At 39.2% G+C, this 287503-nt stretch overlaps 13 protein-coding genes and 2 long non-coding RNA genes across 38 annotated transcripts in view; 9 read left to right on the forward strand and 6 right to left on the reverse strand.

Annotated features, from left to right (window-relative positions):
• The window catches only part of ccdc146 (coiled-coil domain containing 146), a 36363-nt gene extending 24952 nt beyond the window's left edge, over positions 1–11411 (reverse strand). For 2 of the 3 annotated variants that reach the window (XM_051687882.1, XM_051687881.1), the window contains exon 1: positions 9173–9555. In XM_051687882.1, the coding sequence (XP_051543842.1) occupies positions 9173–9334 (162 nt within the window). In that variant the 5' untranslated portion in view covers positions 9335–9555. Of the gene's footprint in view, positions 1–9172; positions 9556–11293 lie in introns of those variants that run through there. The other variant, XM_051687880.1, reaches the window with a different exon arrangement.
• Positions 4196–9131, forward strand: LOC127434861 (fibroleukin-like). Its single transcript, XM_051687890.1, has 2 exons — positions 4196–4911; positions 7245–9131. Exons 1-2 carry the CDS (start codon positions 4272–4274, stop codon positions 7955–7957), a joined length of 1353 nt encoding a protein of 450 aa, XP_051543850.1. The 5' UTR covers positions 4196–4271; the 3' UTR covers positions 7958–9131.
• A 2552-nt stretch (positions 11412–13963) lies between the features above and the next one.
• On the forward strand, positions 13964–39981 carry sinup (siaz-interacting nuclear protein). Its single transcript, XM_051687979.1, has 4 exons — positions 13964–14230; positions 14903–14997; positions 17897–18010; positions 39850–39981. The coding sequence occupies exons 1-4, from the start codon at positions 14215–14217 to the stop codon at positions 39979–39981; spliced, it is 357 nt and encodes a 118-aa protein (XP_051543939.1). The 5' UTR covers positions 13964–14214.
• An 8450-nt stretch (positions 39982–48431) lies between these two features.
• On the forward strand, positions 48432–62647 carry lrrc17 (leucine rich repeat containing 17). Of its 2 annotated transcripts, none has more exons than XM_051687892.1 (4): positions 48432–48586; positions 53379–54269; positions 57047–57202; positions 61975–62647. In XM_051687892.1, the coding sequence occupies exons 2-4, from the start codon at positions 53522–53524 to the stop codon at positions 62403–62405; spliced, it is 1335 nt and encodes a 444-aa protein (XP_051543852.1). In that variant the 5' UTR covers positions 48432–48586; positions 53379–53521; the 3' UTR covers positions 62406–62647. The 2 variants fall into 2 exon arrangements, with proteins under 2 accessions (XP_051543852.1, XP_051543851.1); XM_051687891.1 differs by having other exon boundaries at positions 53430–54269.
• On the reverse strand, positions 57249–72824 carry LOC127434864 (uncharacterized). The gene is made up of 3 exons (XR_007896103.1): positions 70063–72824; positions 58783–58992; positions 57249–58510 (listed from the first exon to the last, which is right to left on the reverse strand). It is a non-coding gene; the product is annotated as an uncharacterized LOC127434864 (long non-coding RNA).
• Positions 72825–72916: 92 nt separating this feature from the next.
• Positions 72917–87855, forward strand: cep83 (centrosomal protein 83). 4 transcript variants are annotated; one of them, XM_051687885.1, is made up of 16 exons: positions 72942–73118; positions 77972–78192; positions 79017–79167; positions 79533–79625; positions 80263–80394; positions 80495–80746; positions 81775–81906; positions 82032–82146; positions 82220–82364; positions 82461–82610; positions 83320–83395; positions 84197–84354; positions 84796–84925; positions 86701–86804; positions 86904–87069; positions 87185–87855. In XM_051687885.1, the coding sequence occupies exons 1-16, from the start codon at positions 73035–73037 to the stop codon at positions 87344–87346; spliced, it is 2271 nt and encodes a 756-aa protein (XP_051543845.1). In that variant the 5' UTR covers positions 72942–73034; the 3' UTR covers positions 87347–87855. The 4 variants fall into 4 exon arrangements, 3 of the variants coding, with proteins under 3 accessions (XP_051543845.1, XP_051543846.1, XP_051543847.1); XM_051687886.1 differs by having other exon boundaries at positions 73106–73129; XM_051687887.1 differs by lacking the exon at positions 72942–73118 and adding an exon at positions 77224–77563.
• A 1224-nt stretch (positions 87856–89079) lies between these two features.
• Positions 89080–104410, forward strand: si:dkey-159a18.1 (sortilin). Of its 2 annotated transcripts, none has more exons than XM_051688185.1 (20): positions 89080–89373; positions 92317–92379; positions 92568–92644; positions 92859–92961; positions 93394–93561; positions 93675–93748; positions 94470–94516; positions 95151–95287; positions 95434–95517; positions 96204–96264; positions 98214–98369; positions 99220–99317; positions 100024–100123; positions 100209–100380; positions 100474–100667; positions 101370–101562; positions 101702–101818; positions 101921–102041; positions 102871–102977; positions 103071–104410. In XM_051688185.1, the coding sequence occupies exons 1-20, from the start codon at positions 89149–89151 to the stop codon at positions 103231–103233; spliced, it is 2460 nt and encodes an 819-aa protein (XP_051544145.1). In that variant the 5' UTR covers positions 89080–89148; the 3' UTR covers positions 103234–104410. The 2 variants fall into 2 exon arrangements, with proteins under 2 accessions (XP_051544145.1, XP_051544146.1); XM_051688186.1 differs by having other exon boundaries at positions 98217–98369.
• Positions 104411–107512: 3102 nt separating this feature from the next.
• fam3c (FAM3 metabolism regulating signaling molecule C) lies at positions 107513–118641 on the forward strand. Of its 2 annotated transcripts, XM_051687958.1 has the most exons (11): positions 107516–107582; positions 108131–108247; positions 108874–108935; positions 109152–109256; positions 109477–109503; positions 111983–112106; positions 112349–112407; positions 112582–112632; positions 113176–113260; positions 113368–113494; positions 115525–118641. In XM_051687958.1, exons 3-11 carry the CDS (start codon positions 108920–108922, stop codon positions 115612–115614), a joined length of 684 nt encoding a protein of 227 aa, XP_051543918.1. In that variant the 5' UTR covers positions 107516–107582; positions 108131–108247; positions 108874–108919; the 3' UTR covers positions 115615–118641. The 2 variants fall into 2 exon arrangements, with proteins under 2 accessions (XP_051543917.1, XP_051543918.1); XM_051687957.1 differs by lacking the exon at positions 108131–108247 and having other exon boundaries at positions 107513–107582.
• Positions 118642–119041: 400 nt separating this feature from the next.
• Positions 119042–153349, reverse strand: ppp6r2a (protein phosphatase 6, regulatory subunit 2a). 3 transcript variants are annotated; one of them, XM_051687955.1, is made up of 27 exons: positions 153040–153349; positions 148741–148900; positions 148243–148277; positions 147842–148099; positions 138840–139026; positions 138199–138336; positions 135812–135877; positions 135557–135669; positions 135278–135391; positions 135039–135165; positions 134479–134631; positions 134135–134365; positions 133545–133609; positions 130996–131296; positions 130684–130799; positions 129595–129710; positions 129424–129509; positions 129136–129216; positions 128895–128992; positions 128577–128634; positions 128054–128181; positions 127762–127919; positions 127532–127667; positions 127299–127351; positions 126814–126988; positions 122670–122777; positions 119042–122513 (listed from the first exon to the last, which is right to left on the reverse strand). In XM_051687955.1, the coding sequence occupies exons 4-27, from the start codon at positions 148066–148068 to the stop codon at positions 122465–122467; spliced, it is 3084 nt and encodes a 1027-aa protein (XP_051543915.1). In that variant the 5' UTR covers positions 148069–148099; positions 148243–148277; positions 148741–148900; positions 153040–153349; the 3' UTR covers positions 119042–122464. The 3 variants fall into 3 exon arrangements, with proteins under 3 accessions (XP_051543915.1, XP_051543914.1, XP_051543916.1); XM_051687954.1 differs by lacking the exon at positions 148243–148277; XM_051687956.1 differs by lacking the exons at positions 130684–130799; positions 130996–131296; positions 148243–148277.
• Positions 153350–153714: 365 nt separating this feature from the next.
• Positions 153715–179450, forward strand: dennd6b (DENN/MADD domain containing 6B). 9 transcript variants are annotated; one of them, XM_051688128.1, is made up of 24 exons: positions 153790–153934; positions 154946–155034; positions 157021–159855; positions 162871–162971; positions 163073–163220; positions 169104–169142; positions 169272–169314; positions 169392–169504; positions 169782–169862; positions 170050–170155; positions 172160–172239; positions 172403–172465; positions 172562–172617; positions 172743–172865; positions 173338–173433; positions 176231–176325; positions 176465–176530; positions 176613–176677; positions 176987–177076; positions 177174–177227; positions 177394–177503; positions 177601–177703; positions 178597–178671; positions 178825–179450. In XM_051688128.1, the coding sequence occupies exons 8-24, from the start codon at positions 169499–169501 to the stop codon at positions 178945–178947; spliced, it is 1392 nt and encodes a 463-aa protein (XP_051544088.1). In that variant the 5' UTR covers positions 153790–153934; positions 154946–155034; positions 157021–159855; positions 162871–162971; positions 163073–163220; positions 169104–169142; positions 169272–169314; positions 169392–169498; the 3' UTR covers positions 178948–179450. The 9 variants fall into 9 exon arrangements, 7 of the variants coding, with proteins under 7 accessions (XP_051544083.1, XP_051544084.1, XP_051544088.1 ...); XM_051688130.1 differs by having other exon boundaries at positions 163095–163220; XM_051688125.1 differs by lacking the exon at positions 157021–159855.
• Positions 176894–177293, reverse strand: LOC127435021 (uncharacterized). The gene is made up of 2 exons (XR_007896116.1): positions 177149–177293; positions 176894–177040 (listed from the first exon to the last, which is right to left on the reverse strand). It is a non-coding gene; the product is annotated as an uncharacterized LOC127435021 (long non-coding RNA).
• A 2997-nt stretch (positions 179451–182447) lies between the features above and the next one.
• gcc1 (GRIP and coiled-coil domain containing 1) lies at positions 182448–188650 on the reverse strand. 2 transcript variants are annotated; one of them, XM_051688122.1, is made up of 3 exons: positions 188542–188650; positions 186670–187827; positions 182448–184746 (listed from the first exon to the last, which is right to left on the reverse strand). In XM_051688122.1, exons 2-3 carry the CDS (start codon positions 187783–187785, stop codon positions 183439–183441), a joined length of 2424 nt encoding a protein of 807 aa, XP_051544082.1. In that variant the 5' UTR covers positions 187786–187827; positions 188542–188650; the 3' UTR covers positions 182448–183438. The 2 variants fall into 2 exon arrangements, with proteins under 2 accessions (XP_051544082.1, XP_051544081.1); XM_051688121.1 differs by lacking the exon at positions 188542–188650 and adding an exon at positions 188260–188506.
• A 6074-nt stretch (positions 188651–194724) lies between these two features.
• lamtor4 (late endosomal/lysosomal adaptor, MAPK and MTOR activator 4) lies at positions 194725–197485 on the reverse strand. Of its 2 annotated transcripts, XM_051688332.1 has the most exons (4): positions 197273–197484; positions 196991–197071; positions 195940–196057; positions 194725–195830 (listed from the first exon to the last, which is right to left on the reverse strand). In XM_051688332.1, the coding sequence occupies exons 1-4, from the start codon at positions 197273–197275 to the stop codon at positions 195733–195735; spliced, it is 300 nt and encodes a 99-aa protein (XP_051544292.1). In that variant the 5' UTR covers positions 197276–197484; the 3' UTR covers positions 194725–195732. The 2 variants fall into 2 exon arrangements, with proteins under 2 accessions (XP_051544292.1, XP_051544291.1); XM_051688331.1 differs by having other exon boundaries at positions 196991–197485.
• A 141-nt stretch (positions 197486–197626) lies between these two features.
• Positions 197627–199608, forward strand: atp6v1f (ATPase H+ transporting V1 subunit F). Its single transcript, XM_051688330.1, has 2 exons — positions 197627–197889; positions 198215–199608. The coding sequence occupies exons 1-2, from the start codon at positions 197732–197734 to the stop codon at positions 198414–198416; spliced, it is 360 nt and encodes a 119-aa protein (XP_051544290.1). The 5' UTR covers positions 197627–197731; the 3' UTR covers positions 198417–199608.
• Positions 199609–200407: 799 nt separating this feature from the next.
• Positions 200408–208297, forward strand: zgc:193726 (uncharacterized protein LOC561161 homolog). Of its 4 annotated transcripts, none has more exons than XM_051688803.1 (5): positions 200408–200639; positions 200743–200793; positions 202431–202466; positions 202906–202935; positions 203043–204090. In XM_051688803.1, exons 1-5 carry the CDS (start codon positions 200479–200481, stop codon positions 203155–203157), a joined length of 393 nt encoding a protein of 130 aa, XP_051544763.1. In that variant the 5' UTR covers positions 200408–200478; the 3' UTR covers positions 203158–204090. The 4 variants fall into 4 exon arrangements, with proteins under 4 accessions (XP_051544763.1, XP_051544762.1, XP_051544765.1 ...); XM_051688802.1 differs by having other exon boundaries at positions 200417–200639; positions 202428–202466; positions 203043–204085; XM_051688805.1 differs by lacking the exons at positions 200743–200793; positions 202431–202466; positions 202906–202935; positions 203043–204090 and adding exons at positions 205416–205466; positions 207719–207748; positions 207960–208297 and having other exon boundaries at positions 200461–200639.
• Positions 208298–287503: the final 79206 nt, after the last annotated feature.

Below are 287503 nucleotides of genomic sequence, written 5' to 3' on the forward strand. Positions count from 1 at the left end.
TCTTGTATTAGCTTAACTTGTACTGAACCCAGAACATTCCTTTAAAGGGTTAGTTCAACCAAAAATGAAAATTCTCTCATCATTTACTCACCCTCATGCCATCCCAGATGTGTATGACTTTCTTTCTTCTGCTGAACACAAAGATTTTTAGAAGAATATCTCAGCGCTGTAGGTCCATACAATGCAAATGAATGGTGGCCAGAACTCTGAAGGTCCATAAAGCACATAAAGGCAGCATAAAAGTAATACACACAACTCTAGAGGTTAAAGTACTTTTTTACTCTAAATTCTCCTCCCTGCCCAGTTGGTGGCGATATGCACAAAGAATGTGAATCGCCAAAATCAAAAGAAGAATGTGAAAGTGACAGTGGAGAAAAAAGGACACATATTGATCTGCTTCTCACCCACACCAATCATATCGCTTCTGAAGATATATATTTAACCACTGGAGTTGTGTGGATTACTTTTATGCTGCCTTTATGTGCTTTTTGGACCTTCAAAGTTGTGGCCACCATTCATTTGCATTGTATGGACCTACAGCGCTGAGATATTCTTCTAAAAATCTTCGTTTGTGTTCAGCAGAAGAATGTCATACACATCTGGGATGGCACAAGGGTGAGTAAGTGATAAGAGAATTATCATTTTTGGGATGAACTACCCCTATAATTAGCTTCAAATGAAAAATGTAGCTCTTACTCTAAAGTATATCTTATTATGGTAGACTATGATTAATGAGTATGTGGTGAATTCAAAATAATATAGAACATCAAGACAGTATGATTTATTGAAATAGCAGAAACTTTTTCACAATAAATTATTTAAAAATAATAATAATACATTTCCAGAAACAAATGGGACTGTTTCCTGGGAATGACTTCTTGCACTGAGCCAAAGGCAGAAATCTACAGTTGGATACTGTGGAGTTTATAGAAAATCATGAGGCACACATGTGGAAGATCAGCTTTGAAGTGAGACAATGGACCACAACAGACCACATTGTAGACATCTGGATGAAGAGTCAAGTAGGGAAATAAAAGAATCATGGAGTATATTCAAAATTGACATTATTACCTCACAGCACCAACTTAATGTAGATAAAGCTCTATATTTGGAAAACAAAAGAAGAAACTGTGAAGCTACAATGCATTCAGAAAGTATTCAGACCCCTTCATTTTTTTCACATTTTGTTATGTTGCAGCCTCATGCTAAAATGCTTTAAATTTTTTTTCTTCACATCAATCTACAATCCATACCCCATAATGACAAAGCAAAAACCAGATTTTTGACCAAATGTTCTTAAATATTGTCGTAAATAACATCTTAAAGTTAGGATAACCTCACATTTGTCTTAAATCCTAAAAGGTAAAATGTTTAATGAATTTACTAGGTTTTTCAAGTTGAGTCTGAAGTTGCAGTGGGCTGTTTACGTAGAAATGTTATTTTAGACCAAAAAAAATGTTTGGACTGTTTTGTGTTTAATTATATTTTTATTTTCAGCTTGTAAACCATGTAAATGTTATCACCAAATTCAAACAATAAATGTTGTTTTGAAGCTTCTTAATCATGCTAATTCAAACAGATGTGCTACATATAGCGCTCTCTCTCTCCGCGATCTTTAGAGTTCATAGATACAATAATAATTATAACATTAGAAAGCTGAGACTCTTTTTTCACACCCCATCCACATCCCTATCGGAGTTGGGTACAGAGGAGACAGCCTCCGCCACCCTTTCCCATTTACCCGCCTCGTACTTTCTGACAAGATATCATTATCAAGCTTCCTAAGGAGAACTTTTTCCTTGCAGTAATTTCCTCAACAAGAACCTCTTGTCTACTGACATTTATGTTTCTTTTCTTTTCCTCCATGTCAAATTTAAAGTTATCAAATGGTTAGCAGCAAATAAATTCTCCTTTGACGGTTAATGTCGTTAAACTAACACATCTCACGCACTTTACATTCAAAAAAATAATCGTGAGGTGAAAAAGGTTAATAGATCAATTTATCCTTACAATTCACCAGTGTTGAAGGACTGAATTTGTTATAGGCTATTAGACAAGGCAAGCCCATGAGCAGGCTGATCAGACAATGTCAAAGCCTGTCTATTTATTCTTAAGAAAAAAAATGTATATGTTCTTAAGAAAATATTTGAGAACTTCTTAAGAATTTTTCAAGAACTGCACATAGGAATGTTCTTGCGAACTTCTTATCACTTATCCTAAGAACTTTCTTTTTTTTTTCTTAAGAACATTTTCGTGAATCTGGCCCCAGACTCTTAACTCAGTACTTAGTTGAAGCACCTTTGGCAGCGATTACAGCCTCAAGTCTTTTTGGGTATGACGTGACAAGCTTTGCACACCTGGATTTGGGGATTTTCTGCCATTCTTCTCTGCAGATCCTCTCAAGCTCTGTCAGGTTGGATGGGACCGTCGGTGGACAGCCATTTTCAGGTCTCTCCAGAGATGTTCAGTTGGGTTCAATCCCGGCTCTGGCTGGGCCACTCAAGGACATTCACAGAGTTGTCCCTAAGCCACTGTTGCATTGTCTTGGCTGTGTGCTTAGGGTCATTGTCCTGTTGGAAGGTGAACCTTCGGCCGAGTATGAGGTCCTGAGCACTCTGGACCAGCTTTTCATTAAGGATATCTCTGTATTTTGTTGCGTTCAGCTTTCCTTCAAACCTGACCAGTCCCCCAGTCCCTGCTGCTGAAAAACACCCCCACAGCATGATGCTACCACCACCATGCTTGACCGTTGGGATGGTATTGCGCAGGTGATGAACGGTGCCTGGTTTCCTCCAGACATGATGCTTGGAATTGAGGCAAACAGTTCAATCTTCATTTCATCAGACCAGAGAATCTTGTTTCTCACAGTCTGAGAGTCCTTTAGGTACTTTTATGCAAATACCAAGCGGGCTTTCATGTGTCTTACACTGACATAATGCCCAGATCGGTGGAGTGTTGCAGTAATGGTTGTCCTTCTGCAAGTTTCTCCCATCTCCACACATGATCTCTGGAGCTCAACCAGAGTGACCATTGGGTTCTTGGTCACCTCTCTTATCAAGGCCCTTCTCCCACGATGGCTTAGTTTGGCCAGGCGGTCAGCTCTAGGAAGAGTCCTGGTTGTTCCAAACTTCTTCCATTTAAGAATTATGGAGGCTGCTGTACTCTTGTGAACCTTCAATGCAGCCAAACTTTTTTGTAGCCTTCCCCAGATCTATGCCTCGATACAATCCTGTCTCTGAGCTCTGCAGGCAGTGCCTTTGACCTCGTGGCTTGGTTTTTGCTCTGATAAGCATTTTCAGCTGTGAGACCTTATATAAACAGATAAGTGCCTTTCCAAATCATGTCCAATCAATTGAATTTGCCACCGGTGGAGTACAATCAAAGTGTAGAAACATCTCAAAGATGATCCAGAGAAATGAGATGCACCTGAGCTAAATTTCAAGTGTCATAGCGAAGGGTCTGAATACTTATGTCAATGTGATATTTCATTTTTTTCTTTTTAATAAATTTGATAAGTTATCAAAAATCTGGTTTTTGCTTTGTCATTATGGGGTATAGAGAGTAGATTGATGTGAACAAAAAAAACAATTTAAAGCATTTTAGCATAAGGCTGCAACATAAAATTTGAAAAAAATGAAGGGGTCTGAATACTTTCTGAATGCACTGTATTTCTGGCAGACTTATGGTGACATCGGCATAAGATTACAAAAAAGCTGTTTCTGTACTAAGAAAAAGCATGTCTTTGTCAGTAAAATATAACTTTGTGACAACACATGACCCAGTACAAATACAAACACATTACCAATACACAGTGCAAAAACAGCAATAAACAGATGATGACAGACAATGTTTTGCAGAATGCCACAGCGATCCACAGGAATGCATGGAAGAAAATATGGGCATTCTGTCTCAAATCTGATTCTGGTTTAATTGAAAACCGCAACAAGTGACTTCACAAGACAGAGTTATTCATATGGTGAGGCTTTTGTTATTTTATTTTAACTTATTTTTCATGTAGATTTTACTCAAGGTTAAAGAAGAAAAGCATCATTCCTAAATATGAGTCACGTACAGAGTTTAGAGAGAAAGAGTGACTGGTCCTGTTCCACTCCATTTCTCCCTGCGTAGATGTCGAGTGTGCAATTATGCAATACACTGCTGCCCCACCCTCACACTCTCTCTCTTTCTCTCTGCTCTGATATTACTACCCACTTAAATGCAGTTCTCCTATTTTCTCTCTCTCAGTTTGGATCCTATCTGCATTTGACACTATGAAACTGGTGTATGTGTGCTGTTTCCTGCTGACAGCAGCCAGACAAGCTGTAGAGGCTGTTGGCAGTGGCCCATCTGGTGTTCTGGAGAAGGTGGCTGGAGTTTCCAGCTGTTCCCAGGTGAGACTGAAGCCAGCAGGGCAATGTGAAGATGAGGAGGAATGCCCGTACCAGATCACTCTGCCACCGCTCACCATCCAGCTTCCCAAACAATTCCGACTACTGGAGAAGACCATGAAGGAGCTGCAGAGCTTGAAGGAGACTGTAAACAGATTGAAGAGCTCATGTTTGGAGTGCAGCTCACAAAAAATGGACCTCAACTTGCAGAAGGACAGTGGAGATCCCCCGGCTGGGAGTGCAGAGCAGGGTAGAGGGGACACAAGCACAAGAGTCTACTGGAACGGAAATGACAGCAATAACAACATTGTACAGGACATGAAGCTGAAGATGAACCGCATGTCTAACAGCCTGAAGAACGCACGGGTGCAGATTAACTCCCTTCAGGGTCGTCTGGAGGAGCTTAACCTCCTCAATTTGGAAAATGTGGAGGCTATAGTAGACCGAAAAGTTGAGAACATCACTGGGATTGTCAATAAAATCGGCAGCACCTGCACTTCGCAATGCACGGATGAACTTCAACGTAAGTCCTATTTATGTTATACACTTACATAATTTCAGCCAGAAGGAGACCAAAGTTACTTTTTTTTAAACTGAGAATTATGCAACATGAGTGCATTTTGATGAATAGCATATGGAGATGCAAGCTTTTGCATGAAGTGAGAACCTAATTGCCTATTTTTTCATCCCTCCAACCTGCAATCATAATCTATAACCAAATATTACTTCAGCTTTTAAATTCCTTAACTGAACTAATTCAGGACATGCAGAACTGGGGTAAATTTAAGAATCATTCAGATCATTTACAAACAAGAATCTCATGGAATGCTTTTCAAGTCAATACTGTAGTTACTTCCAGTGTTGGGTGTAATCTAATAACAAAGCAATTAGTTACTGTAATCTAATTTTAATTAAAAAAAAGTAGTGTAATGCATTCAATTTTAAATTCTTGTAATTAGATTACAGTTACTGACTTTCAATTAATTTAATTACCTTTAAGTACATTATAGGGTTATGCTTATTTCTAATATATTATGTAGAATACATAAATGATGGTCGCATAATGAGTCTTTGTGAAAGAGAAATGTGAGGTGCTGAGTGTATGACTTGTGTGTAACAATGAACAAAGAATTTAAAGACATTATTTTAAATTTGTTGAGCGGAAAAGTGTTTTAGAAAGTAACTAGTTATATGATTACTTTTTAATTAAGTAACTAGTAACCTGATTACAATTTTAGTGAAATAATTAGTAATTTGTAGTGGATTACTATTTTTAAGTAACTTACCCAAAACTGGTTTCTTCTAATAATAAGTTGCCTGCCAGAAAAAAGGCTGCTGGACTCTTGGGATAATGGAATAGTTTTGTAAATGCCCATAGAAACCCTATGACTTTGATTTCACAAAATCAGATGGGGAATGCAAACTAATTATAACAAGGTTTGCATTGTAATAGTGAAAAAAAGCTTAGGGGATAAGACATGTTCACAGAAAATCACATGATGATGAAATCATTTTAATAAGCCTCGCTGAACCGAATTACCTTTTTTCTATGCCAATAACACTTTTGATCTTTCTAAAAGAAGCAATATATAAAGCAGTTGCTTAGTTTCAGTGCAGAACTATAGCACGGGCCATAACATTTTCAACATCTCAACTTCTTGAAAGTATTTAGCTCTTGAAATAGTAATACTACAAATTATCTGAAAGTCATTTATATATTGATTTTATATGTTGTTTATATATTTTCATAATGTTCCAAGTTAGGTTAACTCTATATTTATCAGCATTAGCTGAGAGAGAAATGATTTTATATGTAAACAAAATTGACATTATAATTGAAAAAATACATCCAAATAAATCACAATTGAATTAATTCGTATCGAAATAGTAATAGAATCGAGAAAGAAATAGAAATCTTATCAAATCAAATCAGGAAATCTGTATCAATACCTAACCCTATTTACTATACTTAAAAAAAAAATTACAAAATTCAAATAGACCAAGACTAGTCTGACGAGTGCTCAATAAAATTCCAAGAATGCTACTTTATTTTTCATGGCTTCTCTTTTCTCTGTACGTGTGATCTCCAGTCACCTAAACTGTGTGGGGCAAACATTTATAGAACTACACTCACTGAGCACTTTAATAGGAACACTATGGTCTTGATAAAGTACCCAACATGGTCATCTGCTGTTGTAGCCCATCCGCCTCAAGGTTTGACATGTGCATTCTGAGATGCTATTCTGCTCACTACAATTGTACAGAGTGGTTACCTGAGTTACTGTAGCCTTTCTGACAGCTCGAATCAGTCTGGCCATTCTCCGTTGACCTCTCTCATCAACAAGGTGTTTCCGTACGCAGAATTGCCACTCACTGGATGTTTTTTGTTTCTGGCACCATTCTGAGTAAACTCTAGAGACTGTTGTGTGTGAAAATCCCAGGAGATCAGCAGTTACAGAAATACTCAAACCAGCCTGTCTGGCACCAACAATCATGCCACTGTCGAAATTACTGAGATCACACTTTTTTCCCCATTATGATGGTTGATGTGAACATAACTGAAGCTTCTTACTTGTATCTGCATGATTTTATGCACTGCACTGCTGCCACACGATTGGCTGATTAGATAATCGCATGAATAAGTAGGTGTACAGGTGTACCTAATAAAGTGATCGGGGGGTGTACAGTATATTCATACCGTCTGGATACCTTATTTTCAAAACACCTACTTAAATGTCTGATTAAAGGATTTTATGGTGCATCTGAAGTTCTATAGAGTAGTTTGCTATGTTGGGCGACAGTAGTAACAGCATATGAAATTCTGATCATCAACCTACTGTATCTCCCTCTCTACAGACATCAAAAACTTCACTCCCAGAGACTGCTCTGACATCAGTGTGCTGAAGCAGAGGACAAACGGAGTGCACCGGGTGACCCCCGACCCCAAGAACAGCAGCTTTCTAGTGTACTGTGACATGGAGTCATTTGGTGGTGGGTGGACGGTTGTGCAGCGGCGAATCAACGGTAGTGTGAGCTTCAACCGCACCTGGGCTGAATACAAGAAGGGATTTGGTGACCCACATGGGGAATTCTGGCTGGGCAATGACAAAATCCACCTGCTCACCAAGACCAAGGACATGGTGCTGCGCATTGAGCTTGAAGACTTTGAGGGCACACGTGGGTATGCCAAGTACGAACAGTTCTATGTTTCAAATGAATTTCTCCGTTATCGACTGTCGGTGAGCGGGTACACTGGGACTGCTGGGAATGCTCTGCAGTTTAGCAAACACTTCAACCATGATCAGAAGTTCTTCACCACACCGGACAAAGACAACGACATGTACCCCTCAGGGAATTGTGGGGTGTACTACGGATCGGGCTGGTGGTTTGATGCCTGCATGTCAGCAAATCTCAATGGCAAATACTACAAAACAAAGTACAAGGGGAAGAGGGATGGGATCTATTGGGGCACATGGCACAACCTGACTAATGAGTACTATCCCACGAACTACAGACAAGCATTTAAACATGTCAAAATGATGATAAGGCCAAAGAATTATGCCCCCTAAGCCAACTGATGTATAAATGGAAATAACAATTATTTTTGGTGCCGTTACACACCTTCCGTCAAGGAAAATGTCTAACAGTATAGCTTGTTACAGATATGACAAATCCTCAGAAATTAAAGGAATATTCCAGGTTCAATACAGGTTAAACTCAATCGACAGCATTTGTGGCATAATGTTGATTACCACAAAAAATAATTTTGACTCATCTCTCCTTTTCTTTAAAAAAAAAAAAAAAGCAAAAATCTGGGTTCCTGTGAGGCCAATCTGTAAACGTTAAAATACTCACCGTTTCAAAAGTATAGCCACAAGACATAAACAATATGCATGTTAACATGATTTTAGTGTGATAAAATTGCTTACTAACCTTTTGTGTACAGTTAGAGCCAATTTTACAACTTTGTTGCTATGACAACATAATGCCATAAACACTTAAACAATCGTAAAAATGACAATTTAAACAACAGCTCAAATAATACACAAGTTTTAACAGAAGAATTAATTGAAGTGCTTTTATCAATTTAGAAACTTCACATTTCTGCCTTCAAACTCTCCAAAAATTGGCTCCATTCACTTCCATTGTAAGTGCCTCACTGTAACCTCCATTTTTGCTATATATGTGAAATAAAATGAAACTCTACAAAACTCTTTATTACAACCATATTTGGTCTGTTTAACAAACAAAGTGGAAAAATATACAATCCAGCCTCTACTCTGAATATATGAGGACATTGTTTAATGGTTTCACTTCTTTCTTAGTGTGTGCTACTGTCATCTTGTGTTCAATTGTATACTACAAAATAAAACTACAAAGATGGAAGGTTGAACTAGGAAATGTACAGTATTTATTTTCGAAAGAATTGGACGAATTTTGAAAGACCTTTTTTTTAAGTATTGTTGTGTGACTATAGGCTGGGACCTTACTGGACGTTAGTTTAAATGTAGCAGAAACAGCGCTGCCATTCTTCCTTTTCTGAAATGTATTAAATTAGAGAACACAAAAGCTGTTTGTATATTGAAGCATTTCTATAAAGTTACATTCATTTTTTTTTTTTTTTAAAGTTGCAATAATCTTTTCTATGAATCTAATAAAAAAATGTGTCAAAGCTTTTAGAGTTCATGCACACTGTGTTTACTGCACATTTTTGAGCCGACTATTAAACTGAAGATGTCTGAAGTGTCTTTTTGCATGTCTCCTTAACATGAAAGAGCTTCTACCTGGTCCAAGCACTGCAGGGCTGGGTTTGTTGATATGACAGCGGGTTGTTCATGATTGGAATCAGCCTCTGGAGCTACTGCTGAAATGGGTGTGGTCCTCTCACTGGAACCCTCCTTATCAGCCCCAGATAGAGAAGTGCTCCATCCCTCTGGTTGACTCATGAGCTACACACACACACACACACACACACACACACAAACACAAACATACACACAACAACACACACACACACAAACAAACATACACACAAACATACACACACAAACAAACATACATACACACAAACATACACACACACACAAACAAACACACAAACACATACACACACGCACACAAACATACACACACACAAACACACACACACACACACAAACACACACGCACACAAACACAAAAACACACACAGAAACATACACACATACACACAAACACACACACACACAAACATGCACACAAACATATACACACACAAACACACACGAACACAAACACACACAAACACGAACACAAACATACACACACACACACACACAAATATACACGCACGCAAACACACATACACACACAAACATGCACACACACACAAATATACACGCACGCACACACATACAAACACGCACACACACACAAACATGCACACACACACAAATATACACGCACGCAAACACACACACAAACACACACACACACACACAAACACACAAATATACACGCACACAAACACACAAACACACACACGAATATACACGCACGCAAACACACATACACACAAACACGAACACAAATATACACACACACAAACACAAACAAACACACATACACACACACACACACAAATATACACGCACGCAAACACACATACACACAAACACACACACACACACAAATATACACGCACGCAAACACACACACACACACACACACACAAACATGCACACACACACAAATATACACGCACGCAAACACACAAACACACACACACACACACACAAATATACACGCAGGCAAACACACACACACACATACACACACACACACACACACACACACAAACATGCACACACACACAAATATAAACGCACGCAAACACACATACACACAAACACACACACAAATATACACGCACACAAACACACACACAAACATGCACACAAACATATACACACACACACACACGAATATACACGCACGCGAACACAAACATACACACACACACATACACACACACACAAACACACACAAACACGAACACAAATATACACACACACAAACAAACACACATATACACACACACAAATATACACGCACGCAAACACGAACACAAACATACACACACACAAACAAACACACATACACACACACACAAACACACACAAACACGAACACAAATATACACACACACAAACAAACACACATATACACACGCACAAATATACACGCACGCAAACACACATACACACACACACACACAAATATACACGCACGCAAACACACATACACACAAACATACACACACAAACACAAACACACACACAAACAAAAACAAACACACATACACACACACAAATATACACGCACGCAAACACACATACACACAAACATACACACACAAACACAAACACACACACAAACAAAAACAAACACACATACACACACACAAATATACACGCACGCAAACACACATTCACACACAAACACACAAACACATATAAACAAGTACAGACTTTAGATCATTTAAAAGTATGAAATTATGAGTTATTATTGCCCACAAGGAGCTGAATAAAAGTTCATAAGAACTCATGAGAAGACACTGTATTTATTTTGTGATACAAACACTGAATAAATAAATAAACAAATAAATACTCTTTATCATCCGTTTTTGTCTCTAAAGACGACACTGATTCTGGTGGGTTATTAATTATTAAAATAATCTCAACTTGCTTGCTGAGGGAATTTTAGAATACATGCATCATGGCTAGATGTGAATGTTTCAAGCTTTTAAAAACCTTTCAAACCATCTTGAGAACTTAACTCCATCAGAATCATACAACGCCCGTCAATAAAGGTTTATTACAATAAAGATTTCCTCAAAAGCAAAAATAATGTTGAGTCATCCTTACCGCGTTCTTGTATCTCACAGTTTCTGCCACACACAACGCCGTCTTTACATTTGATCTTGTGTTTTGATTTTTAAATCTGAAGTTTCACTCGCTCTGTTGTGTTGCGCGAGTGACGCGGACTCCATAGCAACGTGTCGCGCAGGAGGAGCCGGACCAGATGTAGATCACCAGATTGTATCGAAGTGTTCTTTTTCATGGACATCCAGGGGAGTAGTTTCCAAGCTCTAAACTAGACCATTCATTTTCATAGAAAACAAGCACATCGTCACTTCAATAAAAAATACAAATACAAATAAAAAATCATTTCAGTAAATTGAAAGTGTCTAAACATCACTTTGTCATGCATTTGGGGTCTCTGGTGATATCTGCTGGAATAAAATGAAATAACAACTGTGGCCATTAGATGACGTCAGTGCTCCATGCATCGGGTGATCTCTATAAACTCATGTTCTAACAAACTTAATTTCTAGATATGATCACAAGTTATGCATTTGAGACATATTTAGACATTATAAAAAACTATTATTTGTCAAATTGTATCATTTTGTTCTAAACCGCTTCTGTTGAAGTGTTAGATTTTGCAATGATGTTCCAATATGCTGTCAAACATGACAGTGCTCCACAGTCAAATCTGATTGTGTAACAAAGAAAAGACAGAGTTATTATTTTGTTAACTGTCATTTATTTCAAACATCCAAATTCTAGCATAAACTGTGTCACACAGGGATAGAGTTTGGAAATAGAAAATATTGTTAGCCTGATATGAAAACAATTGAAGTCAATGAGATATCACTAATATAGTCAAACAAACCTGTATGCGTGTGTGTGTTTTCTGTATTGTGGATGTTTTACAGTCTCACCTCTTCATTTATGTGTGGTTGTATTCTACATTGTGTCTGATTTATACATACATACATATATATAATTTATTTTAATATTTCCTATTCATTTCCTATGGCGGGTCAAAAATGACCCGGAACATCTCAAGTGCTGCCTTTTTTTCCCAACCCCTTAGACTTATCGAATCAAGTCCAGATTTTTGTGTGTGTTCAGATAGCTAGTGGAGGAAAAGACACTAAAACTGGTACCTCTCAGATAAAGGATACTCTTCTTATTAAAGAAACAAAATGAAAATAGGTCAAAAAACTTGTCTTGTCCCTTTTCAAAAAAAAAAAAAAAAAAAAAAATTGAGGTTACAGTGAGGCACTTACAATGGAATTGAATAAACATGAACATTAAAAATTAACACTTTAGATCATTCAAAAGATATGAAATTAAGAAATTAAAGGCGCTGTAAGCGATTTTAGCCATTCTAGAATTTAGATGAGTTAAACCGTTGGATTAGCCACACCCCCTCTTTCCAAAACCCCAAACTGTAAAGATACCAAACCAGCTTTATTCACAACAACATGAGCAGAAACGGTTGTCAAAAACAACAGCAGCAAAATAGCGCCCTCAGCTGTCAACTGTTATGAACAACATGGCATATAAATGGCATTATGCCTCAATATTTCACTGCAGCTACAATACTATGAGCACACGCAAAATGATTGACAGGCAGACAGCGTCAATGTCCGCAGACACTTTTTTGTTTGTTGTTTGCTGTTTACAGAGTCTAGAACTGTCACAGAGACCGGTGAGGTATCTCAGGACACTTATTACATTCATATCTTTCAGGGAGAAGAGACATTTTTTGCATATCTTTCCATGAAAGAAATTGCTTACAACACCTTTAAGTGTTTTTGTTTGTTTGTGTTTGCCCAAAATCAGCTAGAAAGCTCAAAAAGAACTCAAAAGGAGACAATGAAACACTTTCATTTTGTGATAAAAGCACTAAATTAATAAATAAAGTAATATTTTGGTTAGTTAAATCAATTCCTGTTTTCACTTGCTGGATTTCTCTGTACAAAAAATCCTAACCCCTAAATCTTGAATCACACCTCTGCATTAGCCAATTTGGTGCAGATTTCATTGCAGCTGTAAACAATTAGCTTCCCCATAATAATTTAGCCTGTTTATAGACCTATTTGAGGAATCTTTATCCATTCGTTTCTATCTCTAATAACACAACTCTAATCATGTTGCAACGAGAACAAACACCTACAAAATCTCAGAGTCATTCAGGTAGTCAATGTTATTATATTTTATGATTTTTTTAGGGTAAAATGTATAGCTCAATGTAATTTTTTCAAGCTCTTAAAACTGTCTAAAGCTCTGCTGATAACTTACCTATAGAATAAAAACTGGTATAGCCACAGATTTTAAGGATTGTCAATTCTTATATTCAAACATATTTTAGATGTTGTTTTTCATGGATAATTTTTTTTTTTTCATCCCACTAGTTTAATACTTGCACACTCTGCATGAAAACTTAACTTTAGTTTTTTAAACTCCTCCGTAAACTTTCTTGACACTTTCAATTACCTATTTTCTCACAGGTCAGACAACAGATATGAGACCCTTTAATGCATTTAGACGCAGAGCGCCGTTAAGCTTCTCCCCTAAGCGCCAGTATGTTTTGGCAGTCATCTCCCCTTTGCAAAAACACAACAGTCTTGAAACTGGTAAGGATAATAGAAGGTTTTGTTTGTAGCCTGTAAGTTAAGTGTTTTTTTATTTTTGTATTTGTCCTGTAACAGTCTGTGCAGATGCGACATCTCCTGGACCATCTTCACCTGCACGTGCAACCAACAGATTTGGTTTCATCTTTGAAATGTAGGCCTACACAGGGAAATTACCACAAGTTTTCCCTGGTTCTCTTTATAAAAACAAAATCTGTGTATTACCTCTCCTGTAGGTGTGGGTGTGGGGCAGTGATCGTTTGGCGTGAGACTCGTCTTGACACAGGAGATGTGGGTAGTCGTCTAGGGCAGCAGCATTCTCGGGGGTGCCCCAATGAGCCGAGCCACATCCGTGCATTAATGTTGACGGGAACTGGTAGCTACTAACCTAATTACATTATACAGTAGGTTGATGTTAGTTCAAACATCTTCACAAAGGATAGCCTTTTCTGTAACCAGCTACTTTTTCCAATGAGGTATGGTTTAAAGGTGCAATCATATTTAAAAAAAAAAAAAAAAATTTTTTTTTTTTATGAAGTTTAACCCTTAAAGACACGAATTGTAATTTTGCAATATGTAGGAAATCATGACCACTCACAATCATTAATGAAGACTCCAGTCATATCAGAAAACTATTGATTTTAAATGATGCTGCACCCATCTCCTTTCCGAAATATATTTTAAGTACTTGCAAGTACATGTTATGTTCAGTTTGGTATTTTATCTGGCACCATATGAATTTATTCGGTTTAATTTTGCCACCTTATTTATGTTTCAATAGAATTGAGATTGTCATTTGGTTTTTGTGCCAGATAAGTTGAAGAATGTATAGGCTATACAGTAGATGTATTGGAGAATTAAATATCATTTGATTGTCAATATTCTTTATTTTTTTGCTTTTTGATAGCGTCAGTGTAGTTTTTAAGTCTGCTAGAAGCCAGAACTGTTCAAGTTGGTTAAGTTCCAAAATGAAATGACTGTTAAAATATTTAAAACATTGAATTTACTAATATTTGGTTGGGGGTGGCTCATGTCTGATCTCTCCTAGGGCACCATATGAGCCAGAACTGCCACTCTTTTAATGCCCGTGATGCTGCAGAGAGAGTTGAGCGTGAGAGGAGTCCATTGGAAAACTGGGTGAAAGTATATATTTTGTTGTCTTTCCTGAAATATAGGCTATTTTTTGGAAGACTCAAAATTGCTCATTGCAATTTTGTAGGCTGTTTTGGTGGGTGGAACTCCTTAGTGGAGGGGAATGTAAAATCACTGATTTCCAATCTGTAAATCAATCGGCATCATTTTATAAACCTAGTTATTGCTAAACTAACTTGATCAGTTAAAACCATACATTTTGAGATCAAGCACCCTGGTCAAACCGATCAATATTTGAAATCATATGACTTAAGCTTTCGTAGCTGAAATCGTGTGACTTGGCCAGTTCAAAACAAGCTCAGAAGCAGTGCTTTGAAAGTGCCCATCATTTTAATGCCAAAGCCCTTTAGGTGCTGTAAGCTGTTTTTTGCTGTAAGTCATACTGCCCTGTTGAACCCTTCAACATGCAGCAGTGAGTCTTCTCGGGGTTGTTGGAGACAAGAAGCAAAATGGTACCCTCAAATGACCAGGGGTGGACTTGGCACTAGGCAAAGGTAGTCATCCGCCTAGGGCCCCAAAAAGCCAAGGGCCCCCTAAAAATACAAATAATGCTTTATCATTAATGCTAAATGTGTGCAGCGAGTAAATCACTGTAACAACACTGATATGATTGATATTGCAGTTATTTTCAGCACCATCAATGCAAGCAACCCCATTTCCCCCTCAGATCAGACTATAATGGAATATTCCAAGGTTTTTTTTCCCGCATCTACACAAGTTCATAAACGGGTGAAAGTGAGCCAAACCACTCGGAAAGTTTTATTTCACTGTATACTGTTACAAGTTAAGCTACATTTTTGCTAGTTCAGTTTGGTTTGAATTTGTGGAGAGAACAAAAATTAATCCAAATCAAGACATGCTAAGGTAACACTGTCTTTCCAAATGGATCAGACAGCCTGTGACGCCACCCGCCGCTGCTCCCACGAGCACGGGCTGCACAGCCCTCACTATAGACCTTATTTATGCTAGTGCCATCTTTGATTTCTAATGGGAATGACAACGAGGCTGAGGGATAACTTTAGTCTCTTCAATGGGCTGTACTGCAGTTTAAAGTATTTTTGGATCTTTCTGTGGACAAAACATTGAAAAATCTTTCCAAGAACATTCAGTATACAAAGAACTCCAGACAACATAAGTTGTGGAAAATCAGACATGATCAAGGAGCTTTTTACAGCTTTATAATGTGTGTGCCATTGATGAGATGGTAAGTATATCCCTCACAGCCTCGTTGTCATTCCCATTAAAAATCAAAGATTGTGCTAGCGTGAAGATCTATAGTCACCAATACACTGTTTATGATGATTATGATCTGGGCATTGACTTTTTTTTTTTTTTTTTTTAATTTCTCGGAATGGGTTTCCTTCCAACTATTTTTATGCACATTTTGAAATTGTCCATTAGAAATCCTGAAAGCTATAATTACTTCATGTGAATAAACACATAATTTGCATAAAATTTAATGCGCTAGGAGGAGGTGGATTTCCTAGAGATTTGCATTAGTTCAAATGCACATTAAGGTGACGGAAACGGTTTATTCGCCAAACGATGACATGTTTTAACCATTCGTGCACGTTATGAGTGTACGATAGCTTGATGTGACTGGCCCAAAGAAAGGAGAGAGCTTGGAAGTTGGCACACAATCCTATGAACAAAGCCCTTGACATTTGGAAGAGTCTACCCCCTGGTGAATGGGCATCGCATCCATTTCAGCCCTCAATATATCTGATATTACACTTTTCTGCCCTATCCTGACAGGATTTAATTACTGTACAATTGCTTAAAGCAAGGAGGTCATTCAGCTGCTCCAGCATGACAAGACTCCCAGAAGATAATGCACATGAAATAGTAGTGGATGGAAACTTGCAGCAATTTGTATTTGCTTTATTAGAATTTTTAGAAATGTGCATAAATGCTATCCATTTTGATGGAAACCCAGATGTGTTTTCAAATGTGAACTTTGCATGTTTCCAGAAGGTTTTGCTCAGTCAAGTTTTAGTCTAATAAATTGGATGGTTAATTCAAGGTCAAGTTGATGGACGAAAAGCGCAATAAGAAAGCGGGAGAGTGAGAAAGGGGGAAAAAAAGGTGTAGTAGTAGTTCATAGTAGCCAGATCGTGTTTGTTGTCAGACATTATTCAATCCTTTTATAGAAAGTTGGCACAACCGGGGGGGGGGTGAAAGACACAACCACAGACACATTTGTTTGCTGTTTGAACAGTCTAGTGCTGTCACAGAGACCGATGAGGTATCTCAGGACACTTACTGTGTTTCAGTGATATCTTTTTCAGGACATAGGAATATTTTCTCCATTTTTAAAAAAAAAAAAAAAAAAAAAAAAGGCTTGCCTAGGGCCCCCAAATCACTAAATGCACCCCTGCAAATGACAACTGTTATGAAACTGAATCTGGTAGTAAACCTAAATGATATGCTTTAACTACTACACTGAAAGAATGCATGAAGTGCATCAAAGTCTTCCTGGCTTGTCACTTGTTATAGTGCTTGAATGTTTTCTGTTGAAGCTTCTTGGTTGTCATGCTTGATTTGAATCAAACATTAAGATATTGTTTACAGTTGGCAACGTGTTTACGCATTAGGTTCATAACAAATTTCTATCAAATTGATGAGTAATCTTTAAACAATCATAACACGTTTTAGATTATGCTTCAATTAGATGGAGGTTTATTATAAAATTGAAGTGTCTTAAATATGGGCTATAATGTTGAGTGCAATAGGTTTTCCAGAATCATGTTTTGTGTAATGTTTTACCATGGGTTCTGTTTGCTGCACTTCTTGAAGTGTGTGCACGCTGGCAAATTGTCCTAATGCTTTTACCCTAGTCGCAGAAACAAGTCGTTTCATCACCGTAATGTTTGCCAATATTCTCTTACAGTACTGGAAAGTAACCCGTGTTCAGCCGTTCTCTTTTGATGTGCGTGATGCTGCGCGGAGAGTTGAACGCGAGAGGAGACTGCGACAGATGCGTGAGATGCAAGAGCAACAATGGGTGAGTATTATTTTTAAACTGAATGCTCTCTCTTAACTAAAAAAATAGTATTTATTTGGTAGACTCTGCCACTTAAAGGTGCACTCAGCGATTTCCTGAGAAACACTGATATTCAAGCCCAAACAAGAACAAACACTCCCTTCAGTATCTCCGCCCTTGATTTATCCTAATCCTTTTTTTTTATTAAAGCATATATTCATCTGACCTTTTTCTCCTGGTCTGTTTCTCAGCCATTTGTCCTGAGTTTAGAAAGTTTGCATCAGCCAGATTTGCCGTTGCTCTAATGAATTTCTCTCGCTCTGCCCCCACCCCCCATACTGTGCACATGCAAGAACCACCCCCTGTTGTTGACTGGCTGGAGTAGTGTTGTGTGGATAGGTCTGATCCACTTTTTGTCCCATTTACAGAGCCAGGGCTGTATACAAACACTAGGATTTTTTTTTTTTTTAAGCCCACCCACAGAATGGACGGCTAGCAGACTGTGAGAAGATATTTGCAGATTTTAACAGTATATTGGATTAGAATTACTGAGTGCACCTTTAATTGTCCAACTTAAGCTTTTTTTTTTTTTTTTTTTTTTTTTTTTCACCAGCAATTCACATTTAAAGCCCATCCTGTGAGAAAATACAAACCTCTTCAGCACCACACATAGTCCACATCCTGTGCATGAGATCATCTTGGGGTTTTTTTTTTTTTTTAAAACATTTGTAAAATTACTTTTTAAATGTATATTTAAAATTAAAATATTTGTTTGTACCTACAAAGACTTTTTAATTGTGGTCATCAAACAAATTAATGGGTTTTAATTCTACCAAATGTTTGAACGATGCTAGAACTCTTAAGGACCCAGCACGCTTCATATGAAATCTAAGAACGAACGGGTGTGACGTCCTTTAGTAAATCTGGCCAAAATGAACGTGTGAGTTTTAGGTGGTTCGTAAAAGCTCACCAGAGCTAACTTTCAGGAAAACCTCAAGTGTGCCGTCAAGTTAAGTCATTCACTAAATAAAGAGCAAGGGAGCATCCTATAGCTCTCTATGCAGCTAAGAGCATCCACTCCTAAAATCTGACCAAAAGTTCAGTTTCAGGCTGCAGATGATGTTTGGATCACTCAACATGTTTGACAGACATGGGACAATGATCATTGGTACTTGGATTCAGAATTTATAATGTATCATTTTATTTTAACATGGTTGGCAATGATTGGATGATGCTGGCCATTACTTTACATCAGAAATTAGCATAATTCTGATTCAATGTCTCAAACATGAAGAATAAACACTCCTGGACACAATTTGATAAAAATCTGACTTTCTATAGCTTTGTATTTAAAATTTCACAACTTAGTCCTGCTGTCCACATATGTTGCTGTCAATCTTTAGGAAAACTATTTGCTCTAGAAAACTTTTTTTTTTTTTTTGCATGTTTATTAGGTGCTACTAGTTACAAAAAAAAGGGAAATAGAAAATGCACACAGCAGTCATGCTCTAGTCACAATCAGCATTAACCTCCTGAGACTAAGTGCTACAAGCTCATGGTGATCTCAACAGGGCGCGATTACACAACTTTAGTGCTACAGAACAATCTCCCCTATTTAAAAAAAAAAAAAAAAAAAAAAAAAAGTCTATTGGGGTAGACTGGGGTGGTCACACTTTCCACTAGCGAATATTTCTCAGATTTTGTTTTTAAAAGTAATTCTTGCATCATTTGACTTCTAGAAATTCTTGGCTTAAAATATTAAACTGCGTGACCTGGAAAGATTTATTTAACGTGTTGATATTTGGGACAACATACCCCAGTAATGACAACATCCCCTTGTGACGAGTGGTTCCAGTCGTCTCTATAATATTAAATTAACAATTTTAACAGATTGATATCAGTTTCACTTACAATTAAGAGAACATGGAAGAATTACAAATTCCTCTTTTTGGGTTTTGGATGTTTCTTTTTCTCTCTGAAGTTTACTAAATATTTCTGGTGTTGACACCATCCCATAAGCTCACTCTCTTAATCTCACTGAGCAACAATTTATTTTTTAACTTTGCAAGAATGGCACAATTGGCAATGTTGACGTGTCTGAGCTTGACCAGAATATATTTCTGGAAATCCGGTATATCCTTTTAAATTGCAACACAAGCATCAAACATACTTTTCAGTTTGAAAAGTTACGGCACAAGAATGCTCCACATCATTTATGCACCTTAAATAACAATTGGTTTTATCCCTGCTACATTATGCTGCAACCAATCTGGAAGATTACAACCGGTTTGATTTGTCATCTTCTGGCTCTTGCTGAACTTTGTTCCAGGAGAGGGCGTTAGATCTCCAGTCTTGTAACCAAAAGCCTTTTGTTCATTTCTACACTTCAGCTGAAAGACAGATCTGTCTTTAATACCAGGACATAAATGTAATCACTGCCTAATCAAAAGTTGAGTTTTAGAGATGTAGGGCAATCAAGATGAAATTCAAGTGTTAATGGTATGCATTTCTTAATACTTATGTTACAGTGATAAAGTATCACAGGTATGGAATGCTTTAGGGTGATTGTGGACAAGAATGAGTGATGACAGTATCTCTGCGTGCAAGAAGCTGACTAGAGCAGAGATTAAATGCAAAAACATGTGGAAGATAGATGCTCAGTGTCGGACATTGCTTCTGTGGAGGAAGAAATAATTACCAGTGTCCGTCTGTCACAGACCATGGGTGGAATCCAGGGGAGGGGAGGGGAGGGGGAAGCAGCGGTCTGAAATTGAAAGATATACAGGGAGAAAGGCCTCAAACCACAGTGCTGATATTCCACAGAGGCACAGCTCTCTGCTCTAAACCCAGCCACAGTCATCTAAAATGGTCATTTCCTGTTGGATTTTTCCCTCGAGTGTAAGAATATGAGAATACAGCATCAAACACAACATCTGTAAAATCTATACTGAATCCACACTGACAAACATATTGCTCTGGAAGTCATCGCACACTGACAGTATAGATGATCTGGACATTTAGTGGCAGTCCTGCTTAGGTCACATAAGCACTACCGTGCAAGCATTTACCCAAATGGTACCCAGTAGTCATTGTTTTATTGGCATGAATAGTCTAAGATGTTTTTAAAATGCTGTCCTCCATTTATGCATGTGCATCTTTCTATTTGTACATTGTGGATTTAAATTTGAATACCACAACTAAGTGAAAGTCTTGAAACATACTTCAGTTTTGAAGTTTGTGTTGCTGTGGTGAGGAACTGAATGGAAACATGTTTTATGAAAGTTTTGCGCAACTCGAAGAATACTCTATGATTATCCTAAAACCAAAATTATAACTCTGGAGACTTGAAGCCCGGAGGGATATTCTGAAGACTTACTAAATGCTGCCGCTCGGTAAAAATACAGAGACATGTAGAGAAAAAGGCACAGAATGTATGGCGGACTCCAAAAACAAAAAGCCTACAATGTCTTCTGTCATGTTTTACTGAATAGTCCTTTGTTTAGGGTTTCTTGCATCATGTTGGCAAGAAAGCTACCGTGTTTGGGCATATGATAAGGCAAAAGCATGACCAATGAACAGAGTAATGTGCTACATTTACTTGAGTAACTTTTTGGAAAAAATGTACTTTTATGAGTATGTTTTATGGTGGGTACTTTTCACTCAAGTAAATTTCTGATGAAAAATGTTTACTTTGTTACAATGGGTAGCGTTCCTTGTGTTACATTACTGGTGATAATAAATGCGTAATTTATTGAGATATTTGAATGGTACTCTTACGACAGTAGAACTTCACAGCTGCATGCTGTCACTCGAGTCGCGCTCAACACTACAGCAGCAAGTGTGCAAAACAAACATTTCTTCACTCCACACAATGCTTTCATCTTACACCAAGCCAAGATTAAACTTAAGAATACACAGTGAGGTAAGTTTTAGAGACTGTGACAATGTTGGCTTGCTGTGTCATGGTGATGTTTATTCATTTTCAGTGTGAATCTGTAACTGTGGGCTCTTATGACCTCAGTTTGTAAGTTTGCATTTTTATATCAGTGTTGCAACATATCAGTGCCAACTGTATAAATCCTTGTAAACATCTGTGTTGTGCAAATGTTTTGCCCTGCCTATCACAATTGTGAGCATTTCTACATGTGCAAGATTGGCGTGTACACAGTGTTTGACCGATGCAGGCGGTTTTGTCTTATGGACAACATGCTTCCAAACACAGAGATAAGGTGCAATTTACGCTTAGTTTACAGAACTAATTATCTAAATTCTTTCGACACTGACAATGCCGGACCGTCACTGAACTAAATTCACACAGGACATAAAAAGCTGTGAAATGACAGCAGAAGGCATGAATAAAGCATGATCTTGCTTCAGTGTATAATTAAACTTATATATAACTTGGGACTGTGTGACATTGTTCATGTTTTTTCACTGTAATAATTACTAGAGAAAGCTTTCCAAACATCTCTTCTAATTTAAAGATTCATCCAAACCTGAGAAGCCTCCTTAAAGTGATAGTTCACCTTTAATATTATATCATCATTTCCCAAAAAAGAAGTCATTTGGGTTTGGAACAATATGGTGGTGAATGATGACAATTTCCATTATTAACAATATTATTATTAATCATTCTGTAATGCATGTTAAATGTGTATCATGTACTGGAATATAGGAGAGCAAACATCCATTACGTTATATGTGAAAGTAACTAGTTACTACTTGAGTATTCTTTTTATTGGAAACTTTCTCTTATTCAAGTAATTTTTAACATTATTACTTGAGTAATTTTATATTTTAAGTAACTGTATTTTTACTTGAGTAAAGTTTTTGGCTACACTACCCACCTGTGCCAATGAAAGAGGCTGGATGGAATTAACCAACACACTAAAGATGCAGTTTTAAAATCCCAATTAAACTAGAAAATAAAACCCATTCCTAGCAAAAAGTTACTAATGTCACTGTGTCTTAGTTTTAAGCATGCTGGTTCTGGAGCACTCTGGTGTAAAACTTCCCCACAGTGAAGGCTGATAGCTTTTCCAGGTCGGTCAGCCAGCTGGTGGAAGCCATGTTGGGTCATTGTGCTGGGATTTGGCAACTGGACAGCGAAAGAGTCAGCATTCTGTCAGGTGAAAGCATTTGTTCAGATGTTGTAGAAGGCTCTCCATCCACTCACAATCTCCAACTTGAACCCAAAGGTCAGACATCTGTGGGAGAGGAGCTGTGGGAAGAGGTTCAGAGAGTGTGAGCCTCCCCCCAGAAACAGTCATTCAAGGAGAACAGAAGAAACAGAGGGGGCGTCATCTGGTTTGCTGGTTGAAGTCCCGGAGGTGCAGAAGGAGCTCAAGAGGACGCAGAATTACGATATGAACAGCTGTAATGCTGTATAATAAATTATATTCTGTCCTGAATGTATTCTGCAAGTCTGTTGAGATCATTCAGGAATTGTGTTCTTCATACTTAAATCAGTTCTGACAGGCAGACAAGAACCTCAGGAGACATCTGTGAGAGACATTTTGTCTGTCATACTAATTAACAAGAAAAGCTGAAACAGGAATGTGTCTGTGATTTTTGTGTCTGTGACTTCTATTGACCTGTCTCTCTCTTAATAACATATCCCCTCTTACATCCTCCTCCCCCTCTCCGGTTGTGATACCTACAGCAGACACAGAACACAAGGACACATAGGGAACAAGCCAGTCCTTACTGCCGTGTTTCACATTATTTCCACATTCTGTGCAGTCCAATCCCCTCTCTCTCTCGATTCAATTTAAAGTACTTTATTGGCATGATTGTGTTTACATACAATATTGCCAAAGCATCAATACACAAAACAGATAATGACAAGACAAATAATTATAATAAAATAAATAACAATAAAAATATAATTAAAATAAGGTGCCAGGTAATGAATAAAATAAAATAAAAACTATAATAACAATATACACTATACAATATCAATCAGTAACACCTGCATTTGATCTGTTTCTGCTGAACTGGAAAAATGTGGCATGAGGTTTGAGAGTTTGTCGATGTATTTCTCACTCACCTCTGTAAATGTTTCACAGTGAAGGAGAAAGTGTGTCTCTGTCTCGACCGCACCAGTGTCACAGTGAGCACAGACTCGTTCTTCCTTTGGAAGCCATGTTTGTCTGTGTCTGCCTTTTTCTATGGCCAGACTGTGATCGCTGAGCCTGTATTTGGTGAGGATCCGTCTCTGTTTTGGATCTCTTACAGTGTAGAGATATTCTGCTAGATTATACTTTGTTTAGGGCCCGATAACATTCCAATTTGCTTTGGTTTTTACTTTCATTTTCCCAGTGGTCCAAATATGAATTTTTGCTTTCTTTTATGATTTGGTTTATTCTGATTTGGTTTTGTTCAGCAGTGCTGGTCTGAAACTGGTGTTTGTTAGTTGTTAGTGGGTTTGTGAGTTTCAGAGCCAGCTGACAAATGGGACTAGTTTTAGGCTTCAACGGGAACTTGAATTTAGGTGTGTCCAAAATTTGAGGGATCCTTTTTCAATATGTATAATTAGGGGGTATCTGTCTAGTTCGTATCTGTCTGTCTCGGCATGCATTAGTTGGTGTTCTTCTCTGAACTCTTAGAATGTTTCAACAGAATTCTGCATGCAGGGATTCTATGGGGTGTTTGTCCCATCTAGAGTAATCTGCCAGACAGAGTGGACCCCAAACCTCACATCCGTACAGAGCAGTAGGCATAATAATACTATCAGAGATTTTACACCAAATTGTTACAGGAATATCTATTTGGGTAAATTTGCCCTTAATAGCATAGAATGCTCTTCTAACTTTCTCTTTTAGTGCATTCACTGCCAGACCAAAACCCCCTGAAGCACTGATTTGTAGACGAGGTAGTCATTTTGTAGGGTGTGTTCTATTGCAGTGTTTCCCAGAGTGAATCTGTATCTGGTTTCCTGTAATCTGGCTTTTTCTGGAAGATCATAATTTTAGTTTTTTTCAAATTGACTGTCAGGGCCCAGTTCTGACAGCAGTTCTCCAGCAGGTCCAGGTGCTGTAGCTCTTGTGCAGTAACTGACAGCAGCACCAGATCATCTGCATAGAGAAGAAATTTAACTTCAGAATTATTTAGAGTAAGACCGGGTGTTGCAGACTGCACTGCTAACTCATTAATGTAAAAATTGAACAGAGTTGGACTCAAACTGCAGCCCTGTCTCACTCCACACCCTTGAGTGAAGAATTCTGTTCTTTTATTGCCAATTTTAACTCTGCACCTGTTGTCCAAATACATAGATTTGATAGTATCATATATTTTACCCCCAATGCCAGATTGTAGAATTTTATAATATAGACCATCATGCCAAATGGAATCAAATGCTTTTTTTAAATCAACAAAACATGCATACATTTTGCCTTTGCTTTTTTGATGAACGTGCTGATTGACTATTGTGTGTAGCGTGTGAATGTGGTCGGTGGTGCGGTGGTTTGGTAGGAATCCAGTTTGACTCTTACTCAAGACATTGTGCTTGGGAAGGAAGGCCTGTATCCGGGAATTCAAGATACAACAGAAAGTCTTCCCCTGATTACTGTTCACACAAATGCCTCGGTAGTTATTTGGGTCGAACTTGTCTCTACTCTTATAATAATGGGTGTATTATCTCTCACTCTCTCTCTCTCTCTCTCTCTCTCTCTCTTTAACATTTTTAGATACGGTCAATGCCAGATGGTCAAAATGCCTAATCGATTTTGGTGCTATGCTTGTATATCATTGTTTGTCTGAGATTTCATAGCTTTACTGATCTCAAAATCTTCTAAATGTTTACTGTGTGTATAACAAGCGCTAAATGAGGATTACAGCAACTATTTTTCATTTTCACTGCTGAGGCTAAAGAAGTAATAGTATCAAGAGTCTATGCTCAAACTGTCCTGATCCGCAACACAGAAAGCACAAACCATCACCACATCCTGTCCAGTGACTAATGACTTGCCTTCACTAATTTTATCTTGGGGAAAGCAAAACCTCATACATTTGAAATAAAGAGTGATGCTTTACTATGACTAATGTGAAAACACCAGGGTTTAAAGGCTCTTAGAACTTTTAGAACACTGTTTGAAAGTCTAAAACTAAACTAATACCTCCAACACAAACTACAGTATACCTAGTGATATATAAACCTATTTTCTGCCATGAATGGTTTTCATCACTACATATTTGTATACCCCCAGATTTTTAAGAAGGATGCAACAGACTGTGTTGCAACACAAAGACATCAACAAAGATTTGGGAGTTTTTTCAACTTCTGGCACTTTTAGCACTGTGGATTCTAGAAAGTAAAATCTCGTTAAAACATTTTTCTCACTCTCACTATTTTTTATTTTTTTTATCTACTAACAATGTTCAGTGTATGTATGCATCCCAAGAGATTTGTCATTTTTGTAATTTCTTTCTGAAAGTCATGAAAATCCACAACACAGTGTCTTTTCCAGCATATCTTAAATTCTTTATTGTGTTTAATAGAATTCAGTGGTAAAAATGATGGTGATGGAAATGACATTTTGAACTTTTCTGAAATAGAATGGCCAACTCCTTTGTCTTGCTAAGGCTAATTTCATAGCTAATATTTTATGTATCTTAAATACACAGAATTAAATACACTGTAAAAAAATGTCCATAATATTAATGATAAAAGACTGTAAAAATGCTACAGTAAAAAACCCATAATTGGTAAACGTGTAGTTACCTTAACATATATGGTACAAAACTGTAATATATATTTAAAAAGACAATACATGTAGTTTTACGGAAACATTTTGTAAAAATGTAATTTTTTAGATGTAAAAATCTGATTTTCCCGTATAATTAATGGTAAAAATGTATATCATGTTTAACAAGAGAGTATATGCACTTTTTACAGTAAATTATTGTTAAAATTACAGCAAAAAACAATAATTGGGCGTTTCCAGAATTACCTGCGTGACCTTTCCCTCATATTTCATTATATTTTATGGGAATAGTTATGTTTCTTCTTATTTGTAATATCAGTTACGTACATTGGGGTGATCTGTGTTATATTTAATGTAGTTTAGTTCATGTTTACGGCATTGTTTTAATTTCACATGTGTTACACTGATGGTGTTTATTGTTTGTGTGAGTGACACTGAGCACTCTCTCTACATGTTTATTGATTATTGCTCCTGGAAGGGCCACTATTGGTGAACTTCATGTCATCATGTGCCCTTCTGTAATTACTACGGTCATTAACAATACATTATAAAGTAAAAAGCAGATTTTGACAGTTTCAGAAGGTTAATATCAAGTTTATCATTTAATAATATAAATGACAATAATGCACCGTAAAATATACAGGCATCAAAATTACATCCCATAAAGCCTGAAAGGTGGTTACCGTATTTTTTGCAGTGAATTTCTGGCAACCACAGCTGCCAGTTTGTTACCATAAATTTAACAGGATTATTTTTTACAGTGTGTTTTCACACTTTTTGCATATTTTGGCAAAATAACTGCTTGATTGGAAATAAAAATGTCCATCCTTACCTTTAATATACTTACATATTTACCTTAAATTTTCATTGTATTCTTTAAACATCACTTTTCTCATTTTTCATCTCAAGCATGATTTTTACTGAAACTTTTGTTGATGTGGTTAATAACTTTTGAAGAAACATTATTAGGGGCAAAATTGTTTGATGTGGTGGAAATTATGCCACAACTGTGATAATTTAACTTTTGTTTAGATTATCATAGTTTTACACATGTACAAATATATATTTTTATAAAGGATTTTCATAGTTTCAAAATTGTCTGGGCCTGAGACAAGTCTAAAATAGTCATATCAAATCTATGTATAAAAAGGCATTTGAAAAGTACCAAAAATAAATGAGAAAGGCAGAAAAGGTTGCCATTGGTTTTAATGTGACCTTCTTAAAATCTTTATTTTAATGAAAATCAACCCCTGGGACATGAAAGTGCCAGAAGTTGAAGAAACACCCAAGCTAAGTGAAGTCTATGGAGTCCAGTGCATATCTTTGCCTATGTGGGTCTGAACCCCAGGAAATAAATGCTTATTCTTTTTTCCAGTGGGCAAATTTGGGACCTTCCAGGACAAGTTTTAATAAGCCTTGACTGTTTCTTTTTAGAAAAGAATTGAGAAATTTGCATTCCCAAGACTGTAATCAGTCTTTTTGCCTTCGAAGATATCTGCAAATAAGCAGCTGGGAAAACTGTCACTAACATGATGGTGCAATGTAAGAAAACTTGGTTGGAAAGTGGTTGGAACAGGAGCCAGAGATGAGACGAGAGGAGGACGAGAAAAGATCCAGCAGGAACTGGCTCTGAGGCAAGAGAAGGGGGAGCAAAAGAGGAAGTCACAACGGGAGGAGATGGGAGTGGGATATTAGGACAAGAGGCAGTTTATCTTTGGTTTGACTGTGATTACAAAATACTTTACAGTCCAAGCAAGGACACTGCCCCCGAGAGAGTGTGCTCTTTTGGTGTGTGTCTTGACTGAGTTTTGCAAGTGTACTGTTTTTAAGGTAAATTGAGTTATGTTTTGACTGCTATTTTCAAATTGCGGTTTTCGTAGCCATTGTTTGGAAAATGCTGTGACATATGTTATTTTCCATATTAGTGTCAATGAGAATGTTTTAGTGTTGTGAGAGAGTGATTCATATCACATATGCTAAAAGTTCATTATTTAAGTACATATTATACAAAAGAGAATAGGTGGGTACATCTTCTTTGTGAAGTATTTCCATCCAAACGTGATCCATCAACCTTAATCCAGCTCTGAAACTGGTTGTACAAGATGCAGAGGGTGCCCAGACATTCCTCTCTAGCTAAAATAGGTCTTGTTTGTTCTCACAGAGATTATGAAACGCATATCAAGCCTGGACCGCATCTGGTTTCCAAGGTTTCCAAGGGATATGGGGAACAGGCTGAACTTGGTCTCACAAATGTATCACATCGTATCACTTGTTGCTTTTCTCCAAAGATGTAGCCATTTACATAACCTAACATCATGGATTCCTCCTGTAAAGCCAATGCTCATGTTTCTTAACCATTCTTTTGTGAATCGTTAATCATCTTAGCATACTCAACTGATTTGTTGTGAAGATAAACTTCAAAACTGTGAAGGAAGCTGTGTTTACTAACCAGGCGAATTCATGCAAACAGGTGTAGATAGATGTAACACAAATAAGGTGACCACAGCAGACAACAATGAGCTATCTACTTTACAAAGCAGGCCTACAGTATGCTAAAAAGCAACCATGATTACATAAGCAAAGAGGGCAAAGCTGACATCTGGTTTGCTCGCTATCATAAACACACTGTTCAATAAGGTGACAGTTCTGCAACACAGCTTATGTGGGAATGTGAACACTCTCTTGCATCTGTCAGGAAATATATTTTCTATATGAACAAACTTTCAAAGTGAAACCTTGGGTTTTCCTTTATTTGGGGAAGGTCATAAATGGTTTAAGCAAAAACTGATCTTGCGCAAGTGTTTTTAAAAAAAAAAAAGTTATCCCCTTTTCTCCCAATTTGGAATGCCCAATTCCCACTGCTTAGTAGGTCCTCATGGTGGCATGTTTACTCACCTCAATCCGGGTGGCGGAGGACAAGTCTCAGTTGCCTCCACTTCTGAGACAGTCAATCCACGCATCTTATCACGTGGCTCGTTGTGCATGACACCGCGGAGACTCTCCACGGTCCACGCACAACTTACCACATGCCCCCATTGAGAGCGAGAACCACTAATCGTGACCACGAGGAGGTTACCCCATGTGACTCTACCCTCCCTAGCAACCGGGCCAATTTGGTTGCTTAGGAGACCTGGCTGGAGTCACTCAGCACATCCTGGATTCCAACTCGCGACTCCAGCGGTGGTAATCAGCGTCAATACTCGCTGAGCTACCCAGGCCTCGTGCGCATGACTGTTTACGTTTTTACAACAAAAGCAGAGAATAGCATGATAATTTCAAATCTCATGTAAATTAAATTTAGATTTTTTTGGTCGTTTTCAGCATATTGGTGTGCATGGAAACACAATCACTATTGCACTATTGATTAGAGACTTTGTCCTTTGTCACAATGTTACTGGAGTTATTCCAGAGTCTTCGTTAAACTGAAACATGTGAATTATTTTTGCAGAGCAGCTGACGGCATAAAAGATCAAAGGTTTGGCAGGGTGCAGAGCAGAGCCAGTCTGTTTATTACTCAGAAGAGAGCAAGGTATGACAGAGGTCTAGCGAGACAGTCTAGAACATGTAGCTGAATATTTCTTCCAAAATAAAAAGGTTATTAGGTTACAAGGTAATTAAAAGATCATGTTCTGGCTGACTATACCTGCAGACAGATAGACAGACTGATGGCAGAATATTTATCTAAACAGCTATGATAGTTCTTGAGGGTAAAAATATAACGGGGATTAAAGACATTGTAATGGTGGGGAAAAATTTGAAGATTTTGTGCATATGGTCGCTTTAGTTTTCTGCCAAAATTCTACAGAGATTTTCACAGTTCTCTCCATAGCAAATCTATAAAGTTGGTTTTATAGTTTCTCTTGCCCTAAATGTGAAATATTGGCACAACTATGTCAACCACATTTGAGCATAAGAAGTTTAACATGGCTGTGAACACCTCTTAAAAACCAACCCTAGCCGTATGAAAAAAGCTGATGACGTTTTAACCAACTCATTGCAAAATACTGTATATTCAATTTTAAAAAAGAAGAAAAAGCCAGGTGTTTACGACCTTACACATCATTGGCTTATTAAGACTGTGTAAGATGGTGCATGTAATAAGGAATAATAAGGATAATAAGGAATCTATGTTATTAAAACACATCCTGACTGTCACAGGCCATTGTCTGGAATACAAACGTTTTCCAATAAAAGTGTGCATGTTTAGATCTATAAAGTTTAGAGTGGTACTTTACTATCTGTTCTATGGGTGAGTCACTCAACTGTATTTTAATGCAGACAGAGAAAGCACAACACTAGCGCCACATCAGAGCTACAACATCTAACAGGCAAAAACCTACACTTCACCATCACACAGTAAAGCTGCTCCACAGATGTGTGAGTAACCCCTAGCCTCTTCCCCTGCATACATACATCACACCACAAGTATGCAACATATCAGGGGGCAGAGTAAAGAAAAGGGAGTGTAAACGAAATACCTAGGTTCAGTTCCCAAACACTGAGAAGGATTCACTCTTAACCAAGGGGTGGCGCTAGGTATGAAGGATTTTTATCTTAAAGTAAGACTCTAGCAAATGTGCATGCATCTGTGTTATTATTGTTGCCGACAAATAAAACAGTAACTAAATGAAAACATTTCGTAAACTGAAATACAAATAAAAATGGCAAATTTTTGATTTACAATATATTTGAAACCTTTACAACGGAGGATGATCAAAATTCTGCAGCACTATGGAGCGAATCTATGTTGACATCATCTGAGACTCTTATTTTGATATCTTGCCTAGTTTGAGTTTATTATTTCCTTATTACCTTCCACCATTGTTTCACATGTGTTAGCTATTTAGCTCATTTACTTCTGTGTGTGTATATATATATATGCCCTCACTTCCATTCTCCTTTGTCAGTTCTTGATCGTTGTTCTTATGTACTTATGTTAAGATGTAACGTTAAGTGTGTATATTTAGTTCTTTGTACTCCTCTATGTTTTTTTTGTATCACCTTCTTCATCGTCTTCATTAAACAAACCTGCGATTAGATCCATTGCTCTCTCTCCCTCATTTCTGCATTATGTTACAATTTTCAGTTACAAGTAGTGGTCGACCGATATATCACTGGGGCCGATATTCTGACTTTTTTAATTATCGGCATTGGTAGATAAATATTCCCGTTTGGCCGATTTGTTTCTTGAGGCGCAGAGAATCGCCTGCTTGCATGTGACGTGACTAAGACATGTAAACGACCAGTCACGGTTGGTTTTATTGTTACGTGCCATCGTGTTACTACAAGAATAGACCGGTGTGCAACACAGTGTCATTTAAACGGTCCGCATATCAGAGCTGCAGCAGACGCGCTTGAGCTCATAATGTTAAAGTGCTCGCCTGTTTCATTCTCCCTCTCTCTCCTCAACAATTCCCTGTAACTTTTAACTGTCTTGTCTAATGATAAAAATGCAAATATCAATAAAACTAATATCATGTAGTTTGCAAATATGCAGATATCTTGTTTAAACAGATGTAATTCACAAACCCCATGAAAATCCAGCATTTTCTTCCTGTCGAGCGCTCATCTAATATCTTCCTCTATATTGCACGTATTCCATCAGCCATAATCGAAAACTTCAGGATCATGATCAAAAGTTCCTCTGATTCACAAATCATGATGGTCAACCCGTAACAGTCCAAACAGGCGATTCAGGCCGTTTAAACTGTCAGGAGATTGAGGCTTGCACGCTGGACCCACACAAGCGTGAGAGCAACTTCAAGGCTTTGTCCAAAACTAGGAAAATGTTGCCTCCAGAGGCTGTATATGGAGGTAGGATGAAAATAAGGTGTTTTTCAAACTGTTCAGAGACCAGTTTCCTTAAGAGTTCCATTCATTCAAAACAGCTGTCAGTTAAGCCATTAACTGATTAGGCAGAAATGTAGCAAGTCAGCTGCCTATGTTTTCGGATGCAGCCCAAGGTAAAACGCTTCACCTGTGCTATAAGAAAATGTCTTATTCACTATGCACTGTATATACACAATTGGTTCGATTCGGTATTTGTTGAGAAAATTAGATTGCTAACATGGACATGCCATCCATGGTTGCTGGACTACTGTGTGTGCTGTTATTTCCTTCTTCCTAATATATTAACAATTTCTTCATGTGCAAATAAATTACAAAAATTTTATGACTAAACACAATCTGAAGAAACTGCTATCTACCATTTAAAATACAATATTATTTTTTAGTTTTGTGAAATTGAGTAAAGATTTTTTTATTGTATTTTATTTTTTAGCAATTTTATTTATTTAATATTTATTTACAAGTTTGTTATTTACTATATTAAATTATATCGGCATTGTATCGGTCACCCTGCTCTCTGGATATCGGCATTGGTATAGGCCACTAAAAAACCCATATCAGTTGATCACTAGTTACAAGTATGTCTTTTTGTGGTTAGACAGCTTGAATGAAAGACCTATTCAAGGCTACATACAGAGAAACTGCATAATAAACATTGCCATTTCTAATTGTTCAGTTTGAGCATTACACCAGTTTCATACACTAATCTACAAACTCATCAACATCACTCTTCTGCCAACATTTTCTCACAGCCCTTCAGTACCCCTGTAGTTCCAGAAACTAACAACTCTTATTTGAACCTAACAAAGTGTGCCAGGGCTCTCAAGCTCTTCTTAGTGAAGTGTGACTTAATCTCTACCCTCTTGCCTGTACCCTTCAAACCAGACCTATTGCGGGAACAGGGAGGCCCTACCAGGTGTGAACCATTTGGAGCCAAAGTGGGCCCCACACGCTTTCCCAGAGCGGGACACTGAAATTATTTAAATTATTTTAGAAGAGATAAAAATGGGCTCAAAATGACAAGAAATTACATTAGGATAACAGGTGCCCTGATCTGTGCCTCATTGTTAGGTGAGTAAAGAGGAACGCTATCTGTATCGATTTTGTCTGTCATTTTTGGTAGATAACAATCCCACTCTGCCATTTCATTAAGAGGGAATTCATTCAAAAGGTGAGAGTTTTTTTAAATATATATATTGTATATACTACTGTTGGGTTCGAGTCCACCTTAGTCGAGTCCGAGTCAAGTCCGAGTCTTTAAACAATCGAGTCCGAGTCAAGTCCGAGTCCATAACAGGCCGAGTCCGAGTGAATCTGTTCATGAATCTGAATTAAAATTATAACTGTAAACTCAACATCAATATTTTAAGCTTATTTTAACCTTCACAACTAAGAAAAACTATTTGTCAATATAAATGCAACAAAAACACCTCGGTTGAATTTCATATATACATTTTATGATTAGTATCCTGCTGAAAAAAAACTTCAAAGTGGTTTCAGAATGAAAGCATATGATTTAGGTGTATGAAGACAGAACTGTCCTTCAACGCAATTCTTATTGATTTGTTTACTTTTTCAATTATTTGTTGATTTTTTCCCCTACACTCAAACATACACTAAAGAAAGTGAAAGCTGCATTAGTCATTAAAACCAGAGTTATTATTATTTCAAATTTTAATTTAGTTTTTTTTCTACTTCATTTTCAATTTGTCCATTCAAATTAGTTTCTTTTTATCTAAAATTATGGGTGAAATACATGTAATGTTATTAATTAAATACATTTAATGTGTAGAAAAGTTCAGATACCCTTAGAAATTTATTTTTATTCTACTACACTTCACACTTTTCAGTCCTCCTGCTGTGTCCAGTTGTAGTCTACTTCCCTAAAGTCAAGATCAAATTAATGACAAACTCCCTTGAGTTGACGTGTTGTTCTTTTCACATATTTAGTATGGATAATAGGTGAATAGAGACTTCTCCCCTCACTTGTGCTCTTCATTGTACAATTTTCATGGTCTATTTCATCCGACATATTAGTTTAAATATCCCTAATACGTAGCATATTTGATTTTGTCTCGATATAGTCAACATTTTCAGTTAGAAATGGCTTTGTGTAATAACGCGAGTCTGATAAAACATTTGTTCTGTTTAATAATTTGCAGAGTTGGAGAATGTCCTTTCAAAAGTGTACTTATGTTATAGATGTTTCTGGATGAGAATGGCAGAGCGCGGGTGGCGATCTCTTTTGCGCACAAACATACAGCACGTGCAGGCGAGAGAGTTAAAAAAGTACTTTGAAAGAGTGCGCACTGCTGCTCTCAGCCATAATAAAAATCACACGTAAGGACATATAAGTGTGAAAACTGATGTGCAGTATCAAATACACAATGTATGATAGTGCTAACTGTAGAGAGCACATCATTGTGAAGACAAAGCCAAATCCCAGACATTTAGAGGCAATTTTGAAATCCCGGCTGGATGGTTTTTTTCAGGTCTGAAAAAGAGGACATGTCCGGGAAAAAGAGGACGTATTGTCACCCTAATTATGTTATTTGTTTGCTTGTTTGTTTGACATTGCATCAAAAATGCCATGGACTCGGCTGGACTCCAGAGTCATAAAAATCCAGAGTCCAAAAGGCTCGAGTCCGAGTCAAGTCCAAGTGAATATGCATCTGAGTCCGTGACAAGTCCAAGTCCATTAAAATTGGACTCGTGACTCGGATTCGAGTCAGAGTCCGAACTCGAGTACCCCAACACTAGTATATACTGTCTCTGTAATGTGCAGAGACAAATTTAATGTGCAAAGTACTCATGACAGGACTTATCTCACTGTTTATTTGGCAAAAGTAGGTTGAAAGTTCTTCATCTGAAATGCTGAAGCAGGAAGTTGTTGAACGTATGGGGACTTGTGAGCTCCAGTGTCCGGGTTAATGTCCACAGAGTGGCACCAAAAGCGAGTTGTAAAGCGAGTTGTTTTTAGTTGTAAATGATGTAATACAGTTAACAGGAAAGCATATTTTATTAACCCAAACCCTAACCCTAAATATAGTACAGTGGAATAAAAATGTAACTTAAGAGCAAAAATGCAACCTCCGAATCGCGCTGATCATTGATAATGTGATTGCGATTACTTCCTGGTTAGGACCAGAACCCGTTCCTCTAACACCATGTACTAACCTAAGGTATCTTTTGCATATTAATCAGAGTTTTTGTCCTAACCAGCCGTGACACATGATGAGTGACAGGGCTTTCTATTTTTGGAATGGTTTATATTTCTGCGATGTTGCGCCAGGCAGCGCAGTCAACAAATAGGTCTAAAATTATTCTTATTGCAGTATATTAAAGCTGGTATCTCATTAGCCGGTTCAGAACAACTTGATTTTGGCCGAGGGTGTCACACACCTACCGAATGTTGTGCTTGAGGTCTCTTTCTCTTTAGCCGGAGCTCTGTCACACATACACACACCGTTTCAGAATGGTAGTGGGGAGACATCCCAGCTCATTCCAACTTTCTCTCCGCCTCCCTGTTACGTGGAGATCGGCGAAATAACAACAGGAGTACCGCATGAACATAAACATTCACTGAAGACTGAAGGATGCGATTCATAAAGTAACTTTGCCCTGTGTATGTGTGTGATTGTATATTTATCCCCTCGGGGCTTGCCATGGAAAGTGTTTGAGATTCAGTGAGAAATGAGTTGCATTAAATAAACACTGTTCCGTCTGTGATTGCTTTGATTTCTACATTTTATTGTCAATAATCCTCATTTTAGTGTATGAATATCGCGGTGTCATGTCACATCCGGTGCAGACAGGCAGATTGCTTGTCGCTGGAATCTTATTGCGTCGCGTCTGGTTAGGACGAGGTGTAAAGATGCTTGCACAACATGCTATCAGTTGCGCCATAGGAATATGTCAACAGAAGGCACTTGTCAGTAATTCGGCAGAATGGGGTCGATGTCAGGGTACCGGAACATTCGGTAGCAACATGTCAAGTTCTAGTGGGATCATGTTGTTTTAGAGGCAGGTGCTGCAGGTGCTGCAGTATGCATGAAGCAGTATGCAGTGAATGAGTACATTGGATTACACATCCATCTTAATGTAAAAACAATTGTATTTTACTCCACTTCATGAGTAACTAAGAATAAAAAAGCGATATTTACCATTTGCATAGTGTAGATTGCAGATCCACTACGAGAAGAATGAACTGTCTGACTTAACAGCTCTTTTTTTATTCCTCCCTGACTGCAACCACTTACCCTTGTCTATCTTTAAAGTGAGGTGCCTGACATCTCAAACAAGCTTAACGTCAGACGAGGTAAAGTGTGTAAGATGTGGTTGGGAAGCCTGTTAGAAAACAAATATCAATGTCTGGAAAAAATTTTCATAACGTTAATGGCAGAGAAATAACACACTTAACCTTTAAATCCATAATGCCCTCTGCTTTGCAGTCTTATAAAAATACAAATGATGAGATCATTTGCAGGACATCAAAGGCTTTCGAGATTTTCCTAGATGTAAGGTACAGAAAGAAAAGCAGCTTGCTAATAAACCTTTGTCATGCAGAAGTTTAAGGGTAGTGGCAGCACTGATGACCACACATCTGTGAAAACAAAGTGTGTGTACTCTAGGATTTGCAGTTATATAAATCACCCTCTAAAAATAAATCAAGCGATGGTTCCTGAAACAGTATGTTGTTTATCTCTAGGGATGACCTAACGCATACAGAGAGAACCAGGCTGTTTTTCTTTTAGAGTATCAGAAGAAACCATCCAGTTTCTCTGGCAAGACTGCATGATGTTTCTTTAGAATGAACCGAGTGTGACATGTTGCCAAAGTGAAACTGTCTGGATTGGACACAAGATGGGAAGAGAGTGTGTTCAGTTTTTAAAATCCTTCCACCACACCTACATCTTGTATATACATTCACATGCTTCCCTTTTGCATTTGACTGTCCTCCCTATCTGAAAAATAAAGCACATACTAGGTTTATCTTATTAACATTGGCAATATGAATGGAAGATGATTTCATAAAAATGTCATTTGGGGACTTACTGAGGCCTGACTGTGCAGAAGTCTTTCTGCTGATGCTCAAAGAATGCAGCTGCTTTCATTCCCAGCAGAATGGGATTTGTATTGAATTTCCAAGCTGGTCTAGATGTTGAACCAACACAGTCGATCAACAGTGAAACGGATCAACCAGCATGGTCTTTCTGGGAATGCTGACTGACCAAGGAAGTCTTGCTGGTTAAGCTAGTTATGAACCCTGATGGGGACACAGTGCACTAGCATTCCACGCTGGTGACCATTATTTAAAACAAAACATATCCTGGTCTATCCAGCAGGGTTCAACCATAGATAAAACTCCATGACATTTGTTTGTCCCTGATCTGAGACCCATAATGTGGCTTCTCTTGAACTAATTTGGGTTCAGAAGGCAGCTGAACCTGGAGATGGAGATGGTCTAATTGAGACCCTTCAACACAGCTCCGTTTGGACTCCTTGAAAAATAAAGCCTCCATGCTGAGTGTTACAGCTGTCTGGTCTGCTGGCCCATGTTTTAAAAGGCAGTAACGAGAAACAAATTTGTTCAACAATTAGCACGTTACCATAACATAGGTCCCAATTACTTTGGCTTCCAACAGCCACAAACCTGTATGCATGTTGGCACTGGTAAGTGAGGTCATCTTAAAGATCTGGGTAACAGGGCACGAACCTGTCTTGATATGGCGCAAAGATAATCAGTATCCAAGACTACCCTGAATGCACTAAACCAAGTGTTTGGCAGATGTGAAACATACACTTAGCATGCTCAAATTCAAATTCAAATTCAAAAGGGATGTGCCAAACTTCATTGATGCTGTTGTCCATGGATATTTTCCATCTCCAAGAAACAGCATTCACCCATAAAGACTTGTAAACACATGCTCTGAACTGAGAGAAGAAAGGCAAGACAATTAAATGTGGTCCTTTTCCCCTGTACCAAAGCAATATTCAAAGATTCCACCCTGAAGCCGACACCTAAAGGGACAGATCTGACAACTTTTATTTCCATCAAACTACATCTTTGTTTTAAATTTCAGCAAGGCAAGATCTTCACATGAAGTATGACATTTACTTCAGGAAAGAAAAACATATGGATCCCATTCACTCCTGACACACACACAGTGTGCAGCTTGGTGATCCATTCACATACACTCACACTTGAAGTGAGAGCCACTTTATATATTGCTGAGATCTGAGCTGTGCACCTCTCCAGCTGTGCAAACACAGTAATGTTACAGTAAAGAAGAATCATTGAAAAACACAAATTAAGCATTGATCTAATGAAACGCATCTTCCCAACATGCTTGACAGGTTTGAGTGAGATCTGGTTCCACTTGAAGCTGCATTTATTGAAGAATCATTTGGTCTTGCTGCCATAGTCTTATAGCTCAACATCTTAAGAGAAATGGTTTTGTACAGAAAAGTTGGAATTGAATGCTGAAAGCAAGTTGGCATGGATATTGCTGAGGAATGGCAGAAGTTGCCAACCAAATTTGCAGAAAGGTTGTCTGCAAGGCGTAAAAATTATTCACTCTTTTTCTCTCCAACTCATGTACACACATGCAGAGCTTTGTCATCACTTTTGGATATGGACTCTTTGTTAACGTTGGAGAGTGTAATGTGTATAAGAGGCATGTTCAAATCTATCCCACAGTCCTCTGGGCCTACGTCATGCACTCCGCAGCAGCTGCATCATTTCCATCATTGGTGGAATCAGTACTTGGCCTTTTTTCACATAAACTTCACTTCTGTTTTTAGTTAATGTGAAACTGTATTGCCTGAGCAAAAAGATAAAACAATTAAGGATTTCCAGGGAAAATAGATTAAGATGGCTTGTTATGCTGGCTTGATGAGTTTGGTTATGGTTTTTAGAAAACATTAACCTTCTAGAGCTTTTAAGCTTCATCCATCAAACATGGCACATACAGTGGATATAAACATTCTACACACCCCGTTAAAACAGCAGGTTTCTGTGATATAAAAAATGAAAAAAAGTTAAATCACATCAGACTTTTTGCACCTTTAAATGTAAAAATTACAACCTATGCAATGCCACTGAAAACCAAAGTGACATTTCAGAGAAAAAAAAAAAAGAAAAGAAAAAAAACAGAATAACTTAACTGCATAAGTGTGCGCACTCTTTTATAATTGGGTATGTGGCTGTGTTCAGAATCAACCAATCATCAAGCTCATGTGAAATAGTACACACCTGTCTTCACCTGAAGAGACTGATTAACTCATAAATATCTGTTGTTCTTGTAGGATTTCTCTCATCTTGGTTGCATGCTACTACATGAGCCATGGGCCACAATGAGCTTACAAAGCATCAACGGGATCTCATTGTTGAAAGGTATCGCTCAGGTGAGGGCTACAAAAATGTTTACCAAGGCATAAGATATACCGTGGAGCACGGTGAAGACGGTCATCAACAAGTGGAGAAATTATGGAACCACAGTGACATTATCAAGAACAGGACGTCCCTCCAAAATTGATGAGAAGACAAAGAGAAAACTGGTCAGGGAGGCTGTCAAGAGGCCTACAGCAACATTAAAGTAGCCGCAGCTCTTTCTGGCAAGGACTGGTTGCCCCCTACATGTGACAACTATCTCCCATATTCTTCATCTGTCTGGGCTATGGGGCAGGGTGGCAAGACCAAGTCTTTTCTGACGGGAAAAAACATCCAAGCCTGGCAAAAACCTATATCCAGTCTCCCAAAATCATGTGGAAAAATGTGTTATGGTCTTATGAGACCAAGATTTAACTTTTTGCCCAAAATTGTAAAAGGTATGTTTGGCACAAAAACACAGCACATCAGCAAAAGAACACCATACCCACGGTGAGGCATGGTGGTGGCGGCAGCATCATGCTTTGGGGCTGCTTTTCTTCAGCTGAAACTGTGGCTTTAGTGAAGGTGGAGGGGAATCATGAATTGCTCCAAGTATCAGTCAATTTGGGTACAGAAATTTCTGGCATCTGCTAGAAAGCTGACAAATGAAGAGATCTTTCACCCTTCAGCATAACACACATCCAAATCAACAAAAGAATGGCTTCAGCAAAAAAAGATTAGTGTTTTGGAATAGCCCTGCCAGAGCCCAGACCTGAATCCTATATAAAATCTGTGGGGGGACCTGAACAGGGCCGTACACAGGAGATGCCTTCGCAATATGACCAATCTGGAACGTTTTTTCAAAGAGGAGTGGGAAAATATTCCCAAGTCAAGATTTGCCAAGCTAATATACTCGTATCCAAATAGACTGAGTGCTGTAATAAAATCAAAGGGTGCTTCAACTAAGTATTAGTTCAGGGATGTGCACACTTATGCAGTTAGGGTATTCTAAGTTTTTTTTTCTTTTTTTTCTGTCACTTTGGTTTTCAGTGGCATTGCATAGGTTGCAATTTTTACATTAAAGGTGCAACAATTCTGATATGATTTATCTTTGTTTAATTTTTACATCACAAAAACCTGCTGTTTTAACAGGGGTGTGTAGACTTTTTATATCAACTGTACCTTCAAAGTGTTCTGACTCTGGATGCTATGCATTTTGTAACTGATCATACTGAGGTTGAGGAAATGATAACAGATTTTTAGTTTTTGGGTGAACTATCCATTTATGTCTTGGAAATTGTAGGTACAAACATTTTTAAATGTACCAAGTGCTTTAATACATCAAGTTGAATTTTTTTTTTTTTTTCTGGCCAAATGTCCATCAAAATATGAACTGAAGTCAAACAAGAATCCTTTCATATAAGAAAGGACAAGCTTGAAAGAGAAGCAATCCTGAATGTTTAATCTGCCAGTTTAAAAAAAGAAAATGCTGACCAGGTTTTCTTTCAATTTCACAAATCTATTCTAATTCAAAGCAAACCTTACTGGCTGCATTTGAGGTTCCTGCCATTCCAGAATGCTAAAAAGTGGATTGGTAGATATTAATGACCTTGGACTAACAACGGGCAAAGAAAACTATCCGTCATCACTCTTCAAGACCAGACACTCTGCCTAACAGCAGCAGAGCACAATGTTTCAGCTTGTGAAATGCAAAACAGTTGTATTCCAAATGCATTCAGAAACAACATACCTTTTAGTTAAACAAATCAAGTGGTTCTTGCATAATTACTTTAAGTGGTGAACATGGTCTTAGTTAGAAGCCTGGCTCAACCTAACATCCATTTATTTATTTATTTTTTGCTGTTTACTGGCAATGTCCAGTTCTGTTCAGGCGTTGGGTTTAAGGATAATGTATGAATTTATCTTAATGCCAAACTGTTCCTTTTTCTGGGAGTGCATACTTTATTACATAATGTCTTGTGCAACTAAATCCATTTTCATTCCAACTGGGAAGCAGCCAAAGTGCAAACCCTTAGGGTAATTTTTTTACACGTTAGTAATTATAATACAGTAAATTATCCATTACCTTAAATATGGTTTTGTGCTGTCTACCATGCACTTTTCCAGAATTCTGTATATTTTAATAACCTCGAATGACCATTAATACAGACTATATAGATTAATCATTTCCCTGTGCGAGAACTGTATCCATGTCAACAGCAGCAACACAATGCATTTAAAATCTGCCGGTGGATAAACGCCAACAAGGATGTACGGTTTTTCCAAGTCCTGAGAAACCAGATACTGGTTTACAAGACAAATATAACTTACAATTGTATTTATTCTCCAGTCATTGAATTAGATGCTTCAAATGATAAACAGCTGCTCACTTGATGCACTGTTTAAATACATTTCATTATATTGAAAGCATGACTTTAAAATGTGAATGACCAAAACAAGTTAAATTTATATGTAATGGTAATTGACAGATCAATATTGAGAGCACAGAACACAACCCTTTCCAGGAAGTTGGCTATCCATAAATCTGAGCACTATTGTGAAAATAAAGAATCATAATCTGCTTCAGCATTTTATCAAGAATTTCAACTAATTTCTACAACACAAGTGACTCTACACTCTTGAAAATAAATGTTCTTTATCACCATGTACGGTTCTATGAAGACCCTTTAACATCAATGGAACCTTTTCATTGTGCAAAAGCTTCATTGCACAAAAAGGTTCTTTTAGACTATGAAAGGGTTCTTTAAAAATGGTTCTTTTAATTACCGTTCACTGAGAGGTTCTTTTGGAAACAAAAAATTTTGTTCAATGGCATTGCTGCAAAAACCCTTTTTGGAATCTTTATTGTTAAGAGTGAGCAAGACTTCAAAAATATAAAAGTCAGTTCCACTCCAAACTCATGGCATTGGTTGAACCAAACGTGTCGTGCCTGGCCGAATGAGATCTTTTGAAAGCACTACAGAACCAACGTGCTTACACTTTTCTGCAAAATCAACCTACTAATGGCTCTCTCATAGTTGTCCATCCACTTTTTTGGGACACTAGAAAGTATGTTAACATAAAAAAAAAAAAAAAACATCACCTTGAAATAAAAAAATACCAATTAAAAGCACTGGCAGGCAGGAGAATGAGAGATTTGGCTGGCATTTTTTGCTCTTTTACTGGAGAAAATTCCTCTGGTCACACATAGCCCTTTTCCACCGGTTCACGGCCGGGGCAATCTGGAGCCTATTGTAAATTGGCCACGCTTTTCCACTGACCTGAGAGTAATGGGTTTATGTGACTACGTGGTAGTTTTACATGACTACCTCAAACATAAACAAACATGGCGCGTCAGTGTTTGTGTAGTCTACAGTTTTAACTACTGTTTTTATTTTATTTTTTGAGGGTAATTTAAACATGCAAAGAAATGCGAATGTGATAAGGTTGAGTTTGTGGGCGATGGAGGAGTCAGGAGACAGAGAACAGTTGGGGCGAGTATTTATTCACTCTTTAGTGTCACAAGAAAACTTTAACATAAAAGGGGCTCTCAGTAGCCAACTGGAACACACAGGGTAAACACGCAGACACCACTCTTCTCTGCCTCTCTCCTCCACACTGATGCTCTGACGTGCCTTTTCAGGTCTCCCTCCGCCATCACTATCATTAGAGACAGGTGTTAGGGTACTCACAACCCAGGTGACGAGCCTTACCGCTCTCCCTCTTCCGCAGACCGACACATGACCACACCCCCTCATGCCACATAACCCCACCACCGACTCAGGCCGGGGCAACAGGCCTGCCTACTCCACCCCCCCCCCCCCCCATTTCTGGAGAGAAAGTCAGCCACAACCATCTGTGCCCCCGGTCTGTGGACCACCTTGAATTTAAAGGGCTGAAGAGCCAGATACCACCGGGTGATCCACACATTAGTATCCTTCATGCGGTGGAGCCATTGCAGAGGAGCAAGACACTCCTTCTCAATGGTACTATTCTTTGTCTCCCTGAAGGAGAGCTTGCGACTAATAAACAGCACTGGCCATTCCTCCCCTCCCACCTCTTGCGAGAGCACCGCCCCCAGCCCCCTGTCAGATGCATCAGTCTGCAAAATAAATGGGAGAAAGAAGTTAGGAGCATGTAAAAATGGTCCCCCACAAAGTCAGGACTTTACCTTCTGGAAAGCCTGTTGGCTGGACCGGATCGGGGGACCCCTTTTTAGTAAGGTCAGTCAGCGGGCGGGTGACATCAGAGTAACTAGGCACAAACCTCCAGTAGTAGCCAGCCAACCCCAAAAACTGCCTTAACTCCTTTTTGGTCTTGGGAGTCGGGCAGGCTGCGATCGCTGCGGATTTGTTAACCTGTGGACGCACCTGCCCATGACCCAAGTGGAACCCCAGATACCTAACTTCCACCCGCCCAATTGCACACTTCTTCGTGTTGGCCGTGAGTCCCGCCTGTTGCAGCGATCTCAGGACAGCCCTCAGATGTAGCATATGCCGCCGCCAGTCATTACTATAAACGATGATATCATCTAGATATGCAGCGGCATATGCCGTATGAAGTCTGAGGATCTTGTCCATGAGGTGCTAAAAGGTGGCTGGGGCTCCAAACAAATTGAACGGAAGCATCACAAATTGGTGTAATATGAACGGTGTGGAAAAAGCCGTTTTTTTCTAGGGATATTGGAGTTAAAGGGATCTGCCAATAACCCTTTAATTCCAGCATCGAGTAAAATTGAGCCGCGCCCAACCGATCGAGTAACTCGTCAATTCGCGGCATTGGATAAGCATCAAATTTGGACACTGCTTTCACTTTCTGGTAGTCAACACAGAACCAGACCAAAACGTCGCTCCTCAGTACCAAAACTACCGGGCTGGCCCAATCACTGTGTGACTCTTGTATTAGGCCCATGTCAAGCACTGCCTCCAATTCTTCCTGAACAACCTTTTTCTTGTTTTCAGGAAGACAATAGGGGCGGCTACAAACCACAACCCCCAGGGTGGTCTCGATATGGTGCTCTATAAGGTTCATGCGACCAGAAAGGGGTGAAAACACGTCCGCGAATTCTGCTTGCAACCGGGCAATGTCCGTAAGCTGCGTCAGTGAGAGGTGGTCTCCGCAAAGGGACTGGGGTGAATGAATTTGGATTGGGAGTTACCTCTGGCCCGAGCTCCGCCCTCTCCTGAACTACTGTCGCTAAGGCTACAGGCACTGCCTCCCTCCATGTTTTGAGGAGGTTGAGGTGGTAGATTTGATGTGCCCCTCCCCTATCCGGTCGCCTAACCTCATAATCGAGATCTCCAACTCGTCGTGTGACCTCAAAGGGTCCTTGCCACTTGGTGAGTAATTTGGAGCTTGAAGTGGGCAGCAATACAAGCACTTTATCTCCATGTGCGAATTCCCGTAGCCGAGTGCCCCTGTAGTATAGTCGGCATTGACGATCTTGTGCTTGGAGCAAATTCTCCTGTGTTACCTGCCTCAAGGTGTGGAGGTTTGCTCTAAGGTCCAGAACGTATTGAATTTGATTTCTGCTATTCGAAGGTCCTTTGTTGCAGGGAATAACCCTTAAGTGTTACTTATGGGTTTTTATGGGAAAACCATCACAATATCTTACAATTTCCCTGAAGTATTTATTTTTTTACTTAAGTGTGCCCTTAAAAAATATTAAGTGTTGCATAAAGCCCCTTAAGTGCCATTTTTCTAAGTAAACCTTAATGTTGGGGAAACTTCACCTTAAGTGTACATTAAGAGTTAAAGGGTTTCTAAAAAACAAGATGGCTTAGTTTATAGAACCAATTGAAGAGTACAGTAGGTCAAGGCGTTTTTTTTTTGGGCGACAGAAAAACGATTGCAGGAGTACATATTTGATTCACATAATATGAGAAATTGCCAACAAGCTGGAGGGTGATCTATTATAGGAACACACACACAGAGAAGTGTGCCTAGTATTATCTGCATCTTTATAAACTGTATAAATGTTTGCATTAAAGTCATGCCGCAAGTTAATTTGCGATATATTGCAAATATGTATATAGGCTATATATATATCTTACAGTCTTACTGACCACCACTAATATTCTTAATTTAGGATGGCAATCAGTTCTCTGCACAGTTATACAAGCATCTAAACATCTTGCACCACCATGCACCCCTTACGTGGCACAGTGATTCAAATTCAAAGGTGTCTTCCTTTAATTGGTCCGCATGCAAAACTTAGGACATTTTTTTTTTACTTACACGGGAAAGATTTGAACTCAAGTGTTTGAATCTATTAATTTTGAGGATTGTACATCATACAAATGGAAATCCGCCTGTAATTCCTCCAGAAATTAGTTTGAAAAAATCGTTATGCAGTAATCACAAATGACTGTGATTGGTGCAGCCTGAAAAGTGCTGAGAAAATGAACAGTTAACACATGGCAATGCATGTATTAGCCGCTTCAGAAGAGGTCGGACAATAATTTACACATTAATAATGATACTGAGAAAGTTGAATAGTCATTTTATTATAAAAACATAGTAGAAAGTTAAAGTATTTTCTATGTGGTAAAATTGCCCAAATGTTGGTCGGGACATTTCCGCTCTTCTAAAGTAGGTAGGGACATGTTGTATCCATGGTAACAGCCATCATGTCATCAGGTAAGGGTAAGGGGAAAAATCACACTTTAATAATTAATAATAATTTAATAATTTTCTTTATTTATCACACATTATACATTTGCACACATACAGTGAAATTCTTCTTTTTCACATATCCCAGCTAGGCTGGGGTCAGAGTGCAGGGTCAGCTATGATACAGTGCCCCTGGAGCAGATAGGGTCAAGGGCCTTGCTCAAGGGCCCAACAGTGGCATCTTGGCAGTGCTGGGGCTTGAACCCCTGACCTTCTGATCAGTAACCCAGCGCCTTAACTGCTGAGCCACCACTGCCCCAAAGTGTTATACTTGAGGGAAAAACTTAAGGTGTTTTATGCTACTGGGCACTGCCTGCCATTCCAAATTAAGAATATTAGTGGTGGTTAGTTGGGGTGTAGGATATATAAAAATTAGTGATATATCGCAAATGAACTTGTGGTATATTTTAATTTATCCATTTGTACAGTTTATAATGATATGGAGAGCAGATAATACTGGGTACACTTCTGGTTTGTGTGTGTTCCTATTAGGTCACCCTCCAGCTTGTTTTCTCATATTGCGTGATCATCAAATCTGTACTCCTGCAATAACAGCAACAGTTTATCACTTAAATGGTCTAAACTGGGTTCTCCCTATTGTGAAAAATTCGCCTTGGCACACTATACTCTTCAGTTGGTTGTATAAACGTAGCTATTTATTCATTTTTTTATAGTTACTAAGGTGAAGTTTTCCTAACCTTAGGAAAATGGCAGTTAAGGGGCTTTATGCAACACTTAACATTTTTTAAGGGCACACTTAAGTAAAAAAATAAATACTTCAGGGGAACCGAAAGGGATTATGACATTTTACTTATAAAACCCTTTAAATAAAACTTAACGGTTACTTTCTGCAACTCCCTTAAATTTAAGGGAAACTTTAGGTTGTTCTTAAGGGAAAATTACACTTAGGGTGCTTTATGCAACCGGGCACAGTTCTCTGCACATTTATACAAGCATCTTAATGTCTTGCACCTCTAATCCAACTCTTACCGGGCAGTCTTTCAAAGGTGTCTTTCTCAAAAGGATGTATAAGTAGAATTCTACATTAATTGGTCTGCATGCGAAACTCTGGACATTTACACAGGAAAATGTGTACACAAAAAAGTGTTTGAATTGATTAAATTCGAGGATTGTACCTCAGATACAAATGGAATTCTGCCTGTGTATCCTCCAGAAAATGAGTTTGAAAAAATATTTATGCAGTAATCGTAAACTACTGCAACTGGTGCATACTGAAAAGTGCTGAGAAAACTAACAGGTGACACATGACAACGCCATTTACACGCTGCTTCAGAAGAGGTCGGACAATAATTTACACAAGAATAATGATACAGAGAAACTTTAATAGTTATTAATATTAAAATAAAACCATAATGTAAAGTTAAAGCATTTTCTATGTGGTAAAATTGCCCAAGTGTTGGTCCGGACGATCTTCTGAAAGTTCGGAGAGACATGCCGTGTCCATGGTAACAGTAGAGTTTTATTACGGTAAAACCTCGCTCACTGTAGTAAATCCCTTACCGGTTTCCATTTCCTAAGAGAAGTGTATAAGGGATTATATGCAACACTCTCAAGCCATTCCCTCAGGTAAGGGGAAATCACGAAGTCTTATACTTAAGGGAAAATCTTAAGGTGTTTTATGCAGCCAGGCACAGAAACATATTTTCCAAATGGTTTGAATGAGGTTGCCTCATCCAAAGTCTCTTTGACATCACGCTGATAAAGAGACTCACAAAGTGCTGGAAGCCTGGAGGCGGTACAGTTGTAATGGGGAAATGTGGGTCTGCTTGCCTGCACAGAGACGCAGCGTGTAATTTAAAACCAGACACAAACTTGGGGGCTGCACTGAACCTCACAGACATGCACACACACATATGCTCATGCACATACAACGGCACACTGCATTCAGACATCCAGCGGAGCACAAAGCTCATGAAAGGACATAAAGATCAGCAAATACTTAGATTGGATGAGATTTTGGATGCCTTTCCCTGTGTACAGGTACTTGAGGTCTTTCATTATGTGTGTGCATTTTTGCATGTGTGTATGCATGTCTAAGGCTTATGTATGGGAAAATCTATCATGCAAAGCCAGTACAGTTGGACATACAGTAAACTGTGCGCTCTTGAATGCAGATGGACTAAGGTTTCGTAACAGAGGTATTACACTCTTCCTGCAATCTCAATTTGGGTATTAACTGGAGTTAGTTTGAGTGAAAAGTTTGTTTAGCAATTGTGCCTGCACTTAAGGTGTGCACACACACCTGGAAACTGTGCAACTCCACATGCTAGCTCAAAAGACTGCCTGGTCATTTTTCTGAAATGTGTATGTTTGCAATCTGGTTTTTACCAATATATATATATATATATATATATATATATATATATATATATATATATATATATATATATATATATACACACACACACACACACACACACACACACACACACATATGCTGGACAGGACACAGTTTTGATTTTTAATGGTTAATCTGACTTTAAAGTTTCCTCTGCTAGTTGATTAAATGTAAAAATGGAGACTATAAATGATTAAGGTTTTTCTGTAAGTAAAGGAACAGTTTCATAATGCCATGACTTAATTTAAGAGGTCAGTTACAATATATTTAGAAAAACACTCAAAAGAAAAAAGTCTTTTTCGAGTCTTTTTCTCCTCATACAGGAAGTTCAAATGGTTTTAATTAAGAACTGCTGGTCATGCTTGTTCTCTCTCTCATCTCTCTCCCTCACAAACACACACACACACACTATGGACTGTGCTAATGGCTGCTGGGGTATGTACCGGGGGTGGAGGGGGGTTCTTGTACATTCTTGTCAAGATCTCTATCTTAGCGAAGGAGGGTTTTCCAAACATTGACCCTAAAATAATCAGAAGTGTTTTTGGGGCACACTGGATCACCTGGAGTTTGGGTGGCATGGAAATAAAAGAAGAAAATAAACGCTTCCCTTCTCATGTTGTACAGTGAATATTGCCTGTGTTCTGCTACATTTCCCATTGAAGTTTTCCTACCCTTGGTTCTCCATTTTTGTATTTATAGTAAAAGAAGGCCATAGTGGCAGCCAGGGTCTCACACAAGGGCTGTGTTGTTCTGGTTCATTCACCTGAAACCCTGACTGGCTCCTGTTAATGTCTGCTCCATTAACAGAGCTTATATGACCCACTATTAAACACATTTTTTTTTTAAAGAATGAAGTTGAAATAACGCAGACTAATGGCTTAAAAAGATACATATACCATCGATAAACAACCCCAGAGCTCATGGTAGGTCTGTTTTTATCGTTATCGTTAAAAATCAATTAGTCTATGGAGAAAATGAATGGGATTCTTACTTCCGGAACCAGAATGTTACACTCTATTGTGCCAAGAAGAACAGTAAACTGAAATGAGGCATAAAAACCGCAAGAAGCCACATTCTAAAACTATAACAGGATTCAAACATTTTCACATGAAGTGTTCACATGATGTCATAATCATGGCATTTTATCACTGGAAATTTATGGAACATATCATGTAAATCCAATTTCTACAATTTAACTGCATTCTGGATCTGTGAAAATAGTTGTAAACCAACGTAATATGGACTGGAAGAGTGTTATCTGTCAAAGGTGCAAACAATGCCAAGACCTGTTAGTAGTTTTATAGTGCCATGGAAGCAGGGAGCCCCCAAATCCATATCTTTTAATTACTAATTCTCACTGCTGAACTGATATCTAGTGGTGAGGAGGACCACGGAAAGCAGCAAGTTCGTTACATACATTTTTCAGAGCGTTGAGCAGATGTTCTGCAGACTCACTACAAATGGAGCGACTTTTTAGGAAGTGACCCTATGTATGTCTTACATATAGTGATCTCTGCACACTAAACTGGGATGGAAGAAAGTATTTAAACAATGATTGTAAAAAGTTACATGCTTCACCTTTAAATTTGAAAACTCATTTCTGGTCCATCTATTGATAAACGAACACAGTCTGAGGTAGAACTGACTCAAGTGCGCTGGGGGCCAAGGCTATGGGAGGTAAATAAAACACTAACGCATGAGCAAACTGAGAGTTTGCCATGTTTAAAATGAAGATAAATTTTTTGTCATTGTTATTCGATATTAAAAAAATGAAATATTTCTTCCCACAAGGAATATATTGACATAGCAGGGTGTGAGCTAATGTCAAGGGATTATGCCTAAAAATAGGTTGTAATTTCATTTTGTTTTTATGCATCACTAGGGAAAGTCATCCAAATGTGTTACATCATTTTTAATTAGAGTTAGATACATTTTCTGCACTGTTCCTGGATATGTGGTAATGAGGGTTCAAGAACCTTTTTACAGTAAGGAAAATGATGATGGATCAATGAATCATCAAAAAGTAATGCATACCTCAATTATTCTGTTTATATCAGGGTTACAAAATGTACATATTTATATAAAGCACTTATCAAGATATTTTACAGGTTTTCGTCCCTTAAAGCTAGGGTGTGCAATCTTTTCCAGAATTTTTTTTGTTATACTGGTTGAAAGTCTCTTCACATCCTGATAGCAATCAATAATTTAAGTGGTCTAAATGTAAAATATATATATATCTTCTTTGGAAGGGACAGGACTAAAAAAACGATCGACCAATCATTGCATTCGGTCTGAATGTAATGATAGGATGTCCTTCCTGTCTGTCAATCTATATTTGCATACTGCCGCGCAACTTGTTCGAGCAGACAATCACACATCATCAGCGCGGGTTCCTTAACGCTGTGCAGAGCGAACCACAGCTACATTATGTTCCTCCTGAACACCAGTAAAAGGAAACAAGAAAAGACTGTGTTAGAAACTTCTATAACGAAAAAAAAAACGTCTGGATCAAGAGCGTGCTAAAAGCAGAATTAACTCTGCTCCGTGTGTGTGTGTGTCTTCATGTGTGATAGAGGAGGTGTGGCTTTGGAGACACCTCTGAAGCAAGGGCAGGCTCTATGCTTTCAAAGCTAGCTTGCTAACTGCTAGCCTCTCTGGATTACACACCCTAGCTTTAAAGGCTCTTGTATGTAGAAATACTTTATTACACCACTGAGTATCAACGTGGCGAAGTGAGATGAAATTGTAATGCTGTCAACACAACTGGAACTATACAGTTACAGAAAACTAATCAAAACCTCGGAATGTCCACCAACACCAATTAAAATCAAGAATTCAGAAACTTCCTGTATATTTTGTTGTTGACATCAATGACAAAATTAATGTCACTTGATACATGTCCTTATACTTGAAACCATAAACAAAATGCAAGATATAAGATAATGCGACCCAGGTTACATTAAGTTACATTACATTAAATAAAGGTTTTATTTTTTACTCTGTTGGGTCACCACTAAAATCTGGGTCCTGAAGAAAAAAACAGTTGAGAACCACTGCTTTATATGTCTCTTATCCCAGTCCTTTGCACCGCAAGTGCAATGCTCTATCATCTGAGCTACCGCTCAATTTGATCACGCTCAAACAAGCTTAAAAATGTTATGTAAAGGGGCGGTCACACAAAGCTTTGAGCACACAATTTTTTTTCATATAACGCAACGGACTAGGATATGTCATGCAGGAAGACTTCTGGTGTAAGTAAATAATACATCACAAATAATACTGAACGCCCCTTAATTTCAGACATTAAAATGTATCTCCTTATAAGTTATGCACTATGGTAAAAGTGTTTTGATGTCACAAGATAGCATTGTGGGAGGAACAAGGTGAAAAGTATGTGTTTATGACCTGATAATCTGCCTTTTTACTTGTGATTTGTGTGAAACAGAATAAAATTCATTGTTGTTGTAGCACCTCTAGTGTTCATTTCAGAAAGTGTCGTAATACGTATAGTATAATGAATCACGTTAAGATCATTTAGTAGGTATAGTTAAGTTCATGGGTGACACTTTTTTTTATTTTTATCCCCTTTTCTCCCAATTTGGAATGTACAATTCCAACTACTTAGTAGGCCCTCGTGGTGGCGCGAATCCTGGGGGGCAACACATTGCTTTAAAAATTAGTGGGGACATCAAGAAGTGGTGAAACTCATGAATATTAATTAGGCTATGTGCAGATAATGTCATATAATCTTTCACTGTTTTGCTAAACAGTCGGTTTGATGAACCATTTAACAGCTCCGGTACAAATTTCACATATTAATTTTGTAACTTGGGATATGTTAGTCAGTGGACAAATACATGGATCAGTAAATTTTAGCCAGAATGACTGATTGGTCTCATGCTAAAGTTTTCACCTCCAGTATAATAAGTTTCGGGTCTTAATCCGCCCCAATAAAACTTTTTGACTTAATAAATGGAGAGTGCATCAGTACGTCAGTGGATGTATATTATGAGCCCGAGTCTGGATGCACGAGAGAACATAGCTGCACACGGTCACTCAACGATACTGATAACAGCCGCAATGAGCACTCATTACATTAAAAAATAAAAAACTTCAGCGCTGGATTGCCACTTATTATAACACACACGAATGAAATGGAATAACTGGAGTTGTTTCTTATGCATTAGACACTAACCTCACAAAAGCTATTTCAAAAAGTGGTGGGGACAAAATTGTCAAAAGCAAAAAGTGGTAGGGACACGTCCCACCTGTAAATTACATCGCTGGTACATGATTCTATGAGACCAGGTTTTAAAGTCCGTATGTTTTAACTACAAAGACAGCACTGTGTTACTGTGTTTTTCTTAACACAAATTAACAGGCAGACAAAAGGGTATTTTTACAGTTGTGTATGTCCTCTCTCTCTTTGTTTAGACTGCAGCTCTTTGTCGTGCAGATATTTACAGTTCGTTTGACTTTTCTCAGGGATTGCAGCTGTACCTCTCACTCTGACTGAAGCTTATCAAGGTTACACCGAGACTCCGCTCTGTTGACTGACCCAGCTGCTGCTTTTAGCCATGAGGCTGCTCTGCGGTCTGCTGCTGCTGCTGTTCTTGGGAATCTGGGCAGCCGAGGCACGAAAGGGTGAAAAGGGGAACGGACGTCGAAAGCGGGGTCGAGAGCGGAAAAGTACCGTCAAGCGGTACGCTGTACATTGCAAAGCATTTTCAGCTAACCAAGAGAAATTCTTGGACTGTCAAGAACGTCAACTGACAGCTGTATTGTTGGGTTGGCCAGAGGATATTGATCATCTTCTGTTGGCAAAGAACAGGATCAAGGTGCTGCGGGACAATACCTTCAGTCAATTCCGCAACCTGAGGAGCCTGGATCTGCAGCAGAATGAAATATTGCGCATTGAGGAAGGAGCATTCAACGGCTTGGGCAAACTCACCACTTTACTGTTGCAGCACAACCGTCTGCAGGTGGTGAGCGAAAGCATGCTAATTCCTATGCCTCAACTCAAGTACCTCCGCCTCTATGACAACCCCTGGAGGTGTGACTGCCAGCTAGACAGTCTAGTAAGGTTCATACAGGTACCCAGTAACCGCAACATTGGCAATTTTGCCAGGTGCGCAGAGCCTGTATCGTTCTCTGGGAGGCAGCTTAAGAAGCTGGATGCAGAACTGCTATGCACCCCTCAGAAGCAGAACATATCACAGCAACCAGACCATCAGCCACTTCCAGCTCCACAAAGGCAATCTGACGCAACCACTCTGTGCCACACCTATATGCACCCTGTACCCCGCCTGGACTGCAGGAACAAAGGTGAGAATGATTTTGCTCATCATTGTAAGGTTTCTCATGTATAGAGGAGCCTTTGAGGAGCAGTGCTAAGCCCAGTCAAATAATTGAGAGTATCACCGCTCACATCCACTTTTAGTTGTACTTTACATTCAAGTAACCTCTGAGAAAAAAGACAAAGTTTTGGAAGTGAAATCACAGAACTTATTGCCTTGTTTAGGAAAATCTTGTGGTTCACCAGTTTCACAATTTCTTTTGAACATTAAATGGCAAACGTAATGCTGCAGTGTGTAATATCTGGCCACTAGGAGCACCAACAGAATTGCAATCTGTCTGTTTGAGCTGCTCGAAATGACAAATTTGGCTTAAGCAATGGCATAACTTTGGGGCGGGACTACCTCTTTTTGCGCACAATGAAAAACAGAGGAGTGTTTCAGATGTCTTTATTTTGCAATACTGTCTTTATTTGTAATTACACACTGCAACTTTAAATGTAGGTATAAAAAAAGCAACAACCCAATGCAAGATCGCAGTAGTAGAAAGGCATAAACAAGGTCTGGTGTTAAATGTTTAGCTACTAGAAGGGTTGTTTTGCAGGAAAATTCCATTTGCAAGGTAATTTATCGGTCAACAAAGATCTCTGTCCTGCTTATCCTTTCAGCTAATCAGAGGATTAATGATTAAAAGCCAGTGTAAGCTCTGTTGCATCTTTATCACATCTGTATGTCACTAAGATTTTGCAGCTAGTGCATTATGTTTCTATTAATATTTGTTGTATGAAATATGTATTTGGAAAGAGTTGTGAGGGAGGCTGAACAAGTGACATGACAAATAGTTGAATAAAACTGTCAACCAGAAAAATGAACAGAGTATGCTTAAAAAGTTGTGTGGTTTATTTTAAGATAATTTACGATGTTGAAAAATGTCTTAAGTGTCATCATGAGCTCTATAGTGGTTTTTCGGCAATAGCAGTTAGAGCAAAGTATAATTTATTCCACAAGAAACACTCAAACAATGAGTAATACTTTCCTCAAATCCCTTGAAACTACCTTTTAATTCTGTTAGAGCAGATCTGCAATCTTCATTATTTAAGAAACAATACCCCCTGCAGAATTGTATGACAGTATCAAATTAAGGGAACCTACAAAACATTTGACAATTTCCTAATGGACGGACAGACTGTGTGTGTGATCTGCATTTAACTATGAAGGAGGTCTATGCCATCTTAAGACTGTTCTAAAGGAATTGTGGAGTAGAATCCTGGTCTTTGACACCAGAAAGTTCAGGCATCTCAAGATATAGCACACTGCATGATGAATGTTTTCCATTATAGTTGACAATGACAATGTGAGGCTTTTTTTTCTTCACAAATCCTCTCTGGAATAACACAACTCCATTTAAGGGGTTTCATTGTACATTAGAGTTGTACATTTTGTAAAGTGGGGTTCACTAGCAAAATTTGTTCTGATATCCTAAATAAGAAGCAAGAAATTGCCAGGCCAAAGACAAAATCGTTTGGGTTAGACAATACAAGGAGGACATGTGTAATACAATACAGTCCATGTGAAATAAATGAAGTCAGATGGGCTTTATGGTCAGTGGGATTTGGGCTTTTTCTCCCCTACTCAGAAATAGTAAGTCAGCAGTCTAGAACTGAGTGAGGTATACTGAATCACTCCCTCCCAAAAAGACCCGACTCACACTCTTGTACCGTTATGTCATCTGTCCTGGAACCTAAGGGATAGCTGGTGATTTCCATTGTCAGCAGTAAACCTGGAAAGTCTTGTATTGGAATCTTGTGGCAAGTGCAGCTGACTACAAGCCAAGTGTTAGTGATCTCAGTTTCTGGGAAGGCTTTTCCTTGAGTAGGTGACAAGAATAACTGTGCATTCATTTGTGTGGCTATAATCCAAAAGTATCAACATGCTGTTCCAGGGATGCTGTAAAAGATTGTAAACCCTACTTGAGTAGCAACTGTGGTTAAGATTTGTGTTTATATACAGTAGGTGGCATAACAACTCAGAGCAAATCAGAGCAAGAACTCTTTCTCACATCTGTATGTCTTAGTGTGATGAGTTTTAAACAGGTCTGGCTCTGGCAGGTCAAAGGAGGAATTGCAACTGTATCTGTTTTGCATATTGCACAACTCTCGCACATGTTGAGTCCCACGATAGCATTTCCTGATATCACAGAGACAGTGATGTCTCACAGAGTCTCGAATGTTGCTACCAAACACGTGCTATGTGTAAGGTTTTTATAGCCCTCTCAGTGGTGATATAAATAAATATGGTCAGGCATGCTTTGCTGAAGCCCTCGAAAGGGTTTGAGACTTTGAGTGCTCAAGGCCAAAATCCTCCAAAACAAATAGCAAGCTTCTTTGTACTGTCGTACAAGCTTTGCATTTACAATAGTTTAAGCTCCATATTCAGATACTAGTTTGTTTTTTCAAATGTAAGTGCCATTATCAGTAAGCGTTTGTGAAAACAAGTTTAACAGACCACCAACGCTGAACCAACTGTAAAGAACTTTCAACAATTTCAGTGGCAGATGTTTCCATGTATGGTTACCCTGCTGGAAATAATTTAGAAATGCAGACAGTCTTTCAAAATGCCTGCAAGCATATGGATGATTCTGAACTACACAATATTCCCTTGGGAATCACTAAACCTCAAAAGGAAACATTACAATATGTAACACAACAGTTTCTTGTAGCTGTATCTATTGTCAGTCATCCTGGAATCTGTGCTGATTATTTCCAATCTGCCTATATAATTACAGTAATTGGACTCTCTCTTTTGCAGAACTTAAAACTGTGCCAGCAGATATCACAGTGGATATTGTGAGATTGGATCTATCCAGAAACAACATCAAGCAGCTGAGACCTAAGGAGTTTGTAACCGTTATAGACTTAAAAATCCTGAACCTGAGCAGCAACAGTCTGGAACGCATTGACACGGGTGAGCCAGCAGTCCCACAGCAAAGTCATCAAGACATCAACTTATTTCACTGTTACATGATGAAAGAGCAATGATGATGTATTAGGTGCGGTATTTAAGTATTTGGTTTCACAAGGCATGAAAAGAAAGGTGTTTCAATAGAGCATAAGCCAAAAATGAGAAATGAGAGCTTTGCAACATCTTGCAGAACACACAGCTATGAAGGCAGCCATGACAGGTCACCTAGAAATCATTATCTTGGAGGTTTGTAAGGTGTGAAGAGGACCTCTTAACTGCTTATAACTAAAAATGAGTTCCTTCACTGTTGGCATCAGGAAATTAGCCATGTTAAATGAATAAATCACTTATGAAAGAATCAGTTCAGCGATTATTGACAGGCTGAAAGGAGCCTTACACAAACCCATGGTCATTTGTCAAAGGAATGGGTGGATGAAAGAACACAAGAGGTTTATAGAATTTTTGGGAAGTAGAGAAAACAATATGTAAGAGAATTAAAAAAGTGTGCCATAACCATACATATACGCTGAATCTTTTAAACACTTTTTGTATAAAGATAAACTTGAGCAACTTCGTTTTCATGCGTTTACCAATTAGACCAAACAAAGTACATTGCTTGTAAATATTTGCAGGCCATTTCTTGATGGTATGACACATTTAAGCAGCTTTGGTAATCCTGTAAGTTTGTTGTTATTCCATGGAACACAATATGAGCTATTGATGAATAAGTAAGTAGATGGAGACCAGATGCTGCCAAGCTCCAAAAAGGACAAAACAGTAACATGAAAGTTGTCTGATGACTTGTGCACTATATGGCTTCCAGTCCATACGATGGCTGTGTGTGTGAGGAACACAGCAGATAAGGTCTCTGAAAATATTATGGGTCTTACTAGCTTTTTTCAAGGAATGTTTCGGGTTTAATACAACTGAAGCCCAAAGTATACTTTGGTTGTCCGCATTGCTGATCACTTTGCTCACAGCATGCGTGATGCAAATTTCGTCCTCAGCACAGTCTGCATGGACTGTCCGCACACGGCCCAGATTTTCTCGACACGTGCACAGTCCACACGCCTCCAGTCTTCTTAGCATGCGCCAGCAGTTGACAGTACTAAAAGCGTGCGTTCCATTCCGAAGGGCTAATCGCTATGCCCTTATTCCTTCATAGGGTTTACCCTCCAGAGTGAGAGCTTCGGAGGGTTGAAGGGTGTAGGGCTCAAAAATATCGGTCATTCGGAATCCATTTCAACGTCATCTATCCAAGCCAAAGGAGCCGCTTCACACAAGGCTGGCACTAATGAAGATCAGTTGCACCTAATCAGAAATATTAACACATGATTTTGCCTCACTATTAACTACTTTCAGAATGCAAACTGAAAATAAATGTTTCAAATCTTTAAGAATTTATGAAGAAATTTAAGTGTCATGTTTAAATATTTGTGTTTTATATATTTAAAAAATGAAACAGTAAACAAATGTACTGTATGTTTAATTATTAAATTAATAAAATGCCATTGTGTATACCACATGTTTATGTTGCAAGAACCAGAGTGTGTTTGCAGTTACAGTTGTTTGTTTTACATTACCCTTGGGAAACCTGCCGATTTATGAAGTATGGTCCGGATCTGGTCTGCTTGGCAGCAGTATCCATTAGTTGAACCCATACGGAAACGTTCGTTTTGAGGGTCTCTTCGAAGTAGCTATTTATGTGCACTTCGGTTTGGTTTGGATTAGCCCTTCAACATGGCGGCAATGATTGTTCTACTTTTGAAGTGCCCTTTAGAGGCTGATTTATCCTGTTTGGAATGCAGGAAAAGAGTATCACAAAGCAGTCATAGTGTGCATGTGTTGAACGCGTTCGTATTTGCTCACGGTCAAAAGAGTATATTTTGAAACGCAATGCGGTCAACCGGGTATGGTCCGATCCAGAACACAGAAAAACAAAGTATACCCGGGCCTTTACGCTCCATCATCTGTGGAATGTTGTTGATTACCAAGAATATAATTTTGTCACACTGTTTGTAAAACAGTCAAAATAAATTGCGCTTACAGAAATCTACACAAAATGGAAGTCCATGCGGCAATATGGGGTAAGGTGCCCCATTGTAAGAGCATTAACTGTTACCACGTTTTTTGTTTGTTTTTGCAAACTGTAGGACAAGTCGGAATTGTTTTCTATGTGAATAAACAGCATGCCACAAATGCTGTTGATAGAGCTTAAAGGAATATTACGGGTTCAGTACAAGTTAAGCACAATCGACAGCATTTGTGGCATAATGTTGATTACCACAAACATTTATTTGACTCATCCCTCATTTTCTTTAAAACAAAAAACAAAAATCTGGTTTACAGTTAGGCACTTACAATGGAAGTGAATCCATAAACTTACTGTTTCAAAAGTATAGCAACATGACAAACAATATGTGTGTAAACATGATTTTAGTGTGATAAAACCTCTTACTAACCTTTTCTGTATAAAGTTATATCCAATATTACAACTTTGTTGCCATGACGACAATGCCATAAACAGTAAAACGACCATAAATACAACAATTTAAACTTTACAGCTTAAATAATACACAAGTTTTAACAGAAGAATTAATGTAAGTGCTTTTATAAAATTATAAACTTCACATTTTTGCCTTTAAACCCTCCAAAAACTGGCCCCATTCACTTCTATTGTAAGTGCCTCACTGTAACCTTGATTTTTGCTTCTTTTTTTTTAATAAGAGGGATGAGTCAAAATTATTTTCTGTGGAAATCAACATAATGACACAAATGCTGTCGATTAAACATAACTTTTACTGAACACGGAATGTACCTTTCAGTTCCATTTAACCAGGAACATTCCATACTGTTATTCTACAGACTTGGTTTAGAGTTTTTACAAAATCCCTAAACAAAAAACAAAATTATCAAGAGTAACTCCTCCCGCAGCTTTTAAACTACATTCACCAAACTTGGCACAGACCTTCAGATTGTTCTGACTTAGTGTGCTGTCTTTTCTAACTGATCGTACTTGTAGTTTTCCCAGATCAGGCGATCAAAAATTCCCTAAAATCCCATAAGGGTATTTACACTTGGTCACTTCATGCAGTTTTACTGATTGGATTGCTATACGATCATGAAAAGACCAAGTGTAATCTGCTGTTCTAGCCACATATGTAAACTTTACTCCGCACAAACAGCGCTACTTCAGTATAGGGCAAATGCTAAACATAACAGCTGTAATCAAGTATTTTTATAGGGCTCGCATCACACAGTAAATAATGATAGAGTAAGAAACAGATGCACGTTGTAGGAGAGACTGCACTTTTTTCTTCATTTATTTGATGCAGATTGCTAAAGAAACTGAAACTAAACACTGACAATAAGTGCAGCTGACGTGCATGGACATATCTTAACTATGACAAGCACAAGATACCTGCGCGTTGGGCAAAGTTACTTGGAATCAAATAAAAATTACATATTTTAAATTCGCTGCCCACATTAGCATAATCACGAAGTAAACACAGGGACTGAAGATTGGATTTATATCTGTTTGGCAGAGACACATTGATGTGGCCAAGTGTAAATGGAATGTACTTATTAAATTGAATAGCAATCCGATCAGTATGAAGTGACCAAGTGTAAATACCCCCCCATAGACTTGTTGAAGGAATTTTTAAATGGGCCAACGGAATTCAAAATTCAACATCTCCTTATAAATACTTATAGATGGCACATATGTAAACAACTAACCAATGTATTCCCTGAATGCATTTTTTAAATTAGGTCTACCCCAAAAATGGCTCCTCAAAAAGCCATTTCCTTTCAGAGAAAAAAAAAGAGGAGACCACTTAAGCCTTCCTAAACTGCCTCAAAAATACACTTAATTGGAATCAGTCACATTCTAATCAACCGACAAGCAGGGTGTGTCATCTAATTGTTTCCATTGAGAGGGATGATAACACCGATTCAGCCACAATACAAGCTCAGGAACAGGATGTTTCCTTCTGTTTACTTCATTTGTCACAGTTCAGAGATTAGAGAGAGAACACAGCTAGGACAACAGGTGGCATGTTTCTCTCAAAATCTAAGAGGCTATTATCCCAAATATGCAATCCACTGAGGCAAGTCAATTTCTTAAGGCCCAGGTTTATTTCAATTTGCGCATTCTGTTCCGTCTCACGCACAGTTGTGTGCATACAGCTTTGAAAGTATACCTCACGCGGATGAGGGCGAATGGATGCGTTCGACCGTGCGCAGAACAATTGCTTTGTTATATGCTACCAGACGTTATAGGGCAGCACCGAGTCGTGTCATTTACAGGACACCTGGTCTGAAGGATAAAGAAGAAAAACTGAGGATACGCCATTAGAGGAAGCAAGAACAACAACAATAATACGATAGAGAAGGATATGTTCTTCGACTACTGCTTGACAGTACAACAAAACTGTGCATATTGCCACCTAATGGACTCTATCTCAACAGTCAACCTTGCACATGCGCGTTTGTCCGTGCACAGTCCGCACGGACAGAAAAATCTGGCTGCACGCAGACACTGTGCGCAGACGTCCGCAGACATTCCTGATGACAAAAATTCCGTCACTCAGTTTGTGCGCTGACCGTCGCGGAAAGCGGACAGGCGAAGTATACTTTGGACTTTAAGGTGTAGTCTCTATGTTTTTTTTGTTGTTGTTGATGTTGAGTGGTATATTTATGAAAAAAGATTATTAATGTTGAAAAGAATTAAGAAGTGAAGGCCCATCTATTTACTTCTGTCTTATTCTGTCCAGCTGCCTTTGCAGGCCTGCTGCATTTGGGAGAGCTGGACCTTTCCAACAACAGTCTGCGATATTTCCAATATGGTGTTTTGGAGGATCTGTACTTTCTGAAGAAACTGTCTCTGGGGGACAACCCCTGGATCTGTGATTACAACATTCACTACTTGATCTACTGGCTAAAGCACCACCGTGGAGTGTCCTACACAGGTCTGGTGTGCAGTGAACCAGAGGAGTTTCGGGGATGGCTGGTGGAGAACTATGTGAAGACCTACAACGCAGACTGTCCTACAGACATGTCGCATAATCAGTTACCTGGCACTGACCCTGCGGGCACCACAGCTCAGGAACTCACTGCTGAGATAGATGAAGCTGAGCTGGTTTCAGATTTGGGGCCAAGACCTTACAGAGTACCAAAGAAATTTGAGATCATCCGTCTATCTTAAGGCAGAAAATGTGATACTGTAATGCTGTTGGGAATGCTGTCCTATTTTATCATGAACAAATCATTTTCCCAGCATAATTCTGACTGTATCAGAAATGAAACGTTAATATACTGTTTTTGCAGATTCTTTGAATCCAATCAGAATTCTAGCAGATGATGTTTACGTTTTTCGTTCTGAATTTTTTTTATGAGTAATTTTGTAAATTGAATTATGATAAATAAAAGTACAGTTGATTTTTTTTATTCATTGATTGTTCATGAAGCCGTTTTCAGTGGCTACCCAGGTAAGTGTGAGTTTAGTTTGAGCGGGAATGTTTTTACTGGTGTCCTTCGCAATAGTAACTTACACGAGTTTTACATGAACACGAACTTAAGCTACAGGGCTACAGAGCAGGTTTTTTACATATTGTACCAGTATGCATGATGCTGAGAAAATCTGAAAAAACATTGTTTGCAGAAGTGTTCATAAGGTGTTTCTCACACTTTAACGATAAATTTATTGTGTGATGACTCTTTCCGCCTGAACAAATCCTACTAGTTACAATTATATTTCACACATAGTGGCATGGGTTGCACTTCATTAAATTACAGTGGTGTGAAAAAGTGTTTGCCCCCTTCCTGATTTCTTATTTTTTTGCATGTTTGTCACAATTAAATGTTTCAGATCATCAAACAAGTTTAAATATTAGTCAAAGATAACACAAGTAAACACAAAATGCAGTTTTTAAATGAAGGTTGTTATTATTAAGGGAAAACAAAATCCAAACCTACATGGCCCTGTGTGAAAAAGTGTTTGCCCCACCTGTTAAAACATAACTTAACTGTGGTTTATCACACCTGAGTTCAATTTCTCTAGCACCCAGGCCTGATTACTGCCACACCTGTTCTCAATCAAGAAATCACTTAAATAGGACCTGCCTGACAAAGTGAAGTAGACCAAAAGATCTTCCAAAGCTAGACATCATGCCGAGATCCAAAGAAATTCAGGAACAAATGAGAAAGAAAGTAATTGAGATCTATCAGTCTGGAAAAGGTTATAAAGCCATTTCTAAAGCTTTGGGACTCCAGAGAACCACAGTGAGAGCCATTATCCACAAATGGCGAAAACATGGAACAGTGGTGAACCTTCCCAGGAGTGGCCGGCCGACCAAAATTACCCCAAGAGCGCAGCGACGACTCATCCAAGAGGTCACAAAAGACCCCACAACAACATCCAAAGAACTGCAGGCCTCATTTGCCTCAGTTAAGGTCAGTGTTCATGACTCCACCATAAGAAAGAGACTGGGCAAAAATGGCCTGCATGGCAGAGTTCCAAGACGAAAACCACTGCTGAGCAAAAAGAACATTAAGGCTAGTCTCATTTTTGCCAGAAAACATCTTGATGATCCCCGAGACTTTTGGGAAAATACTCTGTGGACTGACGAGACAAAAAAGTTGAACTTTTTGGAAGGTGTGTGTCCCATTACATCTGGCATAAAAGTAACACCGCATTTCAGAAAAAGAACATCATACCAACAGTAAAATATGGTGGTGGTAGTGTGATGGTCTGGGGCTGTTTTGCTGCTTCAGGACATGGAAGACTTGCTGTGATAAATGGAACCATGAATTCTGCTGTCTACCAATAAATCCTGAAGGAGAATGTCCGACCATCTGTTCGTGACCTCAAGCTGAAGCGAACTTGGATTCTGCAGCAGGACAATGATCCAAAACACACCAGCAAGTCCACCTCTGAATGGCTGAAGAAAAACAAAATGAAGACTTTGGAGTGGCCTAGTCAAAGTCCTGACCTGAATCCTATTGAGATGCTGTGGCATGACCTTAAAAAGGCAGTTCATGCTTGAAAACCCTCCAATGTGGCTAAATTACAACAATTCTGCAAAGATGAGAGGGCCAAAATTCCTCCACAGCGCTGTAAATGAGTCATTGCAAGTTATCGCAAATGCTTGATTGCAGTTGTTGCTGCTAAGGGTGGCCCAACCAGTTATTAGGTTTAGGGGGCAAGCACTTTTTCACACAGGGCCATGTAGGTTTGGATTTTGTTTTCCCTTAATAATAACAACCTTCATTTAAAAACTGTATTTTGTGTTTACTTGTGTTATCTTTGACTAATATTTAAACTTGTTTGATGATCTGAAACATTTAAGTGTGACAAACGTGCAAAAAAATAAGAAATCAGGAAGGGGGCAAACACTTTTTCACACCACTGTATATTAGGCTTTTTATTTAAATGCATGTAATGTCTTTTACATTTTATATTAATATATAGATTTTAAAGCTTTTAAAATTAATAAGCCTGTATGTTCATATTGTGAACTTATATAGTTTCATTACACATTTTATTCATATATTTTTTCCAGAAGACTTCTCAAACTTCCATGGCAGCAGCTGTTTCTTCTTGCTGTGTAAACATGTAAAGTCATCATATTTTCATTAGGATCTCTTGATCTTCACATCAAACTCCGAGTTGACATAGAGGGTTTATAGTGAGCGTCTTGAGATTACATAATCCAATGTAAACCGGTTTGGCTCAGTCTGGTTTTGTCAACCTGAAATTTACTCTGAAAGTCTACATTTGAACAACTAGCTTCATGAAATAGGCCTCTGATATTTCAACCGTTAACTAAACCCAAAAAATGCAAGTGCGCAACAAGGGTGAAACCACATGAGGGCCAGAGTGACACTGGTCCATCCAGATACACAGCTGGTCCACTAAGTCAAAACTGCCGGAACTAACCCTAATCCTAACAGTGTGCAATTAAAAAGAAACTTAATTTTGTCACATGCAAAATAGCTCACATGCAAGATAATCATCATTTTCCTGTTAAAAATATGGTTAGAAAAATGCGTTTTTATTTCAAATAAGAAAGTCGCTCATGAATTGAGTGTCTCATGTTTGTGGTCTGAGCAGCGCTAAACTGTCATGCCTGTAATTGGATCCACTCAGTACCAAGATCATTTATTGACGTTTTGTCTAGCGTAATTTATTTTTTAACGTGGGAGGGTGGTATATGTTTCTGTTGATGACATGATATTTCTGTGGTTTGGCACGTGAGGGTTAACATCAAAAATACAAAAAGCAGCCACATAACAGGGTAACCGCATCCTGTTTTTCCTGAACCTGTCCTCTTTTTCGGACTTCTGGCCGAGCATCTGGCCGGAATTTCTAAATTGCCTTAAATGTCTTGGATTTGGTTTACTTTTCATTTTGACGTGCTCTTTAGTGTCTATATTCAATCTCTGTGTGTGTATTTGCCATTAAAAGCTGTTTAAACCTATAGCACACACCATTAAAATCCATTTAAACCTAGTGCTTCTGTTTCATATAACATCATTTCGCTGCCTCTCTCTTTGCGCGTGTGCTGTGTGTGAGGGAGCGAGAGAGCTTTCTATTTCTCAACATTTCTTAATTTATGTATGTTACTGAGCACTGTTTTTGCACAATTTTCTTTGCATGTAATTCCTTTCTAAGATGCCACTGCTTGATAAGAACCTAAAACTGAAATGGAGCATGCTCCCGGCAAAGTACAGTGATCATGATTACACAAAACAGGCTGCTTTCCATACAAAGTATTAATATAACAATTATTTCATTATCAAGAGCAAAATAATGTAACATTACTTTTAAAAGTAACATTCTCCAAGTCTACAGGACAGCTGTTAAACAGAACATATGGTTCTTATTTTACATAGGCTACTATTCAAAATAAATATTTTGTGACATTGCAGCAGCTCCAAGAAGCCCAGAATGTCAGCCAAAGGAGAGAGTTTGTCAGTTTAATTAAAGATTTGATCTTCAGGGAAATAGCCAACACCTGTGCACAGCAGGACTAAAAAAAGTGTCTAATAATTATGTTTATTGCATCTTATCTGTTATATTAATTTATTGTATTTTTTTCTATGGCCATTTAATTTTATCACATCATGACCTGTTAAGGTAAATTACTATTAATAAACTTAACTGTTCAAAAACAAATAATTATTGTTATTACACCAGTAATTATGCAAATATGGTATTAAATAAATGAACGAATGTAAATGAATGGAATGTTGACCCATAACGGCTGAGTAAAGGGGTACACTTCATTATATTCACAATGAAATTAGGCACAGAATAGAGGTCCACCCTGTTTCACCAAGGTCAACCTACTTTAAGATTTCCAGCCTTGCCACTATAGCTGCAGGCCAGAGATCTCAAATGGGGATGGAATATCCAAAAGAGGGTGGGTTACTCCAGAACAGGGAATGTTTCTATTTTACATTTATATTGATTAATTTAGCAGATGCTTTTATCCAAAGTGACTTTTTTTTTTTTTTGTAGAGAAAGAAGACAGATGAAACAAGAAGATGTTTCTTGAAGGTGGCTAGAGTATCAGCTGTTCGGGTGGGGATTGTAAGGTCATTCCCCAGTGAGGAACGGATGAAGTGAAGGTCCGGGAAAGTGATTTTGTGCCTCTGTGAGATGGTACCTTGAGGCACTGCTCAACTGCTGATCTTAAACTTCTGGAGGACACAGGAAATGTTCAGACTGCAGACAAATCTGATTTTTTCTCAAATCAGATCTTTTCAGGCAGACTGTCCACACTATTAATTGCAAGTGATCAAATCAGATTTGCGCGTTGAGACATAACCAACCTATTTGCATGGGTTGCTTTGGTAATGACATAGACGTACCCACGTGACGATGCTTTCAAAACAGATGCGGGAAAAATGGAGGTGCATCATCTCGCTCTCCAAAGCGCTCTGTCCAGTCGCGGTGCAGAACTCCTCCATCGCACAAGAAAAACTCAGCGATGGAGGAGACTGGTAAGTATTGTGATGTTCCATGCTGCAGTCACCGATTTTTGACGTCATCGTTGTGTGTCATGTTAAGAATGACACAAAAGACCATTTGAAATCTGATTGAGCAGCCTGAGCGTCCGGACTGAGACGCATCTGAAAAAATCAGATTTCAATCGCATTTGAAACCACCTCCCGATGTGGTTTGAATCAGATTCGGACAAATCAGATTTCATGTGGTTTTTTGCTGTCCAGACTATCAAAAACTCATCTGGATACAATCTGGATATGCAAAAAAATCTGATTTTTAGTGGCAGTCTGAACAAGGCCTTAGTCTTGAAGTAGTGGGGGCAGATAGGGGGGTGCAACAGTGGTTTCTCTGTAGGCAAGCCTCAATGCCTTGAATTTGATGCGAGCAACCATTGGCAACTAGTGCAGTTTGATGAAGAGGCGTGACGTGCGCTCTGTTGGGCTCGTTAAAGACCAATCGTGCTGCTGCGTTCTGGATCAGTTGCAGAGGTTTGACTGTACGTACAGGAAGTCCTGCCAAAAGAGAATTACAGTAGTCCGGTCTAGATATAACAAGAGCCTGGACAAGGAGTTGTGTAGCATGGCTCAGATAGGAAGGGTCTGATCTTCCTAATGTTATACAGCACAGGGTTACTCCACAAGGGGGTTGCACCAACTCCAAAAGGGAGTGTCACTTCCACACATGGTTAGGGTTAGGGAAAGGGTTGGGTTTGGGGCTCTTTGTATCTTTGCTGGCGGTTTGGAGCCCCTGCCCATTTTTGGAGCTCTGCCTAGATATTTGCCTAGAGTATGTTTCGAGACTAAGTATGCATTTATATGATTTCCTTTTGACCCCAATTGTTGTTGCACACTAGTTGAAGTGCACATGCTGATTCATGGTCTATGCTTATGCTTCAACAAGACAGCATACAATGTAAGTGCACACTGCACAGTATATAAAATGGAGACATGTGTGCTTGCATGCCATGCTTAAAGGCTCATTCAGGAAGTCCATCTTGTGATGTCTATGTCTTGAGAACATTGGCTATAAAGTGACTGAAACATTAGAAAGGCATTTTTTCTGAAGGGGGAAGGGCAAGTGTAGTACCACAGTATTTCTCCAGACATGCACTTTTTTATCTCCATTCTCTCTGAAAAGAAACAGATGCTAGAACATTATGGATCCTCCAGTCACTGTTTGTAAAAATTTTGTAAAGCTGTTTTGCAATTCAGGGAGAGCCATATTAGGACTCAAAGTAGGCAAGGAATCAAAGTGCTAATCCATTGTATAACTGTTCTCAGCAACAAAGATGTTTTCAGCATTATATATGCACTGCAAAATGCAGATGCGTCTTTCCTGCATGCCCAGTTTTCTCCATGTAAATGTGACCCAGCATATCTTCCTGTCCTCTTGAGTTGTCTCAAACATGGAGAATTTTTAAAGTTACCATTGTTCTTTCACTGCTCTTTCCATGTTTGCCAGTGTAATCATTTTTACATCTTTAGAGTGTCATGAACAAGACAAGGTACTCAAATACCTTGGTTGATGAAAGATTTAGCACTGACAGAGGGAAACCCTCAACCAGATAACTGCAACATCAGTGGAGCTCAAGAAAAGATTTTTGGAGTGTGAAGAGGTGTCTGAGTGATAAATGTCCTGAGTAAGTGAAAACTCCTGGGACGTTGGTTAAGCTTCACTGGGAGTGAATACTTACCATTGCACTCTATCCCACAGTGCAGAGCAAAAACTGAGAGCAGGGAGTGTTGTTACATTTTCCACAGAGGCTTAAGGGAATGGAAAGCTGATTCACACAATGATGGAAAACAGGCTTACAAAATAATTAGTTCAAACTTATCATAACACACTAAAGTTAGCTACTTAGCATCACTTTGCACAGGCTTATAGAGATTGATATACAGATTATTCCTCGTGTTACCACTTCTGTTGCTAATTTACATAACTTACACATTTCTATGTCATTCTGGGTACTGTACCTTTAGTCAGTACACGGGCAGCATCAAGAACAGCACACAGTCTCTCTCTGAAGCATCTTACAAAATATATAAAAACAGATTTGCATTTTCTGAAGGAAATACCAGCTTGAAATATAAGTTTTAGGTCAAATGATAGTTAGAAAAGTTATAAACCCAAATGCAGATTGATTTGGAAGTAACATGCAATGTTGAAGGATAATTAGATGCAAGGATGAAGGCCAATCGAAATTCGGCATGCAAATATTATGATAATAAGCCTGTTCCAAAACTATGTGAGCTGCCTCTGTAGGCAGTATTTTAAGACATTATATGTGCGCTTTCAACGTGAAGGCTGTTCCAAAAAGTATGTATCTTAATTATGCAGCCTCCTAGGATATCTCGTTTTGGCCAAATTCTAAGGTATCATAGTATTTATCCTTCCCCGTGTAGGCGATCCCAGAATGCACTGTGATGAGCTCATGGAAAAATAATGCTGCCTCACTGCTATAGGAATTATCGTAAATACGAGTTTCCCACTCGGAACTTGCACATAACCGACCCCTCAAGTCATAATTACGACTGGGAAACTCAGAGATAATTTTGCTACCCGAGTTTCCGAGATGGGAGGAGTCGTAAACTTTCAACATGGCGGAGGAGAGTACGGTTTCTGGAGTGAATGACAGGTTTTATTCATTTTTCTAAATACAGCTAATTGTTAACACTTGCAGTTTCTGTCAAATTCATTTATGTATATCAGCTACCATTTGATGCATTTTGTACATTTTCACAATGTGAAATTAGCTTGTATTTGACCAAAATTACATTATTGTCAGCAAGCTAACTGAGTGATATGTATTATGGTGTCAAAATAAAAGTTCAAGAAATATGTATGAATTAACCTGGCATTGTTTCCCATTGTTACAATATATTCAGTTCCTGAGATATTTGGTTCCAGTTGGCGGAGCACATATGAATATTCATGAATTATCCTGATATGTGTGTTGAAGTGGAACTGAAAATGTTAGCGCACCACCATCATGACTCAAGTTCAACATGTCTGAACGATTATTTCGAAAAGGTAATTAAACGTTGCCAAAGATAGTCTAAACTACAACAGTTTACATTTCTGTAACATTTGATAATTTGTCAAAAGTGCTTTTGATTAGTCGGTGCGCTTTTTATTCTTGCACGAATGATTACAGTCAGCCACTTTAGGATACAGGAGAGCAAGCTTAAGCCACTTAACCACCCCGTAGCTTTTTAAATTCTTAATGTTGTATATTAATAAGTAATATTTTGCAACAATTCATAGGTTGTGTAACATTTTTCCACAAAGAGGTGTTTTATTAACAATTAAGGTTTCAATGCTACTGTAATTGGCTGTCAGAAAACAAGAAATAAAAACAAGAAATAAACAAAAACAAGTTATAATTTCAGTGAGTCTTAACACTTTATGGCAAATATGCTTTACAAGGATGTTTAAATATTTCTACTGGAAACAAGATACAAGTTTCTGCCTTTATCACAGTTAACCTGATAGCAATTCATGTGGGTCACTTATCAATATATGCCATAATATAATGTTGCAACATGAAATGTTGATTTATGCTTTGTTCTTGTGGCATGTTTATTATCATTATTATTCAGAATTGTGTTTAGTAGGGTACAAATATCATTTCACAGAAGACACTGTGAGTGGACATTTTAGTGTGTTAATATGAAAACTTATTTGGTATTTCAGTTTGCTTTACAAAATTCAAATATGTATTAACCTTACATGATCTTTTAAGAATAAATTCATACTCATGTGATGTCAATGTCATTATCTCTTTCAGATTGAATGTGAGAGCTGCAGTGGCTGGCACCACTGGCAGTATGTTATCCAAGCAAATATGGAGGCTGTTTCATTTGTCCAGTGTGCCAAGCATGTTTTAATAAACTATTTTCTGGGGCACTCACTAATCTTGAGTTTAATTTCAAATTATGTTTTGAAGCTTTCATTATCTTACCAAGAAGAGCCACGTTCATGGTGACTGCTTCCTCAAATTATTAGGCTTTGGTAACATTGCTTCATGTGACTAATATTTGCATAACGTATAATACAGAAGGCCGGAATTGGTGCAACATGCCTTTGGTGTGTGCAGCAGATGATTTTGTCATTGTACATAGAGTAGGCTAAACTTGAAAATAAGAAATGAGAAGAACACCTGTGAATGAGACTTGAGTATTGTTCTGGATCATGTATTTAATCATTTATTTAATGCTTTATTGCTTGCTAGTCACTATCAGTTCTTTACCTAGTCATGCAGTCTTTTAAACGGTTGCCAGCAAACATTCTGATACATTTTTATTCAGAAAAGTGCAGTGCTTAAATTACTATCACAGCTAGACTACTGAAGCCATCCTTTCTGTGATCACTTGTAGAAAGTATTGTCTGTAAGTGATAATTCCTGTATTTATTGTTTATATAGCTATATGTAATTAAATATTTAAACCACAAAAAAAAAAAACTCATATTGGAGCGGTGTTGTTAGAGATTCAAGTAGACGTATTATATTTTCATCCTTTTACTGCAGTTTCACTCTTTTTCAACATATTCATTGTGATGTTGAATAAAAGGAAAGCTCACCCACAAGCCTATGTGTGAAGGAGTTTACCTATTTGTCTAAGTGAGGACAGAATCAGTATGTTTAACACAAGGCACGATAACTGTAGACTACTGTATTTGTATTTGCTAAAGTTTGCTCTGTTGTACTCTAAATTTGCCTAATACCTACTTCAGTAAATGCTGTACTCAGGAACACAAAACTAATGAAAACACATATTGCACTTATAAACTACAAACTATTACGAAAATCTGAATATTGTAGTTATTACATACTTTGTTCGATGCTGAAACTTAAATACCTTTTCAAAATAATCCTTTAGACAAGTTGAACTTGAGTCATGACGGTGGTGCGCTAACATTTTCAGTTTCACTTCAACACGCATGTCAGGATAATTCATTAATATTCATATGGGCTCCACCCACTGGAACCAAATGTCTCAGGAACTGAATATATTGTAACACCGTTCTTTCCAACAACAAAGCACGTGCACACGATGTACTCATAATTACCACTTCAGAACTGGGAAGTAGGATAATTCCGATAGCACATGAAGGCAGCATTAATCCAAGTGGCGGACGAAGCGAGAGAAATTTTGATTATAAACAAACCATTCAATACTGAAAAGTGTCGTAATGTAATTGTTTAATATTATAGAAAATATAATAGAAAACTGACTATTTTACTCAAACTATTCATGCTCATTAGAGTATCACGTTGTTCTTCTCGCATCACCAGTATTGAAATCAGTTGCGGGTCGAGTCTCGCGTGCGCTGTGCGTGAGGATCGCTGTTTGAACTATGCGTGGAGCTGCCACCTATGTAGGGCGTTCCAAATTGGTGTATATGAGGCATCATTTCAGATGCTGCCATAGAAGACAGCTGTCTATGTAGGCAGGAGACAGCTCACTAAGGGTGTGTTCACACTTGTAGTTCGGTTCTCTTGGTACGGACCAAAAAAGAAAATGATACATTTAGTCCTGGTTCGCTTAGCGTTCACACTGGCATTTTTAACACCGAACCTAAAGCTACAAAACAAAAGGCATCAGGAAAAAGTCACAACCTGATTTTATGACGTATATTTTGTGACGGAACTTGCCGAACATCCAAAACAATGCTGACTGCTGGGTGAAATGCACTTGTTGGATTTATATATGTATATATGGTGGTATTTTTACCAGCTGAGAACAAACGAAGAGCTAATAAAATGTGTAAAGGAGTCAAAACAGCGCCAGGAATTCCTCCGATGCACACACAAACGAAGATATGCTGCAAGGACGGCTGACGGTGGTTCCGATGCCTGTACCGAACTGTAATGGGCAACATAGCTCCTATGATGAGAAGAACCAGGTATGCTTGAGGTCAGTATTAGGCAAATGACTTCCTGTTTTTGGTCCATTTAGACGTCTTTGGTCCATGTTGCGTTCATATATCAATCGAACCGCACCAAAGTTCGTTTGAAAGCGGACCGAGACCCACTATTCAGGCGGTCCGCTTGTTTGGTGTGCACCAAGGTATGGATGGCAGTGTTCACACTTGTTCAAATGAACCGCACTAACAGAGCAATTGCACCAGAGTTCGTTTTAATCGAACCAAACCTGCCAAGTGTGAACACACCCTAAGTTTTGGAACAAACTGATAATGTCGTTGTCGGTTAAATTTTGAATGGTGACCATTCAATCAATATAAGTCAATGGGAGATTTTCCAACATTAATCTTACACTTATTTAACCCTTAAATGCATGGCTGTTTTGACAAACATTATTACTTACCCAGAATGTATATATATAACAAATAGATCTACAAAATGCCCAGATAGTGTCAAATTTTCAAACTTTTTTAAAGACAATTAGAAAATAATAGAATATATTCTGGTATATTTTGATGTTTTTTTTTTCATATATCAAAGAGATGCTGCAACAAATCTAGAAGAGCACTCATTACTTCCACACTTTAATTTTATTAGACGCAACTGGCTGTCAAACACATATTGAGCTACACATAACACAAGCTACACATATGTATTTTCTCAGGCACTTATTGAGTCTAAACAGATCCACAACTTACATTATTTCAGTAGTACTTAACACCCAAATGACAATAGTCATGTCATACGGTTCATGTGTTGTACTTGCTATAGTTTACTTCCAGGTTTCTTCGTCAAATAGCAATGTCTAATGTAAATCAAGTCAATCACTGACACATCAGCACCACCCTGAGTAAGAAATAGCATGTATAATATGTATGTGTACATGCATATGGGATACTGATAATTCAAAATAATTTTTACATAAAGTAGTCTTTTGATCTGCCACTCCAGGTATTCCTCAATTAAAGTGTCTATCACGTGAACTGACTTTTTTAATATTTAGTTGAATACTTTTTAAATTATAAGAGAATTTCCATTACTACCCCTAGAATGCATATGTGGGTCCTAAATAACCCACTATTTGTTTTTCCCACCCCTCGTCACCCTCCCCAGCCCTAGAGAGGCAGGAAAAAGCCTGCCGGCAGGCAGGACCAACAGGTCAGCGGCGTCAGGGGTGTACGTCATGCCGAGGGTTCCCTGGCCTGAGGCAAAGGAGGGAGGGGTGTGACGAGGAGGAGGGCGGCTCCCAATCAGGCTAATCAGCCGAGGAGAGGGATAAGTGCGGCGAGATGTGGCAGCTCGAGAGAGAGAGAGCCACGTGCAGCTGCAGTGTGTGCATTTATGTTTGTGTCTTTTTGTTTCATTAAACTTTATTTTGATGGTTCGTCCAGTTCCCGCCTCCTTTCCATTGAACCTTGTTACAAACAGGTTCTGTATTTGGCATGGGATTGTATTGCACAGCGTAAAACGTTCCTGAATGTTTGGCCTTCATAATGCGGGAATTCCCGCAGAGACCGCACAAACTATAACGTGCTGTTGAAAAGTAGTCAAATTAATCCCAGCAGATGAACAAATAAAATCAATAATTGTATCTTTAATCAGTGTGTGTTGTGTATATCAGCACTATCGGTCCACCATCCCCTCTCCCTCCCTCTCGCACTAATAATATCACACACTCTTAACTGTCCCACGTTGTCGCTGTAAAACTAAGGGTGGTCAGGCCTTCTCTGCTGCAGCACCTAAACTTTGGAACAGTCTGCCCGTAAATGTGAGGTTTGCTCCTTCACTAGCCAGTTTTAAATCGGCTCTTAAATCTTATTTGTTCTCTCTGGCGTTTGATTAAGATTAGTTTAAGGGTTTTATGTTGAAGTTTTCTGATTGTATTTTATTTAATGTCTTTATATTTTATACGCTGCATGTTTTCCTTTAATGCTTTCTTTTTATATGCTCAACGTTTTATTGTACAGCACTTTGCCGCAACTCTGTTGCTTTTAAATGTGCTATAGCAATACATTTTGACTTGACTGACTAAAGGAAGCACTTTCTCACATATTTACTCATTTGTTGTTTAAACATATACCCTAAATAAATTTAAAATAAGAATATAACATTAATAACATGTAAAAATACAAATGTATAATAAAATGTCTGCAATAAGGGGGCCTGGGTAGCTCAGCGAGTATTGATGCTGACTATCACTTCTGGAGTCGCAAGTTCAAATCCAGGGTGTGCTGAGAGACTCCAGCCAGGTCTCCTAAGCAACCAAATTGGCCCAGTTGCTAGGGAGGGTAGAGTCACATGGAGTAACCTCCTTGTGGTCGCTATAATGTGGTTCGCTCTCGGTGGGGCGCGTGGTGAGTTGTGCGTAGAGGCTGCGGAGAATAGCGTGAAGCCTCCACACGCGCTAGGTCTCCGCGGTAACGCGCTCATCAACCCGCACATCTTATCACGTGGCTTGTTGGTCTCTGAGGTGGAGGCAACCGAGATTTGTCCTCCACCACCAGATTGAGGTGAGTCACTACGCCACCAGGAGGACTTAGAGCACATTGGGAATTGGGCATTCCAAATTGGGGAGAAAAAAAAAAAAAAAGTTTAACCAAAATAATTTCTTACAGAGCATAGTTACCACATTCACTAAGGTCAAAATACATCAAATCCGATTTGTCCCCTTTTTTAATAAGTAACATGAAATATCAATGACCTATTGACCACTGAACTTGAAATGGACATTCCTGAACGTACATTCTAACGTTCTCTCTTGGTTCGCCAAGAAAGTTTTCTTTACGGAAATGGAACGTTCTCTGCTGGTTTGGAGAACGTTCCCCTAACGTCTTACTAACGTGGTCCCAACGTTCCCCTGACGTTCTCCTAACCTACGGTTCACCAGAATGTTCCATACTGCATAAAAACAGTGTTGCCTTGAAAGCACACAAACATACAATCCTGCAAAAATAGTTCTGTGGGAAAAGGTCGTGCTTTACACTATTGCCCTTTTAAAGATAAAGAACTTACCAAAACAATAAATGACGTTTATAACAGCAGGGAAGGAAGAGAACTGGTCCAGGCCCAATGTTATCAGCTGTAATGCCCAAGTAAAACTACTCAAGCCAATTTCAACAAAACTTTTTATAAACTGTATTTTAAGATGGCATGGCTAAATAAATTACCATCTAAAATTAAACAGGAAACCACAACAAAGTTGGACACATACAAAAGCTACACTTTTACAGCGGGTACTGTGTCCGGCACTTAATATTATGTTGTACAAAGTGCTTACCTATAAACCAACACAGTAACTTATTTCAGGATGAAAGCATCCCTCTGGACAATGTGTAACCTCACCGTAGGTAAACGCCTCAACTCAAACACACTCCATTTCCGCCCTCTGTCGGCATGAAAAGGTTAGTGCAATAGACCTTTTTCACAGACCGTGATGACGCGTTTCCGCCTTATCTAGCAGCGTAAATTTCGCGAATTTTTTTAGATTATACATTTTTAAAATATTGAGTGTAAATTTATAACATTATGCTTTGTGTTATATTACCCTGTAATTAGTTTTAAAAATCGAATTAGTACATCTGCGAGGAGGTTTCTATTACAGCGACTGACAGTAAATTTGGCATCTTCTCCCATTTTCTCCATTCTCCATCGCTCTCTATTTTTATTTTTTTATTTGTTTATTTTCCAATTCTGGAAAGTCATTAAAACGTAAGAGTGTATTTTTTTTCTTTTGGTCTTGGAGCAATTGGGTCCTTTGCTTCATCCTTTGGCCGTTGGCCGTTCCAATTTCTCCCATTCATTTTAATTCGAGTGGTTCATCTTTGCGTAACTGTCTCTGATGAAGGTGGTGGAATCAGCGAAATTTATAAAAATTAAAAAAAAAAATTCATGCTGCGTAATATTTAATCACATTTATTATAAACGCTTAAATTAACCCATTTTAAAAGAGTAACTCAAAATATGCACTTATTCTCATAATAATAATAATAATAATTATATATAATATATATATTTTTTTATTTTATTTTTATTATTATTATTATTTCAACAGAAGGCTTTTATTTTGAAAGATGACTTTGGCGGCCATCATGCATACGTAACAGTGTAAACTTAAACAGTGTTTCTGTTAGTGTTGGTGCAGTTAATTTTAATATAGCTACTCGAAATTATTCAGGTTTTTATTTAATACATACATTTAGTTTTATGTTTTGTTCGGTGCTGGTCTCACGCAGTCGACTAAATCCCGCAGATGTGTTAGTTATAAAAATAAATAAAAAAAATAACGTAACCAGTGCTGATTAAGGACTGTTTAGAGGACATTTAAACACATCCGCAGTTTAAACTTAAAATAAAACTGTTTATGCACTGACTTGCACTCAAAAACCACACGAAAGGATTTAACTTCTATGGGGACAGTACTGTGCATGTGTGTTTCCCAAGCGGCTCAGTTGCTTTGACAACATGGGAAGAAGCCGTTGTGCTTTTATGCTGGAGTAGATCTGTTTCTACAACACAAACTGAGGAGGAATCACTGGAGACCAGCATCTTCTAATCACTTGAGAAATAAGGACTCTTGTATTGCACATGTAGTGATTAGGTGCTTTGTTCACACATAATCAGTCTCTTATAAGTGATTTAAAACTTCTGCAGTCATTCTTGATGAGACGTGCTTGTGGAAATGTTGGTGCATCTCTTGACTTTGCTGGCTGAACTGGAAGTCATTTGTCTTGATTGAGATCTTTGTCTTTGCCAGAGGTCTCTTGAGGTTCTAGTGTAGCCTGTAGGGAGGTATAAAACTCTCCTTCTTTGCTCCCTCACTCTCTTTTTCTCTCAGTGCATTATGGACAAGATGAACCCTCCAGCATTAGGGCAGTCATTTGCCCTGTTCCCAAACCTGGAGCCTGCCGGAGGAGGTGGGAAAGCTTCAGTCCTACTGGGCGGCTCTGCAGGGCTCACCAGCTCCGATATGGAGCTTCAGAAAATGCTCATAGATGAGAGAATGCGCTGTGAGAACCACAAAACCAACTACCAGACCCTGAAAGCTGAGCACACCAGGTAAGTGATTTTGCTCTATTGAAGAGCTATATTACTGCTTATGTCTAACAAGATTTTTTGTTAAACCTCAGTGTGGATCAATTCTATAGTTGTGTGATGCATTGTTTGGGTTAAGTTCTGTAAATTAAGTGCAAAAGCAGATTACTACTTTGAATTAATTATAACATTTATAATCTTATAACAGAAGATGATCGTTCACCCAAAAATGAAAAACCTCGCATCATTTACTCACCCTCATGCCATCCCAGACGTGTATGACTTACTTTCTTCTGCAGAACACAAATTAAGATTTTTAGAAGAATATCTCAGCTTTGTAGGTCCATACAATGCAAGTGAATGGTGACCAAAACTTTGAAGCTCCAAAACGTACATAAAGGCAGCATAAATGTAACCCATAAGACTCCAGTTGTTTAATCCATGTCTTCTGAAGCAATCTAATCGATTTTGGGTGAGAAGTATAACTCCTTTGATTGCAGTCTCTAGTGACTGCTCAAGATTCTTGTCAAGATTTATAGGGAAAAAGGAGTTATATTTTGGTCTGTTCGCACCTAAAACTGATTGGATCGCTTCAGAAGACATTGATTAAACCACTGCAGTCATATGGATTACTTTTATACTGCCTTTGTGCTTTTTTGATGCTTCAAAGTTCTGGTCACCATTCACTTGCATTGTGAGGACCTACAGTGCTGAGATATTCTTCTAAAAATATTTGTTTGTGTTCTGCTGAAGAAAGAACGTCATACACATCTGGGACGGCATTAGGGTGAGTAAATGATGAGAACTTTCACATTTGGGCGAACTATTTCTTTAATGTGTTTGTGCAGACTGCAGGACGAATACACTCGGGCGCAGAATGAACTGAAACGATTGCTCGGTGACCGTCAGGTCGCTCAGGAGAAACAACAGCTGCTGTTGGCCGAGCTGAGAGGAGAGCTGCTGGATAAAACACGCGAGCTGGAGGAGCTCAAACTTCAGGTACACAACCATATCTTAAGTGCGGGTAACACTTTATGATCATTTTCATTAATGAGTCATGCAAAAACAATATATAATACTTAACATATCAATAGTTAATACATTTAGATATGCATATACTGTATATATGAGAATATTGAATCAAAGCTTGATGACATTTATATTTGATTGCACATTAACTATACATCATCTTTGTAATCATCTTTGTTAATGTTAAAGTATTAACCATTTACATAACATGTTCAATAGTTGTTTTTCATTGATTGTAGTTGCTTCTAAACATGCTTGTATAATGCATATGTAGTACTTTTTTTTTCTAAGAGATGCTATAATGTGTTGATCATGTTTGTGTGTGTGTGTTTTAGGTGCCAACCCCTCAGCGGCTGGAGCTCTTGAGAGCACAGGTGCAGCAGGAGTTGGAGGCTCCTATCAGAGAACGCTTCAACAAACTCCAGGAGGTAACAGATGCCCATCTGTACCACCTGACTCCCTCTCCACAAATAATAACTCTCATCGTCATGACAACCACAATTGTACATGCTGGAGTCAGGATCCTGTCTGTTACAGATGGAAAACTAACTGCTTTGTCTTTACTGCCTGTTATAAAAGACAAATAGTAACCTTTTGAATGCAGGTTTTGTCTTAAATTGTTTAGCAAGATGTGCACGGCTAAATATGTTCTTAAAATCAGTTCTCCCAGTTACAATTTTTCACATAATGGTCATGTATTAAACATGAACAAATGTCTGTGTAAATCCTTCATAAAAACAAACTTTTTGCATGAATCATTGCATTCATTTAAATGCGACAAATGACATAAGAATGGTTTTATGATTGATTTACATGTAATATTATGAACAATATTACTCCTTGATATTTGGAGGACTATTTTACACCCTCAGATGTAGCCTAACAGTTAGCACACACATGCTCCAACACATTGAGCTGTGATGCTCTTGTAGACTACACAAGTTCAAATCCGGCTCATGACATTCCCAATCCCGTTTCCTGTCTCTCTCTCTCCCCCTTATTACCTCCCCTCTAAATGAAAGTGGCCAAAAGTAAAATATATTTTTTTTCTTCTTTCTGTGACAGGAAGCAGAGAATTACAGATCCGAGTACAATAAACTCCGTTATGACCTCACATTCCTGAAATCTGAGTTTGATCATCAGAAAGAGGAACATGCTCGAGTCCTGGAGGAGAGACGGATACGACATGAAGCTGATGTATGTTTTATCTTATGAAAAGAGCTTTTGACCCAACTGTATTGTAGATGGTTCCTTTTCTTGAAGTTGTGTTATATACAGTATGTGTGTGATCCCACAGGTGGCCCGTCTTGAGCATGATAAGGAGGATCTGGCTGCTCAGCTTCAGAGTGGAGACCCTGCACGGGATGGGAAGCGTGTGGAGGCTCTGCTGAGGGAAAAAGCTCAGCTCCATCAGCGGCTCCGAGTTCTGGAGGCAGAGGTGGCTGAACTTAGAGCAGAGCGAAACAACTCAGGTGCTCAGGCTGAAAACGTCCAGAGGATTCAGATCCGACAGCTAGCCGAGTCGCAGGCTGCAGTAAAAGCCCTGGAGGTGAGCGGATCCCATGCCATCCCAGATGTGTATTACTTTCTGTTTTCTGCTGAACACAAGCGAAGAGTTTTAGAAGAATATCTCAGCTCTGTAGGTCCATACAATGCAAGTCAGCAGGGTACAGAACTTTGAAGCTCAAAAAACATATAAAGGTAGCATAAAAGTAATCCATATGATTCCAGTGCTTAAATCCATGTCTTCAGAAGTGATATGATAGGTGTGGGTAAGAAACAGATCAATATTTAAGTTATTTTTTACTATAAATGTCCACTTTCAAAAAGCCCTCCTAAGCGCTCTTCTTTCCTAAGAGTTTTGTTTTTGTTTTTGGAGATTCGCATTCTTCATGCATATCGCCACCTACTGGGCAGGGTGGAGAAGTTATAGCAAAAGCACTTAAATTTTGATCTGTTTCTCACCCACATCTATCATATTTCTGACGATATGGATTTAACCACTGGAGTCTTATGGGTTACTTTTATGCTGCCTTTATATGCTTTTTTGAGCTTTTGGCCACCATTCACGTGCATTGTACAGACCCACAGAGCTGAGATATTCTTCTAAAAATCTTCATTTGTGTTCAGCAGAAGAAAGAAAGTCATACACATCTGGGATGGCATGAGGGTGAGTAAATGAAGAGAGAATTTTTATTTTTGGGTGAACTATCCCTTTAAGTAAGGAGTTTTTTTTCTTGTTACTGGCAAATGGATTCATGCCTGACTGTTCTGTAATTTTCTAGGTTCAATTTAAGAAGCCAGATACATTGTTGGATTTAAATATAATATAAATCTAATTTGCCAGAGTCATGGCACAATGGGTGCTGTACATATTCACAATATCCCAATCCATTGCCTTTCTCTCTCCTCAACAGTTTCCTGTCTCTTTCCACCTGTTCTGTAATAAAGGCTTTGTAAGCCGATTAATATCAAATAAAATAAGACATTTTTATATATTTACTAGGACCAGAATTGATTTTATGTAGAACTTTCTGGGCATCAAAAAACTGTGTCTGTGTTTTTTTTGCCATCCAGGCAGAGAAGCAGTCTATTCGTATGCAGTTGGACCGAACAGAAAGTGAACTTCGTCTATCTCAGGAACAAAACACACTCCTCACAGGCAAACTGCACAAAGCTGAGAGAGAAATCAACTCACTCAACAGTCAGGTACAAGAATACTGTCTGTGCTCCAGAGTGACTTAACCAGACCGATTCTATGAATTAATGTCTCCTTGCTACAATAACATACCCTGTTGAGGTGTTTATGTGTTTGTGTGTATTTTATTGGCCAGGTGGAAGAGATGAAGCACGCTCATAAGCTGGAGCTGGCGAATGTAAAACTAGAGTGTGTCAGAGCCAAAGGAGAGATGGAAAGGGACAGAGACACACTGCAATGCCAAGTGGAAGGTAAACATCTTCTCTCCTCTCCTTTACTCTCTCTTAACCTGTTTTACTGTAATAACAGTACTCTGTCTCCCAGGTCTACAGTCCGATATTGAGGTTCTGAAAGTAACACTGGAGAGAAATAAAGACTTGATATCTGAAAAAGAGAGAGAGATGGTTCGCAGGGTTCAGGCAGCAAGAGAGGAGGAGATAAATAAGATGGCAACCCTTCAGGAAGAGAAGTAAGCACACGACTATTATTGGAGGAATTGGTCTTTAATGCATTTCTTTCAAACTGTAGCTGATTGTTTATGCATTTACATTTATTTGTGTTTCAGGCTGGAGCTGGAGAATCGGTTGTCTGAGCTTGAACAGCAGAGAGCTCTTCAGGAGGCAACGGGTAACACCCAGAAAGAAGAGTGGGAGGAGCGTCTCCGTGCCGCCCAATTGGGGGAGGAGTCTGTCCGTAAGGAACTGCACATCCTGAGGCAAGCATCCTCTATTTTACTTCAGGGTCATTTCTTTCTGTTTAAAGTCAACATGAAATCTGAATTGACCCTATTTACGCTCTTAATACTGTTCAAAACATTACTCCAAAGAAAGAAATGTTTGCCTTGAAATTTTTTATCAGAATGACTTTGCATTTTGATTAATTTCACCTAGGGCTATCAGCAGGGCTGAGAAACTAAATTCGAATTTTTCACAGAAATAATGGCAAATTTCGAATTAAATTCAAATTTGTAAAGACATTGTTTCAGGTTGGGGGAAAAATCTACAAGACATCTGATTTTTTTTAATCGACGTTGTGTCCTACGCCTGCGCCTGTTTTAGCCCAAGAATGTAAGTCATAATCAGTGCATCCAAAGTTCAAATGCTAATTTTAGCATTTGAATGTGCATTTTTGTGTTAAATTTGACAAATTTCACATTTTAATTTGATAGCCTTAATGTCACCAGTCCTTCTTATTTCTTAATTCATCCCCTCGAACCACCTGTCGTAAAGAAACCACTTTTCACAATCAAATCAGTTAAAAATAGGTGGGACTTGATAGTAAAATGGGCAGCAAATTCTGTTTCATATCGACTTTAAGGGTCATTGTTATATAATTGACTGAGAAGCAATTACTTTACATTAGACTGGATGCAGATGTCATTGTCAATCATTGTGTGATCGCCTGTTTGTTTGTGGGTGACACAGAACTAAAGTTCAGCAGCAGGGCCAACAGCTGGAAGAGCTGGAGACCTTGAGAGCAGAAAACGCAGACTTGAGACGAGTAAGTGAAATTACTGTGAATGCACTTAAAGAGATAGTTCACCCAAAAATGAAAATTCTCTCATTTACTCACTTTCATGCCATCCCAGATGTGTCTGACGTTCTTTCTTTTTAGAAGAATATTTCAGCTCTGTAGGCTTTTTCAATGCAAGTGAATGGTGGCCAGAGCTTTGAAGCTCCAAAAAACGCGTAAAGGCGGCATAAAAGTAATCCATATGACTCCAGTGGCTTAATATATGTCTTCTGAAGCATTGCCATCACTTTGGGAGATAAACAGATCAATATTGCAATCCTTTTTTACTATAAATCTCCACTTTCACTTTCAGAATGTGAAAGTGAAAGTGGAGATTTATAGTAAAAAGGATTGAAATATTGATCTGTTTCTCACCTACACCTATCATATTGCTTCTTAAGATATGGATTTAGCCACTGGAGTTGTATGGATTACTTTTATGCATTTTGGAGCTTCAAAGATCTTGTCACCATTCACTTGCATTGTTTCAGCTCTGTAGGTCCATACGTTCTTCTAAAAATCTTTGTTTGTGTTTTGTAGAAGAAAGAAACTCGTACACACTTGGGATGGCATGAGTGAGTAAATGAAGAGAGAATTTTTCATTTTTCAGCTGAACTATCCCTTTAACATAGAGGTGGAACTTGTTGAAGTTATGACATACAGCTGTCATTCAACTTAAGTAATTTTTAACAGTACCATGACAGAGAATATTTTATGACATTAATCTATGTTAACAACCAATTACCCTTATCTCTTACTGTTTTGTACATTTTGTTTATGGGATATCAGCAAAATGCTGAGGTCAACCTACAGATCGGGACACTCTCTCACTCTGAGAGTGAGCTGCTAGAAACCAACAGCAGACTGAGAGAATGTCTGGAGAGAGTGAGAGAGGACCTGCGGAGCGCTCGCACACAAATGGAGAGGACGCAACAGGAGGCCGAGAGGTATGCCTGCACATAAACTAGATAGCTAGCAAAATTGACAAAGGGAAATTCCAGGCCCAAAATATTTCAGAGAATGCTGATGGCTTGAGAATCGAACTTGCTGACAGAGCGTCAAAACATGCCATTTAGCATTTCTTCAGATAAGAGGTTATTAAGATGGTATGTTGGCATCAAAGCAAAGACTGCTTGGTAGACAGTTTCTCATTCAGTGACAAATATAAGAAGAGTTTGTTGATAATGTTACGACAATCATGAAAATTAAAATTCATCCTGAATATGTTGCGACCGCTCTCACTCTTATTTACTTCAGATCAGCGTTACTTGAACTCTACTTTGATGCACAAAACTGAGGCAGATGATTCACTTATGCTTTTGTTCAGAATGCTGAGGCTTGAGTGTTAGAATCAAACACACCTTGCACGCTCTGTCTGGTTGTAACAGGTTGGTGGATGAAAGGCGGGTGGAATGGTTGGAGGAGAAACACAAACTGCAGGATAAAGAGGCAGAACTGCGGGACAAATACAGCCAGGCCAAAGAGCGCCTGCAGAGGGCAGCATTTGCTCAAAAAAAGGTTGTGCCTCCCTTTTTTTTGTTCTGAATTATAGGAATATTCTGTGTTCAACTGAAGTTTAACTGAATATTGCTGATTACCACAAAATATGGTAAAAAAGAGTAAGATTACAATGGAAGTGAATGGGGCGATGCAAAGCCTGTAAACCCTGTTAGCAACTTATCACACTAAAATCATGTAGAACAGAGATTTTATCACACGAACATCATGTTAATGTAAAAAGTTACATCTCATGGCTATCCTTTTGAATCCTTGATTTTAACGTTATAGACTGGCCCCATTCACTTCCATTGTATGTGCTTTACTGTAACTGCAGTTTTTTTAAATAATCAAGAGACGAGTCAAAATTATTTTCTGCATTACAAATGCTGTCTTTTTTTTGTGTAACAAACTGAAATGGTGGTTATTATTGTTATTAACCTCCCGAGACACGAGCGTGACTGCTGTGTGCATTTTCCATTTCTCTTTTTGAAACGTTACATCAGAAATTAGCTTAATTACAAAGTTATTTCAAAGTAATGGCCAGCATCATCCAATCACTGCCAAGTTACCATGTTAAATTAAAATTATACATTATAAATTCTGAATCTATGCTCTGATTACCATTGTCCCATGTCTGCCAAACATGTTGAGTGATCTAAACATCATCTGCTGCCTGAAACTGAACTTTTGGTTGGATGTTAGGTGTGAATGCACGTGAATGACTTAACCTCCAGTGTGCTGTCTATCTGCACTGGTCTCGGAACAGTTCAAAATGCACCTTATTTTCATCCTAACTCCAGCTGAAAGCAACATTTTTCAGCTTTTGGATGAACCCTTTTATTCTCAATGTGATAATGCACAGTATATATAGAAAAGCATTTACTAATGTTAATGAATAGAACCATATTGTACAGAGATAACAAAATAAAATAACAAAATGTATATTAAAAAGAAGCTAAATGGGGCCTGGGTAGCTTAGCTAGTAAAGACGCTGACTACTACACCTGGAATCGTGAGTTTGAATCCAGGGTGTGCTGAGTGGCTCCAGTCAGGCTTCCTAAGCAAACAGTTGGCCCGGTTGCTAGGGTGGGTAGAGTCACATTGAGTTAACCTCCTCGTGATCGCTATAATGTGGTTCTCGCTCTCTGTGGAGCGCGTGGTGAGTTGTGCATGGATGCTGCGGAGAATAGCGCGAAGCCTCCACACGCGCTAGGTCTTCGCGGTAACGCGCTCAACAAGCCACGTGATAAGATGCATGGATTGGCGGCCTCAGACGCGGCGGCAACTGAGATTCGTCCTCCGCCACCCAGATTGAGGTGAGTCACTACGCTACCACGAGGACTTAGAGCGCATTGGGAATTGAGCATTCCAAATTGAGCAGAAAACTTTTGAGGGAATAATGTCCCAATTTCCACGTATGTGGACATCATGTTTATCAGCAGCTAAAGCGTGAAAATGAATGATTTTTTTAAAGCGGCATATCAAACGAAATTAGAGTGTACAAGCAGGGTGTACTATTTACTTTTGTATTTTTTTTTATTTATTTATTTTACCAGAGGCACTTTTGTTGGCTCTTCGTCAATAGAAATGCTTCAAGGAAATTGAAGCTGTTGTGTCACGTGACTCTGTGCGACAGAAGTTTAACCCTTAAACAACAGTCTAGGGTCTTGTGAACAGTATTCAGTCGGTTTAAATTAAAATGATGCGCTGTGTATAGCAAAGCCAAAATACAACGTCCACGCACGTGGGGTTGCAAGAGGTTAAAGGTGCTTTATTTGTTTCTCTGATTTCAGAGGAAAACAATAACTGAACTAAAAGAGAAGAAACTCCAGGACAAGATTCAGCTCCTGGAATCCAAGATAGAAGAGCTTGAGATAGAAGCCAGCACAGCCAAAAAGTACCCCCATATTCTGTTTTAAAGTGTCTCTTTTTTCGAAAGTAAAGTTGTTATTTAGTTTGTCTTAAGATGATTATTTAAATGTATTTGTGCTTGTAGGAAATCCTCATACTCTGAAGAACACGCTCAGCTCAGCAAGCGTTTAAAGGAGCTGCAGCGGAGACACAATGAGTTCCGTCGTCTGTTGCTGGGCAACCAGATGACCTCCACCCCTCTGGCCCCATCCCTCCTCATCCCAGCAGACTCCATCTTCTCAAACATACAGGTGTCCATAAATGTCCCATCAGAATGAGTAGAACATTCTCCTGCAAACCAATTATAAAGCTCTGTTGTGTCTCCACTGCTTTCCCACTCATCTGTTCATGCATTTCCTCTCTCAGGAGGAGCAGCACCAGAGGGAGTTGTCTGTGCTGCGGAGACGCTTAGAAGATCTGGAAAGCAGTCAGCAGCAGCAGCTGGAAGAGCTGTCTGCACCTCTGGACAGAGACAGAGACCGAGAAAGACTCCCAAGTCCACGCGATGCTCTTCCTGACCTCTCTTGACCACAAGCTGTGTGATTACATTCACTTTGTGCCACAATCCTGACCTTCTGTATGACATTCGCGAGCCTTGTCGTGCTTTGCAACAGAAAGTTCACGGATTTCTTAATAAAATCTGTTGCATTATTTATTGAGCAATCTTCCTAAACTGTTGACCTTCTTAATGTTTACGTAATTTGTGGCTTGTGTTGCTGTTGTAATCTTCCACAAATTCAATTATTTTTTAATTTTTGCTGATTTTGATATTGAAATTGATTCTGTAACTTGTTACAAACCTGAGAAGCCATGTTTATCTCTTTTTTTTTATCTTATTTTTATTTTTTTAATTTACCAGACATTTGTATACCCAAAGGTGCATCTACATTGTTCTCTTCAGTGAATCATTTTTGTAAAATAAAAATGTTTATATAGTTGCGTATAATTGTCTTAAGAATGTTGCCTCAAGGCAAAATGCTCTGAAAGCGCTCACCCATGATTTAAATGTGTTTGAAATAAAGGGCTTTTAAGCGTTACATTGTGCCTTCTCTTTCCGTTCTTATTTGCCTGTGACTAACTAAACCAAAAGTACTTGAAGGCAATTAAAAGTATAGTTAACCCAAAAATGAAAATTCTATATTCATTTACTCACCCTTAGTGGTGGCTCAGTGGTTAAGGCTCTGGGTTTCTGATCAGAAGGTTGGGAGTTTGAGCCCCAGCACTGCCAAAATGCCACTGTTGGGCCCTTGAGCAAGGCCCTTGACCCTATCTGCTCCAGGGGCACTGTATCATGGCTGACCCCACACTCTGACCCCAGCTTAGCTGGGATATGTGAAAAAAAAAGTATTTCACTGTATATGTGCAAATGTGTGATAAATAAATGTAATTAATTAAAATATATATATATATATATAAATTAATTATGTTGTTCCAAACCCATATAATTTTCTTCTGTGGAACACACAAGTAGATGTTAGGCAGTTAGGCAGGAAATCACCATTCAATTTCATTTTATGTAATTAAAAAAATGCAGTGAGGGGGCCTGGGTAGCTCAGCGAGTAAAGATGCTGACTACCACCCCTGGAGTCGCGAGTTTGAATCCATGGCGTGCTGAGTGACTCCAACCAGGTCTCCTAAGCAACCAAATTGGCCCGGTTGCTAGGGAGTGTAGAGTCACATGGGATAACCTCCTCGTGGTCGCTATAATGTGGTTCTCGCTCTCGGTGGGGCACGTGGTGAATTGTGCGTGGATGCCGCAGAGAATAGGATGAAGCCTCCTCACGCGCTAGGTCTCCGCGGCAATGCGCTCAACAAGCCACGTGATAAGATGCGTGGATTGACGGTGAGGGAGGGAGGGAGGGGACAAAAAATAAAAAAGATGCAATGAAAGTGAATGATGACTGAGACTAATTCCTATCTTTGTGTCCCTTGCAAGAAAGTCAAATGGGTTTGAAACACATGAAGATGAGTAAATGATGACAACATTTTCATTTTTGGGGTGAACTATTCCTTTAAATCTAATCGAAGTGTAATTTCGGGCCAGTGTACAATTTAAGTCTGAATCCGTTTCAATTTCAATTAAACTGTTGCTTTTTGCAGAAAAACTGCAACATATTTGGCCATCACGCAGAATCGGAAGGCTATTATGCACACTAAATATCCAGCTCACTAGGCTTTGAGACAGCCAGTATACAATAAGTGTTTTCAGTGCATCTGAACTCGGGTCAGTGGCGCGCGCACATTCCTTCACACATCAGGCATTTTCTGAGTGATCAGGAAACCGGTTCATCACTGATGCCTCTCTAATATCTCTTTCAGTCAATACAGTAATGAACTGGAGACTCTTGGTTTTAGGTACTGTGTGGTTATTGGTTCTGGTTGAGGATGCTTTCGTAAACGGGACGCGCAATGCGAGAACAGTGACTTTCTTTCGGGCTCCCCGCGCTCACCGGAGACGCACTCGGGACACCTGGACGGGACAATCGGGTTTCACAGTATGCAAGTCAGCACTGTCTCCAAAAGACCGAGCGCTACTGCTCAGCCATACACACGAGGTAAGAAATGGTCATTCAGTCCCAATAATAAATGTTTTTGCTTTTCGGTAGAATTACTTTTTGTAAATTGGGACACTTTTTGACATTGAAGATGACTGTCAAAATAATGACCAGATTTACCTGAACTGACCCCACAATTGACAATGCTTAGTAGGGCTGTGACATGGATAAGTTAAAGGGATTTACTAATAGCTATTAGATATTTTAAATGGATAAAAGTTGATAGCAAAAGTAAAATCCTGTATAAGAGTATATGACGTGACGCTTTGTGTGTGTGTGTGTGTGTGTGTGTGTGTGTGTCCGGATCATTTAAGTTGTGAAAAAGACATTATTTTTGAGTGAACAGCAATTCACACAAAACAACTACTCGAATAGACCTCTACTATTAATAAACGCTTTCAAATTCTGAATTTAATGTCATTTTGATCATTTTATAGGGCTTAAAGTAAAACATGTATAAGTGGTGTAACCAACATGCAGGTCGCCATTCTGTAGTTATTTATATATATATATACAATAATTACAGACCCTCATGACTGTGTTAAGTTTAAGATGTTGAGATGTTTTGACAATTTGATTAATTATTAATTGTATTAATTTATTAAGTTTATTATTGACTCTAAATGTATGATATTTGTCAAAAAAAAAAAAAAAAAAAAAAAATATATATATATATATATATATATATAGTGTTAGGTGTAATCCAATTACAAAGTAATTAGTTACTTTATTTACGTTTTAGTCAAAAAAATGTAATGGAATTAATTACATTTTAAATTCTTGTAATCAGATTACAAATACTGACTTTCAATTTAATTATTTTTAAGTACATTATAGGGTTATGTTTATTTCTAATATATTATGTAGAATACATAAATGATGGTCGCATAATGAGTCTTTGTGAAGGAGAAATGTGAGGTGCTGAGTGTATGACTTGTGTGTAACAATAAACAAGAAATATAGACATTATTTTTAATTTGTTGAGCGGAAAAGTTTTTAAGGAAGTAAAGTAATTAGTAAAGTGATTACTTTTTCAGTTAATTTTAATAAAGTTATCTGATTATTATTTGAGAGAAATAATTAGTCATTTGTAGTGGGTTTTATATATATATATATATATATATATATATATATATATACACACACACACACACACACACACATACATACACACTACCGGTCAAAAGTTTTTGAAACACTTGACTGAAATGTTTCTCATGATCTTAAAAATCTTTTGATCTGAAGACGTATGCTTAAATGTTTGAAATTAGTTTAGTAGACAAAAATATAATTGTGCCACCATATTAATTTATTTCATTATAAAACTAAAATGTGTTTTAAAAAAAAAAGTTTTTGAAATTGATGACTTGGACCAAATAATAAAGAAAAGCAGCCAATAAGTGCCCAACATAGATGGGAACTCCTTCAGTACTGTTTAAAAAGCATCCCAGGGTGATACCTCAAGAAGTTGGTTGAGAAAATGTCAAGAGTACATGTTTGCAAATTCTAGGCAAAGGGTGACTACTTTGAAGATGCTAAAATATAACACAGTTTTGATTTATTTTGGATTTTGTTTAGTCACAACATAATTCCCATAATTCCATTTATGTTATTCCATAGTTTTGATGACTTTACTATTATTCTAAAATGTGAAAAATAAAATTATAATGAATGAGTAAGTGTTTCAAAACTTTTGACCGGTAGTGTGTGTGTCTTTATATATATAAATATATATATATATATATATATATATATATATATATATATACAGGGTTGGGAAGGTTACTTTTAAAAAGTGTTCCTCTACAGATAACATAATACGTGCAGTAAAATGTAATTTGTAACGTATTCTGTTAGATTACTCAAAGTCAGTAACGTATTCTAAATACTTTGGATTACTTCTACAGCACTGGTAGATTTTTTCACTTGTTTTGACTACAAACAAGTAAATAAAGTAAGAAAATACACTTCATTGTAAAAATACATTCTCTGAAAAAAGCCTAAATATTTTATGCAGTTTTGCTACTTAATTAAATGTATCTTGTTTGAAGGATTTATTGATTTTATTTTTTATTTATTTATTTTTTTACTGGAAAACAATATTTAAATTCTCATTAAGAATACAAGTTTTGCAGTACATCTTTGCCGTTATATCAAAGGTCTTACTTGAGGAAACAAGTTATGCTCTAACATGAATTTTCTTCATAGAATTCGTTATAAAATATAATCGCGCCTGATAACAAAGGAAATAAATAGCATTTTAGCTTAGCATAAAACTAAATGTTCACATGACAAAATGCACAAGGTTAACTATTTTTGCTGCTCCAAACTTCAAAACCTCACAGAGTTTACACAACGACATCCTATGTGGATTCTGTTCATAGAATGAAGTAGAAAATATATTATTTGTAGCTTTCTATACAATGTTAAAGACAACATTAGTAAGCATTTCTTGTAAAAATACCCAAACTGCATAAAAAACATTGACGAGGCATGTAATGGTGTATTTATTGGATTTATGTTTCATCTGTCAAAGCGTTTCTAACTGTTTTTTGTTAAGCTGTAGCAATACGATGTAGCTCCTGTATTAAGCTCCCAAGGGAAAGTTCCTCAATGATGTCATTTCCACCTTTTCACTCACAACAGTGTGAAAGTGCTCGTATGAATGAAACAAATCATAAGAAAGTGTTTCACCGCTGTTCCAAAGCTCCTCTGATTGCATCATTTATATGGATAAATGTTTTCCAGTTGAATAGACTATATATTAAATGAAACAAATTATAATAAAAGGCAAAGTAATCTCATTAGTAATCAAAATACTTTTTGAATGTAACTGTATTCTGATTACCAACTATATTCTATTTGATATTATTATATATTATAATTTTTTGTGGTAAAGTAGCTGTTTCATGGACAGTCCCGTGTACTCTTCTTCTTTACTAGACGGGGTTTCATGGTGATGACGGATCCAGTTTTACCCTCACATGGGTTGGAGATGGAACTGGGGTTAGTCATTCTTGCCAATTAATCAAAAGGATATGTGTAAATACATCTCCTGATAGGTCTGTGTTTTAAGGTTATTGATCATATAGATGGTATGTTGTACCATTTCTGTCATATTCCATTATCACACATTTGCTGTGTCGGAACTTATGCAGAGGTAGTGTGAAAACACCTTTTTCTGTCCATCTCAGGTTATTCTGGTCCTTTCCACACTCAGCGCACCATCAGACTCATTTTATGAAGGTGGTTCCTCACGCCTTTACAGGAGGTCAGTGGTGAATCTTAACCAGGTTGGCATCCCTAAACCAGGTCTGGAAATCAAAATTCATAATATATTATGAAAACTCATTAATATTTTAACATGTCAGACTCTTCATTTGTCATCAGCTTTCAGCATATTGTGGCAGTCGTTTTTCACATGATACATTTAGATGCAACCAACATAAGCTTTCTTTACTGATGAATGTTGCATCTCTTTATAGTCAAGACTATGGAAAGTCTTTCCATGATATCTCCCAAGCCATCAACAACACATTTATAAAGAAAGACTTTGGGATAAGTGCAGGACCTGGGAACCCTCAACAGGTAAATAAGTGTGCTAACATTAAGTCTGTAGCAGTGGCTTTATCTCCACTATTAACTTTTTAATGCTAATAATATAAAATGACATTTATTTAGTTTAAACCTGTCATTGTACGTAGTTGACAATATGTGAGTAATACGTTTCTTTTCCGTTCCAACATCATTGTGATTCTATCCAATCAGAAAAGGCCATAACATCGCCTTTGTTTCAAGACAGCTCACATAGCAAACACTTTGTGTCAAAACCCATCACAAACCTGAAACCACACCTTTTTTTTTTTTAAACTTCCTCTGAAGTGGGGTTGGCATTTAGTTAATATTCTACTGTTGTGCCATTATTCTTTTGGACTAACATGGCTGTCAAATAAGAAAACAGACACTGCAGAACATGGCTGACAGGATTGTCTCACCAGTGATAACGGTAAACTGTTACAGGTGATTCTGACAGCCAACCTCCCTTTTACTGAGACAACAGGAGGTCTCATTTTTACCTCAATGGATGCTGGTGTGACATTCAGATCAGTGCAGCTTCCATTCCACCCAGCACAGGCCATTCAGTTCCATTACCAGGACCCAAAATATCTTGTGGTCATCGGCATTGATGTGAGTGAGATTCTCTTTTTGTTCAGTCAAGCCCACTTAACAGCCAGTTAGGTGACTCAATCTCAGACATTTACGAAATTTTTTGATGCATCCTCTTATAACATGTCTTTTAGGATGAGCTATGGCTGTCACAAGACTTTGGGAACAGTTGGTCTCATGTTCATGAAGGAGTTCACACATTCACATGGTGAGAACAAACAACAGGAATTTGCAGATGTCTGTGTTCATGATCTAATACAAAACGAGACATACACAGTGCAACGTTTGGACACACCTACTTATTCTTTATTATTATTATTTTACACATTTTAGAATATTAGTAGAGTTATCAAATGGAAGTTCACTGTAAAAAAAAGTCTATAATTTTAACGGTAAATGAATGTAAAAATGCTACAGTAAAAAAGTGAATTGGTTAACATGTAATTACCCCAAAAATGAAAATTCTCTCATAATTTACTCAGCCTCATGCCATCCCAGATTTTTTTACATTTAGAAAGAAGGCAATTATACATCGGTCAGTTCTGGCAGAATGGATTACTTTAAAGGAATAGTTCACCCAAATATGAAATCTCTCTCATCATTTACCCAACCTCATGCCACCTCATGCAAGTGAATGGGTACCGAAACTTTGAAGCTCCAAAAAGCATATAAGTTAGCATAAAAGTAATCCATAACACTCCAGTGGTTTAATCAATATCTTCAGAAGGGATATGATAAGTCCTTTTTTTACTATAAATCTCCACTTTCACATTTTTCTTCTGTTGTTTTTGGCCATTCACATTCTTCATGCATATCGCCATCTACTGGGCTGGGAGGAGAATTTATAGTATAATGTAGTATATATATAATATGATATGATATATATAAAAGCTGCACTCTAAACACAAATTTTCTTCATCCATTTCAAGGGGATCTGGAATCACTCTCTTTTTCAGTTCCAGCCCAAAAGGAACAGGTGAGTGGTGTTTCACTGTATCACAGCGAATTAATCATTAAACAATTTAAAAAAAGATTCACCTGAGGTTCTATTTTTTTGTACAGCAAAGTACAAATTGCCCATTTTTGGCAGTTCTGAGGTTCTGTCAGAATCTCTTTATTGATGAAATTAACTGGGGCCTCGGTAGCTCAGCGAGTATTGACTCTGACTACCACCCCTGGAGTCGCGAGTTCGAATCCAAGGTGTGCTGAGTGTCTCCTAAGCAACCAAATTGGCCCGGTTGTTAGGGAGGGTAGAGTCACATGGGGTAACCTCCTCGTGGTCATTATAATATGTGGTTCTCGCTCTCGGTGGGGTGCGTGGTGACTTGTGCGTGGATGCCGCGGAGAATAGCGTGAAGCCTCCACACGTGCTACGTCTCCGCGGTAACGTGCTCAACAAGCCACGTGATAAGATGAGCGGGTTGACGGTCTCAGATGCGGAGGCAACTGAGATTCATCCTCTGCCACCCAGATTGAGGCGAGTCACTACGCCACCACGAGGACTTAGAGCGCATTGGGAATTGGGCATTCCAAATTGGGGAGAAAAAGGGAGAAAAACAAAAATAATAAATAAATGATGAAATGAACTTAATTAACTGTCTTTACACCAGTCGAGGCAGCCAGACGTGGCGAGCTCATTCTGCGGCGGACACAGGATTTAGGCAAAACGTTCACTACCATCTCCAAAAACATCTTCTCCTTCGGATACATCGGCGGGTTCCTGTTTACCTCTGTCATGGAAAAACTGGTGTGAAATTCTTTAGACAACATGCACACCCAAGCATGTATTCACCTAAACAAATACACTCTGTCTGTGCTTTCCAACCTCTTTTAATGTCTCGTCTGTGAGAATAATCATGGCTGCATGATTTAGAAGATGTGTTGTGTTTACAGGGTTCTCCTCGTGTTATCTACGTGTCCTTAGACCAGGGTGACAATTTTAATAAAGCACAGCTGCCCTCAGCCACCACAGAACAGGTTAAAAGAACTGCTCAACACACAAAAACAAACATCTTTTAAGGAATAGTTAATCCAAAAATGACAGTTCTGTCATTATTTACCCTCATGTCATTTCAAAAGACTTTGATTTTTTTGGTTTGTCCTCACGCAAAGCTATTGTGTGGCATGAGAAAACTTGGAATGTAGCGCACAAGTCGCATGGACTGGTTTTATGAGACATTTATGGTGTTTTTATGACATTTTTTTTTTTTTTTTTGGACAGCCCCTGGTCACATTATGCTTTTGTTGTATGGAAAACATTCTTTTACATTTCTCCTTTTTTGTTTCACTGAAGAAAGAAAGTCATACGGTTTTGGAGCGACATGAGGGTAAATAATCACAAAATGATCGTTTTTGGGTGAACTAACCCTTTAAGTTCCTTTTATTAATTGTGAAATAAAGATCATTTACTATTGTCATGAAAAACCTGCTTGATTTGTATGTTCACTCATCACATAGGCACATATTTGGGGATATCTGTGACTTGTACCATCAGTCCTACATCAGCCTTCCAAGCTGTGTTTTGCTGATCCAACAGAAAACAATCTATCACAATCTCTCACACAGATCATTAGCTACACACACACACACACACACACACACACACACACACACACAAAACACTGTGTGTAACTCTTTGACTCACTCATTATATCTCTTTGCAGTTCTACTCAGTTTTGGATGGCGATGAGGATATGATCTTCATGCATGTGGACAACCCTGGAGGTGCTATTTCTAGCTTTTTAGCTTCCTCTACCTTCTTTCTTCCTCCTGTTGGAGTTGTGAAAGTGAAGTATCTCTATTAGAGAACAGCTCAACCACTGTTGCTGTCAATTTAACAGTGTGCTAAAGATGCATGACTTGTCAAGTGAGTTCCACTTTGTGCTGACATATCATAGACAAGCTCTGCAAAAGCCATTCAAGGGCTAGACTCTTTTGCCACAGTGTGTATACTATTCATCTTCCAGTCTGAATGTGATCACTGGAAGCAGATAAGAAGGAGCATGGTATTGTCTTACAGCAGACAGTGGCAAGGCCTTCACAGTCACCCTAGAAAAGCTGACATAGAGATACACCCATAATTTTATTTGCATCACTTGCATGTATGTATGACATATATGAGTCATGTTATGAGTTATCTTATTTCCAATAATGTGTTTACATGTTAGACAATTTCTGAGTGGTTTGGTACTGGTCTAGCTGGCGGACCAGCATGGTCTATCTGATGAAGCTGGTTAAGCTAATTTAAAAGCTGGTGGGGACACCAGCATTGACAGAATGTGTTAACAGTCCAAGACTATTCAAACTCCAAAACACTCCAAACTGTCAAAAATGTAAACAAACCCACACGTCTATCTATCTATCTATCTATCTATCTATCTGTCTGTCTGTCTGTCTGTCTGTCTGTCTGTCTGTCTAGCTAGCCAATTAGATGTTTATCTTACAGTAATGTCTGTATAACCGTTACACTTCAAACTTTTAAAATGAATTTGAACTTTCAGACAAGGCTTTGTAAAGCCAACATCAAAGTTTGTCTATGTTTTACTGTGGAACACAAAAGGAGAATTTTGAAGAATAATGAACTATTGCAACCGGATCCTTGAGTTGAACCCAAGAACCAGATCAGTCTGAATCATCAACCGAATAAACCAGTTAATTGAAAAGGATTGGCTCAGAAGAGCAATTTGCTCCCCATTGTTAACACCTCACTGGAGGGCAATGCTATTAGTGAATAATGGTGTAAATTTCAGTTTGTTTCTCACACAAAGCTATTAGCTTTATAACACTTAAGACAAATCTGGCGGACAACACATTGCGTTCTAAAATTCGAAACAATTGTTTTCTATGAATGCACATACACCGCCACCCAGTTAGGAATCCAGAAACTGCTCAAAAATCGTCCACGCCACGAAGCCAGTCGCATTGTTTTCCATTAAATTCTACCCAAATCATTATCGAAGGGCATACAGTGGATGATTAGTCTACACAATGTATTTTCAGTTACAAGTATGTTTTTTTGTGGTTTGACAGCTTGAATGAAATCAAGGCTAAATATACAGAAATTGCATTAAATGTGGCCATTTCTTATCGTTCAGTTTGTTTCATACACTTACCTGCAAACTCAGCAACGTTACTTTGTTCATTCTTGAATAAGTACACTTTTTTTAATTTTAATTTTTTTTGTATGGTGACTAGATTCACAACTTTGGACTGCCACCTGCCATCTCCGTGTCCTGTGTGTGATACCCATGCCTTGCCCTGCGACACGGCGTGGCGTTCCTTGTCTGGTGTTCTACTGCTTTTAGAATATAGCTTATATAAGTATACATCAAAGTTATATATACTACTTTTATGGTGCCTTTTGTTCTTTATGGGGTTTGGTGGCCACTATTTTTGTTGTATAGAAAAGAGTTGTGTGAAATATCTAATTTTGTTCATGGAAAAATGTAACAGCATACATGTTTGGAACAAAACGAATGTCAGTAAATGATTATAGAATTAAAAATTTGGGGTTAACTCTTCCTATAAAACACAGATACGAAGCAGGTTGGATGGGTTTTCTGTGTGTATGAGTGTGTTTGAACTATGATGGCAGTCTCTTATCTCTTGTCTGAGAGAGAAGTTGTGTCAGCAGTGTGAGTGTTTGTGTGTGATATGATCTCAAATGCTTACAGAAGACACGTATTTTGGGACTATCTACACATCTGATGATCGTGGCATCCTGTACTCCAAGTCTCTGGAGCGCCATCTGTTTGGTGGGGAGGGGAAGAGTGATTTCACTAATGTGACATCTCTGAGAGGGGTCTATCTTACCAACATACTGGAGGAGGGTATGAACACTTGTTCCATGCCATTGAAATTGCCCTCAACAACCAAGTGACCAGACCCACACAGAACCTGTGGCAGCAGTATACCACAGAAAGTTCTGAAGATTTCTGAAGAATTTAAATGCCCGTTATTTACAAAGTTATACATATCCTCTCTGACTGATCACACTGTGAATTCGGTGAAAGGAGGTCATAAGTTCTGCTGAAATTGGTCTGTGCTTACCGAAATTCTAATCACTGCCCCAGTGGCTGAAGCTGAAAGTGTTATTGAGGTGAAATGTCCACAAGATGGCGCTAAAAGCGAGTTGTATTTATAGTTGTTAATGATCTAATACAGTCAGAAATGCATATTTTATTAACCTAAAACCTAAACCTTACCATCAGTGAAGAAAAGTGTAATTTTAGATCGAAAATGCAACCGCCGAATCACGCTAACCATCGTTTGTGTAAACATGATTACTTGCAGATTGCTTGCGCAACGTACATCAGTTGAAACAGGGAAAGTCAAAAACAAAAATGTCTGATGGGGGATGGTGCGTGTCAGTAATTTGGCAAAATTGGGTTGACATCGATTACCCGTGTTATCATGTTGGTTCTTGCATGTTCTCATTTATTAAATAATTTTGGCTAATCTGAAGAGCAGTCAATAAGAGTGCTGTACTGTCAGTTCCATTAAACACATGGTACCATATTTAAATCCAATTTGCTGAATTACATCTTTGTACTCCACAATCACCGCACAAAATGTGAAAAAAGTGTTCAGGTTCTGTGTGGGCCTACAAATGACAAATAATATTCTTATAATAGTGCTGATGTCATCACTAAATGATGCCACACTCCTCTTGGGTCGCAGATGGACGTATTCGTTCAGTCATTTCATTTGACAGAGGTGGACAGTGGAGATTTCTGAAGAAGCCAGAGAATGTGGATTGTCCAGAGATATCAAAGAAGGTAACAGTTAAGGACCGACTGGTCAGAAAATAACTTTGACAGTAATTACAGTAGATTAGATTATTGTCATTCCTGTGGGAGGAGTTTTGCTCCATTTAAAAGTGTTTTATGGATGCTTATGTAATATCCCTTCTTGGTATCCTTGCTTGGACATTGAGAAAGTTATAGTGTTTACCAGGTTTACATAATCAGGAAACGAGTTAAAAGATTGGATATTATGGTTATACTTTCAAAACAGTGTGACGTATTTGAAATGTTTATCCACAGTGCTGTACAGTTGCCCATATAGTACATTTACATGCACTTTAAAAGTTTGATTTCAGTCAGACTAAAACAATAATTCGTCTTTTTAAAATGTCATGTAAACGCTTTAGTCCGAAATTTTTGCGAAGTCAGAATAACAGACCTAGATAATGTGATTATAGCTCAGCTTCGTTCAGCATGTATACACATTAATCCGACCACAGTTGCCCTCTGCGTTGTGTTCCGAATGACAGAAGTGACATGTGACGTGTATTGAACACTTCCTCAGCTGTCATCCTTCCTTCAAATATTCGATTATGCATTGATGAAGACTGTAGCTTGACTATGCAAAAACCCGTTGCAATTGTAACAGCACATGTAAATGTACTGATAGACTTCCATTGTAAGTGCATTACTGTACACGCATTTTTTCTTGCCTGTTTCCTGGTGTTCTGTGTTGCAGTGTAACCTGCACATCCACGGAGAGCACAGTCATTTCAGTGGAATCACTCCCATGCTGCCTCTCTCAGAGCCTACTGCTACTGGACTGGTCATCGCTCATGGTAAAAGCCCCCTTCCAAGTACAAGCAATCCTAACAAATAAATAAATTAATGCAATGACCAACTCCATGTTAAATGTTACTGCAGGAGGTGTTGGGGACTCCATTTCAGCCACCCGTCCGGACGTGTACGTGTCTGGGGACGGAGGATATACCTGGTGGGGGACACTGAGAGGACCACACCATTACAGCATACTGGACTCTGGAGGCCTGATAGTGGCTGTGGAGGCCCATAGAGACAGACAGATCAGCTCTATGAAGTAGACACGGTTAATCTCTTGAAAGAATTAACATGGCTTTTGTGTTGATTGTCATATGTATGACTATGTATGTTTTTGTTTTTTTTTATTTAGGTTTTCCACAGATGAGGGCCAGTGTTGGAACATATTTAATTTCACAGATCACCCAATCTTCTTGGCAGGCCTAGCATCAGAGCCTGGCACTAAAACAATGAATATCAGTATTTTTGGTTACCGTCCAGATGATGACGATCAGCCCATGTGGGTGGCAGTCACCATAGACTTTGAGCATTTGCTAACCAGAGAGTGTAAGACAGATATAAAAAATCCATCCATCCATCCATCCATCCATCCATCCATCCATCCCTCCATCCATCTATCTATCCAGTCGTCTGCCCATCTATCTATCTGTCTATCTATCTATCTGTCTATCTGTCTATTTATCTATCTATCTATCTAAAGACCAAAAAATCCCATGGACTTGCACTGATGGAATGTTCAAATGGGCCAAGACTATTCAAACTCTTACTGTCAAAAATTCAAATGTAAACAAACCCATCCATCCATCCATCCATCCATCCATCCATCTATCTGTCTATCTATCTATCTATCTATCTATCTATCTGTCTATCTGTCTAAAGACCAAAAAATCCTATAAACTTGCACTGACAGAATGTTCAAACAGGCCAAGACTATTCAAACTCTTACTGTCAAACATTCAAATGTAAACAAACCCATCCATCCATCCATCCATCCATCCATCCATCCATCTATCTATCTATCTGTCTATCTATCTATCTATCTATCTATCTATCTCAAAATAATTCAAGAGCTATACATGGTTTCTACCTGCATGGTATAATAAAGGCTGAAATCTTATCTGTTATCGGGACACATTACCTGAAATATTGCTATCTATTATATATATATATTACATTAGTGAAAGGTATGGGCAGGATAGCCAGTAGTCTCATTCTACCTATAGATTAAGAAGACTTATCTTATTTCAGGTGGTGAACAAGACTACGTAAAGTGGTTGGCTCACTCTGAATATGGAAGTGAATCAGAAATGGATGGATGTGTCCTGGGCTACAAGGAGACATTTAGAAGACTGAAGAAACTGTCAGCCTGTAGAAATGGGAGAGGATATGTGGTCAGCAGACAGCAGAGCCCTTGTCCTTGCACCAAAGAGGACTATATGTGGTAGGAAGAAATTCAATTAGTCTGTTTCATTACAATGAGGTTTGAACCTCGTTTCAGCACAATGAACTTCTGCTTGTGGACTCAAACCATGCAAGATGGAAACTTGAAAGTGTTTTCTAAATGTCTCTCCTGTCAACAGTGACGTTGGTTTCTATCGACATGAAAACACCTCAGAGTGTCTGCCACAGTCTGACTTCCTGAATCACACCCTGGAAATGTGCTTAAATGGGGAGCTAGAGGATCTTCGGACAACAGGGTGGAGAAAATACATCTTGTTGAACCTCACCAGTTCCAGGTCTGTTTGACAATTTCTTTAACATTTACACACACTTCTCCATTATACAACTGTGTCAAGCAGGTATCGTAAGATTCCCGCCGATAAATGTGAGGGTGGTTTCAGTCCTTCAAGGAGAGAAGGTGCTGGCAAAAAGCATTGCGAGGACCTCAGTCCATCTCCTTCCTCAAGTCTGCCGAGATCAGTGAGTGGCAGTGCCTTGATTGCTTTATCTTCTTTTTTTTTTTTTTTTACAAATAATCAAATTAAGTATGTTTGCATTGCTCATGTAACAGTTGCATCCATGTAGAATAACAGGAATAAAGATAATGATGGAGGATGAAGGTGTTATTAAAACCGTGGAAATCTATTTCTCATATTCAATATTCAATATACAGTGGCCCCAAAAACTATTTGCACATTTACACCACACTTGTATAAATATCATTGCATTACATTGTATATGCCACTTGCTTTGATATTTTGTTACCTAATGCAATTACATTAAAGTCCCTGTGAAGTGCTTTGACGAGCACGATTCGATTTGGTGTTTTGATGTATTTCCTACTGAAACAGGAAGTGGGGGCGGGGTATGTCAAACGATTCGTCCCATTTTTAATAATAGCCAATAGGCTTTAGTGTACAGCCATACACACACAGACACACACAGACACACACATACCCCTTTCCACCATGCTGCTTATATCAGAGCCGTGGCGCTTACAGGGGAAACTTGAGAAGCGATCTCTATACTGGCCAGCTTTTCCACTGACTTTTAGAACCAACCGATGATCTGACAACATTAATCAATAACCAGCCAACAAATGCTCACAGCACATACATTTTTAGGTGTGGCTTCAGTGTCTAAATACTTTTTGGGGCCACTTTAAGTCTTTGAAGATATACATATCATATGTAGACACCCTACTTACATTATAAAAAAACGTATATACTAACAATATACAGAAAAAAATAAGAGCCTTCATTATTGTTGATGAACTGAATTAATACTGTTGCTGTCTCTTTATTTGCAGAAGGGCATACTGGCTCTTATTTTAGTGTGTACTTGTGTGGGGATCATAGGTTTGGTAATAGCAGCAGGATTAATCATCACTTCAAGGAAAATAAACTGTAGGCAAAGGTAAGATCACATGCTTGCACATCTGTTTAAAGCCATATTCAGCATCCCACATCCCAATCTTATTCTATTCTGATCAACTTCTGCCCTCTGCAGGTTACCCGAGTATTGGTTCTCTGCGCTGCAACTCCAAGAAAATGATCTGTGTGTTACCAATGAAAGCAGCCCCAGTAGTAAACTGCACAGTTTCCAGAACCAGGACGACTCAGATGATGTGAGTCTGCTGCATCAAACAATATCCTCAAACAATATTCTTTAACTTTTTTGCATTATTTTGCATAGGAACAGGGCACATACCTATAAGATTCTCCTGGGAACTAGGTAGTCAACATTGTGAAATTAGTTCAATATTGTACCATACAAGACTAAAATGTTAATATCCCATATTTTGCTAATTTGACATTGACTGACCGCTATGTATGAGCTTTGTTTATAATAAAACATACATGGCCTATGTTCAGGCTAAATGTTTGTATCCCATAGACTAATTTACGTTTAGATAGAAGGCAAATTATACATTGGTCAGTTCTGGCAGAATTAATTACTTTTTTGTCATCATTTTCAGCTTAATGTTCTTATGAATAATTTTTTTTTTTTTTTTTTTTTTGTGGAACTTGTATCTGTCTTTAAAGGAATACTTCACCCAAAAATGAAAATTCTCTCATCCTTTACTTACCCTCATTGAGAATTTATAGTGTAAAAGGACTTAAATATTGATCTGTTTCTCACCTACACCTATCATATCACTTCTGAAGACATGGATTAAACCACTGGAGTTTTATGGATTACTTTTATGCTGCCTTTATGTGCTGTTTGGAGCTTAAAAATTTAGGTATCCATTCACTTGCATTGTGAGGACCTACAGAGCTGAAATATTCTTCTATAAATCTTTGTGTGTGTTCAGGAGAAGAAAGAAAGTCATGCACATCTGAGAAGGTATGAGGGAGAGTAAATGATGAGAGAATTTTCATTTTGGGGTGAACTAACCCTTTTTTAATGACTGATATCGGTGCAGTCCTATTATTTGCATCATTTATATGCATGTACACTAAGACTAACTTGCTGACCGTTTCTGTCTCTTGTTTAGGATCTTATTGAATGAGCAATATTTAAAATATGGAAACACTTCAGGCTTTGCAGACAGGTGTGAATTGTTTCTGATAGATCTTGAACTGGAATAGTTTCAGTGCTCTGGGCTAAGACAGTGTAGACAGTAATCACCCAGAAATAACTGCATCTTTTAAATCGGAGCTAAGTGATTTATTGCTACAACTGGGTTCTTGTGTTATTCTATGAAATGTCATATGCAGGGATCTGTACAAGTATAAGTGATACTACTTTCACCCACTGTCTTTTGCACTGGAGTTTTTTATATCCCATCAAGCTTGGCTGGCTGAAACTCTGCCATAGTTTTACTGTGTGATTTCAAATAAAGATCAAACTACTGTTTTTGAATTGTAAATAAATGAAAATTCATCAAAACAGGCTGCATTATTTATGCTTTTCTTAAAGTCCACATTTAAATGTTATTGTGGTTTATTACACAATCATAAGTGCTGTTGGGTAGTTCACAAAATACACTGACATGAACTTTAAAAATATATATATATATATTTTATTATTATTGATTTATATGTTTAAGGGAGACTGTATATTTTAGAAGCTGTAATTGATCACCATTGCTTTTAGGCTTTCACCATTTCAGTCACCTTTTAGCGTTTTGCTTTTAATTTAAATAGTCCTGTGGTGGGGGCCTGGGTAGCTCAGCGAGTATTGACGCTGACTACCACCCCTGGAGTCGCGAGTGCGAATCCAGGGTGTGCTGAGTGACTACAGCCAGGTCTCCTAAGCAACTAAATTGGCCCGGTTGCTAGGGAGGGTAGAGTCACATGGGGTAACCTCCTCGTGGTCGCGATTAGTGGTTCTCGCTCTCAATTGGGCGCGTGGTAAGTTGTGCGTAGATCGCGGAGAGTAGCATGAGTCTCCACATGCTGTGAGTCTCCGCTGTGTCATGCACAATGAGCCACGTGATAAGATACGCGGATTGATGGTCTCAGAAGCGGAGACAAGTGAGACTTGCCCTCCGCCACTCGGATTGAGGTGAGTCACCGCGCCACTACGAGGACCTCGTAAGTAGTGGTATAAAAAAAATAAAGTAAAATTGTCCTGTGGTGTGACTAATGCATTTTTAAAAGTACAAATATTGCATGTATATATTGTATTCCTACATATTTAATGTTCCTGTCTCAATTAATATGAAGTCATAAAAATTGCTTGCATAAAACAGTAAATATAATTAAATGAGAAAAATTCTGTTTCAGATAGAGTATAGCATGTCACACAGCAGGACACTGCAGTCACTGCTTAAGTCATGTCAATTGCCCTGGTGTGGTGATTTTTAATCAAATGAAAAAAAAAGACCAAAAGGTTTTCTTATCTGTTAGAAAGAAAGAAAAATATAATAATGATCACACACCTTACAAACGCACTCTCACCTCACATCCCCTCACTAACACACTCTCACACAACCCACACACCATTACTAACACACACCACATTCCCACACATCCTCACGAACAAATGCGCTGAAGATTCAAGAAGCTTTATTGACATGGTGAAAAGCTTTACATTGCCAAAAAATCATCAAACATTATGTCAGGGGTATCTTTGAGATTTTTCTGCATTAATTTACCCACTTTTGGGAAGATTATTATTACACAGCTCAAAGACTCACACTTTAATGTGTTTCCTAACTTTCCAAATCATTTCTGTGCCTCATTTCTATTAATGTTTAGCTGTCTGATTTATTTTCCTGAAGAACAAGCCCAGAGATCACGAGCTGTACTGCTGATTATATAGAAGAAAGTTGTCTTTTCCATTTCAATCACTCGAAAATTACAGAAAAACTAGAAAGAAATGATTGCAAATCATAGAATTTGTAACAGAACCAAAGATGATTGCTTTAGATGCAACAAGAAAACTTACATGAGTTGATCTATGAGGGGAAAATGTGTGCAACAAATAGTGAAAAGAATGTTCCAAAAAGCTTCTTTTTAGAGACTGATGATTTTCATCAAGTGAAAAGTGTTTATACTGCTTTCATATCGTTATATGAAAATAACTTTTTGATGTAGTTTTCAGGTGTGTTGACCTCAATTTTAAATGATCTATTTTGAGAATATAATATCAAGTTGGTGTAGTAGTTAATTTGCATAATAATACAATGGCATTATTTCCAATGGAAACATACTTTTACATCTCTGTCTTTGAAATGAATTTTAAACAATTCCAAAAGGCTTAGAAAGATGAACGCTGATATTAAATATGTATATATTCCCATCAGTTCCCCTCTGGCTGTACAGCATGAATATAATGCCAAATTATTAGTTATCAATGTGTAATACAAGTCATGTAGGTGGTGGGAAATTATATTGACATAAATATTGATTGAACTGTAAGATTAATGATTAAAGGGATAGTTCATGCAAAAATGAAAATTCTCTCATCATTTACTCACCCTCATGCCATCCCAGTGTATGACTTTCTTTCCTCTGCAAACACAAACGAAGATTTTTAGACGAATATCTCAGCTCTGTAGGTCCATACAATGCAAGTGAATGGTGATCAGAACTCCAAAAAGCATATAAAGTCAGCATAAAAGTAATCAATACGACTCCAGTGGTTTAATCCATGTCTTCTGAAGCGATCCAGTTGGTTTTGGGTGAGAACAGATCGAAATATAACTCCTTTTTCACTGTACGAAATCGAGGATGATTTCAAGCTCGATTACACTTCCTATAGCGCCATCTAGGAAGTGTAATCAAGCTTAAAATCATGATCGTGCCTAGAGACTGCAATGACAAAATGTAGTGGAAAAGAAGTTATATTTTGATCTGTTCTCACCCAAAACCGATTGGATTGCTTCAGAAGAAATTGATTACACCAAAGGAGTCTTATGGACTACTTTTATAATTACTTTATCACCTTTTGGAGCTTTTGGAGTTGTGGTTACCATTCACTTGCATTGTATGGAACTACAGAGCTGAAATATTCTTCTATAAATCTTCGTTCATGTTCTGCAGAAGAAAGAAAGTCATACACATCTGGGGTGGCATGAGGGTGAGTAAATGATGAGAGAATTTTCATTTTTTGTGAACTGTCCCTTTAAGTGCCGTTGAAGTCCACCCAAAATTAAATGTGGAAGTGCATGTAGATGCATTGTCCTTTGTTATTTGGCTAATAAAGGCTTTAGCTGGCATTAGTTTTATTGTCTATTATATACTATATTGTATTCTATTTATAGAAAAGTGATGCAAGCAGTAGTCATAGTGTTACACGCTGTTCGATTGGATTGAGGTTGATAGCAGTTTATTCGCTGAGTAGTCCATCCTGATGATGCAGGCACTATCTACATACAGTATATTCATATAAATACTGATGATTGCTCTTCCCATGTTTGAATATATGAACAGAATACTCTGAGTAGCGTGGGCGGGTCTCCTGCAGGGCCCCGCCCCCAACGTGGCTCTCACGCTTAACGTACACGTAAGCTCATTAGTGAACCCGGATGTGCAGGCACCGTGTTAGCAGCTGTCTCCGTGTCATAAGGTATTTATCGCTATTGTCATCTCCTCCATTCAATATAAATCTCACATTAGATCAGCGGGATCTCTGACGAAATTAATAATATAATTATGTGTCGGTTTGAGGTTTATTTTTGTGTTTTGTCTAAGTATTCCTCTATGGCTACTGTCATCCACTTCACTGCTGTTATTGACAAACACTTTAACTTCATTAACAAACTCGTTTAATTCACTCCTGCCATCTTTCTCAGGATTTATAAGATTTTTTTTTTTATCTGTATAAAAGTGTTTATTTTAGGTGTTAAATCGTAAGCTGAAGCTAAAGCTGGTCTGATAGATGTAAACACATAGGAAATACACGTTTACTGTACATTATTTATTTAATAGTAGCCGCTTGATGTGTTTAAAGCTAGTTTTAGGTGCTTGATATGTTGGGTTCAGGGAATTTATATTGTTTAGAATTAGAAAAGCTTCAAACAAAGATTGATACATACATATAAATGTGATTTAAAGGGATAGTGCCCCCTAAAATGAAAATTCTGTCATCATTTATTCACCCTCATGTTGTTCCAGACCCGTATAACATTCTTCTGTGGAGCACAAAAGGAGATGTTGGGCAGTATGTTAAGGGGGTCGCACAGCGGACGTGTCTGGCGGTTCTAAAATTGGAAACAACTGATTTCAATGAAGGTACGCACACTGCCTCCGCCACTCGCCGTCTGTCGACGATGCCCTGCTACGACTCCGGAGGCTGCTCAATTATCTGCCGTGCCACAGAGCGCAACTCGCATATTTTCCATTAAATTCAACGCAAATCATTATCAAAGGACATCGATTATTTACTCTAGCCTTGTTCATTCTTTAAGAAGGGAAAAACCTTGGTAACTTTTGTGTGTACTGTCTGCAACTTGAACCGCATTGACGTGCCCCATGTTTGATACCTGTGCCGTGTCTTAGCCGCGAAGTGGCGCTTCTCGTCCGGTGTACGACTGCCTTTAGCCTCATTCACCATTCACTTCCATGGTATATTTTTCCATACTATGAAAGTGAATGGTGACTGAAGCTAACGCCTTCTTTTTTGTTCCACGGAAGTTATACAGGTTTGGAACAACATGATAGTGAGTAAATGATGACAGAATTTTCATTTTTGGGTATAAGTGAGTTTTTTTTTATAGATCTATCACTTCCCTGTGTGTACTTTTTTTTTTTAAATGTGTGCTTACAAAGCCTGATAAACCAGAATAAATTCCCATTAGTAACATAAGTGGTTTTCTGTGATTTGTTATACAGTATAATGATATTTGATATAATTCCAGGTGTCTGGATTTCAGTGTGTTGACCAGTGCTGCCTGAAGTGCCAGGATGATAAGAGCAGGAGGTCTGATCAGTTTCTTTCAGCTCTTCCAATGGTGTACAACATCCATATTACATGTTACTTAAGCCAAGTACTTGCTCATTGGCCATTGATAGAATATGTTCTAATTCAACATTGTGGGCATATTTATATGTTTTACTATGGAGTATGTGTTATTAGTAGTGCAAAGTTTTATTACAATTGAAAGGCTCACTAACCGTATTCTTCCTTATTTTATAGGACTTTTGAAACTGGCAGGGCTGGTTTTTTTCCTGTTTTTGGCTGTGTTCCTTGCCTTTGAGCTTCTAGAAAATAAAATTAATTTTAATTTGGGGAAAGTGTTTGGTGAGTTCATCCATGCATCTTCTGCAACATCCGTTGCACACACACAGGACTTTTAATTGTGATAAACAGTCAATAAAACTGGAATTGCACAGGTCTTCTGTTTGAAAGTATTGTAAAATGCTTGTTTATTTAAAGAATGGCTTAGAGTTGTTTGGTGATTCTCTCTCAATGGCTGATATGCTACACTGGTATTGGCTTATCAACATATTTTTCTCTACAGCACAGTCTGCACCTGCAGAGCCGGCCCGTGAGTACACATTTACCATTTTTAGTATATATTTACCATCTATGGCTATAGATAAAATGAAACAGAAAAATTAACACGTAAAATACAAATAATGAGCTTGGAACAGAACAGAACTTAAGAATGTAATCTTTTAAATGTTGCCTTAGTAATGCACAGTATTAACAATAGTAAAGGTGCTGTAAGTGATTTTAGCCATTCTACTTCCACTAGACTGAGCCGTTGAATTAGCCACGGCCCCTCTTTTCAAAACCCCACACTTTAACATTTCAAATAAGCTTTATTGAGACTGACAGTGCTGAAACGGTTGTTAAATACAACAGCAGCAAAATAGCACCCTCAACTGACAACTATTATGAACAACATGGCATAAAAATGGCATTATGCTTCAATTTGCTGCAACTACAATACTATGAGAATGCACAAAATGATTGACAGGCAGAAAGGGTCAGAGACCGTGGCCCACGGACACATATTTGTTTGCCATTTACAGAGTCTAGAGCTGTCACAGAGACCGGTGAGATATCTCAGTACACTTATTTCATTAATATCTTTCAGGGAGTAGTTAAACGTTTTGCATACCTTTCCATGAAAAAAACTGCTTGCAGCACCTTTAATGATGTTTGTGCAGGAACCTGTTGCTGTGTGTGATAGTGTTGAATTGTATCAAAGTGTTAGGTTCCTTATATCAGGGGCAATGTTCCATGGTTGTCACACTGGATGTATTGTATAGCAGCAGTTTACTTGGTCACTTTGATAAAGTAGGTGTGTTTGTGTGCTTTTATGATCTAGCCCTTGATATTATAAATTCTTGATATAGTCTTTAAAGTGAAGAAATGTATTGATTCCAAAATATGAAAAGAATTTATAGGCTTAAGACATGAGTCAGTTTTTTAACTGGCTAATTATTAAAGAGATAGTTCACCCAAAAATGAAAATGCTCTCATCATTTACTCACCCTAATGCCATCCCAGATGTGTATGACTTTCTGTCTTTTGCAGAACACAAGTGAAGATTTTTAGAAGAATATCTCAGCTCTGTTGGTCCTTACAATGCAAGTTAATGGTGATTAAAACTTTGAAGCTCCAAAAATCACATAAAGGCACCATAAAAGTAGTCCATATGACTCCAGTGGTTAAATCCATGTCAGAAGTGATATGATAGGTGTGGGTGAGAAGCAGATCAATATTTAAATAATTTTTTACCATAAATTTATTTAGGGTGACAAAATTTAGGGTGCTTTCACACTTGGTTCGATTGCTTGGACCGAACCTGAGTTCATTTCCTCCCCACTGCCCCCGCTAGTCTCTGTTCACATCATATTTTTTGGGTCCGATCCATGGTCCGATTACGTCATCAACATGAGTACAAGCGGCAGCTGTTTACTACTGTAACTAGGCAACAACTCAAGAAGACACTGTGTTATTGAAGTATTCATCTCTTTGGATTTACCACCAAAACTTTACATGCACAAAATGGCAATTATGTTTGTCTGTCACGGATGCATTGAATCATGTGCAATGATGTGAAGAATATTAGGGTTTTCTGCCGCAAACCAGCGGATGCATTGCAAGAGTGAAGAATGTGAGCTGCTCTCTGAAGCTGATTTATTTGGACACAAGCTGGTATGAGAAATTCATTAAACCATAATAATTGCGATCGCAAGCCTGCAAAGACACGAATTATATGTCATCAATAAGGGTTCACTTCCGTGATTTGGTACGATTGCATTTATATTAGCAGTGAACTGCACCGGGGTTCACATGAACTGTACCCCAGACTACCTTTTCAAGTGGACTCGGGTGCGGTTCGCATATGCACACCCGAGTTCAGAAAACAGCGTTCACACCACCCAAACGAACCGAACATTGACGTCATTCGAACTCGGGTGCGCACCAAAAGTGCTAGTGTGAAAGCACACTTAGAGTAAAATGGACTTAAATATTGATCTGTTTCTCACCCAAACCTATCATTTCCCTTCTAAAGACATATATTTAACCTATGGAGTCATATGAATTACTTTTATGTGGCCTTTGTGCTTTTTGGAGCTTCAAAGTTTTGATCACCATTAACTTGCATTGTAAGGACCAACAGAGCTGAGATATTTTTCTAAAAATATGTGTTTGTGTTCAGCAGAAGATAGAAAGTCAAACACATCTGGGATGGCATGAGGGTGAGTAAATGATGAGAGAATTTTCATTTTTGGGTGAACTATTACATTCAGATTTTACAAATAAAAACAGATTTATTTGTACTCTTATTAAACAGATTTGCTCTACACTTACTGATCGCTGAAAGTCATTTGCTCATTACCTCTTTCAAAATGCAATTATAGTAAGGAAGAACATCTGTTCTGTTCCGAACAGAATTTCAGAGTTGTCATCTGAAATTATAAATGCAGAATTAGTCATGAATAAAGTATTCTTTTGAAAAAGGTGTGTGTGAGAAACAGAAAGGATACTAATCTAAACTTTGTTTCCAGTTACTAGACCTCCACGGCATCAATGCAGCCTCTCTAAATCCTGTCCCGAGGACCATTTTGCCTTTAAGATCACCAGCGGAGCAGCCAGCGTTGTCGGCCCGAAAATGTGCCTTCAGGACAACGTGTAGGTTTTATCACTTCTTGCACAACACTTTCTGCAGCTATGGCTTAAAACATTTTGTAAACATAGAAACATGCAGATCCTGTCTGTGGCTTAGAATGAAAGGCTTGTGGTGTTTACCTACAGAGGTATAATCAGGCCATTAAAAAAATCTGAAAGTCAGCTGGTCACTGCGTCCTGCTGGGTGAGACATGTAGACCGTCAGTGAGTTTGACGTTAAGTGTTATAACTCCTTGTTTTATCAGATTAATGAGTGGACTGAAGAACAATGTTGGACGGGGTATAAACATCGCTTTAGTCAACGGTACGCCTCCTTTTTGTGTCACTAGAAACAGTGCTAATGCTGAAACCTTAACAATGAAACACGGGTGAAACTAATTTGGCAGTCTGAGTGAAGGTGTTTGATTACATATTTGATGACATTTTCTGCTTGCACAGAAAAGTTGTACTGTACTAATTCACAATCTGCTGTTTTCAGGGAAGACTGGCGAGCTCACCAAGACGGATTCCTTTGACATGTGGGCTGGAGGTAAATCTCCATTTCTTTCCTTGATATGTTGTTTAAGCAAGCACATTTAGCATACATTAGCATTCAAAGGTTTGGAGTCATCAAGACATTTGTAGGTTTTAGAAAGAACTGGACACCAAAGTAGCATTTAATTGATCAGAAATGCAGTCAAACATTACTAATGTTGCAAGTTGTTATTATTTTGTTATATAATCTTTACCTTTGATGGCAAAGCCCCATTTTGAGCTGCCAATACTCCAGTCTACTACACTGTGTCACCTAATCCTAGATAGTAAACAATTAGAAAAGGGAATTATAGATTATTTGAAATAGAAATGGCCATCTGTAACATCATAAATGTCATGTTTGATCAATTTAATGCAACCGTGGTTAACTGAAGTATCAATTTCTTTCAAAAGCATTCAACTTTTATATTGCTTTTAAACTTTCGAGCACTAGTGTCTTTATGCTAATGCGATCTGGCTTCTCTGAGTCATGATTTCAAGGCTGAAGCTTAATTGTAATGGTGGAGAACTTTTTCTTTAAATGTTCATTCTTGCCTAGATGTGAACCTGCTTATCAAGTTCTTGAATGACATAGAAGATGGAAGCATTGTCATGATGGCCACCTTTGATGATCCTGCATCAAAGTGAGTCCCTTTATCCATTTTTTGACACACCTTCGAAGAACTGAAGAGCATATGTGTCATTCTGCTTGGTGTGTCTATTTATTGTATTTCATTTGGATTATGAATAGGTTGAATGATGAGGCTAGAAAGCTGATAGCAGATTTGGGCAGCACAAGCATCAGTGTTCTGGGCTTCAGAGATAACTGGGTATTTGTCGGAGGCAAAGGAATCAAAACAAAGAGCCCCTTTGAGCAGGTAAATTTGACCGCTTTGAGATTTTGAGATTATTTTAACTTGACACGGAGTCTTAAAATGGATAGTTCACTCAAAAATGAAAATTCTCAGGGGGCCTGGGTAGCTCAGTGGTAAAGACGCTGGCTACCACCCCTGGAGTTCGCTATTTCGAATCCCAGGGCGTGCTGAGTGACTCCAGCCAGGTCTCCTAAGCAACCAAATTGGCCCGGTAACCTCATGGGGTAACCTCCTCGTGATCGCTATAATGTGGTCCGTTCTTGGTGGGGCGTGTGGTGTGTTGAGCGTGGTTGCCGCGGTGGATGGCGTGAAGCCTCCACACGCGCTATGTCTCCGTGGCAACGCGCTCAACAAGCCACGTGATAAGATGCGCGGGTTGACAATCTCAGACGCGGAGGCAACTGGGATTCGTCCTCCGCCACCCGGACTGAGGCGAATCACTACGCGACCATGAGGACTTAAAAGCACATTGGGAATTGGCCATTCCAAATTGGGAGAAAAAGGGGGAAAATCAAAAAAAGAAAATTCTCTCATCATTTACTCACCCTCTTGCCATTCCAGATGTTTATGACTTTATTTCTTCTGCAGAACACAAACTAAGTGTTTTAGAAGAATATCTCAGCCCTGTAGGTCCTTACAATGCAAGTGAATGGTGACCATACCTTTCAAGCTTCAGAAATCACATAAAGGCAGCATAAAAGTATCTATACGACTCCAGTGGTTAAATTCATGTCTTCAGAAGCGATATGACAGGTGTGTGTGAGAAAAGGATCAATATTTCAGTCCTTTTTTACTATAAATCTCCACTTTCACTTTCTGTGAAAGTGGAGATTTATAGTAAAAAAGGACTGAAATATTGATCTGTTTCTCACCAAAGTGATTGCATTGCTTCAGAAGACTTCATCGCTTCATATATTGGAGACTTATGGATTTCTTGGTTGAACTATCCCTTTAAAAATGCAGCACTCTCGTGTGAGATGCTGAAAAACAGCGATGGCTTGCGCATGTTTTCATAGAAAAACAATTAAAAAAAACAGCGAAGTCTAGAATATTTTTTTGCCACGTCAGGCAAAGAGGCATAGAGGCTACAGTTGTCCAGGATGGAAAAAATCCCAGATGCAGTTTACTATACATCCAAAATCCCAATAATAACCAGAAAAAATTAAGATTTGGAGCATAATGCGGGACCATGAACAAGCCTGAAAAAAACACCGGTACTTATTTTGGGACTTTTATTTTGAAATGATGGAGACTTGGCTCAGTTACACAAATCTACAGGTGCATCTAAATAAATTAGAATGTCGTGGAAAAGTTCATTTATTTCAGTAATTCAACTCAAATTGTGAAACTCGTGTATTAAATAAATTCAATGCACACAGACTGAAGTAGTTTTAAGTCTTTGGTTCTTTTAATTGTTTTGATTTTAGCTCACATTTAACAAATTTGAGTTGAATTACTGAAATAAATGAACTTTTCCATGACATTCTAATTTATTGAGATGCACCTGTATATGTAAGTATTTAGCCAATTAAACTTTTTATAGCCTTTATATTTACCAGATTAAGGATTTGTTTATACTGTATATATAGTTCACCAGGTTTTTAATTAATATTCACAAGATATGAAGTTGGAGATACAACGTATGGGGGACATTTCCATACAGTAAACTTTTTTCATGCCCTCGCTTCAAATTAGAACACTTGATTTAATATATCAAAATATGGATGAATACTGACAGTCAGTGATAGTTTATATTTCACCACTAGAGGCCACTGTTATATTGTTAAAAAGTTATTTAAACTGTAGACTCCTCCAGCGGCGGTCACAGAGAAACACTGGGGATCTGCATAGTTTTTTGCCAATAACCGATAGTCCTAAAAAGCAACTATGGGCACAGATTAATTGGTAAAACCAATATATCAGTCTACCTCTAATTTCTTTGATCAGAATTTGCTCTTAGTGAGTGCTATCTCACACAAATTCATTGGTGAAAATGTGTGGGAATCTCTCTAAACCATGTTATTTGTCTCCAGCACATCAAGAACAACGCAGAGACTAACAAATATGAAGGCTGGCCGGAGGTTCTGGAGATGGAAGGATGCATTCCCATCAGACACGAGTGAAACCAACTTATCTTCTCTTTAAATGATTGTTTATTTTTCATGTACAGCTTTTATCAGTGTCCCGAATCAAAGCTGGAAATGTGCAAGTTTGTAATTTATTCCTATTATGCAAATTCTAACTTATGTGAGGGAATGCTACTTGATTGACTCATGACATTGACAATTATGCAGTTTAAGTATTCATTAAAGAGTAGATTATGCATTTTAAATTTTTATTTTCTATATTCCTTGTCAGCTTTTCACATGCGAGCACGCTGAACTCCTGAGCATTTGCCTTTAATTTCCTTTGTTGTTGTCACAGGTCCATAAACCGCAATAATAATAGCCATTTTTGAGTATACGTGTCATGACGAAAGAAGAGGGAATTAATCAGTAGTTTTTTATTATTATTATTATTATTATTATTTTATATTTCCTGCCAAAAGAATAAAGAGTGTATTCTCTCATTTTTAATCTGGCTCAAGCAGTGTGAAACTTAGTGTATGTAGTAACAAATAGAGTTAAAGATCATTTACATTTATTCATTTGGCAGACGCTCTTATACAGAGTGACTTACAGGTACATTTTTTTATCAGGATGCATTCCCTGGGAATCCATCTAATGACCCTTTTATTATTAGCACCATGGTCCACCAGTTGAGCTACAGAAACACTCAATGACTGGAGGCCGTTTACACCAACATAAAATGTTTTACTTTATTTATTTCTTGGTTTTTGTCTCTTGTGTGAGTGTTGTGTTATTTGTCCACTGGGAAGGGGAATTTATGTTGTTGTTGACTTTATGAATGCTATACTCCAAGGTCAATCATGACGAATCATTTTAAACCCTTGCCATGAATCTGCCCATCTCGCATGTTCATTTGCATTTGTTCTTGTTCTGTAAAACTGGAAGCTACTGCCTCTTGTTTCTGGTGACATTATTCTTTTCTGTAATTTTCTGTGAATATTGTTACTTTTGGGGAGCTGTTGCAATCAAACATTTTTACATTAGTTGTATTACTGTTTTGCTATTGACATTGAGCTTGTTTCTGTATAGAGATTTTGTGCATTGAAAAGGATTTTTGTTATTGGTGAGAAGCTGTTACATGCAGTTAGTGCATATCAAGCAATAACAATATAACCACTTGGCTTAACCCCCCATATCATAATGTCCTATAATGCAGTTCAGTATATCCTGCCTTCAACCATATAAACATCCCACAGTTAATGAGTAACGTAGAATGTAAAGTCGATGATTTAATGCATGATTTACCTATATAGTGTGAAGCTGTTAATTGAGACCCTTTATTTAGCTATGTGCCTTTTTTTTTTTAACCAGTTTTATGGAAATTAAGTCTGGGTTTTGCACATCATGGCCTTAATGTGTTGCACTCTAATCTGAGGATTTATATTGTCTAGATGAAATCATTAAACTTAGTAAATCTTTTATTTTGTGATTGTGGAATTGTCTCAGTTTTGGATGGCTCAAAGAATTTTGTAAGGACTTTTCATATTAAAATGATGTTGAGCGAATGGTTGTTGGTTTCATCCCTGGGTTTTGCCTTACCTTTGTTTAGATTAAGGCAGAGAAACCCCAAGAATAACTCTAGCCTCTGTTCTGACTCACTACATGTGGTGTACAAATCTAAAAGTGTACATGTGTTTATAAAAGAGTTTGTAGATTCTTGGAAAGCTTCCATTTAGTTCATACTGGCCTACAGTGTACGTAATATCAAGAAAAGCTTTCAAAAGTGCACAGCTACGCAAGCTATGAAAATAATGTTGAATGGAATCACTCATTTTATAAATGCCCTGCTGTCATCTAACCAATAAAAATAATTTTTCTCTATAACAGATTTATTCAATTGTGAAAATAGCAAGTACTGATGTCGGCAACAATATAATGTACAGACCCAGTCTATACAAATGTTAATGTGTTTGGCTGAAAACTATATTTTTATGCCATCACTGATGAATACCATTATCTTCTAACCAGTAACAATGGAAAAATATATATCTCCTGTCTCAATTTGTGGATGCTCTATAAAATGTACTACTAGTGTGCTTTGAACTGTGTTCTTAAAGATGGTACAGAAATAATTCACCCATTTACTCACAGCCTGTATGACTTCTGAGTAACACAAAACGAGATATTTAGCAGAATGTCCACTATTTTCTATCCAAAAAAAAAAAAGGTATTTATTGGGACTGTCTAGCTCCAAAATAACTACATAAATGTACCTTGAGTTTCACAAGGTAACTCTTGTGATATGTTCACAGAAATATAGCCGATAGCTTTGTGTTAGGAATAGACCATAATTAAAGTTATTTGCTGAAAACTTGCCCCGTCGTTTCTCTCAAATCTCATTAACACTGACTGAAGCACATATTTAAACCTGCCACCTTGTTTGAAATGATATGAGAGCGAGTAAATGATTTCAGAATTTTCATTTTGGGTGAATTATACCTTAACGAGCTTAATTCATTACCTGCAGGTTGCATCCTTCCCAACCATTATTATGGCATCATTATATATACACTCACTGAGAACTTTATTAGGAACACCTGTACACCTACTTATTCATGTGATTATGTAATCAGCTAATCGTGTGGCAGAAGTGCAATGCATAAAATCATGTAGATACGGGTCAGGCGCTTTAGTTAATGCTCACAACAACCATCAGAATGGGGAAAAAAGTTATCTCGACCATGGCATGATTGTTGCTGGTTTAAGTATTTCTGGAACTGGCACAACAGCCTCTAGTTTACTCATAATGGTACAAAAAACAAAAAACATCCAGTGAGCGGCAGTTCTGTGGTCGGAAACACCTTGTTGAGAGAGGTCATGGAGAATGGCCAGACTGGTTGGAGCTGACAGAAAGGCTATGGCAACTCAGATAACCACTCTGTACAATCGCAGTGAGCAGAATAGCATCTTAGAATGCACAACACGTCGAACCTTGAGGCAGATGGTCAACAACAGCAGACCACAGCGGGCACTTTATTTGGACCTTAGTGTTCCTAATAATGTGCTCAGTGAGTGTATTTCACCACTATTAAATCAAAAATAAAAAATAAAAAAAATCCATTAAACTGTTGTAGCTTCTCTACAACAGTTTAATGGATGTTTTTTTTTTTTTGCGAACTTGAGAAATTCAATGATTTGCAGCAACTAAGAATTGAGTGCCGATTTCTCCAACAAATAAACCTCTCAAGTGTGCTGTCCTATAGGGTCAAACTGCATCTATACATGAGTTTCTACGGGGCTGAAATGAAGTCTATTTCTCCACCCAATATTAGCACTAAGAGCACCATATATATTTTATGAAACTGAAACAAAGGGAAAACGTTTTGGAAATGATTGAACCATCATCTGCTTGACCTTGCAGCTGTATAACTAAGACTCATCTGTGAATGCATCATGTACAGAAACAGTCCAGACACAGCAACAGAATTGAACAGAGCAATATTTTGGTTGCTGAAGATCACATAAATTAGAATCTCTACAATTTGTAAAATAATATTGATTAAAGTTAAAAATAAGATTTTAGAAACAGTTAAAGAAAATAAAAGCAAATACAGTTGAAGTCAGAATTTTACATAAACTTAGGTTGAAGTTATTAAAACTAATTTTTTTAACCACTCCACAGATTAAATATTAGCAAACTATAGTTTGGGCAAGTCATTTAGGACATCTACTTTGTGGATGACATGAGTAATTTTTTCCAACAATTGTTTATAGACAGATTGTTTCACTTTTAATTGACTAGATCACAATTCCAGTGGGTCAGAAGTTTACATACACTAAGTTAACTGTGCCTTTAAGCAGCTTGGAAAATTCCAGAAAATGATGTCAAGCCTTTAGGCAATTAGCCAATTAGCTTCTGATAGGCTAATTTGCTAATTGGAATAAATTGGTGTTGTACCTGTGGATGTATTTTAAGGCCTACCTTCAAACTCAGTGCCTCTTTGCTTGACATCATGGGAAAATCAAAAGAAATCAGCCAAGATTGGCTGACCTCCACAAGTCTGGTTCATCCTTGGGATCAATGTCCAAACGTGTGAAGGTACCACGTTAATCTGTACAAACAATAGTATGCAAGTATAAACACCATGGGACAATGCAGCCATCATATCGCTCAGGAAGGAGATGCATTCTGTCTCCTAGAGATGAACATAGTTTGGTGCGATAAGTGCAAATCAATCCCAGAACAAGTATCTATATCCACAGTAAAACGAGTCCTATATCGACATAACCTGAAAGGCTGCTCAGCAAGGAGAAACCACTGCTCCAAAACTGCCATAAAAAAAAGCCAGACTACGGTTTGCAAGTGCACATGGGGACAAAGATCTTACTTTTTGGAGAAATGTGCTCTGGTCTGATGAAACAAAAATTTAACTGTTTGGTCATAATGACCATTGTTATGTTTGGAGGAAAAAGGGTGAGGCTTGTAAGATGAAGAACACCATCCCAACCATGAAGCATGAGGGTGGCAGCATCATATTGTGGGGGTGCTTTGCTGCCGGAGGGACGAGTGCACTTCACAAAATAGATGGCATCATGAGAAATTATGTGGATTTATTGAAGCAACATCTCTAGACATCAGCCAGGAAGTTAAAGCTCGGCTTTAAAGCTTCCAAATGGACAATGACCCAAAGCATACCTCCAAAGTTGTGGCAAAATGGTTTAAGGACAACAAAGTCAAGGTACTGGAGTGGCCATCACAAAGCCCTGACCTCAATCTGAAAATGTGTGGGCAGAACTGAAAAAGCATGTGTGAGCAAGGAGACCTACAAACCTGACTCAGTGACACCAGTTCTGTCTGGAGGAATGGGACAAAATCCCAGCAACTTATTGTGAAAAGCTTGTGGAAGGCTACCAACATGTTTGACCCAAGTTAAACAATTTAAAGGCAATGCTACCAAATACTAACAAAGTGTATGTAAACTTCTGACCCACTGGAAATGTGATGAAAGAAATAAAAGCTGAAATAAATCATTCTCTCTACTATTACTCTGACATTTCACTTTCTTACAATAGTGATCCTAACTGACCTAAGACAGGGAATGTTTTCTATGATTAAATGTCAGGAATTATGAAAAACTGAGTTTAAATGTATTTGGCTAAGGTGTATGTAAACTTCTGATTTCAACTGTATATACTTTTGGCTTTGGAAACAAACCTATTTGAAAATGTCATGGATAGAAGAAGCAGAGTCTACGGAGGATTGACACTCCAGAGGCAGAAAGACCTTGAAGAGCAGAAACTCATGGTGTTCCAATGCATGATGGGAGACTGGGTCTCCACACTAACACCTCAATAAATGCAAAATAAATAATGCAACATCCCAATCCTGTAATCCAACAGATTTGGTACCATCATAAAATTGTAGAGATATGATACGTGAGAACAGACGTGATAAGAAAATCCTGTAAGAAAATAAATCACATGATGTTCAAGATGAAATAATACAAGAGGTGGATCTTGGTATTTCCACACAAGCTACCGGAAAGTTCTGAGACGATTTTAAAATCTTTTTCTGACAGCATATAGCGAGAGTTCTAAAAAAATAGTCTGATGATGCATAACACTGTCCTGTGGAGCATTTCATAGGGTGTTGGGGCAAAATTGCTTGGCCTCTGGAAAAAAAAAATTGTGCCATGTCTGGGCTTAGAGACAAGAGTAACATTATGGGAGCAGTTATTTTATGACCTGCTGACATTTAAAAAAAGACAAAAAAGCCTGTTTGCTTTTTAGAGGCAAACCCTTCTGTCCTCTTACAGGGATTTTGAAGGATTCGTAACTTAAGGCAAAGGTTATAATGATTACTTTTAGCTTTTTGCTTAAAACCCATGATTCCATTTTGGAAAAGCTTAACATTAAGCACAAAATAGACTAGAAATATAACTAGGTAGATACTGTTTGGTTGATCTGAGGGGAGAAAAAAAAATGGACGAATGCAATTCAATACAATCAGAAGGTCTTGACTAACTAGTTAAAACATTGTCGGGAAAACGGTTGCTTGTTTATGCTTGATAAATAGCGCTTTGCATGCAATGAAAAACAAGAGCCAGAATAATTCAAATAGGCACAGCCCCACCTTTAACATATAGCTTCCGAATGAGTCCGAAATGTAAATTAAATGGCTAAACATTATTGCACAAGTGCCAACATTGACACCATCTTTGAGCTGAAATATCAACTCAAACTTGAAAATTTTCTTCAACCTCCCCAAAGCACTTCAGAAAATTCAAATACATGATTTCATGAGATTAGGCCATAATAATCCATAAAAAAAAAAACCTTGGCATGGTGGTAACCGATGCAAAAAAGTCTCAAGCAATATGGCACACTTCAATTGTGTTTCAACATATAGCAAAATGTTGCAGAGGTGAGTGTCAGGCGACAAGGTTTATGATTTTGCATGAGGATGTAATTATGTTATGCCATGAAGGATGAGCCTGTGCTTTCCAAGTAGGGACTTCACATCCCTGTTTTCTACCATCGAAGGCTATGAGCAAAAAATAATCCAGAAAAATGAAGGGAGGCAGACAAACAAAGAAAAAAAAAAAAAATCCTGACAGATCCTGTAATCACACGGTCACTGCTACATTTAAAACTGTGCATATCTCATACAAAGTTGAAAGGATTAAAAGACTAACACCTCTGAGCACTGTACTGGTTACTGGTTTGTGTTACATGCCCCTCGGTTCTTCCTCCAATGATGGGCTGATTGGCAGTATCCAGGAGCAATAACATGGCAGCATTCTTTATTTAAACACCAAAAGTGGTATTGAGGTTTAGGGGTTCAGAATGGAAGAGGCGGAGAGTGGGTCGGCCCGCCTTTAAATTGGACTCTTATCCAGAGCCTTCAGACCGGTCCATTAGGTGTGATCTCAGCTGAAGAAGGTGCCTCAACTCTGAAGAGAGAGAGGTAACACTTAAAACGTTTTCTTTTTTTTTTTTAACAGTATTCATCATATGACATCAGCAGGTCTTGTTCTATCATGTAAAAGTGTGCCATGACAGCATGTACATATAGACACACATATATAGAAACACATTTACTGTTTTACCTCGTCTCCATCACAGTGGTGTCTGAGTCTTCTGTAGGTGCTGAAGACTCACTGCAATCAGCTCTGTCATTGATGCTGAGCTTCTCCAGAGCTTCAGTAGACACCCCGCTGCAAAGAGACAAGCATACAATTTAACCATCAACTACTTAAAGAAAGAGAAAGCATTATAAAACATTAAAGATGACATTATTAAAAAAAACAGGGCTCCCAGCCTTTTGGACCAATGAAAACCCATTACTTTTCCGTGATCTCAAATAAAGTGGCAAGAAAAATTAATGTTTTCCGTATAGTACACTCATGAACAGAGATGTTAACCAGTTCCAATGATTCCTTCAAGTCTTTAGCTGTCACTCTAGGTTTTTTTTGTGGTTTTTTTTACCTCACTGAGCATTCTGTGGTGTGCCATTTGAGTCATCTTGGCTGGATGGCCACTTCTAGGGAGAGTACCCATAGTACTAAATCGTGTCCATTTATAGACAATTTGTCTAACTGTAGACAGATGAATATCTAAGCTCTTCGAGATAACTTTGTAACCCTATCCAGCTTTATGCAAAGCAACAATTCTTGATCGTAAGACATCCGATATCTCTTTTTTTTGCAAGGCATGGTCCACGTCAGCAGATGCTTTCTCTAAATAGCAAACTCAAAATGTTTGAGTGCTTTTTATAAGTCAAAGTAGCTCTAACCCACACCTCTAATATTCATAAATTGGATGCCAGGTTTGCCAACTCCTGACACTAATTAGCTTTTGTTGACGTTATTAGCCTAGGGGTTTGCATACTTTTTACAGCCTACACTGTGAATGTTTGAATGATGTATTCAATGTGTACAAGAACAATACAATAAGTTGTGTTATTAGTTAAAACAGATTGTGTTTGTTCATTATTGTAACTTAGATGAAGCTTAAACCAGAATTTAAGACAAATGTATACATAACATAAATCCAGATAATTCCAAAGGGTTCACATAATTTTCTTGCCACTGTAACTGGATACTGATATATTTAAATCATTTTGATTTGGTAATAAATCACTTAGACCAAACTGTGAACTGTTTTGGCCAATTCATTCAGAACTGATTCATTCAGAACCAATTCAAAAGAACTGATTCAAAGGAGCCATGAACCTTCAATGTGCCATTAGACAAGCAAAGTGAGTGGCACATGAATGTGGCTCTGATTTTTACCACATAAAGGGAGCCAGCGAGTAAAATCTCAATGGGATCTCTATTCAGTCTGATCGGTCTCAATTGACTCCCTTTAGAGAGGTTTGTCTGGACAGCATCACTATACAATTACCACACTACAAGCCTTTCCACCCCAAACAGTTGAAATGAAAATATTATACAGTATCCCATTAAATGAATAGAAGAATCTTCTCTCCCTTTCTTTGTCTGGAAAAGCTTAAGGCCTTTTCACACCAAATCTGTGACTATATTGCAAGACAAACCTCTGACAGAAGGTCTATTCACACAGAGTCCGTAAAAACACGAAATGAAAAACTATTCCACTCCTGTACAGTAGGCTGCACTGTTGCGGTGCTGTTGTCATACCAGTCTCCTGTCCTCAATCTTCAGCTGTTAGATATTAATATATTGAACGATGTTAAAGCATTTATTTACCTAATTCAGCATAAGCGTTTCACTATGTTCTTTCCATGGTGTTTATGTATTTTGAGCAGTATATAATCTGTTTTTATACGAGTGAGATGAGTAAAGAGCACTGTTGCATAAATATATGTCCTATTTGCACATGTATTTGTCTACGAGTATCTTCCAAACAGACTCCAGAACCCAACTTCTCTTTTTAAAATGCCTGGATAATATAACACAATGTACAGTGATTATACAGTGCATTCAGAAAGACCCCTTAATTTTTTCACATTCTGTTATGTTGCAGCCTTATGCTAAAATGCTATAAAAAAAATTAATAAAAAATAAATAAATTCACATTGACAAGTGTTCAGAACCTTTGCTATGACACTTGAAATTTAGCTCAGGTGCATCCCATTTCTCTGGATCATCTTTGAGATGTTTCTACACTTTGAAAAGAGTTCAGCAGTGGCAAATTCAATTGATTGGACATGATTTGGAAAGGCACACACCTGTCTATATAAGGTCTCACAGCTGAAAATGCATATCAGAGCAAAAATCAAGCCAGGAGGTTAAAGGAACTGCCTGCAGAGCTCAGAGACAGGATTGTGTCAAGGCACAGATCTGGGGAAGGCAACAAAAAAAACTTTGGCTTCATTGAAGGTTCCCAAGAGCACAGAGGCATCCATAATTCTTAAATGGAAGTTTGGAACAATCAGGACATTTCCTAGAGCTGGCCGCCCGGCCAATCTCAGGCATCGGGCGAGAAGGGCCTTGGTAAGGGAGGTGACCAAGAACCCAATGGTCACTCTGGCTGAGCTCCAGAGATCATGTGTGGAGATGGGAGAAACTTGCAGAAGGACAACCATTACTGCAACACTCCACCGATCTGGGCTTTATGGCAGAGTGGCCAGACAGAAGCCTCTCCTCTGTGCAAGACACACAAAAAAGCACCTAAAGGATTCTCAGACTGTGAGAAACAAGATTCTCTGGTCTGATGAAATGAAGATTGAACTGTTTGGCCTAAATTCCAAGCATCATGTCTGGAGGAAATCAGGCACCACTCATCACCTGCGCAATACCATCCCAACGGTGAAGCATGGTGGTGGTAGTATCATGCTGTGGCAGTGTTTTTCAGCGGCAAGGACTTGGGGACTGCTCAGGGTTGAAGGAAAGCTGAATGCAGCAAAATACAGAGACATCCTTAATGAAAACCTGGTCCAGAGTGCTCAGGACCTCAGACTGGGCCGAAGGTTCACCTTCCAACAGGACAATGACCCTAAGCACACAGCCAAGACAACGCAAGAGTGGCTTTGGGACAACTCTGTGAATGTCCTTGAGCAGCCTAGCCAGAGGCGGGACTTGAACCCAATTGAACATCTCTGGAGAGACCTGAAAATGGCTGTCCACCGACAGTCCCCATCCAACCTGACAGAGCTTGAGAGGATCTGCTGAGAAGAATGGCAGAAAATCTTGTCGCAACATACCCAAAAAGACTTGAGGCTGTAATCGCTGCCAAAGGTGCTTCAAGTAAGTACTCAGTTAAGGCCCTGAATACTTGTGTCAATGTGATATTTCAGTTTTTTCTTTTTAATACATTTGCAAAGTTATCAAAAATCTGGTTTTTGCTTTGTCATTATGGGGTATGGAGTGTAGATTGATGTGGAAAAAAATTATTTAAAGCATTTTAACATGAGGCTGCAACATAAAATGTGAAAAATTTGAAGGGGTCTGAACACTTTCTGAATGAACTTTAAATACAAGTGGAATAATGTACATTAAGAATAACAGTTTATTATAAAATAGGATGCATATATTAAAAACAATATAAAAGAAAATACTGTCTCACAGCCTTTTCTTTATTTAAATTATTGCAATACTTTGTTATATTATCCTCGCAATAAAAATAGCAGTGTGGTTATGCAATTCGTTTGTCTAAAATATTGCATGTAACAAATCTTTTTTATGAGATTTTACTATGAGCTTAGTCCAAATGAATTGCTGAACCTCGCTGCTATTTTTAATGCCATGAGAATATAACAGGCACAGTGATACACATATTAAATAATGCACATTAAGACAAAACACAATAAGCAGACTTTCAAAAACAGAACAGGTTTATGTTTGCCATACCAAGGTTTCATGAACTGCAACTATTTATTTTTAAGTATACAATTTTCGGGGGTGTATCAGCTGCACATCCAATGCTGGTGTTTGCCAGTTGATTAGCGCCACCAACACGCTGGAATGAGCAGCTGCATCAACTGACAAAATTCCCTTATCTCATTGGTCAGTCAGTTTTCATCACAATCCGAAGGAGAAAGAAAAAAACAGGAACACTCTCTGTAAAAAAAACCTTCCAATTGTCGGAGGACGATTTGTCGGACTCTGTATGAATAGCGGCATCAGAATCCATTGTTACCGTACAAAAGCTTGCTCAGAATGAACATTCATAAAAATACAAATAAAATAAAAAAACGGTTTGGAGTGAACAGGCCTTTACAGCCACATTTGAAAATATCCCTTTCAAAACTACATTAAGATGTGTTCTTACCTCGTGGGTGGTGTTGTCTGGCTGGCAGCTGTTTTAGAGGAGCCCTTGGTCTTATTCTCTCCAGGGTCCTCTTCAGTGCCTGAGCCTCCAGACGAGCTGCTGTCTGAAGCCACCAGAGGAGCTTTCTGCTCAGGACTTGCCTCCCACGCTCCTGTAGCCGAACCACCACCAGCAGCTGCAGAGAAGACAGAGACACTTTCAGCAAGACTTTTTTTCACAAGTCAAATTGGAGTACATTAATGCAAAAGCAATTTTAAATGCATGATATATTTGAAATCAGATAAAGGATATATTGACAGATTAATGATGTCAACAAAACATGAGTTCTTTGGGTGGAAAGTCAAGTCTGTGCTGTGTGTTGTTACTGTCAAGGCTTTTTTAAAGTCCAAATGAGTGTGGGTGAGGGTGGTGGGTTCTTCAACTTTTTCTCAAGTTGTGTATTAACAGAGTTAATAATCATACACATGCAAACCGAGAACACTTACAGTTCTTCTCTTGGCCTTGTTGAGGCTGTCCATCAGTTTGCCTGGACTCTGTGCTGTTGAGGAGAAATAAATGTATAAACACACATATATACAGTATATACCCATAAATCTTTTTGGTGCTAACACCTAAACCATCATTCACTGCTCATTTTCATTAAACATCCCTAAGCAGTTCAATGTGCAGCATTTTACAGCTGAATCTAAGTTCTTTCATGCAGATGCGAGCGCTCTACCTGCTGAAAGGCTGGAACTCTGTGAAGGTTGCCCAGCCCGTCTCCTGCTGGCCCTCGCCACCTTGCTGAGGGGAGGCACCCCAGGCACTAGACGAGCTCTCCTCTGTCTCGCCAAAACTCGTTGTCCACCCTGGGTCTGTGTACAACACAAAGACAACCAGAGAGTAACGTTCAATAAATGAATTCAGCAGAAAGATTTTTTAACATGTTACAGGCAGTGTAGAACTTACTTTGCAGGGACTCTGGAGTCCTGCCGGCTGCTGTGTGTGTGGAGGGAGGACTGGACTCTTCCTCAACATCCTCTTCCTCAGAGGCCGACCTGCAGCCTCCACCCCCATTCTTTACGGCACTCCTGGGTGAGCTGTCTGAAGAAAGAGACACCCCAAACCTGGAAAGAAAGAAAAAGAAAGGAAATAAACAGCCATGCATGACGTGTGATATCTATGCCCCCCTTAACAAATTTAATTTAAACAAATAAACAAAAGAGGAAAATCTATTTCCTAATGCACATCAGTTATGTACCTTGTTCTAGATTTGATTTGCGTTGCATAGTTGATTTCTTTTTCATCCCAGATATCCTCCTCTTCCTCACAGTCATTGAACTGCTGGATTCTCTCTTTACAACATGCCTCAAAAGCTGCAGCATTGGCCTACAGCAAAACAACAACCAAATTAAACCATCAAAACAAAAAATGAATGCAGGTTTAAAGCAATAATTCACCAACAAAAAAAACAAAACATTTATTCTACCATTATTTACTCACCCTCATGTTGTTCCACACCCATATGACTTTCTTTCCCCTGTGGAACATATATGAAATGTTGGGCAGAATGTTAGTCTCAGTTACCATTCACTTTCATTGCATCTTTTGTCCATACAATGAAAGTGAATGGTGACTGAGGCTATTATTCTGACTAACATCACCTTTTGTGTTCCACGGAAGAAAGTTACATGAGTTTAGAACAACGTGAGGGTGAGTAAATGATAACTATCCCTTGGTGGTTCAAATAACAGAGGGTATTTTGAGTGATACAAGTCACTTACACTATGATCATCTGCATCTATATTGAAGTTTATTTCAGCAATTCGATCAAACGCAGCACTGAAAAATATTGAAAGAGGATGTATTACATGAAGGATTGGGCTCTGCATCTCTCTTTATTTAGCTCATCACTGACAATATCCACCACACAAAGTCTTTAACACACTCACTTGAAAATATCAAGGGAAATATAATCAAAAATCATGATAATGAGTACATCAACACAGTTGTCTGCAGTCACAATCTCTTTACATTGATCTAAGAAACATTTAAAGACTTCATACACATAAATACTGTGACCAAACATATTTAACACTCACTTTATGTTTTCATCGTGTTCACTGAACTCCTCATCGTTGAAGCCAAACTGATCCACAAAGTTGGCAGTCATCTGCTGAATCTGGTAATCTGAGAACGCCTGCAAGAAAAAAAATGAACAAGCTTAAGAGTTAAAATATGCAGAGGAATTCGGCCAATCAAGCTGTAAGGAGCACAAAGCAGACATGTGGTGGCTCTTTACATGGTACACTAATCACATCATTTGGAATTGGTAATTCTAACCTGCTGGATAGAGAGATCATTGGGGAAGGGACTCTCCATGTCATCATCTTCACTAGATGAGTGCAAGTTATGGGTGCTCACCTAGAACACAGGATGTGAACCAATCATAAATCAGCATCAATCCACATGTCAAGGCCTGAATATGACATCTAGTAAATGTTAATCAACTCAAAATGTATATGTATTTGCTTTCCGTTAGCATTACATCGACTATTGTATTGTATATTTCTTGCACTGGCCAATGGAAAAAAAAAATTGTGTGTGTATAAATGTTGTGCTTTTCCTCACCAAATCCACTGTGTTTCTCCTGTTGGTCTCTCTCAGAGTCTCACCCACAAAACTCTCCCAGCGACCTCTGCAGTCCTCAGGTAGCTCTGTAAATGAACAAGCACGTTAACAACTTAGTAATCACACATACAAACACACACCATCAGTCAAGATTCTTCTGGCTCTACAAACCTTTAATTAGATCATTAATTTGGGAGTGAGCCAGCCCTTTCTCCAGATTCTGAACCACAGTGTTTGCAATTCTTGTCAAGTGACCCATGTTTCCCCTCCGTCTGCCCCCTTCAGCCCTGGAGATGAAGACAGAGAAACAACATTCAACCAACAGCAGAAACAAACAGACCTCCAACAATCCAACTGATGTAATGATGAACTGGGGATCAGCCTCATGAGTCACACATGTGTAGGGTACCGAAACCGTACCTATATGACCGGTATGTACCGGACCGAATCAGAACGCAGATTTCGGTGCCTCATTTCGGTGCCACTTAAATGCCTGAGCTGTCGACTGTATTTGTCCTCTGGTGCTCCGAAACGGACGTAAGAAGCATCATCACTGCACATGATCACTAGTTAAATTACACTGCATTCATGTGGCGTCAGAATAATCCGAAAAATAATTTCCTGACTGAGAAAATTCACGTGAATGCAAGTCGGAACAACAACACGGAAAGTCGAAGAACATGGCAGACAACAGTGATTGGTTGATGGTAAGAAACTTTTGATTAATGGGGCAAAATCACATATTGCATATACATTTTTTGCTAACATGTAATTTGTAATATGGTATTAGGTTATAACGGTTAGTTGATGTCCATGTAGATTGACGTAGATTAATTAGAAGAGTTATTTATTAGCAGTAACCCTGATAAATCAGGTAAAACAATATTTAGTGGTTTCAGGTAATGTACTGGTGCAGTAACAACTCTGGGACAAAATCACTTCGTAATATAAAGCTCTGATAATACAAATCCAAAACATTTTTGTAGTAATGTTAGTGTCCATGTTGTTTTCACATTCCGACTTAAAAGCACAACTCGGGAAATGAGACCATCCGATGAGTGCATGAATGCAGCAATTACACTTGCTCTGATGGCAGCAGGTAGCCTACCGTTAGCTAGCTACATTAAACGTGCTTAAATTAAAATGCCTAAAGCTAAACGTTCTAAAGTGTGGCTGTATTTCGCAAGAAAGGATTCAGACACTGCGACGTGCAACAAATGTTTTACAACAATTGCGTGTAAAGGGGGAAACACGTCAAACCTAATGAAACATTTGTGGACACGCGATAAACTTCGAAGCAGAGGGATGCACCGTGTTCGACAGCTTGCGGACATCAGCTGGCAGTGTGGGCGTCCCCGGCCCCAGTCAGACCAACCCTAGCAATGTAGAGACCATTGATTATGATGACGACAGCAGCCTTTCTGCAGGTTAGTAGGCTAATATAACTTTGATTGCAAATCTTGCATTTATGCTAACAAATGATCAAGCGATCTGTAAAATATTTAACATGAATTAAGTTTATAATTTTGGCTCTCCAGCTAGTAGTACTAGTAGTACAGTGACCCCATTCACCTTGGCAAAGAAGGCTACTTTGACAAAGGAGAAGGTGGAGGAATTCCACAGGGCTGTGACCAAATTTGTGGTCAAGGGACTGCATTCTTTTTCCACTGTGGAATCTCCATGGTTCTGGTAAAAAAAATGTAAGTCATGTGAAAAAATTATGTCTTTACTTGATGTGTTTAAAAAACGTGCTATTAAATTTGTCAAAAAAAATCCTTTATTTAATACAGAGAGATGACCACTGCCCTTAATCCCCACTACCGACCCCCATCCAGGGATGATCTGTCCAACACTCTTATTCCTGCATGGTAATCTGTTGAGAAACAAAATGTTATTCAGGAGTTAGCACAAGTGAATAAGGCTGCTATTACATCTGATGGATGGACCAGTGTGGCAGAGGACCACTATTTAACAGTTACTGTGTACTACACCAGTGATGATGGCCACATTAATCAGAAGGTGCTAAACACCAAAGCTGTGTATGAGTCACAGACAGACCTCGTGGTGGCAGACGAGATAAATTGCATTCTGGAGGAATTCCAGATAAGCACTAAAGTTGTAGTTGCCACAGTAGACAACGTCAGCAATATGGATGTTGCACTGAAGAATCTGAAGCTTTTAAAGGTGGGGTGCTTTGCCCATACCCTAAACCTGGTAGCACAGAAGGGTTACAGCATCAGTGCCATTACAAAGTGGTGTGCCAGACTTCGAGCTATCGTGGTGTGGCTGAAGAGGTCCTCCATGGCTAAGACCATCCTGCGGGAGAAGCAGCAACTTCTCAGTAAGTAGCGTAGCCTTATAAATCTCAAAAAGTTATGTTTGTTTCCAACATCTCCAGTAGACTGTAATTCAAAATGTGCATTTGTGTTTCAGGTCTGCCAGAACACAACATGATTCTGGATGTCAGAACACGGTGGAACTCCCTTTTCCTGATGGTGGAGAGGTTTTTGGAGCAGTACCCGGCCATCCAGGCAGTATCAGTTGACCAACGACTCAGGAAGCCAATGAAGATCAGTTGTGAAACAATGAGTAACAACATAATAGTTGATATTTTATTCTTATCTTCATATCTTCTTTTTTCCCCCCAAGACTGGAAAGGCTCACAGATGATGACTTCCAGAAAGCAGAGAATTTTGTTAAAATCAAGAAGTTGTTGTACACCTCAACCCACTGTGTATCCAGTAAGAAGTGCCCCACATGTGGCCAAATTCGCCCCATACTGACTAAGCTGAAGGCGCATTTCACAGTGGCTGAAGAGGACACTCTGTTTACCAGTGCTTTGAAAGAGAAGGTCTGGGGAGATCTGGAAAAACGATATCAGGTATTTTCCATTTCCATTAAGAGCTTATGCTTAAAAAGAAAGAAGGCAAACCACATCATTTTAACTGTTAGACACTAAATAGTTTGTCATGTTTTTATTACAGGATGAAGACATTCAAAACTTCCTCCAGGAGGCCACTTTAATGGACCCTCGCTTCAAAGGCAAACTTGGATGTGCTGTTGCTGATGCTTGGGGCCGGTTGGAGAAAGCAGCAGTTTGCAATGTAACAGAACAAGTATTTTATGCTCAGCCTTGTTTCCAATGTGTGCCATGTTACAGTTTCTATGATGAAGTATTGCTATTTATATGTGCAACATTATTTCTACAGCTTCTAATGGAGGGCCTTCAGGACATTGAGGAAGAAGGATCGGATGACCATGCGGAGGACAAGGCAGAGGAACGTGTAAGTTCATAATCTTGGAATAGGCTATTTAAAATGAATGAATTTTTTGAAGCATGTTTGTCTAAACACTACTTTTATTTTTTTTCAGTCTCCATCTCACAAGAAGTGTCCCAAGAAGTCAGCCCTAGAAGAACTGTTTGAGGATGAGGACCGAGAGCTACTTCAGGCAATGACCACTAAAAGTGGTGCCCTCTCCATAGCTGAACAGATCCAGAAAGACATTGAGATCTACACAGATCTGCCTTCAATCCCAACAGGACAAGACCCTGTAGCCTGGTGGTGGGGGAAGCGGGACAGCCTCCCCATATTGTCTGCACTTTCAAACACATACAGGCAATAAGTCAGAAGAGGAGTCGTATTTTGACAGAGAAGTCAAATATGGTCATATTTCTGCAAAAGAATTGCTGAAATTTGAAGCTGGTTTGTAGCATACCAAGAATACCGACTACTTTGCTATTATTAGTACTGTAACTGTTATTTAATGTTAAATTATTGTAGTTGGGTTAGGTGGCTTAGGTTTTATTGTGAATTTGTTATGTAAATTTGTTGTGTTTTGTATTTACTTATATTTATATATTTAAGTATACTTTAAACTTTTAATATATTGTTCAATTTAAAGATTTTTTTTTTTTCCAATAAAAAAGCCATTCTTCAATGTCATCCACCGTCGTTTTGTGACTCTTTTTTTTTTTAAGTATCGGTTCAGGCACCGGTACCATTTTAAAAGTATCGATTTGGCACCGGTATTGTAAAAAACCCAAACGATACCCAACCCTACACATGTGTGAGAGACACTGTATATAAATTACTGACAGGAAACAGATGAGAGACTCTTACTGGATTTTTTCATTTTCCTCCCAGGCATCTAGAATCCTTTGCACCAGACGGCAATGCTGGAAGAGCTGCATAAAGCAGACAGCCAGAAGTCAAAAGAACAACAGGTAGCACAAAGAGAATGAAGATAACAGGACAGAAACGAGAGCAAAAAAAATAGATAATGGCATTCACATATGGTTGCTAAGGTGTTCTTAGTATTTTTTAATTTATTTTTTAACATGTTTCTATGTGGTTGTTTGCTTGCCAAAGTCTCTATGATATTCTGGTCCCTAGATAAGGCTTGGGTTCCTCATTCAACATTAAGTTAATGGGATATTTCACCTGTTTTATTGTCTGACAGGCAAAATTAAAAGTCTGATTGCTTAGAAAAGGATGCCTCATTCATATCCGTAGCAAAAATGGTGCAGTTACGCATCAAACTTTAATACTTTGGGTTAGGGGTTTGTTCAATGTAATAATGATGCTTGTATTAGTAAACAACAATAAAATGGCCCAATATCCTTTTCCACTAAGCTATTCTGACAGACAGTGCTGAAAGACAGCGGTCATAATCGAAAAGACAAATCATACCAGTTTACTTTAAGACCTACATTGGCAACAAGAGCATCTTGAATGGGTGTGGTAGCTGGGTCTGAGTTGCTGTTTTGCCCAGGTGTTCCCTCCTGAGCCTGGCTTCCTGTGTCCATAGCTGGCCTCTCCTCGTGGTTTTGAAGGCCTGGGTTTTGGAGGTCCGTGTGGGCAGAGTGGTTCATGATGGATGCTACACACAGCTCCACTTGCAAGTGCAAGAAATTATTCCAGGTGTATTTAAAGAATAAATCCTGCAAGCAGAGAGCGGGAGAGGAAGTGAGAACGAAAGGAAAAGTGATGCAAAACAGGATCACTATAAGTGTGGCAGTCTATGGTGTTGAGTCTGCGGTGTTAAGTGAATTACCAACAGCAGGTCCATGGTGTTGAGTCTGCAGATTTCTTGGCAGATGCTGAGGTCGCAAGTCTGCAGCAGAGAAGCCACCAGTCTGGCCACATGAAGGCGGGCGCTCCCCAGGGGCTGCTCCAGAATGCCAACCGTAGTGAGTATTGCACTTCTCTGCTCCACAGCACAGGGAAGGAGATTGACACATTGTTAAAGGGGAGCCACTCTCAGCAGAACACATCAAAACACTGGCAGTAATTGTTGAGGCATGAGCAATGAGTTGCTGCCTATGAAAAGCATTCCAAATCAGTTACTTATGAGATTACATTTCGGTTAGGAAGCATGTAGTAGGCAGTAGACAGCAAAGCAGCTCAATAGGTTTTGGAACAAAGTTATTGTCACCTGTGCTACAAACTAAGCAATTCGTAAACCTATAAGCTGGGTCACAAACCTAACAGCCAACACAGTTGCTTTAATAAATGAACAGAATCAGGCCAGTGAGACTGACCAAATCTTTTAAAAGCCCTGAAATCTGTACTTATACTTTAGACGCATGTATTTGTAAACGTGCATGCTGGTACCATAGGAGGGTTCAGTAGGAGCTGCTGGAAGTCCTTTAGATGAGGCTCAATAGCACGTAAAATACTGCTGTTGACAGTGTAAGACCTTTCACATCCCTGAGAATACAGGTCCATCAGACCCTCCAGCCTAACCAAATGAGACACAGGGGAACAGATGAATGTAGGTCGAACCAAGGACGAGCCCAAGTAAGGCTGTTATTTGGATGAGTTGAATTGGGCCCTGACAAGGAAGAACTCACCCTGACCTCCGTGACTCCAGTAACGTAAGAAGCACTTGCGTTCCATTGACGACAGATGCTTCGGTCCTCTCCCCTTCAAACATGTTCTTCAAAAGCTCTGCCACATTCTCTTGTCTAAAAAAACAAAAACAACAATTCCCATCGAAGAAACAAACACCATCTGCGCTCACTATTGAGTAAGTAGATCTTTACACATGGCTTTCCACATCTCATGACTTTCAAATTTTTATTATTTTGAGACCCGCTCTGTAATCATAGCTGATCAGATTAGGCACTTACGACTCCAAGACAGCAAGTAAGGGGTCTGGTTCTGTGACCTCTGACAGCTGATTTGCCTGGTCTCGACTGAGACGGATGATGTCACAAAGAGTCTGGGATGCATTCGATTGTCTCTACAGAAAAATAAAGTGGGAAATAATGGTTTAGTGCATTCAGCACGGCCGTAGTCCTGTAATGCTATTTTTACTTTGATAGACAACTGAAATCATGTGAGCTGGGGGTAAAAAGCTCATTGGAGTGAGTGATTTTTTGTACCTCTTCATCTCTCCCTGTGTGCATGAGCTCTGTGAGTCTCTGGATGAGCCTCTCCTCATTTAGCCACTGTAAACACACACACATACATCATTACTAGTGCCCGACTGATATATCGGTCGGCCGATATTATCGGCGTATATTTTACCGATATGCGCCGATATGAAAACGTTTTTTCAGAACATATAATGCAGAAAACAATACTTCAGAATTGGTGTCATAGCGTAGTTTGTCCAGCAGAGCGCACTCCGACTCCACTGTTTACAGCGCTGACTCTGAGCTGACGGTGGCTCTGCAGACAGGGCGGAGTTAAACGGTGTGGATTTGAGCGATCTTTTCTCCTTAAATTGCTAACTAGTTTGTGAAACACATACTGGAAAGTTAATAAAAAAATGACCCCATCATTTTATATAACTAATATAACGTTAACCCTGTCCCTGACAACCATGTCCTTCATGTTTATCACATCTGTTTGCTGTTAGCCAGCTATAGTTTGTCAGTGCAGTCAGTAATGTAACAGATTGAAATGTAAACATCAGAGCATCTTTTTGCAGCTCATCAGACAACGGTGCGGTGGTGGATTTTGTCTGCCGAGTGTTGATTTCACGCTTCGCTGTTGCCTAGTTGGTGAGACACAATGCTGGAAAGAAAATAAAGTCCATCTTTTACTCTCCGTGACAGCGAGCTTATAGCTAACTAGCTAATCACATAGCTACTTTCATTGTTGTCAGCTGAGTGGAAGCTAATGAGTAAACATGTATTCACCAAAATGTTTTGTTCAGGATTCACAGTTTGGTACCCCCTTCATCCGAATTTACAAAATGTAATATTTAGAAGTCTGGTTTTCCAGACATTAAAATAGGATACGTAATAAAAGTAGATTTAATAAATAGTATATCTGCCCTGTGTAAAAAATAATATATAGGAACTGTAACTAAAATAAATGAGGGGTGATAAATACTAATACAACAGGCTGGAAAAATAGACATTTATTCATTTTAATATCCTATATATATATTTTGAACGTGTTAAAACTTGACACCAGGCGATGCACCCTAAAAACGGCACCGTTAGATCGGTTTCATGCTGAAGAGCCGCTTAAACGTTTTTTTTTTCTCTCTCTCGTAAATGTAAATGCCAACATCATCATATATGTCGAATGGACTGATGCCTGTCAACCAAAACATGAGCTTACTGATGTCATTAAATATCAGTCTGCTTTTTTATTCCATCAGTTAATCCTGGTCGAAGGCTGCCGTATATATTTAGTTTATACGTAGGGTTACGTCCTACATAAATTTAATGGTGCAACGCTCAAATATTTAGTAGAGCGTAAATTGTGACTTAGTGCCCATTTATGCCACAACTACGCTAAGTTGTAACGTACGTATAGCTGGTGCAACCGGCCCCTGATGTTTATTTAGCTATTTATTTTATTTTCATTTATTCATTATTTTAATGGTCAGCATTTGACTGATACTAAACAATACTGATGTTTATTTAGCTATTTATTGTATTTTATTCTTTATTTAAATGGTCAGCAATTGACTTATACTAAACATACAGTACTGATGTTAATTAAGCTATTTATTGTATTTTTATTTATTCTTTATTTTAATGGTGGACAACTGACTGATACTATACATACAGTACTGATTTTTATTTTATTTATTCTTTATTTAAATGGTCAGCAATTGACATACTAACAGTACTAATGTTTATTAAGCTATTTATTGTATTTTTATTTATTCTTTATTTTCTCAGTGTTCTTTTCTAGAATTTGTTGACATGTCAAATGTTCTTTGATAAAAATATTTGTTTAAGAAAGCAGCCTGAGTACCTTTGCATAGTCATATCGGTGCAAAATCGGTGCACAATCCACATAGAAAAGGTCTGTTTTCATTCCAGTTCAAAAATGAATTATATCGGTCAAAATATCGATAATCTGTGAATTTTCCCTCTCTAAAATCAGTATCGGTCGGGCTCTAATGATTACATATTAGAATAATAGCTCCATTATGACTTTGATGAGTGAGGATTCAGCCAGGCCCTGGAGGATAACAATCAGACCAAACGTGGGTCAATGTCTGATTTAAACAATCAAATCACTGGTTTTGTGATGTTCTTCGGTAACGTTCCTTAAAAAGGTCAATTCAATAATATACAAGGTTCAAAGGGGTAGTGGCAGATTAGAGTCAAATGCTTTTGAACAAGATTTACCATCACATGAACCTCTAATATTCATTTGTCCAATATGATGTTTACACAGCATTAATGTTAACCTCAGAGATAATTTTTAGGACAATCAGCAACTATCGACAGAACCATTAATAAACAGAGAACAAACAAGTTCCACACTGTCCATTCATATAAGGAACTATTGTTCTTACATTGAGAACATCCATTCTTAAGGGTGCAGGCTCTACACAGCTGATGAGGCGCAGCAATAGGTCCATCATGGCCGAGGCATCAATGTGATTCAGCACCAGACTGATAAAGTTGTGTTTTTTCCTTAGGAAAGAGATTACCTGCAGAATGACACAAACAAACGACCAACAATTCATTCACTAACTAAAAAAATACAGCAACTACAGCACACTGACAATGATTAAAGGGATAGTTCAACAGCAGTATCAAATTGTATGATTGGGTGGATCACTGTATGCAGTCTTATTGGAAGCCACCGCAACTCAACTTTGATGCATTGCTTCTCATTTCACCGGAAATTTACGGACTGCCAGTCATTGTGTTGCTGCAAATCAATGTCAGTGTGAATGCCACTTAAGAGATCACACTACTTTATATTGATTTGTTTTTTTCTCCGAAAACACACCTTTAGTGATTACATGGTTGCTGTGAGAGACTGGGACTTCTCTGAATTCTATACTCATCATACTCCAGCATTTCACAGGTGCTGTATATTCCTGATTTTGTTTCCATGAGATCTGGTTTGTACATGTATTCTAGCCCTAATCAGATGATATCAGGTGTGTATACCTGTTTTGATTTGTGCAAGATCAAGTGTGTATACCTGGTCTGTTTTACGTGCAATCAAGTTGCCGATGGTCTTGCTGAAGAAGGAGGCCAGCAGGGGATTAAGGGGTGGCTCCTGCTCCAGAAAGTGGTAGAGCTTCTCCAAAAGGGATTCATCTCCACCCAGCTTATCATTGATAAGAGCCACATCAGAAGTCAGGAGCTCACAGGCAATATTTGGCAACCTGTGAAAACCAAAAAAATGTTCTAATTTTAAGTGGTAGAACACTATCAAGCAGTAACAGTAACAAACCAGAGGCTTCTATGGTGACCTGGCCTTTCACTTTACACACAAAGCCAACTACATTCAGCGAAAGCATTTCAGATGTAACAGATAGTTGCTCTGTAGAACTATTTATCATCTTTGTCACTCAGATACCACTAAAGTAAATACTGGTCAACTCAGTGCTTCAGTGTTACAGGAAAAAACAGACACACAAATGATATAGCCTGTAGGGCAATACACTCTGTTCTAGTGTCATACATCATATTGTAGGGTTCTTCATTTGACAAAATATTACCATGTAAAAAAATCTGGATCTGACAGAACTGTTTATTTCACTGAGATGTTGTTGAAGAATACACTTCACTCAATGCAACATTTCACAATACTTGGAGATAAAAAAGCGCATCTGCTTGCTCATTTCAAAACAAATGATTCTGCCTCCTACGCACCGCAAACCAAATTATTTTAGTTTTCAAACGAATTGCAATCTCTTTCGCTCACCATATGGTCCCACCAGAGAGTGCAAAAATGGATGAAGACATTTCGGCCCTTCAAATCATTTTATGTTGCAAAGCACAGCAATTCTGTTATAGTACAAGAGGTGCAGAATGTTATGCAGGTGTAATGTTACACACCACCTTTCAAACAATTATTTCTCTTTTCCTGTTCCTCTTCCTCTATCATTTTGAAATGCACCTTTGAGTATCGTCCATGCTCTCCTAAACAATCTGCACTTCTGCTACTTTGTATGCATTTACCTGAATTTTTATAGCACTTCTATATCTAGGACTCCAAGCATGCAGGGCTGTCAGTGTATTGCACTTATCCGCTACAGTCATAATTTAACAATTCTCAGTAAAAGTCAGTAGAACGCACATTATTACCAGGTATATTTACTCAGGATATAAGGAATTTGCAATAATGATGTTTCCCAATTAGGGCTGTCACATTTCTTAAGGTGCATGTGTGGTTCATACATATTTAACTTCAAATAAATCAAATAATAAAAAAAATGGATGTATGATTTCCTTTTAAATATTTGTTTTTTTTTAATAAAAAATAAAATGTATTTTTTAGATATTATTATATTTATATTATATTATGTAATAGTAAAATATTTCTGTCTTAATTTCTTCACTTTCACATGTTTTTATTGGTCTTTGATTAAACCCACGAGGCCTTACTTCTCATGAAGCAAAACTTTTGCGATTTTGTTTAATAATTGTATTTACTCCACAGAAATAGACTAAGCGTTTCTCCTCCTCTGTGTCACCGTGTGTCATTAACTCTGTGTGTGTAATCCCGCTATAACCAGGAACATTTGCCATTACATGACTTTTTACAGTGAAGCCAGAGCGCTTCACTAACAAAGATTATATTTATTAGTTTATTTTTCGCTTGAGTTTGGCGTGAGCATCTGCTGATGGCGTGCACATCAGAGCGTTTAAGAAGCGCTTCATGCACTCTTCCGGACATGAGATGCTCTGGTTGACATCCGCGTTGCAGCTCGTTGACGCTCAGAATTCAACTGAATGACACACAAAAGTGCCATTCATGGCATTTATACAGTATTCGCTTAAATTCCTTTATTTGGGCATTAAAATGTGATATGAATTAAAAGTGCACAATAATCGTGATTATCTCAAATAACTGTGGTTTGATAAAATTACTGTGATCGGTGATTATTTAATAATTGCGACAAGCCTATTTCCAATGAAATGCACTTAAATATACACTGCCTGGCCAAAAACAAAAAAATTGCCGTTTGGATTTAAATAAGCAGATACTTAAGAGCCTATGATTGGATTATTATTGCAGTGATTGATATGTTTCAGCTGGCAACAATTCTTTTAACCCTAAATGATGCAGTGTGTAGCTTCTCATTTCTTAAACAACCATGTCGGAAGACTTATCTTGTAGTCGTGAAAAAGATGTTACTGTGTTTCAGAAGGAGCAAATTATTGGTCTGCATCAAGCAAAGAAAACAACTAAGGAGATTGCTGAAATCACTGGAATTGGGTTAAGAACTGTCCAACGCATTATTAAAACCTGGAAGGATAGTGGTAAATGTGGTCGGAAAACAATCTTGAATGATAGTGATCGAGACCACTAAAACACTTGAAGTCACATCGTAAAACAATCGACAGTTGAATTCACGGCTGTGGTTAATAATGAAATTAAGAGCATTTCCACACCCACAATGCGACGAGAACATAAAGGAAAGGGACTAAACAGCTGTGTGGCCACAAGAATGCCAATTGTTAGTGAGGCTAAACTGAAAACACAACTTCAATTTGCTAGGGACCATAAAGATTGGACTATGGAGCAATGGAAAAGGTCATGTGGTCTGATGAGTCCAGATTTATCTTATTCCAAAGCGATGGGCGCATCAGGGTAAGAAGGGAAGTGCATGAAGTGATGCACCCGCTATGCATAGTGCCCACTGTACAAGCCTCTGGAGGCAGTCTTATGATCTGGGGTCGCTTCAATTGGTCAGGCCTAGGCTCAGCAACGGCAGGGTTGCTGCATAGTTTTTAAAATCAAATTTAAGACCCTTTAAGACCTTTTTCAAGACCTGAACAAATCAAATTAATACTGTATCCCCATACCAAAACAAACCCACACAATCTCAGAATAAATCATGTATCACAGACTCTTACTCAAACAGGCAGGGGCACACATTCAACATGGCCTTAATATTGCTTATCAAGTAAAACAGGGTAGGCTATATGCAACTTTAAAATACTCAAGACATGTTTTTCACTATCGGTCAAAAGTTTTGAAACACTTACTCATTCTTTATTATAATTTTTTTTTTTTTTTTTCACATTTTAGAATAATAGTAAAGTCATTAAAACTATGGAATAACATAAATGGAACTATGGGAATTATGTTGTGACTAAACAAAATCCAAAATAAATCAAAACTGTGTTATATTTTAGCATCTTCAAAGTAGTCACCCTCCACGTCTGAGACCATCGATATGTGCATCTTATCACATGGCTTGTTGAGTGCGTTACCGTGAAGACATAGCATGTGTGGAGGCTTCACGCTATTCTCCACGGTATCCATGCACAACTCACCACCCGCCCCACCAAGAGCGAGAACCACATTACAGCAACCACGAGGAGGTTACTCCATGTGACTCTACCTTCCGGGACAATTTGGTTGCTTAGGAGACCTGGCTGGAGTCACTCAGCATGCCCTGGGTTCGAACTCGCGACTCCAGGGGTGGTAGTCAGAATCTTTACTCGCTGAATTACCCAGGCCCCCCCATAGCGTAGAACTTTTAACTTTAAAGGCACTTTAACTTTGAAATACACCGAGGAATCTTATTTTGAAATGCATGCACTTCACTGCTTCCAGCTACTCATTCAAACAAATAATGGATATAAAACGTGCACTCCTACAATAATCTAAAATTAGGGCTGGGCAATATGGCAAAAAAATAAAACCTCGATTTTTATCAAACTTATGGATGATTCACAATTACATTTTTTCAACTTTTAAATGTACTCCAACATGATTCAAACTGTATGTTCTTTATTAGAATGCAAGGCAATTAGAGAAATCCAAGTTTTTTTCATTATAGGAAACAAAGCTGTGCAAGAAAAATGTACAAATGCACCACAGGGGGAAGTTGTCAACAGAATGTAAATGTAAAATAATTTGAAATCTAATAAACCCAGATGTTCAGAAATAAAAGAGTAAGAAAACTGCTATATAATTCTTAGCCAGTGTACAGTTGAAGTCAGAAGTTTACATACACCTTAGCCAAATACATTTAAACTCAATTTATACAAATACATTTAAACTCTACAATTCCTGACATGTAATCGTAGAAAACATTCACTGTCTTAGGTCAGTTAGTATCACTACTTTATTATAAGAATGTGAAATGTCGTTTGAATCCAGGTTATGCTGAGTGACTTCAGTCAGGCTTCTTAAGCAACCAATTGGCCCGTTTGCTAGGGTGGGTAGAGTCATGTTGGGTTAACCTCCACGTGGTCACTATAATGTGGTTCTCGCTCTCGGTGGGGCGCGTGGTGTGTTGTGCGTGGATGCCGCGGAGAATAGCGTGAGCCTCCACACGTGCTAGGTCTCTGCGGAAACGCGCTCAACAAGCCACGTGATAAGATGCGCGGACTGACTGTCTCAGACGCGGAAGCAACTGAGATTCATCCTCCGCCACCCGGATTGAGGCAAGTCACTATGCAACCAAGAGGACTTTGAGTGCATTTGGGAATTGGGCATGCCAAATGTTAGAATAATAGTAGAGAGAATGTTTTATTTCAGCTTTTATTTCTTTCATCACATTCCCAATGGGTCAGAAGTTTACATACACTTTGTTAGTATTTGGTAGCATTGCCTTTAAATTGTTTAACTTGGGTCAAACATTTTGGGTAGCCTTCCACAAGCTTTTCACAATAAATTGCTGGGATTTTGGCCCAGGTCTGTAGGCCTCCTTGCTCGCACATGCTTTTCCAGTTCTGCCCACAAATGTTCTATTGGATTGAGGTCAGGGCTTTGTGATGGCCACTCCAGTACCTTGACTTTGTTGTCCTTAAGCCATTTTGCCACAACTTTGGAGGTATGCTTGGGGTAATTGTCCATTTGGAAGACCAATTTGCGACCAAGCTTTAACTTCCTGGTTTATGTCTTGAGATGTTGCTTCAATATATCCACATAATTTTCCTTCCTCATGATGCCATCCATTTTGTAAAGTGCACCAGTCCCTCCTGCAGCGAAGCACCCCCACAATATGATGCTTCCACCCCCATGCTTCACGTTTGGGATGGTGTTCTTCAGCTTGCAAGCCTCACCCTTTTTCCTCTAAACATAATGATGGTCATTATGGCCAAACAGTTCAATTTTTGTTTCGTCAGACCAGAGGACATTTCTACAAAAAATAAGATCTTTATCCCCACGTGCACTTGCAAACTGTAGTCTGGCTTTTTTATGGTGGTTTTTGGAACAGTGGCTTCTTCCTTGCTGAGCAGCCTTTCAGGCTATGTCGATATAGGACTCGTTTTACTGTGGCTATAGATACTTGTCTACCTGTTTCTTCCAGCATCTTCACAAGGTCCTTTGCTGTTGTTCTGGGATTGACTGATCGGCACTTTTCGCACCAAACTACGTTCATCTCTAGGAGACACAATGCGTCTCCTTCCTGGGCTGTATGATGGCTGCGTGGTCCCATGGTGTTTATACTTGCGTACTATTGTTTGTACAGATGAACATGGTACCTTCAGGCATTTAGAAATTGCTCCCAAGGATGAACCAGACTTGTAGAGGTCCACAATTCTTTTTCTGAGATCTTGGCTGATTTCTTTTGATTTTCCCATGATGTCAAGCAAAGAGGCACTGAGTTTGAAGGTAGGCCTTAAAATACATCCACAGGTACACCTCCAATTAGCCAATTAGCCTATCAGAAGCTAATTGCCTAAAGGCTTGACAATTTTGGGGAATTTTCCAAGCTGCTTAAAGGCAAAGTTAACTTAGTGAATGTAAACTTCTGACCCACTGGTATTGTGATATGGAAAAGTGAAACAATCTGTCTGTAAACAATCGTTGGAAAAATTACTCATGTCATGCATAAAGCAGATGTCTTAAAAGACTAATATACTAATATGAAATCTGTGGAGTGGTTAAAAAATTTGTTTTAATGACTTCAACCTAAGTATATGTAAACTTCTGACTTCAACTGTAGGTATTCATTTGATCTAAACCAAGTATATCTAGAAAGTTATCTAGAAATCAATATCTATGAATTATCAAGTTTATCTAGAAAGTACTCCTTGTATATCAAACAATTTGTGTGTATATTCATAAACCCCTGCAGATAGAGATGCGCCCTCTAGCGGGTCAAGCTGAGCAGCACAGCAAAATGAAATAATTTATCATTACAATTCAACTAGCAAAGTTTGTCAAAATGATCGCTCACGAAATGTTGGCTATAGATGCAGTACACTTGAAACATGTTACAGAAAAAAACAATAATTAGCGATCTATCTGAATCTACTGGCAAAAGGAGTGGCGGATGTTTGATTCTCCCATATAGAGCCTCTCCATGATTTGAAATGAAGCGGCCATAACTGTCACGTAATTTACGCTTTTTTATCTGTAAAAAGAAAAGGAGATCATTCAACAACATGCGCACGTCGAGGTCATTTATGGTCTTAAGCCGGTGTATACCTGCATGATGGACGAAGCTGAGCTACAATCACACTGTGTACAGTCGTATTGGGAATATTACAGCTGTCTTTTATATCAGTCTCTGTGTTGTTAACCCGTCATGTTCATTTGGAGCGCGCCACACACGTACATCTGATTAGATCGGGAGCAGCATTAAGACAAGCGCTATTAATTCTTGTTCTCTTCCTTATTCAGCCTTTGGTGGATTTACAACATATCTAACTATAGCGTTTGCTAAATTGTTTTGAAAAATCTAGATTTCTCGATTTAAAACAAAACGCAATTTCTAATTAATCTGAAAAATCTGAAAAAATGCCCAGCCCTACCTACAACGTATTACAATATAAATAATTAAAATTAAACAGTCATATTTCATCAACACTACATCATCATCATCAACAGCTGATCTTCAGTGATAGCTTGTCATAAATTTCCAATATCGCTTAATGATTGTGAACTGCTCTGCAACAGCTGAAAACACTCACAATCCCCTGCGTGCTTGGAGGAAATACAACAGTACTACATGTTCACTCTGAAGGATGCAGTGCATGCATTTATTTAATCAGATCATAATCTTTTTAAGTTTGATAATCACATTAGGTCATATCATGATTCCTGTCTTTCCTCCCCCAAATTCAAGACCTTTTTAAAATAAAAATTAAGACTTTTGTTGTATCATTTAAGATATTTAAGACTTTTTTTTTAAAACTGAATTTAAGAAATTATGACTTTTTAAGCATCTGCGGGAACCCCGAACGGTATGTGGCAATAAAATAAAGTCAGATGTCTACCTGAATGTACTGAATGACCAGGCTGTCTCATCAATGGATTTTTTCTTCCCTGAAGGCACAAGCATTTTCCAGGATGACAATGCCAAAATTAATTGTGCTCAAATTGTGAAAGAGTGGTTCAGGGAGCATGAGGAATCATTTTCACACATTAATTGGCCACCACAGAGTCCTGACCTTAACCCTGTGCTAGAGAAGACTTTACGGAGTAGTTCGACTCTCCCATCATCAACACAAGAGCTTGGCCAAAAATTAATCCAACTCTGGATGGAAATAAATGTTGTGACATTGCATAAGGTTGTTGAAACAATGCCACGTTGAATGTGTGCCATAATTAGGGATGCACCAATACTGGTATCGGAATCGGTTCCGATACCACGCTCATGTACTTGTACTCGTACTCATAAAAATGCTCCGATACAAAAACCAATACAATCTGACATACAAATGTTATTACATAAACATTCAGTGCACAGATTAAAATCACGTCATGTCCTAGTTAGCTCTTTTTACAACAAAAGATGCGATTTAATGAGATAAATAGATAGTTTTCACGTGCAGCGTTTTAAATGTGAGTGCTTGTGAATGTGTGGAGCCAGCATTGTTCTGACAGAGACACAAACTGCTCATACCTTTAAGAGATCCTTGACTCATACACGGAAAACACTATCATGAGCATTGCATGCTCTGTTTGTAGCAGATGACAGCAGGTAGAGCGCTAATTCACTTTTTAGCACGAGTCATATACAGACTACATATTTATTTATTTATATAGTAGCATTTTGCGGATCAATAATTACTGTGATTCACAAAGCGACCTGCTTTTCTGGATTGGGAATGTGCCATCATTACGTCAGAGCTCCTTGGTCTAACACAGAAACACTTCAAAATAAAAGCTCAATTTAAATGAAAAAAGTACGACAAAAACAGATCATTACTGTATAGTTATGTAATATTCACTACTACTACTACTATTAATAATAATAAATCAATAGTAACTGTATTATATTTAAGCAATATATCACGTCTGTGACGCTCTATTATGCAACACTTTATTTGACAAAAATAACTCCAATGTTGTATTTCAGATTGTGCTGTGAGGTTCTGTATAAAATCACTTCATTTGATAAAAATAATACAATTTTATGTTGAAAATGAATTGTTATACTTCCATTTGATTAAAGTTTTAATTTATTTAAACACAATTTTGATGATAAAATTGAAATAAACTGCTGATACTGAGTTCAGGAAAAAAAAACAGGTATCGGACTCGGTATCGGTGAGTACTTAAAAAAAGTATTGGTACTCGTACTCGTTCTCAAAACAATGGCATCGGAACATCCCTAGCCGTAATCAACGCTAAAGGCGGTCCAATTAAATATAAGAGTACGCAACTTTTTTAGGGCCAGGCAGTGTAGTTCACCACAAAATAACATTTCTGTCATCATTTATTAACACTCTTGTTTTTCCAACCCCATATGACTTACTTTCTTCCGTGGAACACAAAAGGATAGCTTCAGTCACCATTCACTTGTAAAATATGTAATGTAAGCGAATTATGAATGAGGTTAAACATTCTAACGAACATCTTTTGTTTTCCATGGAGGATGACAAAGTCATACGGTTCTGTAACAACATGAGGGTGTGTGAATGGTGACTGAACATTCATTTTTAATGAAAAAACAAAAAAGACAGGGAATCACAGGGAATTTATAAAATACAATGAGCTGAATACACTTACAAAACAGCCTTAAAACTCTAAAGTGAGATGCGCCATTTTCTCTATCTTACTTAAAGCGAGTTTTCTCCTCCAGATCAGCAGGGGGCTCCTCTGTGATGAGTGTAACCAGTTCCTGCATACAGTGATCCTTGGAGAGGAAGAGCAAGAGCTTGCGATTCTGTGCTTTGCACTCCTGCAGGACATCCTCCTCTTCCATCAACTCTCTCAGAGTCACATCCTCCCGATCCAGCAGCTGGTCGATATGGGAGGTGTTGTTCAGGTCAAACTTCCAGAACATGATGGCGGTGGCTGTTGCAGGAAGCACAGACCTTAAATGGACAAGATAGGAGTTGAATGCATTAAAAAACTTGAAATGGCAAACAAGAGATTTCTTTTCGAATTGATTTAAAGGCACACTCATTAATGTTTTATTTATGTTGTGATGGAAGTACTCTTCGACTTATACTGACACCTAGTGGCATGGATGCAGCATCATGCCAGAGCATTCTTCAATTAATGATGCGTTCATAAGAGATGAGGGAAGAGAGGAGGGGAAAAAAAAAGAGATGTGCAGTGAGTGGGAGCCTGGGAGGAATGATGAAAAGACAGCAAGCAAAACTAACAGATGAAAGAGAATCTGGAGAATAGAAGAACAAAGAAAGGGACCGAAAATAATTGCTGGACCTTTAAAGCATCCCACTCAAAACAAAACATGAAGCAAATGGAAAATGAAGCGTAACAATTCTTTCTTTCATTGTTGACTGAAATCACCTGGGCTGAGGATTTTCTAAGAACTCTGGTCATGAACAAAGTAAGTATACATTTCCAACAGGATAACTGGTACCCCAAGCATCACACCCAGGGCGATACATTTCACACAGCTTTCTCAAAGAACTGTTATCTTGCCTATGTGAAAGAACTCAAACCCATGAACATTACTAGCCTTTGCTAAATAAATATATATTTTTACCAGCTGATGAAATGTGTGAATCCTTAGTTACACCTCCTCCACAGGCAGACAGGCATTTGAGTGGTAGAATGCAGACAGCACAGAATGACCTAGCATTAATCTGCATGAGGTCAACTTCCCAGCAGGCCCTCCTCGAATTCACGCCTCAGAAGAACCGACACTGGGGAAGGAAACAAGAATGAAAAAGTGCAAACTCAAGTTTTGCCTACATAAATCAATGCTGGTATGGCGAGATACCCATCGACCAATGTGTCAAACTAATGTGTCTGCGAAAGGTGCCCAGCACAAAGTGAGTGCGATATATTAATAATGTATAAAAATATAATTCAATGCATCACATGCTCTTGGTACGATGAAATACATACAATATATAAGACTAAAATCTTAATGAATGTTCCGGGATCAATACTAAGGCTGGGTATTGAAACAGATTTCCCGATTCAATTCACAAACTCTTGATTCGACTCCGATTTCAAGTCAATATACTTTTTGCGTACATATGAAAGAAATTCTCTCCCAGCTAATGCTGTTAATTATGAATAATTTGAGTTTTTACAAAGTGTGTTACTAATTAATTATAAATGAACCATCCGTTTTTCATGCTTGTAACCAGCGGTTTTAATGTGGTCAATAATTGGCCGATAAATATCGGCAACCAAAACATTGTTGCATCCTCAAATTTTTTTTTCTTCTTCTTTTTTTTTTTTTTTTTTAAAGAGGGACAAGTCAAATTAATTTTTTGGTAATAAGTATTAAACCACAAATTCTGTCGATTCAGCTGCAAATGTATAAGTTCATGCGCACAAGTTTTTTTTTACCAGGGATGGGCTCGAGTACTCAGGTACTCGGTCGTGGCAGCAATGATCGATCATGAAAACGATGATCGATGGTGATCATGCATGATGTTACTTCTCACTTAATTCGTAATTCAGTGACAGTTACCTGACAACTAAACACAAATGTGTCAAAGAGGGAGCTTATTTTTAATTTGGAGATTGAATACGTTGCGCCTCTGAGGGGTACATTGATTGTCAGAGATAGGGGTGGGGGAAAAATCATTTCAGCGATGCATCGCGATTCATATTCAAACGATTCTGAATCGATTCTCAAAAGTATCAGAATCGATTCTGAGTTCAGTTTAAATCACGGCAGAGCAGTGGCGCGCGTCAAAGATAGATGTAGAAACAAAGACGCGAATTAAGTGCATACACTAAAGTCAAGTGCACAAACACGACTGTTTGCAGACCAGCTGTATCAAACACATGACCATTTGTGCCCGAATGAAACTACGATCCCGAAATTCTTTCACAAACCCACGCACATAGCAACAGGAGAGTTTATTCATGATAAGCCAACAAACAACATGAAAGACGAGCTCGCACCCATTATTGCACTGATTTGCACACAACGGGGGAAAACACAGAAGAAAATAATGACGAGGCAGCGGTTCGGGAGATGTTGGTGATGTTTTCATTTAATATGAATATTTTTTTTCTTGTACTTTTAAGACATTTTTTATACAGTTCTAAAGAAAGAAACTGAAAAACTGAGATACTCTTTTAAGCTATAGAACCATTTATTTAATCATGTGGTTTTGTTCACAGCTCATGCTGAATGTAAAAGGCCAGTTTATGTAATGTGACTCGTTTTGATTTTTTGAAACAGCTGTTAAATAAAAAGCTGAAAGGGAAAAAAACAGAGTAAAAAAGAAATTTTGAAGAAACTGAAAAAGAAAGAAATTGAAGGACAAGATGCATCGTGATGCATTGAGAATCATTTTATAATCAAATCATTACTCTTTGAATCGTAATCGAATCATGAGGCCAGTGAAGATTTCCACCTCTAGTCAGAGACGTCTCATAGCAACCAAACTGATATACGACGCTGCAATGCTATCGTTCCGATAATCAAAAGAGAGTGTAATTAACAGTTTTTTAAACTTGTCTCTGCAAAACGTTGGCTAAACACGTTTTATTATCATTTTATGTAAGAACTTGGACTCGTTAATGGATGTTATATAATAAAAATGAATGTTTGTCACTGACTGTAAACCTCCCTGCCCTGGGCGCCGACATGTTTGCGTGAAGTAACACACACCTGCATCTTGACGAAATGGGAGTTGAAGATTTCCGCACGAGTTTCCGAGTTAGAAGTCCGACATAATGTGTCATTCCGTTGCACTTTCCCCAGTTGAAAGGTGGAAATTCTGACTCTCCGAGTTGAATGGAACGCTTCATGAATCATCACAGCAACAACAATACGGAGCATCACTGCTTTCCGCACAGGAGCGAACACTTGGGGAGACACACACACCAGGCGTGTGGCAGTGGACTCAATGCGCTGAAGCGGCGCATATACAGCAGGCGAGTGTTTCAAACAGCTAGACAGAACACAGCTAATTGGAACACAATGCAACGTCGTCAAAACTGAACTTCAACTTAACACGCGTATTAAAAACGCGATGGTAAATGCGTCTCCTGTTAAGCCAACTGCGATTTGAAAATAGATGGTTCAGACAGTCACTAAAAAAGCCTAGTTCACGCTTACTAAGATTACTATGGTAACCTGAAGGAAAAACAGACAGACATGCGTTGTGCACATTCTTTCATTGAGTTGGGCAGCGAATCTTCACATAATGACAAAATATGATGCATTATATTTTGATTATGCAATCTTTTGTACCAGATTATTTTATAACAGCCTATAATAATGAATAGACGATACACTGGAACAACAAGATGCAATGCAGCAGCCAAAGGCATTTGTCAGACATGTTATTACATATACAGTTATGTACATGTCACTGCCCCTCAAGTACTCGAGTAGACAAAATGACCAAAATGCCCATCCCTAGTTTGTACTACTGTCATATCTTTGGCAACTGTGAACATAAACACATAAATGTTTTCTTCCTCAAATTTACCCCAAACCTGACTCTCTTGCAGACAAAGTAATTTTAGGCATTATCTCCAATGGCACTAATGTGGTTCGTTCAACAAAGAAAATTTGTCTTGCGATCAGATTTCAAACGCCATGCAAATATCAAATTCACCACTATAGGTTCAAATAGAAGGTGCCAATTGACATGCCATTTTTTCACTGAACGAGATGCCTACCTAGGCCATATATCATGTGCATATGGCATACTGAAGACAGCAGCTGGTAACAGCTTCCTTGAGCACTAGCTACATATTCATCTGATGACAAAGGCAGAGAGAGCACACCATACCGGAAATAAGCTCTATCATTGATCTGCAGCTGTGCAAGCACTTCAGTCACTTGAGTAACATGCCCAAAAAGACAAGGGGACCTGTTTCCTCCTTTTATGTGGACATCGTTGTGTGCACGTGCAGGGAGGTTCATCTGGTGCATAAAGGCACAATAAGCTGCTCGGTGCAATAATAAGAGCGAAAGCACTCCCCAGTGAATTCTAAACAGGAAAGCAAAAGTCTCAGCACTACAATCCATCAAAAATAGAACTAGGCTGCAGCATTTACAAACAATGTATGCTGACACACACAGCAGACACGAGCAGCGATGTTGGAGGGAATCTCTGACAGCAGCTAAGGTCAAATAATTTGGCCATGATTGCACAACCTGGTGTCCAGAAGCTGCCTACTTAGGAAATTGATCCAGCACCATGCGCTGACCCCAGGGGGATGCTCACGCATTACAAAACTCCAAATGAGATTGCATTCATCATATTGAATGATCAGGGTCCTGTTGTACAACTCAACAGTCAAATAACTGGAAAGGACGAACTGACTTCTGAACTACTCGTGTTACAAAGTCAATAACATGCCAGATCATTTTCCCACCTTATAAAGCAGAGATTGTCAAATGAGATTTATTTCGCTCAACCCCGCATATGCGGACACTTTCAAGTGCAGAATGTGAGTTTAAGCAGAAAATCTCTGTGGATGCATGTTTACAACTGGGCCCCGCTAGCAGCGGTTAGCATCAATCGCTAACATGAGCTGCAAAAAGGGTTTCTGTGTTTTTATAAGAGCCATAAACTCGAACGAAACAAATCAGATGCACACTCGTTAATAATATAAGGCGGGTTAGAGGGCGTTTGACGCAAAAGAACGGGATGTTTTCGGTTTGTTTGCTACCTCGGCTGGCTAACTTCAGCCGAATCTCTATCAGAAGTTTGTCTTCATCTGAGGGGAAATTAAACTGACACATTTCACACGCAAATCATCCACGATCAAGCACGGCTCGTTGAATAACAGGGGGAGACGGTCCGGGTGGGCTATTTATGTAAGCAGACAGGCGGTTTTTTTCACTCTAACTTACCCCCGCTGTGAGTGTCTGTAGACTGGCTGCTGTTTCTGGTTGTTGGTTAGTGCTGGTCAGGCTCGTGCAGCGGTGGCGCTGCTGCTGCCCCGCGCGCGCACTCTGAAACGAGACCGTTTTCCTCTTAACTATCTGTTCAGAGCGAGAACCATCGTGCGCGCCAAAGTTGTTTTTAAACAATTATTGTGCTGTGCAGCACCAAGAAGTGTAATCTCATGCAAGGGGAACGGAAAATAAAAATCGTTCATATGTTTCTATTCAAAATGGCGAAACTCTCTGTCAGAGACGCGCGCGTGCGCGTGCTGTCAAGATAGACTGTGCACGGAGTGCGCGCTCCTCGCGTGCATTCCTCTTGCTTGAGTCAATTTTTTTTTTTTTTTTTTTTTTTGGCTTGTTTTGGGAACATTCACAATATTTCCAAAACATAAAAGGAATTTATAGAAATATCGAGTATAGAAATATTTATTATTGAAAATAAATACGGTGAAGTAAATATGAAATTAGGGGAATGAAGGGGAAGATACAGTAAAGAGACCGTGTACAAAAAAACAACAAAACAAAACAAATAAGTAAAAATAACTATTATAATAATAATAATAGTAATAATAACTCACTCGTTGGAGTAATAAATCAGTCCTCCCCGCTCGAGGGCGCTGTTCAGCCTACGTGATTATTAAAGGATGACCCAAGAACGTGATCGCTTACAAAAGCAAGCGGAGATCAAATGGATGTTTAGGACACAATGGACCTGTTTGACAGCTCCGATTCTCAGAAAGGGGCGTCAAAGGCTGCTGCGATAAATGTTGAGATAACGGAACCGTGGTCGCGCTTCTCCGCATGGCTCGAGTGTGTGTGCGTCGTTACCTTCGACCTCGAGCTCGGACAAGCCATTGAGGTACACAAATAATGTGCATGCACCTCTTAAATTTGTTTCTTTGTGTAGTTTATTGCGAGCATAACCTCAAAATCGATTACTGTTGTAAGTTTCAAATACCACACTTACTGTTACAGAGTTAAAAGTCCCAATTGTCTTGATTTTAAATTATTGATTGTAACATGCTTATGGGAAGAATATAGTTTCAAAATTATTCACAAATGCATAAACACTTCCAACAATTAGATAAATATCATACATGCATCTCGCTATCCACACACAAATGCCTTTCAACTTGTGTCTGTGAAATTCCATATTAAATGAATGTGCATCTATTTGTACAGATAGAGACATATTTGTGAATACAAATGTTTCCTTTTGTATAAATGTAACACAAATGAAGATGTTCCAAATTAAACACAAAATGGCCTTGTGAAGCACTGAATGTGCATTTGTGGATCAAGTGACACACGTGCATTCGTTGACATGTTTTTATGTCTGTTTTGTTTTATTTATTTTAATTTTGAGACTTTTGTTTAGCTGTTTTCACCATGGCCGACCCACACACAAACAACTTCCAATGAAAAAGTCCTAAATTCATCCATAAGTGTGGGCACATCTACCCACCAGTTAGGGAAAACTTCACAAGTGTGTGTTATTAGCCTTATACAAATGTATTTTTACTAGTGTCTGTGTAATTTATTATTAAATGAATGTGCAGCTATTTATACTAATAGAGACATATTTGTGAATATAAATGTTCCTTTTCCTACAAATAAATCACAGTTTGTGTATGCAACCAAATGAAGATGTTCCAAATGAAACACAAAATGGCCTGTTTAAGTATTGAATGTGCATTTGTGGATCAAGTTACAGGCATGCATTCATTGACGTTTTTTTTTATGTTTTCGGTTTCATTCATTTAAATTTCGAGACTTCCTTTCAGCTGGTTACACGATCCACACGTAACTTTGTGTAATAAAAGCAGCTACCACTATACAGCGGTCTCATTTTACAGATGATTTATTACAGGTGGTTTATTCACAAGGTCACTCGGCATGTGCAGTTTACAAGCGCCGCTTCAAACAAACTGCATCTGAGATCAGCAGAAAGAATCAAAGGTTTGTCTACATTTTTCTCATATACAACCAAGGATAATGTCCTGTCACATTGTAAAAGGTAAAACAGCCCATTTTAGAGTGTAAGACCTGGTGACAATACGTTTGTGTCACATGTCAGTAGCTTTCTAGCTAATAGGATTCCAACACCTGGCCTTTGTTCCATGCCAGAGTCAGAGTCTGCTACTTCAATCTTAACTTAGTTTCTAGGCTGAAATTCCTGTCTACATAATGGGAAATATCTGTTTGTGTAAACAAAGCATGAATACAGTTCTTAATATTGTAGTATCTAATAGGGTTGGACGGAAAGGCGATATATATCGTGGTGACGGAATAAAGTGTCAGTCGGTAGAAATGTTTCTATATCGTCTGTATTGTGGTATGCAAATGTCTGTGCATGCAATGCTCCACTTGGCTGAAAGTGAGACTGATAGTGAGAGAGACAAAAATGAACACGGAAACAGATGAACAAACAGAATGCAGGATGACTCTGAAACAAGTCAAACACTGGAGGAGGTATATATTTTTGCATTAAAATGTGCGATCTCACGTTTTTGGATGAGAGCCCTGTTTATGACGCGTGTGTACACAGTGCTCGCCTCAGCTGCTGTTAATTAATTACCATTGACACCTTCAAGCCTTCCTACCAACAGTTGCCCCGCAAGCACGGAGAAGCGATCGCAATTACATCAGTACTTAATAAATGGCACCTTTGTCGGGAGTCACTTGATGCCATGCGAGGTTTGGACGTGTGAACGGCGAGCTCTGCGCACTGAGCTAGTTTTAATAAACCGGTGAGATTCGATACACCCTGATCCATAACTGTTCTAGGAAGACAGTATGTCAAAGAATTCAAAATCCTTGGGCTCTGGAGACAATAAAAGACACTTACATGCTCAAGCTGACGCCTCTCCGAAGGCCTTGAGCCAGGGAGTCAATTTGGCCGGAGAAGTGAAGGAAATTTGGCGAGAATTGTTGAACGTGTCGGCAATGCTGACGAAGGTCATTGCTGACTTGGAGGATCTTGCTGCAATACGTCGATCGAGCACGACAGTGGAGACTAAATTCACTGAGGTGGTTACAAGAGTGGGGGATGTCGTGAAACGGATCGATTATCTGGAGTCATCGGAGAGGGAATTAGCTGCTAATCCGCTAGCGACCAAGGTGGATTTGGAGCTTGTCTGGGAGAATTTGGAGAATCGTAACCGGCGGAATAACGTTCGAATTGTTGGAATTCCTGAGGACGAAGAAGGTCGGAATATGGTAAAATTCCTGGACGGGCTCTTTCTGAGTCTGTTCGACATAACAGGCCATAAGCTGGAAATCGAGCAAGCTCACAAGGTTCCAGCTCGGCGATCCGCTGAGGGAGACAGGCCCCGATCAATTCTGGCCAAATTTCTGAGATCATCCGATAAAGATCTTGTTATGTGAGGTGAGGAGTAAAGGAAGGCTTTCTTGGAAGAACCACAGTATTTTCTTGTTCCCAGACTTTGCGATTTCAATGAGTGAAATGTGATCGATTCAAGGAATGCAAGAAACTCTTACAAATTGGGAATAGATACTAAGGATGGCCGTAAAGTATTTACATGTCCCCAGCAAGCAATTTCCTTCATAAAGTCAGTGGAATGAGTAAGTTATTTTGTGGTTCTCACGTTGCAGCCAAGTGAACCGAATCACTGATCATCCACTTGATCATCCGAGGAAGCTGAGCGCCTTTTTTGTGCTGGTTCCGCCTAGCGTCTGGAGTTTGTTTTATGTAGCAGCACTCCTTCGGGACAGTGTTGTGGATGAATCTGCACGTTCTTTGTGCTTATGCCTCCAATTGGTTGGAGTTTGTTTTGTGGAGTATTTCTTGCAGGACATTGGAGTGATTGGGTCATTTGTTGCACTCATGTAGCAGTTGAATGGGCCGGCTCACTGAACATTTGTTTGACTGTCCAAGGAACTGAACAGCCTTTCTTTTTTTTTTCTTTTTTTTTTTTTGTGTAGGTGCTGGTTCTGCTAGAGGCTGGAGTTTGTTTTGTGGAGGAACACACCTTCGGGACAGTTATGTGGATGAATCTACACATTCTTTGTTTTTATTCCACCTATTGGCTGGAGTTTGTTTTATAGATTATCTTCTGTTGTGTAATTCTGTCTAACAAAATTTGTATAGAAACACCAGACTTGAGGAGGGCGTACATGGACTGTTTGAGTTTAGAGGGATGGACGCTGGTTGGCGCTGTCGTGCGCGGGGTTAATGCGCACGTTTTTCTTTTTTCTGTTTGTTTTGTTCGGGGGGAAGTTTGGGGTTTGATTGTTGCACTAATGTGGAATGTGGTCTTTATAATTTTATTTTTTCTAATATGTCAAAATGTGAAATGTTAGTATGAGTGGATTGTCTCTCTCCACGTGGAATGTGTTGGGGTACCCCATAAAAAGAAGGAAGGTTATTTCTCCTTTTAAACGTAAGAAATATGATATAGTGTTGTTTCAAGAAATGCATCTTTCCCTGCAGGAAGCTGAAAAATTTGGGAAGATATGGGGTGGACATGTTTTCTTTAGTGCTGGCTCAAGTAAGAGCAGGGGAATCATTACACAGATAAGTAACAATCTACATTTCAAATGTCTAATACAGATTAAAGATAAATTAGCAAAGTTTGATTTTGGCTAATATTTACGCACCTAACGCTGATGATCAGGGGGTTTTTTTTATAGATCTTGAAGGGATGTTGCAAGCCGCTGGCACCCCTCATGATATAATATTGGGAGGACACTTTAATCTATTGATGGACTCAGTCCTTGATCATAGTGAAGCAAAAGTGTGTAAGCCCCCTTTAGCAACATTGACGCTTCACAGGATGTGTAAAAATCTTAGTCTTACAGATATTTGGAGACTTTTGAACCTATCTGGTAGGGACTATACATTTTTTTTCATTAGTCCATAAGATTTATTCTAGAATAGATTTTTTTTTTAATTATATCCAAATCCCTCATTTCATCTGTTGTTGATTGCTCAATTGGAAACATCTTAGTCTCAGATCACACCCTGGTGAGTTTAGAGGTGTTGCCACATACGGAGAAAATGAAATCATGTAGTTGGCGCTTTAATGTATCCCTTTTGCAAAATCCTAAATTCCAACAATGTTAAAGGCTGAAATCAATGTTTATATGGAGACCAACTGGTCCTCAGTATCCTCTGTGGGTGTGGCTTGGGAGGCACTTAAGGCCATTCTTAGGGTTTGGATCATACAGTATGCCTCATTCATCAAAAAATCCAAAACACGAGAACTCGTGGAGTTGAAAGGGAATATTAAAAGTGCCGAGACAGAGCTGAAGTGCCGAATGTCATCTGATGGCCTCAGAGAATTGACCCGATTGAAATACAGATATAATACTACTTTGTTACGGAAAGTGGAGTTTTGGCTAATCAGGGCAAGACAGTCATATTTTGAGTCTGGGGACAAAGCAGGGAAGCGTTTGGCTAGATATATAAAGCAGAGAGAGTCTTTTTCCACCATTCCCTCAGTGAAATCTGCTGGTGGTGAAATTTACCTCTGCTAATGATATTAATAATGCTTTTAAAGAATTCTATCTTGATCTCTGTAGTTCCACGTCTTCTTCTACTGATGAAGATATTAAAAACTTTGTGGAACCATTAGAACTCCCTAAACTGACGACTGAGCAAAACAGTTCTCTGAGATAACCTTGGAGGAGCATGGCGAGGTAATTAAGGCCTTGCCTACAGGCAAGACTCCGGGGCCAGATGGTTGCCTCTGAATTTTTTAGATCTTATGCTACAGAACTGTCTCCACTTTTGTTAGAAATTTATACGGAATCCTTAAAGAATGGAAAGCTTCCACCAACCATGACACAAGCCCGGATCATTCTGATTTTTAAAAAGGACAAAGATCCAAGCAAGTGTAAGAGTTACTGTCCAATTTTCCTGATCCAGCTAGATGTAAAAATATTGTCAAAAAATTTGGCTAACCGATTAAGTAAAGTTATGACACCTCTTATACCTCTAGATCAGGTGGGGTTTATTTGGGGCTGCAGCTTTTCTTATAACATTAGGCGTTTCATCACTATCATGTGGTCAGTGGTGAATGATCAGACTCTGGTCGCTGCCATCTCACTTGAGGCCGAAAAGGCATTTGATATGGTAGAATGGGATTATCTTTTTAAGATTTTGGAAATGTATGGGTTCGGGAATACTTTTATTGTATGGATTAAGTTACTTTATAGACACCCAGTAGCGGCTGTACAAACAAATGGATTAATTTCAGATTATTTTACTCTGGATAGGGACACCCGGCAGGGTTGCTCTCTTTCCCCCTTATTGTTCTGTCTTGCCCTGGAACCATTAGCAGCTGCAATAAGAAAGGAAGATGATTTATCAGGGGTGGTGGGGGGAGGTATGGCACATAAGCTTTTGCTAGATCTATGCCTTGCCTCCACAGAATTATGAATTCCTTTTCTAAATTCTCAGGATACAGAGTCAGTTGGTCTAAATCCGAAGCTTTGGCTCTGACAGCATACTGCCCAGTAACATCTTTTCAGCCGGGTGCCTTCCAGTGGGCCAAACAGGGCATTAAGTATTTGGGCATTTTATTCCCAGCAAATTTTTGTTATTTTAGTTAGTTAATTTTGACCCCTTAATAAAAAGGTTTTCGAGCGATTTGGTCAGATGGGCTTCATTACATTTATCTATGATTGGGAAGGTTAATGTTATTAAAATTAATTGTATTCCAAAATTCAACTACCTGCTACAATCTCTCCCTGTAGATGTCCCCCTCTCTTATTTCAAGCAATTTGATAGCATAGTGAAGTCCTTCATTTGGAATGGTAAGCATCCCAGATTACATTTCAATAACTTGCATAGGCTGATTGACAAAGGTGGGTTAGGCCTACCCAAGATTTTGTTTTATTATTATGCATTCGGTCTCAGACATTTGGCTCATTGGTCGATTCCACCTGAGAGAGTCCCTCCCTGGTTTTGTATTGAACAGGAAGTTCTTGCCCTTTTTTTGCCATTGCAAAGCCTTTCTATTAAACTAACCGGAGAAGTTAAGGGTGCTTTCACACTGGCAGTTTAGTTCGAAACGCAGCACGGTTCGCATGAAAAATTGGTAATGTGAAAGCTGTCATGCGGACCGGGGAGCGCACCGCGGTACCGAACCCGAGACTACCTGTAGGAGGTGGTCTGAGTTCGGTTGCAATGGAACTGTAGCGCGATTCGCGTGAATGTGAAAGCAACTCTGACTCGGGTGCGCACTCGTTCAGGAAGTAAAGTAACCTGCGCATGCGTTTTAGCCGATGACGACATCTATCTATCTGTCTATACACCTTATAAATACTATATATAAATACTATTATAGGTTATAAATATAGGGTATAATAGGAGTTGACAGTGGCGATAACTTCACCTTGGACACGAGCGTGAGTAAGCGTGCAGTGTAAACAAAGATGCAAATTAATTCCTTGCAATCAGCTGTCTCCTCAACACCGTTTGCGAGCAGCAGCAAGCTGCCTTCCCCTGGACATCTGATGAGTTACACCATGAAGCGCACATATGCGCAGTTGTCGTTCACTCTGCTGTGCATAATGGCACTAAAATAACAAAAACAACAAAGTATGATGAGTCGCGTTGTGTTCTCCATGCGTGTTTGTGATGACGTAAGATAAACGCAAATGGACCGGGGTTCAATAGAATCAAGTGAGTGTGAAACCAGACCAAAGCTGCGGGGGCACTGGGAACAATCGCACTCAGAATCGGACCGCAGCAAACGAGCCCAGTGTGAAAGCACCCGTAGTTACACCCCGTTATCTCCCATTTGCACTCGGTATGGACAAAAGTGTCTAGATTGTTTAATTCGGACATTTATTTAAATGTTGCCTCGAGCATATGGCAAAACCCAAAATTATGTATTAATAAGTCCCCTTTCTGCTGGTCAGAGTGGATTGTTAAGGAGGTTAATATGTTTGGTGACCTATACGAGAGTGGAGTGTTGAGATCCTTTGAAAATATGGTTCAGCATTTCAGGATTCCCAGATCTCAGTTCTTTAGGTATTTACAGCTGCACCACCTGCTCTGTACTGTTTATGGGAGTAGTATACATCCCCCTAAAGTGGCAGATACTCTGGGAGTGGTGATTACTGCTTTTGGAAAAGGTCATGAGGCATCAGTGTATTGCTCCCTGTTAATTCAGAGTCTGGGGACAGAGCTTCAACTTCTCTTAAGAGATTATGGGAGAAAGATTTAAACTTGGCATTGGAGGAGGGAGTGTGGGCTAGGATCCTAAAAAAACATCAAGTCTACATCTAGAGATGCAAGGGTGCATCTGATGCAATTTAAGATTTTACATTGAGTCTATTAGACCCCCTCTAGATTGTATAGGCTTGGTCTTAAAGACACACCTGCCTGCTGGTGATGCCAATCAGAGGACGGGGACACAACCCATGTTTTTTGGGGATGTGTTAAGATCCAAGAATTTTGGTTGAGGGTTCAGAGCTTTATGTGTGATGTATTGGACACTCAGTTTTCATTTTGCCCCAGACTCTGTATCTTAGGCGATGGGGTGGTCATTAATATTGGCGATAGTCATTTAAAAAGTTGGGTCCTAGCCGGAGTTATGATCGGCAGATGAATCATCCTCAGGGGGTGGTAGTTTCGGGAGTGGTGTGGGGAGTTGATACGAGGAGGTGATTTTTAGAAGGCTGGGAAAATGGGATTTGTTTGATAGGAAGTGGGGTGGATATTTGGCTTTTTTGGAGGGTTCTCGGGAAGGGGCAGTTGAGAGGGATTTCTAGTTTAGATGTGTATTTGCGTTCTTGTTGTTTTTTGAAAGTATACTTTATATTAATGTTTTTTTTTTTTAAATCTTTTTTATTTTTATGTTCTAAATGTTGGTGACCACTGCAGTGCGTGTTTGTGTCGGGGGGGGGGGGGGGTGGTTTAATGTATATAATTGATTCCGTATTTTATGTTGTGTTTGTTTGTCTTATGAATGGAATCAATAAAAATTGTTAATAACAAAATATCACCTTTGTCAACAGTGCATTTATATCAAGTAGACTATATAGTTACCAAAATGGTTTCCAGTATCTAATGGAAGACAAAATCCAAAACAAAACCGTGATTGAGGGCTTTGCTTCAGAATCAAAGCAAATGCTTATATTCAAATAGAAAAGCCTAGTTTGCTTGTATTGAAAAGCGATGCAGAGTTGATAAAGCAGATCAAATATAATTTTTAATATTTATTTATAAAAAGTTTCATTGTAATAGACATGACAGGTCTTCCATTAGGTTACATTGGGCATCATTTTAAATAAAAAAGGATTTTGAATCACTTCCATCAAAATGTGTAGGCTATATTCCATATCATACATTCTTGACCAAAAATATAAATACTATTACCATATACTTTATTGCTTATATCGCCCACCCCATCACATGGTTATTTAATTTTGTATTTAATTTATTTTTTTGTCTCAGTCAGAAGCTGTTACTTCTTGGGCTCATAACACAATAAGAGAATCCAAACCGTACTGCATTACTTTTTTATTGAGAGAAATAAAAAGCATTAATTCAGAAGAACAGCAGCACAGCTAAAAGTGCCTTTACAAAACAAGAATCATGATAACAGACATACCATAAATACCTTTATATTAATGTACAAGATCTGCTGTTGTAAAAAAAAATATTATTAACTATTTTTCCAGTAAGGCTATAAAAATGAATTTCAAAAGCATTCTTTAACACTTTTGTGTTGGTATGGCAGACTGGCTCAGTGTTATTCATTAGAAATACAAATGTTATATTAACCTTGTAAACAATGTTTATTACATTTATTCACTCAGGAGGTGTGTGGCTGTGAGTTACAGGAGGACCAAGGATCAGAGAAATTGTGGTCTCTGCATCACAAAAAGATGGACACAGCTGCAGGGCTTTTGTGCAACTGGTAAGACATAAGGCTTCATGGCAACGTCTTATTTCTTTCTATTATATTTTATACAGGAATTATCTCATTTTTTTATGTATTTATTATTTTAATCTGTCCAGATTGCTCTTGCCCTGACTACAGGTACCGGTCCCAGACAACTGAAACTACACCATACAGCAGCAACATTTTTATGTACATTTACATATCGTGGAAACCAATTCTTAGAACAGCAGATCTTGTACAAACCTTAATATAAAGGTATTAACGGTATGTCTGTTATCATGACTCTTGCTTTGTAAAGGCACTTATAGCTGTGCTGCTGTTCTTCTGCATTAATGCTTTTTATTTCTCTCAATATAAAATTCAAACAATGCAGTAAGGTTTGGATACTCTTATTGTGATATATGAGCCCAAGAAGTAACCGCTTCTGACTGTGAGACAGGATGAAACAGTGCCAGGTGTTTGGGAATGGGGTGGGCGATATGACCAAAATTCTATATCATGGTAACGGTATATATATCACAATATAATATTTTTTTCCTGGAAAAAAAAAAAGGTTAAATAATCATGTGATGGGGTGGGCGATATAAGCAAAAAGGATATGGTAATAGTATTTCTATTTTTGGGCAATAATGATATGTATGATATGGAATGTAGCCTACACATTTTGATGGAAGTGATTCAAAAACTTATGAAAAAAATGTTTTTTTATTTAAAATGATGCCCAATGTAACCTAATGGAAGACCTGTCGTGTCTATTACAATGAAAAACTTTATCAATAAATAAATATTAAAAATAATATTTGATCTGCTTTATCAACTATGCATCGCTTTTCAATACAAGCAAAAATAGGCTTTTCTATTTGAATATAAGCATTTGCTTTGATTCTGAAGCAAAACCCTCAATCACTGTTTTGTTTTGGATTTTGTCTTCCATTAGATACTGGAAACCATTTTGGTAACTAGATAGTCTACTTGATATAAATGCACTGTTGACAAAGGTGTTATTAATTTCTTATGTAATTACGATCGCTTCTCCGTGCTTGCGGGAGAACAGTCGGTAGGAAAGCTTGAAGGTGTCAGTGGTAATTAAAAAAGTAGTAAAAAGGGCTCTCATCCATTAACGTGAGACCGCACCTTTTAATGCAAAAATATATTCCTCCTGCGTTTGACTTGTTTCAGAGTCATCCTGCATTCTGTTTGTTCGTCTCTCTCTATATCAATCTCACCTTCAGCCAAGTGGAGCATTGCATGCACAGACATTTGCATACCACAATATAGACGATATAGAAACTTTTCTACCGATTGACACTTTATTTACATTTACATTTAGTAATTTAGCAGACGCTTACAAAGCGACTTACAAATGCGACACATAGCAAGCAATTTGTCATACAAAGTTTAACAACATCTGCAGTATAGGATTGCCAAGTTCTCACAGTGGCAGGAGTAGTAAAGATGCTAGCACAGAAGAAAGAGACAGACAAGGAATTTTTTTGTTTTGTTTTTTACATTAAGTGCATGTTGAGTGCAGTGGTAAGTACAATTAATGTGGTTTGGTTAAGTGCTCACGGAATGTGTTTTCAGCTGGATCTTGAATGTTGAGAAGGTAATAGCAGATTGTGTGGAGGTTGGAAGTTCATTCCACCACAGAGGAGCAGAGAAAGTGAATGATCATGAAATGGACTTTGAGCCTCTTTGTGATGGGACCACCAGGCGTCGCTCGTTCATAGACCGCAGAGACTAAGTTGGAGCATAGACCTGAAGAAATTAATTGAAGAGGGTGCGTTTCCATTGGCTGTCCTGAAAGCCAGAGTCACATCCTTGAATTTGATGCTGGCAGCTACAGGTAGCCAGTGGAGTGAAATCAAGAGTAAGGTGACATGAGCCCTTTTTGGCTGATTGAAGACCAGACACGCTGCTGCATTCTGGACCATCTGCAGTGGCTTAATTTTGTTAGCTGGAAGGCCAGCCAAAAGAGCATTGCAGTAGTCCAGTCTTGAAATTACCAGAGCTTGGACCAGGAGCTGTGTAGCATATACAGACTGATCAGGTCTGATTTTCCTGATGTTGTAAAGCTCGATTCTGCAATACTGGGCGGTTGATGAGATGTGTGCGGTGAAATTAAGCTGGTCATCTACCACCACTCCCAGGTTCTGGGCTGTTCTGGTTGGTGTTACTGTAGTTGAACCAAGATGAAATGTGAGGTTGTGGTCAACATATGGGTTGGCTGGGATCACGAGGAGTTTTGTCTTGGCAAGGTTGAGCTGAAGGTGTCGTTCCTTCATCAGAGATATGAGCTGAGACAGTAGGATCATCAAGCTGGAACGACAGGTAGAGCTGCGTATCATCTGCGTAGCAGTGGTAGGACCAGCCATGTGCCTCATAGACTGGTCCCAGTGATGTTGTGTACATCGAGAAGGAGGGGGCCAAGCACTGATCCTTGAGAAACCCCAGTGGTCAGTTGGTGTGTCTTGGACACCTCTCCACTCCAGGAGACCTTAAAAGATCTGCCAGTGAGATATGACTCAAACCATCCAAGCGCAGTTCCTGTGATTCCAAGGTCAGAGAGGGTGGTCGGGAGGATCTTGTGGTTCACTGTGTCAAAGGCAGCAGATAACTCAAGGAGGATGAGGACAGATGATATGGAGTTAGCTCTCACCAGTCGCAGGGTTTCAGCTACCGACAAGAGGGCAGTCTCTGTTGAGTGTCCTTTTTTGAAGCCAGACTGATGTCTGTCAGTTGTAGGTTGTTCTGTAAGGGAAAAGCAGCCAACTGGTTGAATACGACCCTCTCAAGAGTTTTAGGCAGGAAGGGTAGGAGAGACACCGGTCTGTAGTTGTCAGCTACTGTGGGGTTATGTGTTGGTTTTTTAAGCAGTGGGGTTACTCAAGCCTGCTTGAATGTAATGGGAAAGTTTCCAGTTGTGAGAGATGTGTTAATGTGTGTGAGTGTGGGTAAGATCGATGGAGAGGCAGCTTGCATAAGATGGGAGGGGATAGGGTCAAGTGGACAGGTGGTAGGATGGTTAGAAAGAAGCACTTTGGAGACCTCAGTCTCGGAGAAAGGAGAAAACGAGGAAAACAGAGGTTGGGATGTTGGAGAGTAGCTGTGTGTGTTAGGTATAGAGAACTGGCTGCTCATGCTCACTAACTTGCCAGTAAAAAAAACATGGCAAAGTCATCAGCAGTCAGAGTAGTAGTAGAATGTGGTGGAGGATAGAGAAGAGATGAGAAAGTTGAAAATAGTTTATGGGAATCTGAAGTGTTACTGATCTTGTTCTGGTAATAATCAATTTTAGCAGCAGAAGCTCTAGTGGAAAAAAAGGAGAGAAGTGATTGATAATATCACAGGACAGCAGGGTCTTTTAACAGCAGTGCCACTTTCTCTCCGCAGCCCTCAGTTCAGTTCAGTGTTCACGAAGTGTCTCAGACAGCCAGGGGCTGGAGGGTGTGGCACGTGCTGGCCTGGAGGTAAGAGGACAGACACTATCAAGGCAAGAAGTTAATGTCGAGTAAAGAGAATTTGTAGCTTCATTTAAATCAAGTGAAGAGAAATGGTTAGTGGAGGGAAGGGATGCAGAGACTATGGAAGAGAAGCAAGTGAGTGAGAGAGAGCAAAAGTTGTGGTGGAAGGAGACCATAGGTGGAGTAAGAGGTAAAGAAGAAGGGAGAGTAACAGAAAACTGGATGAAGAAATGGTCAGAGATATGAGGGGTAACAAGGGGATTATTGGACATACAATTACATGTAAGGATGAGATCTAGCTGTTTCCCTGCTCTGAGTTGCAGGGGTGTGTGCAGTCTTGTAAGATCAAATGAGGTCAGAAGAGCTAGAAAGTCAGCCACTTGAGGTTTTCCCAGATGGATGTTAAAGTCCCCAAGGACCACAGGGAATGAGGACCGCAATACATCTAGCTCTTCAACAAAGTTGCCTAGTTGACCTAGGGGGCGATAGATGACCAAAAAGTGGATTTTAGCAGGATTAGTGGCAGTAATGGCATGATATTCAAAAGTTGTGTTATTGCAGAGAGAAGAGAGCATAGTGAATTTCAGTTGAGTTTGAAATGAGCAAACCAGTTCCCCCACCTCGCCCAGTCAGACGAGGTGTGTGGGTGAAAGTGAAGTCAGTTGAGAGAGCTGGGGAGTTGCAGTGTTGTCTCTGCAGATCCATGTTTCAGTTGGAGCCAAAACATGGAGTTTTGTCTGACTGGCAAAGGCCGGAATGAAGTCAGCTTTGTTGACAGCTGGCTGGCAGTTCCACAGTCCACCAGAGATGGAGAGGGGCTGTGGAGAGGCAGTGCTAAGTGACCTAAGGTTCTCTGGAGTGCGTAGTCTACAGCATGTGCATGCAGATTTTCGCCTACATGAGACAACAGGAATGTACTGAAAATGCATATTACAAGTAGAATGAAGAATAACTATGAGAAAAAGAGAGAAGGGGGCAAAACTTAACGTAGTGGCTGGCTCCTTGTCGGTAGACTCGCAGGTCTTTACCCGAGATAGGTCTTCACATGAAGAGGTCTGCACACAAGGGCTGCCGTTACAGTTCTCTCACTACTTAAGTACTAATTGCTGTACAGCTGAGTCCATCCCACAAATTAGCAACTCAAAGTCAAAAAGTGTCAAAAGCCTGAAACTGAAACAGGATTGCCCTAAAAAGCTCACTAATAGACAAAGATTTACCTTAATTGTAAGTGAAGTGCAGCACAATCTCCTGGCTAACAGCAACTACTAGTCAGTCCAGTGTCACAGCAAAAAACACAGCAAATAAACAAACTTAATTATTCCATAGCCACAGTATATATCGCCATTCCACCAAGCCCTATTGGATACTACAATATTAAGAACTGTACTCATGCTTTGACTACACAAACAGATATTTCCCATTGTGTAGACAGGAAGTTCAGCCTAGAAACTAAGTTAAGAGTCTGCTACTTCAATCTAACTCTGACCTGGAACAAAGGCCAGGTGTTGGAATCCTATTAGCTAGAAAGCTACTGACATGTGACACAAATGAATTGTCACCAGGACTTACACTCTAAAATGGACTGTTTTACCTTTTACAATGTGACAGGACATTATCCTTTGTTGTACATGAGAAAAATTGAGACAAAACTTTGATTTTTCTGCTAAACTCAGATGCTGTTTGTTTGAAGTGGCGCTTGTAAATTGCACATGCCGAGTGACCTTGTGAATAAACCACGCCTGATGGTACATTTGTAAAATGAGTGGTAGTTGCTTTAATTACATAAAGTTACGTGTGGATCGTGCAAGGCAAAACCAGTGTAAAGGAAGTCTCAAAATTCAAATGAATGAAACAGAAAACACACAAAAAGACGTCAATGAATGTACGCATCACTTGATCCACAAATGCACATTCAATACTTAACAAGGCCATTTTGTGTTTCATTTGGAACATCTTCATTTGGTTGCATACACAAACTGTGATTTATTTGTACAAAAGGGAACATTTATATTCACAAATTTGTCTCTGTTTCTACAAATAGCTGCACATTAATTTAATAATAAATTACACAGACACAAGTAAAAATACATTTGTATAAGGCTAATAACACACATTATTTTAAATATATTTTTTTATCCCCTTTTCTCCCAATTTGGAATGCCCAATTCCCACTACTTAGTAGGTCCTCGTGGTGGCGCGGTTACTCACCTCAATCCGGGTGGCGGAGGACAAGTCTCAGTTGCCTCTGCTTCTGAGACAGTCAATCCGCACATCTTATCACATGGCTCGTTGTGCATGACACCGTGGAGACTCACAGCAAAGGAGGCTCATGCTACTCTCCGCAATCCACAAATGCACATTCAGTGCTTCACAAGGCCATATTGTGTTTAATTTGGAACATCTTCATTTGGTTAGACATGCAAATTGTGTTACATTTATAAAAAAGGGAACATTTGTATTCACAAATATGTCTCTATTTGTACAAATAGGTGCACATTCATTTATTCTGAATTACACAGACTCAAGTTGAAAGGCATTTGTGTGTGGATTGTAAGATGCATGTATGACATTTATCGAATTGATGGAAGTGTTTATGCATTTGTGAATAATTTTGATACTATATTCTTCCCATACGTTGTATCACCGCTACATTCATCTGTAACATTCTTTCTGTTGTCATCAGCTCGTTTACCCCCATGATGTCAAACTCACAGAGAAGGAGGTAAGGTCAATTTAGAGTTTTGTTTATTTTCCGGATACAATATCATAAATGTACCTGTATACAGCAAAATGCGTAAACAAAACCATTTTCAAACAAGTCATTTCCTTCCAAATGTCTTTTGTTCTCTAGAAAACAAGCATCTGTTATTTATCCTTTCCTGACTCATACTCAGGTAATTTGCTTGCATTAGTGCTGCCATGATAAACAGCTGAAACATAAGCATGACAGCTCAATCACGTCTTTTCGCAGGATGCCTCGGGGACACTCACTTCAGCTTCAGACTGCGGCAGTCGGTGGGCCGGAGTGGCTCTTGGTTTGAACAAGAGGACAAGTACAACAGGGACGCCCCTGTGACTATGCAGGTAAGAAAATGTATTTGCATGTGAATTGTTTGCAACATTTCTTAAGCTGCTGTTTTGCTCCATTCTCCTGGCATACGTGTGGATGGGCTGTTTGTAAGGCCTAGGGTATTTCGTTTGGGGAAACCATAGCACACCAACACACACAAACAAATGGGTTGAATATCAACAAGCAAGTGCAGCACTGATAGATTTGTGTCCTGCCTGTGAACTAATTTAAATTAATCTCTAAAAGAGACTCTAATGATCCCACGTTTAAAACGTTGTACTTCTCTTTTAGAAGGAGCATGCACATTTCCATGGGTATGTGTATTTCAGACAAGTTAAAGATGCATCTGTCAAAAGAGGTTACTTTCAGAAGGTAAGTAACTGATCTGAAACTGACGTTAAACCAACACATGTTATAAATCTACTTAAATGTCTATTTAATTACCTTGCAGTCAAAACTGAATACAAGCATAAATGACTGTTATGGCAGTCTGTTTTGAATAAAAACCTCTGAAAGAGTATCACGAATGTAAATAATTTCAGTCTCTCTCTATTCCCAGTCTCTGGTGGTGGTGTCCAGACTTCCATTTGTGCACCTGTTCCACTCACTGCTAAAGGTCATCGCTCCTGAATACTTTGAAAAACTTGAACCTTGTCTGGAGACAGGTAAGGCCAACTTGACTTTATAAGGTTGGTTTCTTCAAACCGGGGCTGGTACTAAAATGCGATCTTTAGGTTGGACAGGAGGTTGTCTCTACATTGGACAGGGAGGGAGGTGTCAGACGTTGCTAGGGGGTACAAGGAAAATGTAGACCCACATACTGTAGATCTGGCCATGCTTCAAACTCGGATTAGCCGCTTTTTCACTATCGGGCCAGTACGAGCCAGGGCTATCAACTGGCCAGACAGGGCCAAAAGCCTCGGACCTCGAGCTGCGAGACCAAAATTGATCTGCTTTCCCTCCATCGGGCCAATAGCCCCGCAGAGTTGCCCTAAAACTCTGCTCCGGTGCCAACAACACACACCCTGCCCATTTCACAAGCAAGAGGAAAGCTCAAGCTGAGGTATCATGTTATCTAGTTATCTAGAATATCGAGTTTATATCATTTGTAAACATTAGCTAGCTTGCAAGATAAGCAAGTGTTGACAACTCACCAACTGTAACTGCCATGGTGTCCCGAGTGGTCTCTTCATTAACAGCAGGATGATGTCCCAGCACACCGTCCATGATCTCAAACCATTGAAAGTTCTTTGGCCACTGCTTTGTCCATTGTGCGTTTTAACGGATTTCTACTGTACCCACAATGTTTTAAGTTTCCTGAACCTTTACCGCTGTGCGCTGGATACACAACCTGGCAAGTTCGGCGAAACTCGCCTTTGACATTGACTCTGCCTCAATCCTCAGTTGGCCTTGTTTGACCCAAGTGGCCAAATGTCCACTGTCACTTCCAAGGCTTCATCGTACCTCCTCGGTGCTTTCTCGGGGCCAATGGCCTTTGACCCGCCGTTTACCCTTGGGCCAAACAAGGCCAACTGGGATTGAGGCGGGGTCAATGTCAAAGCGGAGTTTCGCCGAACTTGCCAGGTTGTGTATCCAGCGCACAATGGTACAGGTTTGGGAAAAATTAAAACATTGTGGGCACAGAACAAATCCGTTAAAATGCACAGTGGACAAAGTGGTGCCCAAAGGAAGAACTTTCCATGGTTCAAGATCATTGATGGTGTGCTGGGACATCGTCCCACCATTAGTGGAGAGACGACTCGGGACACCATGGCAGTTACAGTCAGTGTGTTGTCAACGTTAACTTATCTTGCTAGTTATTGTTTACATACGATATAAACTCGATATTCTAGATAACTAGATAACATGATACCTCAGCTTGAGCTTCTCTCTTGCTTGTGAAATGGGCGAGGTGTGTGACATTGACACCAGGGTGGAGTGTTAAGGGCAGGTTTAGAGCAACACTGCGGGGTTATTGGCCCGATGGTGGGAACGCCGATAGATTTTGGTCTCACGGCTCGAGGTCTGAGGCTATTTGCCCCGGCTGTCCAGTTGATCACCCTGGCTCGCACAGGCACGATAGTAGAAAAGCGTCTATTCAGTCCCAAAAAAGGCTTAGATATAGACGCACATAAAAACTATCCAAAAATACAAGCATTGACATGTTCACATGTTCTCTGTGAAATCCCATCTGAATATCTGTGATGGTACAGTATATCCATCTAAAGGGGGCAGTGGTAGCTCAGCGGTTAAGGCTCTGGGTTACTGATCAGAAGGTCGGGGGTTCAAGCCCCAGCACTGCCAAGATGCCACTGTTGGGCCCTTGAGCAAGGCCCTTGACCCTATCTGCTCCAGGGGCGCCGTATCATGGCTGACCCTGCACTCTGACCCCAGCCTAGCTGGGATATGTGAAAAAGAAGAATTTCACTGTATATGTGCAAAATGTATAATGTGTGATGAATAAAGAAAATTATTATTATTATATTAATTATTATTAATTATATAATTATTAATTATTAATTATTATTAATTTTTTTTTATACTTTAATGTTTTTGTGAAACATATTTAAATTAGGTTGATGGTGTCAGTGTTTATCATTGTTTTTAGTTTTTATGGCTTCTGAAACAATCAAATCAAATCCTCAATCTTACTGGTTTATCTGTTGCAGTCTGTAATGAGATTGACCAATGGCCGGCACCGATACCAGGGCAGACTCTTAATTTACCTGTGATGGGGGTGGTGATGCAGGTGAGAACATCACAGAACACAGAACAACACCTTAGAGCTCTGTTTGAAGGAACAATACTCTTATACTTCTCTATAAAAATTGTCTGGATGGCTTGGGTAATAATTGAATAGTTAATTGTCATAATTCTGCATCCATTTGACTTATCCAGTGCTCTATTTGCAGGTCAGAATTCCCTCAAAAGATGAAGCACCAGGAGGAAGCCCTGTAAAACAAACACAGACTGAGGTGCTTCCCACATTTAGCCGGGAGTGTGATGCGTGCATGCTCTTTTATTTAAACATGGTTCATCGATTAAAAAAAAAAATTTTTTTTTTTTTACAGCATGTGCTCCCCGCCCCCACGATTCTTCCATCAGTTCATGAGCTGGATCTTTTTCAGTGAGTATTATATTGCTTGTGCATGTATGTGGTCTTTAAATAGTAAACCACCTGCTGATTTTACAGCATTCACTTAAAGCACACCATAACTACAGATTGCCCTAATTGACCTTTCATGTGATCAGATGTTTCCAGTCAATCCTGATTCACATGCAGATGCTCTGGGAGCTGATGTTGCTAGGAGAACCAGTGGTTGTTATGGCACCCTCTCCAACCGTCTCCTCGGAGACTGTGCTGGCTCTGGTCAGGTTTGGACAGTGTTCTCGTTGCTTACTTCCCAGCAGATCATACGCATCAATTATTATGAGAAACTGGAAAAAATGAGCAGTGGCAATCAGTGTCTGGGTTTTCCATTGTTCTGTTTACTTCAAGTTCTTGCTGATGTTTATTCATAATCAGTTACAGGGCTGCAACCATCATAGACCTTGAAGAGGGCATGCTCCTCATAAAATGATGAGGGTTTTCAAAGTTGATTCATTAATTATTAAATTTGGTCTCTCCTAATTCTGAATATGTGGTTACATTCTTCATTGGTTTGAACAAAAACTTAAAGCTACGCCATTTCAGAACTGTTCTGAATTGTCATATCTAGCAAATACTTCTTACTGATATTAGCTTTATACTGCAGGTAATGTTGATTACCTAGTTGTCAGATAAAAATCAGATTTCATCTTTTTGAAGTGTTACTTTGTGTTCTTTGAATATGTTCCTCTGTTGTAGCTCCATCACCCCACTGCGCTACTGTGGGGATTACCGGCCCTACTTCACCATTCATGACAGTGAATTCAAAGAGTACACCACCAGAACTCAGGCTCCGTAAGAACAAACAGTCACTCCTTCATATCACTCTTTACACCTTTAAGCTCGGATAGGCCCGCTGAGAAGAAAATAATTGTCAAATTATTAATAACTTCAGTCTTGACCAACAAAAAATAGGTATCGGTTCAAAGCTTAGCTGTACTCTACAATGCATGTAGATATTATGACCAAAACTTAACAAGTGCTTTGAAATTCGCAGACAAATCAGAATTCTGTTTTGATAATTTATAAATAATTTTGCACTGTACGTTGGATTGTAATCTGTAAAAAAAACATTAAAATGATCAAATAGCCATATGTCATGTCGTTGGAAAGCTCTCAAAGAGTAGAATACAACTATTCTATTTGTCACAGACAAATATATAGCGAGTAATAGCTAAGTACATGTCTTTGACATACATGTCACATGTAAACAGCTGTTGAATAAGCTCCGTTTTCGCTTATAACTTCACAAAAAATAAACAGAACATAAAATATCACATACCATTACTTGGAGGAGTGGATTCCTGTTAAATGAGCCCTCACACAACGTGATCAGATGCATAGATAATTCGATAATCCACACAAAGCACAATGTGCACACCGCACATAATGTGCTATCTGGCTAAAAACACGTTTGCTTTCCTGGATCAGATGTCATCTGAAATTATGTAGCAACTTGGAATGCTAAAACAATCGTATTAGGATTCAGATTGCAGCAACCAGAGGTGGAAGTCATCCAAATATGGGCAAAGTGGATCTTTCATTGTAATTACATATAGCCACCAGGAGATGGCCCCAAGCACATGACACAAGCTGAGTTCAGAATGGCATACTTACCATACTACTCTTACTATTTCTGCCATGTCTGTCTATGGCAGAAATAGTAAGAGTAGTATGGTAGTACGCCATTCCGAATTCAGCCACAGATTCAATGATGGCTCAAATGACACAGAATGAAACTGAATGAGAACTCGTTACTCATGCCTGCATGCTTTGGAGAGAGAGAGAGAGAGAGAATACCTTTAATCATTGTTTTATTTGCATGTGTAATTAGTTCTTATGTACAATTATTAGGGATGGGCGATAAACCGATAATGATATTTATCGGAGGAGAAAAAAATTATATTTCGATTATAAAATTGAGTAATTTTCGATATTTAGCCTATGTACTTCAACTAGACGATCAAATCAGGTATGTGTCGCTAAAAACGTAAGCAGTTCGGCAAAGTTGTACACACAACTAGCTAACTGATTCACTGAGCATGTTTATTTGCACGTTCTTACACCGATTATGCTTAATAAGCAGACAGCGCATGTGGTCATGTAAACGCAATAAACGGCGTTCCTTTATCAGTGTAAGGTCATAAACGGCATAAGAATAAACCGGTCGACACGGGTAGACTTTTGGCCATTACGCAGATTTCGTGTGGCATGTAAACACCTTTATTGGTGTTCTCACCGGCTTATCCATTGTGCGCATGTGTTGAGCGCATATCTCTTCACGGTTTAACGTCAAAAACAGAGAATAACACGATTATTTCAAATCTCATGTAAACACTGTTTTCTTGCTTTCAGTTTTTTAAATGAGCTGATTTTTGGGAGTAATCAGCGTATTGGTGTGCATGTAAACATGCTCACTGTCATGAAATCAGTCAGTTAGGATGTATTAGCAGGCAGCCCTGCTATCATGGAAACCGGCAATGAGGCTCTGTAGCCACTAGCTAGCAGCTAGCTATCCGGCTAATATGATATCTTTGTGTACCGAACAAGACAGCACTGCCAATGCAATACAGCTATTGACTGAACACAACAACAACAACTCCAACATCAACACCATTGCTGTTTATTTATGTACCATTTAGTTTCATAGCTGTCACAGGAAAGAAAGTGTTCCTTCTTGTGATGTTTATTTACAGTTGGCAATCCAGTTTATGGTGCATTACCTCCACCTACAGAGCTGGACTGTGGAGTGTCACAAGAAAGTGTTTCAGTGGAGTCAAATGTCAGCTGAAGATAATGAAATTGACGAAATTTCATCAAAAAGAGGTTACACACCTTATGTAGGATGAAATCTTAAACTGAGTATACTTTAAAGGTAGCTTACCCTCTGGAGTATACTTGTAAACAAACAAGTTATGTTTAATTCTTGAGGTCTAACAAACATGTGGAATGCAGTTCCGCCCCCATTAATGGTATAAAATATATATCGTGATAAATATTGACATCGAACAATATGAAAAAAAAAATATTATTTGTTTGGACCATATCACCCATCCCTAATAATCAATATGTTTTATTTGTTTGGTGAGGCTTTTGGACACTTGGAGACATTTTTGGACACTAGGATAAATTATTTTTGTAATGCTATAACTTGATTGCTTTGTCATATCAACACAACATTTTACTCAGGTACAGGTGACAAGATTAAGAACAAAACCAAAGTAGTTTTTCGGATCTACTTTATTAACACCCTGATTATAATGTAAAATATTAAAAATATGAATAAAAGTTAATTTTTGGTTCAAGTTTTTGGGGAGTTTTCATTAGTTTCTTAGGCTAAGAGTCTCAAATGATCTATACCATTAAAACATTTGAAAAGTTTTCTTTAAAACAATGCCAAACAATTGACCCTAGAGTGTAGAGTTATAAGCATTTAATTTTGGGCATGCCACTGAAACAGGAAATCTTTAAAAACACCTTCAGAGCTTAAAGGGTTAAGAATTTAAAAATATGTTTTGTAAAATGCATTGATCAGGTGTGTTACATCATGTTTGGGCAGGATATGACTCTTTCATCTGTGTTATGCTTTCAGGCCCAATGTCATACTGGGTGTCACAAACCCTTTTTTTATAAAGACCTTTCAGTGCTGGCCACACATCATACGGCTTGGAGACCTGAAGATGTCTGGTAAATAATACTGCATTTTTTTAACCCCATGATTCATCACACAGTCCTGCTCTTTTCATAATTTTTTTTTACATTAGGAGTATATGTAATTTTGGTTTACAGTTCATTGAGGTTTGAGGTTAGTTTCTCTGCTCTGCAGGTGATTTGCCAAAGCAGGTGAAGACCAAGAAACTGGCCAAGTTGAAAACACTGGATGCAAAACCAGGTACAAAACAAGAGATTTCATTAGTTTTTGAATTTGTTTTCCCCTACCTAGAAGTATAATATTTTCCCGTCCTTTCTTAAAGGTATATACACAGCATACAAGACATTCTTACACAAAGATAAAGCGCTCATCAAACGACTCTTAAAGGTAGGCTATAGATGCTAATTAATGAAAAATTGATTAAAAGTGCATTCTGCCACACTGTGGGCTAACCTAAGTTTCCGCCGAAAGCAAAAATGCTGCACGACTTGACACAATCATAGCATATTTGATGTGTTAATATACAGTCACGTGGAGTGGGATTTTAGACCAAAGAGATTTCAATGTTATCCAGAGCTACGACACAGAAATAAAAACACAGAATTACATGAAAGGGATTGCTTTATTTAATTGTTATTTTATCACATTGCACCTAAAACATGGGTCATTCATGTTTGTTTTTTCTTTTTCCTTCAGGGTATCCAGAAAAAAAGGCCATCAGAGGTTCAGAGCAGCATCATGAGGCAGCATCTACTGGAGCAGACAAAGAGTTTCATTCTCCCACTGGTGAAGTTAAAAATACGACTTAAGAACTTAGACAACCTTTCTGTATCATTTCATTCATAGAACGATCCTCACCCTCAGCTTTACACCCATTCTTTAGGAGCAGTATTTGTCCACTCTGATGCCCCCACAGAGAACTGTGACTCCATGGAAGGTTGGTTTAAGATTATGTAATCAGATAATAATTGATATAATTGAAGGAGAAAAACATGATATCAATAGGAGGCATTGGACTCTTAACCTCTCTCTATAACAAAAATTGGACCAAAGTTAATTCTCTGAGTTCAGTTGGCATTGAAACAGTAGGATGTGTTTCTCAGACCCCTCCTCAGATCCGGTCCTTCAGTCAGGAGGAGTTTTTGAAGACCCTGGAGCAAGTAGGGCCGCAGCTTACCTCTGTGCTGAAAGGAGACTGGATGGGCCTGTACAGGTAACCCCCCAGGAATTAATTGTTCTGGAACTATAAATTGAACCTTCCTGTTAATTGTCCATATGATATAACATGCGTCTGTTTTTTGTTTTTTTAGACGTTTTTTTCGTTCTCCAAACTTCGATGGCTGGTATCGTCTCAGACACAGAGAGATGACTCAGAAAGTAGAATGTCTTCATTTAGAGGCCATCTGTGCAGCTGTGAGTATAGTATTAATCCCTACTCATAGCAATCATCTGAATTTAGTATTATAAGGAATCAAATTCATTGTACTTTAAAAACATACTGTAACTTTCAGAACTCAAAAAAATCCTCCCTAGTGAAAAGAAGACTATCTATTGTAACTAAGCTGCAAAAATGTATTATTCTGTACACAACTTTCTGATGCCAGATAAATGCATTAGTTTGTGAGTGGAGCACAATGCAATATCTCAATTGCGAAGAGCACATGTGAAGAGGCCATTTACACGAGTTAAAGGGTTAGTACACTCCAAAATGAAAAATTCTCTCATTTTCTCACCCTCATGCCATCCCAGATGTGTATGATTTTCTTTCTTTTGCTGAACACAAAGATTTTTAGAAGAATATCTCAGCTCTGTTGGTCCTTACAATGCAAGTCAATGGTGACCAGAACTTTGAAGCTCCAAAAAACACAGAAAGGAAACACAAAAGTAATCCATACGGCTCCAGTGGTTTAATCCATGTCTTCAGAAGAGATATGATAGGTGTGGGTGAGAAGCAGATCAATATATAATTCCTTTTTTACTAATTATCTCCACTTTCACTTTTAAAATGTGAAAGAATGTGAAAGTGGAGATTTATAGTAAAAATCTTACGTGAGATCTAACAGTGAAAAAACTACGTGTACCATAGCCTTTTAGCTGCACTGCAGCCAAAAAAATAAAAAATTTCCCTGAAAATGGTCAAAAAACATTTTCGCCATTAATACAATTAATAGTGGACCTCAGGGAAATAAGAAGTAAATAAAAAGATTAAGATATGTCCCCTTATAAAACTTGATTGCCATTTTAACGTACGGTTATATCTAGTGTGTGTTCAGCTAAAAGAATGTTTAATGTTTTCTAACAAACAGGATCTGCTGACTTGGACCAAAGACAAATCAGAGGTAGAAATTGTTGACCTCATCCTGAAGCTGAGAGAGAAAGTGGTGAGTGAATCTTAGTTAATAACAAGCTTACGACCCTCTTTAGACATTAATTTGTTAACAGAGCCGGAATATTACAGAACAAAGAAGGCGCTGGTTATTTTGCCTCAAGACATTTGCGTTAAGCTTCTCTCTTTCTCTACACATCCTACCCAGATGAGAGCTCGAAAGCACCAGCTTCCAGTGAAAGAAGAGCTACTGGAGAGATTGGAGCAGTCCATTCAGACCATCATCAGCTCCTTGCCAGAGGATCTACAGACAGTATTACATAGACATTGACAATCATACTCGTTAATACTGACCAGCAGACCCACTGACTTATAAACATACTGTTTGTGCCACAACACTAATGTTCCAGAATCACTAATATCAGCACCCATACCAGCCATATATCAGCCTCTGACATCAATCAACATGTAATCCACCGGTAAGCCCATATACTACCTAAACAGCCTTTTATATGGGACGTACAGGAGAGAAACTCTAACCTGTGAGCACTATCTGACAAGGAATCATTTTAAGTGTCCACTAGGCTTTACTAGACATCAGCAGTCTAAACAGCCATTTTAACAGTATTTTAAGGCCTGCAGTCAGTTAGCACAGCATGAACACCTTCAGACATAGTTTATTTTATAAATCAGATGGATAAACAAAAGGGTTAAATAAGATGAACTAATGGACTTTTAATGACCAAATGCACCATTTACTTAATGAAGTTCATAAATAGGTCTGCCATGTTCACTTAGGAAGCTTTTAGGATTATTTAATTATTATTTATTCAATATCAAAGCTTTTATTGTGGTAATTGTGTTATAGATATTATTAATGGGTCATCTAATCAGAAGTACACTAAAACATTATGGAGCTTATTATTAGACTTCACAGCAACACTTTTGGCTACCTTTTTTTTTTTACCTGACCTTTTAACCTTTCTATGGCATTTTGTCGTGGCAGAAAATAACGTCTACAGTGCCTTTAGTTAATTTCACAAAAGCTTGTTTCAGTACTTTTATGACACTAAAGATTTGATCTCATTCAGGGCTGAGTAAATAGACAGATTAAGACTGATTTTTAATTGATTTAATCATTATTATAGTAATAGTAGTCCATGTGATTTAGACTTGAGCTCCACTGCAATCAAAACAGATGTAAAGTTAGTTTAATGCAGTCATAACACACTACCTACATGGATAAGACACTTGAATATTTATACATTGTATTTTTCTGTCATAAATGTTCCTGGACCTTATTTGTAAAGAAAGTTGATTTTTCTCCTTAGTTGTGCCACAACAGTCTGAACTTTGCACTTTATTATTTTGTCTACAGTTGTGAACCTCACTCTGCACCTTTTTATTATTATTTTGACTGTTTCAGTTAGTATGTGTATATTCATGTTCTAGTGATCAGCCAAACTACAGCTAAGAACATTTTGCCTGTTGTTAAATATGTGTGTTCCTATACAGGCAACAGCATATTTTGACAGCGTGTTCGATTAGTTTTCATTAATTAAAATGGTTTTAAGCTTAACTTGCAATTGTAATGGATTAAAATGATTTTGAACTCAAATGATTGCCACTGTTCCAGTTTTACAAAATATTTGTCTGTTTTTAAAGTTGGTACAACTCTATAGTCTGTGTTGAACAGACCAACAGTAAGACTAAAGTTTGATTAAGCTTTATAATAGCTTTTCTATTGCTTAAGTGTGTAATGTGTTCTAACAATAGGATGCAAGTTGATGTAAGGCCAAGCTATGTTTTTAAGAACAATCAACTGAATGGATATGGTAGATCAACACAGGACATTAAAATTAATTTTATATTCAGGACATAAGAATTATTGTATACATAAGAATTAAGGTAATGACTCTGCACTCTGACCCCAGCTTAGCTGGGATATGTGAAAAAAAAAAGAATTTCACTGTATATGTGCAAATGTATGTGTGATAAATAAAATTATAAAAAAAAATAATATGGGATTTGCCACTTAAAGGGATAGTTCATCCAAAAATGAACATTCTCATATTTACTGCATCCCAGATGTGTATGGCTTTCATTCTTCTGCTGAACGCAAAGATTTTTAAAAGAATATCTCAGCTCTGTAGGTTAATACAATGCAAGTGAATGGTGACCAGAACTTTCAAACTCCGAAAATCACAAAGGCAGCATAAAAGTAATCCATACGACTCCAGTGGTTAAATCCATGTCTTCTGAAACTATATGATAGGTGTGGGTGAAAAACAGATCACTATTTAAGTTCTTTTTTTACTATAAATCTCCATTTTCACATTCTGAAAGTGGAAATTTATAGTAAAAATGGACTTAAATATTGATCTGTTTCTCAACCAAAGTGATTGCATAGCTTCAGAAGATATAGATTTAACCACTGGAGTCGTATGGATTACTTTTATGCTGCCTTTGTGATTTTTGGAGCTTGAAATGTCTGGTCACCATTCACTTGCATTGTGAGGACCTACAGAGCAGAACATTTTTTCTAAAAATCTTTGTGTTCAGCATGAGAAAGGAAGTCACACATCTGGGATGGCATGAAAGTGAATAAATGATGAGAATTTTATTTTTTGGTTAACTATAGCTATAACTATGCTTTGATTTTTAGCAGACAGCTTTACTTCTCTACTGTTGTGGTTTGTGTAAATAAAATCTGATCCCGTCAGGTGGAAAGTGGCTAGATCAGTGTTAAATAATAGTCGATAACATAAAAATTTACATTTTTAAATGTTACATTAAAATAAAAAAAAAAAATAAAAAAGTTTGAGTGATATAACAAGATATATAAAGTATTTTTAAAAAAAGGTGAAATGGTAAGTTGTGTTTTAACTGAAACTGTAATGCAGGGGTCTTCAACCTTTTTTAGGCCAAGGACCCCTTGGTGGTTAGAGAGATGGAGCCGGGACCCCTGTTACATATTGTATAAAATTGAGTGTTGTATTTTAGGCTACCAGATTATTGTATGTACATACTTCATGATGTTTACATTGCAAAGCCATTAATCATTAAATGCTGCCCTGCTGAAAAGACCAGCATAAGCTGGTTTTAGCTGGTCGCCCAACCTGTTCATAGCTGGTCAGGCTGGTTTTAGAGGGGTTTTGAACAATTTAGCTGGTCTCCCAACCTGACGAGCTAAAAAGTACTCAAAACCCCTATGAAACCAGCTAACTGACAAGACTGGCTAGGCTTAAAGACTTTTAAAGAGTCTTTTCAGCAGAGTGTACAGCAAAGGTCTGCAATATTTTTGACATGAAGTGACATTTTTAATTTTCCTTGTTAATCCCTGTCAAACCACCTCCAAAAAGACAGACAGAAACTGTCTACATTTTAAGGTTATTAAAATGTTGTCTTCATCTCATGTAAGTGGTCGATTTAATACATATATTTCAAAATTATTGTTCATTTCATTGAGTAAACCTGACGAGTGTCACGCTTTGAGCGGGTCGTGATGAGCAGTGGTCGCATGAATAGTTTATCCATGCTGTGCGCTTCTGCCGACTAGCACTGTTTATTCACACTTTAAGATTTGACATGCAGTTGCAAGGAACTTTAACATGTCGATGGATTAAAATACACACTCCTCTCTCTCATTATCACTCGTGTGTGAGTGATTACAAATGCCAGTGGTGGATCAAACAATAATTTGCGGACCCCCTTATGAAGAACCTTGCTGTAATGGAATAAAACTTGAAAATTTGGTTGACAATTTGATTTGTATGCATTGGAGTGATGCATTTCACAATGTTTCCAAGTGTAATCAAAAGGTTGAATGTCTTTAACATATTAAATAAATATATTGTATTTGTGTATTTCACAGTCCAATACAAAAAACTATAGTTTTTTTTTTTTCTTTTTATGGTCAAAGATTGAAAATATACATTAACCCTTGCAAGACTGATTATATTTAAATAGGAAAAACTGAGTGTGGAGAAAATGAAAATACTCTTAAGTATAATATATTTACAGCTTATATAATGGTGGAACAGTGCAGCTATCAAAGCCCTATTATATGTCAGAAAAAAATTCTAAGATGTTCAAAGCTTGTAATAATCATAAACCAAGCAGCTCGTTCTATGTCCCTCGGATAATTCTTCTGGAAGTTTGCACACTCACAGCACGTAAAATTACAGCTGAAAGTTAATCATTAACTTAATGTAGGTAATGATCATTCCAATTAGAAGCCCTGGAACTCTATGAAACGTGCTTCTGAGTGCCAGTTAAATTTCCATCTTAGAAACCTGTTTGAGCTTTCAATGTCATTGCAAAAATCTTTTTGAGAGGACTTTTTTGGCATAACTCATTCTGTAGATTTTAACCTTTCTACATAACCAAAATAGTGTTGTATTATAATAGTTAACATCCCGTTATTTTATTACAAAACAAATGAAAATATTTAGGTATGCCCAACCCTCCAATGATTATTCAGATTGAAGATAGTATCAAGATCTGATATTTGTCTATATACACTGCACACAGGAGAGAAGTATTGGATAATGTGGTAATTGTTCTACAATATCCAATACTGTCAGTATTGACTCAAATCATTCAGAAAATATTTTAGCATCCTGCTGAAATATAATGAAAATATAAAGCAAACTAAACATTTCATTGTTTGAGACATATCTGCAAATACATTGTTACTTCTGTTTTTCGGAACCCTCTCACAATACAAACAAAACCGTTGGTCAAAATTTTTTTATAATAATCCTCAGCATAGTAGAACCATATATTCTCTCTCTTTTTTCTACTTTTGTCTGCTTTAACATTATCTCATCCCTGCCGTCCACCAGCTGTGGGCCTGCTGCTTTAGCACAGTTTGTTTCTCTTGAGGACTAAAGTGCAAAATGGTCAAAATAGCTGTGAGTGTTTGCTGGCGCCCTCTGGTGTCATGGAGTGTGAGAAATTTATAAATTACGTTCTTGAGGTACTCAAGGTTGGCCCCATCTCTTCCCTGGTCCCGAATTCGCTTGTCCAGCTGGCTGCGAAGCTCAGCAACCTCCTCTTCATGTCTCTCTCCATTAGCAATCAGCTTCCCTTGCAGCTGGTGCAAGTCTTCCTCTAGACGATTCTTTTGTTTGCGTAAGGTGGAAACCTCCACCTCTTTACGCGCCAGCTGTTCGGCGTACAGTAATAAAGTTGGCTCGTTTGGCCCAGCAAGTTTCAGGGCTTCAGCGATAATGTCACTTTCTTCTTGTGCTGGATCACACTCCTCTTGGACACAACCTTCCATCATTGGGCCGTTATTTGCACCATGCTTCTGATGGCTTCCGAAGCCGATCAATGCAGCAGCCCGGAGCCGCTCCAACTCGAGGTCTTTTTCTGCCAGCAGGGCCATGGTGCGATCTCTCTGTTTGTGCAGCTCTTCCTCAAGCCGCAGGAAGTTCTCCCTGTGTTGAGCATCCAGCTTCTCAACTTCCTGTTTGTGGGCCTGCTGGAGTGCTACAAGCTCTTGTTGACGCTCTTCCAAGTATCGTTTGTGCTGAGCTTCGGATTCATCGGAGAGGATGCGAAGATTGATGTACTTCTCCTTCAGCTCAGATAGCTGGTCGCGTGCTTCCTCTAACTCTTTGGCCTGGTTGCCATCTTTCGTATTCTTGTTTTTCAGAACACCTTGTACCCTCATTTTGTAGCGCTCAAACTCTTCCCTCAGTTGCCGGAGCTCTTGCTGGTAGTGAAGTAATGAGGTCTTCTCCCCTTCTGAGACTTCCTGGTCCTTTTCTCCTTCCACCAGCCTCTCAATGTCTTGGTTTTGAGATTTTTGTGCAGCAATCAGCAGTAACTTCTTCACCTTCTCAAGCTTGTCCTTTAACACCTCTACGTTCAAGTTAGAGTCTTCAATATTGAGATCCAAGGTTGTTGTCCTGCTGACTGCTGCGATGGCGAGGGTTTTGTTCTCTGTGTCGAGTTGAAGGATTCGTTCTCGTAACCTCTGAGCATTCTGTTGGTCCTTCTGTCTGGCCTTCTCACAGGCACCTAGTAGTTCAGAGAGCTCAGATACTCGCTCCTCAAGGCTGGCCACTCGTGCCTCCTCCATTTGTGCCTGTTCTCTTAGACGCTCATCTGCCTGTGCTACCTGCATAGACATATTACACAAGAGAATGAATGTTTAGACCATTATGAAGGAATTAAGCCACGGTCACACTACACTTTGCGCTCCATTTACTTCCATGAATACACATCCGAAGGCTGGAGACCGAAAATGCAGGCTCAATTTTACATGTTCAACTTTGGTGAACACTGACCAGCGAATTCGTATTATGAAAAGATATCTGACCAATAGAAGATCGAAACGTCACACACTGACCTCTTGGCTCAATACAGAGAATATATATTTAAAAGCTGCATGTTTTTGTTGTTGCAGGAAAGTGAGTAGATGGCACATTTTGAATATAATATTTTAAGTTATTAGTGATTTATTTTTTATTGAAACTAAAAGCTTTCAAGCATGTCATCCTGTCCATTGTGTTACCCAAAATCATTTTGCATGCTCAAATTCTAGTCTGAACACTGCTTTAGAAGGTTAAATTGTACTTAAATTGTATAAATCAACTGACAAAACTAATACCTAGATCTATAAATCATGGTTGTAGTGAATTCTATTTGTCAATTCAGAATGAATTGCGAATTACTTTAGCAAAAGGGATGCAGAATTGTAATTTGAAATAGAAGGACGTTGAATGAATTGAATTTATATTAAAGTGTAGTTTTTTTTATTTCATTTTTTATCCCCTTTTCTCCCAAATTTGGAATGCCCAATTCTCACTACTTAGTAGGTCCTCGTGGTGGCGCGGTTACTCACCTCAATCCGGGTGGTGGAGGACAAGTCTCAGTTGCCTCCACTTCTGAGACAGTCAATCCACGCGCATCTTATCACGTGGCTCGCTGTGGATGACATCGTGGAGACTCACAGCATGTGGAGGCTCATTCTACTCTCCGCAATCCACGCACAACTTACCACGTGCCACGCTGAGAGTGAGAACCCCTAATCACAACCACGAGGAAGTTACCCCATGTGACTCTACCCTCCCTAGCAACTGGGCCAATTTGGTTGCTTAGGAGACCTGGCTGAAGTCACTCAGCACGCCCTGGATTCGAACTCGTGACTTCAGAGGTGACAGTCAGCGTCAATAACGCTGAGCTACCCAGGCCCACTAAGTGTAGTTTTTAATAATACATTTTATTATGGAGTATGAATAACACATAAACATGTAACATCTGGGGTATTTCCCGAAACATTAGATCATATCAATTATCAATGTTTGAAAGGCCACCATTATACATTTAATATTTGACATTTGACATTATACTTAATAAATTACCAGTTTATGGACCATGATGGAAAAGCAAATTACTTCCCAGATAATTTACCCCAAAGTCTTCAAAATGGAGCCAAACTTTAATATTTATTCAACAGATTAAAATGTTGATGAATGTTGATAATGTACTGGATATTTTGAGGTTTATAGTAAAATTTAATTTTGTTGTCAATGTCAAATCAGATGAGGAAAAATGTATGCTACATATCAGGAAATAAATGATGGCAGGCTAAATTACTTAAAATTACATTTTTAAATAAATATTTAAATAAATCATCAAATACATAAATCATAAAACTCTAAAATGATTAATCATTAAATCACTAAAATCAATAAATGTCCCTTGTATTTCATTTTAGCACTACTTTGCATCCACTTTCATGGGCGAATTTTTCATTTAGCAAAAGCTTCGTGTCTTTTCATTTTCAGGGTTATGGCTATCAACATGTCAACGACAGTGGGCATCCATAGTAAACATGCATAACTGGTCAAAATTAATGATGTAATTATTTTTGTCACAAAACTTTGGTTGAACTAATGAAATTCCTCTCTGTGTGAAATTCTTTTTAATTCCAATTTTCCCACAGCTCTTTTATAAATAAAAGTTACAACAAATGACACATATACATTTTAAAAGGCAACACAAGTTACTTTTCTTACTGCCATGTCATGGGCTGTACCTTTCTGATCTCCTGTTGAAGCTGCTGATTGAAGTGAGCTTTGAGCTCTGCAATCTCTCGCTGGAGCTCCTCCACACGTGGGTCGGGTTTGCTCTTCTCCACCTCTGCCGCCTTCAGGCTCTTCCTCAACTCCTCCCGTTCATTAGAGATCTCTTTCAGCTGCGCCTCATAATCTAGCCCTCGATCTGCTGCGTGCATCGCTTCAGCTAACGCCTCTCGAGCATCTTCCAGTTTGAGCTCTGCATCTTGTCTCAGACCCCTCTCCTCCTGCAGCAGTTTCTGGAGCTCTCGGAGCATGTGTGCGTGATCACCCTGCTCTTGCTCCCGTTCATGCTGCTGGGTGATTACACGGGCTTTGCTCTCCGCCAGATGTTCCAGCAGGCCCTGGAGCTCCACCCGGTGCTGCTTCTTATCTTCTTCCATCCTGGCCTGTAGCTCCTCCAGTTCCTGCTTCATCTTCCGCTTGTCTGCCTGAAACGAGGCCTCCATTCTGGACTTCTCTTGAGTCACGGTGGCCAACGAACTGGTCAGGGTGGACAGCTGTGTCTTTAGTTGGATGACACGGCGGTCTGCGTCCACTGCAGTAGAGATAGCGGGTGGCAGCTGTTCCATACATCCACTGCTGCTGGTGCTCATGCCACTCTCAGACCCGCTTGCCTCCTCAGATTGCTGGGGTAACACGAGTGCGACAGCCCCAGCAGTGGCTCCATCTACAGCGCAGCTTTGGTCCCCTTCTGTTAGGTCTCCTTTAGTGCTGTTGCTGGTCACACTGGTTGCTGTATCAGCAGAGGCTGCTGTGTCTAGGCTGTCTTCACTGTGAAGAGAACAGTGGTCATCGCCAAGGTCAGATGGCAAATGTCGTTCTGTGCTTCCACAGCTTTCACCGAGGGACAGGTTTTCACCTTGCTGGCTTAGGTCGACCTCCTGAGAAATAGTCAGTACCTTCAGGCTGGCTTCCAAGGCCTCCTTTTCCTTAAGTAGGCTTTGGTACGCTCTGACAACATCTTTGAAGCGTGTCTGATACTTCACAAGTTGTTTCTTCTGTACGTCAATGGTTTCAAGCAGTTCCTTCTTGCTTGGGCCTCCACCACCAAAGCTCACACCAAACTTCTCCATGCTGTGTCAGTCAGGTGTCATCCTTTCATATATATACAACACCTGCAAGACAGCAAAATTAACACAGTTTTATGACTACCAAGAAAGCAAAGCAATACAGAATATCTTCAATATCCACTATTTCGTTTTTTTGAATGAAAAGAAAGCATTTGCCAAACAAATAATGATAATAAAGTTAGTCTCTTACAGATAATCATTTAGAACGTTTTAAAACGTTTTATTGTTGTTAGTCGGCAAAACTGGTATTGTGCTCTTTGTGCTGTATTTCAAGGTAATATTGACTTTATTTTTACTGCTCATATCATTGTTTGTAAGCTCATTCGTTAGCCGGTTGGAAAAGTGAGAGAGAATTGACACACAAAAGCACATGACAGTTAGACTCGAGTGCATTGTAAATAAAGCGTGAACTGTAAGTGCTCTTGGCTTCATTTACTATTCATGAAGTTTAATTAACGTCCGAAATATCGCACTTACCTGAATACGTGTCCTGTTTCACTTCCTGTGGCTGTATCTAGAAGGTAACACCCCCGCAGCATAAGTCTCGCGAGAGTCTCATTCGCTGTTACGTTTAGAGATAGGGTTTTTGGGCGAATTCCAATCGAAAGTGATCATTCCTATGCCCTACTCACTACAAAGGACAAAGCTCTTAATATGGGCTCTCTAAAGAGAGCATAGCATTACATCTTGAACGTACCCTTCACTAAATGTCTTGTAAAAGGGCACTTTGTGAAAAAAAAAAAAAAAAAGCTTTCTTACTTTTGTTTGGAACGACTCGTCGAGTGGCATCCCCTTCCCGAAGTGCCCTTGAAAGGCACAAAATGCCGTTTGGAAAACACCCTCAAGGTCAGAGTTCAGATTGTGGGCAGGGGTTGGCTGCCGTCTCTTCCTGGTTGGGAAGTGACGTAACGTTTGAGTAAAACAAATAAAAGTTTGAAAGTATTACGAAAAGAATATGTTCTACCAGATTTAAGAGCGCTAAATCATTACATCTTTGGTCACTAATACAATCTTTCAAAATATACTTCGAAAAACATACAACATTAGTGCCGGGAAATTGGTTAAAAAAAAAAAAAAAAGTTGCTGAAACGACGAACTGAATATTGATATTTACATTTACAGTATATATTTTGAATACTAAGATATGTGTTGAATTCATATTTTGTTTTAATTTCTTCATATTTAAATATTATATATATATATATATATATATATATATATATATATATATATATATATATATATATATACACTGCGGCCAAAAGTTTGGAATAATGTACAGATTTTGCTGTTTCGGAAGGAAATTGATACTTTAATTCACCAAAGTGGCATTAAACTGATCACAAAGTATAGTCAGGACATTACTGATGTAAAAACAGCACCATCATTATTTGAAAAAGTAACTTCTGATCAAATCTAGACAGCAGCCATCACTCCAACACCTTATCCTTGAGTAATCATGCTAAATTGATCATTTAGTACTAGAAAATCACTTGCAATTATATCAAACACAGTTAAATGAAGCTTAACATTGTCTTTGTGTTTGTTTTTGAGTTGCCACAGTATGCAATACACTGGCATGTATTACGGTCAATATTAGGTCAAAAATGGCAAAAAAAATAAACTCGTCAGTCAATCATTGTTTTGAGGAATGAAGGCTATACGGTGCTTGAAATTGCCAAAAAACTGAAGATTTCATACAAAGGTGTACACTACTAGTCTTCAAAGACAAAGGGCAACTGGCTCTAACAAGGACAGAAAGAGATGTGGAAGGCCAGATGTACAACTAAACAAGAGGATAAGTACATCAGAGTCTCTAGTTTGAGAAATAGATGCCTCACATGTCCTCAGCTGACAGCTTCATTGAATTCTACCCGCTCAACACCAGTTTCATGTACAACAGTAAAGAGAAGACTCAGGGGTGCAGGCCTTATGGGAAGAATTGCAAAGAAAAAGCCACTTTTGAAACAGAAAAACAAAAATAAAATGTTAGAGTGGGCAAAGACACACAGACATTGGACAACAGATAATTGGAAAAGAGTGTTATGGATCTTAACCCCATTGAGCTTTTGTGGGATCAGCTAGACTGTAAGGTGCGTGAGAAGTGCCCGACAAGACAGCCAAATCTATGACAAGTGCTACAGGAAGTGTGGGGTGAAATGTCACCTGAGTATCTGGACAAACTGACAGCTAGAATGCCAAGGATCTGCAAAGCTGTCATTGCTGCACGTTGAGTATTTTGTGATGAGAACTCTTTGAAGCAGTTTAAGAAGTTCTGAATTTTTTTTTCAAATTGTAATAGTAATTTTTCATGTTATTAATGTCCTGACTATACATTGTGATCAGTTGAATGCCACTTTGGTCAATAAAAGTGCCAATTTCTTTCCATAAGAGCAAAATCTGTACTTTATTCCACACTTTTTGCCGCCAGTGTGTGTGTGTGTGTGTGTGTGTATATATATATATATATATATATATATATATATATATATATATATATATAGCTTTCCCATCTTAAATCAAGAGGATGAATGGATATTTTCTCAACAAACTTGAATATATTAACTTAAAATTGGAATGTATTGCACAAAATGCAAAAAAAATAAAATAAAATAAAATAAAATAATTACAATAAGTTAACAAACCATTACCATTAAATAAGTATACAGATTAACAATAAATTACTATAAATGACAATAAATAATTATAAAAAAATTAATAAAATGTAATTAAAAAATAATTAAAAAAAATTAATATTCAACTTTGCTTTGCAGGCCTCCCTGGTAGCTCGGGGGCCCAAAGCGGCCGCTTATACAGCTTATAGCTAGAAACGGCCCTGGGACAGTGTTAATGTTTTAGGGTTCAGCCATGCTTAAATGCATATTCTCTGTATCCTTGGCCCCTTTTCCAACCATGCTGATTATTATTGGGCCTTATATTTGTAGTAGACAATAACAACAGAGAGTAAGTAGAAGAGTCAGGAGAAGAGCCCTCCAAAATTGTAAATACCTTCTGGAATTCTGAAGAGCTTTCTGCTAGTCCAGAGGTCCTCACAGTCACTCTAGAGTTACTCTTAAGAGTGCTAAAAACTTTTAAATCTGAAGATGAATAGATCTTGTGCATTACACAGGTCAAATTGACATTTGGCCTGTTCCATCAAGGGAAAAGGATATAAGGGTGCCTACACACTAGAGAAGGCTCCAGTGGAGCGTTTGACAAATAGGAGTAAGTATGATCAGTTGTGAGGGTGTAGTAAGAGTAGTTTCAGTTGAAAACCAAGTGGAATACAGTTAATTGGAGTTTCGAAAGCACAACTGGAACCACATGCTTTAAATTTGCATTGCATTGTAACTGACATTTTCTACAATTTTCACTTTCACAAAATCTTGCATTTTCTCTCTATGTCCTTGCAACACATGACGGATTTGAATCAAAGGATTTCACAGTGTTCTCTGATGCAGCATGAACTCTGTGTAGGGACCCTATCCCTATATCCACGAATATAACAGATCACAACAAATAAAACAGAACACAGGTGTCTCGAGATTTTTATAAGCTAATTTTCTTTTAACCTTACATGGTGTCAAAAAAACATGGTGCTCCTGTGTGAGAAGCTGAAAAACAGCGAGACGTGACACAACAGTCAAAAATATGCAGATGGACACAAAAACCATTTGGCCCTAAGTGAAGTTATGTAACCTCTCTAAGCCAGATTGTTTTTTCTCTTTCACTTTGTGAGGGAAAATTTCATTTATTGATTATGGTTCTGATTACATTGCATTTATGATTAACGCGTTAATGCATGCAATTAATTAAAAACGTTAAACGAGTTATTTTTTCTTTATCGCGATTAACGCATTTATCGTTAATACAGCATAAACACTGGTGTGAAGGGCGGAACCTTTGTAATGTGTCCGCCCGGAGTCATTACACTCCGTGCCAGAGCCCTCCTACGAAGATGAACCTACAAGCATAGCATACGCGTCGGTCCTGTAGACTTTCTATGGGCAGAACTGTCTTAACCATGGAGCTATAAAATACCAGTAGAGAGCTAACCGTTAGCATCTCCATTCATCTCTATGTCTGTGCTCAGCTAGCGAAATGGATTCTAAAGCTAGCGAAATGGAGGCTGCCAGCTTTGCTCATTTGTGCTCAGTTCCAGGATTGGGTGTCATGTGACTGATCACTCGTCAATGGGAATAAATAGGGGAAAATATAAATAAATTTCACGCTTTTAAGAGCCCTTCGAAAACAATCCATCAGCGTTTGACGATGTGCTATAATGTAACGAAATCATTTAAATTGAAATGGTTCTTGGAATTTTTTTATTTCGTCATAAAACGCGGCTACTTTTGAACGGCTTACATGCTTTTTGCCATCAGGTGGTGTAATTCCAGCATCTACCAGCAGGTGTTAATAGGGACCTGCTAACCAGCCAATTCCTGACCCCCTGGTCTTATGCTGCCTTCATGTGCTATCGGAATTTTTCTACTTCCCACTTCTGAATTAGTAATTACGAGTGCGTCGTGTTCACATGCTTTGTTGTCGGAAAGAACAGGAAACATGTACAATGGCAGGTTCATTCATATTTCTTGAGGAACTTTTATTTTGACACCATAATACATATCACTCAGTTAGCTTGCCGAGGATGATGGAATTTTGGTCAAATACGAGCTATTTTCACTGTATAAAAATGTACAACATGCAAAGAATGGTTTCTGATATACAGAAATTAATTTGACCAAAACGGCAAGTGCTAACAATTAGCCGTATTTAGAAAAATGAACAAAACCTGTCATTCACTATAGAAACTGTACTCTCCCCCCATCTCGGCAACTCGGGTATCATCTAGAATTCCGAGTGTCCCACTTGAAGTCCACTTGAAGGGCACATTAACATGCTAAAGTTGACCGTTACGCTCTCTCCTATGATAGAGCCGCGGAGGTTATCACATTAAATAAAAGAATCTTGGACAGCGCTTCCCTGTCAGTGATAAAATGATGGAGAAAGGAGCTCTTAGTGCTATTTAATGTACAAAACAAGCCAAGATGGGACTTGTGACAGAAATCAAGTATTTTTTTAGCCTATGTAAGGTGCATGGTGAGTTCAAAGAAGCACTCGACGCTGGTGTTGACGCCCTGATGCGGATCATGAACGCAGCTTCACGATTGCTGTAACAAAGCGGATAGCCACACACTACCGGCATATTAAAATTGTGGAGGATGAGAGTTTTAGAGATTTAATGCCCATTGCAATGAATATGCAACCTATGGGGAAACTAGTTTTTTTCAATTAGTCAATCTCCCACCTTTAATGTTACTTGAACTGGTGATATTTTAATGCATTTCTATGTTTAGATTGTGGAAGGCTTTGTTTGGAAAATGTTCATGAAGTATTATATTGCTACGTATTGTTTTGTTTTCTTTCCCAAGATGGAAATAAATAAATATTGACAAAAAGTATATATAGTGTCAAATTTCAGCACTTATACTGAATTAATCGCGATTAATTAAAAATATAAAATCATGTGATTAATCACGATTAACATTTTTAACTGAATGACAGCACTATTTATGATATTAATGTTAAGATGTTAAATTTAATATTAATCCCTTAGGTGTTAAAGTGACATTTAATAGTAGAGTTAGAAATGATGTTTATGGTTCTGCTGATGTGTGTTTATGTAAGCCTTGAGAAGAGAACTTTGTCTCTGAGGTGCCAAGTGCCTAAACATAGCAGAAGGATTTGTGGTGCATTCACACTCATTATCAAAATCATAAGGGTCAATATGCCCTGTTTCCACCTAGGCATGTTGTTTGCTTAAAGAATTGTAACCAATCAGAGTTCATCCTTAGAACTGTTAGAGGTGCAAGAATCCTTGACTGAAAGGTATAAATTGAGTTTGGTTGATTGTTTTTGTGTGAGACTTCTCTTGATAAGCTGCTTGCTCTTGTGTATGAGAACTTTGTCTCCCGGTACTGAAATAAAGATACAAATGCTTCTTTTTGAGTTTTCTTTATTAAGATAATTTCCCCAACAGATTTTTCACATTCAAGCCACATATGCATCTGAAGGAACAGGTCTCTCTGAGGGGCTGGACTGGTTGTCCAATGAACTATCAAAGCACTGAGTATGGAGAAGGACTATCAAGAGCAGGACCTTAATGGATGAGATTTGAGGAACTATGAAGAAACATGAGACGTCAAGAGAAAAACATTTCGAAATGTTCTGCGCCTGTTGGTTTAACCTTGATGTTAAAGACTTTGCAATAAGTTCCTATTCTGAAGCACTTTTCTGTATTTTCCTTCCCCATTTTCATTGTCACCCTTTCCAGATATTTTTTAGACTTCCTTAATATACCTTTTATTCATTATGGCCTTTTATTGTATTAGTTGATTGTATGACAACAAAGATGACATAGCCTATATGGTTTTGATAATGGCAAAAATGTTATAAAATATGTATATTTTACAACTGGGTGTGTTTGGGTCTAAAGCATAAGGAACGTGGGAATGATCTCAAATATAAGGCATATGTTTACAGAATTCCTCTCATGGAGCATGCTATTCCAGAATGCAGCACAGTAAGATCAGTTTCATTTTTTAAGTGAAGGAATTGTATCCATTTTAAGAGATGTTATGAGGCAATAATGATGCTGTTTTATTTCCTACATTTTAACCGAGCTGTTGCCTATTTTGTGTTGAACCAAAACATTAATTAACAGTAATAGACGAACATTCAGTCTTATAGTTGCTCTGCTGTAGTGCTGTTAATGAAATGAAGTTGGACAAAATCACTTTTGTCAATTCTAAGCAGCTTCAATGTTTTGGTCACCATTCACTTGCACTGTATGGACCTACAGAGCTGAAATATTCTTCTAAAAATCTACATTTGCATTTAGCAGAAGAAAGTAAGTCATACACATCTGGGATGGCATGAGGGTGAGGAAATGATAAAATAATTATTTTATTTTTGGGTGAGCTATTCCTTTAAAGCTGAACTTTGTCATGCAAATGTAAAACACAAGCCTCAAAAGCCATAGTGAAGATAACAATTATAGTAAATAAAATAAATGATCAGAACATGACATTTAACTCAAGTAAAGGCTATGGCATTTAAAAACTCATTTAAGGTATTGAATATTTATTGCTTATACCACAATTCCATGATACCGTTTCACAAACTAAGAAAAAAAAACTTAAATACGCATAGTACTTTAATATATATTATTGTTAAAGCAATTATTGTAAAGTGTGATTTCTATCCTGTTAATGAAACACATTTGAAAATTTAGTGCATTTTAGATTCTGCTCAAAGGAAAACAATTGTTTCATGACAGCTCTGAAGACACTGCTTTTCTCTGAGAATTACAAGCTCTCACTCTCATGATTCAATCAGAAAATATACATCAAACATTATGATCAATAACACCAAGTGTAATATTCCCAATGCTATTGGTTTCCATGGCTCTTGCATGTGTACTTACATGACTCCAGTCTATTACAATTCTGCATTATCATATGATGATGTTATGATCAGCATCAAAACATGCTTGCACATCTATGCAAGGAAGTTGTAGGTTAATGGATTGTATAGGTTAAAACATAAATGTACATCTATTATATATGCCCTAAATCAAATAAATGGGCCTAAATCATCGACTGTCTGTTTTTAATCATACATCAAAAAACATCATATGTAGCCTGTGACATTTCAACTGGACAAGAATAACACGCAAGCCTACTCTGGTTCAGGTCAAACACACCTAAGACCACCAAACTCCCAAATCTGCGTAGTAAAATGTATTCTTACAAAAGTAATAGAGGATGATTGCGCTAAACATCAGGTGGTTGTAATAGCTGGGTCATTTCCACGTGAGGGCACCATTCTGAGCTTGTTATTATGTGTGTGTGTGTGTGTGTGTAGGACCAGTCCATATTATTTTCTCTACTACACAATAACAGGTTCCCATTGGTTGTTGTGCCTTTTGATTACAAAAACTTTCTGTCCGGAGATAGTCACGGCATAAACATAGTCTTCAAACATCACTGTGAACAAATCAGACAATAGCATCAAGACCTTTATTAAGTGATGGCTTTAAGTAGATTTTGTGGATTGTCGAGCTCCACTATAATAGTGTGTGTGTATGTATCTCACCTGACATGCGTTTGAAAGGGGGCTCAGCGTTCCCGTGCAACCTAAAACGACAAGCTGTTCTGACCATCTGCATGATCATTCCTGCCGTGTGCTCGTCATTCTCCAGCTCTCCTGCGGACTGTAAGACAACAAAAGACAATTTACAAAATAGTTCAATTACCTCTGAGTTTCTAAATTAACAGCAACATGTTTTCCTGACTCCACTTCCCCTACACTATGCTATCTTTCTTCCTGTATTTTCTTTTTTTCTTCATTTAATATGTGAATTTGTATGAATTTTCTAGGATATGGATTTTTAAATGCACACTAAGAGCAATTTCAAGCCAATTAAATATTTTAGAGCCGAGTGTAACTAGAAAAAAAAATAATATTCACTACAGAAGTTTAAATGACTGTAAACATTCTATTAATTTCCATGAATTTTCAAGGCCCGAAAACCAGATTTTCAGCTTTTCTCCAAAATGTATAGATGCTTTTAGCACTTTTGTGAAAAAATATGCTATAAAATCGAAGTTACAGTGAGGCACTTAATTCACTCCCATTCAATGGAACTGAACAGGGCCCATTTTTGGAGGGTTTAAAGGCAGAAATGTGAAGCTCGTAATTTATAAAAGCACTTACATTAATTCTTCTGTTAAAACTCATGTAATATTTGAGCTGTAAAGTTGTTTAAATCATCATTTTTAACAGTCGTTTTAGGGTTTGTTGACATTACATCTTCATGGCAACGAAGTTGTAAAATTGGCTATAACTTTACACAATAAAGGTTAGTAAGAGATTTTATCACACTAAAATCATGTATAAACGCATATTGTTTGCGTCTTTTGGCAATAATTTTGAAACAGTGAGTATTTTAATGTTGACGGATTGGCTCCCATTCACTTCCATTGTAAGTGCCTCACTGGAACACATATTTTTGCATTTTTTTTAAAGAAAAGGAGGGACTAGTCGAAATTATTTTTTGTGGTAATCAACATTATGCCATAAATGCTGATGATTGAGCTTAACTTGTACTGAACACAGAATATACCTTTAATGTTTAATAACTCACCGCAAGAACACCGTCTTCACTAATAACCAAATACCCAATCTGGTCGGGTATTCTTTCCAAACCCTGGGTCAGAGCTGTGGTCTGCAACACAAAAAGACACTTAAAGAAAACACTGCGCGTGCTCATCTGTCCAATGGTTCCTCATAGCTGACAAATATTGGACAATGTTTAATAACATCACTATTCCGCTTTAGACACACTTGCGCACATCATAACAAAAACCTTTCGTAAAAATAAACGTTTAGAACGGACAAATACATCTAAACTAAAATGTGAACTTGCCATTTTTTTGACAGTGCAGATGATGTTTTACTGTCGTCTTCCTTTACCTCCCGTCTCACGTGACCAACGAGCAAGCGTCACCTTAAAGGCGGCTTTTATGTTGTTTTCAAGCATAAACTTTCTGTTTTATACTTCATAAATATACCATATTTGCTAAGATTCCTATGAGTTTGATAAGGATGTGGCCAGTAATTACCAAATTCGCACAGTATTTACACTTCGCTCGCTAATAAACACACACAGCTGACTCCGGATCAGATTTCCCGTCATTATCACTATGACTACGACGTCGTGTACGCGAGCGGCACAGATCCCAGATCAGCTGTCTTAAATGAGCGCTTAAGCGCTTGTCAAAGCGGAAGTGCAGGAGTCAGCTGATTAAAGCATATGATCCTAGAGGACAGGAAAACATTTAACTCATTCTGTCTGTTATTTGAGCACATATAAGAAAAACTCGCAATGCCTGGACGGGGAAAATTAATCGCTGTTATAGGAGATGAAGATACATGTACCGGATTCCTTCTCGGAGGGATAGGAGAACTAAATAAAAATCGGAAACCAAATTTCTTGGTGGTGGAGAAGGACACGAGCGTCACAGAGATAGAGGAGACCTTCAAGTAAGAGCCAAGATTTTAAATGGCCATATAATTTAGTATACAAATATCAGTATAATATAATATAGTAAATAATAATAATAATATGCGTCTATATGTGTATTTTTTATATGTAGCTGTACTCTTTAACATAATTCGATGTCAGAACATACTGTAAGTCTATAGTTCTCTATTATTATTATTATTATTATTGTCATAAGGGAGTCATTATACTAGCAAATACAGTGTATTTTGACTAAGGAAAGTGTTTTGCATGCATTATAGTCCCCAACCTAATTCATTACATGACATCTAACCAATACAAAATATATCTGTTCTTCATTTACAGGAGCTTCCTGGCTCGCAATGACATTGGCATCATCCTCATCAACCAGTTCATCGCAGAAATGATTCGTCATGCCATAGATGCCCACATGGAGTCCATCCCAGCAGTGCTGGAGATTCCTTCAAAAGAACATCCGTATGATGCCTCCAAAGATTCCATCCTGCGACGGGCAAAGGGCATGTTCTCTGCAGAGGACTTCCGATAAGCAGCTACTGCTGTGGGGTCACGGTCTGACCTGAGCAAAGGAGGAGAAGAGACGAGGGTTTTGTGTCATGTTGTTTACTTCTTGTCCTCCTCCATCTTGCTGAAGCTTAAAACGATATTAAAAAGAATATATAATGTTCTTGAATCCAGTGTTGTTAATGTGATATTGTGTGATGTGCATTCTTCCATTCCTGTGTTTGAAGAATGGTTTATGTGTGATCCAAATGAAAACTGTTTATAATTATATTATACATTTTAAAAGATGTGCTGCCCCCCCCCTCCACTGTTTAACATTATATATATATATATATATATATATACCCACAGTACTGTGCAAAAGTCTTAGGCACATAAGATGTTTCACAAAAACATTTGTCTTAAGATGGTTATTTATATCTTCAGCTTTAGTGTGTCAATAGGAAATATAAATTATAGAATCATTACTTTTGCCAATAGAAAAGATTAGAATAGAAGAACAGGGAGCCCTGCAACAGATGTCATGGCCCCCACAAAGCCCCCACTGAACATTGAGTCAGTCTGAGATTACATGAAGAGACAGAAGCAATTGAGACAGCCTAAATAGATAGAAGAACTGTGGCGAATTCTCCAAGAAGCTTGGAACATCCTATCTGCCAACAACCGAGAAAAACTGTGTCCAGGTGTACCTAGGAGAATTGGGGCTGTTTTAAAGGCAAAGGTGGTCACACCAAAGGTTGATTTAGCTTTTTTATGTTTACTGGACTTTGTATGACAATTAGTGATAAATGAAAACTATTTATGGCATTATTTTTGAAGACATCCTCACTATGCAACATTTTTCAGTGCCTAAAACTTTTGCACAGTACTGTATATATATATATATATATATATATATATATCACAAGAAATTATGATAAACAAGATTTCTTGTAAACTATCATTTATATTTAAGATATTGAATGTGTCTTTCATCTCTAAACTTATAATATTTAATTGCAGAAACCAGCATCCACTTAGTAAGCCCTCCTTCAATCTGTCTCACACTAATTAAACAATTTGATCCAAACCTGTGCTGTATATGCTCTTTGTCATGATAATGGTTTTCACTCCTAGCATTGCAAACATGAGAGCCTTTCATAGTGTGCTGTAATACAAATGTTAATTTATGTCTTGAGCACATTGAATTTGAGTTTATTAAAAGCAGTGAAGTCTGACACTCTGTCTATTGGTGTTGTTTGGTGCGTCCAAAATAACTCGATTCATACTTTTCAAAGCTGCTTAAAATCGGTTTGGTATCACATTTTAAATTAATGACAAGAAGCCAAGTAAAGTGTAAAATATTTTTTTTGTCTGGCTTTCCACAAGAATAATACAATCCATGTTAGAAATGAGGATAAAAACATCACATCCTGTTTGGTCCCAGTTCCTGGAAAGCATTGTGTAACTGTCATGATGGTCACTCGCATATCAAACACTATGGAAGTTCAACTGGATCTCATAATAAAAGCTTATATATCTATGACCCTGAAACAGATCCAACGTGTCCATCATGTTAAACTGAGCCAATTATGTAAATTGGTTTGACTCGTAACAAAAGATGGACAATCTATGAACTATTGGACACAATATTCCTTCTCTGCTTATTGTATAATGATCGAAACAATCTTTTTTGATAGACCTGCTAGTTAACTAAACCATTTTCAGCCTAAAGAGTTATAACATTATATCACACACACACACACACACACACACACACACACACACACACACACACACACACACACACACACACACTTTAACGTACATTCCTTTAGAACTCTTATCAAAAACTGAATGTTTTCCCATGACTGCCTTCCAACACTGTGACACTGTCAAATGGTTTATTATTCTGTAATGTCTTATGTTCTCACTGAAAGCTACAAAATATTTTCATAGCATTGAGCAGGTCTCATCACTCTTCTCTACCCGTCTTTTGAAGAATGTTTGTCCATGTCTTAGTCAAGGACAAAGCCTACTCTGGCCTGTGGGAGTCACACACACATGCAGATCCATTTAAGATAAAAGTACTCTTAATAGGGTAGCGAATGGTATATATGCTTAAATCCAATTCACAGCTGCTTCATTCAGATTCACTCTTCTCAGTTATCCAGAGCTTGTTTGTAATGGACAGCATGTTTCCTGCCTGGGCTCTCACCGCTTTGCTCCTGAGCTACACTCTTGGGCTTCCCATCCAGAATAGCACAAGGTAATATATTCTCAGCCATTGAGTGGTATTAATGTTGGCCTTTGTCTAGAACAAGAATCAAATTCTACATACTTTTGGTGTATTTTTGTTTCTTTTTTAACAGTGGATCTAATTTGGAGTCTTTTCTCAATGCCACAGTAACAAACTCCACGGTGTGAGTATATTTACACAACACACACATACAATATGCTCAACAAGAGCACAGTGAATTATGATGGCAGTATATGTTTTGACCCTAACCCTAACCCTCTTATTTACTTGAAGTGAGGAAAAGAACATAAAACCCAAAGTGTAGCTAAACTGCCAAAATCGTCTGGATTAATTCAGTTTTAACAAACAGAAATTGTGTTTAGGTACTTGTCACACCTTGCGGAACTTGCATCGAGCCCAACAGATGTCTGATTTTAAACCATGGGTGAATAATTCACTCCAGTATTTCATGTTGCTTAATTAAAGGCTATGTTGCAAAATATGATGTGGGTAAATAGATTTGCAATGCATTTTCACTGTATTTGACCTTAGCAGAGTGGTGGTGGCATAGTGGACTAAAGCACATAACTGGTAATCAGAAGGTTGTTGGTTCAATCCCCACAGCCGCCACCATTGTGTCCTTGAGCAAGGCACTTAACTCCAGGTTGCTCCAGGGGATTGTCCCTGTAATAAGGGCACTGTAAGTTGCTTTGGATAAAAGCGTCTGCCAAATGCATAAATGTAAATGTATTTTTGCATCTTACTGTCACATCTGGTATGCTCCTGCAACGTGACAACATGCTGTTCATGCTCCAAGTGTGAATACTCTAACCTGTTAACATGAGTGCCAAAAATATGCGCTGCTTTCGCTTGCGGTTTTAAACAGGCCCTACACATTTTTTTATTTTTTTTTACTTAGATGAGGTAAGAAAAAGTAGATAGATAGATAGATAGATGGATAGATAGATAGATAGAGAGAGAGAAAAGAAAGACTGACAGACAGACTGACAGACAGACAGACAGATAGATATATAGATAGATAGATAGATAGATAGACAGATAAAGACACCTTTAGAGAGAGTAACGTAAAGCAGATTAAAGGCCTTTTGTGGGTTTGTTTACATTTGAGGTCACACTTTATATTAGATGTCTTTAATTACTATGTACTAACATTAAAATACATAAAATGCAATGTATTTACTGTGTAACTACATGTTGTTCTGCAAAATTCTCACAAGATTCACATTTGCTGTTACTGAGGTTGAGGTACAGGTAGGTTTAGGAGTAGGTTTAGGGGTAGGATTTAGATTAGGGTTGGGGTTTAGGGTAAGGGTTGGGTTGGGTTTAGGGTTAGAGGTAAAGTTAACATCGTAACTAGAAATGTTATAAGACACCTAATATAAAGTGGGATCACATTTGAATTTTTGACTGTTGGAGTTTGAATTAACAAGCATTCCATTTCCCTCTTTGGAGCATTCCTCAACTGAAGTCTGGGATTTTTGCAATTATACATCTGCTGTACGAAAACTGTAAATCCGGTCAGTTACTAAAAAGACAGCACACAATTCAGAACAGTTTGAATGTCTGTGCCGAGTTGGGTGGATGTAGGTTGAAAGCTGTTGGAGTTGGTGTCAGAAAACTTTGTCTCGGTTTAGGCATTTTGAAAAAAATAAAAAAATAGTAATTCCATTGGTGATATCAAGAATTAGGATTTTAACAAGTGAAAAGTTAACTGAAGATATTTAAAATGTAACCCTGCATGTGATTAAATATCAAAATGGTTTTCAATACTGGACAGTGTTTTGTATGCTTTTCCAGCAGTGGATCTGATAAGGAGTCTTCTCTGAATGCCACAGAGTGAGTATTGTTTTAGAACAGTCAGACACACATTCAATTCGACAGAACATAAACATTAATTAGTATCATAATGTATGAACTTTAATACTATTATTTAGTTCTCTCAATGATATAATAGATTTTCTCCCTAACAGAATTTACCTGATAGGAAATGCCACTAATTACAACTCTATGCCCCCCCCGTGAGTAGTAAATAAAAAATGACATTGTTTATAACTTCACTGTTCTTTTAATATGCAGTCTATCCTCTGAAAGTGTTCACATTAAGTCACATTAAGGACAGGCAGATAACAATGGAAAAAAGGTTAGCATAGGGTCAACAGCATCATGTTTATCTAAATCATACAAATTCTTCAGCATCTGTAAGGGATTTCATAAAACACAAAAGACTCTACAGAACCCAGCTTTCACTTATCCCAAATATCATGTCTTTTCACAGAAATATAAAAAGAAATCATGGGAATGCATCGTAAGTAATGTATTTTATCATGCATACAATAGAATACTCATTGAATACTCCTTTTGGGAATTATAAGCCTTTCATGGTGCCTGAAAAATGATTCTTTTTCATTTCAGCCGAAAGTTTTGTTTTTTGTCCATCTGTTCCTTGTCGAACCTGGCGTCTTCCCTTCAGACTGGAGACGAGACTGCCGGTGACATGGCCAATCCAATGGGAATCGGCAAGAAATGAAGGAAGATGTAACATAAACATGTTCCTGAATTAAAAACAGTAGAGTTTTGACAGTATAATAACAGAGGAAGCACTTTGCATTACAGTGATGTGTTCTGTGATTTTGGATTTGCTGTAGTATTGTATGAAAACAGTGATTTTGGCATGCCAGTGTCAAGATACGCTCAAATTCAGTTTTTCTTACAACAGTGATGTTCCTGTCTTCATTTTTATATTATTTTGGTATTATTCTCCTAAGATCCCACAATTCATTTTTGTTCATTGTTAATTTACTTGTGTGTTCTCTGAAAGCATACATGCCACAGTTTTAAGACCTACAGTATATGTATCGTCCTTAAGAGGACATTATTTTATTGTTACTATGATTATTCTTTGTATTACAAATGACCACAAAACATGTTAATACGCAAATTAGACATAGACTGAGAATGCAGTGTTGATAATATTTACACACACATTGTATAATAAATCTAGGAAGTATAACACAAAACACGTGAAATGTTGGTTTATTTTTGTTAGTAGGAGCTGCGATTTCTGTGCCAAAGAGCTGAACATATTTTCAACACTTATTTAGACTAATCTCTTGATGTCCACTATAGTGTACATCATTTTTTTTTTTTTTAATGACACATGTTCCTTCTTATGCATCAAAATACCATAAGAACTGAAATAAAGTCAATTTTCATTTGAATCAATGGTCTGTCAGTGTTGAAAATGTAAACATTTATATCTTGTGTAACTCTTTTATCCTGCGTTTTTGTGTGATATTTACATTTTTTCCATTCCCCTTTTTGAAGAAGAGGAAATTGCTTATTAGTGCTCCTTATGATAATTGTTTATTATTGAATTATAAATAAAAAAAAATAGATGCATTATTTTCCCCTCATTATTTAACGGATATTATGTATCCAGAAGGAATAAGTTAATAGAATAACTGAATTGAATTCAAAGATTTCATGTAAACTATCGATGATAATAATCATTCTTAGTATTTAAATGTTTACATTTTAGTTTTTTTCCATTACTACTAATTGTTGTATTTATTATTGTATTATTATTGTATTATTACCTTAAAATGCTTTGAAATGCAATACTATACTCCAATTGTCATGCCAATAAAGCTGAATTGAATTGAATTGATAATACTAGATTGCAGAAACCAACATCTACTTAGTGACCCCTCCTGTAATCTGTCTCAGATAACTATAAATGCCAGCTGGATATATTTTCGGATCATCTATATCTGTAACTGTAATATCATATGATTAATATGATGTGCTGTGCAGTATATGCTCTCATTGTCACTATTATGAGAGCCTTTGATGTGATGTCATTAAAGGTGCACTCAGTAATTTGTTTTTATGTCATTTTGAACTTACACTGACACTTAGGCATATATGAGAAATTATCATGAAAACATCACACCCTGTTTGGCCCCAGTTTCTGGAAATCATTGTGTCTGCCGTTCACTCAAAAACATTGTGGATATCGAAATGGAATTTATATCTGAGAAAAGCTCATATATCCACGACCCTAAAACATCTCTTAATTCTGTCTCTTGTGTTTCATTAAGTCAGTTATGTAATTTGATTTGACCTTAACAAAAGATAGACATAGATATTCATTCTCAAGCTATCTTCTATGATGTTAGATCTGCAAGTTAAACTGAAACAGTTTCAGTGTCAATTTTAAAGTGAATCACACTTTAACTTACATTCCTTTAGAACTCTTATCAAAAACCAAATGTTTTCCCATGACTGCCTTCCAACATTGTGACACTGTCAAATGATTTATTATTCTGTAATGTCTTATGTTCTCACTGAAAGCTACAAAATATTTTCATAGCATTGAGCAGGTCTCATCACTCTTCTCTACCCGTCTTTTGAAGAATGTTTGTCCATGTCTTAGTCAAGGACAAAGCCTACTCTGGCCTGTGGGAGTCACACACACATGCAGATCCATTTAAGATAAAAGTACTCTTAATAGGGTAGCGAATGGTATATATGCTTAAATCCAATTCACAGCTACTTCATTCAGATTCACTCTTCTCAGTTATCCAGAGCTTGTTTGTAATGGACAGCATGTTTCCTGCCTGGGCTCTCACCGCTTTGCTCCTGAGCTACACTCTTGGGCTTCCCATCCAGAATAGCACAAGGTAATATATTCTCAGCCACTGAGTGGTATTAATGTTGGCCTTTGTCTAGAACAAGAATCAAATTCTACATACTTTTGGTGTATTTTTATTTCTTTTTTAACAGTGGATCTAATTTGGAGTCTTTTCTCAATGCCACAGTAACGAACTCCACGGTGTGAGTATATTTACACAACACACACATACAATATGCTCAACAAGAGCACAGTGAATTATGATGGCAGTATAAGTTTTGACCCTAACCCTAACCCTCTTATTTACTTGAAGTGAGGAAAGGAACATAAAACCCAAAGTGTAGCTAAACTGCCAAAATCGTCTGGATTAATTCAGTTTTAACAAACAGATATTGTGTTTAGGTACTTGTCACACCTTGCGGAACTTGCATCGAGCCCAACAGATGTCTGATTTTAAACTATGGGTGAATAATTCGCTCCAGTATTTCACGTTGCTTAATTAAAGGCTATGTTGCAAAATATGATGTGGGTAAATAGATTTACAACGCATTTTCGCTGTATTTTCACATCTTACTGTCACATCTGGTATGCTCCTGCAACGTAACAACATGCTGTTCATGCTCCAAGTGTGAATTCTCTAACCTGTTAACATGTGTGCCGAAAATATGTGCTGCTTTCGCTTGTGGTTTTAAACAGGCCATACACATTTTTTACTATCAAATTGGTTACAAACTTACTGAATTTAAATAAAAATAATTTAGTTAATTCTGTGGTCTTTAGAATTAATTATATAGGAGATAGCATTTAAAACAACTATTTTTTCCCCTGAACATGTCTGAGAAAAAAGGAAATGCCACCAATCTGTGAGTGCAATTTAATGCTTTTTACTGTAATAGAATATACGGGGGAAAACAATCATTATTTATTTATTTATTTTAAACTTTGCTCTGCTACCTTTTTCAGTCTTCAGTACACTGTGACTGTTGTCACCTTTAGGATGGGCTGATATTTGTAATAAACCTTTGCCACAATTTTCACAGATTTATAGACACCCTCAGAACCAGCATGAGTGTTGCACTTTCAGTGACACATTCTACAGTATGTGCTGCAGTATGGGATAGTTCACCCAAAAATGTCAAATTCTCTCATCATTTACTCACTTTCATGCCATCCCAGATGTGTATGACTTAATTTCTTCTGCTGAACACAAACAAAGATTTTTTAGAAGAATATCTCAGCTCTGTAGGTCCATACAATGCAAGTGAACGGTGACCAGACCTTTGAAGCTACAAAAATCACATAAAGCAAGCATAAACGTAATCCACATGACTCCAGTGGATTAATTTATGTCCTCTGAAGCAATGCAATCACTTTGGGTGAGAAACAGATCAATATTTCAATACTTTTGTTTTTTATTTTAAATCTCTTTCAATTTCAGAATGTGAAAAAATGTAAAAGTGAAAATGAAGATTTATAGTAAAAAAGGGCTTATATATTGATCTGTTTCTCACCCACACCTATCATATTGCTTCTGAAGATATGGATTTAACCACTAAAGTATATGGATTACTTGTATGCTGCCTTTATTCGATTTTTGTAGCTTGAAAGGTCTGGTCACCATTCACTTGCATTGTGATCTACAGAGCTGAAATCTTTGTATGTGTTCAGCAGAAGAAAGAAAATAATACACAGCTGGGATAGCATGAGGGTGAGTAAATGATGAGAGAATTTTTATTTTTGAGTGAACTATCCCTTTAGGTGGTTAAAGGGATAGTTCTCCCAAAAATGAAAATTCTGTCATAAGTTTATCACCCTCACACTGTTACAAACCCATATAACTTTTTTCTTCTGTGAAACATAAATTAGATTTTGCAGATGCAAAATGTTAGGGACTTACAGCACCCTGTCACTTCACTTTCACTCTATGGAAAAATATACAATGAAAGCGAATGCTTGCTGCCAGTGCTAAACAATTAAAGAAAACTGTCTGCAGATTTTCTCTAAAGGCAGAAAGGAGATGAGGTTGACCAATGATCCAATGGGAATTGGCAAGAAATGAAAGAACATATAACAAAAGAGGTTAAGCATGTTCCTGAATGAAAAAACCAGCAACGTTTTGACTATAGCTCAGTTACAGTGAAAACGGAAAGAATGAGAGATGTTCTCATCATTGGTGTATCACATTCTATACAGTTGCAAATAAAGTTCCCTCATTCTTTTGTTTCCATGTATTATTTCATGGTCGACCATTAAAACAATGTAAAATCAATTAACTTACAAACAATTCTGAGTTTGGACAATGCAAATCTATCCTAATGATAACAAATCATTGATGCATTTGTGTGTCCAGATTTGTGTATGTAGATAATGTGTTGATTGGTCAGTGTTTATGAAGTAATGTTAGTAATCTTGACCTGTTTCTTTCTTTCTTTCTTTCTTTCTTTCTTCTTTTAAGGCTGGGAGGTCACTTTGTGCCCTTCAAAGGGTGAGAATGTATGATTAATAATTCAAAATACCTTTTGTCTGTTCATTAAATATGCTATAAATATCCATACAAGTAAAATATTAATTTGTATATTGTATACAATGTATATTTATATTTGAGCAAACAATGTTTTTATTTTTTATTTTTAACCAAATTTCTGGGAAAACCAATGACATCCAAGTGTAAGCTACCATTTCTTTGTACTTTATAGAGTGATTGGTCTAGCATGCAATATTTTTTCCTGCGCTACGCAAGAGCTGGTTAACAAGATGCAGACTGGGGATGAGAAAGCAGGGGAATCCGCATGGGACCCTTTTGGGCCTGGAAAAAAATAACAGATGTATAGAAGAAAGAGGCTTAATAATTCCTTTTAATTATCATTATTTATTTCTTTTGAAGGAGTGTTGTAAAACGTATTTCTTGTGAGTTTCAAAAATGCTAAAGTTTATTAAAATTTTTATTGATGCAATCAGAGCCAATGTAGCAATGTATGCTGATCAATGCTTCATTTGTCTTTTCTCACTAGTGAAGAATAAAATCATTCTTATAACTCAACTGATCCCTTTATTTTTAAGATAAAATGTGTCAAAGTATAAATTGTCTCTTTACGATACACAAAATACTGATAAATAGCACGCCAGTTTCCATGATAACTAATAGCTCCTACATGCTCCAAAGTGCAACATTTATTGATAAAATCTGTCCAACATTTTACCTTTTATATAAAATGTTCAATTACTCAGTGTAAACAGTATTAAGCCTATAGGAAACACAACATTGTAGGCAAAATAAATGTGTAGCTGCAAGTGCATGTGATTATCAGAAGAGGGCCCCATACTATTGCAAGAATATCACTAAAACTCAGACATGACAAGGTTTCTTTTCAAACTATTGACAGAGCAATCAGAGGATCCCGCAGGATTCTGATCCATGGTACGCAGAAGACAATACAAAATTGTAATGATTACTCATATATGAACCCCAACAGTTATTTGTTTACATTATGCTTTCTTAATTCATATGTTTTAATTTAACTTTAATTTAAATATTCTAATTTAGTGTTAATTTAAAAATTCTTAGGATAAACTTGCATTTAAACCTCTTAAATTGACAGTTCATTTGCACAATAATTTTTATACCTGTCAATTGTCCTGTCATCACAAAATACATTACTAACCAGGGGCGGATTTAGGCATGGGCAGCTTCCCCGGGACGGCATCTTGCCAGGGGCAACACGGGGCACCCACACTCCCCTCCCTGGAGGCGGCATTTTGCTGGGGGGCGGCATGAGGCGCCCACAGAAAAAAGTGGCTGAAGGGGGTTTCGCCCAGGGCGCCATACAAGCTAGAACCACTACTGTTACTAACAAAGCCATAGTCTTACATTTCTGATTAAAGTAAGAAACCAATGCCTACCTTAAAGTGAAAAGTTCAACCTCCTCGTCCCTGAAATGTCAAACTCATTCAGTACTCACTCTTTTTATTCTAAAGTCTTTGTGAATGTTCATTAGAGCCAAGCCTGTGAGGCACGTCTCGGTCTTGCAGGATTTAAGTGTGCAAAAAAGTTCAGAAATTATACTCTGCATGCTTTAATTTTTTTTAAACACTAGTTGGGTTTCCATCCAACAATTTTTATATGACTTTTGAAATTGCGCATAAGAAATCCTGAATAGAAACTGTTGATATGCGGATAGACTCTCAAAATTCACTTTAAATTTAATGCGCTAGGCAGAGGTGGCTTGAGATGTGCATTTGGATGATGGAAACCGATGATTTTTTTCGCAAACCAATGACGTGTTTTGACCATTTATGCATGTGTTATGAGTGTGCGTTAGCTTGATGTGACTGGCCCAACGACAGGTCCGACCTGGGCACAATTCTTTGAAAAAAGTAGTGGTGGATTTAGACATGGGCAACATGGGCAGCTGCCCAGGCCGGGGGATTCATATTTTCCTTAGTTTAGATGTTTAGATGGAAACCCAGCTATTGGTAAACTAGAGGCTGTCACAAAACATTATTACAATTACATTCTCCTTGTCATCTCCAGATTAACAACCAAATATGTCGAGTGTCCCGCCAATCACATTCTTTCAAAAATAATTTGAGTTTCGCTATTGGTTGAAATGTCTGACCAACTTTTATTCACTTTGTATTTTTTTCTAATGTATTTTATTTAGTAAGTTTTAAATAATTTTGTTATTTCAGTGTGTGGTTATTTTTCCCCAGTGTATTTTAACAAAAATACACACATCACCTTTCATTTAGAAATGAAGTAACAGAGAATTCATATTGAAATTCTGATAATGTTAGGGTAGGCAGTGTGCATACTCTGCGTACAGGCAGGGGCACCACTGATGGCAATGTCTACAAAATTATTTCAAGTGAGAATATCTTATTCCACTAAATCACATGCTGGATAAGTCAATGCTTGTGGAAAGGTTTTATGTAAAGGTTTAACAAATAAACGGTTATATAATAATGCTATATATTATATAATAAAAGGCATTCAAGCCTATCATTCAAATTTAAAAGGTGTCCCTTTTAAAGGTCATCATAAGAAATTAACATAAAAACCATGAAATTAGTTCTTAATTCTTAATTTTATCACCGTTTGTTCGAAAAACAAAAATCCTACCATCAAGAATGATTTACATGCAAGCAATTTAAGCAATTTTGAAAAAAAGGAATTGGTATATCATGGTAAAAAGACACTTGACACATTTACCACTCTCCAAAAGTCTAAAATATATACATTAACAAAATGCAGTCTCATGTGTGTGTATATGCCTGTTTATGTTTTTCATGAAAAAATTTTTAGGATGGAAAATAATTATCACATAAAATATGTTGTAAAAATGCTAATTTAACTAGACAATATAACCTAAAATCTTACAAAGTCCTAATATGGCTCTAACAGTAAATGTCCCTCACTCTGTCTCCTACAGAGCGGAGAGCATCACAATATTTTTTGAAGCCAGACACCAGATTTACGAGGAAAAGCACTGAGGAAGAATGAGCTCTGGCCGATTAGTTCCACCTCCTTCCATCCTTCTGAACGATTCCAGTAATTCTACTGCCACTCACACGCAGAGGACCAAGGAAGAGGCCAGTAGATTTAGTGAATATTGAGTTCTTCTAAGGGAAAAGGCACCATTATCTCTGATTACTTTCAGTTTTTCAGAGACCCTTCATCATCAGATCCACTCATCAATCAAATATTAACGTGACACGTCATGTAATTTATGACTATCAGTCCCCCTGAAGGAAAGGACATGGGTGTCAAATGGCTTATGTATGTACCTGGAAGACTGCTAGCTTATTCCTCCCACCTGTTCGTCCTCTGCAAAGGAGAGCTCTGCCATGTAAACAGAGACTACAGCACATACAAAAAATGGCTTTTGATGTGAATACTGATATTTTCATGGGTAGCCAACCTGATGGTTCTCTGACATTTTTAGAAAAAGCCCTACAAAAAAACAAAAAGAACATTTTAAAGCAGCCTAAGGTGGTTTGCTGGTGTTAGCTGGTTTAAAATGACCCAAACTGTGTGTTCCATTGAAAAAAGAAAGGCACACTGCTTTAGAAGAACATGAGGTTGAGTAAATGACAGAATTGTCATTTTTGGACGAACTATCCATTTAAGCTTGTCTAGCTGTTCTCCTAGCTTAGCCAGGATGGTGTTTTGCTGGTCTTATCAGCTGAAAAACCTCTAAAACCATCAAAACAGACCAGTTACACAAGCATGAAAAGGCTGGGAGACCAGTTAATCACGGTGTGCTGGTTTAAGCTGTTTTTTATTTTCAGTATTTTTAGAAAATCAGCATTGTTTCAAATGTCCTTCTCTTTTGTAAGAACACACGCACACCAAAAACAAACTTTGTAAGGTGCCGAGTCAAAAAAACGATACTATCAAAAACAAAAAACCGTGAGCGAGTTTTTTGCTTCAATACTTTGTTTCTTTACTTTCAATCAATGACTGTTTCTTTCAGTAATTCTCAGAGTAGTCTGATAGACTTTAATGGTTTGGATTACTTACTGCTGTGGCAAATAATAGCTTTTCATGCCATGGTGAGGTCACCACAGAATGGATTAAGACAAAGTAGTACTCTCATTCTGTGAAAGTGGATGACTGCCACACACACACCCACACATTTTGGAGCTGTACTTCACAACCAGCAGACCAGTTTCACCTTATTACTGAAAATGAGGATGAAAAGACTTTCCCTTGGTTTGAATGCTGCCGTGAACACTCTTAAGAATAAAAAGGAGAAAAATTGAAAGAGAAGTCCCCATCCCTAAACAACATTTATCCTCCATGGTTGCTTTGCTGTAATCAAGGGTAGTTAGTTTTGGATTAAACTATCAATCTAATCTAAACTATGAATCTAATACTTCTTGGCCAATCACTTGAGATGTCCAAAGTCTTCCCAGGTTTAAAAAGAAATTTTACCTGGTCGATGGTCCTCATCAGTGGCCCCTGCTCTATCAAACCATCCTTCTATTCTTCATCTCTCACTGGAAGGTTGAGCAGTCAATGCAGGCTGATCATTAGGGGGTTATAATGAGAGTATTCCTGTCTCTGCTAACAGCTACTGATATGTCTCTATCCACTCTGACTCACTGAAGCCCTCTTCATTTTCTAAAGCACAGGCCAGCCCTCTCTAAATCAAGGCTAGTACTGCACAAGGCCCCACCATTACGAATGCATGTTGTATTGATATTTGTCAGAGCAGATACTTTCTTGTCCAAAACGACTTAAGGTAGCCTACATCAGAAAATGGAGAACACAGCGTACAGGGCATGTGTTTACAGAATTTTTTTAAATTGTATATACAGTTTTTCTTGATTACTTAAATTTCTTGAAATGCCTCCTTTTCTCGAAACTCTAGACACAAATCCATAACTTCTCACCCAATTCCCAAACTTCCTATTTTCAGGTCAAAATTAAGCTCTCCACTCAAAAAAAAAAAAATCCAATCTTGCTGAAAAACCAAACTTTGCCCTCAGACATGACACACAAGCCCTCAAAAACACACACTACAACATAGTTTTACACACTGGTGAGAAATTCAAAACAATACTACAAAAACCGATAATATGTTATGTTGCTTGTGGTTCTCCCCCTCAAAAACTTTTCACATGATGAACACAAAAGACACAAGTGTATACATTTGCCCATTTTTTATTCCTTAAATGTACTGTACAGTACAATACACCAAACAACAAAAAAATTATTCTGCCCAAGCATCCCGTCTTTGGTCTGGGACAGGCCAGAGAATCTCGTCAACATCACATGCTATATTCGCCCTAGCCAGGCAGTGGGGGTAAAATCCTCTTGCATGCCTGATCCACCCCTGGCACTCATCAACTGAAATGTTTAGGCAGACTTCTTCCATGGCCTGGAGGAGGTGAACACGGATGTGAGGTTCTCGGTCATACACTTTCCACTGTCATGCCGAAAAAACCTCAGGTTTAGAAAGGGAGAGAATGCAGGCAGAAAGATGTTGGAAAACCTCGGGTTATTGATAAACCAGTCACGAACCAGACGTTATCCCAAACGACAACGTAGCGAGGCTGCTCTGGTAGTGCTGGCTCCCTCTGGTCAAGCTGGAACACACGCTCTTAGACCGTCAAGGAAACCAAGGAGCAGCATAGTGTTATAGGGTCCAAGAATAGCATGGCAGTGGAGTACCCCTCGTTGGCTGATGGCCATGCACATAGTGACGTTCCCTCCTCACTGGCCAGGGACATTCACAATAGCCTGATGGCCAATTATGTTCCTCCCCCTTCTCCTTTTGGCCAAGTTAAATCCAGCCTCATCAACAAAGATAATCTCATGGGGAACAGGCGGGCCTTCAATCTCAAAGATTCTCTGCAAATCACATGCAAACTGTAGAGTAAATAACTACCCTGAAACACAGTTCAAGAGGGCACAAATGGCAGACCACCATATGTACTTTGTTCTACAGTATAAACTGCTGTACTGCTATACTGTGACGGTACACAATATTTCATACAATAAAAAAAACTCATACTTGAACATATTCCAGACGTTGGTCTTTCACTCTGTCAGAGTTTCGTTCGAAAGGGATGCGGTAGGCCTGTTTCATTTGGAACCTGTGCTTTCGGAGGATGCGATCAATTGTGAAGAGGCTGATGGCATTTATCCTTCGAAATTGGTGATTGTCTTCAATCACTCTCCTTTGAATCTCTCGCAGGCAGATTACATTGTTGGCAATGACCATATTCACCAGATCCCTCTCTTGCTCCTCTGACAAAAGCCTTCGCCTGCCTCCACCAGGTGGTCATCTCTGTGTCCTACAAAAATAGAAGTACTGATTACTGTAACTGTAACATCCTTTTTACAAAACGGAAGCATACAGAATCTCTGTATATGAGGCAATTTGATGCATTTCTTTTTATTAGTATAGTGCAACAGATACAGTACATGTATGTGTTGTAACAGCAAAGAGTACAGCACTCAAGTTACAGTAGAGAACAGTCTGAAGTATACCTACCTGTTTTCCTCCCTGAAGGCTCTTATGATCGAGGCGACGGTGAAGGGACTCAAGTTTGGCTGTACTCGTTACCCAGCCTCCCTCATAGTCATACCATGGACAAGGACATGGTCAACTAGATTGGCACCAATTTCATCCAAGACTGCTTGTATCCTTGCCCTTGCCTTTCCCCTTCCTTGTCGTCGTCGTCCTCCTCCTCCTCCTCCTCCTCCTCCTCCTCCACCTCTACATCATCTTCCTCCTCTCCCTACTCCTCCACCTCCTCCTCCTCTTCCTCCTCTCCCTACTCCTCCTCCACCTCCTCCTCCTCCTCCTCCTCCTCCTCTTCCTTCACTTCTTCCTCCACTCCCTATTGCTCTTCCTCTTCCTCCTCTCCGGAGTCCTCAACCTCTTCCTTCACATCTCTCTGGATCCATTGTTCCAAAACTGAATGAACTGACTCAAGCCCTTTTATCTGTCTATTTAAGGTTCTGATTGGTGTGTGACCATTTTTGACTCTTAGTGTTTCCACCTGGGTAATTGTGTGCTAATTGAGCTCAAGCTGTGCTGACTTGAGAGAACAATATTGATTGCTAGTGCTTTCTAAATGACCACATGGTGTAGGCAATGAGAAATGAAGGGATTTGTGTGTAGAGTTTTGCGGTAACAGTTCAACAAATCTGACTCATGTGTCAAAACAGGGGAATAGTGTTTATAGTTTAGGGAAATGGGTGTGCTTTTTGCGCCATTTGGCGTTATGGTTTTGAAATTTTAGTTCAAAAGCCTGGTTATAGCGTTTAAGCAATCAAGAAAAACTGTAAGCACATTTTGCAATTACTGTCAAAAAAAGTATAGTAATCACAACTTACAGTAGTACAGTGAAAATATTGTATACTGTAAGTACTGCACATAATACAGTATTGAATGTCTGTATATTGAGCACTTGCATACTGTAAAAATACAGTAGTCCAACAGCAAAACCCCAAAAAACAAATACACATTTCAGTATATTTAAAAATGTTGTACAACTGCAAAATCAAAGTCAATGAGAGATTCATTCTGCCTCAGCATCACATTTTCACATTATTAGAAACAAGTGTGAACAATTTTGAGTCGTTGTGTGTTAATGATGACAAATGTGCTGTAGTTGTGTTAACTTTTGCTGCCTGTGTTTGCAACACAAGTGCATCACAGTGCGAAATGTGTTTTAGTGAGTGAGAATATGTTTAGAGTTTTGCAAAAAGAGTGATTGATTCGACAACTGGATTTAGGCCACTGAGCATTTGGTTCAGAGAATGGGGTTTAGTGTTTTAGCAATTCAGAAAAACTGTAAATGTCTGCATTGTACAATGGTGAAAGCTTCCAGAGTTCTTAATCTTAGCTCATCTCATCTCACCTCATTTTGTCTCATCTCATTTTGTTTAATCTCACTCTCATTTTGTCGTCATCTTGTCACATCACATCTCAATCTTGTCTCATTTTATCTGATCTCATCTCATCACATATCAGTCTTATCTCACTCTTGTCTCATTTCATCTCATTTTGTTCTCAATCACTCTGGAGCAATTTAGGGTAAAGTTTCATGCTTAAACATAAAGGTAATATTTCATTTATTTTTTCTTCCAAGGCTCTCGTCTCGTCTCATCTCATGTCAATGTAATCTCTTTATAATCTAATCTCATCTCAGTGTCATCTCTTCTTAATCACATCTCAATCTTAATCTCTTATTCATCCAATTTTAGCTCAACTCATCTCAATCTTAACTTGCCTCATCTTAACCTTGTATCATCTCATCCTCAATCTTATCTCATTTTTTATCATTATCTTGATTTATCACATCTCAATCTTGTCTCGTTTCAACTCATCACATATCAATGAAATCTCTTGTTAGTCTTATCTGATCTAATCTCAATGTAATTTCTTTTTACCAGCATCTCATCTCATTTCAATCTTAATCTCTTTATCTCATCTCAGTATATTCTCATCTCATCTCACTCTCATTTTGTATTGTCATGTTGTCTTGTCTCATAAAATCTCAATCACGTCTCATCTAATCTCAATCCCTCGTCTCATCCCATCTCAACTCAACCCAATCTTAATTTGCATAATCTCAACTCGAATCATCTTATTCTCAGTTTTATCTCATCTTGTCTCATCTCATATTTTGTCATCATCTTGTCTCATCACATATCAATCTCATCTCACTCTTGTCTCATTTAATCTCAATATTTTCTCAGTCCCTCTGGAACAATTTAGGGTTAAGTGTCTTTATTGATCACAGTGGTGATAGTGATTGATTTTTCCTGCCAAGGTTCTTGTCTCATCTCATCTCATTTTAACTTGCCTCATCTTAATATATATCATATCATCCTTAATCGCATCTCATCTAAATCTTAATCTCATTTTGAACTCATCGCATCTCACTTTAATTTTATGTTGTCATTTTGTCTTGTCTCATTACATCTCATTCTTGTCTCATCTCAATCTAATTTTGTCTCATCTCATCTCATCTCATCTCATCTCATCTCATCTCAATCCCTCTGAAGCAATTAAGGGGTTAAGTGTCTTGCCTAAACACAGTGGTGATAATTCATGGATCTTTCCTTTCGGTGTTCTCATCATATTTCAATGTCAACTCGTCTGATCCTCAATCTCATCTAATTTTAATGTAATCTTTTCTTAATCACATCTAATCTCGATCTTAAACTCATCTCAGTCTCATCTAAATCTTCTCTCATTTTATCTCATCTCATCTCACTCTCATTCTGTATTGTAATGATGTCTTGCCTTATAACATCTCAATCTTGCCTCGTGTCATCTCATCTCAGTCTCTCTGGAACAATTTAGGGTTAAGTGTTTTGCCTTAACACAACAGTTATAGTTCATGGATCTTTTCTTTCTGGGTTCTCATCACATTTCAGTGTGAACTCAACTTGTACCATCCTAAATCTCAACAATCTTAATCTAATTTTATCTCTTCTAATTTTACTCTCATCTCAATCCCTCTGGAGCTATTTAAGTTAAGTGTCTTGCCTAAACACAGTGGTAATAGTTCATAGATCTTTCCTTTCAGTGTTCTCATCGCATCTCAATCTCAACTCGTATCATCTCATCCACAATTTTATCTCAATAACATCTCATCAACAACAACTCAACTCTTATAATCCCATCCTCAGTCTCATCTCATCTCATCTCATCTCATTGCATATCAATATTAATCTCATCTCATACCATTTTCATGACTTTAATTACATTTTTACACTGTTTTTTTTTCTTCCTAAAATCTATTCAGAGCTGTGGACTATCAGAGGGGTAATTGTGTGAAAGATGGGAGAAAAATTACAGCTCATTTTCAAAAGTGATTCTCACAAGACCACCCGGCAGTGATTTCACATGGCTCACAATCAAATGACCAAATACCTTCACACTCCCTATACACATAACTGTGACAACTGAGCCTCCTCAATATTTGGGATGAAATCTCTGTGAAATATGGAAAACATTATTCAGTGAAACAGAGGAGAGCCATGTGCTCACAGATATTACTGGGGTGTTATAGCCTCCTCCAATATGAGAATGTGTTTACAAGACTCTGAGAACTAGTGATGATTTAAAAGATTGACTTGTTATTTCTTAAAATTCGCCCTTACTAGAATACTTGATTATGACTAGCCAATCAGAGCACTGAGCATTTTTTTGGTAACCATCAATTAGTTTCTTGCTTCTAACATAATCAAATAATTAAAATGATTTTAAATTCAATATTTCATGTCCAATTATTTCATTATTTGGAAAGTGCCTGTGTAATAGGCAGGATAATGTACTATCAGCCGGTCATCAGCCCTGTAGTGCTGAACCTCTTGGTCATTTGCAAAGTAAATAACTTCAGGGTTTCCTGATCACACTGTCGGGGGTTTATTGTGTGATAATGAATGGCTGACTGTACATTATCCCTTAATTAAATCTTACTTGAATAACATTAAAGGTTAATCACTGATAATATACTGTAATTTTTACATGCAAATGTACAGTACATAAAGGAAAGGACAAGTACTGGAACATGACTGTTACCTTAATATTAGGTTAAACCTAACCTGTTACCTTCAGAGGACAAGGACAAAGACAGCTATATGGTAACAGCAAATTAGAAATCTTTGATAAAGAAAACTTAGCATGTTACAGCTAGGCCATCAGCTCCCTCATACATAAACCCTTTTCTATTTGGCTCTGCATCCCTGTGTTTTTCACACATTATTGACTCATCTGCCTTAATACTCTGTTACTCTCCCCGAGCTGCGCCTGTGGCCTCTCTCCCAGTCCATCTTTTGTGTGATGTCCCTCTAGAACAGAGATGAAAATATGTGTGAAATGTCAGGGTGTCGCCTCTCTGGTGTGTTAAATGAGTCTTGCTACGGGCAGAAATGACTTCTGTCATTCTGCTGCACCAGAGAAACATTCATTAGCCTGCTCTCGGGCAGATATCTGGCCCTCCTCAGGTGTCTGTGTCCAGCATGGAAGCCTGGAATCTCTATATTATGATTGGTCACGTTCTTAAATGAGTGTGTCTTTGTAACAAATGGCCAATAATTTAAACAGTGATGTACGTGACTGACAACATATGAAATGTAAAAGTACCGCTGTCAAGCACAGAGTGTTCGGCATCTCTTTAGTTAATTATTTTCCTTAATGTCACTGTTTGGGTAGTGGTTTGAGCAGCATTTGGGAGCAACATTAAAGAAGCCAAAAACAGTAGTCTGTGCTTCCTCACTTTTGAAAACCACCAGCTGCTGTATGGACCGAGAGATTTAGTAAAACACTGTTGGTGTGGAAACTGAGCAAAAACTGCATTTTCAGAAATATCTGTATATGTGTGGACAAGGCCTAAAACTTTCTTTAACAATCCCAGAAATTCTGAACTCACTGTATATGAATGAAAAACACTCACACACACACACACAAAAAACAATACAACCAGTTTAATTAGCAATATGAGCAATTTTCCAGTATCATAGCACTTACCAGTCATCTTATTTCTCCTCATATGCTCTGTCATGGTGTTTCTGTTTTAATTAGTGGTACTGATGGCAGCTGCACTGGGTGCTTGGAGAACAAAGAGTGAATCAGGGTGAAGGAGGGTTAACTGATTGGAAAAACAATCACAACCCACCGTGGCTGGCTGATTAGATGATTATCTGCAGGGGTTGGAAGCGCCAGGAGCAATCAGCCGCGGCTGAGGGGGAGACAGGAGCAGGTGCGAGGAAGCCGCTTTCATGGGGAGATGCGAACATGGACGTTGACGAGGTCTGGAATACCAAACGTCAAAAATGCTGCGCGATCAGGGGAACCGCATCCAGCTGGCAGTGTGATGTAGCAAGTTGTTGGATTAGGGTACTAATGGGAGGCAAACAGGCAAGAGTGTTTAACGTGAACTACCACATACACATATAAGAGCAGATGGAATCTAGACAGCAAAAACAAACAAAGAACCAGTCCAACTTTAGTTGTACACACATACACATACACAGCAGTGTTAGGTAGTAACTAATTATAAGAAGTAATTCTACTAACTTATACAAAATTTTTAGTAGCATAACTGTAGCTCAGCTGTAATAATGTGTTTTTCCTGTAACAAGCTATTTTTTTTGCAAAAATTACTGGTGTAGCATGAGAAAATACTACATTGCTATGTATTTGTCACATTTTATTGGGCACACTGCCTTACAATTGTCGGAGTTAAGGCAATAATAAAATAAATTTTTCTAGAATGTAGAGGAGATTCTAGGAAGATGCATTTGATTATTACTGCACTTCTCAAATAGCGCTGGAAAAACAATTCATTTTAGCAAAGCAAATTTGGATGGTTCAAGTGGTTCAAAACAATGATCCATCGGTTCATTTTAATCATCACTCAAATGAATCATCGCTCAAATGAATCACTATAATACTGCTGTTTGTTATTTTTTTGTTTTTTGATTAGTTACATAAAACAATGTTTTTAACATTATTAGTTGTATTTTGTGTACATTTTTATGTGTTCATATTTGATGCTGTAGCCCTCATTGAGATCCTCACTGTTTTTGTACCAGATTTGTACCTAATTGTTTTTGTGCTGCCCTGATTTTTTTTAATGAAATATAAAGACTGTAAAAAGAGAACACGTGCAGTTGATACCTTAAGCACTGGCGTACGGACTTCCTCATAATTATATTATGGTTAAATTAGCTTATCTAGAGTTGTTTTTACACTGTACAGAAGCTATATCTAAGCTGCAAATATATCATGTGTTTAATAATATTTTGGATTGCTTTGTCTTTAATAAACATATAATGAGTGCCACCCATGTTCTTGGACATACTCTTGATGTTATTATGTCATATGGAATTCCCGTTGATAATATTGTTATAGAAGATGCATGTTTTTCAGATCATAGGCCCATTGTATTCAATATTACTGCTTATAGCCCTTTATCTACTGTCAGGCCTGTTGGCCATTATTCCCGTTTTATTAATTCTTCCACTATTACTCATTTTTCTGACAGCTATCAGGAATATGCTTTTGAAATGTTAATTTTAACTACTGCCAAAACCACATCTAGTCCTGATGAGTTAATTTGACTATTTTATTCATTCTGTTCAACAATCTTAGATTTTATTGCCCCTCTGAAGTACAAACAATTAAAAACAAAGAAATATTTCCATTGGCTAAATGAACATAACCGGTCTTTGAGGCAGACCTGCCGTAGAGCTGAGAGGAGATGGAAGAAAAACCGCCTTACTGTCTCTTATGAGATTTTTAAAAATTGTTTGAGGATCTTTCAGAACACGTCCAAGTTGGCAAGAACAAATTATCTTTCAAAGTTAATTAATTCACATTCTAATAGACCTAAGATTTTATTTTCAACTATGAATTTGGCAATAAATCCAAGTTGTCATTATAATGTTGCTCCATCTAGGGTGATCTGTGACAAATTCATGACTTTTTTCCAAGAGAAAATGAATACCATTCGCTCATCTTTCACTAATACTCCATCAGATATTGTATTTAATTCGGTTACTGGTTCTGTTGTTTTCTCTGGTTTTCAGCATGTCTCTCTCTGATCTTAGAGACATGGTTAGTGATATGAGGCCTACTACCTCTACACAGGATATTGTTCCAGGTAATATTTTAAAAACTTTTGCAACTATCAGTCCGAGTGCACAAATAATTATAAATTCTTCCCTAGAAAATGATATTGTCCATGTAGCTGTCCAACCTCTACTTAAGAAACCTGGTTTAGATCAAAATTGTTTAAATAACTATCGGCCTGTTTCCAAGCTGCCATTTCTATCATAAATTCTTAGAGAAAGTGGTGTTATCCCAATTACTTCCATTCTTAAAGCCAACAGACATTTTTGAACCTCAACAATCAGGTTTTACAGCCTATCACAGCACAGAATCAGTTTTGCTGAAAGTGTTTAATGATATACTGTCTACGGTTGACTCTGGGAAAAATGCTGTATTAATTCTATTAGACCTTACTGCTGCATTTGATACAGTGGATCATAGCGTTCTCCTCGCGAGGTTGGAACACTGAGCTGGTATAATTTATTCTAGTCTTCCTCAGTCCTCTCTTTTCCATCTTCAAATGGTTCAGAATGCTGCGGCCAGATTTTTGACATCATCTAGAAAGTGTGATCATATTACCCCAATCCTGGCCTCTCTGCACTGGCTTCCTGTTTATTTCAGGATACAATTTAAAATACTGTTGTTTGTTTTAAAGCTCTTAATGACCAAGCCCCGCCATATATTAGGGATTTAATACAGCCATACTTACCTACTAGGTCTTAGAGATCTGCTGACAAAATATTATTGCATATTCCCCGGTCACGTTTTATATGTAAGGGCGATAGAGCCTTTGCAGTTGCTGCCCCTAGGCTATGGAATCAGCTACCACTTGACATTAGACAAGCTTCATCACTGTTTATTTTTAAATGCAGGCTTAAAATGCACTTGCATTCTCTAGCGTTTTGCATTATCAGTTGAGATTGTCTTGTCACATTTTATTGTATGTATTTTAATGTATTTGTTTTCTTTTACTGTACTGTAGATTTTTCTGTCCAGCACTTTGGTCAGCTTTGCTGTGTTTGAGTGTGCTTTAGAAATAAATGTTACTTACTTACACAGATGGACAAAGGAAGCATACATATATTTACATGTATTTACAATAAGGAAACAGTGGACCACACATAAATATTGATTGTTGATTCGTCTGCATAGTGGACAGAAAATAATATGTGTAGAACTGCCTAGTTTAAAGACACTGTAGGAGCAGATTTTGACAGATAAAATGCTTTCCTGTAATCAGAAGTTAAGATTTCAGAGCTCCATTTTGGAACTTGTGCTGCACAATGTCGTCCTTCGATATACCACATTATTTTCACATGCAAATGAGCTTTGCGGCAAACTCTTCATAGTCTCCAAAGTTTTTTGCAGGTTCACCACTACCGGTGAAGAACTGCAAACTTCTGGTAAACATCTGCGGTGAATCGTAAGCTCATTTGCATGTAAAAATAACAAGTAGCGAATTTGCGGCAAGTTTGTCAAAAATCTAGATTTTTTGTAAGGGTGGTGTTACCAATGGTGGATTCAATTCAGTCAGATTAAATATTTTATTTGACTTGAATATAACCCAGGCTGATCTTACTGTGAATTTGTCGACAGTAGTTCAAAAGTTCTTCAGCTGAAATCAGTCCATGCTTACCGAAATTCGAACCACTGCCCCAATGACCAAAGATGGAAGTGTTGTTGAAGGTATGTGCACATGTGAGCGCCACTTTTGGGGTAAAATGTCCACAGAGTGGTGCCAAAAGTCAGTTAGTCGTATGGCCAAACTCAAACCCCAACACTAAACCTAACCATCAGTGGAGTAAAGATGTAATTTTAGAGGGAAAATGCGGTCCTACTTTATATTAAGTTTCTTTAACTACTATGTACATTTACATCATATAGCAGACTAACATTTAATAGACTAGTCATTTATGTACTAACATTAAAATACATACAGTACGATGTATTTATTGTGTAACTGCATATTGTTCTGCAAAATTCTCACAAAATTCACATTTGCTGCTACTGAGACTGAGGTTGAGGTATGGGTAGGTTAAGGTGTAGGGTTAATGGTAGTGGTAAGGGTTAGGGTTTAGGGTAAGGGTTGGGGTAAGGTTAAGTTTAGGATTAGGATTAGGTGTAAGGTTAACAGTGTAACTACAGATGTAATGAAATGCAGGTACTTAAATGTAAGTATAATGCAACAAGATATATGTACATAATAAACACATTGTATCAAATGCTTAAAGAGGCCCTATTATGCTTTTGGGGATTTTACCTTTCCTTTAGTGTGTAATATAGCTGTTTATGCATGTTAAAGGTCTGCAAAGTTACAAAGCATAAAGTCCACACCAAAGGGAGTTATACTCTCCTACAGAAAACACTGCTCCTGAACTACGTGAAATGCCTGGTTTGTAGTCCAGCCATTACTTCCGTGACATAGCTACGTCACTATGTAACACATTTGCATAATGCCCACTTAAGGGCTACTTTGGCCCACCATCAAACAAAGGTAGTTATAGCCAAGGCCAGGATGAGTTGGGTTAGTGTTGTCATCATGTCGAAAAAATGCTGTTTTCTTCACTGTGAAAGCAAAACCTCTTTGTTTGGACTTCCAAAGGCAGACGAATTGAAGAATCTGTGGTTAAAATGAATTTTTACCACTATTCCTCAGCAGTACAACCACAACCTTTCACAATCACAATCTTAGTCCTGAAAGATTGGGCAGTTCCCACTTTGCTGGGACAATCTGGCGCTTCAGGATCACAGCCTGTAAGTATGCTTGATTATTTGTGGATTTATCTGCTACCGAGTTCAAATGCTGAATTTTGTGTTGTAGCTATGGTGTACACCCAGTGCACAGCTGTAGGCCTCTGCTAACCTGCTAGCTAATATTATTGTGTTGAAATAGTTTTGCTAATCAGCTGTGGGCCCACTTTTACCTACAGTTGTGTAGAATTATACAGATTGTTTGTCGTTCTTACTATCATGAATAGTGATCAAGTGTTGAGATGGATTTATTTTTACAAACAGTAATTTTTAGTTTGCAATTCACGGTAGTGCTCGGCTAACTTGCTATGCAGCATTATTGTTTTAGTAAGGTTTACTATTCAGCTGTAGGCCTGCTTTTACCTAAAACTGTGTAACAAAATTGTTGATCAAGAGTCTTTATCAGTGGTAAAGTGTGGAGGTTTACTTATAATTACAAGCTGCAATGTTACGGCTGCTATCCATGGTAACTTGCTAATACCCCCGGTAATGTCCAACCAGGAGTAAGCCTCTGTTCTCCGTTCATAGCTATGGAGACAAACGTTCAGCTACACCCATTCCAGCAAAAGATGATTAACTTAGATGCACTACATGTCTTTTACATGAAGCTTTGTTAGGTTCACAATAATCAACAGTGTACTTGGTCCCAAGTTACACTAACGTTGTTACCGTGATGTAGAGGAATTACACAGTTATAACATCATATCTGAAATGTAAGAGAGCTACAAAATAAAAACTTACCACTGTGTAACGTCCTGCTCAAGTCGTGCTTGCGAAGGTGGTTCGGGTCGATCAGCTTGTTCTTCCAAACTTTCATTATCGCACTCAGGCTCGAACTGGTATGTCAAAACCGACGCCATTGTTACCGTAGTTACAATAATGTTTACAGCTGCTGAGGAAGCATCGGGAGCTGAAACTCGGTTATGGTAAGGGGCGTTACATTTCCGACACATGCTCTAAGCGGTTGGCCAATCAAAACAGACTTGGCCAGCTGACCAATCAGAGCAGACTGGGCCAGCTGACCAATCAGAGCAGACTGGGCCAGCTGACCAATCAGAACAGACTGGGCTTTTCAGAAAGGGGGGCTTTAAAGAGACATGAGCTAAAACAGAGCATTTCAGACAGAAGGTGCAAAGAGTTGCAGCAGCTGTGTACATTATGAGAAAAATGTGTTTTTGAATATTAAAGCATGTAAACCTATTCTAGCAGACCTCAAAATAAAATTATGAACCTGTAAATGAGCATAATATGGGCTCTTTAAGTATCATTGATTATGTGAATGTGATTTCTTCCTGTTTTCCATGGGACCATGTAGGATATTAGGTGCAGAAGAGCAAAAAATTGCTGCAATATGACTTGAATCTAGAAAACACAACCTTTTAATCCTAGAATTCCTCAGTGTCATAAATTAAAAGATTCTACTCGACTAGGCACCAAGAAGTCTAGTTGAGGCCTGCCTTTGGACAATAAAATGGTCAAAGAGACTGAAACAGCATAATTTAAACAAAAGAGGCCATTGGTCAGAGGCCCCTCAACCCATGGGATTCTGAACTTCCACACAGAACTAAAGCAGGCTTTCTTTGAAAGGTTTCCTTGTTAAAGCCCCTCGTTTTTGCACGATCTTAATATGAAGACATCTCATCTTAATCCATGAACATAACACACACTGTACTTCGCTGAGTTAACCCTCTAAAATGTTCAGAATGCATTTGGACCCAAAATGTACACAATACCTAGCCTTAAAATATGTGCAGTGATTTGCAATCACTTATAACTAACAAATCAATAAGTATAATCTTTAATCTCGTATTATTCATCTCATTCTACTAAGAATGATAACTATTCAAGGCTTAACCTAATAATATACCCTGACAATCAGGTTTCTCATAACGTGTAATGTATTATCCATGTTGTAAAACCAATGAATTAACCAGTATGATTTGTAATCAGGGATTTTCATGTTTTGTTACTTGTATAATATTCATGAAAGTATGTCATATTTAGTATGTAAATGCTTGCTTGGTTATGTGGAGAATGTTGATGACAACGAATGTTATGTCTCTTGCACCATTTTCAAGATATAAAAGTTAATGATTAAACATGCACTATTATGAGCGGGAAGTTTGTAAGAATCCTCCACACAAAGGATTGTAAATCAACTTTGAAAAGGACAGACCAGTTGACCATGTGACTCTGAAAAGCCACTTCTGATTGGCTCAGGACACCTTTGGGGTGCGGAAAATTTCAGCTCAAAATTTCCTACCAAGGAAGAAGTCTTCGGTAGTGGTCTCCTCTCTTCTTCGGCTCACTTGGTCTTCACTTCCTCTGCAGCTCCTCATCCTCCATGCTCTTGCCCTCGTGGCTTGCAGCCTCCGTGCCATGTAGAGTCCAAGGAAACTCGGGACCCGAAGTCCCGAGGAAGCCTCTCACTCTCTGCTCTATGGGTCACACACACGTAACGGGAGTCATGAGTCCTCCTTGCAGAAGGCCTTGCTTCAAAGCCCACCTCATCATCCATTGAGACAATAACTATCCACGATCATAACAGAGTCCAAGACATCGACGGAACGAACTTTCTACAAAGAGCCAAAGAACCAAGCCATACAAGGAAATACAACGACACGCAAGTACATCTCCAGACTTTTGCTGAAAGTGCTGGTGTATTATTTAAATACTTTGGTAATCGGATTGCAAATCTATTTAGACTCAAATAAGGATAAATTTTTCTTAAAGGAATAGTTCACCCAAAAATGAAATTTTGCTGATGATTTACTCACCCTTAGGCCATCCAAGATGTATCTGAGTTTCTTTCTTCATCAAAACAGAATTTAAGACTTTTAGGATTTTATTTCAGGCCTCCTCCTCTCCTCTAAACAATGCTTTTTTAGCTCAAAGATGCGTGGGTCTCAGACGTGGAGGCAACTGGGATTCATCCTCTGCCACCCAGATTGAGGCAAATCACTACGCAACCACGAGGACTTTAAAAAAAGCGCACTGGGAATTGGGCATTACAAATTGGGTGAAAAAGGAAAAAAGATCAAAGAAAAAAGAATGATAACTATCCAAGGCTTAATATACCCTGACAGTCAGGTTTCTTATAACATGTAATGTATTATCCATGTTGTAAAACCAATGAATTAACCAGTATGATTTGTAATCAGGGATTTTCCTGTTTTGTTACTTACACGTAAAATATTCATGAAAGTATGTCATATTTAGTATGTAAATGCTTGCTTGTTTACATAGAGAATTTTGATGATAATGAATGTCATGTCTGTTGCACCGTTTTCAAGATTAAACTAAATTAATTCAGGTGATTAAACATGCACTATAATGAGTGGGAAGTTTGTAAGAATCCTCCACACAAATTGTTGTAAATCAACTTTGAAAAGGACAGACCAGTTGACCATGTGACTCTGAAAAGCCACTTCTGATTGGCTCAGGACACCTTTGGTGTGTGTACAATTTCAGCTCAAAAGATTCCTACCAGGGTCTTCGGCGGTGTCCTCTCTTCTTCGGCTCTCTTGCTCTTCACTTCCTCTGCAGCTCCTCATCTTCTGTGCTCTTGCCCTCGTGGCTTTCAGCCTCCGTGCCATGTAGAGTCCAAGGAAACTTGGGACCCGAAGTCCCGAGGAACTCACTTCAAAGCCCACCTCATCATCCATCAAGACAATAACTATCCACAATCATAACAGAGTCCAAGACATCGATGGAACGAACTTTCTACAAAGAGCCAAAGAACCAAGCCATGCAAGGAAAAGCAACGCAAGGAAATGCAACAACATGCAAGTACATCTCCAGACTTTTGCTGAAAGTGCTGGTGTATTATTTAAATACTTTGGGTAATCCGATTGCAAATCGATTTAGACTCAAATAAGGATAAATTGTTCTTAAGGCATTGTCAACAGACTCCATAAAGTTCATTTGCTCTGTATTGATCATTCTGTCACTTTACTCACCAACCTGTTTCATGTTGTGTGTGTTAGACTAGTTTCTGTTTAGAATAGCAATAAAGTTTGTTTGTATTCAAAGATAATTTGACTGTGGTATATTTTGATAAATAATCTCGTCACCTGATTTTAAAAGATCTTGCCTCAAAGCTATACCTAAAATATGTGTGATATTATTTTCAATAAGCCATGAGAATAATATTACTCCAATAAGTGAATTAATCATAATTCCCTTATTAAAGCTAATTCCTTACTATATAAATTGTGTATTACGATTTTAATGGTGGAGAATTTTATTCAGACAAATAATCAAATTTTTTGTCATTTATCTTTCTTATAATGGTTGTCGAACAGGACTAATTCCATTATAAATTTCCTTACATAATAATGACGTAGAATAAGGACAGTTTAATTTAATTCCTAACTTTCATGATTGTAGGAAGTCACGAGAACGGTATCTAGATGCAGCTAACTTTAATGACAAATAAATAAAATACCAAAAACAGGGTAAACACTGGAAGTAGACCAGAGTAGATCAGGTGGACGACCAGGAGACCCAGGAGACCAGAGCAGATCAGGCGGATGGCCAGGAAGCCTGGGAGGCGGCCGCGGACTAGGAACTAAGTCAAGAGGCCTGGGAGGCAGCCACAGACTAAGGACAGGAGCCGTGGAAGACTCTGAGGGTGGAGCCGTGGGAGGCTGAGCCGTGGGAGGTGGAGCCATGGGAGGCTCAAGGGGCAGAGATGTGGAAAGTGGAGCCGTGGGTGTCTAGAGGAACGGAGCCATGGAAGACGGAGCTGTGGGAGGCTCGAAGGGTGAAGCCATGGAGGGCGGAGCCATGGAAGGCTTGAGGGGTGGAGATGTGGAAGGCGGAGCCGTGGGAGGCCCGAGGAGCGGAGCTGTGGAAGGTGGAGCCATGGGAGGCTCAAGTGGTGAAGCTGTGGAAGGCAGAGCTGTGGGGGGCTCAAGGCTAATAGTCCTGGATGACTGGGAAACAACCTCCTTGGTCGTGAGCATGGACAGAGACTTGGGAACATCCTCTGTGGTTGTAAACACTGGTAGAGACTCGGGAATGACCTCCGTGGTCGTGAACACTGGCAGAGACTCAGGAATGACCTCTGTGGTCGTGAACACTGGCAGAGACTCAGGAACGACCTCTGTGGTCGTGAACATGGATAGAGACTTGGGAATGACCTCCGTGGTCGTGAACCTGGGTAGAGACTTGGGAAGAACCTCTGTGGTTGTGAAAACTGGCAGAGACTTGGGAACGACCTCCATGGTCGTGAACACTGGCAGAGACTTGGGAACGACCTCCGTGGTTGTGAACATGGGCAAAGACTTGGGAATGACCTCCGTGGTTGTCAACACTGGCAGAGACTCGGAAATGACCTCCGGGTTGCAAACATGGGCAGAGACTTGGGAAGAACCTCCGTGGTCGTGAACACTGGCAGAGACTCAGGAATGACCTCTGTGGTCGTGAACACTGGCAGAGACTCAGGAACGACCTCTGTGGTCGTGAACATGGATAGAGACTTGGGAACAACCTGGCAGAGACTTAATAGCAGAAGCCCTTCTCCTCCTCATCCACACGGCCATGTACCCTGACTCCAGGATGGATGAGGCTGGTAATACTAGCTCTGGGACAGACGAGGCAACGCTGGCTCTGGGATGGACGAGTTAATGGATTTCAGGTGGGAATCAGCAAATCCTGTGTAGCTGGCAATGGTGCAGAAAAGATGAGAGTATTCCTTGATGGGTAAATCCACCTGGCTCAACTGAATGAAGTAAGCTGCTAGATCCAATTTGAACGGTCAGTTGTTCTGTCACGATTGAAGGAAGTCACGAAAGCGGGATCTAGATGCAGCTAACTTTAATGACAAATAAATCAAATACCAAAAAACAGGGTAAACACTGGAACAGGGCAAGACTAGGAACTGGGGAACAAAACAAACGTAACAGAATCGGAATCAGAATCAGAATGAGCTTTATTGCCAAGTATGCTTACACATACAAGGAATTTGTCTTGGTGACAGGAGCTTCCAGTGTACAACAATACAAAAACAATACAAAAACAGCAGCAAGACATAGATAATAATAGAAAAAAAAATAATAATAATTATACACATACGTACAGACACACACATACATACATACACACATACACATGGGTAGTGCAAATCTAATATAATCTGTTGTACAAGTCTATTATGTACAGTGCAAATGTTTTTTTTTTCAAAGGAATGAAATGGCAGAAGAGGTTGGATGTGTTGGATAAATATAAGAAAGACTAAACTGTGTATTGCACATAGTTATTGCTCAATGGGGCAATTTAACTGTTCATGAGATGGATAGCCTGAGGGAAAAAACTGTTCCTGTGCCTGACGGTTCTGGTGCTCAGGGCTCTGAAGTGTCGGCCAGAAGGCAACATTTCAAAAAGGTAGTGGGCAGGGTGAGTGGGGTCCAGAGTGATTTTTCCAGCCTTTTTCCTCACTCTGGAAGTGTATAGTTCTTGAAGGGGGGGCAGGGGGCAACCAATAATCCTCTCAGCAGTCCAAACTGTCCTTTGTAGTCTACTGATGTCTGATTTCATAGCTGAACCAAACCAGACAGTTACTGAAGTACAGAGGACAGACTCAATGACTGTTGAGTAGAACTGTAGCAGCAGTGCCTGTGGCAGGTTGAATTTCCTCAGCTGGTGAAGGAAGTACAACCTCTGCTGGGCATTTTTCACAATGGAGTCAGTGTGGGTCTCCCACTTCAGGTCTTGTGAGATGGTAGTGCCCAGGAACCTGAATGAATCCAATGCTGACACAGTGCTGTTTAGAATGGTAAGTCCACAATCATCTCCACCGTTTTGAGCATGTTCAGCTCAAGGTTGTTTTGACTGCACCAGACAGCCAGCTGTTTAACCTCCCTTCTGTATGCAAACTCATCATCATCTCGGATGAGGCCGAAGACAGTGGTGTCATCTGCAAACTTCAGGAGCTTGACAGAGGGGTCCTTGGTGATGCAGTCATTGGTGTTGAGGGAGAAGAGTAGTGGGGAGAGCACACATCCCTGGGGGGCACCAGTGCTGATTGTACAGGTGCTGGAAGTGAGTTTCCCCTGTCTCACAAGCTGCTGCCTGTCCATCAGAAAGCTGGTAATCCACTGACAGATAGACATGAGAACAGAGAGTTGGTGTAATTTATTCTGGAGTATTGCTAGGATGATGGTGTTGAAAGCCGAACTGAAGTCCACAAAAAGGATCCTTGCATATGTCCCTGGTCTGTCCAGATGTTGCAGGATATGATGCAATCCCATGTTGACTGCATCATCCACAGACCTGTTTGCTCGATAAGCAAATTGAAGGGGATCTAGAAAGGGTCCAGTGATGTTTTTCAGGTGGGCCAACATCAGTCTCTCAAATGATTTCATGACCACAGACGTCAGGGCGACAGGTCTTTAGTCATTAAGTCCTGTGATTTTTGGTTTCTTTGGGATGGGGATGATAGTGGAACATTTGAAGCAGCATGGGACTTCACACTGCTCCAGTGATCTATTGAAAATCTGTGTGAAGATGGGGGCCAGCTGGTTAGCACAGGATCTAAGACATGCAGGTGAAACGCCATCTGGGCCCTGTGCTTTCCTTATCCTTTGTTGTCGAAAGACGCAGCTCACATCATCTTCACAGATCTTAAGTGCAGGTTGAGTAGCAGTAGGGGGGAGGAGAGGGGTTGCAGGAGGTGTTGGTGTTTGTGTGAATCGAAGGTCAGAGTGGGTGTGGGGTGTGAGATTGGGCCTTTCAAATCAACAGTAGAACACATTCAGGTTGTCAGCCAGTTGTTGGTTCCCTACAGGGTTGGGGGCAGGAGTCCTGTAATTCGTAAGTTGTTTCATGCCACTCCACACTGATGCAGGGTTGTTAGCTGAAAACTTGTTTTTTAGCTTCTCACAGTATCTTCTTTTAGCCACTCTGATTCCCTTATTCAGTGTGTTGCTGGCCTGATTGTACAAGACTTTATCCCCAACTCTGTAAGCATCCTTTGGCCTGACACAGCTGCCTGAGTTCCACTGTAAACCATGGTTTGTCATTGTTAAATGTTAAATAAGTCCCAGTAGGAATGCACATATCCTCACAAAAACTGATATATGATGTAACAGTATCTGTGAGCTCGTCCAGATTGGTGTCTGCAGCCTCAAAAACACTCCAATCAGTGCAGTCAAAGCAGGCTTGTGGTTCCAGCTCTGCTTCGTTGGTCCATCTCTTTACAGTCCTTAATACAGGCTTAGCAGATTTTAATTTCTGACAGTAGGTTGGAAGAAGATGAACCAGACAGTGATCAGATAGTCCCAAAGCTGCCCTAGGAACTGAACGATATGCATCCTTTATTGTTGTGTAGCAATGATCCAGTATATTTCTGTCTCTGGTTGGGCATGTAATGTGCTGTTTGTATTTGGGCAGTTCACGTGTGAGGTTTGCTTTGTTAAAATCCAGGTATTGTTGTTCCATGTCTGTGATTTGATCAACTAGCTGTTGCAGCGCGGCATTCAAACACGCGTTTGGCGCGATGTAAACACTCACCAGAATAAACGAGGAAAATTCCCGTGGTGAATAGAAAGGCTTACAGTTAATAAAGAGCGCTTCCAAATTAGGACAGCACATCTTCTTTAACGTTGTTACATCTGTACACCAGCCTTCAATGATGTAAAAGCATGTTCCACCACCTCTCGTTTTCCCCGTTAAATCTGCGATGCAATCCTAGCTGAAAGCCAGGCAGATGTAACGCGCTGTCCGGAATGGCTTCACTCAGCCAGGTTTCTGTGAAGCACAAGGCAGCAGAGTTTGAAAAGTCCTTGTTTGTGCGGGTGAGGAGATGTAGTTTGTCCGTTTTGTTAGGGAGAGAGCAGAGATTTGCTAGATGAATGCTCGACAGCGTTGTTCAAAATCCGTGCTGATGCAGCCTGACCAGCGCGCCTGCCCACTTCCCTCGCCTGTGTCTCACAGCACGTTTAAACAACACAGCCTCGCCTCCAACTAAAATGTCAAACAAAATGTCCGAATATTCAAAATCCGGGAAAAGATTGACTGGTGTCTGCTGTTTAATGTTCAGCAGTTCGTCTCTGGTAAAACTGACTGAAAAAAGATTACTAAACACCGGACAAACAAAAAAAATAACAAAATAATAGAAGCGCTCCACACCGAGGCGGCCATCCGGGGTGCCATCATGATGTATAATAACATAACACTCTAACAAACAAGATAGCAACCGGAACATGAACTGGAGAAAAACACAACAACTGACAAAGACTGAACAGACATCAGGGCATTATATACAAAAGGATTAACAAGGTAATGAAAGACAGGTGAGAACAATTGGGAACAGCTGGAAGTGATGAGGGCAGTGTAGATTTTACCACATGAAGTACATTTTTAGATGACAACATTTTTGACAAGGTGATTTAGTAATATTCTGTTGTTTAATATTTTTTTGATAGTGTAGCTAAATAGTTTTTCAAAAGGGTAGCTTGACTGCACTTAACTATTTTAAATTATGAGTAGCTTGGCAAACTTCAGTTTCAAATTAGCTTTCCTAACACCGGTGTCAATCACACTGCTAACAACTTAGTGTGAACGTGAGCTCCCATCAATCACTTGTAAATGGATTGGCTGGGGAAGCCACTGACTGACACCAGGGGCTTTTTAAAAAGCTGTCAATATCTCTGCCAAAGGAGAAGGACTAATGGACATACTGGGGTGAAACCAGTATTTTGAAAGCTCATAAAATGAGTGAGGGAAAAAAAAAAACATCCCTGCACATTAATTACAAGGCTGCTGTGATTGACATTGTGTTTTTGTCTAGTAATGTCTAGTACTGCTAAACCCTGTGGACCACAAAGGGTCAACCCAACACCTTATTAGGAATAGTTCCAAACAGGAATAGACAAAGGTAACTGTAGAGCCGAGGAGGGCGGGGCCAGGCTGGAATGAGACACACCCGGTCCCCAATCAGCCTGATGGGGCGCGTGAGGGATAAAGGCGGCCGGGGACGACAGTTCGAGAGAGAGAGAATTGCAGGCAGCTGTACTGTGTGGTTTTGGTTGTGTGTTTTGTTTAAATTGTTTATTAAATTATTACTTATATTATTAAGCCGGTTCTCGCCTCCTCCTTTCCACTGAACCCCCTTACACTGGTGCCGAAACCCGGGAGGAGGAGGGATTCCCATCTTAGAGTCCTCGACACTGCCGTCCACCCAGGGGAGCGCCGCTGCCATCCGACGGGGGACGGAGTAGCTCGACCACCTGGACGCGGGGAACGGCCGCCGTCCGTGAGGCGAGTGGGGACGGGACTCCCCGACCGCCTGGAGTGATGGAGCCACTGCCGGGGGCGGAGGAGTGCCCTGCCGTCCCCCAGGGAACGCGGAGGGGTCGAGAGAAGACCGCCGTCCGTGGGGGGAGGAGGGAAGCGACTCCCCGACCACCTGGAGTGGTAGGGCTGCTGCCAGGGGCAGAGGAGTGTCCCCACGGGACGCCGGGAATGTGGAGGGGCGTTCTGTCCGCTGGGGGTCGGAGGTCTGACTCCGGTCCGCTCGGGGAGGAGCGGATGCAGTCCGCCTGAGAGGGTGGAGTAGTGATCGAGGACCACGTGACGGCGCATCAGAGAACTGGTGAGTTTCTTTTTTTTCTCTCTCTCCTCTCTCTCTCTCTGTCGCTCCGTGTTGGCCTTTCCCTCGCCATGTTGTTTTGTTGTTTTTCCCCTCCTGTCTCCTCCCAGGTCGAGGAAGGCGGGGATGACCCGCCGGCAGTCGGGGCATAAGGCACGCCCCCCCCACGGAGAGGAAGGGTGGGGGATGTACGTCATGCCGGGGGCTCCCCGGCCTGAGGCAATGCTGGGAGGAGTGTAGAGCCGAGGAGGGCGGGGCCGGGCTGGAATGAGACACACCCGGTCCCCAATCAGCCTGATGGGGTGCGCGAGGGATAAAGGCGGCCGGGGATGACAGTTCGAGAGAGAGAAAATTGCAGGCAGCTGTACTGTGTGGTTTTGGTTGTGTGTTTTGTTTAAATTGTTTATTAAATTATTATTTATATTATTAAGCCTGTTCTCGCCACCTCCTTTCCACTGAACCCCCTTACAGTAACAAACATAGAAACAAATAGACTCAATTACATTCATAAGTGAAAGACACTGTGATGGAGCTTACAACATAAATTATGATTCATGTAGACTTCTTCGACACAAGACAGTGCACTTTAGCTTAATAAGCGTTCTTTAATTAGCAGACTACTTAGTTAAAGACTGTAATTTAGATTTGATTACTCAGTATACTAACAGGACAAATATCTAATGATTTGATGAGCACTGTGCACAGTACACATGTATCCACCTGCATGTGTGTTCAAATTAGTGATGGGTCATTCATGAATGATTAGTTTGTTTTGAACTAATCTTTTATGTAACTCAGAAGAACGAGTAGTCTCAGAGAGTGATTCGTTCATTTTGTGTTGACCGCGCATCTGCATTGCGCAACCTCCGTTCATTTGTTATGTGAAAACCGCATTGGCGCTGTACAGGAAACAGAAATTATTAGTTCACCTTTCAACTCTTTTGGTCTGAGCCATTCATTCTTTTGTCACGTGACAGCCGTATACGCTATGCATTGCACTCACAGGAAATAGAAATGATTAGTTCACCTCTCGAGTCTTCTGGTCCGAGTCGTTCGTTCTTTTGTCACGTGACAGCCGTATACGCTATGCATTGCACACACAGGAAACAGAAATGATTAGTTCACCTCTCGAGTCTTCTGGTCTGAGTCGTTCATTCATTTGTCACAGGACCGTTGTATACGCTATGCACATATGGCTGTCACGTGACAAAAGAATGAATGACTCAGACAAGAAGATTCAATCCAGAGGTGAACTAATAATTTGTTCCTCATAATTTGTCCTTGGATGCATTATACATTTTTCCTTATCAAAGTTTGCATAAGTAGATGTGTTGGGGGGATTTGGCTATTGAAAATGTAACATTTTAATTTAATTCTGCTCAAATGAACGAAATGAACTAAATTACTTGGAAAAAAAGATTCTTTCATTTTGCTGAACGAGACTCAAAGATTCAAGTCAGTAAAATGATCCAATTTTCCCATCACTAGTTCAAATACCACAGTAAGCCTTTTTAAATGCAATGTGCAGTGATTAGCAACTTATTTTTATAAATGAAGTGTTTATGTGATGATGATTGTTCACTCCTCTAGATGGGATTAAGTCCTTAAAAAAGTAAAGCATATCAAAACCCATGCTGGCACTTTAATTTGCTCTGAGTGATTTGCTCACATTGAGAGAGATCTTTGATCCAGACTGCTGTGGACTTTAGTTTACATCTGAGCAGGGGCTGTGCTGAAATCTGTCAGAAAGCACTTTCTTTTTTTTTTGCTCCTTCCTTACTCAACTCACTCTTATTTTCCTTTAATTTTTTGGTATGTTTGGTTGAGAGGACAGGAAATTGGAAGAAGAGGAGTGAATGTGAAACATCAGAAGCCAGATTCAAAGTTGCATCGTCTGTTTGTGGGGTTGCCAACTTTTTAGCCACGCGAATACGGGACATTTGTTGATTTTGAGCACTTCAATATGGGACGGGGGTCCTCCTAAAGTGTTACGTTGTCCGACTGTGGGCATCTCGCGGCTAAAATATGGAATGCCGTAATTTTGGCCAAAATATAGTTGCCAAATCTACCTGTATGAACACTACCGCTCAATACATTTTTGTTTCCTTTTTAATGCAAATTGTGCTTAGATTTCATGTTAAATGAGTTTGCAACCCATTTTATTTCTATAATCTGACATATTTCCGACTGAAACAGGATATTATTAAAAAAAAACATGTCACGTGACATTCCCATTGGGGTTTCAATTGGATCGTAAAAAGTGGGCATTTTGTATCCAGGTGCCTGAAGGAAAGGGGTTAAACAAGCAAATTAATTAACAAAAAAATTACACACCATTCATGCACAAGACCAGGCGTCACAATTTTCACTGAAAAATTACTTACATTTGGGGTTGTTTCTCACCATAACCTTATCGTTTGGCTTTAGAAGGCTTGGAATATGACGGACAGGTCACATGAACTACTTTTATGTCCTTTTTTAAGCTTTATTGAGAGTCACTTTCAACTGCCATTGTAAGAATATCAATAGCAAATTCTTTAGAATTCCTCCTTTAATGTTCTACATAAGAAAGTAATGTGGGGTTCATTTTTGGGTGAACTATTCTTTTAAGAAGGTAAACAGAAAGCAATTTAATGTTAACTTTAAAAATGGAACATTTGAAAAAGGATGCTACAGTGCACAGTCTTTATCACTGTTTTTATCTGATAAAAATACAATATGAATCCCTTATTGAAAAATAATTAAGTCTTAATGGTGAAAGCAGGGAGAGTTTTGTGTGATGGCAGTTCTCTGAGCCATGGCATAGATGCTCTCTCTCTTATATACACACTCCATAAATGATTGTGATCATTGCGGGTACTCGTGAGCAGACTTCTGAATTGACCTGTAATACATTTGTACAGCCTGCTAGGAACCCCCTAAAGCAATCTAATCTCTTGGTAAGAACAATTTTTGATTAAACAGCTGCTCCAGGACCCAGGTAAATATCATTAGAATGACTGCCCTTATTCTGAGGATAAGAGACCTAAAATGGAACACATACCTTTTCACTTCTCCAAAGTGTTTTGAAAGGGATGTTTGCCGCATAAGGGGAGATTTACGGGTGTATCTGCTCTTACTCTGTGTGACAGAAGAAAACTGTCTGAGATTGAATGTGGTGTTGAAACAGCTGACTACCACATAAAACCTATAATCATAGACACTAAGGGGGCTTTCACACTGGGCACGTTTGCTGCGGTCTGATTCCGAGTGCGATTGTTCCCGGAGCCCCCCGCAGTTTTGGTCTGGTTTCACACTCACTTAATTCTATCGAACCCCGGTCCATTTGCGTTCATCTTACATCATCACAAACACGCATGGAGAACACAATGCAATTCATCATACTTTTAGTTTTTTTGTTATTTTGGTACCATTATGCACAGCAGAGTGAACGACAACTGTGTATATGTGCGCTTCATGGCGTAACTCATCAGATGTCCAGGGGAAGGCGGCTTGTTGCTGCTCGCAAACGGCATTTTTTGAGGAGACAGTTGATTGCAAGGAATTCATTTGCATCTTTGTTTACACTGCACGCTTACGCTCGTGTCCAAGGTGAAGTTATCGCCACTGTCATCTCCTATTATACCCTATATTTATAACCTATAATAGTATTTATATATAGTATTTATAAGGTGTATATATAGATAGATAGATAGATAGATGTCATCATTGGCTAAAACGCATGCGCAGGTTACTTTACTTCCTGAACGAGTGCGCACCCGAGTCCGAGTTGCTTTCACATTCACGCAAATCGCGCTACAGTTCCATTGCAACTGAACACAGACCGCCTCCTACAGGTAGTCTCGGGTTCGGTACCATGGTGCGCTGCCCGGTCCGCATGATAGCTTTCACATTACCAATTTTTCATGCAAACCGTGCTGTGTTTCGAACTAAACTGCCAGTGTGAAAGTACCCTAAGTGTGCTTTCACACTTGCACTTTTAGTGCGCACCCCGAGTGTGAATGATGTCAAAGTTCGGTTCGTTTGGGTGGTGTGAACGGTGTTTTTAGAACTCGGGTGTGCACACGCGAACCGCACCCGAGTCCACTTGAAAAGGTAGTCTGGGGTACAGTTCATGTGAACTCCAGTGCGGTTTGCTGCTAATATAAATGCAATCGTTCCAAATCAAGGAAGTGAACCCTTATTGATGACGTATAATTTGCGTCTTTGCAGGCTTGCTATCACAATTATTATGGTTTAATGAATTTCTCATACCTCAGACATTGTGTCCAAATAAATCACCTTCAGAGAGCAGCTCACATTCTTCACTCTTGCAATGCATCCGCTGGTTTGCGGCAGACAAACACTAATATTCTTCACATCATTGCTCATGATTCAGTGCATCCATGGCAGACAAACATAATTGCCATTTTGTGCATGTAAAGTTTTGGTGGTAAATCCAAAGAGATGAATACTTCAATAAAACAGCGAAGCTGATGTCTTCTTGAGTTGTTGCCTAGTTACAGTAGTAAACAGCTGCCGCTTGTACTCATGTTCATGACGTAATCGGACTGCAGTTCGGACCCAAAAAATATGATGTGAACAGAGACCAGCAGGGTCTCTGTTGCACCTTCGGACGCCTAATTACGTGCAACGCTTAGTGTTTACTTTGAGTACCATTCTAAGACACAGTAAATACTCCTAAATGACCTCACGCTCAAGTTGATATGCAAAAGATGAGGAGCTGTAGAGGGCACAAATGCAATAACTAGAGCTGTCAAAATTAACATGTTAATGTGTGCGGTTAATTTAAAATGTTTAACTTATTAATATTTCTTTAACGTGATTAACACATTTACCATTTGACATTAGGTTCTGACATTTTAGGAAGTTAGAAAAAAAGCTCTGTGTGTGTTCTGAATATTGGTTGTAGGATTGGAGTAGGGCGGAACCTTTGCGATGTGTCTGGGGACATTATTACACTGCCGTACACACCACAAACAAACATACAGCAATTCTGTATCAGTGATCAAGTGATTAATGCTAATTGCTGCACAAAACAAACTCAAATGGGGCTTGTGACAGCAAACAAGTATTAAGTACCACAGAAGCACATCAAGTCTTAACTGTCACCAAAAGCCAATTCGGATATAGTATCATTAAGTGTGCAGTTTCTGTGTTAAAAGCAGTACAAGACGTTTGCAGCGCTTTTCATGTGGAGCTCAAAGTGGCACTTGACGATGGCTTTGATGCCCTGATGAATCTGGCTTGAATGTGGCTTCCTGATTGCTGTAACAAAGTGGATATCCACAGTCTACCGAATAATATTGTGGAGGATTAGAGTTTAAGACATTTAATGCACATTGCAATGCAGTTCTTTCAATTTGTCAACCTACCAATTACACTTTGGGAAACGTTTGATGTTACTTGAATTGGTGCTATTTTAGTGCATTTATGTATTTAGACTCTGGAAGGTTTTGTTTGTAAAATATTAACAAAGCGTTGTTGTTACATAATGTTTTGTTTTCTTTCCTAAGAAGTAAATAAGTGCATTTTGACAAGAAACAAAGTATTTATAAAGTCAAATTTCAGCACTTTCATAATCTGCGAATAATCGCAATTAACTATGAAAAATTATGCAATTAATCGCAATTAAAAATTTTATTGACTGACAACACTATTAATAACTGATCTTAAATATTCGAAATGCCATAAATGTTATAACTTTTGGTCCTATATGTAATAAAGGCCCTAAATGCAATTTTTTTTGGTCCTACTGTAAAAACAATCAAGGGATCTAAATGTAATGAAGTTTGGTTGTAAATGTAATTAACACCCTGAAATAACTGTTGATTCTAATTAAAGGGTACTTTTGGTTCTAAATGCAACAAAGGGTCTAAAGGTTATTAATAAATATTTATAAAGTATTAAAATGAACGTTTTTACTAAAGGTTATTTAATTTATGGCCTTTATTAGCCTAAATGTATCAGACTTGTTGGTCGAGCACATCCCACAGATGCTCAATCGGATTGAGATCTGGGGAATCTGGAGGCCAGGGCAACACCTTGAACTCTTCATCATGTTCCTCAAACCATTTCTGAACAATGTGTGCAGTGTGGCAGGGTGCATTATCCTGCTGAAAGAGGCCACTGGCATCAGGGAATACCATTGCCATGAAGGGGTGTACCTGGCCTGCAATGATGTTTAGGTAGGCGGCACATGTCAAATTGATGTCCACATGAATAGCCGGACCCAGGGTTTCCCAGCAGAACATTGCCCAGAGCATCACACTCCCTCCATTAGCTTGTTGTTTTCCCATAGTGCATTCTGGTGCCATCACTTCCCCAGGTAAATGGCACACACATATACAGCCATCCTCGTGATGTAAAGAAAACTGGACTCATCAGACCAGGCAACCTTCTTCTACTGCTCCAAGGTCCAGTTCCGACTCTTGCGTGCCCATTATAGGCACTTTCAACGAAATACAGGGGTCATCATGGGCACTCTGACCGGTCTGCGTCTACACAGCCCCACCCATACACAGCAGGGTGCGATGAACTGTGTTGTGACACATTCCTCCCGTAACCATCATTCATTTTCTGTGACTTGTGCCACATTAGACCTTCTGTCGGTTAGGACCAGACGAGATAGCCTTCATTGCCCTCACGCATTGATGAGCCTTGGGCACCCAACACCCTTTCACCGGTTTGTCCCTCCTCGTACCACTGTCAGTAAGTACCCTCCACTGCTGACCGGGAGCACCCCACAAGCCTTGTCATATCAGAGATGCTCTGACCCAGAGCATCCCAGGGATTCAACACGTTGACTACGAGAACTGATTGTTCGCTTACCATCTAATCTACCCAGACATTGACATGTGGCTTTAAAGGAGTTGATCAACGTTATTCATTCCATCTGTGAGTGGTCATAATGTTTTAGAACATTGGTCTATATTGCATTTAACTTGTTCTACCAAACTACAAGCCACTAGCCTTTCCAGCAAAGTAATATGGGCGACACAAAGATTTACTGATACAATAAAAGACAAAAGGTTACACAACTCACCTACAAACATTAAGACAATAAGTGCGCATGTGTGTCATTTCTGTGAAACATTCAATGGTAATCTCATTATTATCCTACATATCTGCTCCAAAGGGCTTCTTTCGACCCTTTAACTTCATTCAGCCTGGGAGCATGAGAGCTCTTTGTGGTTCCCATATGCACTAAATGAAGAAGATTTGAGAAGACAATGAGAATGCTCGGTATGACATTTCTCTCTCTGTGTGAGATGCACTAACAGCCCTTCTGAACATCATAGAGCAGTCATAAAGTGCTCTAGTAAAGGATGTGAATCCTTTACTTTGAAGTCAGAAATGCCACAGTCAGACTGAGACTGATGCAGACCACGCAATGACGGCAAAAGCAAGCAAATTGATTTCTTTGATATCTTCTACATAAGTGGAGTGGTTCGTTTTTGAGCGTAAGAGTTGATGATTCAAGAAAGAGAAGAAAACATGCAGTGATTTGTGATGCATTTCATAGCACTCTTAAAAAGGGATGTGTTTTTAAAATTTGACTTTAATAGTTTGTTTGAAAATGGCACACGCTGCAATTTTACCATTCAGGAGCACTCAAACTCCTCCATAGAAGAAATGTTATTGCTCAGAGGTTGTGCGTGTCTATACTCAGGAGACTTAATGAAGGTTGGCCGCACAGTAACATTGAGGTAATATGGAGGAAGTAAGATAGAGACACCAGAAAAACTAATGATAAAAGAAAAAATTTGGGCAGTCTGTGAAACCTTGTGCTTGTTTCGGGCTTTGTGTGTAGCATCTACAGCTCTGCATATTCTTAAGGCTGAAATGTGCTCTATGTGCTTCTTGCTACGCAAGCTCAAATCCATGCATAGTTAGCAAGTTAGGGGCTGTTCACACGTGTTTTTGCATGCTCCTGTGCTGTTTTTCAATTGTTTTTTATGTAAACTGGAGCTGGATGGACTTCTTTGACTGTTGCGCTGTATCTCAATGTTTTTTTTTTCAGTGTCTCGCTCAGGACCACACCATTTTTGAGACACCATATCAAGTTAAAAATAACTTACATTTTTATAAACGCATATCAAGACACCTGCGTTTTGTTTCATTTGTTGCACTGCGTCTAGCTTTTTTTTTAGCGCAGGTGTCACAAATATTCTACATTCTGAAGAAGTTTGCAGGTTCACAAGTTCACTTCATGTGACTGTTACACATGATTCTAGATTGTTTTCACCCAGGAAGGATTCAATGTTTGATTCAGCAGTGTAAATCCACGCACATGACAATACTGCGTTCGCTGCCTCATGGAAATGTGAACCTGCTCGGGCAAAGCACATATCAGGTTTGGCACTTAAATGATGTATTTTCTGTTGTTTAAAAATACTATGTTTCAGGAAGTGACAGTTTGATTTTATTTGTTTGACTTCAAACTATCTGAGCTTATAGCTCACGAATAACCAAAAAAACTGTTCGCGAACCCTCATGGCTAGAGTTAGGGTTAGGGTTAGGGTTAGGTTAGGGTTAGGGTTAAGGTTACTGTGCACATCCCTATTTTTAATGACATGAGGGTGAGTACAAAAAAAGATTTTTGGGTGGACTACTATTTTTTTTTTAAAGCTACACTACAGGGGGGCCTGGGTAGGTCAGCGAGTAAAGACACTGACTACCACCCCTGGAGTCGCGAGCTCGAATCCAGGTCGTGTTGAATGACTCCAGCCAGGTCTCCTAAGCAACCAAATTGTCCCAGTTGCTAGGGAGGGTAGAGTCACATGGGGTAACCTCCTCGTGGTCGCTATAATGTAGTTCTCGCTTTCGGTGGGGTGCGTGGTGAGTTGTGTGTGGATGCTGCGGAGAATAGTGTGAAGCCTCCACACGCGCTATGTCTCCATGGTAACGCGTCAGTAAGCCACGTGATAAGATGCACGAATTGACGGTCTCAGATGCGGAGGCAACTGAGATTCATCCTCCGCCACCCGGACTGAGGTGAATCACTAAGCCAACACGAGGACGTAGAGTGCATTGGGAATTGGGCGTTCCATACTGAAAAAAAAAAGCTGCACTACCGAAATTTGTGCTCTCTAGCGACATCTGTGGTCAAATTTATTGCGGATAAACATTTTATGTGTTTTGGCACTGCTTTTCTGGGCAGATGAATCTCATGTTTGAGGTTACCTGAACTTTGCCTGTAACCTCAAACATATAACGTCCTGGTTACTTGCATAACCTATGTTCCCTGATGGAGGGAACTAGACGTTGTGTCGATGTAGTGACACTAGGGGTCACTCTTGGGAGCCCGAGACACCTCTGGTCTTTGATAAAAGGCCAATGAAAATTGGCGAGTGGTGTTTGCATGCCAATCCCCCAGACATACGGGTATAAAAGGAGCTGGTATGCAACCACACATTCAGGTTTTATGCTGAGGAGCTGAGACAAGGTCCGGCCATTTCAGCTGGTAGTTCAGCATTGTGGCAGGAGGGACACAACGTCTTGTTCTCTCCATCAGGGAAAGGAGCTTACGCAAGTAACCAGGACGTTCCCTATCTGTCACTCACTCGACATTGTGTCGATGTAGTGACACTAGGGGTCCCTATACGAAACGCCACAACTGGCTGAACTGTGTTACGTGAACTGGCGGTGTGTGATGGGCAGACCACTGTATGCCTCGTAGCCAGCACACCAGGCCGACACATAACCTCCCCCAACAGATCGGGATCTCAGGATCACGTGAGAATAGCCTGGACCGAACTCCAGGCATGTTTCGCTAACAGAGAACGCTTGCAGGTCTCCTATCCTCTTGATGGAAGTGAGCGCAGTCAGGAGGGCAGTCTTCAAAGAGAGTGCCTTAAACTCAGCTGACTGCAAAGGTTCAAAGGGGGCTCTCTGTAGACCCTGAAGAACTACAGAGAGGTCCCATGAGGGAAAGAGGCACGGTCTGGAGGGATTCAGCCTCCTGGTGCCTCTCAGGAACCTGATGATCAGGTCGTGTTTCCCTAAGGACTTACCGTCCACTGTGTCATGGTAAGCTGCTATAACAACAATGTACACCTTCAAGGTGGAAGCGGACAGCCGCCCTTCCAACCTCTCTTGCAGGAAGGAAAGCACTGATCTGACTGTGCATCTCTGGGGGTCTTCCCGTCGGGAAGAACACCACTTAGCGAACAGACGCCACTTTAAGGCATACAGGTGCCTCGTAGAGGGGGCCCTAGCCTGAGTGATCGTGTCTACCACAGCGGGTGGTAGACCGCTTAGGTCTTCCGCGTCCCATCCAGGGGCCAGACATGGAGATTCCAGAGGTCTGGTCGCGGGTGCCAGATGGTGCCCTGTCCCTGAGAAAGAAGGTCCTTCCTCAGGGGAATTCGCCGGGGGGGTTTGCTGTCGTGAGGAGTGTGAGGTCCGAGAACCACGTCTGGGTGGGCCAGTAGGGTGCTACCAGGACGCCCTACTCCTTGTCCTCCCTGACCTTGCACAGAGTCTGTGCAAGTAGGCTCACTGGGGGAAACACATATTTGCACAGGCCAGGGGGCCAGCTGTGTGCCAGTGCATCCATGCCAAGGGGTGCCTCGGTCAGGGCATACCAGAGCGGGCAGTGGGAGGATTCTTGGGAGGTGAACACGTCCACCTGTGCCTGTCCGAATCAACTCCAAATCAGCTGGACCACCTGAGGGTGGAGTCTCCACTCGTTGCAAACAGTGCCCCAGCCCGTTTTGGAGGCATCTGTTGTGACCACGACATGCCTGGAGACCTGCTCTAGGGGAACATCTGCCCGTAGAAATGAGAGGTTGGTCCAAGGGCTGAAAAGATGGTGACAGACCGGCGTGATGACCACGCGATGTGTTCCATGGTGCCATGCCCATCTTGGGACTCAAGTCTGAAGCCAGTGCTGAAGCGGTCTCATATGCATCAACCCGAGCGGAGTGGCCACCGCTGAGTTTGCCATATGCCCCAGGAGCCTCTGAAAGAGTTTCAGTGGAACTGCTGTTTTCTGTTTGAACGCCTTCAAATAGGCCAGCACCGACTGGGCGTGCTCGTTCGTGAGGCACGCTGTCAAAGAAACTGAGTCCAACTCCAAACCGAGGTTGGAGAGGTCTGCTTACCAGCTCCAGAGCAGCGGGTTTCATCGTCCCTGGGTCGCCCGTCTCAGGGGCGTTCTGAAGCCTTTCACGGGTTCTTGGCGGCCGTGAGACGGGTGGCGTCTGCTTCCTGCGGTGGGCTCTACGCCGGGGCCAGGCCGAAGGGGCGGGCTGTGGCGGAGCCGGTGCAGTCACCGCAGGGGAATGCCCTTGGCGACGAGCAGATGGGGTACAAGATCTTGAGCCGTGCCGGGGCAGGATATGCCAGATAGCCTCCGTCTGCTGCTCCACCATTGAGAACTGCCGGGCAAAGTCCTTGATGGTGTCGCCGAATAGGCCAGCCTGGGAGATGGGGGCAGCAAGGAACCATGTCCTGTCGGCCTCACCCATCTCGATCAGGTTGAGCCAAAGTTGGCGCTCCTGGACCACTAATGTGGACATTGTCCACCTGAGAAACCGCGCCGTGACCTCCGTCGCTCAGAGAGTGAGGTCGGTCGCCGAGCGCAGTTCATGCATCAATCCTGGGGTGGAACTACCCTCATGCAGTTCCTTTAGCGCCTTGGTGGACTTGCAGGAGAGCCATGGCATGCAGGGCAGAGGTGGCATGTCCAGCGGCACCGTAGGCCTGGCCGTCAGAGATGACGTAAACCTACAGGCCATGGACGGGGGCTTTGGGCTCCCACGGCAGGTGACGGTGCTCTGCGGGCATAAGTGCACCGCGAGAGCCTTTATCCACCAGGGGATTGCCGAACAGCCCTTGACCGCCCCACCATCGAGGGTAGTGAGGGCAGGGAAGCTGAAAAGATCGGGGCTGGGCAGTAAAAAGTGCCTCCCACGACCTCATGCACTTCCGGGAAGAAAGGAACGAGGGCGGGGCGTGGCTTTGAGCGGTGCCGTGAGCCCAGGAACCAATCATCGAGCCGCGAGGGTTCAGGGAAGAGCGGAGGGTTCCAGTCTAGCCCGACGCTCGTGGCTGCCCGGGAAAGCATGTCGTCATCTCCACGTCAGCCTGTGACTGGGCGACCGCACCAAAAGGGAGGAGTCCAGCTGAGGCTTCCGCGTCTGACTGGACGAGTCCGCTCTCCGATGCTGCACTTGAGACCTCGTCACTTTCGCGGGCTCCGAATAAGAGGTCGAACTCGCCGTGAGACGAGCCGGCGGACTCATCCGGAAGCCCAATCGGGGCAGACTAGCATGCTGGGGAATAGGAGGTCCGCGGGGGGATACCCGGCGGAGGCGGTCCCATTGGGGTCCCCAAATCGCCCCCAGTGCTAGCTGCGCTGGCTTTATACCCGTGGGTAAAAGGACCGAGGCAGGGAGCCTCTGGGGTGGCTTGCTTTCTTACGAAGGCAAGCCGCGATCGCACTTCATGGACATGTCCTCGCAACGAGTACATGACCCATCCACGAACGCTGTCTCTGCGTGAGAAGTGCTCAGACACGAAAGACAGTGATCGTGACCATCAGAAGGTGAGAGATATTGAGCGCAACCCTAGGAATAACACACAAGGAAAGGCATATTTAAAAAGACGCGTCTTTAAAAAGACGTTCCGTGTTTTAGAGAAATATACTCTTTTAGACAAATATACTCTTATTTCTGCCGAAGCACCCAGGGGCATTCTCTGCAGTGCACCAGTGCAGAGGAGGGAGAAGCTACTGAAATGCACTGTCAGATCCAGCAGAGGTGAATGTACAGTCGTGGGAATTCAGCTCAGAGAGCATGACCGTTCAGCTCCGAAGACAAAATCTGAATGAGTGGTTGCATACCAGCTCCTTTTATACCTGTATGTCCGGGGGAGTGGCATGCAAATACCACTTGCCAATTTTCATTGGCCTTTTATCAAAGACCAGAGGTGTCTCGGGTTCCCAAGAGTGACCCCTAGTGTCACTACATCGACACAACGTCGAGTGAGTGACAGATAGGGAATCTGGAGTAATATTGTGCTATTTTCATGGTGACATTATGTTATTCGATTAAACATTTCAACCATGATAAACAACAGTCTTATTTACGTATTTTAATATGATTATTCAAGTGTTTTATCCAGCACACTATCCAGTATACAACATTAATGTTTGTATAGTACTACATACAGTATATCCCAAAAGAAGACACAAGTTTTCATAAACATGTTACAGTAACTTCACTGGAAAACAAAACCTATTAAACACTTTGCAATCTGTAAACACAATATCCCCTGAGTAATGTTTGTTTCATTAAAGCATAACAACCAATATGCAACACTGTCATCACTAAAACACTGTTTGTTTAATCTTTAGAAAAATGGCAATAACATGCTAAATCTGATATTGTATCCCTGTTGCTGTGACTGCCCATTACTTCCTCTCAAAACAGCACAAGTGGACTGCCGGTGCAACTGTGACGGTGTGAAATGAAGAGAGTAAATGGAAAGATTTAAACGGCTATGGACAGGAGATATACTTATCACTTCAGGACACCCAGCCAAGACTATCAGCTCCGAGGGGGAAAGCAGAGGAGCAGGTGGCTCTGACAACACAGAAAGTGGCTCTAGCCAGGTTTGAGAAAACACACATATACAAAAGTGTAATGATGTATACACAGAGGGACAAAATGTCACGGAAATCTGTGAGCATAAACTCATACTTACACACAAGCCATTAAGTGCACAGGCAAATATGTGCATTCATTCAAAAAGAGGTTGGCACTTTACCGATCATTTAGTGGGAACAGCTGGCACTGCTCTCCAGCCACACTAAATGAGAAAAACACAGCAGGTTTAACTGCCCTCAGCAATAGACTGTAAAAGATGTTCATGTTCAAATGCATGACCCTCATAAAGACCATCCTATCATTTACCATGGCTCTTATTGCCCCATCTCATCACATTAAAAAGATTAAATGTGCACCATGACCTCTATGATCATAAGAGGACATTCCCCAAAAATGTTAAGGAATTTACCCAAAAGTGATCATTCTGCTGTAATTTTCTCACCTTCATCTCATTCCAAATCTGTATGACTTTCTTTCTAATGCTGAACACAAAAGTAGATGTTGTAATGAATATCTTGGTCCGTCTTTTCAATACAATGGCAGTTGATTGTGACTAATTTTAAAGCTTAAAAAATGACCCAAAAAGGATAATAAAAGTAGTCCTTGCAATTTGTTCATCATATTGCAAGTCTTCTGAAAGCATACATATGTGAGAAACATCCTGAAATTGAAGTCATTTTTAAGTGAAAATCTTGACGTCTGTTGTACATTTCTGAGTGCATAAGAGAAGCTTGTTCACAGTGGCTTGTGTGTTCATGCAAGAACTTGCATTGGTCAGTGCTAAAAACTATGCATGTTCTCGAGTGAACAAGCTAATATATATGACTATATGACTTTCAGATTTGGGTGAACTATTCCTTTAACACTGTAGCTCTGTGGTGCTCTCAAAACATTGTTTGAGCATCCTGACCAGTCAGACTGTCCAGATGGGTGAGTCGATCTTGAAATATCAATACTTCAGATACTGATCCTGACAGAAAAATAGCAATCCTGAGGGTTTTTAGCACTTTTTACTATAAATCTCCACTTTCACAATCTTCATCTTTTGTTTTCAGTGATTCGTATTTGTTGTGCATATCATCACCTACTGGGCAGGGAGGAGAATTTATAGTAAAAAAGGACTTAAATATTGATCTGTTTCTCACCCACAACTATCATATCGCTTCTGAAAATATATATTTAACCACTGGAGTCTTATGGATTACTTTTATGCTACCTTTATATGCTTTTTAGGTCTTCAAAGTTCTTGCCACCATTCACTTGCATTGTATGGATCTACAGAGCAGAAATATTCTTCTAAAAATCTTTATTTATGTTCAGCAGAGGAAATAAAGTCATACACAACTAGGGTGGCATGGGTGTGAGTAAATGATCAGAGAATTTTCATTTTTGGGTGAACTATACATTTAAGAAAAATGACTAACTTAATTTAAAAGCGCAAGATTAAACATCCACACTAATCTGTTTTATTTCAAAACTACCTATTCAGATTCCCTAAATCATTGTTTTCTAAAGTATGTGGTAATAGCAAAAGATTTTGACACGCTCCATTTCCAGTGAAGGAAAGCGGCATTCTAGTGTGGAAGAGAGGTTTTAACATAGCAAAACTGTGAATTTGCCACTCAAGCAGTAAACGATTCTGGTATTTGCACTTTGCAATTAGATCTTTTTTTTCTCTCTCAATGTTTTGAACTTTAATTTAAAGCCAAGTGAGTTGCTATTTTGGTGCGTGTGTTTGTAAGCTTGTGTGAGCCTAACAGATGTTTGATGTTGACTGATCTTTGTCAAAACACAGCGGGTCTGTTCAGTCTCTTTATTCATGCAATAAGGCGATCACTGCATAATTTTGGAATGCGATGTTCAGCTGTGAATTTGTTACATTTATGAAAAAAAAAAAACACTTTTGATTTTTCATCTTTCATACAAAAATGGGCTGCAATCCTGCTGTTAAACCACACAGATGGAAAGCTATAATATGTGCTTCTTTGATTCTCCCAAGAGAAAGGGAGGGTGCTAAGGCAATAATTAGCGTACTTTTCGAGCTGAGTGTGTGAGAAGCAAGAGGAGGGAAATATAGTGTCGTCCAAAATTGGTGCAACAGCATGATATTAAAAACGTCTCCAGTGAAGGTTAAAAAAGCAGGAGGGAGGTTAATGGAGAAAAGTCACAACCTCTCCACGGATCAAAAAACGACTTCACAAACTTGCCATCTGCTCTGAACTTTGGCAGCTATGCTGTTTAAAGGCTTTGTAGCTGAAGCTGATTTTCTCCCCCCAGAATATAGTTCTGTTCCTGCTGTGGAAAGCTCTGCTCTCATCAGTGAGAGGTTGCTTATTGTATGGGTCTCAAGTAGAGACTTACACATGGGAAACAGCTGAAGACATGGTGACTCACACCCTGGCTGACTCCTGGATGAAGACATCTGGATTAGACTGGGATTGTGATACACTATTTTAAAGCTCAGAGAAAAGGGACATCTGTAATTTCCTGAGGCACATCTCATCCTTCTTTCAGATAAATGTGCAACAAGCCCCAGATATTCAGCATACTGATAAAGAAGGACAAAGAATAGTTTTAAGTTAAAATAAATTGAACGGATTACAAAAAACTGCCACAGAACCGTGAACGTGTCTGAAGGTAATACCATGGTACTTTGAAATATACCATGGTATTGAAGGATTATTACATGTACCATGGTATTTACATTGCATTCCAAGGCACTTCAAAGAATACCACGGTACTATCAAGATATCACCCCCCCCCCCAGTAGAAATACACCCAATACTGCCCAAAAGGCCAGAGGTCTACTGCTTTGGGGAGGCTGTCTCTCTATGATCTATAATTTCTTTTAATAAACGATCATTAAAGTCATCATATCCATAAGTGCAGCTGGAAAAAATAAAACCTTACTTCTGAATGTCCACAGTATCCATATAGTGTGATTTTAATGCACATTTGTTAACCTACCTACAGCCTAATCAAAATGATAGCGTCTGGGGTGCTTGCAGGATTTAAACTGAGGGTACACACAGAAATCTGCCTAATAAACCTTATATCTAGGGGGGTCTGGGGCATGCTCCCCTGGGAGATTTTTTGTGTGTGCAAAAAACAACACCAAAGCATTAAATTCTGGTGACTTTGAGATAAGCATTTGTTTTATTTTCTTGAGGATGAGTAGCAACTATTGGCTAAAGCAATTCTTCCAGTAACAGTTCAGACAGATGCGTTTTCGTGCTAAAAAAGCAAACGCACCACAACGAATAGAGCAGTATGCAGGTGTCTCGAGATGCATTTTTATCAGTTGAAGAAGTTCTTTTTAACTTGACACAGTGACTAAAAATGTAGCGCTCCCGTGAGAGATGCTAAAAACACAGTGAAACATGACACAGTTTTCAAAAGACATCTATCTAGCAAATGTTTATATGGAAAACGATTGAAAAACAGCGTGAGCGGACGCAAAAACACATTCAGTTTGAACAGCCCCTTCTTCATGACACAGCACTAGCTCAATTTTCTCAAAATTACCTCTCAAAAAGACAGATTTTGTTTCAGTTGATTGTTGGTACATTTCCACTTCTGGAAGTTTCTGCGCTTCTGGATAGCATGAAAACGGCATTTGAAATCTGAATTAAATTTAGAAATAAAGTATGTAATGTTGTGATTTAATCAGAATCAGAATCAGAATCAGCTTTATTGCCAAGTATGCTTACACATACAAGGAATTTGTCTTGGTGACAGGAGCTTCCAGTGTACAACAATACAAAAACAATACAAAAACAGCAGCAAGACACTGATAATAAAATAATAATAATAATAATAATAGTAATAATAATAATAATAATTATACACATACGTACAGACACACACATACATACATACACACATACACATGGGTAGTGCAAATCTAGTACAATCTGTTATGTACAGTGCAAATACAAATCAGTTATGTACAGTGCAAATGTTTTTGTTTTTTTTCTTCAGAGGAATGAAATGGCAGAAGAGGTTGGATGTGTTGGATAAATATAAGAAAGACTAAACTGTGTATTGCACATAGTTATTGCTCAATGGGGCAATTTAACTGTTCATTAGATGGATAGCCTGAGGGAAAAAACTGTTCCTGTGCCTGATGGTTCTGGTGCTCAGAGCTCTGAAGCGTCGGCCAGAAGGCAACATTTCAAAAAGGTAGATGGGCAGGGTGAGTGGGGTCCAGAGTGATTTTTCCAGCCTTTTTCCTCATTCTGGAAGTGTATAGTTCTTGAAGGGGGGGCAGGGGGTAACCAATAATCCTCTCAGCAGTCCGAACTGTCCTTTGTAGTCTTCTGATGTCTGATTTCATAGCTGAACCAAACCAGACTGTTATTGAAGTACAGAGGACAGACTCAGTGACTGCTGAGTAGAACTGTATCGGCAGTGCCTGTGGCAGGTTGAATTTCCTCAGCTGGTGAAGGAAGTACAACCTCTGCTGGGCCTTTTTCACAATACAGTCAATGTGGGTCTCCCACTTCAGGTCCTGTGAGATGGTAGTGCCCAGGAACCTGAATGACTCCACTGCTGCCACAATGCTGTTTAGAATGGTGAGGGGGGTCAGTGTTGGGGTGTTTCTCCTAAAGTTCACAATGATCTCCACCGTTTTGAGCGTGTTCAGCTCAAGGTTGTTTTGACTGCACCAGACAGCCAGCTGTTCAACCTCCCTTCTGTATGCAGACTCATCGTCATCTCGGATAAGGCTGATGACAGTGGTGTCATTTGCAAACTTCAGGAGCTTGACAGAGGGGTCCTTGGCGATGCAGTCATTGGTGTTGAGGGAGAAGAGTAGTGGGGAGAGCACACATCCCTGGGGGGCACCAGTGCTGATTGTACAGGTGCTAGAAGTGAGTTTCCCCTGTCTCACAAGCTGCTGCCCGTCCATCAGAAAGCTGGTAATCCACTGACAGATAGACATGGGAACAGAGAGTTGGTGTAATTTATTCTGGAGTATAGCTGGGATAATGGTGTTGAAAGCCGAACTGAAGTCCACAAAAAGGATCCTTGCATATGTCCCTGGTCTGTCCAGATGTTGCAGGATATGATGCAATCCTATGTTGACTGCATCATCCACAGACCTGTTTGCTCAACAAGCAAACTGAAGGGGATCTAGAAAGGGTCCAGTGATGTTCTTCAGGTGGGCCAACACCAGTCTCTCAAATGATTTCATGACCACAGTCATCAGGGCGAAAGGTCTGTAGTCATTAAGTCCTGTGATATTTGGTTTCCTTGGGACAGGAATAATGGTTGAGCATTTGAAGCAGCATGGGACTTCACACTGCTCCAGTGATCTTCCTCTTTAACATTGTTACATCTGTACACCAACTTTCGTTGATATAAAAGCATGTTCCACCGCCTCTCGTTTTCCCCGTTAACTCGTAACGCACTGTCCGGAATGGCTTCACTCAGCCAGGTTTCTGTGAAGCACAACGCAGCAGAGGTTGAAAAGTCGTGTTTGTGCGGGTGAGGAGATGTAGTTCGTCCGTTTTGTTAGGAAGAGAGCGGAGATTCGCTAAGTGAATACTCGGCAGCGCTGTTCGAAATCCATGCCGACAGAGTTTGACCAGCGCACCGGCTCGTCTCCCTCACCTGCGTCTCTTGAACATCAGAGCTGCGCCTCCAACTAAAATGTCTAACAAAACGTCTGAATATTCGAAAACCGGGAAAAGATTGTCTGGTATAAGCTGTCGAATGTTCAGCAGTTCGTCTCTGTTAAAACTGACTGGAAAAAGATTACTAAACACAGGACAAACAAACAAAACCAACAAAAGAACCGAGGAGCTCCACACCGAGGCAGCTATCCGCGGTGCCATCATGATGATGTTTAAGCACTGACTCCACCAGAAACTCTATCATTATTAGTAGATTTTGAAACACTTATGAGTTTCCATCGAACAATTTTTATGCTAAATATTTTAATTTGCACTTAAAGGAATAGTTCACCCAAAAATATCGCCACCTACTGGGCAGGAAGGAAAATTTCTAGTAAAAATTGAATTAAACATTGATCTGTTTCTCACCCACACCTCTAATATCGCTTCTGAAGACATGGATTAAACCTCTGGAGTCATATGGATTACTTTTATGCTGCCTTTATGTGCTTTTTGGAGCTTCAAAGTATTGGTCACCATTAACTTGCATTTTCGGACCCACAGATCTGAGATATTCTTCTAAAAATCTTTGTTTGAGTTCTAAAGAAGAAAGAAAGTCAAACACATCTGGGACGGCATGAGGGTGAGTAAATGAGAGAATTTTCATTTTTGGGTGAACTATCTCTTTAAGAAAGCCTGAATGGAAACACCTATTAACTGAACACAGAACTCTTCCTGTTTTTTGATAATTGTTTGGTGGCAAACTTCTTGTTTTACATTGCTCTTCATATGTTATTGAATGTTTAAGAACATTCTGGGTTTTGTAAAATTGGCTAATCTGAATTAGAATTAGCATATAGCAAAACAACTAACATAGATTGTCATTGGTGTTATGTAATATTTTGTTGAATGATAATTAGCCATGATCAATATGAGCCATCATATATGTGTAGTATTGTGATACAACTGGGGAAAATTGTTTTGAAATTATTACTTGATGTATGAATTATATGCTGATTTCTAAAGAGCTGATAATAAAAGAAATTGCAGAATTTATTCCAATGTAAATATTTTATTTAAACTAGCTTCAGAATGTCACTACATCTAACCAGCTAGTACCAAAAAGCAGGCTACCATGCTAATACCATGTTTCTTGGTTTGTTTTAGACATATACCATGTTACTATTACAATCTGATACCATCACTGTACCATGGTACCACCAAATGTTATACTGTATGTACAACCACTCTTAAAATGCTGACCTAGCTCAAGCAGCCATTAGAAATAGCCTTAACTGTCGAAATTGTTTTGAGACCTCCTACATTATCTGTGGGTTGCAGGTAAAAATGTTATGAGACAGTCAGACAGGTGTCATGCCAGAAAACAGCTTGGAATGAGGGGGAGTTGTCGTCACTCACCTACACTCACCTCTTCATTTTCTTCTGCCAGGTGTAGCATGAAAGTATAGATATGGATTCTGAATCCTCCTCGTCTTGGATGCCAACATAATTTACCAATGTCTGTGTCATTGTTACATTGTCAGTGGGTTGTGATTCAAGGTGCCCCTCAAGGATTGCTTCTATTCCCAACCTGCAGTATGCCACAGAAGCTGAGCATTCTGGGAAATGTTTTGTGAGTATACTGTGAGTAGTGTGTTTGTACGTCTTTTTCTTGGCTGCGTTCACACAAGACTATTTCACAAAACATCTTGCAGAAGAACAATGTATCTTCAAGATAAAAGTATCCTCCAAAATGCCCATTTTCTGGTGACATTGGAACACAAGGTCCAAAATGAATCCTCGCCAAGATCCAAAAATAAGTTAAAAGTGGCTTTTGCAAGTTACTCACTAGCTGGTTGCAATCAGTAATTTTTTCCTCACTAAAAAAGATGAGGATATGAATTGAAATTATGCAATATACTGTATATAGGAAATCATGAGCACTCACATTAAAATGAAGACTCCAGTCATATCAGTAACTTTATAAAAGCTGTTTTATTCTACATGGATGGGGTCCGCACATGGGGGCTGCCATGTTAGAATCACATGACCAGCCGAATACTACTCGCTTAATCTCAGTAACCATCCTGTTATCTGACACTTTCACTCATTGATTAAAGTAACCATGGCTGACTGTGAATAATACATTTCTACAACGGCATCTGAAAAGTAACTTTATTAGGAACTCCAACAAAACATGGTTTACTCAATTCTAAGGTCAGTATCAGCATTCTAATTGGCTGCATATGAACCCCTCACCAATGTACACAGAGCACCATATAACATACAGTATGAAGTTACTCATGCTGGCACTTAGGCACTATGTGGAACTGCATTTGCAGATCAAGTTTATCAATTCTCTGAGGATGTCTTGTGACGTTGACATATATGCAGGTGTGAGTTAAGAGGCATAAGTCACAGACGCACTGCATTACACACTCTCTGGCTAAATTTGTCAGATGTGGCGGTGATGGGCCGAGAGCTGACGTGGGTGTCGACATACAGTGTGTGACAGCAAGTGACTTTCAAATCTCTTCCAATGCACTTAAGACATGGACACGGCATGTTTCTAGAACTGCTTTCTAAAATATTTTTTTCTCTTTTTAGAAATGTTTTGGCTGAGATTATTTTTCTAAATTATTTTTTTTAAAATCCATCTAAAAAACGTTCCAAATCCATAATGAATGTGCATCAGGCAGCACTAATTTAGCTTCAGTGACAGTATTAGACAATGGTCAAAATAAACGAGGAGAAACATTTTGAAAAATATAATATACTACAATCACAGGTATTCCTATCCGGATGGAATTAATTGTCTGAGAGGATGCCTGAGCTAGACGAAAAACACTAGGTTATTTAAAAAAACTAAAAAGAGAAAAAAGGGGCATCAAAACTGCATAAAGCTACAGTAAGTGTCACTTTGATCAGCACAAAAATAGTGTTATTTATGTGTGAAACAAGTTCAGGTACAAACTACTGGGTGATGCATGTTGGCCCCACCCCCACTAAATCACACGGTATGATTTCATTCAGTTTTGCACAGATTTCATTAGCAGGCCTATTTTAAACTCTCACATCTGAAGTTTTGTCAGAAACAAAAACAGCATGAGGCGGTAAGATCTATTCCTGTGTGCCAAAAGGAGCAGCTGTTTGAGCTGCATTTGTGTGGGTCCAATTACAAGTGACTCATTGTTTTAAATGAACATGGCATGCTTACACATACAATTCAGGTTATCAACTCATATCAACAGATATCAAAAGCTTGGACAGGAAGAGTAATGATGTAATGTGTCAGATTGGATGCTTGGCGATTAGCGCAGATGCTTCAACACATTGTGTTGGTGAGACTCAGGTTGGTGACTCATGGGGTGGGGAGATATAGCTAAAAATAAATATATCTTGATATTTTTCAGCCTTTTGATTATATTCAATATAAATTTAAATATTTATGCATTCGCTCTGAAATGGCTTCAAAACCATTATTTCAACCAAACTATCAAAATGTTTATTATTTAAAATGATCCCACGGGAAAACGACATGTTGCTTCCAAAAGTTAATGTAGGCTATCCTGAAATCTACTCAATTCAACCAATTTACTGACAAGCGCAATCACCCATCAGACATTTTTGCATCAATTCAATCATGTTCATCTTGTCACCGGAGAGTAATGGAGGACCCAAACACAGGAAACAGAATTCAAGACTTTTTTACAAAAAAATAAACAAAAGTACAACCTAAAGTCTCACGATGGAGAAAAATGTTGCAATTATTGCACAGTCGATTGTTATGCTTTCCTATCTTAAATAGTGACTGGTTCAATGCAATGTGTCCGATATGGAGTTTTGAAATTACTGTATCATCCCTTCTTCTGCCACAAACTACTCTCTCATTTCCTACCTCTTTTTTAATTCCATATAGATGTCTTCCATTTCTCTCCTGGGTCCACATTTCTTGCCACCTCCTTTTAACTGTCTCTTTAATTAATCCTTTAATTTCCGCTTTACTCAGTGGTGCATTAATATCTATTCTTGGATACTTTAATGCCTATTTAGCCATTTCATCTGCTAGTTCATTACCTTTTACCCCCACGTGTGCCGGCACCCACAGAAAGAATGTTTTTATCCCTTGTTGTTGTATTCTATACAATGTCTGAAGGTTTTCAAAAAGAATATCCTGTCTAGAATTAGATTTCCCATTCATTAAGCTGGTAACGCCAGAAAGAGAGTCAGAACAGACCACCAGATTTAGTGGCTGAACCTCTTCCACCCACTGAAGAGCCTACTGTATTGCTATCATTTCTGATGAGTAAACAGATAAATGATTAGATGTTCTTTTCCCTATTTTACAGTCAAACTGAGGAATAACTACTGCTGCTGCTGTATGTCCAGACTCTGGATCCTTTGAACTGTCAGTATAGATTTGTATACAATAATAATACTCTTGATCAATATATTTCCTCACTACCATATACTTATAAACCCATCTTTGTTTGTCATTTATTTTTTCCAGCAACTGTATATCGACTGATGGCACTGGAAACATCCAGGGAGGTAACACTGGCATTGACACTGTTGAGCTTACTTCAACATTGAAAATTCCCATTTATATATCCCGGTGAGCCACATTATTTGCATTCCATCCAAAACTCGCCAACTGTGAATACTCATATTCTCAACAGTTGTCCAGAACTTTTACAGGATGACTATAACTAGAGGTGGGTAGAGTAGCCAAAAACTGTACTCAAGTATAAGTACAATTACTTTAAAAAAATAATTACTCAAGTTGAAGTAAAAGTACTGAAATAAATAATTACTTGAGTAAGAGTAAGAAAGTATCCAATTAAAAGAGTACTCAAGTAGTGAGTAACTTGTTACTTTCACAAATGACATAATAGACGTTTACGTTTATATTCCATTACATAATACACATTTAACATGTATTACAGAATTATTATTATTATTAATGGAAATTCTGTCATCATTCACCATCATGTTGTTCCAAACCCGTATGACTTTCTTTCTTCCATGCAACACGAAGTAAATATTAGACAGAATGTTTGTCTGAGTCACTATTTACCTTCAGTGAATTTTTTTCCCCCTCTATATGTTGAAAGTGAATGGTGACAGAGACTGTCAGTCCCTAACATTCTGTCTAACATATTTTGTGTTCCACATATTGCAAAGCGTCACACCGGTTTGGAACAACATGAAGGTAGGGAAATGATGGCAAAATATTAAATTATGGCTGAGCTATCACTTTAAAGGGGTAGTTTACCCAAAAATGAAAATTCTCTCATCATTAACTAACCATCATGCCACCCCAGATGTGTATGACTTCCTTTCTTCTGCAGAACACAAATTCAGATTTTTAAAAGAATATTTTAGCTCTGTAGGCCAAAATTTTGATGCTCCAAAAAGCACAAAAGGCAGCATAAAAGTAATCCATAAGACTCCAGTAGTTAAATCCATATCTTTTGAAGTGATATGATAGGTGTGGGTGAGAAACAGATCAGTATTTGTCATTTTTTGCTAGACAGCAGGGGTGATATGCAGAGAATGTGAATCACCAAAAGCACAAGAAGAAGAATGTGAAGGTGATCTGTTTCTCTGTTTCTCATCCACGCCTATCACATCGCTTCTGAAGATACTGATTTAACCACTAGAGTCTTATGGATTACTTTTATGCTGACTTATGTGATTTTGTTTAGCTTTAAAATGTTGCTACCCATTCACTTGCATTGTATGGACCTACAGAGCTGAGAAATTCTTCTAAAATTTCATCAGCAGATGAAAGAAAGTCACACAGATCTGGGGTGGCATGAGGGTGAGTAAAAAATAATTTTTGGGTGAACTATCCCTTTAAGGGCTCTTGTCAGATCTGGATGAATTTGTCAATAAGAGAGGTTTGGAAACATTTCTAGTAATTATTACGGTGAAAATGTGAAAATGTCCTACAAGGACATTATATATAATGCTAAAATATAAACCAAAGAAAGATCATTCTTTATTAATGCCTTCTTTCGCTATTTCATAGCTTTTAAAGTCCTGTGTGGATTCTTATTTCAGTGCAGTTACAGTTTTCAGAGTCAAAAGAATTTAGATCATTAGTTCTGTACAGCAGTACCACTGCTCTCTAAGCGCAGAGTACGCAGCCTGTGTAGGGCAATAACCCCGGTCGTGGAACACTCGCTGTTTCTGAAACCGCCCCCTATCCAGTGTCCACCATTTTGTAGGATTGTCTGAATTCTGAGTGAGCCACTCGCTCCTTACTTTTGTTCGCTCATTATTACCCACAATGCACTCTAATTTTGAGTGTACATTTGATGTACACTCGACAACGGTTCATTGCCCACAATCCATTACTGCTTCCTCCACTCCAGCAATGTTTTCTTTCATTCTGAATGTATTAAATTACTTTTTGACAAATCATTACTTGATTAAAATAACATAATAACATACAGAGAGGCAAAACATACAGATATATTTTAAAATGTACTCTTTATTTGATTAAATGTGTTTACTCTTTATATTAACACAGTATATACTCTTTATATTAACAGTATATATTAAAAATGACAAACAGAATGAAGATTTGTTGTATTAATATATTATTTAATAAGAATAACAAGTAAGGCCCAAGTATCTCAATAAATTACGCATTAAATAAAATTAAACCCAGTAATGTAATGACAGGAACGCCGCCCATTGTAAAGAAGTAAAAGTAAAAAAAATTTCATTAGAAATTTACTTGAGTGAGAGTAATAAGTACCCACTTTTAAACCTACTCTAAAAGTATTTTTTCCCCAAAAAGTTACTCAAGTAAATGTAATGGAGTAAATGTAGCGCATTACTACCCACCTCTGACTATAACTATGTCCTTTTATTGATATCCAATAAACCATTTTCAATTGTAACCAGCGAATTTCAAAAGGCATTTCTCCTATTTCCACTTGAAGAGCAGCTACTGTTGAAGATCTGAATGTACCACAACAAATTCTTAATGCCTGGGATTGGATAACTTCTACTTTTATTTTCAGAGATGCAGAAGCTGAACTATATATAATACTGCCATAATCTATAGTGGATCTTATTAAAACACTATATATTCTGTCCCAGAATATATATATACACACTAATTACATTAAACCATGCATGCCATTAAAATTCTCTTGTCCAACCCAGTTGCTTTGAAATGTGGTGTCACCCATTTCGCTTAATCTTTTAATAAACTCTGCTCTTTCTGTCCCATATTCACTACACTTTAACAGTACATGCTCAACTGTCTCTGCTTGACCACATTGATAACACTGTCCCATATCATGTTTTCCTATAATGTAAAGTCAGTGATTTAATCCAGAATGACCTATTCAATGACGTGTGATTGAATCTTATTTCCTGTTATTATAATCCATCCTCTCAATTCCTACTTGTTTCTGAATATTATACAAATGTCTGCCCTTAATCTCTCTGTTCCATGCTTCTTGCCATTTGTTATAAATGTATGCTTTAATTCTTCCTTTGATTTCAACCTTGCTCAGTGATACTTGTTTAACTATTTCTGTGTGTTTAGGGCCAGTTTGTCAACAATTGAATTGCCCTCTACTCCCACATGAGCTGAAACCCACAAAAAGGGTATTAACACCTGCATATAATGAATTCGTAACAGACTTGCAAGAATCTCATGGGTAATGTCCTGCCTTACTGAATTGTGTCCACTTGCAAGGCTTGTCAATGCTGCGAAGGAGTCTGTGCATACTACTACACTTGGAGGCTGAGCATCTTCAACCCATTGAAGGGCTAACTGAATAGCAATTAATTCAGCTGAAAACACAGGTATATGATCAGTTGTTCTTTCCTTAATACTGTACTGAATTTTGGGAATATACATAACAGCAGCTGTGTGATCAGAAGAGGGATCTTTTGATCCAGCAGTAAAAATATGCAGCATTGAAGCATACCCCTGATCTAGGTGTTGTTGGACAATAAGCTCCTTACAGACACATATATTATATTTGTTCTTAATTTTATTTTCCAGCTGAAGATCAATTATTGGCATAGGATATAGCCATGGTGGCACATTTGGTATTACCACAGAAGGGCTGACTGCATACTCATTACCCATTATCTGAGCATCTCTGTTAGCAGACCATCCAAAACTTTTAATCTTCCCATTTTCATGCTCCCAACATTCTTCCAACACCTCTTAACCAGATGATTCTCATTATGTCCTTTTAAATTAATCCAATACGTCATTGACAATTTATGCATATGAAGAAATAAAGGTACTTCCCCCATTTCCACCTGCAAGGCTGGAATTGGGGATGACTTAAAAGCACCACAGCATATTCTTAGGGCTTGAGCCTGCACTGATTCTAGCTTTTTGATTATAGATGCTGATGCCAAACCATAAATTATACTCCCATAGTCCAGTGATGACCAGATTCAGCACAGGACTGACCACGAAGGGAGCTGATATAGGGAGAAGTAATTAGGAGAACAGGTGCCGCGGATGATCAGCTGATTGGTAATGATTATTGCTAAGGAAACTGGGGCTGGCAAACACAACATGGCACCTGCAAGACACAAGATGAAGTGAGAGACAAAACCAACAAAGGCAAAACACTCAGACAAGACAGACTCCGAATTCATGATCTTGAAAAAGACTAAGTGTAAGTTGATGTTATCGAAAAATTTTGCTGTTAGTTTTAAATATTTGAAAATATTTTGTGTGAATTCACCTCTAAAAAATTGAGGTTATAAAATTATGTTTTTATTATTGAAGTGGTGGATTTCAGGTCGTGAAATTCAGGTCTCAATATTCAGGTTGTTGAATACGGATTGAGAGATTCAGGTGGCAAAATTCGAGGATGACATCCGGGAATGCAAGGAAGAGTAAACAAGCGTTGATGTAATCCATCTCTCTCTTGGACAATCGCAAAACGATGGAAACAGCTCAAAAGTAATTTTAAATGAATTAATATACCGTATATATAGCCTGTCAAATTCATTACAACAGACATCGATGAAAGAATGCAGATTAATAATGATACCTACATTTTTAATAATGTTCAAAACATCTTTTCTTTGCTCCTTGGCAATTCACATTGAAATGTTCTTTTTGCACTTTCTGAAACTTCACTAATGTTTTTCCCCACTTAATGTGGCTAAAATTAAATTACCAGGAGGTACACGCTCGACTCGATTGCACATCCTAGCACAGAAACTGATTGTGTGGAGCAGTGCGCTTATTCATTATGAGAGACCATTGTCCGTGCATAATAAACACGGGAGTGGATTTACTTTATGAAGAATGGAGACTTCGTCTTCAAGCGGTGAGCCATGTGCGGGAGAGATACGGGCAAGCTGCCATATCTCTTCGCATCGCCCGAAAATGCTCACTCACTGTTATTTAAACCAGTGTCAATGCAAAACCACACGAGATGGTCCCAACGTGTGCACGACAGAGACTGAATGGCAGCCAGAGAAAATAATATTTTGGAGATTTTAAACTTCAACAAATTAAACTTCAGCTTTTAATTTGTTTTATATCTGTGTTTATAGTGTCTTATAATGCATTGGCAATGTACTCTTAAATTTATCTTGCCAATAATGCCTGATGTAAATTGAATCTTCCCATCTGATCCTTTTTTAAATAAAAAAGTTAATTGGAAAATGGCAGAAGATTTTGTCCAACTTTTAATTACAGCAAGTCCACTGATTTTATGGCATGTAAACATATACTTTAATCAAATATTTATACCTGTAGAAATGTGTCTAACTCTATTTGCAAAAAATAAAAATAAAAATAAAAATAAATAAATATATTTTAAAATGTATATATTTTAATCATTAAAATAAATGATGACTAACCAATTTCTTGCAAGTTCTTTGAGACAAAGTATAAAGTAAATATATTTATGATTATATTTTAATGTTTATTTTAATGTACCATGTAGCATGATTAATTGTGATTAATCACAGAAAACTGCATTTTTTTTTAATCGATTCACAGCCCTAATGAAAAAATAGTTATTTTATCTCTCTATCTCCCTTCTCACTGTTCCTTTCAATAAAGTGTCAAAAAAGAAAAAGAAGAAATGATGTAATTCTCTCTGCAGGCCGGATGAAACAGAAGTTGCATTGTGACTCTCTTTTCACTGGAACTTCAGAGTCTCCCTCAAACCTGAATGTGATGTTACATGAGCACTTGTCATTTTCTATGGGGTCCTTGCAATAATTTTTTTCCCCCCTAGGACTACATTTCCACAGCTGTGTATGATGAAATCTCTTGTATATTAGAATGGGCATCCTGGGCTATTTTTTATTTTTTTATTTTTTTTGAATAATCTTTTATGGGTGTGGTTTGTATTACAGCATTTTTTAAATTTTTTTTTTATTTGTTGTTTAAAAAAGACAATATAGTATTAAATGACCTTTTTCACCCTGTCTCTGGCACTCTGGCACAACGAGGTCTGGGGACCTTATTCGACACATTTATATTTTTGTTGGTTAAAAGCAAACTACAGTAACATTAGTACCACTTTCAGCACCAGTTTGAGTATCTCAGCTGCTCTTTCTATCAGTTCACTGTAAAATTACGTATGTTGTGGAGGCGTGGATATTCAAATGAACACCCCATTCCTACATCACTATTGGGCCAATTTCAAAACAAGTCATTTTTGCAGGGTCAAAACTATAAATGCTCTTTTCAGACCGGAGAGGAAGTTTTAAGTTTTGAAATTTGAAGAATGTTTTTATAGTTCAATGACCTAGTTCATGTCAAAATATCAAGGGAAATCTGATTCCTCTTGACTTGACCCCTTTAATCTTGTATACGTCAGATTTTTTTCTGTTCAGACTACAAAAAAGCAGTTTTGAGTCACCAAAAAAAATCTGATTGTTAAAGCAATAGGTAAATGGTAATAGGCAAATGATTTAGCACATAGGTGGTAATCAGAAGATTGCTGGTTCGATCCCCACAGCCACCACCATTGTGTCCTTGAGCAAGGCACTTAACTCCAGGTTGCTCCAGGGGGATTGTCCCTGTAATAAGTTCACTGTAAGTCACTTTGGATAAAAGCATCTGCTAAATGCATAAATGTAAATACAAATGCATGTTATCGTTTATCTCTCTCAAAGGTTTTCGGCTTCAGGCACATCACTAGTTGTTGCCTGTCTGAATAAAGCTTAAAAAAAAAAAAAAACATTTACCCATTCATGAAGTCAGCAACATGCACATCCACCCTAATCTGGACAGGTGTGTTTTCTCTCATCCTTTGGTTCTTTCAGTACTTTTTTTGTGCTGTGCAAATGAAGAATTACACACCACGTTAACACTCTGATTGGGTTTAATGTTCTATGTAATGAAGTCCCTAAAAGATTTTTGTCTTCCTCCATTTTCAGGGCCTCTCCCTGCTGCCCCTCTCTAGAGTTTAAAATCATTGCAAAAGAAATGTTTAAACACCGGAAATGTGCTCAATGGATGGCTGGATATTAAGAATTATGAGTTATTCTGCCTAAGTGAAATATTGCCAAGCCAAAGCCTCTTAAAATGCTTAAGCACCTTTTAGTCTGCCGTGTTTTTCACCCTACCAAATTCAAAGGAGCCAAGCTCCATAATGCATTTTCTATCCTCCGTGACTGCAGAGAAAACACGCTATGCATGCAGAACCCTCAAGCATCACAATGCATAAAAGCTTCCAAAGAAAACATAACACTCCTCAAGTGCAATGCAAGTTTAGTGCAATGTTTAAGGTAAACCACATTACTGGAGAAGGTATTAACAATGGCAACGGCTTGATTTGCAGTACGCTTTCAGTTCTGCTACCTGTGAAAGGACTGTTAAACTCTTAGCCTTGTTGCTCAGGGAAACAAAATGTGAGAGAACAAACAGATAAAGCTGTGGTCACCCCATAAGAAATCTTTTTCACAGTAAATCATTGTTCTCTCAAAATAGCTCAAAAAGGTGCTCAAATGGACAAGTTACACACCAAAGTTTAACAAATCAAATCCCTAACCCCAAATATGAGCAGTAGTAATAGTGGTGCTTGCCTTAGCAAATATGCTAAGCTTAATAGCAGGAAAAATAGGTATGTTCAAGATACAAGCCTCTTGTATCCCTGCAAGGCCGTTCCAACAAAACTAAAGCCACCCCCTGCCTTTTTGTGCCCACAGCAGTCATTTCTGTTTCTCTGGTGAATAAAGCAATCCAAGCTCAACAGGAAGCAGCTATTTGAGCAGAGAGTGTGCCTCTGGCCTGTATTAGGTCAGTATCCTCCCATGAAAATGGCAACGAGGTTTTAACCTTTAGCTCTGCTGGGTTTTGCTGTGCCATATTGAATTAGAACAGTCACATGGACATGGCTGAGCAGATTCACTGCACTTCCTGCCTGGTTGAGTGGCACCACACTGGCACAACACTCTGAGTATGTGTGTATGCATGTGTGTTTGTATACAGTGGTTCCAAAAAGGGTGCAATTAAATTATTTGCTTAGTAGCCGTGTAATAAGTAGGATGCTTTATAGTTAGCTGGCCATTTTTGCAAACTAAACCATCTTTTGCATCAGGGTCCTGATCGCTCTGCTGGGTTTTATTTTGCAAGAATAACTTGTTGACTGTACATTATCCCTTAATTAATGTAATAATCTACACCTGTGGTTACTCTGCTAGAGCATCAGTGTGAACTTGAGGGGAAATTACTTTATACATCCACTAAAAAAACACCTTGGGATCAGTTGAGAAAATGTGATTGCAAAAAAGTGCTGTGCATGTATGTGTGTGTGCAATGACGCAGTGGCCAGTAATCAGTATCTATCACATGGGTCTCCATACCATGTTTATCTTGGGGCACCAGCCTTGAAGTCCGGATTAATCTGCCCTGCTTGCAGCTGGAAACGAGAGTGGAAAGAGACGCAATGGAAGATAGCAGGAATGGCAGACGTGTGTGTATGTGTGAGAGATGGAGAAAGTGAGAGGGATGAATTCACAAAACATTTGGTCCACTTTTGCGTGCGGTACTTCAGTGCAAAAACAGCGCATATTTACTAACTACCTGCAATCCAGTTTAACCAGGCACCATCTGGTAAATACCTAGTAAGTACCAGCCATATTTCAATTAAGTCATTGTCATGCCTCCTTTCTTTATAATTGAGACTTATTTTAGAAATTTGTGCCTTACAAAAGTGAAAATTATTTGACCGGCACAATTAACACAGCACTATTAAAATTGTTATTTAATTTTAATAGATGTTTATGTATATTTTCTAGTTATCATCGCAGCAGTAATTCAGCCCATTATGATAAAATGATGAAAATGAGCATTATAAAAGGCCCAAAATCCCAGATGTGTGGTGTAGTTGAGCGCACATCAGCAGTGAGGGTTTAAAATGCGACAAAAGGAAAGGAGTTAGCTAGCCTGAAGATAAATGAGTTAGGGATAAGCATCCGAACACTAGTGGAGGTCAGTGAGAAAGAGAAGCCGTCATATACTATTTCCAATGTGGCTCCGGTTCTGGCAGTTAAGGGGAATCAGGGGAAATAGGTGACGACTCTGCAGGATAGCTGCAAGGCAACATGTCACCACACTCCCATACCTGTTAGGGTTACCAACAGGTTCTCCCCACTCAGTGACACACCCACTAAGAATCCTGTTGAAAGCGCCTTTAATGTAAATGGTGTCTTTTATGTATACAAACTCTTATTTTGATAGTATGGTTTTTACTGTTTCCTGTGTTCCTGTTTCTTGTCATTCCATCTAAGCGCAGCGTAGTTCTTGCAGGAAGACTCGCAGCTGTACATCATTGCATCATTAGCTAGGTAACTCCGAGCCAATCATGTGTCAGCCATCACTTTATAAGTCTGCTTACAATCTAGCACATTGCTGTTTCAGTGTACCAACACGGCAAAATCATTCTATAGCTCACTATGTCTGTATAGGGTGTGGTGGTGGCGTGGTGGGCTAAAGCACTGGTTCAGTCCCCACAGCCACCACCATTGTGACCTTGAGCAAGGCACTTAACTCCAGGTTGCTCCAGGGGGATTGTCCCTGTAATAAGTGCACTGTAAGTCACTTTGGATAAAAGCATCTGCTAAATGCATAAATGTAAATGTCTGACGTCAAGTCAGGTTCGCTCCATGACAAGCTAAATATCCAGCTCTGGACATGGATTTAGTAATTTGCTCATTACCTTTTATCCAGGATCCAGCAGTTCCTCACATCTTGAGAAGCCTGCCTTCGCTGCAGCACACTTCTGCAATTTTCACAGTCTCAGTGGGATTGTGACACTCTTGGAATAATAATAGACATATTAATGGCATCTCAGCCAACTCCAATCTCTCTAGGCCACAGGTGAACCAGTTCACATAACATCTTGGGAAGCCCACCTTCCCTCCCCTACAATGCTGCCGCTCCATCTAAACTTTCTGCCCTGCATTAAACCCACGGGGAGTAAACGATCAGCAAATCCGGATCTTCATCCATATCTCAGTAATGTAGGAAAACTCCCTCAGTCAAGCCACCACATCTACTGCAATCGGAATACATGACCTGGTGCTGGAAGGAGTGTGCTCCTCACCAAGTCCGTCAAAATCATCACCTAAATGCAGCAGCTGATTTCCATCAGAAATTAGCTAAGTTCTCAATCATATCCATCAAATGCATTTAGAGGATGGTTTATGGCTCTTAGGCTTTCTGTTGCCAGTGTTGTCTGTTCATCATAACCCGCATCTGCATCAATATCAAAATCAAGAGCCAATATTTCATTTCAAAGTGTTGCATGCCTGAGTGTACCCCTATTAGGGAATCAAGATCTATTATTCATGCATGTTGTGATGCACAAGTACATATCGTACGGGGTCTTATCACTCCATTCAGTTAAGATTATGCCTTGTTTTGTTGGTCGCTCCTGTCGCTCGAAAATCACGAAGTGTTTCGTACTTCATACATCTGTTTCCACATTCTCTCATTCAGGCATCATTACAGTGCAGAATTTTTTACTATATGGCTCTCCGTAAATCATTTATTCTTTTATCATATTTCAATAAATGGGGACTTTCTAAGCATTGAGGCTTTATCAGTGTTCCAAATTTCAAAGCTCATTATGAGTTTAACAACTATGTCAGCTTAACCACATTACGCTTTTTTTAAGTATCAATGCATTATAGTATTTGCTCCATTCACTTTTAAAGTGCTCGTGGTTGGGGCAGTTACATTTAGTAGCAGGTCAGTAAGGTTTTGTTTACTCATTGGATAAACCTGTGCTGGATTAGTTTTTCAGTGTTCGAAATTTCAAAAGCTTATTATTTCCATTCCGTTACAGTTCATTTTCTGTTCCTGCTGGTAAGACATAAGCTCCCTCATAATGTTTTCTATGTTATTTCTACAACTATGTTTGCCTAAACGCATTATTTATTATTTTTTAAAGTTACGATTGCATTTTGCTCTCCACTCTGTTCACTGTAAATATATTTGCAGTCAGGGCAGCTTACATTTAGCAGCAGGTAAGTAAGATTCCTTCACTCTTGGTTAAAACTGCCGGATTAGCGTTTCTTGAGAAGCAGATACCGAATATGCAGTCGAGCGAAGTTTTACATGTCATGGACCATGCATCGTGCTGCTGGTTTTATTGGCTTTATCAGGAGCTTAAGCTTCAATCATCACATCTTTCGCATCTACATGCTTAAGCCCCATCCAAGGCTGGGCACGGCGCCCTCCTATCCAAAGCAAACATCAAGACACTTCCAAAAGTCATGCCCATTCACCCCGCTGCTCATTTCGGTATCATATGGCATTTTACTTCACTGTCTGGCTCACAAATGAGTGTAAAAGTACTCTGCACATTTAATTCTCTGTCAGAAGGCTTATGCCGGATCATTCCAATATTTCAAGCTCCCGTCCGTATGCACCCGCTCCGAATTTCTGCTCCTCTATTTCCGTGCCACTCCCAGATGCTACACACAGCCAAGTATAGTGCAAGGCTGGTCTGATTTTCCCACATTTTACTCTTATTATTGCTTCCTCTGGTGTTTGAATAGAAGTGTCTGTCTAGATTTCTCCTTAGTACTTCACTTTGACTGTGTGAGCCAAGTTTCTGATCACCTAAAAGGCATTGTTGATGTGTAAATGTTAGCTCCCAGCTCCACTCAGGACATTTCCCCCAGATGCAAGCTTCCCCACCTCTCTACAATTATACAGATCATTAGTTTGCATTTCCTTCCTCCCGCCAGTTTCAGTTTCCATATGCAATCTCCAGTCCCTCTGGGTCACCTTATTTCGCCATGCCCATCATTCGTCAAGGCTGCTCCATCTCTCGCCTCCTCACGCTAGCCCATTTCCATCGATAACACTCTGACAATGTATCTATTGATGACTGCTGCAGATCAGACCTCTAATTTTGGTCCCCATTGCTAAATCAATAGAAATTAATTTCCCTTTTACTGTAACAAAATCCCTGAAACCTCAGATGGCATGTCCTTTTTCACGGACGCGTGCCCTCCGAAAGTCTTGAGGCTACTGTATAGGAACATGATTTGCAGGGAAATGGCCAGACTAATTTTTCACTCGCACCCAGCTCCCCTTCATCTGCATCTTCGAAATTTACACCATCGTCATCACCAGGGTATTATGGGATCCCCCCTGAGACCACCCACTGAGACATTTGATATGGCAGAGCATCAAACAAACTCCATTCTCTCAGCTGAGCACATTACGGGTTTTTCAATTCAATCACTACTCTCTATTTCGTTTCAGGAGTTCCATTGACTATGTCCCTCCGCCAGCATATTTCCCATCCCCAGCCCACACCTTTCAGACATTCTGCCGGACAAAGCCCCTCACTTCTCCCCCTTTTAGATCAGCTAAAACTCATGCAGAAAGAACTCGCCCAGTCCACTGTCTTTTCCCCCTTTTCCCCAAACACTACAAAACAGACCACTCGGGGTGAGGTCGTAGCATAACTATATCTATACTCTCCACCTCCTTCCTCGACACCTCCATGGTATATATCTGAAAACTAGTTTACAATTCGCACCTGACCCCTCAAACATTGCGGTCCCCTCCCCTAGTCTCGGGACACACATTCAGAATTAGTACGGCCACAATGGCTGCTCATCAAGTACTTTCAGATCCCCACAATCAAGATGCTCGGCCGCTGGTCTTCCTCATTCTACCAGAAATGTATTCGACCCAACCCTCAAATCATCACACATGCTCAACTCTCCATCAGTCATAAGTTTTCATACCTATCTGGTGGTGGTCAGGGGCTCTCACTGCTCATCCACATCTTTTCCCACACAATTAGCAAATTCAAGAATGTCCTTTGTCCTGCAAGGACACCGCATAACCATATTCACCCTCCTCACCAGGGTTTCCACAATCCCAAGCATGGTTCCCTATCTGCCACTCACTCGAAGTTGTGTCAATGTAGTGACACTAGGGGTCACCCTTGGGAGCCCCAAACACCTCTGATCTTTGAGAAAAGGCCAGTGGGAATTGGCAAGTGGAACTTGTATGCCACTCCCCTGGACATACGGGTATAAAAGGAGCTGGCTCGCAACCACTCATTCAGATTTTCTCTTTGGAGCCAAGCAGTTGTGTTTCAGCGAGTTGAATTCCTCCGCCGATCCATTCACCTCTACAAAGCTGTGGGATTTACGTCGTATTATAGCGGCTTCTCCCCCTCTCGCACCGGTGGTGTGCAGAGAACACCCCTGGGCACTTCAGCAGACTAAAAGAGTATATTCTTCCTCTAAAAGAGTATATTTTCCTTCTAAAAGATTGGCACTCATGGAGAGCGTCTTTTTAAAGATGCCTTTCCATTTGTGTATAATTCCTGGTTGCGGTCGTTATCTCTCCGGTGCTGCCCATGCGGAGACGGCATTCGTGGATGGGTCATGTCCTCACTGCGAGAACATGACCATGGCAATGTTGCGGTCGCGGCTTTCCTTCCTCAGATGGAAAGCCACCCCAGCGGCTCCCCGCCGTGGTCCTTCTTCCTATGGGTTTGAGGCCGCGTCGGTTAGCACTGGGGGTCATTTGGGGACCCCAATGGGAGCCGCTCTGCCGGGTATGCCCCCACGGACCTCCCATTCCCCAGAACGGTCGTTCGCCGTAGCTTGCGCTCCCCAGCCCATTGCGGTGGCTGACCAGGACCGTCCGACTCAGCTACACAATTCAGTTCACCAGGCGTCCGCCCAGGTTCAACAGCATCCGCTTCACCTCGGTGATAGGCGAGAATGCAGCTGCCTTGCATGCAGAGCCTGTTCCTCCTGCCAAGATGAAGAAGGGTTTTACAGCCCCTATTTCATCATACCAAAGAAAGGCAGTGGGTTGCGGCCAATCTTGGACCTGTGAGTACTGAACCAGGCCTTGCACAGACTCCCGTTCAAGATGCTGATGCAAAAACGTATTTTAGTGAGCGTCTGGCATCAAGATTGGAGGTAGACCAGAAGGACGCGTACTTCCACGTCTCGGTTTTACCTCAACACAGGCCCTTCTGGGGGTTTGCTTTTGAGGGCCGGGTGTACCAGTACAAGGTCCTCCCCTGCGGTCTGTCCCTGTCACCTCGCATCTTCACTAAAGTTGCAGAGGCAGCCCTTGCCCCGCTAAGGGAAATGGGCATTCACATCCTCAGCTATCTCGACGACTGGCTGATTCTAGCTCACTCTCAGGATTTGTTGTGTGTGCACAGGGACTTGGTGCTCAGCCAACTCAGCCGGCTGGGGCTTTGGGTCAACTGGGAAAAGAGCAAGCTCTCCCTGGTTCAGAGCATCTCTTTTCTCGGCATGGAGTTAGACTCAGTCTCTATGATGGTGCGCCTCACGAGCGAGTGCGCACAGTCGGTGCTGAACTGTCTGAAGGCATTCAGGTGGAGAACGGCGGTCCCACTGAAACAATTTCAGAGGCTCCTGGGGCATATGGCATCCTCAGCGGTGGTCACGCCACTCAGGTCGATGAATATGAGACCTCTTCAGCACTAGCTTCAGACTCGAGTCCCGATATGGGCATGGCGCCACGGGGCACATCACGTGGCCATCACGCCGATCTGCCACCGCCTGTTCAGCCCTTGGACAGACCTTGCATTTCTGCAGGCAGGGGTCCCCTTAGTGCAGGTGTCCAGGCGCATTATGGTTACGACAGATGCCTCCAAGTGTGGCTGGGGCACCGTGTGCAACGGGCATGCAGTCATCGGCTCCTGGACAGGGCCACAACTGCGTTGGCATATCAACTGCCTCGAGTTGCTGGCAGTATTGCTCGCCCTGCGGAGGCTTCGCCCATTGATCCAGGACAAGCACGTGCTGGTCCAGACGGACAACACAGCGACGGTAACGTACATCAACCAGATGCGCTGTCACAGCAGGTCATGCTCAGGGGAGAGTGGAGACTCCACCCCCAGGTGGTCCAGCTGATTTGGAGTCGATTCGGTCCAGCGCAGGTAGACCTGTTCGCTTCCCAGGAATCCTCCCACTTCCCACTCTGGTATGCCCTGACTGAGGCTCCCCTCGGCACAGATGCACTGGCACACAGCTGGCACCGGGGGCTACGCAAGTATGCGTTCCCCCCAGTGAGCCTACTTGCACAGACACTGTGCAAGGTCAGGGAGGACGAGGAGCAGGTCGTCCTAGTAGCACCTTACTGGCCCACACAGACTTGGTTCTCGGACCTCATGATCCTCGCGACAGCCCCCCCCAGCTAATTCCCCTGAGGAAGGACCTTATTTCTCAGGGACGGGGCACCATCTGGCACCCGCGACCAGACTTCTGGAATCTCCAAGTCTGGCCCTTGGATGGGACGTGGAAGACCTAAGTAGCCTACTGCCCACGGTGGTAGACACGATCACTCAGGCTAGGGATCCCTCTACGAGGCACCTGTATGTCTTGAAGTGGCGTTTGTTCGCTAAGTGGTGTTCTTCCCAACACGAAGACCCCCAGAGATGCGCAGTCGGGTCAGTGTTTTCCTTCCTGCAGGAGAGGCTGGAGGAGTGGCTGTCCCCCTCCACCTTGAAGGTGTACGTGGGCGCTATAGTGGCACACTACGATGCAGTTGACGGTAAGTCTCTTGGGAAGCGTGACCTGGTCATCATGTTCTTTAGAGGCACGAGAAGGCTGAATCCTCCCAGACCGCATCTCGTCCCCTCGTGGGACCTCTCCGTGGTCCTTTGGGGCCTATGGGGAGCTCCATTTGAGCCCCTGGAGTCAGTTGAGCTAAAGGCACTCTCCTTGAAGACTGCCCTCCTGACTGTGCTCACTTCCATCAAGAGGGTAGGGGACCTGCAGGCGTTCTCTGTCGGTGACACGTGCCTGGAGTTCGGTCTGGGATACTCTCACGTGGTACTGAGACCCCGACTGGGCTATGTGCCCAAGGTTCCCACGATCCCGTTTCAGGATCAGGTGGTGAACCTGCAAGCACTGCCCCAGGAAGAGGCAGACCCAGCCTTGTCGTTGCTGTGTCCGGCGCATGCTTTGCGCATCTATTTGGATCGCACGCAGAACTTTAGATGCTCTGAGCAGCTTTTTGTCTGCTTTGGAGGACAGCAGAAAAGGAGTGCTGTCTCCAAACAGAGAAACTCCCACTGGGTTATTGACGCCATCGCTTTGGCACATCGCACCCAGGACGTGCTGCCCCCCCTTGGGGCTACGAGCACACTCTACTAGGAGTGTGGTGGCCTCCTGGGCTCTGACCAATGGTGCCTCTTTAGCAGACATCTGCAGAGCAGTGGGCTGGGCAACACCCAGTACCTTCGCAAGGTTCTACAATCTCCGGGTTTAGCCGGTCTCATCCCGTGTGTTGTCAGGTACGAGCAGGTAAGTTGTGGGACAGCTGGCCGGGTGTACCACTTGCGTATAGCGCCTTTCCCCTCCCAGAGGTGAAGACGTGCGCTTTTTACCCCCAGTTGTGTTCACGAAGAAGTGGACCCTGGATGTCCTTCTTCCTTAGCCCTGTGGCAGGTGAGTTTGTGGAGAAACTCGTTGCTGGCACAGTGCGTGTGCTAATTTGGCCCTGTACTGGGGTAGGTGCTCCACATTCACTGGTTGCCCATATGTAACCCAGTGTGATGTATCTTCTGCAAGACGGTTCACCTGTTGGTGAACCCGCATCTTCCTTGGGCAGAGGCCCCTCTGCCCCCTTTGCCGTGCTTGTAGAGCTCCTCCCCCCCTGGGTAGGACCTACCAAGGGGACTTCTCCACATGAGACACTGCTGACAAGACTCGGTAAGACCATGTGATGTATTTCCACACAATTTCCTCCCCCTTGGGCAGGGTTTGGTCTCCGCGGTGTCTTCCCCTTGGAATTGACACCCCCCCGATGTGGACGCTCTATGGCCCCCAGTTAAATGATTTTTCCTTTTGGGGAGAAGAAAGAGTAGAGGCCACGGCTGGGGCAACCGGTCTCCATTTTTTGGGCAGTCGACTTGTCCCCGAGGTGCAGGGGACCGTACGATGCTCGTAAGAGCATTGGGGGAGGTTACGTGATGGCCGGGAGTGCTGGCTAAGAGGCACACAATGGTCTGCCCATCTCACACCGCCAGTTCACGTCACACAGTTCAGCTAATTGTGGCGTTTTGTATAGGGACCCCTAGTGTCACTACATCAACACAACATCGAGTGAGTGACAGATAGGGAACGTCCTGGTTACTTTCGTAACCTCCGTTCCCTGATGGAGGGAAGGAGACTTTGTGTCCCTCTTGCCACAACACTGAACTACCCGCTGAAATGACCAGGACCTTGTCTCGGCTCCTCAGCACAAAACCTGAATGAGTGGTTGCGAGCCAGCTCCTTTTATACCCGTATGTCCGGGGGAGTGGCATGCAAATTCCACTCGCCAATTCCCATTGGCCTTTTAACAAAGATCAGAGGTGTTTGGGGCTCCCAAAGGCGACCCCTAGTGTCACTACATCGACACAACATCTTGTTACATCCATCAGGGAACAGAGGTTACGAAAGTAACCAGGACATTCTCCTTTGCATAGGTACTGCACAAGCCTAGCTCACCCTTATTGGAGGGCTCATGTGTAAATGTTGTTTATCTTTCAACAAAAGGTATTGCATGACAACGTCGCTATTATCGTATGGCTTTATGCTACTTTGTTCATCTTTTGGCAAATATATCTTCAAACAACATCCGCCCTTGTCTGAGGCCTCATAATCAAATGTTTTTCTTTCAGCAGAAGGTATTGCACAACATCATTGCCCTTGTCATAGGGCTTTAAGCTATGATGTTCATCTTTTGGCAAAGATATTTCAAACAATGTCTGCTCTCATTGGAGGGTGCACAATCGAATATTGTTTATCTTTTAACAAAAGGTACTGAACAATAACGTCGCCCTTATAGTAGGGCCTCATATTATGCTGTTTATCTTTTGGCAAAGATTCTGCATAACTACGGCACCATGTCTGAGGGCTCAAAATCAAACTCATTGTCTCTCAACAAGGGCTATTCTCCAGCAAGGATATCACTCACACTATGCCCCTCTATCATAAAAGCCATCAGTAAATGCAAGCATGGGTTATCCTATTGCAAATATTGAATGCCAAACACGAGACCTGGTACGTAACCTGTCCGGATCTTCTCTTTTGGGGGTAGTATTTTATTTCTCTCTTTCGGGGTAGGCTCCTCACCCCTGCCTCCTATATCCGGCAGGATCTGACGGTTCCGAGTACAACTTCATCGGACCACTAGACGGGGCTAACGCCAAAGAGAGACATTACATTCCTGTTTCATATTCATCAAATAAATGTCATCTTAAACTTTACTCAAGTCTGCAAGTCTTCTTGATAGAACTTACCTTATGTAGGTGTTTCTAGTTTGTTATAAGTTTTATTTGTATATAATGCCCTCTTGTTCTCTGTGTCTTTGTCTGTTTTTGACCTTTTGTGAGGCTGTTTTGTGGTGAGTCTTTTTTGAGTTAATGTTTTGGTATTATTGTTTTTATCATCTCTTGGATTCTAGTACTTTGTGTTTTGGATTATTTGCAAACTACCGACCTGTTGAAAGTACCTAGAATAAGGTACCAAGAGGAAGTAGGTCCTTTTCCTTTTTGGCTCCTAAACTATGGAATAGCCTTCCTAGCATTGTTCGGGATTCAGACACACTCAGTTTAAGTTTAGACTAAAGACTTCTCTTTTAGATTAGTTTTTTTTTATTTGCACGATTTAAAAATTATACAAAAATGAAATGGCAAAAATAACAATTTATATACAGAAATACCAGTAAGGCTTATTTAAAGCCTCCACATAAATAATGTAAAAATTTCATAATGTTAATAAAGAACACAAAATTAACATACAGAAAACAATATGACTATTACAATGATGACAAAATAAATATAACAAAATATGTATCATAACAACAACAACAACAATAAATAAAAATATTTCAATATATAAACAAAAAATAAATAAATAACATGTATATGTGTGTATGTCTGTGTGTATATGTGCATGTGTATGCATGCATAGTGTGTGTATGTGCATACCGCGTGTGAGTGTGTTTGAGTGCCTATAAGGGAGATATTGAATACACCTGTAATGACTCCTGAACAATAGTAATAATACATGTCAATATGAATGAAATAATAAAAACATGAATACATGGACAACAATAAATGGGGAAAAGCAGTTACAAGGCAGCAATAAAATGAACTTTTAAGCATTTTTGTAACATTTTATAGAAAAAAAAATTGCCAGTTGAGAAAAGCCATTCCATAATTTGGTACCCCTAAATCTTACCAAAAACTGACCTCTACAAGTGAGAAATTTAGGAGGATGAAAATCTGAAGATTGACGAGTTAAGTAAGAGTGGACCTGTGAATTTGCTTTAAAATAAGTCATGAAATGCTCAGGAATATTCCCTTCACTTGAATATATTTTATAAATGAAAATATTCCACATATTTGCGAAATATTCATATCATAAATAGTAAGAATCTGGAGTTTCTGAAACTGAGCAGCAGATGAAATATATGACTGATAGGGTTGCAATCCTAAAAAAACATTTCTGAGGATTAAAAGTTTGTGGAGAGTAGTAGGAAAAGTACTTGCTCAAACTATTTTACAATATGAAATATTGTCATGGTCTTGTCACTCTGTCAACCTGGGTTTTTGTGTGACAGGACCATGACATCATCGTCCCATGTCAGACTTGTTTCGTTGTCTGTCTTTGTGTGAGCGCACGGCTTTGGTTTTGATTTCCCTGCCGTGCGCTCTTCGGTCGGTCTCATGTCCGGAGCATAGTGTCTGGATCCTGACTTCCCTGTCTGTTTCGATTTTGGTGTCGGGATGCGGACACTCATGTTCCATGTCTTGTCTTGTATTGGTGTGAGTGCATTGCACTTATGTCACCTTGGCGGGATGCACTCGGTCAATGATCTGTGTCTGTCTCTCACGACCGCGGACGCATGTTGCGCTTACTTTGCGCTGCGCACCCAGGTCACAAGCTGTCTTCATGTGCTGAGGTTTGGTCACTTCAGTCTGAGGTGTCGGGTTTGTGTGTGGCTGAACTCTCACACAGGTGTCCTGTCTTGTTTTTTTTTCACCTGTTGCGTGCATCATGGGGCACTTGCCTCGCGATGTATCCTCAGGCTATGTTTAGTGTGGGAATGCGTGGCATCGCTTTGTTTGCCATTGCTACGCATTCTCTCGTCTTGTCTGTAAGTTGACATGAGCATATATTGCCTTATTGTCTTGGCGATGTGCGCTCATGCCATTTGGGTGTTTTGTGTTTTTGTGAGAACACGTGGTTTTTGTTTTCTTTTTTGCCTCTTGTCTCTCTGTTTTACGTCATACTGTCATGGTTCTGGTAAGTCCGCAGGTTTGTTTTTGTTTTATTTTCTCTCCCTTGTGTTTTGCAGGCGTGCTCGACTGGCATGATCAACGTTTCCATGAGAACGTACATTGTTTTCAGGGTGGCACCAATCATGCCACTGATTGCTTGTCGAGCTACATCTGTTCCAGCCTGATTGCACTCCCTACATAAATCCCTTTCTTTGCTGGATTATTATTCTATGTTGAGCACTAACCTTGCTCTCCTTGTTTAGCTGGTCCTGTCTTGTCACTCTGTTGGTTTGCCCACATTGTTCGTGTTGTGGTCTGCCTTCCAGTCTTCACTGAGTTCAGCCTGGCAATCCACAGATCATCTGTTGCTCGAATTGTCCGCTGGACACCCTACTCCTCACCAAGCTTCAGCGGAAGATTCTGCCAAGCTCCTCCTGACTTCCATGATGCACACACTCCACTGACGAACACACTACTCTCTGCGCAGTGGCGCATCATTGACTTTGTTAATAAATATATTGGAACTGTTACCTCTGCTCTTGGGTCCATTTGTCCTACATCAGAACGTTACACATACCCCGCCTCCTTGTTTGATTATTAGTTCATTTGCCTCACCTGTCCCCTTGTTAACCTGTTTGATTTCTCTCCCTAATTTAGTCTCCTTGTATGTGCTGTCCATTGCCAGTTCGTCTTGTTTGTTGGTCAAGTTCCAGTTGGTCTGGTTTCGTGTTCATGTCAGTCTGATTTTTCCCCTGTTCCTTCTCGGTCCGGTAGGTCCTGGTTCCCCGTTTACATCTGCCCCAGCCTGGAATATACTTTTCCCCTACGGGGTAGCATGTTTGTTTTTGCTATTATTTTTGTGAGTAACAATTTTTTTTTTTACTCTGCGTTTGGGTCCTGAGCCTTCTCTGATTCTCTGCATCCCCTGACAAAGATAGGGATAAATTAGACTGTAATAAAGTGTGAGAAGACAGTTTGTGGTGACAAGATGACTAACCCTCCTTATTATACCAATAGATTTATTTTTCTATTAACCAAGTCAATTTGTTCTCTCCAACTCAAACTCTCATCAACAAAAATTCCCCAAAATCTTGTAGTTGACACTTGAGACATCTCAACAGACTCAATTGTAATTTTAGATAAATCCTTAAAGTCTGATTTTTATTTTTTTTTTTACAGCTGAAAATAAGTTTTATATATTCAAAGAATTTATTTAATCTAAACCATGTGGTGTAAGCAGTTAAACCAACATTTGCATTCTTAATCAGTAAGTTAAAATTTGAATGAGAGAGAACTAGGGTTGCGTCATCTGCAAACATTATTGGAGTAAGGATATTTGAGACATTGGACAAGTCATTTATATAGATAAATAATAATGGTCCAAGAATGGACCCCTGAGGAACCCCACAGAGTAGCCAAGCCTTGTTGGAATAGCAACCCTTAATACAAACATACTGTCTTCTGTTGGAGACATAATTTTTAAACCATTTATAAGTAGTATCATGAAAACCATATTTATACAGATTTTTCAGTAAAATATTATGATTAACTGTATTAAAAGCTTTTGACAAGTCTATAAAAATACTATGTAAATTCATTATTATCAAGTGCAGAGGTAACTTTGTCAATCAGGTGAAGCAAAGCCATATAGGAGGAATGATTTTTCCAAAAACCATTCTGCTGTTTGTAAAGAACTGAATTAGAATCTAGATGAAAAACAATACTTTTGTATATAATTTTATAATATTTTTGAGAAACATGGCAAAACAGATATGGGTCTATAGTTTTAAAACAATATGGATCATCTGCCTTAAGTAGTGGAATAACTTTGGCTATTTTTAAATCCTCTGTTTCACCTGTTTGACAAGGAATGCTGAAATATTGTCATGACCAGCTGAAGATGTTTTTAATTAGTCAATTATATCACTTATTTATTGGATATCAGGAGGCTCAAAAGTGGAGATAATAGGAAAATTTATTGGTATATAATCCAATATATTACCATGACAAGCAGAAATTTTGCACACTAATTCATAACCAATATTAACAAAGTATTCATTAAAGTTTTGAGCTATATCATATGGATTGTTTAGAGAACTTTCCCCATCGAAAAAGATTGAGGGTAGCACTGGGGTAGTCTTTTCTCTTTGCAACAACTGATTCGTTACTTTACATGGTTTTAATATCATTTGAACTCCTCTTAAATTTTTCACTGAAATAATTCACTTTTTGTAGATCTAATGGAATGAATATATTTATTCCCATAAGATTTATAAACACCTTGTGTAAGAGGAGTAGGATTTGAAAAATATTTTCTATACAGTTTATTTTTTTCCCTCAACTTCAGTAAATCAACTGTAAAAAAAGGCTTATTGAAGTTGTGACTGTATTTCTTAACAGAACTGCCAATTGGAAAACATTCATTAATACTAGAGCTGATAACTCTCATAAAATTTTGATATGCAATATCAACATTATTTTCCTCATATAGATCATCCTATGAATTACTGGCTAGCATATCTTTACATTTAGAAATATTTGACTTGCTCATAATTCTTCTTGTGCATTTTTTTTTTGTTTTTTTTTGTATGTTACCTTAAAGAACAGTGGAATATGGGAAAATGATCTGATAAGTCTAAATACAAGACCCCAGATTTAATTCCTTCATTCAAAGAGTTAGTCAAAATATTATCAAAGTTGCTGAATTCTCTTTAACTCGTGTAGATTTATGAATAAGAGGGAAAAAGTAACTAGAATAAAGAATATTGAGAAAATCCCTAGTAAGGGTATCTAATTTATCAAAAAAAAAAAAAAAAAAGGTTTATATTGAAGTCTCCTAAAATGTAACAGAGTTTATCCTCATTGTTTATCAGGTCAAGAGAACTGGTCAAACTTTCATTAAAATCTATGATTTTGAATCAGGTGGTCGATAAATAACACCAAAAATAACATTCTTTCCACCAGAAACACCAGAGAGCTCTACAAAATCAGATTCCACCTCAGCCCTATCTGACTTTAGAAAGAGATCATCCTTAATTTTAAATTCATAGTCACCATGAATAAACAGAGATACTCCACCTCCAAATCTATTCTCTCTTACGCAGTGAACTGAATTATATTTAGGTAGTTTAAAGTTTTCTCTAGAGTCCTCTGTAAGCCATGTTTCTGATAAAGCAATAATAGACAAATGGTGTTTGAATATGGATAAATAATGAATACATTTGTCATAATTACTGGAAAGACTTCTTATATTCAGATAAAAAGTAGAAAATATATTAGGAGGCATAGAAACACAAATCATTAAAAGGAGTTTCATTATTAAAACTACAGAGGTTAGAGGCATGAAATTATTATTATTATAATTTTTTTTTAGGTCTGGATCAACATCAAAATTGAGTCAATTATAGAGAGATCAAAGGGTTTAAAAATCTGGCCTTCAAAATCAGATTTTTTGTAGTCCATAGTGTATGTAAAGAATAATGTACTGTAAATGTGTGATTAGGAAATCAAAATGCTGTAAATACCTAATATAGAAACTAATGAGCCTGAACGTTGGCCTTCCTTTATTGTGATATATTTTGGGTAGGTGAATGGATAATAAGTTTGGCATATCTCAAATATGCAATGTCACCTCTCTCTCTTCAGCCAGGCATACACCTAATTTATCCCTCAACAAATAAAAATGACTTGACTTAATTACAGCCAAACTAATCTTACTGTCAATTTGTCCACAGTAGGTTGAAGTTCTGCTGCTGAAATCGGTCTCTGCTTACAGAAATTCTAAACGTGTGAGCTCCTGTTTCCGGGTGAAAAGTCCACAGGGAGGCGCCAAAAGCTAGTTCTATTTTTAGTTGTAAATGATGTAAAACAGTCAACAGGAATGCATATTTTATTAACCCTACTCAATAACCCAAACCACAATCCTAAACCTAACCATCAGTGGAGTAAAAAATGTAATCCTAGAGCAGAAATGCAACCACGAATCGCGCTTACCATTGTTTATGTGAACACAGTTACTTCCTGGCTTCCATGGGTGTGTGTAAAGAAGAGTCATGTGTTTTTTGAATCCTTTATCCACTCTATAGATGCCACTTAAATTCCATTAAGTGCCCCCTGCCGCACCGCCACCATCCGACTCTCATCTAAATGCCATCATCATACTCACAAGTAACTCTGAAGGTCAAAGTCAAACCTTACTGTGTATGACTGTGAGTGACAAGCCACACAGTACTGCATCCTCTTGCTGATCCTATATTGCATTCTGGATTACGGGATGGAAACTGCAATTTTTTGAGTGATGTGGCAAATGAAACTGTGTCATTTCCAGATGGCTTGATGAAGGATGGAGGCCACGTCAGCATGGCACAAGCTTGCAGCAAAAAGCCGTGTGTGTTTTCACGAGGGCCTCTGATTGAAACACAATAGGCAGAGGGTGGTCAAACACACACACACACAAAACAGGGACAATAGAGATGCAGTTTTATCTGCAGTGTCCTTCGTCTCTGGGATTGAGTGAGAGATGACATACAGACAGGTGTGTGTGTGTGTGTGTGCATGCATGCATGTGTGTGTCTTTGACCTCTTCCAGCTAAATGTATCCTTCAATGGTCCTCCAATAGTCATCAGTGAAAATGTGTCCGCTAGTGTGTTGTCTCAGATTGAACATGCTTAAACCATGTAACACCCTATTTTACTACAACTATGAAACTTTGGTTCATACATCCTGGCATAGAAAACAACAGACATAAACATAAAATTCATAAGAATATTGTTTGCATGATATGTATTCCAATACTATAAAGACATCTGTCGCATTTTCAGACTGTCAAAATTAAAACAAAAGAGCACCTGAACATTACTGTTCTTCACAATTTAAACTTTAATCCCCCACACACATTTTTATTTTAATCTGTGGTACTTACTAAATCACTGTTAATATTGCTCATGCTTGGGTATGTAAACACCCCCTTACCCTAAGTATTACATTTCGGTGTGTAACAGGAAAACAACCCTTGTTGTGAAATCAACTTATTTAGAAATTAATTGGGATTCAGACTGACAGTGCTAAAACCCTAGTGAGTAGTGCTAGGACAATAAAATAATGTGCTGCAGTTTTCATTGTTATTAATACTTTTAATAAAGCATCTGCGCAATGATTATATGCCCTGTGAGGCAGCTAAAATCAAAGCAGATACTGTATGTGCCTCTAACTCTAGTCTCTCTTTGGCTCACTTTGTCTCTAAACATAGATTGTCTCTCTATCTCAGTCATCATTTAACAAGAAGTAGTATGTGGCAGCCGCAGTTCGAGCCCAGGTGTTTTGATCATTGAGGTGAGAGAAATCATTAAGGGGAGCAAAGGATCCTGGAAGGTTTCTGTAATAACTCAAATACAGGTCTGAGATGAAAGCATGTTTTTCAACTAGAAGTCTAAAAAAATGGCCCAAATTGTGGCCAACTTGCAGTGCAAGCCTATCACCGATGCTCTTCTAATGTGTGCACTTGTGAAACATACTGCGACTATTCGCAAAATGGTGACTTTTATGGTGTAACCTAATTTTTTAATCAGTGCAAAAATGATAACATGCCCTTCTTCCATGTTATTTGTTATCAAGAATCAACTCTCACCTTGCTATGTGCCTGAGTTTGTGTGTGAACGAATTTCAGGATCGTTCATGTGCTTAGTCTGCGATTAGTTTTGTTTATTACGCGGGTCTCTGGAATACTGTATTCTGATTGGTCAGTGGTGCCATCTAGCGGTCTGATATTTCTGGGAAACAAGGCACATCTGGGGATTAAGTCATATCAGACTGGTCATCTGGGTATTGCAAGTCATCTTTCCTACTTCTCAAATCACTGTGCAATCTCTACAAGTAGGCTAATAAAATAATTTCAACTCAAATAAATTGTTCATGTCCATTTATTTTTTTATACAAGTAGTCTTGTAATAAGATGGATAATGAGCAGTCAGACAGTCATTATTTAGTAAATAAACACCAACAGAACTCAAACCAGAGGTGAAATTGAACTGTTCCGCGAATGCTTTCTTGTCACATAATTACATAATTTCAACACAAATTAATAATTTATGTGCATTTATATATTCATTTGGTTAGTAGCCATGTAATAAGTGGGATAATGTACAGTCAACCAGCTGACTGTACATTATACCTAACAAGGTGCGCACCAACACGACAGAAAACAATGACATTCTGTCTTGTATTGTATGCTTGGCATATTTTGGTATTTTTGTCTTGTTTTCCAGAAAAATATTTAAACATTCTTAAAACAAGACACATTTACTTGAAAAGCAAAATGACATAAGATATTTTGTCTTATTTTCAGAGAAATCTAACTAAATGTAATATCGTACTGTACAGTACTGTATATGCTTATAACAAGAAACAACTATTTGCAATGGGGTAAAAAATCAAATGTGATTCAAAGGGAAAACAAGTTTATCTTTCTTACACCATTGGTAAATAGTTTTTTTTTTTCTTATTTTAAGCGTAAACCCCACCAAATATTTAGATTTTTATGAAAACAAGACATAATACAGTATCTTCGGCCATTCTGCTTACAGAGTATTTTTTTCTTGTTTTAAGTATGTTTAGATATTTAAATCTATTTTTCTTTCATCAAAATCGGTATACGTTGACCGAAATTTTGAAACACTGACCCAATTGGCCAAAGCAGTAAGTGTTGTAGGGCATATGGGCTGAACTACCTCAGTACAGGGGCTCATTATCGTACATACTGGGCTGGTCAGCGAGTTTCTCTGCAAACTCGGCTGCCAGAGGGCTAAGGAGGAAAGTCATCCAGGGATCACAGTCTGTGAACATGACAGGGAGTCAAGAGCGCACGTCTTCATTTCAAGGGAGGGGAAAGGAGCTATGCGCAATCGGTACACCTGGCCAGTTGTCCAGGAACTTACCTGCTCATGCCTGCCAATACATGGGACGAGACCAGCTCAACCCAGAAATTGTAGAACCTCACAAAGGTGTTGGGTGTTGCCCAGCCCGCTGCTCTGCAGATGTCTGCCAAAGAGGCGCTACTGGCCAGGGCCCAGGAGGCCGCCACACTCCTGGTGGAGTGGGCTCGTAACCCCGCAGGGGGTGGCACGTCCTGAGCCTTATATGCCATCGTGATGCCGTTGATGACCCAGTGGATGATCCTCTGTTTGGAGACAGGAGTTGTGAGATCCTTGGGCACATAGCCTGGTCGGGGTCTCAGGATCACGTGAGAGTAACCCGGACCGAAATCTAGGCACGATTCACTGACAAAGAACACCTGCAGGTCCCCCTACCCTTTTGATGGAAGTGAGCGCAGTCAGGATGGAAGTCTTCAAAGGGAGTTCCTTAAGCTCAGCTGACTCCAAGGGCTCAAAGGGAGCTCCCTGTAGACCCCGAAGGACTACGGAGAGGACCCATGAGGGGACGAGGCGTGGTCTGGAGGGATTCAACCTCCTAGCGCCTCTCAGGAACCTGATGATCAAGTCGTGCTTCCCCAAATACTTACCATCTACTGCATCATGATGCGCAGAAATAGCGGCTACATACACCTTCAGGGTGGAGGAGGACAGCTACCCCTCCAGCCTCTCCCGCAGGAAGGAAAGCACTGATCCGACTGCACATCTCTGGGGGTCTTCGTGTCAGGAAGAACACCACTTAGCGAACAGATGCCACTTCAAGGCATACAGGCGCCTCATAGAGGGAGCCCTAGACTGAGTGATCGTGTCTACCACCGCGGGTGGTAGGCCACTTAGGTCTTCCGCGTCCCGTCCAGGGGCCAGACGTGGAGATTCCAGAGGTCTGGTCGTGGGGGGGGGGCTGTCACGAGGAGTGTAAGATCCGAGAGCCATGTCTGGGTGGGCCAGTAGGGTGCTACTAGGATGATCTGCTCCTCATCCTCCCTGACCTTGCACAGGGTCTGTGCAAGTAGGCTCACTGGGGGAAATGCGTATTTGCATAGTTCAGGGGGCCAGCTGTGTGCCAGCGCATCTATACCGAGGGGTGCCTCGGTCAGGGCGTACCAAAGCGAGCAGTAGGAGGATTCCGGGGAAGCAAACAGGTCTACCTGTGCTCAACCGAATCGACTCCAAATCAGCTGGACCACCTGAGGGTGGAGTCTCCACTCTCCCCTGAGGGTAACCTGATGTGACAGTGCGTCCGCTGCGGTGTTGAGGTCACCCAGGATGTAGCAACTTGAGGTAGCTTGTAGCGACTTGAGGCGCTGCTGACTCCAGAGGAGGAGATGGCAGGCGAGTTGTGACATGCAATGGGAGCATAGACCACCTTGGCGGTTGATGTGCGCTACCGATGCTGTGTTGTCCGTCCGGACCAACACGTGCCTGCCCTGGATCAACGGCCGAAACCTCCACAGGGCGAGCAGTACTGCCAACAACTCTAGGCAGTTGATGTGCCAACGCAGCCGCCGGCCAGTCCAGGAGCCGGCGGCTGTGTGCCCATTGTAAACGGCACCCCACCCCGTCATGGAGGCGTCTGTTGTAACCACGACGTGCCTGGAGACCTGCTCTAGGGAAACCTCTGCCCGTAGAAATGCAAGGTCGGTCCAAGGGCTGAAGAGGCGGCGACAGATCAGCGTAATGGCCACGCGATGTGTCCCGCGGCGCCATGCCCATCTCGGGACTCGAGTCTGAAGCCAGTGCTGAAGTGGTATCATATGCATCAACCCGAGCAGTGTGGCCACGGCTGAGGAAGCCATATGCCCCAGGAGCCTCTGAAAAAGTTTCATTGGAAACGCTGTTCTCCATCTGAACACCTTCAGACAGTTCAGCACTGACTGTGCGTGCT

Source organism: Myxocyprinus asiaticus, chromosome 45 (genome assembly GCF_019703515.2).
Source record: "Myxocyprinus asiaticus isolate MX2 ecotype Aquarium Trade chromosome 45, UBuf_Myxa_2, whole genome shotgun sequence".
Lineage (NCBI taxonomy): Eukaryota > Metazoa > Chordata > Actinopteri > Cypriniformes > Catostomidae > Myxocyprinus > Myxocyprinus asiaticus.

What these genes read in the sequence shown, in the direction of transcription:
- fam3c (XM_051687957.1), top strand. An exon ending in CTTTGACATGTGGGCTGGAG is followed by an intron (nt 112,633 to 113,175) that starts GTAAATCTCCAT and finishes ATTCTTGCCTAG; the next exon opens with ATGTGAACCTGCTTATCAAG. An exon ending in TTTGATGATCCTGCATCAAA is followed by an intron (nt 113,261 to 113,367) that starts GTGAGTCCCTTT and finishes GATTATGAATAG; the next exon opens with GTTGAATGATGAGGCTAGAA.
- dennd6b (XM_051688123.1), top strand. Translation starts at nt 153,782, where the DNA reads ATGGACCTGTTTGACAGCTCCGATTCTCAGAAAGGGGCGTCAAAGGCT. An exon ending in TGGAGACCTGAAGATGTCTG is followed by an intron (nt 176,326 to 176,464) that starts GTAAATAATACT and finishes TCTGCTCTGCAG; the next exon opens with GTGATTTGCCAAAGCAGGTG. An exon ending in TGAAGCTGAGAGAGAAAGTG is followed by an intron (nt 178,672 to 178,824) that starts GTGAGTGAATCT and finishes CATCCTACCCAG; the next exon opens with ATGAGAGCTCGAAAGCACCA.
- atp6v1f (XM_051688330.1), top strand. Translation starts at nt 197,732, where the DNA reads ATGCCTGGACGGGGAAAATTAATCGCTGTTATAGGAGATGAAGATACA. An exon ending in GAGATAGAGGAGACCTTCAA is followed by an intron (nt 197,890 to 198,214) that starts GTAAGAGCCAAG and finishes CTTCATTTACAG; the next exon opens with GAGCTTCCTGGCTCGCAATG.
- lrrc17 (XM_051687892.1), top strand. Translation starts at nt 53,522, where the DNA reads ATGAGGCTGCTCTGCGGTCTGCTGCTGCTGCTGTTCTTGGGAATCTGG. An exon ending in CCTGGACTGCAGGAACAAAG is followed by an intron (nt 54,270 to 57,046) that starts GTGAGAATGATT and finishes TCTCTTTTGCAG; the next exon opens with AACTTAAAACTGTGCCAGCA. An exon ending in TCTGGAACGCATTGACACGG is followed by an intron (nt 57,203 to 61,974) that starts GTGAGCCAGCAG and finishes TATTCTGTCCAG; the next exon opens with CTGCCTTTGCAGGCCTGCTG.
- cep83 (XM_051687885.1), top strand. Translation starts at nt 73,035, where the DNA reads ATGCTGCAAGGACGGCTGACGGTGGTTCCGATGCCTGTACCGAACTGT. An exon ending in TGGAGGAGCTCAAACTTCAG is followed by an intron (nt 79,168 to 79,532) that starts GTACACAACCAT and finishes TGTGTGTTTTAG; the next exon opens with GTGCCAACCCCTCAGCGGCT. An exon ending in ACTGCAATGCCAAGTGGAAG is followed by an intron (nt 82,147 to 82,219) that starts GTAAACATCTTC and finishes TCTGTCTCCCAG; the next exon opens with GTCTACAGTCCGATATTGAG.
- LOC127434861 (XM_051687890.1), top strand. Translation starts at nt 4,272, where the DNA reads ATGAAACTGGTGTATGTGTGCTGTTTCCTGCTGACAGCAGCCAGACAA. An exon ending in ATGCACGGATGAACTTCAAC is followed by an intron (nt 4,912 to 7,244) that starts GTAAGTCCTATT and finishes CCCTCTCTACAG; the next exon opens with ACATCAAAAACTTCACTCCC.
- gcc1 (XM_051688122.1), bottom strand. Translation starts at nt 187,785, where the DNA reads ATGGAGAAGTTTGGTGTGAGCTTTGGTGGTGGAGGCCCAAGCAAGAAG. An exon ending in TTCAACAGGAGATCAGAAAG is followed by an intron (nt 184,747 to 186,669) that starts GTACAGCCCATG and finishes ATGTCTATGCAG; the next exon opens with GTAGCACAGGCAGATGAGCG.
- zgc:193726 (XM_051688802.1), top strand. Translation starts at nt 200,479, where the DNA reads ATGGTATATATGCTTAAATCCAATTCACAGCTGCTTCATTCAGATTCA. An exon ending in TCTTCTCTGAATGCCACAGA is followed by an intron (nt 202,467 to 202,905) that starts GTGAGTATTGTT and finishes GTCTTTTCACAG; the next exon opens with AAATATAAAAAGAAATCATG. An exon ending in AGAAATCATGGGAATGCATC is followed by an intron (nt 202,936 to 203,042) that starts GTAAGTAATGTA and finishes TTTTCATTTCAG; the next exon opens with CCGAAAGTTTTGTTTTTTGT.
- si:dkey-159a18.1 (XM_051688185.1), top strand. Translation starts at nt 89,149, where the DNA reads ATGAACTGGAGACTCTTGGTTTTAGGTACTGTGTGGTTATTGGTTCTG. An exon ending in GTCCAGAGATATCAAAGAAG is followed by an intron (nt 99,318 to 100,023) that starts GTAACAGTTAAG and finishes TCTGTGTTGCAG; the next exon opens with TGTAACCTGCACATCCACGG. An exon ending in TGGACTGGTCATCGCTCATG is followed by an intron (nt 100,124 to 100,208) that starts GTAAAAGCCCCC and finishes ATGTTACTGCAG; the next exon opens with GAGGTGTTGGGGACTCCATT.
- ppp6r2a (XM_051687954.1), bottom strand. Translation starts at nt 148,068, where the DNA reads ATGTTCTGGAAGTTTGACCTGAACAACACCTCCCATATCGACCAGCTG. An exon ending in GTCCACAAATGTTTCATTAG is followed by an intron (nt 129,711 to 130,683) that starts GTTTGACGTGTT and finishes CTTCATCTCCAG; the next exon opens with GGCTGAAGGGGGCAGACGGA. An exon ending in ATGATCTCTCTATCCAGCAG is followed by an intron (nt 128,993 to 129,135) that starts GTTAGAATTACC and finishes TTTTTCTTGCAG; the next exon opens with GCGTTCTCAGATTACCAGAT.
- sinup (XM_051687979.1), top strand. An exon ending in CATTGGAAAACTGGGTGAAA is followed by an intron (nt 14,998 to 17,896) that starts GTATATATTTTG and finishes ATTCTCTTACAG; the next exon opens with TACTGGAAAGTAACCCGTGT. An exon ending in AGATGCAAGAGCAACAATGG is followed by an intron (nt 18,011 to 39,849) that starts GTGAGTATTATT and finishes TTGTTCTTGTAG; the next exon opens with GATTTCTCTCATCTTGGTTG.
- lamtor4 (XM_051688331.1), bottom strand. Translation starts at nt 197,116, where the DNA reads ATGAGCACGCGCAGTGTTTTCTTTAAGTGTCTTTTTGTGTTGCAGACC. An exon ending in GTGAAGACGGTGTTCTTGCG is followed by an intron (nt 196,058 to 196,990) that starts GTGAGTTATTAA and finishes GTTGTCTTACAG; the next exon opens with TCCGCAGGAGAGCTGGAGAA. An exon ending in CCCTTTCAAACGCATGTCAG is followed by an intron (nt 195,831 to 195,939) that starts GTGAGATACATA and finishes ATTTGTTCACAG; the next exon opens with TGATGTTTGAAGACTATGTT.